General features: G+C 39.3%; 3 protein-coding genes, 1 long non-coding RNA gene and 1 pseudogene across 28 annotated transcripts in view; 4 read left to right on the forward strand and 1 right to left on the reverse strand.

The window, feature by feature from the left end:
* Positions 1-17,419: 17,419 nt before the first annotated feature.
* On the forward strand, positions 17,420-137,318 carry NXPH2 (neurexophilin 2). Its single transcript, XM_003133263.6, has 2 exons — positions 17,420-17,603; positions 134,843-137,318. Exons 1-2 carry the CDS (start codon positions 17,553-17,555, stop codon positions 135,584-135,586), a joined length of 795 nt encoding a protein of 264 aa, XP_003133311.2. The 5' UTR covers positions 17,420-17,552; the 3' UTR covers positions 135,587-137,318.
* LOC146395761 (uncharacterized) lies at positions 40,527-47,125 on the forward strand. The gene is made up of 2 exons (XR_014830582.1): positions 40,527-41,939; positions 43,784-47,125. It is a non-coding gene; the product is annotated as an uncharacterized LOC146395761 (long non-coding RNA).
* Positions 137,319-198,970: 61,652 nt separating the features above from the next.
* Positions 198,971-272,594, reverse strand: SPOPL (speckle type BTB/POZ protein like). Of its 11 annotated transcripts, none has more exons than XM_013983943.3 (12): positions 272,299-272,594; positions 221,668-221,803; positions 221,365-221,486; positions 220,940-221,020; positions 218,637-218,764; positions 216,663-216,759; positions 211,278-211,455; positions 211,142-211,197; positions 209,031-209,153; positions 206,810-206,952; positions 206,666-206,719; positions 198,971-203,162 (listed from the first exon to the last, which is right to left on the reverse strand). In XM_013983943.3, the coding sequence occupies exons 4-12, from the start codon at positions 220,967-220,969 to the stop codon at positions 203,018-203,020; spliced, it is 954 nt and encodes a 317-aa protein (XP_013839397.1). In that variant the 5' UTR covers positions 220,970-221,020; positions 221,365-221,486; positions 221,668-221,803; positions 272,299-272,594; the 3' UTR covers positions 198,971-203,017. The 11 variants fall into 11 exon arrangements, with proteins under 11 accessions (XP_013839397.1, XP_020930948.1, XP_084857469.1 ...); XM_021075289.2 differs by having other exon boundaries at positions 220,940-221,091; XM_085001343.1 differs by having other exon boundaries at positions 220,940-221,091; positions 221,668-221,798; positions 272,299-272,441.
* LOC102166074 (kelch-like protein 7) lies at positions 235,598-237,071 on the forward strand (annotated as a pseudogene).
* The window catches only part of LOC106506183 (uncharacterized), a 777,071-nt gene continuing 760,842 nt past the window's right edge, over positions 272,130-288,358 (forward strand). For all 15 annotated transcript variants that reach the window (XR_014830560.1, XR_014830562.1, XR_014830570.1 and 12 more), the window contains exon 1: positions 272,130-272,223. The gene's annotated coding sequence lies outside the window, so the exon portion shown is untranslated. The remainder of the gene's footprint in view (positions 272,224-288,358) is intronic.

Raw genomic sequence — 288,358 nt, forward strand, 5'->3', positions numbered from 1 at the left:
TGCTGTATTTTAGATTCCACACATAAGTTTTATCATGTAGTATTTGTCTTTCTCTTTTGGATATCACTTAGTAAAAGAAACTCTAGTTGCATCCACATTGCGGCAAATGGCATTATTTTGTCCTTTTTCGTGGCTGAGTAGTATACCAAATTTTGATGCCATTCCTTGCAGCTCATACCCCAGTAATCAGCTACCAGAACAATGGAAGCAATGCCTGTAGCCTCCTTGAAGAAGACTGGAAGATTCTTATTTGAGCATTCTGATCAGGCCAGGGGTAAAATTCTAAAGACTCTGGGGTTCTCCAAGGAAATGATCAAGGCAAATAAATTATCAGTGAAGCACGGATTTGACACATTTTCACATACAATGGTTCCAATCAGGCTTTCAGTGACTTATTTCTTGACATGGGCAGATAGCCAAGGACCACTCTTACCACTGGGAAGGCCTAACCATGAAAGACTGAGATGAAAGCAATGTGAAAAACTGGAAATGTTACAGGCAGAAGAAAATTTCAAAAATAAAACCATATTGTCAGAAAAATAAGAGAAGTATTTCATCCATAAACTAGAACAGGGCTCTAGTAATACAGTAGTATAACAAACTAAAATTTCAATACAAGTTTTGGAAGACAATGTTAGGAAATTTTTTTCAAATACTAAAGGAAAAGAGACAAGGATATGGAATACAGAATTGAAAAGAAGGGAAAATAAGAGCCTAAGAGGACCAACATCTGAAAAATAGGACTTGCAGAGGAAAAATAAGTTAAACAGTGGGGAAAGGATGAGGATATAATAAACAATTCGAGACAAGCTTCCAGCCCTGAAGGTGTTTCATGGTGTTTCCAGCATGAAAGAGCCTATGGCGTGCTCAGCACCTTGAGCAAATGTAAATCCCCATTAAAGGCACACCATCATGAAATGCTGGAGACAAACAGAAGAAAATTTAAGCACCTGAGGAATGTGACTAAAATAAGAAGTCACAGATAAAAATTAAAGCTCAGAGTGACTTGAGAATTCTCAAGCATAGCGGAGAGCTAGAAGACAGTAGGCGCATGCCTTAAAAATGTTCAGGGGAACTGAATTCACCTTAGAGATCTACAAACTAACAAACCGTCAATGCATGATGATGATTTTAAAAAAAGAAAAACTCACATTTTTAAAAAAGTGAGATCCGGAGTTCCCATTATGGCGAAGTGGAAACAAATCCAACTAGGAACCATAAGGTTGCAGGTTCAATCCCTGGCCTCGCTCAGTGGGTTAAGGATCCGGCATTGCCATGAGCTGTGGTGTAGGTCACAGATGTGGCTCAGATCTGGTACTGCTGTGGCTGTGGCGTAGGCCGGAAGCTGTAGCTCCGATTAGGCCCCTAGCCTGGGAACCTCCATATGCTGGGGGTGTGTCTGTGAAAAGACAAAAAGACAAATTACCAAAAAAAAACAAAAAAAAACCAAAAACAACCCCCCCCCCCAAAAAAAAACTGAGTTCCCATTGTGGAGAAGTGTAAATCCAACTAGTGGAGTTCCCATCGTGGCGCAGTGGTTAACGAATCCGACTAGGAACCATGAGGTTGCGGGTTCGGTCCCTGCCCTTGCTCAGTGGGTTAACGATCCGGCGTTGCCGTGAGCTGTGGTGTAGGTTGCAGACGCGGCTCGGATCCCGCGTTGCTGTGGCTCTGGCGTAGGCCGGTGGCTACAGCTCCGATTCAACCCCTAGCCTGGGAACCTCCATATGCCGCGGGAGCGGCCCAAGAAATAGCAACAACAACAACAAAAAAGACAAAAGACAAAAAAAAAGACAAAAAAAAAAAAAAAAAAAAAAAATTTCTCTAAATCCAACTAGTATCCATGAGGACTTGGGTTCAATCCCTGGCCTCACTCAATGAGTTAAGGACCGGGTGTTGCTGTGAGCTGTAGTATAAGTTGTAGATTAGGCTCAGATCTTGTATTGCAGTGGCTGTAGCTCTGATTTGACCCCTAGCCTGGGAACTTCTGTATGTTGTGGGTGCAGGCCTAGAAAGCAAAAAAAAAAAAAAAAAAAAAAACAAAAAAGAAGAAGAAGAAAGGAAAGAAAAAAGTTCCAAATATTCAGCACACCAACATTACCTCCTACACACATTTTCTTAAGAAGCTATTGGAAGGCTCCATCAGTAAAGAAGAGTACACCAAGAAAGAGGAAGACATGGCACACAGGAAACAGGGACACTGACACAGAAATAGGTGAAGGCTTCCCAGCCTGGTAGGAAAGAAGATCCCAGAGTGCCTCAGGAGAGGAGGAAACAGCAGAAGCAGACTGAAACAGGTCTGAAGACTCCTGGAGAGACACTCCCTAAAAAATACAAGTGAATTACCAGTAACTGTCTTTGTACAGAGAGAAGATTAAATCACTGGGGGAAAGTTTATGGTTGGACAGCTACTCCAGACCAAGAAATCTTTTTTTAAAAATATGAGACTATTATTAATTCTTCCTAGAATTGTTTTTCATACAACAATATGTAGGAAAGAAAAGGTAATTATGGTTTTCCACATAGCTTACCCATAATAATCAACTGGAATATTCATAATAGTGTAAAAATGAAATACATAACCAACACTTTGATGTAACCATATTAAGGGAGTAAAAGGATGTGAAAGATAGTGAAAGAAAGTGATAGAGCTTTATCTTCACAGCTAGAAAAATTGTGGTTACATATGACCATCTGCATGTACACATCAAAAGTATTTGCCAACTCAGTAGTATTCATCTCAATTTGAAGCTTACTGGTAGATTTGCCCATTACAATAAGAGTTAGGTAATAACACTATTTAACTTTGGAGTGACTCATTGCCCTTTTCTGCTGACTGGCTCCAGCAGAAAGGGTGATGCAAAATAAATGGATGTGTTAGTACATTGTACTAAGATGGGCATCACCAACTCTATGGCTTCTCATTCTTATTAATTTTAAACATATTTCCTGCTCTAATGGCAAGTGCCCCCTAAAAGATTAAGATAGAGAACTGATTACTAGCAAAAGTTTTTTTTAAAAAAATGATAGAGCAATACTAAAAAAAAAAAAAAAACAGATTGCTTTAAGGATTATGACAAAATGTGTGTACATCACTTAGCATGAGTCTGGCACACAGAAAATGTTCAGTCATTAATAAAAGCTATTACTGTATTCTCAGGGAAGAATTATAGAAAACTGGGCAAAGAAATTAATGTGTTTTGTGCCCCTCATGTTCTAGAAATACTGTATGTGCTTTTATTTAAAACTCATGTTTCATCCAAGGTCACAAAGATGGTCAGTGGTAGTTTGGATTTGAATATGGGACTATCTGACTTCAAAGACCGGGCACTTCTCACCAGAATTTCTAACCTGAATCCTGTTGGTGTATCATCAAAGATTAACCCAACAGATCAAAATCCCCTCATGTTTTCTGATCTCTACACATTACTTAGAAAGGAACAGACCTTTGAGGATATGGCACAGCTGAGAGAAAATGTTTGACGGGGAGAACGAAATCAGCCAAGTTCCAGAAAACTTGGCCCAACATAGAGGATCTAACACTAGGGACCCCCAGGTACCAGGAGAACTCACCCAAGTGCCAAGGGAGTGGGGGAGGTGAAGAGGTGTGAGGAAAAAATAAGAGACAATTTAGGTATTTCCTGGTGGCTCAGTAGACTAAGGATCTGGCATTGTCACTGCTGTGGCTCAGATTGCTGTTTTGGCATGGGTCTGGGTTTGATCCCTGGCCCAGGGAACTTAGAAATAGGAGTTCTCATTATGGCTCAGTAGGTTAAGAACCCAACACCGTGTTTGTAAGGATGTGGGTTCGATCCCTGACCACACTCAGTGGGTTAAGGATCCAGAATTACAACAAGCTGCAGTACAGGTTGCAGATGTGCCTGGGATCCAGTGTTGCCATTGGTGTGGCATTAGGCTGGCAGCTGCAGCTCCAATTCAACCCCTAGCCCAGGAACTTCCATATGCTGCAGGTATCGCCAAAAAAAGAAAAAACAAAGCAAAAAACAAATAAATATATAAATATTAAAAAAAATTAAAAGAGACAATTTAGAACCATGAAGATGAAGCACAAAAGAAGCTCCACCCAAAGCCCAACTCTTCCCAGGCCAAGTATTTAACTTTGGAGTCATATCAGAAGTGTTAATATTTTATTATTGTATCAAACATTGAAAGTTAGTTTGTTCTAATTAATTAGTTCTTAGGGATATCAATCATGTAGCCTGCATATTCTCAGGTTCTGCAGTGACAGAAACAAACATCAACACAATCTATACCTTTAGGGAATTTACCAGGTGGTGCTTCTGATAAGACATTCTCGAAGGAAAATGACACTAACAATAAATATACCACAATGTTTGGGAAGCATCCAACGAGTGGTGCTCACACAATCTAAGGAAGGAACTCAGAAACCAAGAGATAACTGTCAGCTGGATAAACCTGAGAAAGTTTCACCCGAGTTAAACTTTGAATCTGAAATAAAGGGGAAGGCAGTGTTTGGGAGGATGTCATTGTATATCAGAAGGGCAGTGATTTGCTTTGGCTAGCGATGAGAATCTATGCTGAAAAGTTATAAAAGAGAAAGCTGAGGAAAAACTGGTTGTTGCTGACAGAGAGCTTTCAGTGTGGGACTATGGTGTTTGGACTTTACTTTCTAATAAGGAAAGGTTTGGGTTTTGCTTGTTGTCTTAGTCAAGAAAGGACTGAAAACTCCATTCCTTGGTCTCTTCCCCCAGTTTGATCTATTGATTCAAAATGCAATCCCAATATAAATCCCAGAAAGGTTTTTTTTTTGTTGTTTTTTTTTTTGTTTGTTTTTTGGTTTTTTTTTTTTTTTGGTAGGTATTGACAGGCTGATTCTAAAATGTATGTGGAAAGTCAAAGGAGCTAAAATAGCCAATTCTGAAATTCTAGAAAACAAAAGAACAAAGTCACTTTACTCAGGAGATTTACCCTAAAGCTACAGTAATAGAGACAATGGGGTATTATAAAAGGGACAGACACAGATCAAACAGAAAAGAGAGCCCAGTAACAGACAACACAGTCAACTGATTTTTGACAAAGGCTTTTCGACAAACGGTGGTAGAATAACTGAAAATCCTATGGAGTAAAAGAAACAAGGAAGCAGGGGAGAGGAAGAACAACAACTTGGATCTATACCACACACTACAGTTTTTTTTTGTTTTGTCTTTTTGCCATTTCTTGGGCCACTCCCACGGCATATGGAGGTTCCCAGGCTAGGGGTCCAATCGGAGCTGCAGCTGCCAGCCTACACCACAGCCACAGCAATGCAGGATCCGAGCCACATCTGCAACCTACACCACAGCTCACGACAATGCCGGATCCTTAACCCACTGAGCAAGGGCAGGGATCGAACCTGCAAACTCATGGTTCCTAGTCGGATTCGTTAACCACTGCGCCACGACGGGAACTCCCCAGTTTTTTTTAATTAAAATAGTCACAGACTTTAACGTGTATAAGTATTAAAAACTCTTCAAGGAGAAATCTGCATTACATTGGGTTTTTCAAAGAGATTTTAAATACAGCATCAAAAGCACAGTCCATAGGAGTTCCCCTTGAGGCTCAGTGGAAATGAACACTGACTAGTATCCATGAGGATGTGGGTTCAATCCCTGGCCTCCCTCAGTGGGTTATGGATCTGGCATTCCTGTAAGCTGTGGTGTAGGATATAGATTCGGCTCAGATCCCACATTGCAGTGGCTGTGGTGTAGGCCCGCAGGTGTAGCTCTGACTTGACCCCTAGCCTGGACCCCTTTCATATGCCACAGGTGCAACCAAGAAAGACAGACAGACAGAAAGCAAGAAAGAGGGAGGGAGAGGGGAAAGAAAAGTAGAACAGTGAGGGAATTGAAAACAGTGTGCATTTGCCAAAACACAGAAAACCATACACAATAAAGAGGGAGTCTGTATGCAAATAAAACAAACCCACCCACTTCTATTCCACACTTGTAACCTAGCAGGGCCCTGTGGGGCTCTTGGGCACTAAAGCCTTTCGGTGTGCCCCATTTCTTGTTTTTAGTAAAGGGGTCTCTTTAAACCTCCATGGCCTTTCCTGAGTTCCAAGGGACAGGTTCAGACAGTTGTTGATCAAGAAAGGGAGGAGATGCAAAAACAAGGGAGGAAGTCAGGCAACAACAGTGCAGCCTTAGGGCAGGATCCTGGCTCCCTCTCAAAGGATGCACAAAATGATGTAGGCATCTTACACACATAAGAGAAAGTTATATTCCTTATGCTTCTTTAAGAAATGAGCACTTCAAAACTGAACAGCTTGGAGCCCTTCCTTGTGCTTCAATCTGTTTGATTGGACCCTAAACACAATCACCTGTGAGCTAAAGATTAGGCCCCTGAGCTCAACTGCCTATGGGTTGCAGATTATTTGCTCATAATGTTTTTCAGGAACTTTTCTAGTTTGTTCTAATCTCTGATCAATAGACCCTTTTCACAAGTACTCTTATTCTAAGCAATAACCCAGAATACCACCACCAGGGTCATACCAGGACCTCCGGAAGCCAACTTTGATGACTAAGATTCCCCCAAAGAAAGAAGAATGCATGTCTGCCCCAACCTGATTCTTATCTGAAACCCTGCTTTTCTCCTTTTAGACTATAAAATTCCCTGCAGTTCTTCCCCAAAGGTAAAGGGAATTGAAAGATTGGGCACAGTCTTTAGGGCATTGGCCTGCAGTCGCCTCCTTTGCCTAGCAAATCATTAAAAGCTATTTTTTTCTCCTTCACCCAAACTCTGTTTCTGTGTTTCTATTTGGCACTGGTGGACAGAGGCTGAGTTTTGGCAACACACTGACTTTAATGTTCTCAAAGCAGAAATATGCTAACTGTAATTAAGGCATAAAGTCGAATATTATAAAAGCTGGTCTTCACAACCTTTGCTCTCACTTCCCCATGATCAATGCAGAGACAAAAATCTAGACAGAAATGACTCTGCCTTTGATCTCTCTGGATCTCTCCTGTGTGCAGGAAGCCACATCTAAGATATAGCTATATGTCTCTCAAAGTATATTTTTGATCACATGAGTCTCAAAAGAGGTACTCAAAAAGTTCCAAGAAAAAAAAATTAACAGTTTTGAATAGTCCTTGAATAAATCTATCTGTTTAACTTTGGTTCACATAGTGTTTCCCAAACTTAGTTGGACTCAGTTTTTCTTTATCTATTAACTCTCTTTGGAGGTAGTTTAGTAAAATATACTTTGAGAAACACTTAGAGATGTTGGAATACACTTTTATAATTTGGATAATACTTAAAAAGATTAATTTCAGATTCAAAAAGAAGTGTGTAAGCCTTAAGAAATTTGACGGATTTGGGTGAATTGTTTCTACTGCTGATTTGGAGGCTGTATGACAGTCATGACGCCTAATTACGTGTGTACTTATATATACAAAGAACCCTTACAAAGCTACAGTTCACATGGTCTAAATCCCAAAGAGGAGTCACAATTTTAAAAAACCCAGGAGTTTCCATCGTGGCACAGTGGTTAATGAATCCAACTAGGAACCACGAGGTTGCAGGTTCAATCCCTGCCCTTGTTCAGCGGGTTAACGATCCGGCGTTGCCATGAGCTGTGGTGTAGGTCACAGACGTAGCTCGGATCCTGCGTTGCTGTGGTCTGGTGTAGACTGGAAGCTGTAGCTCCAATTCAGCCCCTATACTGGGAACCTCCATATGCCTCGGTATCAGCCCTAGAAAAGGCAAAAAATAAAAATAAAAAAATAAAAATAAATTTAAAAAACCCAATCCAAGCAATTAAAACTAATTTCAAAATAACTTAAGTTCCTAACTTAATATTTAATACCACAAAGGACTGAATAGCCCCTACTATGTGTATACATATTTGCCATGCCTGTAGCGTGTGCAAGTTCCTTGGCCAGGGATCAAACCCAAGACTTTGCCACAGCAGGGACCCTATTGTCAATGATCCATAGGACTGTCAACCTACTGCACCACTAAGCAACTCCCCTGAAAGGTTTTAGAATGCACCTTTTTTCCTTTCCACTGCATTTCTAGACTTAAACTACATCCAGCTCTCTCCTCTCAACCATTCCTGAAAGGCTCCTCCAACCCTTACTACCTCCTATGTCGTTGGGGGACAAAGACAGAATCCTCTTTAGGCAGAGGAAGGGAAAGCCAGGAAAAACTCAGTGGTGATATATATTCCATTTTATACTAAAAGGGGGCATAGTCCCACCGTAGAAGGCATTTCAGCTACAAATAAGGAGGCAATTGACATTAAGAGAGCTGAGAGCTTCGTGCTTACCAACCAGTTGTGACCACTGAGGCCAGTCCTCAGGCAGGCAGATTAAAGAAGAGAGATGATATCAGCCAAGGTCTGTCAGGATGTTCTGGGAAACCAAATGGGAACATGAAGCGGAACTCACGGGGTGATCTGCGGGAAGACGTGGGTGTGACCACCACTTCTGTGGGGCCACATGGAGTACCGAGTGGTGGGCTTGGGGCAGCGACTGGCCTGCAGACACAGCCCTTGGGAAGATGGAAAACAGCAAGGACGGGCCGGAACTGCTGGGTGCAATCTTCGTCTCTTTGCTCAAAGCTGGGGACCTTTAGAGAGGAGTGGCTGCCCTGGAGCGTCAGCCTTCTAGAGCTCACGCGGATCAGATCTCTGCAGCCAACTCCAACCCAACCACGCAGGGAAGAGAATGCTGGGAAATGTGATTCCCAGCTTGATGGCCTGACACAGAGCAATCCCCACAGGCGTTACTAATGAAAGGGAAAGAAAAAGAGCATACCTCCTTTCAGTTTGAAAATAGCATCCACGTGATTCAAATTTAACATGCTCTGGGGAGATTACCACTCAGTATCAGGCATTGTGCTAAATATTTTCTCTCTCACTCTCTCACACACACACACACACCCCTGCGTAAACTCAACTTCTTTAGTAGCATCACACTACATGCTACTTCTCCCCATTTCTGTTGGTCACAATGAGAGAAAAATGAGGAAGAGTTTGGACGGACCAGAAACTTTACTGACAAGATGTAAACAGCAATACAGCTGGAGACGATGTTGTGTCATAGTTGAGAGAGTTAGAGTCTCCAGATCCCAATACTAGGTTCTGTCACATGAGAGCTAAGTGATCTTGAGCAAAATACTGAATATCTCTGTTCTTCAGCTTTGCCATTGCAAATTTCAGGTACTATTCACCTTAGAGGGTGGTTGTTTGATTACATGTGATAATATATGTACAACACCTGGGGTTAAAAAAATAGAAAGCTCAATTTAGGAATGACTGAAAATAAGTTTTAGTGAGATTACTGCTGGTGTAGTACAGATATTTTAAAATATTCTATTGCTGAAACTTGTTTTTAAATTATCATTATGTATTTTTAACTCAGGTTCTCTTTTCATTATCAATCAAAATGTTTATATCTGTCATTATCTAACAGCATACTGATAACTGAATATATTACATATATCACATCTCAAAATCTGGGATATCCAATTTTTTTAATTACAACTGAATAAACAATTTAAAATAATTGAAAGGCAGCCATAAGTTGCATTTTAATAGCTTAACAATTACCTTAGCACGGTCTATTTCCCTGTATACAGTTAAATCTATATTTCTGCATAAAGCCCCTATTAACTACAGCCGCAAAATCCAGATTTTTACCTAAATTAATGTCAACACATTGGCCCTTTATCTTCATTATTTCCTGATAATCAATAGTGATCTCCTGTCCTTGCTCCTTCCTTACAGCTACATGTCCTAAATGGGACAATCATTCATTTTGCTACAATAAGCAGATCCCTTGGCATTTTGACTATGATTCTCAGATCACTTGTCACTGACTCTCAGTTATTCAGTGATTTACACTCATCCCTTATTATGCTCTTTTCTGCCATCTTGATTAAAGCATAATATATATCTCTGTATAATTTATAAGGTGCTTAAAACAAAATACCCTGGGCAGAAAATATAGCTTGGTTAGTTTGGTTAGCATAAATTAGATGAATTTTAACTCATACTAAATATGAGCTGTTATCTTTTAAGCATTCTGATCAATACTATTAGTATTGGCATGTGCTTTTTGCCTAGTATCGAGTGCAAATTAACTGGAAAGGATTTTTTTTAACTTCTCTGTTCTTTGTTTTTAAACACTTGAAGACATAGCATTATTGACTGACTCTGTAAAACTCATTTTATATTAAAGGCTTTTTTTTTTAATCCATTCGCACTACTCAGCAAAGTGAAAATCAGATTGAAACTATTCCTAGTTAGTCATTTCAAGGAAGGACAAGCAGGCATTTGCCCACAAGTTACATTTCATTTACACTATAATTTGTATGACTCTTAATCAAAGGATCTTCTGACCTATAAGGCCAAGAGTGATTTTTAGCAGTGATACCATTTAAGAATGCAGGTCCTGGACTCCCAAAGTGGTGCAGTGGAAACGAGTCCGACTAGGAACGATGAGGTTGTAGGTTCAGTTCCTGGCTTCGCTCAGTGGGTTAAGGATCCGGCGTTTCATGAGCTGTGGTGTAGGTCACAGATGCAGCTCATGTCTAGCGTTGCTGTTGCTCTGGTGTAGGCTGGCAGCTACAGCTTTGATTTGACCCCTAGCCTGGGAACCTCCATATGCCACGGGTGCGGCCCTAAAAAGACAAAAAAAAAGAATGCAGGTCCTTAGTGAGTGTGTGTCAGAAGGTGCTAAAATATATGGCATATAGTCAGCAAACAGACAAAAGTTATCCTTAAGAGGTCCATGACAATTTGAAATTCATGCTTTATGATGCAATGCCACATTTTGCCAGTAGATAGCGCTCGAGATATTCCAATAAATGGAGAGACAGCTTCTCAGTGTGACTATTATTCTGCCAAGGAAACATTAGACAAGTTCATTTTAGATCAGCAGAGGGGGGAAAGAGATGCCCCAAATGCCAAGAAATTGACATTTATATGCCAAATCCCAATAACCCCTTAATGTAAATCTATACTTCATTAGGGTAGGAAACTAGCCCACTTGTTTCCTAACACAATTTCTGTTGGAAGACAAGGAAAGTTCCATGAGTTTGACACAGATTGAAATAAAACATGAAAGCAGGATTTGAATGGCTATGCTGAGGTCGAGAAAGTTCACAAGTGGAACATGCCAGTTGGATTGCACAAAAAGACTCAAAAGGCAAAACTTTGTTGTTACTCATCCATCCTACCAAAAACACCATTCAAAAGCTACATGTAGGGGTTCCCTAGTGTTTCAGTGGGTTAAGGATCTGGCATTGTCACAGCTGTGGCTCCAGTTACTGCCACACCAGTAGCTGGTATGGGTTCAATCAATTCCTGGCCTGGGAACTTCCACATGCTATAGGCACAGACAAAAAAGCCACATGTATTTCAGAATGCGATGTCTAAATAAATAAGAACCTGGCTAGAAACAAAAAATGAATCATAATTGCTTGAAGCCAGTAGACCGTGCCTTGCCGTGTTTAAACATAGAGGAAGGTTAACTGCTATTCTGCTTTGATAAGTGATGGTTTCCTTGATGCATAAGGAGTAACTCCTGTTTCCTTAGAGGCAGAAGTGGTAAAGTGATCTGCTCCTGTGATTTTGAACCATCTTCCCTATGTCACAACCTCAGTTCATCTGATTCAGCAAGTACAGGTCTGTGTTAAACAATGTGTTGGGTAGTAAGGCACTATCCAGGCAGATCCAGAAAGCTGGAGCATGAGAAGTTAGAAGATCATTCAAATAGCTCCCAAAGAAAAATCAGACGCCCCTGAGCAAGGAAAGACCATGTCAAGGGAAAAAGACGTCTGAAAAAAAAAAAAAAAATCAATGAAAAACTGAAGAGACAACTTCACAAATTCCTTCTGCACAAAATTGGTGGTGGTTGGGAGGTGGTCAGGTTCTTATAAAAGTCAGTTCCTAAGAGAATAGGTTTTCATTCCCTGTTGTCCAAGATCCAACCTTTAGCTTTTTGCAGCTGTACTCTCAGCCCACTTTAATGGGCTTACATACTCAGGATGATTGACCCATTATGCTGCTCCCATGTTTCTTAATTTAGCCTCAAATTGCCTGAAACTGCCTTCAGCCTTTGAACTTATTCTTTCCATGAGCCATGAAATGGCTTTCTGTTGTAATTGTTCAGCTTGTTTGAGTTGTGTTTGGGTGTTTGCAACCAAGATGCCCTTTGAACTCTAATAGGCTTGGCTCTGGGGTGGGCTGGAACTATGCAGTGCCTACTGCCTGAACCACAGTGATTAAGAAAAAGAGAGGGAATTCCCATTGTGGCACAGTGGAAACAAATCTAACTAGGAACCATGAGGTTGCAAGTTTGATCCCTGGGCCTCGCTCAGTGGGTTAAGGATCTGGCGTTGCTGTGGCTGTGGTGTAGGTCGGCAGCTGTAGCTCCAATTAGACCCCTAGCCTGGGAACGTCCATATGCCACAAGTGTGCCCCTAAAAATAAAAAGGAAAAAAAGATTTCCTAGTAATGACATGCGTCATATTTGAAAAAGTAGAAAAGGTGGTTATTTAGTCAAATAATCAGTCATATATGAACAATGCATGGGAACACACATGGAAAGACAGTGATAGGTTTACAAAAATCAGTCTGATTATAGAGACGGAATCTCAGTATTCAGGGAGATGCTCTCTCCTTCCTGGTGTGTCTTGGATGATGTTCTCATCTCATCAAAGGACCAGCTGGGACCCCCAGGCTGCCTTGCTTCCCCTCCCAATAACCTCTCCCCTTGGCTATTGACAGTGGCCTTAGCCACCAGGTCACTGCTGGTGGTGACTTCTAACACCCCAGTGTAGAGATGGTGAAGAGGGAGAGCTGTGACAAGAAAATAATGTCACTGCCGAGGAGTTCTTTGATTTATATCTGAACCTAGAGCAAGGGATATATCTCTGGGATAAAACTTCATAAATTCCCCAATTGTGCTGAAACATTGAAAAGGTCCAGTCCTCTCCTGAAAAGTCCTATAGAGCTAAGGATGTAAATAGATTCTGAGGATGTTTTGTTAAAGCCTAAGTGCATTCCAAAAGTGGGGGCTATGGTTCTGTAGAGGAATTCTGTAGGGACAGGAGGAAGGGAGGGAGAGGGAGGGAGGGTAGAAGGAAGGGGAAGAGGAGAGGGGAGCAAGCAAGAAAGGGAGGGAGAGAGGGAGGAAGGAAAGAAGTGAGGGAGGCTGGTTTCTGGTAGAGCAGTAGTTCTCAACTATGGCTGTATCATGAAGTTTCCTAGGTGAAAAATATGAATGTTCAAGTCCACTTTTAAAGAGGTTAAAGTCCCAAATGCCAATGACTAAGAGTCAATGTAACACAGCATCATATTAATAAAAAAAAAAGAATATTCACTCAACAAGTGTAGCAACTCAAAAGGATTTCTGTTAAGAATTCCTTCCACAAGCCCACCAGCTTCTTATTACAGAGGTCTAAGAGGTCCAAAGGCTGCAAAGAATTCCCTCTATCCTTGGGCTAAGCACCACCATGTTGCTGACTCCTGAATCCTACTCCTCCGAGGGCTGCATCAGAATCCTGTGCCATGAAATTCTGTGTCTCTCCCCCTTCTAGAATTATTACCTGACTGAAGCTTCAGGGTCGGTACAGTCAAATCTCTTTTCCTGATAATAAGGTAGACTCTGGGGCTTTTAGCATCCATAGATCATTCCCACAACTCTTATTAGCTGAAGGTTCATTCATTCTCTACATCACAACTTATATTTATAACTGCTGGCCAGTTGAAAACTACCTGAGGCAGAATGATGAACTGGAAAGACACTGCATCTAGGGAAACTGAAGGCCTCTCTCCCGATGACCTGAAGCAAGTCACACAACCTTTTGAGCTTCCATTTCCTTAAATGCAAAGTGAGAATGTTGGTTAATGTCTTATATCCACCACAGCTCTGAAAGACTGCATAGTGTAGCCTTATCCACATTCTGGTCATTATGCTAATGAACAGTAAAGGGTGAGAACACAAGTGCAGGGAAGCACAAGGAAAAAGCTAATGGTCCAGATGAGCCACAAGCTGACAGATTGGCTCTCAAAGCGTCAACAATCCCTACAAGTTGCCATCTAAAAAGACTACAACAGAATCATATGGCAGTAAAATTTGGTAAGTTCTACTTTCCACTACTTGTCTATATGAAAAGACCATTTTTATTCCACTCACACTGTGAAAATCACCCAGCAAAATGAAAAGGCAATGATCTGATTCTCTAGTTGTTAAACTGTCTTTAAAAGGAAAAGTGATGATGTTTAAAAAAAAAAAAAAAAAAAAAAAACTTCCTCCAACATGCCAGAAAAGTTTTAAAATATTCCAACCCCAAGTTCAGTACCCTGTTAGTTTATAATAGCCCTTGCACACCCACAAATCTCCATTCTGTTCTTTCCAACTCCCATGACCATCTCTGCTTTATGCCACTTCATGTAGGACATTTATACTCCAAGAAGTTTAAGACTCCTTATTTCCTGCAGGTCAAGTTCAGCTATTTAGCTTGGCATTCCGAGATCTCTACCATCCAACCCATAACTACCTTAGCTCTCCCTTTTCCTCCAAACCAGTCTGGTTTCCTTATTGTCCATCCCTCAATTACGTCATATGCTGTTCCTCCTACATGACATGGCTTTCCCCATCTTCTTCCACACAGACCAATCTTGGCCATTCCCAGAAGCTGAGCTAGCGCACATGTCATCTCTGCCATGAAGCAGTCATGCCGGATTACAATGATCTACCCTTCCTTCATCTGTGCTGCACAGCACTTAAACTCCCCTGTATTGTCTGCTGTCTTTTGTTTGGTGCATGCATCCTGGTTAGACTGCATGCTCTGAACGACACAGTCAATGCACTTAATGCTTTTATCTTTCTACCTATCATCTTTCCACCTTCCTTCCTCCCTTCCCTTCTTCCTTCTTCCCACTTTCCCATATACATACAGCATAATGTGGGGAATGCACTAAATTAGAAGTAGTCACCTTATAAATAAATACAGTAATACAAGAGTTTAGTCCACAGAGTCCTTGGTGTTTCTCTCTTACACAGCCCACTCAGACACACACCTTCTATTGTGTCCCTTAGCTTTTAACTTGGAATTCAACACCCTTCAGCAATTTCCTTTGTAAGAATACTTAGTATTATCAGGACACATGTCCAAGCTTAGGTTCCACTTAAAAATTTTATGTATCGATTTCCCAAAAGTGCAGAAATGGTTTAAGTAGGAAGAAATTTAAAGAGTGAAGTATTCCAGTAATTAAATCCCTTGTTCATTTCTATAGTGTGTTAAGTCATGCACTTCTCATTTAGAGTTAGTGATAACAGAATTGGAAACTACTAAATCAAGAAGGGGACCTCACCTTCTGGTTTTATAGATGAGTCAGCTGGGGATCCAGCAGAAACAGTCTAAATGAAGAACTGCTTCTTGCAACAATGTTTGCCCTCCCTTCTCTTCTCACAGCCCCCTTCCTACTAGGAGTTCCTCTACTGTCTGCCAAATCCTTTCCTATTAATCACTTCCTATAGATTGCCTGTATATGAAAGGCAGCCTTATCCAAGGACTTAAACTGAGACAAGAAGATCAACCTAAAGAGATCTCTTCCAGTTTTTGAAGCCATCTTATTTATGCTTCTAGGATAAAATAACTTTCTGGAAGTGAGCTCAAAGTCTTTGTAAAGAGAATTTTTGTGGAGGTGACGGGTAGCTATAAGGAGGTGAGGTATAGATTTAGAGATGCAAATAGTGATTTTGGTTTTGAGTCTGTTGAAAGGAACAGAAGAGTCTGAGTACAAGCAGAAGGGGTTATTGCTGCTGTGTCCTTTGCCAGGAGCCCGAATCCCCCAGGCTTGGCAAGGGGTTTGGAAGGATATACAACCCCCACTTGCCTCTTGTGTTAGAAAGATATCCTGCCTGTAGCCTCTAGGACAACACCTCTAAGTCACACAGGGATCCTAGAACACTCTGGACTGACCTCCCTCCCCTCCCCATCTGTACAGTCTTGGCACACCCACCGAAAGGAAGGGTGGGACTTTGCCCTACCCAGCTCAGTCCTCAGGCCCTTGGTCCTGGACCATTCAAAGACTTACATTTCTATTTTGAAGTGGGAGGAAAGTAAGGGGAGGAGATGGAAACATTTTCTCCCTAAAATTCCAACCCAAATTTCACTTGTTGTGTTCTATTTTTTAAAGGCTGAAAAATCAATCGTAATTCCACTCCCTTGCCTCAACATGTTTTTCTTTTTTGTAAGAGGATGTAGAAACTAGCCTTGCCTCGCAGTATTCTTTTGAAGCAACTGCCTAGAGGCTCATCCCTGGAAAAGTGATTTTTACCTTCCTGGACCTTAGATTTCCCATCTGTTCACTAAAGGAGTTGATGGATGATGTCTAAATTCTCATTTGCTGTGAACGTGAGAGTCCCTGAGCCCCACTGCCCCTTGACTTTTCCACTTGAGCATCCAGCACAGAGACGGTTAAAGGTTAAGGGTCTCTCCAATGGAGAGTTGTTAACATGCAGGTGAAGAAAGCAGGCAGCAGGTTTACAGCCTCGCCCATCCTCGGCCTCAAATATACCCCTCTCAAAGAGGCTGCGGCGGGGTCTCCTCTCTTTATTCCTCTCTCCCAATGTCCTGGCAGAGCTCTGTCTCCTGGACACCGAGCAGCCTATAGCATCCTCAAACCAGAGTAAGCCTGGACCTCTCCACTTAGCTCGGTTTCTCACAGCCCTACCGCTTCCCCTCCTCGAGGTCCCTCTAGGTGCCCACTACTTTCCACTTTCAGAAATTCTTCCAGCTGCGCCAGCCACATTTTGGACCCTCTGCTCTGGGTTCTGTGCGCTAGGGCTTCCGCGGAGTGGGGCGCTCTCTCTGGGCGTCTCGGGTTCTACATCGCAGCCCCTACCCCAGCTTTTCCTCTTCGCAGCCCCCCCCCCCACGCCCCGCCCCAGGCCCCTGCTGTCGCCTTCCCCTTGAACACCCTGCACGCCCTTCCTGCATCCACGCAGGGAGACACCCTCCCCAGTTCCCCCTGCTCTCTCCCCAGAAGAACAAGAGCTGGACTGTGGGCAGGGTGCCTGGCCTAACCGAGCCACCTGGACCGGCCCTCTTCTAGGCGGGGGCGGAGGTGGCACCCGGCCTCGCTGGGCTCCCCAGCGCGCTCAGCGGGGCAGGATCTCTAGAGCAGCCTCGCGCCAGAATCTGGCACCAAAGCGCAGGAGCCGCCGCCTCCTGCCCTCGGGCGCCCCCAGCGCTCGCCCCGACCTGGGGACGCCAGATCCGCTGGCGCCGCTGGAAACCCGCGCGGCACACCGGAGCTCTAGCGCCCCGCACTCTCCTTTTCCGGCCCCCTCCAAGGAGGGGCGCGCCGGGGCCCCAGAAGCACCTCCCGCCCTCCCTCCCCCTTCCCCTCCCGCCCACCCGACCCGCGCCGCGCAACGCTGCGCTGCGCTGGGATTCCGGGAGGGAAGTGCCGCGCGGTGTCCCTGGCGTCCTCAGTCCTGCCCCCCGAAGTGGAGATGCGCGAGAGGCAGGCGAAGGCGCGCAGCTCGTGAGACGCCGCGCCAGCCGGCACCATGCGCCTGCGGCCGCTGCCCCTCGTCGTGGTCCCTGGCTTGCTGCAGCTGGTGAGTGTGCCCGACCCGCCGCGCGCCCCGAGCCCCACGCGCCGGGGCCGCGTTTCGGCGGGAAAATCGCGCCGGTGGCCGACTCGGAAGCGGAGCCTGGGGCTGCTTGGGACGTGGGGCCGGGGGAGGGGGGGGGGCGCTCAGTAGAGGGAGTTTGGGGTTGGCGTAGAGGCTGAAGGGGAAGAATCGGAGAATGGAATAGAGGGGACCCTGAGGCGAGTGAAGGGCTTTTGGAGGGTGGGGACTTGAGGACTGGGTTAAAGAAGGCAGAAAGTGGCCGAGAAGATGCGAGAGAAGAAAGAGGTTTATTGAGAAGCAGTCGAGAAGGGGATAAGGGTAGACGGACGTGATGAGGATGGGCTGAAATACCTCCCTCTACCAGAGTTTGAAGGGCTTGGTAGTTTTTATTTTTCACGTGGTATTTTGCCCGGATGCCTGCAAACACTTCTTAACCACGGCATCCTGCATCCTTGTTCGCACGGCTGGTTAGTGTCTCCTCGCTGGGGGAAACTTAGGCAAAAGACCGATTTAGGAGGCAGATTGGATTTCTCTTCGTTTTCCCGTCTAGCGCTGGGGACTAGGATGAGGTTTGGGGCAGGCGGGGGCGCAGGATGTAACTTTCACACCCAACTTCTCGCCGGAGCCCCCTCCCCCGCATCACCGTGCTGAGTGCTCCAGAAGACCCCCGCTTGGTCCGGACGGCTCAGGGGGCGCTGAGGAATGGCAAGGGTAGTAGAAAGCGGTTCAGGGTCCGCCCGCGAGGCTCTAGGCGATTGTTCCCGCTATGACTCCCATCTCACCTCGCTCTTTGCGCGCGGCGCCACGCTCTCTTCCTTCCGAAATAAACCTATATGCTGTCTGGGTTGCTAGTTAATTATATTTAAAGGCGATCCCAAGTAAGACCTTCAAGAAGACAACTTTTAAAGTAAAAGTATAAAAGGGGATTGCTCTGGCTCATTCGCCTCTGTGATGTATTTCTCCTGCACTCTTGGCATTTACCTTAATACGGTGCTTATTAAGAGGACTTTCTCCGGCTTCTTTGGTCCTCTTATTTAAGACGTTACCCACTTTAATCTGGGTTATTAAAACAAAGTTAAGGAACCCAAGAATGATCCTTCCTTTCTTCCTGCCCTCTTTCCTTCCTTGCTTTCCTTCCTTCCTCTTTCCGTCTCTCCTTCTTTCTATATTTTGTTTTAGAGGGAAAGATCAAGTAATTTATGAAAGTTTCTCTGGTACATATGATATTGTAGAGCCAGAGATACTTGGCAAGTTTTGAGGATGGAAGGGACTCTAAAAAGTCTTAGTAAAGGGGAGAGGGCACCCTGTCCATTCTTTTTACAACAGAGATCAGATTCACCTGCATAGCATTAACTAAGAAACTCTCCAGGGGCATCAAGAAGAAAATGCAATGATGTACCCAGTTGTCCTTGAATGAGCTGGCACATAGTCACTATATACAATATTGCATGTTAAAATAAATTTTACATCGAAGGCATTAAGCATGCCACATATATGCCACATTAGGCTTCCTTATCACTTGCTTCTTAAAACGTTGGATCTGGATTCCGATAAAAGGTGATCAAACAAAGCAGCATTTGTATGGTGTGTATAAGTGAAACTCTAAAAGCCTGGGGAAGTCAGGTACTTAGGAAGGATCTTCAGAATAATCTTCATGAATTTCCTAGTTCATTAATTTTGCATTCCATGATCGTGAGCTGTGTATCTGTTCCACTGTGTTAGACTCATAAAGACTAGAAGCTATATTAGGGAATGTGTTGGGGAAATGTTCTCCTATCAGCTACTGTATTCGAAAGTTAGATTTTTTTTTTCACACCACCCATCAATAGGGAATAAAAAAATACATCTTGACAGGATTATATACCCTCCTTAAGAACTAGATTCTAATATTACAGCATGGATTGACTGATTAGTTTTTAAGGAAGTGTATGTCAAATTCTAATCCATTTTTGGATTGTGCTTGGGTTGTAATGTTTTTTTTCCTGGAGCACTTTGTCATGGTAAGTGAGGTGGGGAGCTGCAGCTGTGTGATAAGCGCACATTCCTTACACTGCCATCCTTCTGGACAATAAAAAGCTGTTTACATTCTCCACAATCTGAGAGCTGTTTCCAGCCTTACAACACAAGGGGGTTAGGATGTGAAAGGAAAACAGAGTGGCTGAGCAGGCTAGATCTAAATTAAAATATTCCCCACCACTCAGCCCACCCCGGCAGGTATCAATAAATGAATCGTAATTTGACCCTGTGGATGGCTTATAATTTTATTCTACCTTTTCAGGTAATAGTGAACTTCTTCACTAAATCCCAATAACAAGGGACTAAAATGTTCAAAAACTAGTTTTTTTCATTTTCTAGGAACCATATGTACTGGGAGGAAGGGGTGAGGATGAGCTCAGCTTATTGTTGGAATTAGATTTTACTTTTCCATTCCCACTGCCATCCTAAAATGCTAACTATTTTTAAATGAGTGGTGGGGATCATTTGGGGATGTTAGAAATTTAATTTTAAGAAAATTGCCCGATTCATCTGAAAGCAGTCATGAGAGTTAGGTCCAAATAAGTCACTATCACGTAACACAGGTACAGTAACTAGAAGATTTTTTACTTATTTGGGGGATGGTTACAATTTTGAAGAAAACAGAAAAATGAATTGATAAATATTGCAGGTAGCCGCTGAAATATGTGTATATGTGACCTGTCCTTGCCCTATTTTCCTGGCCTGTGTCTAGAGTTTTAACACACAGGTTGCTATACCTAATTAATAGGCTTACTAGGCATTTGCAAAATTTGAGTATCAATCCTGAATGCATTATTTTCTTTGATATTCCTATTCAGCAACATATTCTTTATAAATATATTAATAGCACTTTATTTCTAGTCTTCCATCTAATGAAGAAAAAAATTAGCATTCGAAGCTAATATTATAGGAAAATAGTGTTATTTGGTGACACGATTCGAAGTAAAGACATCACCAGTTGACAGCTTCTTACAGATTTGCATGATTATTTGTAACTCAGAATAAGTGTGATTTTTGCCTCTAAGTAAAATGCAGAGTGTAAAAAGATTAAATTTGAATTTAAACGGATGATTAGCTTGAGTTTAAGATAAAATTTAGTGGGGATTTTAAAAATTAGTTCATTATACATTTCAACTTATTTTCCTCTGATATAATGGTGAGTTTATAAAGTAAATATAAATTAAGAGTGATGCAAGTTAAGAAATATTTAGACTCCTAGAAAATCAGAATACTTGTGATGCAGGGGTTACAAGTTAAAGTTCATCTTCATTATATGGTATCATCCCACAGGCACTTATTGAGGATATTTTTGTTTATCTTGGCAAATTATTATTTTTTGGCAAATTATTAATTTTAACATTGAAATTGTGTGATATTCATAACATCTATTTATTCCCAGTTCTGTATTTATAAAAAGTGATAACTCATGACTGTCTTCCATTCAAAAATTGCAATTTCCCTCATACAGTTTTGATCAATAAACATAAAAACAGTATTTCCCTGTGTAGAATCAATAGCCCTGTGTTTGCTAGCTGACAATGGGGAAGAGAAAAAAATGCCACCATGTCATGGTTTCGACTTCGAGTTAGCTAAGCTTTAAAAGTCACTCCTCATTAAAAGCATCATTATCTTAGACATTTTTAAAACTGAGAATTAGGGTCAGACAATTAGGTCCCCTATTCCAGCCCCTCACCTCTCAGTATTAAATTGTGTGCCCTTGGCCTATTCTAAGATTGTTATGTAGTTCAGTTTTAAATGCCTTCCACAGAGAAAAAGGACTCCTCTTGGGAACTTATTTTATAGCTCAATACATTTCCAAATGGGAAAGAAAAGCTTTGTTACTATTTGTTCTGTAGTTTTCTCTTAATTTTCTTTCTTTTTTTTTTTTTTTATTGTTTCTGATTAGTGGTAAAAATGCTCAATAAGGCAGGAGGCTTTTTTGAAAAACCTTTTAGAGGTTTTACATTGTCAGCTTAAAATGTGTAGCTCTTGCAAATCAAATAAATTACAAATTGTTGATTTTTATAATACACTGCCCACCTTTTACCTATTGAAGAGCCAATCAATACATGGTGAATGATTTAGTCATTTAGTGGTAGCCATCAGTGACCAATATAAATGTGTCTAAGGTTTGCGATTTTTGTAAGAGCTCTAGGACCTTCTCTTACTGTTTACATATTCTGTGGACTCTTTTACCTGAAGCTTTGCTGGGTGAGATTTGAAAAAAGAATTATAGCTGCACATTCAAGTGCCTACAGTTAGGGCTGTGTCAGCGTTTCTGTAAGAATCTCATTTCTATCTTAGCCATAAGCATTATTGCCGGTTAGAAGTTGGCATTTAATATCTTGATTTGGGAGTCATTTCTTTCGAAGCTGCTTTAAAAAATTGGTCCAAATGATTTTGAGTGCTCATCCATGTGGGTTTACTGTTTAGGTATTCTTAGAGTATGTGGAATAATGGTTTAAAGTTTCTTTATTGTTCTTGCACCACAGTGGTTATAATTTAAATTGAAGCATGTTTAAATTATTTTCAATACTCTTTTCCCACTGTAAGATTGGCCCACTGTAAGATTTTGTAACACTATTTCATCATGAGTATTTTTAATTGTGCCAAATTCATATGTTCTAGTCGGTCTTTATTGACTAACAATTTTATGAGTCTGTATTTACTAACAGACTATTTTGTTATTACTTGTGATATGACCAGTGGTATTGTTAACTCCATTCTTTACTTCAAAATCCTCCTCAATAAAAAAAGGATCTAAAGCAACTTACAGTATGGATTTTCATATTATAGAAAGAATTCGAAGATACTATTAACTAAAACCTTCCAATTTATGTTATTTTTAATTAATGAAAATCTGGATGAAAACCTTCAAATAACTGTTTGGTTCATTATGCTATAAGATCGGTACATAACAAGGAATTCTGTTTCTTTATAGTACTATCATTAAAAATGAATGTTTCATTATTTAAACCCAAAAGCTACAGGGAACATTTTTCCTACCCAGATCATTGAAATTAAAATGTTGTCTTTAAAACTGCCGTTCTTGTAAATTATGCATTTCTTAGATTTATTGACCTACAGTAAGCAAAGTGGGAAGTTTTATGTATTTAACCTACAATGATAATAATAATATCTTAGATTTGCAAATGCTTACCTGTTTTCAAGTTTCTTTCACACAGTATAAACATTCTAGCCGCCCAGTAAATCTACGGGATAGGGAAGGACATGTTAAATGTTTCCATCTGGGTACTGGAAAGAACAATATATTTGGAATCAAAAGACTTGGGTTCTATCTCTAAATAAATTGCATGTTCAACCAATATTTACTGTTTTGTCCCAGACTTTACACTGAGACTATAGCAGACATTGAGGACATAGCAGTAAACAAAATAGAACGGCTCTGAGAGTGTGAGTGTGTATGTACACACAGGCTGTGTGTGTGTGTGTTCTGAGCTGATCATTAACAACCTCACATCCCTCATCTGTGCAGTGACGTCATTCATGATTAAGAAAATGAAAAGTGATTTCTTACATTTCTTTCTTTTTTATAATGTACAGTAGCAGCATTTCTGGATTTTTCTTTTTATGAATTATGTACATCCTTAGTTACTGTACAATTTTAAATGTGTTTTACCTAGAAACATAAGTGCTTTACATATATGTTTTCCATGGAATTTATACTTAACCATATCACAAAGGATACATATATTTAGGAATAGATTATCACAAATGATACATATATTTAGAAATAGATTTAAAACGCTACAAGACTGATTAATATCTTATGGAAAAAGAAAATTAAGTGATCTTGCAGAGGGGATTGATGAACACTTATTTAACACATACTAATCAGCAAAATCAATAAAATTTAAGTGAAAATGGTGCATCTAAGACTTTTTCACCTCTACATCATTTTTAAATTGTAAACTACTACCATCTAGTCATTGCTTTAATTTAAATAAAAAAGTAAATTGGCTCTCAGTTAAATTCTCATTATTAAGATAAGCAACATTACAGTTTAATAATGTCCTTCAACCAGAAAACTAGCATATGACTTTTGAATGCCTCAGTAGAATCAAATCTATTTAAATCAGGTTTGAGGAATTCAGATGTAAATGGTACTAAATTTTAAAAAGAAAACCAGCAAAGAACTGGCATGGTAGACCTAGCAAAGGTGGAGGAAATTGTTAATGGTCTTATCATCAGAAGACAAGTCAGCTGAAACACACTGACTAGTCCTGGGGTTCAATTCCAGCTATATTTTAAGCAATGTAAATGTCTTCAAAAACAAAACTTGACTTTGTGACATTGTTGGTTTGGGCCAAATAAAGGGATTCTCAAGTCATAAAAACACATAAGTAAATCTTTTTATTCGAGAATATACAAGATTGTGACTTTCAAGCATTGCCAACTGTATTGACAATTTTTTTTTTCCGCTTTTTAGGGCCACATCCGTGCATATGAAAGTTCCTAGGCTAGGGTTCTAATCAGAACTACAGCTGCCAGCCTACGCCACAGCAACATAGGATCTGGGCCTTGTCTGGAACCTACACCACAGCTCATGGCAAGGCTGGATCCTCAACCCACTGAGCGAGGGCAGAGATCGAACCCTCATCTCCATGGATACTAGTCAGATTCCTTTCTACTACACCCCAAGAGGAACTCCTATACTGACAATTTTAAGAGTTCATCAGTTTTACCTTGTTATATAGCATGTGTATTTATTCACTCAAAACAATAAGTAACTTAAATAGTTTTGATTATTTGAAGCGAGAGACCACATGTGTAATTTCTATGGCTGTTAAAAGTCCATGATCTGCATGATATGTTGAATGGATAATGTATACAGTAAGAGAATAGGGACTCAAAAGAGCCATTTAACATTTTGTAGCAATGATAACAATCATTGTTATTAAGTTTTGCCATTTGGATAACCTAAACAGAAGACAGCTGGGATCAGTCATAAGGAATATGGCTACAGAGGTGAAAGGGGAAGTGAAGTTTTCAAAAGTGTGTTTTCCAAAATCATTCATTCACCTGCTGCTCTCAAGTTGATGACTCCCAAACTTACACCTCAGTTTCTACCCAACTGTTCAGTCTTCAGGACCACAGCTTCATAGGTTACTGTTCTTTGACTTGAATGTTTTACTACCAACTCACACTCAACATGTGCATAGCTGCAAACCTCTTTCCTAAGTAAGTACCTTCCAACATTCATGGATTCAAATCTGGAAGTCACTATCTCCCCCCGCCCTTTATTTTCCTTTTTTAAAGGTTGCACCTTTGGCATATGCAAGTTCCCAGGCTAGGAGTCAAATGTGAGCTACAGCTGCCTGCCTATTCCACAGCCACAGCAACTCGGGATCTGAGCCATGTCTGTAACCTTCACCTTAGTTCACATCAACACTGGGTCCTTAACCCCCTGAGTGAGCCCAGGAATTGAACCCGCATCCTCGTGGAAACTAGTCGGGTTCATAATCCACTGAGCCACAACAGGAACTCCCTCCTCCCCCTTTTTAATAGCTGGTGTCTTTGTATCAAATAAGTGACTTGGTATAAAGCACTATACAGTTTATGGGATTCTTTCATGTATGTGAGCTCATGGCTCATCTTCACATCAGCTATGGAAAGTAAACAGAGCCACATTTATTGCATCCATTTGAAAGATGGAGAAATAAAGGCATGGAAGGTTTCTATGGACTCAAAGGACGACTCTATACAGATTGCACAAAAGGTACAACTTGAAGTGGCTTCCCAGTTCAACCCTAAGTTCATGGGACATCTGTTTGCAGCAGAAAGTTGTGAGACCCATCATAGACACTCAGAATGATGGGCTGGAGGAGCATTTCTCAGAAACACACTGACCACGCTGAAGTAGAAACCTCAACTCTTTCATTTTAGGAATCACTTTAAACAAATTTGTCCTAAAGTCAAGTGAGTTTAGCAAAACAAATGGATTCCTCGACTGTATCTCTTAATCAAGAGTTCTGTTTTGAATTTAGCCTCAGAGTTGAGTTGCCAGGTGCTCCAGCATTTGCAACTTCAGGGCTGTGTTGCTGGCCAAGGAATGTGGTTCCAGTGAAGATCAGTAGAGGGTTTGAGAGCCTCTAATTTCTCCAAATCACAACCAGTCCCACTTCAGATTGGACAGATGAACAAGAAGAGAGAGAAAGGCCCTAACTTCTATTAACGGCTACTTAATCTTGTTTTTTTTTTTTTTTTTTAATGGACAGGTGGTTATCTGAGGAGGAGCTGGTGTTACAAGGGCAGCCGTCTATTGGGTGCTGATGCTTGTGCAGAACTTGTGCGTGTACATAGATGATTTTGCTTTACCAGCAGCATACTGCCTCTTGCTCTCTCTCTTTACTTTTTATGAAAATATGTATTTTATTATAGAGGCAGTATAACATAGTGGATGCTGCTGGCTCTCCACCCAAATCACCTTGGATCTCTTTTTAGCATTTTTATGCTCCCCTCCCCTTTTTTGGTTTCCATTCTAATACTGGGCACTCTCCTTCAGAGGATTACCCTGGGCCTGTTGGATGCCTTTTATCTAAAGCAGCTAAAGCCATGGAATTCCCATCGTGGCTCAGTGGTTAACGAATCCGACTAGGAACCATGAGGTTGTGGGTTCAATCCCTGCCCTTGCTCAGTGGGTTAAGGATCTGGCATTGCCGTGAGCTATGGTGTAGGTCGCAGATGTGGCTCTAATCTGGTGTCACTGTGGCTCTGGCGTAGGCCGGCAGCTACATCTCCTATTAGACCCCTAGCCTGGGAACCTCCATATGCCACGGGAGGGCCCCTAGAAAAAGGCAAAAAAAAAAAAAAAAAAGACAAATAAATAAATAAATAAAGCACCTAAAGCCAGACTGGAGTTCCCTTCCTTCTGGGACAGCTCCAGGCAAATGACTGACAGGTACCAAAGTGTGAAAAGCCCCTCCCCCTTGCTTGGAGGGTTAAGGAATACATGGAGTGTCCCTGTTGGTGTAGGAAACTTTGCTTGAGATCACACATGGCTGTGGCTTTCTCTTGTTTACTGACCTGCTGCACCGCCCCCTTGCCAGACTCCCCTGGACATACTTCATTATAATCACTTGCCCTCAAATACTTGTTTTGGTGTCTGCTTCAGGGGAACCCCACCTAAGGTATGAGTTTAATTTCTTTAATTTTTATACAATTTTTAAAAGTTACACTCCATTTACAATCATTTCAAAATATTGGGTATATTCCCCACACTCTACAGTATATTCTTGTAGCCTGTCTTACATCCAGTAGTTTATACCTCCCACTTCCCCACCCCTATAATGCCCCTCCTCCCATTGGAAACAACTAGTCTGCTTCTTTTTTGGTTATATTCACTGTTTTTGTGAGAGGGAGGGAATTGTTTTTGGTTTTGTTTTTAGATTCCACATGTTAGTGATATAGAGTATTTCTCTTTCTCTGTCTGACTTATTTCACTTATATGCCCTCCAAGTCCATCCAAGTTGCTGCAATGGAGTATTTCATTTTTTTCATGGCTGAGCAGTATTCCACTACACACACACACACACACACACACACACACACACACACACAGCACATTTTCTTTATCCATTCATCTGTTGATGGACACTTAGGTTGCTTCCATATCTTAGCAATTGTCAATAATGGTGCTATGGATATTCAGATGCATGTACCTTTTCAAAGCAATGTTTTTGGTTTTTTTCAGGTATATACACAGGAGTGAAATTACTGAGTCATACGGTGGTTCTATAGTTTTTTAAGAACTTTTTTTGATAATCAGGAAATTTTAAAGCAGCCATTCTCACTCTGCCTGTTTTCTGCCATCTCACACTAAGAGATGATCACTCTGACTGGTTTAATATGTTTCTTTCCAGAAATTATGGCTGTGTATGCTTTCATCGTAATTATATCAACACAGCATAACATCATGTGACATGTATTTTTAATGCAACAATACATTGTGGTCATTTTTATGCAATATAGAACAACTTATATTTTTGAGGATTCTTAGTAATATTTCGTTGCCTGATGTGCTGTAATGTATTTACTCTGTCCCTTATTAACTGATATTTTTATTTTCTTGAATTTTTTCAGTACATTTGTGAGTCTGTCTTTAAAATGAATTTCTGGGTTTGAAAATACTGATTCAAGGCTAGGAATGTACAATGTGAATTTTGATAAATATAAATTTTCACCTTGATGTCTATACCAAAATACAGTACATTCATAGTGTATATGCAATCTTATATATCTATCTGGATAATAGTGGTATTTTTTTTTTAACTTATATCTCTATGTGGATAGTAGTAGTTTGGTTTTTTTGTTTGTTTTTTTTTGTTTTTTTTTTGTCTTTTTGCCTTTTCTAGGGGTGCTCCCGAGGCACATGGAGGTTCCCAGACTAGGGGTTGCCACCAGCCTACACCAGAGCCACAGCAGTGTGGGATCCAAGCCGCCTCTGCAACCTACACCACAGCTCACGGCAACGCCGGATCCTTAACCCACTGAGCAAGGCCAGGGATCGAACCCGCAACCTCATGGTTCTTAGTCGGATTCATTAACCGCTGCGCCACGATGGGAACTCCAGTAGTAGTATTTTTTTTAACCTTTGTGATCTGTTAGAGGAAAACACCTCATTGTTTTTAAAATGTATCCTATATTACTTATTAGGAAGGTGAGGTGTGTTCTTATATTTAATAACCTTTTGAATTTATTTTATGATTTTTCCTTTTTTTCACTTAGTTATTTATTTTTTGGCTTTGCCTGTGACATTCGTGGTGTGTGGAAGTTCCCAGGCCAGGGATCGAACCTGCACCACAGCTGTAACCAGATTCACAGCAGTGACAAGGCTGGATTCTTGACTGGCTGAGCCACAAGGGAAATGTTGATTTTTCCTTTTTAAATAATCCCCCATTTTTCAGTTCTTTTTACTACAGCTTTTAAACTTTTATAGTTTTTTTATATTGCTCTTGCACAATTGTTTTATTATTCCTACATATTTTACACATGAATTTGTTGTGGCTACCATTTCTAGGCATGGCATTTTAAAATTGTGTTTTGCTGGAATATAAGGAAAGCTATTTATTTTAGTATATTTATTGTATCAATTCTATTTCTGAACTGGATTATTAGTTTTAATACTTTTAATTTGATTCTCTTGAATTTTATATATAGACAATCATATTATCTATAAGTAATCTTTTTTTTTTGTTGTTGTTCTTTTTTTTCTTTGCCATTTCTTGGGCCGCTCCTGCGGCATATAGAGGTTCCTAGGCTAGGGGTCCGATTGGAGCTGTAGCCGCCCACCTGCACCAGAGCCACAGCAACGTGGGATCCCAGCCATGTCTGCAACCTATACCACAGCTCACGGCAACGCCGGATCCTTAACCCACTGAGCAAGGGCAGGGATCGAACCTGCAACCTCATGGTTCCTAGTCGGATTCGTTAACCACTGAGCCATGACGGGAACTCCTATACTTGGCTCTTTGTATTACATTTATTCCTCTTAGATTAAAATTTATTCTCCTGGTATATTGGCTATAACCATCAGAATATTATTAAATATTATTGTGAAAGTGGGTATTTTTTCATATTTCCAACTTTAATGTAAACTATACTAAATACGATATTTGCTCTAGTTTCTAATAAATAACATCAAGAACATACTTCTATATTTAATATATATTAAAATAAATTATGGAGTTCCCGTCATGGCTCAGCGGTTAATGAACCCGACTAGCTTCCATGAGGACACGGGTTTGATCCGTGGCCTCTCTCAGTGGGTTAGGGAATCCGGTTTTACGCAGAGCTGTGGTATATAGGTCGCAGATGCGGCTTGGATTCCGCATTGCTGTGGCCCTGGCGTAGACGGGCGGCTGCAGTTCCGATTGGACCCCTAGCCTGGGAACCTCCATGTGCCACGGGTGCAGCCCTAAAAGACAAAAAGACAAATTAATTAATTAATTAATTAATTTATGTTGACCATAGAGTTGATTTTAGATATGTTTTTATCATTCCTCAAAATGATCATATAGTTTTAAAATGTTAACCTGTTTCTGTTTTTTATTTATGAATAGATTTTCTAATAGTAAGCTATTTAAACAAAGTTAAATTATATTTTAATACATTGATACATGTGTTATGTTTCGTATTTTATTTAAGACAGCAGCCATATTCATAAGTAAAATACAGCAAAAGTGAAATGTCAGGTTTTGCATCAGGATTATTCTACGATCATAATTAGAAAGACTTCCATTTTTTCCCCTCAGTTCTGAGAGAAGTTTAAATAGTTGAGAATTGTTTTTCCCTTGGAAATTTGTTGGAAATAGTTTTAATCCATTTGAGCCTTTTTGTCTTAGGAGAGATCTTTTATAAATATTTCATTTCCTTTATGACTACTTACCCATTCAGGTTTTAATCTTCAATGCTTATTGAATCCCCTTTATCAATTTTAGAGGAAAATTAAACATTTTTATGTGTCCTCAGATTTACTTAGCATGAAATTATAATGCTATTGCCATAATTTTTAAAAATTTCCTCCAGACCTGTGATTTATGCCATATTGTCCCCCAAGCTTGTTTTAATTGTTTGGGAACAATAGCAGCTAAGGGACTGCCTCACTCTCTTTCTAGTTCTACCAGTGTAAATAGAAGCTTTCTGTGGCAGATTCCATAGCTGATTTACTAAGTGACCTAAGCTGAATGAGGCCAGGAGTTAAGGGATGAGCATCCAGAACTTTAGCTCTCTTTCTGCTTTAGTGGAGGATATGCATCCTCCTGGTAGCTGCCCTGTGCCTGCCTGCACTCCCAGTTCCTCATGTGCTAAGTGTGGTGGTGAGAAGAAAGGGTCTCTGTTGGGGAGTAAACCCTTGCTCACATGCTATACTCCTTTGTCTTTTATTCAGTTACTAGCTGCTCAGTACTCTTGGCTTTTCCATCATTCTGATTCACTCTTCTTTATGTTCCAGAGATCCTCACGTTTTGTGGACTCTTGATATTCTTTCCTCTTTGTAACACCACTATGCACTCATTCCTCTTTTTGCACCTCTTGTTCATTTCAGTAGAAATTTAAGAGGGAGGCAAGGTAAAGACATTCACTCAGCTTTCCTCTTTGCAGGTGGAGATCTTTTAGTCACTTTTTGGCTCATCTTTCCTCATCCCCTACAATATCCATTCAGTCACAAAATCCTATGAAACTTCCTTCCAAATCCATCTGTAAAGTGTCTCTTTCTCTCCACCTGCTGCCATTTCATCACTATAGAAGCTTCCTAGTTGGTCTGTTTTATTCCAACCTGAGCCATCTAAATGCCTTCCACATGTCACAGATCATCTTTCTTAAATTCTCCTTTGATTTACTATGCCACTCCACTATTAAGGATGAGATCATGATTCCCTTACCCTTAACACATTGAGTCTAAATTTCTCTTTCCAGTTTTCCAGCCTTAAATCTCTCATCTAGTATTCATCACATACTCTTGACTGCAGCCAGGTCTGTATCCTTGTTACTGCATGAATACTTCAGAGTAAAGGGAAAGCATAGGTTTTGATGTCAGACAGACTTGGATTCCAGTGTGTTCTCTGGTATATTGGACAAGGCAATACATCTACTCAATTTTTTTTTTCTCATAAAATAGTGGTGACAATATCTATCTCTTAGGGTTATGATGATTATAACAAAACCGAGATGCCTGATACATAGGATTAGCTTAACAGAGGTCAGTTTTCCTTTTCACCTGTAACAGCCTAGGTTCTTTGTGTGCACACAGTAGAAACTGACAAGCTTAGGCAGAGAAAACATTTGTGGTACCAGAATAGCGCCAGAAAAGGTTGGAGAATCAGGCATGTCTAGAGTAGAATTTGGGTTCCTAGGTATCAGGAAAATCTCAGCTAGCCAAGATGATGAATAAATGTCACCCCTTTTTTCCTCCTGTTGTTTCACTTCATTTAAGTTGTCATGTTCTGGGAGTTCCCATTGTGGCTCAGCAGTAACAAACCCAATTAATATCTGTCATGAGGACTAGCGTTCCATCTTTGGCCCTGCTTAGTGTGTTAAAGACCCAGCATTGCTGTAAATTGTGGTATAGGTCACAGATGCAGCTCAGATCTGTCGTTGCCATGGCTGTGGTGTATGCTGGCAATTGCGGCCCTGAGTTGACCCCTAGCCTACCCTGGGAATTTCCATATACCATGGATGTGGCCCTAAAAAAAAATAAAAATAAAAATAAAAATCCTGTTCTAGTCTAAAAAGCCTAGATGGCTATGGGCTTGAGAAAGGTATGGCACTTTAATGAACAGTTTCCACACATCCAAGGGAATCAACACTGTATGTTCCTGTCAGAGAACTTGTGATCAGAACTCCCACCATAGGAAGAGCTTGGTTAGAGAGAAAGACCCAAGCACCTAGGAAGAAGACCCATTCCAGTTCTTCATATTAATCAACATGATCTTCAAGCATAAATAGACATAGACATCAAGATCAACAGACATTTAAGTGAAACCATTAGCAAAATATAAGAAGAAGAAGGACAAGGACAAACTAACAGAACCTACCCCAAGGGAACAAATAGTACAGAAGACAGATTGCAATTTTAAAGATTCCTAAATAGGAGTCTCGGAGAATCAAGGGGATGTTGCATTTTGAAAATAAGCACTTCTGGAGTTCCCGTCGTGGCGCAGTGGTTAACGAATCCGACTAGGAACCATGAGGTTGCGGGTTCGATCCCTGCCCTTGCTCAGTGGGTTAACGATCCGGCGTTGCCGTGAGCTGTGGTGTAGGTTGCAGACGCGGCTTGGATCTGGTGTTGCTGTGGCTCTGGCGTAGGCCGGTGGCTACAGCTCCGATTCAACCCCTAGCCTGGGAACCTCCATATGCCGCGGGAGCGGCCCAAGAAATAGCAACAATAACAACAACAACAACAACAACAACAACAAAGACAAAAGACAAAAAAAGAAAAAAAGAAAATAAGCACTTTTCATAGGCTGCTATGAAGAAAGATCAACTGGATAATGAAAAAGAATTCTTGGAAGTGAGCTATATAACTGACAAAATTTAAAAGTCCCATGGGAAATATTAGGAAGAACAGGGCCAAAGACCATGCTAGTGAACTGTAAGGTGAAGTCAAAGAAATCTGCTGTGCCAGAGCAAAAAGACCAGCATGGGAAATAAGGGAGGACAGTGGCAAAGCATAGAGGATAAACCCAGAAAATACAACGAGGAGCCCCAGAAACAGATAACAGAAGCTATGAAGGGAGGTAACACAGTCAAAAGAACAATGTTGAATGGTCTGATTTTTTAAAAAATCCTGGTGAAATTCCTGAACTCTAAAGAAAAAATAGAAAATCATATGAGCTTTCAGATTACTAAAAAACAAACACACATTTCATTAACCACATTGGATGTTAGAAGCAATGGAATAATGCCTTCAAATTTCTTAGGGGGAAGAATAATAACTAACAGCCAAATTATCAATCAAACATGAAGGGGGAAGAGAAGAAAGAAAAATAAACAATGGCATTTGGAGAATGCGAGGATCTCAAGAAGTTACCATCCATATGTAAAAATCTTCAAGAGGTACTTCAGAAATGCAAGAAAGAATGGCACAAGGGCATGATATGCAGGTACAGTGATGCCCAAGTACGACTCAGAAGAAGTGAAGAGGCTAGAAAAGGACCCCTTAGCCTCTGCCCCTGGGATAATGTGGGTTCTATTTCCTTCTCTGTTTTCCTTCTCTGAGCCAGTCAAACCATGGCTCTACTGGGAATTTCATTTAAATTTTGTAAATTTCAGTTTTGTAAATGCTATTGATTGATTAGTTTGCTGTGTTTGCACAAATACATTATCAAAACCAGCAGTCATGAGAAGAGTACAAATGCAAGATATTAGAAAAACATTTAAATTAAGAGACTAGAAACTCAAAGCAATTGTGTATGTGTGTGTGGCTATATCAAAACCTTATGGAACTGCAAACCAAAAATCTACAATAGATACACACAAAAAGGAAAAGAAATCCAAACACAACATTAAAGTGTCATCAAATCACAGGAATGGGAAAAAAAAAAGGAATGGAAAAAAAAAGATCTACAAAAACAAATCCAAAACAATTTTTAAAAATGGCAATAAGAACACACATATCAATAATTATATTAAATGCAAATGGATTAAATTCTTCAATCAAAAGGCATAGACTGGCTGAGTGGATATGAAAAGAAGACCCTTATATATGCTGTCTACAAGTGACCCAATTCAGATCTAGGGACACATACAGACCAATAGTGAGGGTGTGGAAAGATACTTCATGCAAATGGAAATCAGAAGAAAACTGGAGTTCTCTTATCATGCAACAGGTTAAGGATCTGGCGTTGTCACTACAGTGGCTTGGGTTGCTTCTGTGGCATGGGTTTGATCCTTGGCCCAAGAACTTCCACATGCTGCAGGTACGACCAAAAAAAAAAAAAAGCTGGAGTAGTTTGCTGTGTTTGAAATGGATTTGTACACAAAGCATGAATGATTTAAATACAGTTTAAGAATGGAATATAACTATAATAAATATTAATGAACTAAAATATATAATTAAAAAAATTGGATATAAAGGGAATTTGAGAAGCTGGCCAGTGCATTCTGGCTCCTGCCTTTATACATTTGGGGCCAGATAATTATACTTGTGAGGGGTGTAGGGATGGGAGAAAATGGGTTGTCCTCTGTGCCATCCCTGACCCCTACCCACTTAGACGCCAGTGGCACACTCTCTCAATCCTGACAAACAAAAATGTCTTCAGACATTAACACATGTCCCCTGAGAAGCAAACACACCTCAATAGAGAACCACCACTGAAGGAGATTGCTGGCTGTGAGAAGCTGAACCAGGTTACCTCTTCAATCCCCAGCCTAGTATAGTGTGTTAAGGTCCAGTGTTGCTGTAGCTATGTTGTAGATTGCAGCTGTGCTCAGACCTGATCCCTGGCCCAGGAACTCCATATGCCCTCATGTGGAGAAAAAAAAGGAGTTCCCATTGTGGCTTAGCAGGTTAAGAACCAAACTAGTATCCATGAGGATGCAGGTTGGATCCTTGACCTCACTCGTGGGTTAAGGATCCGGCATTGCCATGAGCTGCGGTGTAGGTTTCAGATGCAGCTCGGATCTGGCATTGCTATGGCTGTGGTATAGGCTGGCAGCTGCAGCCCCAATTAGACCCCAGGGAGTAGAGGGAGAAGCAATAAAATTAGTTAAAAAAATACTTTGAACTGTTGGGAAGGGTTCAGCATTTTGCAAAGACCTTGTTTATTTCTTAACCTGTCTTCCACCTCAAGCAAATTTTCTTCAGTTCAGTTTAATCCAACCAGTATTTTTGAGTGTCAATTCATCAGGCTGTGTGCCCAGTACACACATCTCTGTTCAAAAATTTTTCTTTTTTGAGGGAAATGACTGATAAGTGATCGCCTTACACACATTCTTCTCTTGGATAAGATTTCCCTCTCTAGTAGATGTTCACGCATTTCATTTTGCCTCAGGTAGACACCGTACCAGTTGTTAGAGCTGGCTCAGAGAGTTTTAGTAAAGCTTTAGAATTTCTATATTTTAAAATGCGATAATGAGAGAAAATTGCTTTGTAGAGGATAGCAAGTAAAACTGAAAATGAACATTATATATGATAGTGAGTTAATAAAAATGTGAACTAAATACACTTGATGTGCATATTTAAAATACAGCAGGATTACATTCTTCAAAGAATTTATTATGAACCCAGATGGATATCAAAACTGGAGAACAGCAAATTTGAGTGGAAAATTTGATCCAGTGTTTTAGAAATTTTTAAAAAGTAGTTTAAAACTATTCAATTAAACTCTTGGGGGCTAGAATGCATTTCCTTTTTTTTAATTGGAGATTTTCAAGTTAACAAATGTAAACTGTGAGTTAGTCTATTTTTTTATAAATTGGTATGAATCGCTTTCTTTTGCATTGGAATGTATTTTTAATTAAGTTTCTCCTTTAAAACAATTCTCTCTTTTTTTAAATTATATCTACGAAGGTACTGTAAGACTTGCATCTTCTCCCCCAGAGATAAACATTTTTATAAGAAAGTAAAAAGAATCCCTTCTGGTATTAAAATTTGAAATATATTCTATTTTCATAACATTAAAGCTATGCATAAATAATGACCTTACTTTTGGGGATAAAATTTGAGAACGCCAGTGGACTGCAGCTGGGCTGCCACTCCAGGGATGTGTAAGGGGATATATCCCTTTATGTCTGTGGGAGACGGGCCTCCACATGGGCAACTGTAGCTTTTAGACTGAGGGTGTTACCTGCACCCTGGGCAGGCCAGTGCATTCTGGCCTCTGCCTTTACACATACACATATACATACACACAGATGACACTCTCCTACCAAACCTTTCCCACTGCATCAAAAGTGGTATCTTTTTGGAGTTCCTGCTGTGGCACAGTGGGTTAAGAATCTGACTGCCAATTCTAGAGTCACTGCAGAGGCTTGGGTTCAATACATCGTTGCCACAGCTTCCGTGCAGGAAAAAAGCTATCTTTTCATTTACAAGAGGATGTCTTGTCTTTACATTGAAAGTTATAGACCCATATTATGCTTCTGTCACTCTGTCCAAATACGTAAATACACCATTATTTACTCACATACTCTTAGCTCCCATCAAAGATTAATGTAGGATGTGGTCATAGCTGGAGTTCCCACTGTGATGCAACAGGATCAGCAATGTCTCTGGAGCATTGAGACGCATGTTCCATCCCCAGCTCAGGACAGTGGGTTAAGGATCCAGCCTTGCTTAGCTCACACTGCTTAACTCACAACTACAGCTCAGATCTGATCCCTGGCCCAGGAACCATATGCCCTGGGATAGCCCAAAAAGAAAAAAACAAAAACAAAAAAAACACAGTGGGTTAAGGATGCAGCTATAGAAAAACATTTCTTGGTATCATGAATCCATATTCGTTTCTTTCATTCAACAGTTGAAATTGTAACTGTAGGCATGGTACTATGCTAAGCTTTACCTTAGAATATTTTCCTAAGGACAAAAACTTGTTTTCCAGATAAATCAAGTAACTTCATTTAAAGAATGAGAGTTACAACTCAGTATGTCCCCTTTTTCACTTTTCCTACCTGGTAGAACAGAGGCAGTTTATAGCTCATTGCAACAAATACCTTTATTAAAGCCATTTTTTTTTTTTTTACCTTTTCTCTCCCATTGTATAGTTCTTGATCTTATACAAATGATCCTATTATATATGGCTTATATCATGCACCTTAGAAATACTTTTTGAAAGTATTGGGGCCAGAATTTTCTCTGCCAGATGTTGCCCTATTGCTGTTCTAATGTGTCTTAAATTTGGTAGAATCATTTCAATTCTCTGGGTATGAATTTCTTCTAAAACTTTCCTTCTGAAAGTTGAGGTGGTTGGAGTCAGTGATCCACAAATGCTGGTTCACAGGCCAGCTGCAGGAGCCACAGAGAGGGAATGTTTGCAGAGCCTCCAGGCAGTGTCTCTGAGCTGGACCCAAGGTACCAGGTGATGCTGGGCCCCAGCCAGATTTGGGAACGCTTGGACCAGATGGTCTCTTAGACATCCTTTGGCATTATGAAATCATAATGGAGCTTTGGCCCCTGGTGGCTGGTGGAATATAAGCCAGCCCTGAGGGAAAGTGCTGCAGTGATACTGATCACACTACTGGTGATGCAAGAGGGAGAATGCCTCATATCACTAGGGGTCACCTAGCTTTTCAGATCTCCCCTTCAAAGATACCTTAGAATTAGCGTGGCCCTCTGGGCTCTTGCACCCTCAGTGCACACCTCCACCATAGCATTTGTCTCATGGTGTTGTGTAGGAAGATGCACATCTTTATTTTGTTCCACTTAACCTACATGAAATTGGTGAACACAGAGGATGTGGGTGTCAATCTGTGTGACACCACAGCCAGCCACATAGTAGGCATCCAGGAAGTGCTCAAGTGAATGAATGAATGAATGTATGAATGAACCATTGAGAGAAATCTCTCAGTAACCCCTCTCTCATAGGCTGTGATTCCAAGTTAGTGGAAAACTACCTGTAACAACACAGAAGTTTGGGTAGCACATTAAATCTAAGCCTTTAGTCTGTTGGTTCAGTGTCACTGACCTCCTTCAAAGTGTACTTGAAGCCCCTTTGTTTGAGAGCTCTGGATTTATATGAAAAAAAAAACACCTAACTTTTTTTATTCTTAACAGTGTCATAAGGATCCTTTGAGACGAAACTTCTACAGCTAGGTTAAAGTGGCAAAGTAAAACAGACTGTTATTTGTTCTGTGTGATTCTCTCAAGACACTAAGTCTGTTTTTATATTAGGACAAAGAAAGGATAGTCTCAGTAACCCAGGAACTGGTTTGTTCCATTGTTTAACCCTTTTAGAAGTAAATGCAGGCAGCCATAAAATAAAAATTGGGGATTATCCATAAATATCCACTGTTTAATCTCTTCCTATCATTATTGACTCATGCTTCTAGTACAATATGCCCTTCTTTTGTCTTTTTAATATATCGACATTTATATAATTAGAGAAATGTTATTAAAGTAGGAAAAATATTTATAAGGTTTAGAGTCAATCATTAGGTAGAAAAATGCCTTGAAAAAAAGGATTTGGGGGGATTCCCATTTGTGGCTCAACAGGCTAAGAATCCGACTAGTATCCATGAGATGCGGGTTCAATCTCTGGCCCTGCTCAGTGGGTTAAGGATCCCATGTTGCCATGAGCTGCAGTGTAGTTTGAAGATGTGGCTTGGATCCAGTGTTGCTACAGTTGTGGTGTAGGCTGCCGCTGCTGCGCCAATTCAGCCTCTAGCCTGGGAATGTCCATGTGCCATAGATGTGGCTCTTAAAAAAAAAAAAAAAGAAAAGAAGTTTGTTTTTTTCGTTTTTTTTTTTTTTTTCGTTTTTTTTTTTTTTTTTTTTTTCGTTTTTTTTTTTCTTTTGGTCACCTCTTCAACAGGAATTCCCAGACCAAGGACTGAACCCATGCCATAGCATTGACAACAGTGGATCCTTAACCAACTGAGCCACCAGAGAACTCCTGAAAATAAGGATTTAGACATTCAGCAATTTTAAGTTTTTGATCAAGTTTCTGATCTGATTTCTAATTCTGATATTTTAGTGCTTTTCTACATTAAGCTCCTTTTTTTCATGTATTTATTTTTTTCACAAGGTAATAGGTTTAATTTGCTGACGTTTGTATACCACGGGTTTTTTCCTAATATGGCTTCATTTACTCTTTTCAAATTGTAATCACTATGAATTATATTTTTATTTAGTGTTAATTAAGGTGATTATTTCATGATTAAGATTATTTTAAAGATTTCAAAGATCAGCTATGGTTTTAACCACCATCACTTTCCCTACCCATAAGCACTGCAACTTCCTTGTAACAAGGAGATTTGCCCCAACTCTCCCACCTTCTATGTAAGTAAATGAAACCTAATATAAGGGTGCCTATAAGTAGGCAAGACCGGACCTGAGGTGCCAAGCAGTGCTCTGTTAGGAATGGTGCCTCTTCTCGTTTTACTAAACAAGCATCTTTCTGGCAGATAAGGGAGCAGATCTACTTGAAGAGTATTCTCTGGTTTAAAAAGGGTACAGTTCACAGGCTCCCATGTGGTAAGGCATCCACTGTTTATCCACAGCAACCCAACAGAGGCTGGGAGGGAAGGGGCTTTTTATCCAGGAATAGCTTTTCTTCTGGGTTTTGAACAACAAAATTATCAGGGTATTATGTATATATAATTATATATTATATATATATATATATAATAAGCCCTTCTTATATGTTGTGCATCATTTAAGTTAGTAGACAGAAAATGACGTGATAACGGCATGTGACCAAGTAATTAAGTGAATCCCTTCTGTAATACTTGGTTTTGATTTGTCTTTGGATGTGTATTGGAGAAATACAGAGAGAGGACCAAGGCATCTGGTTACTAAAGGAAACGCCTGCAATGGGTGAACAGTCTTTGTACCTGCAGTGAGCAGAAGCTATCAGCTTTCAGTGATATTAATGACAGACTTGAAGTTTTTATTGAGAATTCTGGGATGCTAAGGGGCTTCTGAGTAAAGTGCTAATCATGGGGAGAGACTTGCCAGTGTTGGAGTGAAATCTGCTTCCTTTGATGATGTAACAAACGTAAGAGCTTGTGGACTCCTGTTATCTCAAGTTGACCTTGTTGGTGATGTAACAGAGTGAAGTTCAAGGCTCTCCTCTCCAGGTATGTCAGGGATAGGCTAGAGGGTGTGCTGTAAAAGAAGCAAAAGTGGTGATTTTGTCCTCACACCTGCTCTCTTCTCCCGTCTCACATATACTCAGCTCCGAATCCACTTAATATGCTTCCCAACAGAAGTTTCTGCTAACCTGCCTCTCTGGGGCCCCATGTTGTCCTGGCTACTTCCCAGTTCCGTATATACCATCCTTTTCTAATCCAGGAAAGAAACTGTCTGAAATTTCAGCTGTGCCTGACCCTTACGCTACTCCAGATTTTAACACGCCTAAGCCAGGATTTCCACCTTTGCCACCCTATACTCTCTGAAATGTGATGACTCTTTGTATATTTAGCCCTACTTCCCTGACATCCTCTTTGAACACCTACAAGCACTTTAAATGGTTAGCTTCAGACGCCTGGCTTTTAATTTTCTAAATCTCAGAACTGCTAGGTTTCTCTTTAGCTGAATCTGCCAACCTTCTTTTTTATCTTCAGATGATACGTACATTTGAATACACATGATAAAACGTATTTTGCTTCAGATAGGTACTTCAATCAGAATCTTTGAAAGTTAAATAGTCTTATATCTTCAAGCGGCCGGAAAACCACTTTCCCAACTTTATTTTAGTGAACTTTGGGGGTGGAGGAAGATGTACTTGGGTACCAACACCCCGGCCAGGATCCTCCTTTCTTTCTCAGCTTCAAATGGCACAGGAAACCCCCTTCAGATTTCCAGCATACTCTCTCAGAATAGCACTCATTTCTGTGCCACAGAACATGCTTCAGCTTCTTGCTAAAACCAACAGGAGGCACAGCAGATGTATTAGTAAATCACAGAAATTTCAAAACTATGAAGAAATACAGCCGTATAAATTGAGAAGCTCTGATGCTTAAGTGTAACTGGGAGTGGGCTGTGGCCCCTGACTACTAGGGACCTGGTCAAGAGTCTGGGGGTCAAGGTTGCCCCCTTGTTAGAGCAGTTGACAGCCATAGGAAATTAGTAAGGTCAGGTAATATGGATCAGAGAGAATATTTGGCATAGGAGTTAGCCAGGGGAAGCCAGCGAACGTTTTAGAGACGTCTCTGGTGAAATAATTAATTGAGGTTTGGCAGAGTCCAGGCAGGGAAGACTGGAATGGCCTGGATAAGCTCAAACGGAGGCGAGGGTTGAGGCAGAGGGCAGCAGTAAGTCAAGCACGGGGATAGAAGTCTTGGACCTTTATGGATCTTGGAGCTTCAGGTAGAGCTAGCTCCAGCAACCCTGGAAACCTCTTTAGGATAGACGTTTACCTGGTCATGGTATTGATCAGTTGGAGGCTTATATGCAGAGCCTGCTTTATTTAGGTGGCCACTCTTGGGTCTGGATATTTGCTTGTCAGAGGGAGCTCAGGTCTTTGTCCTGAGCGTGGTTTCTGTAAATAATTGAAATTATTGTTCCCCCACCAGCATTTGGCTTCAGAAGAAAGTCCACATCTGGTCTGACTGAGAATTCTGCCAGCCTGTCCACTTAATCCATGAGTCTGGAACACTAACCTAAGAAAGTAATTCCAACTTTTAGTATGCAGCCTCCTGGGAAGATTGCTAAAGATGCAGGATCTTGGGCATCATGCTCAGGAGACAGATACCAGGTGTTGAAGGTAGAGCCCAGGAGCCGGGATTTTAAGTAGCATCTTAAAGGGCTTCTAAGGAAGATTTCAGAGACAATTTGAGAAACAGTAGCCTAAAGTGAGCTGGTCCTACTTTGAGAAACTATTCCTCCTGGGGATGGATTGAGAGTTTGGGGTGAGCAGATGCAAACTATTACATTTAGAATGGATAAGCCATGAGACCCTACTGTACAGCACAGGAAACTATATCCAGTCTCTTGGATAGAACACGATGGAGGATGATATGAGAAAAAGAATATATATATGTACGCCTGAGTCACTTTTCTGCAGAAATTGGCACAACATTGTAAATCAACTATACTTCAATACAAAATAAATTTTAAAAATAAAATATTCTGGAGTTCCTGTCGTGGCTCAGTGGTTAACAAATCCGACTAGGAACCACGAGGTTGCGGGTTTGATCCTGCCCTTGCTCAGTGGGTTAAGGATCTGGCATTGCCACGAGCTGTGGTGTAGGTTGCAGACGCAGCTCGGACCCCGCGTTGCTGTGGCTCTGGAGTAAGCCAGCAGCTACAGCTCTGATTGGACCCCTAGCCTGGGAACCTCCATATCCCGCGGGAGTGGCCCAAGAAATGGCAAAAAGACCAAATAATAAATAAATAAATAAATAAATAAATAAATAAATAAATAAATAAATAAAATATTCCTCTAAAGACATTATGGCTTTTAATGACAGAAAGGATCCCGACAGTATTTCTCCTTCAAAGCAGAGACCTTTTCTGTTGTGGATGAGATGTGGTTCCCCATACTCTATATGTAACTTCTGAGGATTTCACCATTGGAAAGCAAGTTTCTGACAGACAGCTCTTTCTGTTTCAGAGGGTCAGGCTGAGTGATCTTAAAACTGAAGCAGATAATTGAATATGGGGACAAACTCAGAATGTGCAACAGGGAAAAAAGGAGAATGGTTTGCAAATGAATTTATTATCACCCCTAGTGGTTGCGGAGCAGATAGCCCGCTTATCTTACTGCCCTGTCACTAAGATATATAGGTATCTGTTCAGTGTAGAGTTGGGTTTGTTAATTTTCCCAGTTGTCTTTGAGAATGAACAAACTTTAGGTGAGTTTTAACTTTTTGATTTGGGGGGAAAAGTTTGAGGATAGGTATGACTGTGAAGCCTTTTTCAGAATGATTGTTAAACACGTTACGGAAGAATAGTGACCCGGGAGTCTATGGCAGATGCTCTTGGCTGGTGTCACAATCACCATCTACAACCTCTTTGTTCTTTGTAAAATTCTAGCACAGGGTGGCCTCTAAGACCTTATGGCCAATGGCATATAAGTAGAAATTTGCTGAGTGCTACCTCCAAGAAAATTTGCTTTTTTTATTAAAATGCAGATAAATTTGGCAGGAATACCTTTTGCTCTTTGTCATTTTGCCCCTTTTCACTTTCCACCTGGATTATAGACTTGCAGCCAGGGGATGCAGCAGCCATACCATGAACGTGAGGCAGCAACCACAGGCAGACAGCTACAGCTTGAGAATGGCAGAAAGGAATGATGACAAAGCCCAGGTCAGTTATGTCTCTGTCAGGCATCTGTGCCAACCCTTGTCTGCCTGTCTCAGTTCATTTTTCTTGAGTTTTTGCCTATTTAAGCCACTGTGGTAATTAAGTTTTTACCTGACACCACATGCTTTCCTAACAGATACAGGATACTAAGAATTTTGTGAAATGTATCACCTTAATAAAAATACCCATTATCAAAGATAGCTGTGAACCATTATGAATGAGACATGTTGGTTTAAAAAAAGAAGAAAGAGGGGAGTTCCCGTCGTGGCGCAGTGGTTAATGAATCCGACTAGGAACCATGAGGTCGCGGGTTCGGTCCCTGCCCTTGCTCAGTGGGTTAACGATCTGGCGTTGCCGTGAGCTGTGGTGTAGGTTGCAGACACAACTTGGATCCCGCGTTGCTGTGGCTCTGGCGTAGGCCGGTGGCTACAGCTCCGATTCAACCCCTAGCCTGGGAACCTCCATATGCCGTGGGAGCGGCCCAAGAAATAGCAACAACAACAACAACAAAAAAAAAAAAAAAAGAAGAAGAAAGAAAAATGTGCTTAAAACCCATGCACCAGAGTCTTATTCAGGAACCAGAAGGAGTTACAAGGGGTTTCAAATGATGATTTTCCTCCCCCAGCATACATGGTTATAAACTGTTTTATTATTTGAGGTGGGGCCTCAGAATGTCTTAGGACCTGAGACAGTACTTCTGTATCTCCTAAGGTGGCCAAAGGGAACACTTTCATGACATAAATGTATTGTGATTGGACCAGCTCTCCTCCCCTCAGAGTGGGAGACTGAGAATGAAATGTTCTGGAATCATTTTTGAGTGAACTTGTGGCTGGTGCTCTTGGTGAAGTACAGTTGGTGTAAGCCAAGTCTGATGACCTCAGAATTCTCCAGACATGGTAAACCATCAGGGGAATAGCTATGGTCTCTAATTATGAGCCTTTCAACCTTGAGACCTGGAATTTGCAGATGCAAGCATATGACTTAACAAATGTAGAATATTTGATAGTGAGGCTGGGCATGTTTCAGCCAGGAGACTTATGTAGGAGTTTGCAAGGCTCAGTCAGCTGGGGACATGAGTCAGGCACAGAAATAGTATTGTGTGGGGCACTCTGGATTGGGGACAGGAAGTTGAAATTGAAAATTGAACTCTTCTTATTGACCAGCCATGTGACTCTGAGCCAGTCACAATATCACTAAACCTCTTCCATGTAAATATTATATGAACTTCAAAGTTGTGCTCAGACCTTAAATTCTATGATTTCACAGTAATTTCATAAGGATATAGGAATAGGGTCCTTTGAGTCAGAGCTGATTCCAAAGCAGAAGCCTGCTAGGTCCCTGGGAATCTCCTTGGTAATAGTAGTCAATATTACCATAGCTAGAACCCAGGTGATAATATTGAAAATCAGTGACCAAGTTTTTCAAAAGAGGTACAATCTTTTTCAGTTATGATTTTTCATTTTTCTGGAGTCCTCTATCTTAAAAAGGTTCTGGCTTCCTTTGTAAGATTTAGTCTATGGATTTAGGAAATAGAAATTTTCCTAAAAACTTGAGTCTATCTGAGAGTCAAATGGACTCATCCCTGAATCATCCTTGTGCCTCTCCATCCTGCTTGTTCAAAGTCCACACAGCTTGTTCAAGGTCAAGTCATTAACAGTGGTACTCCTTGAACCACCACTCCTGTCATTCAGAAATGACTCTGGGAGAAAAGTTCATTGCTGTGTGTATTAGGGTTCAACTAGGCAACCAGTGGGAAATTAGATAGGCAGATAGATGGATAGACATATAGATAGACACATAGATAAACACACATATATACATATACACACATACACATATATCCATCCATATATTTTGTAGCATGTATATGTGTGTGTGTATATGTATAGATAGGCATATAAACAGATTCATACATATATATACACACATACATATACCCATATATATCCATCCATCCATATATGTGTAGTGTGTATATATATATGTATAAATAGATTGATGGAATAGATTTATGTGTGAGTGTGTGTGTATACATAAATGGATTTATTACAGGGCCTTGGCCTTATGCAATTTGGGGACTGTTTAAGCAGTCTCTGGAAGGCTGTTGAATTTGAATCCGATGCTGAAACTTGAAGGCCACACAGGCAGTCAGCAAGGGGAGAGGACAAGCTGTTGAGAACCGGCAGACATGAGCCACAGCCCCACAGGTGTGGACCACAACCTGGGTCAGCTCTCAGTAACTGACCTTGGTCACAGGGTATCCTGAAGAAGCCAGGGCTGCTCGGCACCAGCTAAACAGATGTACCTTCCCGGAAGTGAGAGAAGGTAGGGGAGGGTCCCAGGGAAGGTGGGTGAATCTCAGACCCACCCACTGCTTCATGTCAGTGCAGCAGGTCAACAACACGTGAGCCACAAAATGGCCCTTTCCTTCCCTCTACCTTCCCAGTCTCGCAGGAATCTCTCCTTTGGCCTACCTAACCAACTGCAAGAAAATTCTAAGACTTGTAGTCTAGCCTAGCCAAGTTAACCCATTCCACAGCCAACAAACCAGGGAATATGAGGAAATGTAAAGTCAATTTCTTGCCCCTAGGAACTTTATGACTTGTTCAAATTAATGGAGACCTCTATGTAAAAGTGCTCAGCATAACTCTTGCAAACTGCCAGCTCCCTTTCTCAGGCAGCCTTGTTTCGTGGCGAATTTAAACCAAGTTCAGTCTTTGCTATTACAGGCATACTCCTTATAGATGGTCACCTTCCACAAAATAAAAGACTGTGTTACATCAGTTTGCTTAGTGTGCGAGTTTAGTTATTAAAATGAGAGGGGTCCCAGACTCTCTGAGTGTTGCCTTATTTGCTCATTGGTCCAAAATTAAGGCTATGATTTAATGTAGTAAATTACCCTTTAACCTATTTAACCATTCTGCCACTCTCACTTGTGGCTTCAGCTGTCTCTGTCAAACTTACCTGCAAGCCCTGTGTAGCAATGAGAGTTTGAAGCCACTGGATGCCTTTCTGAGAACTCTCTCAGTACAGTAGAGTTGCTGTTGGTAAGTCAGTTTTCTTTTTCTTTTTTTTTTTTTGCTTTTTAGGGCCACACTTGTGGCACATGGAGGTTCCCAGGCTAGGGGTTGAATTGGAGCTGTAACTTCCAGCCTATACCACAGCTCACGGCAACGCTGGATCTTTAACCCACTGAGCGAGGGCAGGATGGAGCCTGCGTCCTCATGGATACTAGTTGGATTCGTTTCCCATCTGCTGCACCATGATGGGAACTCCAAGCAAGTTTTCTTTTGCACCCAACCTAATTCATGCTGCCTCTATTTGTTACTGTGATTCTGTAATTTAGTTAGTTATTATTGTGAACTGATAAAAATTGAAAGACATTTTCATTTCTAAATATTTAGTTAAATGGCTTTAAAAGGTTAAAAGAAAGCTAGTTGTTTGCTTTGCTTTTTAAATTACTGGAAAATTAGGACAGGCAAGGCAACTGGGAAAAAAGGCCAAAAAGAGTTCCTAAAAGTCTAGGCAGATTCTGCACCCAGGTTACTTTGCAAGTATGTTCGGGGTGGGGAGGTTCCTCTAAGATTTGGCACTGGAAATCTTAGAAAAGCTGTAGTTTTTCTAAGAAATATGATACCTAACTCCTATTTTGGGGCCCATTCCCAGAGAAAGGTATTCTTGGCCTTACAATGAAAGATTGGCTTATTCATATGTTTTGACCAAAATTTTAAATGTTTATATTAGAATTCCTAGTTAGTATGCATTAAGACAGGGAAAATATGTAAATGGTGTTCATATTGGAAAGGAATGAATAAGACTGTCTTTATTCACAGATGACATGATTTATAACTAGAAAATCCCAAAGAATCAACAATAGCAAAAAACTCCTATATACCAGCAAAGAACAGTTCGACCTTGAAATTTTAAAAAATACCATTTATGATAGCATCAAAAATAATTAAATACTTAAGTATAAATCTAACAAAATATGTTAGGATCTATATGTGAAAAACTGTAAAACATCGATGTAAAAAAAAACGAAGAAAATCTAAATAAAAAGAAAGATATGCTGTATTCATGAATTGGAAGTCTCAATATTGTTAAGATGTTATTTCTAACTTGCTTTACCGATTCAATGCAATACCGGTTTAGAAACCCCAGCAAGCTATTTTGTAGTTATTGACAAACCGGTCCTAAAGTTTACATGGAAAAGGAAAGACCTAGAATAACCAACACAGTACCAAGGAAGAAGAACAAAGAGGACCCACACTACTCAATTTTAAGACTTATTACTAGGCTGTCATAATCAAGACAGCATAAAATTGGTAAAATAGATGCATAGATCAATGAAACAGAATAAAAAACTCAGAAATAGATCTGCACAAATATAGTCAGCTGATCTTTAACAGAGGAGCAAAGACAAGTCAATGAAGAAAGGACAATCTTTTCAACAGATAGTGCTGAAACAATTGGACGTCCATGTGCAAAACATGGACCTGGACATGGACCTTACAGAGTGGATCATAAACCTGAACATAAAATTCAAAGTTATAAAACTTCTGATGAAAATATAGGAGAAAAATTTAGATGACGTTAAGTTTGTTGATGAGTTTTTGTTTGGTTGGTTGTTTTTTGTTTCATTTTGTTTTGTTTCATTTTTGCCATTCCTTCAGTATGTGGAAGTTCCTGGACCAGGGATCGAACTTGCATCACAGCAGCCACATGAACCACTGCAGTGACAACACTGGATCCTTAACCCACAGCACCACAAGGGAACTCTTGTTGATGAATTTTTAAGTGCAAAATCAAAAGCACAATCCATGAAAGAGAAGATTGATCGTTTAGTCTTTAATAAAATTAAAAACTTTTTGGTAAAAGTATTAGTAAGAGAATGAAAAGATAAGTCACAAACTGCAAGAAAACATTTGCTGAGTACATATCTGATAAGATACTTATATCCAAAATATACAAAGAACTCTTAAAACTCAACAATAAAATGTAATTTTTAAATGGGCAAAAGATCTGAACCTCATCATAGCAGACATACAAATGGCAAATAAAAATATGAAAAGATGACGAACCTCATTTGTCATTAGGGAGTCAGAAATTAAAAGTTATGAAATATCACTGCACATCTATTAGAATGCCTACAATCCAAGTTACTTTCAATACCAGTTGCTGGCAGGGATGTTGCAGAGCAACAAGAATTCTCATTTGTTGCTGAGGAGAATGTAAAATGATACCAACACTTTGGAAGACAGTTTGGCAGTTTCTTACAAAGTTAAACATAGTTGTATCATGTGATTCAGCAACTGAGCTCCTAGGTGTTTACTCAACAGATTGCAAAACCTATTTGCACATAAAACCCAGCAGGCAAATGTATATAGCAACTTTATCCATAATCATCAAAAAAACTGGAAGCACTCAAGGTGTTCTTCAGTAAGTGAGCAGATAAACTATGGCACACCCTTATAACAGAATATTATTCAGTGATTAAAAAATGTTTGAGTTAACAAGCTGTGAAAATATATGGATGAATTTTAAATGTATACTGGTAAGTGAAAGAAACCAGGTTAAATGGCTACATCCTTTATGATTCTAATTATGTGACAGTCTGGAAAAGGAAAAATACAGAAATAGTCAAGATCAGTGAATGCCAGTGGTTCGGGGATTTAAGTGGTAAGGCACAGGAGACCTTTTAGGGCAGTGAATCTATTCTGTAGGATATTGTAATGGTGTATACATGACATTATGTGTATGTTAAAGCATATACAATTTTGCAGCACACAGGGTGAATCTCCATGTATGTAAATTAAAAAAATTGGAAGTTACATAGTGGCAGGGGGGTTGAGGATCCAGTGTTTGCTGCAGCTGTGACTCAGGTTGCAACTGCAGCTTGGGTTCAGTCCCTGGCTCAGGAACTTCCACATGCCACAGGTGTAGCCAAAAAATATTTATTTACAAAGTTAATCAAACTGAAAGAGCTCCCAGTGGTCAAAACTGGACAATTTGAGCAGCAAAATAAATTAATATTAGTTATAATAAGGGTTTAAAATAAGTATCTGTGAGTCTTGATATAAATTACTGAATAAATAAATGGAGAAATCAGTTATTGGATAATTGGGATTCTATACTATCTTCATGATTTTCTGTAAACTAAAAAATATCCTAAAATAAAAAAGTTATGTTTTTTTTTTAAATATTTAAGGCATGCATTTGATGTCTGTACATGTGTCAAATACAGATGTCTCTTGAACTGGCCAAGTGCCAGGCCTAATCTCATCAGATCAGAGGCCTTCTCCTGAAATCTCTGCCACTAATTCAGGACCAGGAATTCCACCTAATGCTTTACTTTTATTCTATCATCCATCCCCACCATAACCCCACAGGGACAGTGCTTTTCTTCAGATCTGTGAATGAGACTGATGCTGAGAGAAAATAGGCGGCTTATCAGAATTCTGTAGCTCATAAATAAGATTGGAGTGGAAAAAAAAATCACCTGTGGACTTTACCTCTTTACATTTTCTTTTCACATTATCAGATTCAGGAGGCCTTTTAAACTATGTTGTTACCTAGAATTAAATCATTCTTCATTACTCTCTCAAAATTTATTCTTTAATCCCTTCAGGGTTCCTTTTCATAGTTTACTGTATCTTTGAGACCAAACTCAAAGTAATTTAGGCATCTCAAATATTCCTCAAGTTATCTCCCTGCCATTTCAATGATGTCTGCTGCTCAATTTAGAATTGAGTATTTAGTGGTGAGAATTCAATGTAATATTTAGGATGACAATTCAAATTCATTATTCCTCACAACCTTTCAAATAGGAATTGAAGATGCCCTGGAAAGAAAAATCTAGTAAAATTAATTTGAAAACATCTAAACAGAATTACGAGAGGATAAACAAATACTTTAACCATAAGAGTTAACACAGTTGTTAAAAAAATTCATCGTGAAAGCTGCCACTGTTTTACCCAGTGGCCGAGAAAAACAAGGAATGTGATCAAATTATATGTCTCCTTTGAAGAGGGAAAAAACCAATATCTCAGAGAGGCAAAACCTTCCCCAGTTCTAGATTCTGAAGAATTTATTATTTAGGGTATTTCAAGAGTTAGTAAGATAAAAGAATCATTCACAATAGTTTCACAGCCAATAGGGAAATAAAATTTATATGTTTGTTTCTCATAAAACCTGACTAGAAGACAGAAGCCATAATAGTAAAAGGCAATTCTCTGCACATAGTTATTTGTGATGATATTGTCATGTGGTCCATGTGTACAGTAATGTATTCCAAATTTTATTTCACTTTGAGACTATGTTAGACAACCAAGAGCAGTGTATAGCTCTATGAATCTATGGATGGGCCTGTCTGATGTGACAGTTAAGCTGAGAGCAGAGTGAAATGGAGATGCCAGAGATGGGAATACCTGGAAAAGAGAGTCTATACCCAGGAAGAGGGCACAGAGAAGCTGTGATGCCCGTTATTTCCCATCTCAGGTAGTAAATAGATTGAATAACAACAACATTGAAATAGTGAGACAGAAATTTTAAAGGAAAGATGCTAAGGCTTGTCCTGGTGTGACCCCATTTCACATTATGGTGCAGCAAGAAGCCTTTTTGCCTCCCTTTGATCATGTAGGTATTATTACGATGCAGCTCTTGAATAAGTAGTTTAATAAAACTGGAGACAGTGTCCTTGAAAGATGTAAACAGACTTACATTTTTCTTGAAATGTTTTTCCATAAGATGATAAAAGTTTTGAGGGGAACATACTTGTTCCTTCCAAAAAAAAGGTTGGAATGAGAAACATTAATTTGCTATTTATTAAACAAATTTTTTAAAGCTAGGAACAATATTGAAATGTAGTATTGAAAGAACCTAGTAAAGCAACAGGCCTACCTTTGTAAAGAGTGAAATGTATGGTAATTTTATTTATACTTTTAAATCATCTCTGAACTAAAAGGTAAAATGAAGAAAATAATCTGTGAATGGACAATGGCAGGATTTAGATGTTAGCAGAGAAAAGCATTTAAAGAGGTCTTCTTGCCTTATCTAGCAAGAGGCTTAGGACCATGGATTTTGAAGCCTATTTCCTAGAATAGAAAGCTTTATGTTGTTACCCTAAGGTTACATCATACAACAGTCACCAAATAAATATATTCCCAAACTAACAACAGTTCTAAGAAATAAGCCTAGTGCCTCCTATGGGGGTTTATTTTATACCTTTTTTTTCAAATAACAAAGCATTTGTTTAAAAAAATATTTGATAAATGGAGTTCCTGTTGTGGCTCAGCAGTAATGAACCCAACTAATATCTATGAGGATGCAGGTCCAATCCCTGCCCTTGCTCATTGGGTTCAGAATCTGGCGTTGCCGTGTGCTGTGGTCTAGGTCACAGACGAGGCTCAGATCTGGTATTGCTGTGACTTTGGTGAAGGCCAGCAGCTGCAACTCTGATTCATCCCCTAGCCTGGGAACTTCCATGTGCTGCAGGTGCAATCCCTAAAAAGAAAAAAAATATATAGTAAAATAAACTCTTTCATTTATCTTAGTGCCATTGACTAACTCTTGGTTAGTTTCTGAACAACTTAAACGTGCTTTTACATTCAAATTATATTTTATCATGTTCAGGGGATACATTTATCTGTCCACAAAATGTCCTCCATCAGACTTGCCAGGTCCTTCAACCAAAAGAGCTATCCTGTACCAGTGAGAAACAGCCTATAGTATTTAGATTTTTGTTTTGTTTTGTTAAAAAAAATTTAATTGGAGTATAGTTGATTTAAAGTCTGTCAATTTCTGCTGTGCAGCAAAGTGACCCAGTAATACATACATACATACATATTTATATGTATACTCTTTTTCTCATACTATCTTCCATTATGTTCTATCCAAAGATATGGCATGTGGTTCCCTATGCTGTACAGTAGGAGCTCATTGCTTATCCATTCTAAAGGTAATAGGTTTCTGGGGGCTGTGCATACATCTCCTTTCCTGTTGATTTGATTTTTGAAGCCATTTTATTGTCCAGTAGATTTGTCATTATCTCCTTTTCTGTAAGGCCTTCAAAATCAAGGATTGTGTCTTACTCACTTTTGTGTCTCTAATATCTCAGCATAGTTTGCGGCCTGGCAGTAGCACTCAGTAAATGTTTGGTGAAAGAATGAATGAGTGGAATGAATGAATGAATGACTAGACAGATGAATGATGCCTCACGCTGCTGCTACCCATTTACAGCTCTTCTTGCTGGGCTAGATCCGTGATGTTTGTAATCTCTAGATGCTCTATTTTTCTTATTTTATGATCTTCCTTTTTCTTATATCCAAAAAATGGTGCATTACTTAATTCACTTGCTTATATCATTGGCTATCTTTGGACTGTATATTAATGTTGAGAATTAAATTATTTGCCTATATTCCAAGTTTTTTTTTTAATTCCATGAGAGACACTAAAAGGAGAACACACAAGGACTTTCACACTCAAAAAATGCTTCTTTCAAGCATAGTAAATGGTGAACTATAAAAAGAAACCTCTTTTCAGCCTTCAGTGTGGAGAGGAATAAAATAAGAAGACCTGTGTTTTGGAGTCAACAAAAGATTGTATTATGATTTTCCTCCTGTGGGTGCTTCATGTCACCCTGAATATCCTTGTGTGTGGATACCACTTGTGTGTTTTCTGTTTAGGACCAAGAGGGAAAAATGTTTAAACTGAGATACCCTCTAATCAGTAAAAGGCCTGCTATTCTAGTTCCTTGCCCTCTCCAGGCCCCACAGGTAATACAGGCACTGATGCCCTAGGTTCCTGGCTGCAGGAACTTCTAAGCATTTTCTGAAATGAAAAACAATACAAGTCCTTTATGCAACTCCATGCTGTTGGTTTGATTTAGATCCCAGGAGATGCTTGCACTGGTCTTAAATTAAATTGGTAGAGGAATGTTTGCTCATTTAAATTCATCCTTTATGAAGCTCAAAACTTGGACTGTGGTGTTTTCATAAAAGAAGTATTTCATGTTTGTGAATTTATTATTTCATCCTGACATTATAAACTGTAGTCTTAACTATTTGTGATTGAAAATCATCACTCTTTTTTTTTTTTTTTCCCTCTAGTTCAAGCATCTGTCCTCAAACCCTTGCAAGTTTTTGCTGTTTTATTTTGTGAACTAAGAATTCTGCTTGGGATAAAGAGGCAGATAAAAGATAACATGTAGGAAAACCTCTAATTCTTGAACTTGTGTTAAATTTTCTGGGTTTCTTTATAGTTTATTCTTTGAATATCTTATATTTCAAAATCCATCATTAGAAAAACTGTAAACATATTGATACTTAGGGTAAAGTATATGAAAGTAATTTGATAAGCATAAAGAAATATATACAGTATTATCATTAATAATAACTTTACTAATCAGACCTGAAAAATTAGGCCTGAATGAAACAAGTCATGAGAAATTGAGGCCTTTGGGTAAGAGAGGCAGTTGTAGAAGCGAGAATATAAAACTATTTTTCTTTTCTTCCATTTTACTTTATAATCGTGAAGTAGTCCTTAAGATTGCTGACCACATGCACAATTTTCTTTTTTAAGAAAGTGCCATTCTTAGTCTAGCTGTAGGTGCTCTGTTTTTGTATATTAATTCCTCTTATTCTTAGTTTGCAATAACATGCCGTCTTTGATTTCTAAAAGCAAATCCAATAGTAAGTAGAAGTACCTATTTCTGATGTTGAGATATAGCAATTTCTTCTTCCTCTCACAATAGTATGCTGCCCACAGTGTATTAGTGTGTGTGTGTGTGTGTGTGTGTATACATGTACCCGAACATAAATGCATTTGTATGAATCTCAAATGCAGGCATTTTCCATTTCTGGCCTATTTCTATCTATTTCTTTTTAGCTGGTGCCATAATTTTGGCCCACCTTTTGGTTGTTTCTGCTGTATTCCTGCGCGAAGATTGGACTGTGATGGAGAGGTGGCCCCAAAATGGCCTTATTGAGCTACACCATGCATCACTGCAGTGCTGACCTCTAGAGGATATAAATGATGACACTGATGTTTAATGAGCACTCACTCTCAAATACCGTACTAAAAGCTTCACAGCAGTCCTTACAACATAGCCATTTCATTCACGTATTATGGATGAGAAGACTGAGGCCAGCAAGGTTAAGTAAATGCTAATTGTTCACCATCCTTCTTTCCTGACACACTACAGTGTAACTGGCACCTAGGACAGTGTCTGGCACAGTACAGCGTCCATAATACGTTGTTTGAATTAACACGTGAAGATGTTTGCCCCGGTGAGTGACAAAGCCATAAAGGAATCCATGGCATCTGATTCCAAACCCATTCACCTAATCTTAAACCTGTGTCAGAGGGAAGCTGTTAAAATCATCCTAGAGAAACAAGCCCAGTAATGAAGACCAGAGCGAGAAGGCAGAAGAGGAAGAGCAAGGAAGGGGGAGGGGGTGTTGCAGGTAAAGATGAATCCAAGGCAGGTGAGATGAAGGCAAGTAACTGAAACTAGGAAAAACAGAGATAGTCTAGACAAATTCTGGAGAGACAGTTGACTCCCACAATTGAATTTTATAAGGAGTTCTTATTGTGGCTCAGAGGGTTAAGAACCTGACATAGTGTCCTTGAGGATGTGGGTTCCATCCCTGGCCTCGCTCAGTGGGTTAAGGATCCAGCATTGCTGCAAGTTGAGTCATAGGTCGCAGATGCGACTTGGATCCAGCATTGCCATGGGTGTGGTGCAGGCCGGCAGCTGCAGCTCCACTTTAACCCCCAGCCTGGGAACTTCCATATGCTGCAAGTGTGGCCCTATAAAGAAAAACAAAAATGGATTTTATGAATTGTTGGCATATGTTTTTGTGGTCAGCCTGGGTTAGCTGTGAAAAGGGAAGGTACTCTCCCAGCTCTCCTTCTCAGGCTGGGTCACAGGAAGGATGGACCTGGCCAGAGTTTGCCCAATTTCAGATAAACGCTGTTAAACTGCACTGATGTGTGTTTGCGGTGAGATTTATGGCTACCTTTCTCATCCACACGCTTCCTAGAGCTAGCTTAGGCACAGCAGGACCTCCACATCACAATGGTGCCATATTCAAGAGAGGATCCATCAATACCGTGATGGTCTCACAGCCATGGTACGGGAAAGGTCATAATCTTATTTTATTTTATTTTATTTTTTTTTTTTTTTGTCTTTTTGCCATTTCTTGGGCCACTCCCGTGGCATATGGAGGTTCTCAGGCTAGGGGTCTAATTGGAGCTGTAGCCACTGGCCTACACCAGAGCCACAGCAACGCAGGATCCGAGCTGCATCTGCAACCTACACCACAGCTCACAGCAACGCCGGATCGTTAACCCACTGAGCAAGGGCAGGGATCGAACCCACAACCTCATGGTTCCTAGTCGGATTCGTTAACCACTGCGCCACGACAGGAACTCCAGAAAGGTCATAATCTTGAGCAAAGTATACTATTTGGAGCCCCCCCAGCGCCTTTGGGATCACATTAGAACTTTGGCTGGACCTTCAGTGGTCCATCCAGATAGTGTCAAAGCACATTCCAAGAACTAGGGATGTCCCTCTTTGACTGCTTGTCCTAATAAACCAGGCCCTCCCCAAACTCTGCACCCAGCACAACCAGCCCCAGGACACTCACCATTTCAGGAAGGTTCATTAGAAAAGGGTACCATTTTTCTCTCCCTGCCAGATCTCCATCAGGCTTAATAAGAACTGAACTGTCACAACCTTGTCAAGCTTGAGAACGTTTGATAAATGTGCGCAAATATTCATCACAGGCACTGTTCATGATAGCAAATAACTAGGAACAGTATAAATGTCTGTCAACAGGAGAATGCTCAAATAACTTGAGATGTATCTTCATAGTGGAGTATTTAACCATAAGTTAAAAGGGAATATAATGTACTTGATGAACTTCTGAAATAGGTTGGCATCTATATATTTAGGGAGAAGCTTGCCACAAAGTTTAAAACAAGGATACTCACAGAGCCAGGCACTGCATCTATCATATAGTTTCTCTGGTCTAAAAACATCTTTCTTTGTAGGAAGTCAACTTAGGGGAAAAAGCTTGAAGTATGTGGTGGCACTGGGACCTTCTTTGAGGTAAAGACAATGCTAGTAGCAGAATTCTGATGTGAAGTTGATGGTGGGAATTATTCAATGATCATGAGGTCATGGGGCTTTAAGAGAGACCAGAGTAACCAGTGTGTTGCAATAGAGAGCAGCAGTCTTTTGTTGCCTTCCCATCTGCTTACTTCAATATTTTTGTTTCCAAGGAAGATGAGAAATATCCTTATTCACTGGGGCAGTCTTAGTCAGGTGAGCAGCTGGGCAAACTGGACAGGGTTTGGCTACCAAAGCTGTTGCACTGAGAGCTCTCAGAGGACAATAGCTATCACCATACAGTCAGACACAGGTCACCTTTCAGTATGACTGGAGCCGGGTGCAATGAGGGAGCTTGGAAAGCCTTGGCTAGTTTCTCCCCAAGGGATGTTCTTGGTTGTGGAGTTGTATCTCCAAGTACTTGCTGGCCAAGTGAACTAGCCCTTCACAGTACTCAGGTGGTTCATCTAATAGTTCATCCTTTCTTGAGGTCTCATAAGGGGATAAACATAGGCAGATAGTGGAGGGGTTGATAGAGGCCATGAAGAGGTCTCTGTGGGTTCTCATGAACATCTCCTATAATTATGTCAGAATTGATGGGACTAGAGAATTTGGTGGGCTTGGCTGTTATTGCAGGCTCAGCACACAGCCTTGCCTTAGTGTCTTCATGGAGTGGCCCAAGGTACCACCTTAATCTAGTCATACAATCACACAAAGAGGAAGTTCAGTTTGTGGGCTGTCACCTTCCTCACTCCAATCCCTATGACTGTCAGCACTTCCACCAGGATCTCAGATGGTCAGTAGCGATTTGACCATTTTTTGGTAGACCATTTCTTAGTAGGCCACCAGCAATATTGTAGGATACTGTGAATAGGATGCCTCTACTGACCCCCAAACAGATTAGGAACCTTTAATCATCTTGTAATTATGAAGTACTTCAAATTCAATAAATAAGGAGTTTCCGTTGTGGCTCAATGGGTTAGGAACCCGACTAATATCTATAAGGATGTGGGTTTGATCCCTGGCCTCGCCCAGAGGGTTAAGGATCCCATGTTGCCCCAAGCTGGGTGTACGTCACAGATGCAGCTCAGATCTGGAGTTACCATGGCTATGGTGTAGACCTCAGCCTCAGTTCCGATTTGACCCCTAGCCCAGGAACTTCCATATGCCATACACGTGGCCATAAAAAAGAAAAGAAAAAGAAAGCAATTTGTTAGTATCCAGTGCAAATCCTGTGATTTCCTTGATCCCATTTTCGTGAAAGACACTTCTCTCTACTTCTTTCTAGTATAAGAAAAGAATCATTATTCATTCCATTCTCCCAGCACACTGGGTGTCTGGTATGCTCAGCTACAGTTGCAGTCAAAACAAGGAGCAGGGCAGTGTGAGGGCTTTCCCTATTAGGCTTTGGAGCAGCAAGTGCCAAGGTGTGGGTGGAAGTGGCAGATGCAGCTGTTCCCACAACTTTGCCGACTACACGGACAGATGACTGCTGGGCACATATTTCTTCATGTACACGCTAAAGGCAGTGTGGTTAGGAGTCCCAGACTCTCTAGGAACCTGTGACCACTTAATTGCTCACTGCGTGGGGACATGGGGGTGGGAAGAAGCCTCTGGAAGCAGCAGTCTGCTTTCGGAGGTCCCCCACCTAGCCTGGAAAAAAGTGAGCCTGACTCTCTGCCTGTGTGTAGTGAGCCTGGAGCCAGGAAGAATTCTTCCCTTCACACAATAGAAGAAGCCAGACCATAACGACCAGAAGTGTGCCCCAGAGAATAATGCAAGCATGTTCAGGTTGGTCTGCAAAGTAAAGAAAGCTTCAGAAGAGGAAGGAGGTCTGGAACCTTAAGAAAGGAGACGTGGGAAGTGGGGAAGGGAAGGGTAGCACGTTAAGGGCATCAGTAACTAGAGAGAGTCAGATGGACACCTACCCACTACTTTGAGCTAATCTAGGAAAAGACCAGTCTAGGACGTGGTTTTGGGCACTTATAGAACAGCCAGTTAATACAGGCCTCTAAAGACTCATGTGAAATCGTAGGACTGGTTCTAAGTTGACAATAAATTGCCATTCTGCCTCTCTCTCTACCTCTATGAAAGCCCTCCCCCCTTTTTTTGGTCCAGTGCTTTTCACCATCCTTTATATTGACAAAAAGGAAATCCATTACTAAGCCGATCATCAATTCACAAATTATTTATCTAGAGGGAAAAACTTGTTGCCTATTTTATTTATGGAAAGAAAATTCTTTTTTAAAAAATGCATTGTGATGGTCACAACAAATTCATAAACATGATAGCTGCTGAAAGCACAGCTTTTATTATGGCCAAGTCAGTCCTCTGCTAATAATGTTCTTCAAGAGAGTAGGATAAAGATATGATAACAATTAAATTAAAATAACAGGATGGGAGCTCCTGCTGTGGTGCAGTGGGTTAAGAGTCCAACTGCAGCAACTTGTAGGCAAGGATTTGATCCCCAGCCCGGCACAGTGGATGAAAGGATGGGTGGTTGCCGCAGCTGCAGTGTAGGTTGCACCTCTGGCTCAGATTCACTCCCTAGCCCAGGAACTTCCATATGCCGAGTGTGCAGCCATTAAAAAATAATAATAAAATAAAATAACAGGATAGCTTCAGTCATTCTTGTAACAATTTCATTGAGATTTAGTTCACAGACTATAAAATTTACCCTTTCAGAGTGTACGATTCAATGAGTTTTAGCACAGAGTTGTACAGCCATCACTGCTATCTAATTTAATTTTAGAACATTTTCATCACCCCAAAGGAAATGCCATACTTTTTAATAGTTACTCCCCATCTCCTCTCTCCCTTCCAGCCTTCAACAACTTTAATTTACTTCTCACATGGATTTGCCTGTTGTGGACTTTCATGCAAATGACATAATCATAGGATAATGTGGTCATATGCAACAACACATGTATATGTGCGACTGGCTGCTCTCTTGTAGCATAACGTTTCCAAGGTTCTCCCATGTTGTAGCGTTTATCAGTTCTTCATCCCTTTTTATGGCTTAATAATATTCCACAGTATAAATAAAACCACATTTTGTTTATCCATTCACAGTGGATGGACATTGGTTTCAGTCTTTTTCTACTAGAACTGATCCTGCCCAGATGACCATGACTTCAAAGAGGTACCTCATAGCATATGTAAATCCATTTCTCTTAGCATTGGGAAACCTTATTAAATCAATGCAAGACCAACTGCCTTTGTCACAATGAAAAGAGCTACTTTAACACTATCATAACACTCTTGAAAAACATACACAAATGCTTCCTTTTGGCACATTTTCAAAATGTGAGTTACAGATATTTACCAAAGAGAACAGTCCTGCAGATAAGAAATGATCTCACTAAATTACACTGTTCTGCATAAGTTTAGAAGTGGAAAAGCAGAGTAAAATATTGTTACTGTGTTTGCCATATCCAAGACCAAGTAATATTGCCTATTTTTTTTCACTTCCATATCTTTAGTGTGATATAATTCATTCTGTTCAAGGTCAGTCTCTAGGCCTCCTAGATATCTTTGGAATCTGAACCTCAAAAACACGGTTGACATTTCAAGACTTGAGCAAGGATTTATATGAAGTCACTATTTTTTAAATTGGGTTTCATCTAATAAAGTTGACTTGCTCTGGGCCCAACAGCAAGAGCATATGCATGCTTGCTAGAAGTGGATATAGTTTCAGCCATTTGGGGAAATTTGCACTGCTCTTGTGGGTATCCTGCTGGGGTCTTACACACATTCCTGTCACACTCATATATCATGGGATTCATTGTTGTCAGTGGACATTCATGATCTACTGAAAACCTTGGGGTAAAACCTTTCATCTTTTCTTATCAGACTCTACAGTTATACCACAGTTTTTGAAATGAATATTCATCAAAAATATTAGTTAAGAAAATTCCTGTCAAAAATACATTCTAGGGAGTTCTCTGGTGGCTTAGCGGTTAGAGCATCTGGTATTGTTGCTGCTGTGGCTCAGGTTGCTGCTATGGCAGAGGTTTGAACCCTGACCCAGGAACTTCCGCATGCCATGAATGGACCAAAACAAAAACAAAAACAAAAACCTTCTAATACTTTTCCATCAGACCCAAATTCATCTGTTAATTATCAGAAGCAACTATTGTCTTTTTCAATATGCTTTATTAAAAATCCTTCATTCCCAGGATTCCTTAGTATTTTAACAACATATATAGGGTCCAGAAAAAAACCTACACCTCCTTCTGGTCTCCAGTTCCTCATCACAGCAAAGCAGCTGAAGACAGTCAAAGGCATCTCATATCTGTGAGGCTGTTGGACAGCCAACTCTGAAGTTGTGGGGGGAGGGTTTGTTTGGTTGGATTTTTTGTTTTGTTTGTTTTTTTATCTTTTTAGGGCTGCACCCACAGCATATACGAGTTCCCAGGCTAGGGGTAGAATTGGAGGTGCAGCTGCCAGCCTACACCACAGCCACAGCAACGTGGGATCTGAGCCGAATCTCTGACCGACACTGCTATTTGCAACAACTCTGGATCCTTAACTCACTGAGCAAGGCCAGGCAGGGCCTCATGGATACTAGTCGGGTTCTTGACCTGCTGAGACACAACAGGAACTCCTGAAATTTTCAATGATACATAAAACAATCTGAATTCAGAGCCAAATACTTGTTATTTGTGGGATTAATACCTTGGTAATAATCTGGTTCAGGTCCAGCCCAATTTTGTGTTGCTCTCTTCCACTTGGCATGCTAACAGTTGGCTAGAATTATGGGCAAAGGATGGCATGGGATTGACTTTGCAAACCCACTAAGTAGAGAGCAGTGTGCTAGATTCTGTGGAAGGTATAACCATGAATTAGCAAAAATACATTGTACCATGGCAACGTTCTCTCCATTAGTGCCCAAATCAAGCCCAGTACAGGACAGTCTCTGTTTTGGGGATCCTCTAATTCTGTCCATTCTGCATCCAGTTAATTATATAAGGGCAGAAGGAAGTAGAAATAAATGGGATTGATACCCAGTCATAACTAGCAATAATACGAAGTAGGATTAGATGTAGTCAATACAGAAAGTATATATCAAATACCTTGCTTTCAAGACAGTGTTTGTTACTTTCATTGCATTAATCTAGATTTTCTTCTAGTTAAATTTGGACTCTTGTGTCTAATTTCATTCTGCCATGATCGTGATTGTATATTGGTTATATTCTGCGCTGTGGCTAGGTTATTTCATTTTAGGACTCCAGGTAACTTATAAGTGGTACTACTTATGCAGAAGAGAAATTGGGTTATTTATCTCTTCCGGAAATCATTAGGGTTTGGATTCTACGATTTCAGAACTTCATTAGTGAGAAATATGAAACAAAGTGGGCAATGATTTCCTACTTTTCTAGCATTTTTTGAAAAATCAAAGAGAAGGTAAGCAAAGGTAGCTGCCAGGGACATTGGCCTTATCCTTATTCTCCACCACCATTTCTTTTTTCTTTTTTTCTTTTTTTTTTTTTTTTTTTTTTTTTGTCTTTTTATGGCCACACCTGTGTGGCATATGGAAGTTCCCAGGCTAGGGATCAAATCGGAGCTGCAACTACTACCCTGCACTGCAGCCATAGCAACTCAGGATCTGAGCCGAGTCTGTGACCAACATCACAGCTCACAGCAATGCTGGATCCTTAACCTACTGAGCGAGGCCAGGGATCAAACCCACATCCTCCTGGATGCTAGTTGGGTTCGGGTTCGCTAACCGCTGAGCCACAAGTGGAACTCCCTCCACCACCATTTCTGATCTCCCTCTGCTCATCTCCATCTGCGAGGCTGAATGAATGGGTGGTCGCCAGGCTGTGCAGGCCATCCATCTCTTGGACCAAGGCTGTCCACAGCGCTGCCAACACTATCTTGGCCAGAGATGATAACTGCCTGTGAACACCATGCTGCTGTGGACTGATTCTTCTTCCTGCAGGCTTCACTCGTCCCCATCCACAACAAAGCTGAACCGTCAAGAGCATTCATGGAACATCAGACCAAGTTGTCAAACAAAGATGTTTTCATTCCCCTTCTCAGCTCTGTTAAGTGGATCTCTGTTCTGTTCTATTTTACAATAAGTCATTTTCACCAGGAGTGGATACAGTGCATATTACTTGCCAGGAAAACATGGAGGGGAGGCAGGAAGTAAGGGGATTGTCCCAACACTAGCTCTCCACTTTGAGGATCTGTTTCAAGGCATATTTTCCCACCCAACCCCTCACTCACAGCTCTGGTTGTCTTGGCTGTTCAAAAGTGCAGGAGGAACCGGCGCTCGTTTCCAGCATTGCTTTAGCAAAATTTACAGCATGGAGTTAATGCATGTCACTTCATTTCTATTACATAGCCTCCCTTTCCCCCTCAAGCCCCATCGTGAACAAAATTCTTACTGTGATCTATTAAGCAAGCAGGAGACTTTAAACTTTATAATGCAATAAGAGTGAAAATTTGGGATGATAAAAGTTAGTACACATGAGTGAGTTTGTCTCTCCAAATCAAGGAAATAAATTAGGTTCCCTGCTTTGTAGCATATGGTATCCTCAGAATTGCCTTCATATAATTATAACTCTGTTTATTAAAAAGAATTATGTAACAATATGGTTGATTTATTCTGATGTGATTGGCTTAGTAACTTAATTGGACTGAGCAGTATACCCGAGATAAAATTAATTTCATTAGCTGATTCATTCCAGGGTGGCTAGAATCCCTCCTCCCATTTGATAATCTTCAGAAAAAATGTGCAAGCAAACAAGCCAGGTTTGGGAACAACTGGACACCTATGTGACATAATGAGTAAGAGAGGAAAGAGGAAAAACAGAGCACCTCTAGCCAGAAAGTTGAAAAATAATACTTTACCTCAGGCTCTTAACACTCCTACCCCCTGCCAAAAAAAAAAAAAGAAAGAAAGAAAGAAAGAAAAAAGGACAGACTTTGTCTAAGGTTACTGCAATTCTGGGACCCTCTCTTCCTCAGATCACAGGACCCAGTTTCCAAACTCTCTGCTTCCTGACATGCTGCATCCTCTTTGGTTGCACCTTTGCAGTTGATCTCCAGCTGCTCAGATTCTTAGGGCCATCAGGGTCCTAAAGTGAAAAGCTGAGCGTGAGTCTGAGCCCAGCATGGGCCAGTTTACATGCCTCTTTTCTGTGGATTCAGAACATCATTGTGCCAAATCGCACCCTTTCACAGAAGAGGATTAGAGTGAACAGAGATAGATGGATTAGGGCAAAAGTACCACAGTCATTGCAAAAACAACAGAGACTCTGTACATCCAGATAATTCTAGGGGCAAGAACTACATCTCCCCATCTGCTTCCTATCTGTTCTTCCTGCTTTGGGGTGTTTTCTTCTCATTCTAATCCATTCTGTATAGTGCCACTGTATTTTACATGATGGCTTTTGTTTGTTTGTCTCTTTCTTTCTTTATACTTACATAAGATCTTGCCTCATTCCAAAGAAGCTTCACGGCTACTAGGTTGATCTTGTACCACATCTTTGATCACCTGTCATTTTCCTACTTGAGAGCAGGTGGCTTTCTATCAAAGAACCTGCAGAAGAGAATCGCAGTTCCTCAGCCTGGCATCCAGGTCCCTCTGTAACCTGTTCCCACCCTATTCCTCTGCCCTTGCCTAGCATGACCCCATTGTGGCACACCTGTGCCAGAGGCTGGGATTTTTTGCCATTTCCTCCCTCTACTGTTCCCTTCTTCCTCCTTTGTGCTCTCCATGCCTTAGCTCATCTCAGCATTTCCAAAATAATTCCTCACTGCCTTGCCTTACTGTTTCCTATATGCAAGTTTTCCTGATCAGCCCGTAATTCTCCATCTTCTGAATATGTGTGTGTACAAGATTTTGGCATCAAATATCATAGGTGTTTGTATATGTCCACTTGTTTCATTACCCGGGGGCGGTGGTTCTCCTTCCCATAGCTTCCTAGCACAGCAGCGTGGTATGGAATCTAAGATGGATTTCAGCGTTTACTTGTGGCCTGAATGAAAGCATATTATAATTATCATCATCATTATTATTACACTAGTGATTGTGGTTATTATTGTGTTTTATTTTTATCATTGATACAGTGCTTTGTTGTTTCTGCTCCTCAGGCAATAAAAACATTGCCCGTGGAAACAGTAATTGCAATCTGTTCGCCATCCTACATCCACTGTTTTCAGAAGCTTTAGCCCACTGTTTTAAGAAGTTTCTGCTCTTAAAGAAATAGACCCTGTTTCCCAGGAGTTCATTGATTGTTAGGGCCAAGATGTCTTTCAGAGTTTGCTGACTTTCATTGTACTGTCTAGTGCATCTATGAGTTGCAAGCATACAAGCTCTCTGAGGATGGTGTTATAGGTTTGTCCATCCCCAAAGACGCTGATGAGAGATAAAATTCCCAGTGCATCTTATTCTGTCCCCTTTGATGTTGTGGTGCATGTGGCAGGAGTGATAACATATTCCCCCACAAACTGGGCTAACCAGGCAGAACAAGGGAAGGGAATTCAGACAATCCCCTAGGTCTGACTCTTTGTTTTGGTGTAGTTAGATCAGAGTTGCACTGCACTGCATTGAACATGGGCGTTTTGATTTCCTTTGTTGTAGGAACAAAACTAGGAAGGAGAGAATAGAACAGAGGTGTTTCTACAATGAGCATTGCATTGATGGAGGAAATCTGTATTGGACAAAAGATCCATTTATCAGTGCCATGACAGTCCTTTGAATAACCACATATGTTTTTGTTCCTTAGTCTTTTATCCTTGTGGGCTGAAGTAATAGGTAAGTCTCCAAAGGCTAGATAAAGATTTTTGCACACAATGATGGGAGATGAAAATATGTTTTCCAAAATAAAATTAGAAATAGTAATGACCACTGGGGAGTGAGTCCAGTGAATGTCATGCCTTATCCCAAATGCTTTTTTTTTCTTCCTCACTTTATATAGATACAAGGACAGCCCCATTTATTACACAGCATTCCCATTTTACAGAAAAAGAAAACAGATTTTAGAAAGTAATAAAATCAGATTTGGAACCCAAAACCTAATTGAAACTACTATTCTGGACTGGATCCACCTATGAGAATGAAGACATCTTTCTTCACTGGTGGTATCTTTCAAAGACACAATAATTCAAAGAAGTGGACTTATTAGCTGCCTGAAAATCATGTAAATATTTTATAGATGCTGATTAGGATACTGGCAATTCCAAGGGCTGGAGGGATCATCCAATTTTGATGAATCAAACACACTGTTCTTGATTTGAGAGAGAATGTCTCAGAGAGGCCGAAACACATATTAAAATTGGTCGGGAATGGGAACGTGGAAAAATAAGAAACAAAGACACCATAATAGGATCCTTAGATCCATAATGGGATCTAAAACATCCTACAAAAATTACTCTCAACATTCAGCTCTTTTCCTATTCACCGAATCATCAGAGCTTGTGGCTTTTAAGTCATAAAAACCAACATCTCCAAGGACAGACATCCATTATCATGGATTTTCCAGAGTAGCACCATATTGATGTTTAAACACAGACTGTTAACTACAGACTGCCCCCAAGATTTTATTCTTGGATTCTTCTCACCTGCTGAAATCTTCTCTACCACACCCCAGATAATATCACCCACTCTCCAAGATTTTCATTACGCTTACAAACTGTTAAGTCCTAGATCTACATCTCTCAACTTGACCGTTGTGTGATTTCCATCTCTTTATGGTGCATTTGTATTAAGATGCCCCTGAGCTGCCACAGGCTCCGTCTGCCTGACACTGTATTTTCTGTCTTCTGTTATGCTGAACACCACTACTCGCCATATTGCCACTCTTGATTAATCGTACCATCCAAGCACCTGTCACGGAGGGAAATTTCCCCCTTTGCCCCTCTTGAGTTCTTGAGACTGGACTAATAATAAAATTGTCTCAAGAGTGATTAACAGCAGAAAAATGCAACTTTAATTCATAAGCACAATGGTCCCATTTCTATGAGACCTAAGAAGTGGCCAAAGCACGAAGTTTTTATACTTCCTAGACAAAGAAACAATAAGTATGTGAGGAGTTGACAGGACAAAGAAACATAGGTTTGGGATGCTCCATCAATAAAAAATCTAAACAGTTTAGTCTTAGGATAGTAAATTAATGAAGTAACCAAGTTTGTCTACATAGGCTTCTCATCCTGAATTCCCCATTTCTGTCCATAAGGACATCCTTCCATCTCCAGATGCAGGAAGGGCACCATTCATGAGAGAGATTTATTTCCTGCTTTCAGGGAGACAGAAGAGAGGGTCAGAGTGTCCCTCTTATGTTGGCGATTTTTTAAGTAACTTTAATTTTAAATAATCAATGTCATTGAGGTACATTTTGGAGTGGCCTATCTTTTGCCCCAACACACCCAAATACAAATCTCTGGAATCATCCTGAGTGCATTATTCCTTCCCCTGACTTTCCCACCACCATCAGCCACTTACTACTATTTGTTCCTCCTCTTCCAAACCTCCCACCACTGCTGTCATCTCCCCATTTTCCATATTGCATGCTACCACAAGTGCATATTCACCTTTTAAGATTCAGCCCAAGCACACTCTCCTCCCTAAAGTTTTCCTTGGCTTGGCCACCTCTTTCTAGCTATCACCTGTAACATTGAGTAGTTACTCTGTGTATCTTCTTGGCTACCTGTGATAGAGCGATTTGTAAGAAGTATATATTCGATCATTCAAATGACCAAAATATATTTCTCATCTATATTTGGTCTTCCTTTTTTGTCTTTTGGCTCACAGTGCCCACAACCTTTGTAATTTCCTGAGCAGTAAGTGCAATGGGAGCATCTTTTGTTATCATAAACGGTCTTCGTCCTCAGTTCCTGAAATCACTCCAGAGCCATAAAGGTGAAATGCGTGCCTTTCCACCACAACTGGGTTTTGCAATAATGAGGTACTTTTTTTTTTTTTTCTTTTTAGGGCCACACCCACGGCATGTGGAAGTTCCCAGGCTAGGGGTCATATCAGAGCTACAGCTGCCAGCCTACACCAGAGCCACAGCAACGCCAGATCCAAGCCGCCTCTGGAACCTCCACCACAGCTCATGGCAACGCTGGATCCTTAACCTACTGAGCAAGGCCAGGGATCGAACCCACAACCTAATGGTTCCTAGTCGGATTCATTTCCACTGTGCCATGACAGGAAGTCTGAGGTACCTTTTGGAAAGTACCTAAGGATGGGGTTGTTTGCCAGGGGAACCAACCATGCATAGAGGATTGGAAATTTCAGTCCCACCTCCTGATTTCCAGGGAGAGTGAGAGGGGCTGGAAGTTGAATAAGTCACCAGTGGCCAGTGATTTAATCAATCATGCCTATGTAATGGAGCTTCTATAAAAACCTAAAAGAAGGGTGTTCAGTAACCTCCTTTGATGATCCTGTATAATCTGCTCTTCTAATGTACCCAGAAGTCATGAGAGCTTTCTTAGATGTCATATCCCCTTCTTGGCATAATTGTAGCTAGAGGACAATTAAACCTACAGATTATTTTCACATGAAATGACAATTTCCCTACAAATTTTTTTCAAGACTTCACATTGCTCTCTGTTAATTTCAGTGCTTTCTGTCTTAACCTTTAAGATCTTTTCGATTCTTGGTTCTATAATCTGACATATTAATAAGCTCTCCTAGCTTTGGGGTCACCTGTGGAGTTGATAAGTGGTGTCCCTCTTGATTTATGTAGAAATGAAATATCTAGATATTCATTCAACCAGTTTAAGGTCAGATGTTCTCTCCAAATCTTTGTAACTTTCCATTCTTTCCTCCTAAGTTACCCTCAGTTAACAAAATGGCCTTCTGTTTATCTTTTTTTTTTTTTTTTTTTTTTTTTTGGCTTTTCAGGGCTGCACCCACAGCTTATGGAAATTCCCAGGCTAAGGGTCAAATCAGAGCTGCTACTGCCGGCCTCCACCACAGCCACAACAAGGCGGGATCCCACCCACATCTGTGACCTCCACCACAGCTCAAAACAATGCCGGATCCTTAGCCCACTGAGTGGGGCCAGGATCCAACCTGCATCCTCATGGATACTAGTCGAGTTTGTAACCACTGGGCTACAGAATTCTGCCTTCTGTTTATCTTGATTTCTTTAAATACACTTATCACTGGACCATTCATACTGCTAAAAAACAAAATTCATCTGAGTGAGTTTGCAAATATAACTGGCTTGATTCAAAGATTCATGAATTGGACAGCATGTCATCTAGCAAATAGAAAAGCAACTCCAAGGAGCTGTGCAAAATGGAAGGTTTTTAAAGGCAGGAAAGGAGTGGGACAAAGAAGTCAAAAACGAAAGAAAGGAGAAGACAAAAAAAAAAAAAAAAAAAAAAAAAAAGGAGTTCCTGTTGTGGCGCAGTGGTTAACGAATCTGACTAGGAACCATGAGGTTGCAGGTTCTATCCCTGGCCTTGCTCAGTGGGTTAAGGATCCAGCGTTGCCGTGAGCTGTGGTGTAGATTGCAGGCACAGCTCAGATCCCGTGTTGCTGTGGCTGTGGCGTAGGCCAGCAGCTACAGCTCTGATTAGACCCCTAGCCTGGGAACCTCCATATGCCATGGGAGCGGCCCTGGAAAAGGCAAAAAGACCAAAAAAAAAAAAAAAAAGAAAGAAAGGAGAGTTCCTGTTGTGGTCTAGTGGGTTATGAACCTGACTAGTATTCATGTGGATGTGGATTCAATCCCTGGCCTCTTTAGGTGGGTTAAGAATCTGATGTTGCTGTGAGCTGTGGTGTAGACTGGCAGTTTCTACTCCTAGCCTGAGAATTTCCATATGCTGCAGGTGCGGCCCTAAAAAGCAAAAACAAAAGCAGAAACAAAAGAAAGGATTGTTTCAGGCAAGATCATCTTCCTTTGGGATGAAGAGGGACCTATAAAATTACCTCCCCAGTATTGATCAGGAAATACAAGACTGACTGCGTTAATCCCACTCCTGAGAGAAGTTGAAGTTGCAATTAGGTTAGGTATTAAGTTTTGGTTTGTGGCTGTAGTACTTAGCACAAGTGATTCCATTTTGGAGCTGTTGTTTCTTTTTTTAACAATTCTAAAGGACCTCAGAAATTCTTTAGTTGATAGAAAAATCATCTTTAAGGGAACTTCTTCAAATCATTTCATTATATAGGCCATGCGGATACAGGGAATAAGAATGAATTCTTGGAGTTCCCGTGGTGGCGCAGTGGTTAACGAATCCGACTAGGAACCATGAGGTTGCGGGTTCGATCCCTGCCCTTGCTCAGTGGGTTAATGATCCGGCGTTGCCGTGAGCTGTGGTGTAGGTTGCAGACGCGGCTCGGATCCCGCGTTGCTGTGGCTCTGGCGTAGGCCGGTGGCTATAGCTCCGATTCAACCCCTAGCCTGGGAACCTCCATATGCCGCAGGAGCGGCCCAAGAAATAGCAACAATAACAACAACAACAACAACAAAAAGACAAAAAAAAGACAAAAAAAAAAAAAAAAAAAGAATGAATTCTTAAGACATACAAAACAGGTTTCTTCAATAAGTTCACTTTTATAAAGTTCTGGGGGGAAAAAAAAGTCATGGAAGGTGTTTGAGGAATTTGTGTGTGTCAAACAGGGGGAAAAAATGATTTAAGAGCAAGAAGTCATAGAAACGGCATAAAAGGGGGAGATGTAGTCTGTTGCTCGGAAGCATGTTTTGCAAAATACCAAATATTTGTGATTTGTCTCAGAATTTCTTCATGTAGTTGAGAAGTTTTGGCTTTAGGTCAAATGTACTGTGACATGTACCATCAGCAGCAGTGAGCAGATCTCTAAAAGTAGAATTAAAAAAATAAGCAAAGGAATCAGGAAGAGCCATTATTACTTAGACTTATGTGGAGTCGGTTATTAGGACACCAAATCAAAGGTCAGGGCCACAATCTAGAATCAGGACACCAGCAGAAGGAAGCTTTAAAAGACCCTAGACTCAGAAAGAGAGGTCAAAGAGAAGATAGCACTGGCTCATAAAGCCAAGGTGACAGGCAGTGGAGAGGTCGGGGGCCCACGTGGTGAAGCTTTGAAGAACAGGAATCAGAAGGCTGAGCCAGCAGATCTGAGAAAGCGAAGGGGCTCCCCTCATTTAGAAAGAGGTCTGCAGCCCTGCAGTGTTAGGGCTTTTACAAGAGACCTGCTCGTGAAAGAAATGCCATCCTCCCAGTTGGGACTTGTGAACAGTTCCTTCTACCTCTCCTCCAGTGCCGTCCATGTGACAGGTCACCTGAGGAGCTTCCCAGGCCCCTTTTCTTTCCTAGGCTTACCCTGGACCAAACTTCCATGCAAGATCCTAAAAATACTTCTGATGCCCAAGGTGATTACATCCCTAATCCTGGAGCCCCCCTCTGACACGTTGTGTATGAGATCTGCAAACTTGGAAAGCAGTGCAATTTGTAGTTTCTTCTTTCCAATTTGACATACCCTGGATTTAAACCAAGATTTCTGAGAGCAGTCAGCCAGTTCCTTCACCTACTTTGCCATATTAGTCACATTTTTCTTATTCCTGTTTCCTCTTAATCCAAGTATCCATCCACACCTGCCCACTCGGAGCAGCCTCCACAGACGTCATGTTAGATTTTGGCAGAGGTGCATACAGGCAGATCATAGGTTGAGGCAATGTATAACTCATGAGAACTGAGATAAATAACTAGAAGCTACTGTAAAACTTTACCATTTCAAAAGGAAGTGAATTTTAGGAATTGTGAAGCTGGACTTGTCAAGCACCACCACCTCCTGGTGATGATTCAATGGCTCTGTTCACTGTAAACCAGAATGCTGATCTTGGGTCCTGAGTTTCATGTCCTATCCTTGGTCCCTAAGCTTCCAGATCTCCCTGTGGGTTGACTTCCCTGGTTTCCAACAGGTCCATCTACAAGTTTGCTTAAATCTTTAATCTTTAGTACCCATAGACTTCTAAAGGCTCAGCCTAGCATTCATGGGAGAAAGTAGAAACAAGCTCGCCCACAAGCACAGAAAGTGATGAGCAATTTTAGCCCATTAGTTTCATCACTCTGATTTCTACCTTAAGTTGCCAAAGCCCTGGAGAGACCATGCCAAAAAGCAGACTATTTGTGAGCTGCCATAGTGCTGTCCTCTGTAGGATTTATTTAACATGTGCATTTCCTTGGTCGTCATTGCTTCGTCAGCTCCTAGATTAGAACTAGCAAGAGCAGGTGCTCAGTAAAAGCATACTGCTTGAATTGAACCAAGCCTCTTCCTAAGTCCAATCAGTTTACTTTCGATGATTTTTTTCAACCAGAACAGAGCAATATGGAACTCATAGTCATTTATCTCTTCAACACATCTTCCCCAGCCTCTTAGTATGGGCACCTAGAGCCTATCCTGTTTTTGGTGAACAAGTGAAAAGTGGTTCCTGCTCTTAAAAAGTAAAAAGTACTATGGAGGAGACAGAGACGGAAAAATAAAAATAAAGAATGAAATACTGTTCATGGAAGCTCTGAAGGAAAACGGGAAACTCTAAGATAAACAGAAGGGGATGCTTTACAATGGTCATCAGAGGAGACCTTTCTGAGGTGATGGTTAAGGCAAGAATCAAAGGACAATGATAAAGAGCAGAGAGAAGAGCATCCCAGGGAGCAAAAAGCACCTATGTGAACCCTCCGAGATGCTGTTAGAATTACTTATTGCTGCATAACAAACTACCCCATACTTAGTGACATAAAAGCAACAATTTACTGTGGTCACGGATCTTATGGGTGAGGAGTTTGGATAGGGTGCGCCTGGGATAGCTTGTCTCTGTCCACAAAGTATGGGGCGTCATCATCAAAATATCTGGATGACTGGGATCACTAGAGGCTGAAATAGCCAGAGTTGTTAGGACTTCACTCCCTTGTCTGCCTCTTATGCTAGAATGACTCAAAGGTTAGGCTGTGTTCATAGCAGCACTGTTTACAATAGCCAAGACATGGAAGCAACCTAAATGCCCACTAACAGAGGAATGGCTAAAGAAGATGTTCTGTATGTGTGTAGATGATAGATTATAGGTAGATAGATAAGTACATAGTAGATAGATAAATAGAGATAAGTAGAGCACTTTATGTGGAATTTAAAATATGATACAAATGAGCTTATCTGCAAAAGAGAAACAGACTCACAGACATAGAAAACAGACTTGTGGTTACTAAAAGGCAAAGGCAGGAGAGGGATAAATTAGGAGTTTGAGATTAGCAGATACAAGCTACTATAGATAAAATAAACAACAAAGTCCTACTGTATAGCACAGGGAACTATATTCAATATCCTGTAATAAACCATAATGGAAATGAACACTAAAAGGGAGAGATAGATAGATAGATTGATAGATAGATAGAAAGATATACTGAATTGCTTTGCTGTACACCAGAAACTAACACAATATTATAAATCAAGTATTCTTCAATAAAGAATTAAAAAAAATAAAAAGGCTAGGATTAGCCACAGTCATGAACCCAGGCATCTACACATGGCCTGGCCAATTGCTTGATCTTCTTCATAGGACAGTGCCTCGGGGTAATTATATTTCCTGCCTAGTGGCTTAGGGCCTCAAGAGTGAGCAACAGGTGGTACCTAATATTTTATAACCTGGTCTCAGAAATGTTATAAGCTAAAATGTGTCCCCCAAAATTCATATGTTAGAGTCCTCTCCTCCAGTACCTCAGTATGTGGCTGTATTTGGAGATGGGGCTTTTAAAGAGGTGATTAAGGTATGATGAGATAGACAACTCAGGAAAAGGGACAGCCATGTGAGGACAAAGCGAAAAGGCAGCGATCTACAAGCTAAGGAGAGATGCCTCAGAAGAAACCATCTTGGACTTCCAGCCTCCAGAACTGTGCAAAAATAAATTTCATTTGTTATGGCAGCTCTAGCTAACTAATACATCACATAACATCACTTATGGTGTATCTTCTTGGCCAGAATAGTCAGAAACCCACCCAAAGTGAAAGAGAGGACCTACAGACTCCACTTCTTCATGATAGGAGTGTCAAAAGTTACGGGGCCATGTTTTAAAACTGCACCATGTTGGAAGAAGCTTGGCAGATTGAGGAACTAAAAGGCCATTTATCTGGGCCATAGTGGGCAAGACACCACACAGGAAGAAGTAATGTCAGAAAGTAGGCAGAGAGCCACTATGTGAGGACATTTAGCCACTGCAAAAACTTCAAAGTGGTCTCAAAGTGCAGCAGGAAGATTTGAGAAGGTTAATCAGAAGAAGGATGTTTTGATTTGTATTTTTAAAAGGCAGTAAAGCAGCTAAGGGAAAGGGGAAAGAGAAAGGGGAGTGACTGATTATGAGGCCAACTGAGCAGTTCAGGCGAACAAAGCTATTGGCTTGGACAAAGGTAGTGGCCTTGCAGACAGAGAATGATAGATGGACACAAAATAGGGTTTGAAAGTAAAATTGACAAGACTTGAGGAGGAGCTGAGTGTGCTAATGGAGGGAACCAAAAGTAAGAAGGTTCTGCCTTGAGAAACTAAGTGATATTTTACTGGGAAGGGAAAATGGAGGATATACAGATTGGGGCAGGAAGAAGAAAGCAAATCAAAAGCTTTATTTTGGATACAAAAACTATCTTCTGGGCTTTCCTCAAATGGAATTTAGCAAATCTCCTCTAGAACAATAATGCAGAAATGAAAAAAGGATCTTTCATTATTATTCACATTTCTTTCATTTAACATAAGCAGAGTAGGAAGAAATTATCTGGAATTACTGAAGACAAATGCCAGGAAGGTCACCTCCAACTTCTGATGTCCTTTCTTCCCCACTTCATCCCCACTTCTGATAGCAGACTCCAGGCATGCAAGTATATACTAAAAACTATGCTTTCAATAAAAAAAGTATAACATTAGACCTTTTCAAGCATCGTTCTTACTTTATAAAAGAAGAAATATCATTCAAGGAAAAAATAAATCCAATTTGCCCAGAAAAATAATGGGAATGATATTAGAACTCTCTATATATCTAGGAAAAAAAGAGAACTCTAAGCAGAATTCAATATCAACTTCATTTTTAGAAGAGGTAACATACATTCTTTTTTAGAACAACCTAATAAGTTACCTAATGAAATATTTAGCCTAACATAAGTGTAGTTCTGAACATTGGGAGAAGAATGGACCCATGCACAGTAATATAAAAGGTTTTTTCTGAAAAGCAAATAATCTGGTATAATAATTGGGCCAATATGTATAAAAAGCAGTATAAGTAAAGTTCTGATCAAATTTAACCCTAAAAATTAATTAGATTCATAGAGTACTTGAAGAACTCCCAGGAAATGGCTTAAATCCTTTAGCAAAAGTTTGTGTCTCCATGATTCCCAACATGTAGAATGAAAAATGAAAACAGAAATCATTAAAATATTTTGTAAAAATCCATCTGGATATTTTTTACTGATTTTTCCCATTTTGTAATCCATAATTTTGGCTCTTTGTTTATTATGCAAAACTTCTTGTCCAGATAATAGCAAACATTTTTATCAGAGAATAGTGTGTGTCTACATTGTTGTTCTGGCAGTATTTTCATCTAGGAGTTTTTTATTTACACTCTATGTTTGTAAGCATTATTTATTTTTTAAGGAAGAATGAGTTTCATGTGGAAGCCTTCTGCTTGACTTTTGGAACACTAAGCACCCTCTTCTCAAAAATAATAAAAGACAATATTTACATCAAGATCCTTCAGTATGCCAAGTACTAAGCTAAGTAATTGAAATGGCTTTCTTTTTAATTCAAATACTCCTTATCATATATGTGCTATTTTTGAACCCAGAAGGTTAAAAACTCAGTTTTAGAAACTTCATTGGTCTACTAGGGTTGCTCTAAGAAAATACCACAGATGGAATGGCTTGAACAACAGAAACTGACTTTCTCACTGTTCTTGAGGCTGGAAGTCCAAGACCAAGGTGCCAGCAGGGTTGGATACTAGATGGTCACCTCCTCACCATGTCCTCACATGGCCTTTCCAAGGTGCTTGCAGGGAGAGCTCTGGTGTCTTTTCCTCTTGTAAGGACACTGGTCTTATCAGATTAGCACCCGGCCTTCTGACCTCATTTAACCTCAGTTACCTCTTAAAAGGCCCCATCTACAAATACACGTTGGGGGTTAAGGCTTCAACATACGAATTTTGAGGAACACAATGCAGTCCATAACAGACATTAAGAAACTTACCCAAGGACATATACCCAGGAAATACAGAGGCCAAGTTTAGAACTCAAGCAGCCTGACTACAGAGACCTGAGCCTCCACCTGCTCTTTTATATTTTCACTCAGCCATCTATAGTAATATCTGTCTAGGTACACAACAATTAGCAGTAAATATAGTTGGCGAAAATTTAGCCAGGTCAAATAACATGAAAAACATGTCTCACATACTCAACCAATAAAATTTGGTCCGTGGTGCTGTGTGGGAGATATTTTATGCATGTGTGTTCCTTTTCAATTTTTTTTCAAATTGATATAAGTTAAGCAGCTTATTTCAGAATAGATTGAATATTTTTAATCTCTAGAAATCCTAAGGAAAGTATTACGGTAATAATAACAGTTCATTTCAGCAACACAATTTCTACATCTTGGTTAATAATCTAGGGGGAAATGTATCAACCTTATGTTAATTAAACTCTAAGTTGGTCATACCTAGTGAGATATTATGAATGGTACTGAGGAGAAAAAGTCAATATGCAAATAATTACAATATCAAGATACAGTTGGGAAATGGTAGCACAGATGAGAAAAACTCACACATCCATGAAAGAAGAATATAAATGGAGATAATATGAATGACAGTAAATACTACAAGCAGGCATACTGGAACAATGATAATACTTCTTACCTGTGCATTTGAAAATTCTCTACACACAGTAAATGGCTTTTTTCATGCAGGAAAATAAAAAAGCCCAGAGAGACTGTCAGAAAAAGCCACTGATCACTGAAGCTGGAAAATACAATTCATTGTCAGAAGACTATTTTGAGATACAAAGAACAACTGTATACAGAGTTTGTTGAAACAAATGTGGGATAAACTCAAAAATAAGAAGCCAAATATTATGTAACATGAGTTACATCTATAACAACCTTTTGCTGCAATTTTGGATTAAAACTGTCTATGAAGAAAGCCTTGCATAAACTTAACCTAAAACAGAGTCACAATGAATTATTTGCCTTCAAGTCAACAAGCGTTTACTGAATCAGGCACTCATACGACATAAGAAATCACAGCTTTGTGGATTCATCTCCTTTCTTCATCCTCCCCTAAGGACCTAATATTTATCAAAGATTGGGACACTAGTAAATACAGTAAAATCTGAGTTCAGAGGATGGGTAAATATGTGAATCTGTCTTATCTATTTGGGGATGCAGAGCCTGTTAACAAAGCATCAGATGAAAAATTTAGAAATCAGCCACTTAGTAATATATTTGTAGTGCATTACCTCAAATACCTGCACATTGAAAAACTTACAGAAGTTTGAGGTAGCCAAATAAAATATTCCAATAATTAACTGGCCTCTTAAGTTTCTTATTATGGAATTGACATAGTCCATGTTTATATTTCAGACTACATTTTCAAAGCAAATACTAATTGTATTTTAATTGTGCTGTGTCTTAGCTCATCTTTTTCACTGTTCTGTTAACACAAAAAATAGTGAGCCATCCATATGTGGAGCTCGGTAAAAGTAACAGTGGCAATCCCAGTGACTGCTATCAGTGTGTCTCTTCCATTCCAGACTGATTCTCAAGGATGTGTAATCCTATTGTGTTAAGAGAACCTAGTTCAAATTTGGGATTGACAGTTACACGCTACTATATATATAAAATAGATACTATATATAAAATAAATATGCAGTAGCTAAAAAAGGACCTACCGTACAAAGAACTATACTCAGTATTTTGTAATATCTTGTATGGGAAAAGAATTTGAAAAAGAATGCACAATGTATATATATAACTAAATCACTTTGCTGGACACCTGAAGCTAACACAACATTGTTAATCAACAATACTTCAAAAGATTTTTTTTAAAAAGAGAGCGGAGTTCCAAAGGATGCATGTAGCATAATGCCTGCTGTATGGTGAGTACTCTATTGCTGTTTTTTTAGTTAATCAATTACAATGTGCCTCTTCTGGAGCCATTAACCAACTAATATGGACAAAAAACATATACACACAAACAATGATCAGCAGTAGAGCTTTGCCATTTCACCAAATCACTGAAGCAGTCATCTACTAGGGCTACTTAGTGCTTCTTCCCAGTGAGGCTATGCTTTTCTTAAAGGTAGAAATAACAATAAATAATATGAGTGGGAAAATGGTTAGGATGAAAGGGATAGGTATCCAACAGTGATGAATGATCTGTAAGCGCTCCCCACAGGGCCATACAGAATGCCTAGTGAAGTGTTTGTCAGTACGCGCATGCAGGCACATGCACACACACACACAACCAGCCCATTGCATATCAGTAATTTGGTGAAGTTAGGTCTGCCGTGAGTTCATTCCTTGCTGCAGCCTGGCCTCTTACTGCTGACTCTGAAGACATGGAGGAAAACAGTCATGCTAAGTGTGATGCAGTACTCCTCCCTAAAATTGGTAACATCTGTTATCATTGTTCCTGATGAAAGCATTAAGGAACCAATAGATGAATGGTTTAGGAGTATGGATGAAATAATTCAGGGGCTGTAAATGCTAAGCCAGTGAGAGAGAAGGACATCTAAGTCCAAAGAGGAGAGGCCCAGGAATCTGTCTCCGTTCAGTCAGCCTGCAGCTTCATGATGTAACATCTGTGAACTTGGGGTGAGTGAACTCTCTTAGTCTCCGGTCCACCTCTGAAAATTGGAAATAACGATCATCAACCCAGACTGGTACTGAGAGAGTGAAATTGAGTGCCAAGGACCTGACAGGAAGCGGAAGCCCAGTAATGTTGGTTTCCCTTTATGACATGAAATCTTAGGGCCTTTAGTTGCCTAACACTAGGAACCTAACTGGCAAGGTTTGGTGTTTCATGTGGAGATATAGCTAGAAAAAGCAGGATACTAAGAAAATCAAGGCTGCACCCTTAACAGTCGGCTGAACATGAAAACCTCTCTTGAAGAAAAGAGTCCTTACAGTTTAATCATTGAAAACTAGATACCTGGGACAGGTTAGCCAAAGGGGCTGACTTTGTCTCAAATGCTAGGTATTCTGATAAGTGCCCTTAACCATGATTTTTTCCACCCTTTTTTTATTTTTCTGTATTCATAATGTTCAGTGAATTTCTTTCTTTCATTGATTCCTTTTGGAATTAAATTCTCTACCATTGTTGATTGTTGATTTGCAGGACCTCATTAAAGCTCCTTGGAGTAAAGCTTTGAGTCTTGAGAAACACGGTGTGTATGTTTGTTTATGTTGCTTGGCTGTGCTTTAATGTGAAAACCTACAATGAATCTCCTCAGTGTTGTTCTGAGAAAGAAAATAACTCGTCTCAAGCGGTTCTTGTCTCTGCTTGCCCTCGTGATAGATATAAAATAATGTGGCGCTTAACCTTTTTTTTTTTTGTTCACCCAGAAAAAACTTAGTCAGGGACATAGGAAGCGGTAGATAATAACTGAAAAAGCACCCTGAGCCACTCTTTTTTTTATTTCCTTTATTCTGCTTTATTCTTCTTGCCCCATGTCATTGATGATTTGGGCAGTTATTGATAAGAGAACTAGTTAAAAATATAAACTTAGATCTGGTTTTTTGAGGGTTTCATACTATTCTTTTGTCCTTCTCTTCCCCTGTGCCATTCATTACTGAGTTCTTCATGGGCCAAGCAGCTTGCAGAGACTAAAGAACCTCAAATGAATGTGGAAATGAACTCATGTTTTTGAGCAACTATCAAATTTTAGGCAATTTAGTTAGTTTGCTTTATTCTTATAAGACCAGCCAAAATTTCTTGAGCCAAAGATCACACCTTGACCATCCATCCACAAATCCTCTCAGCACCACCTTCTTTTAAAAATCCAAAATATAACTACTCTGCAGCATCTTCACCTCCTGGTCTAGTCTTTATGTCTCCACGGTTCTGCTGGCCCATTACAGTATCTCCTCACTGTGAGAATGAGCTTACTCCCAACACCCCTATCATCTGTACTCAACACTGCAGCTCCAGTGTGGCTCAAGCAAGTCAGATGGTGCCTCTGTGCCGGCAGGACGCCTTCCCGTCTCTCTGATTACTCAGAGGAGATGATGGCCTGGATGCCTACCTGTGCTTCCTGAGCAAGTCTCCACGCTGCCTACAGGTCCCATTGTGGGCAGACCTGCACCACTTTTCTGGTCTCATCTCCACCACTTTTCTACTCCAACCACACACACCTCCTTGATGCTTCTTCCCCCGCACCAAAACCTTTTTGTTCATGCTGAATTCTAAGCCCAGAATTCTCTTTTTCCCAAATATCGTCAATACTGACTTCCTCACATCCTGTGAGTGTGTGCTCAAACATGACCTTCTTGCAGACACCTTCATTGATCACCTTATTGAAAAGCAGTTCTCAGTTACTCTCTTACCCTCATGCCGACATGGTCCTATTTCCTACCGGTATTGTCTTTGGAATGTATTTATTGATGTCCCGTCTGTTTCTACTAGTGTATAAATTTCATGAGAGAGGCGCTAAGATTGTGTCTCTGGGAAAAATTAACACACTTATGCCTAGTGTAAATGGAGTGGGTCGACCAAAACCTCCAGTCTGACTGTCTCTTCAGCCTGTGCTCTCTGTCAAATCAAGCAGCCGATTGGAGCAAAAGTAGCCAAGCTCCATCCCTTGCTCTTGTGTGTCTGCACATTCAATAAAGACAAACTGCTCAAAGCACACTGCACTCCTATCTACCTGCTGCATCTAAATCCTGCAGACTTACAGGCATTATCCACTTGCTGACAAGGTGGCTCAGCCTGGGAAAGTTTAAGCCTCTTAGGTTTGCAGAAGAGTGATGAAAGGTTAACAGAGAGATGGAGCCTAACAAGCAACTCCTTAACTCCCAGAGTTTGTATCATCTCTCTAGCTATTCAGCATTCTTTTTTATTAGCTTTTTTCTGCACACATTATAGCTCACCCATTGCAACTTTAAAAAAAAAAAAAAAAACTAATGCTTTTCGGTTGAAATAATGGGATCCTCCTGCCTGCAGTGTTACTGCAAAACCCTACCTTCAAATACCGCCAGTACATTCTCTGTGCTGTGACCAGGAAGTTCTTTATAATGATTATGAATCTTATTATTTTACTCCATTTTGAAAAGGAAAAACTCTATGCCACATAATCATGATTCCTTGACTTGGCATAGTAGCCTACGAGGCCCTTTCTAATTGAATTCCTGTGCCCCTCTCAGCCTTCAGCTCAGATTGACCCCTGTGGCAACTTTTAATTTCACACTGCAAAAGTATTTAATAATACCCTGCTTGTATCATTCAGCTTCACATTTAAGCACTTGTTTCTACTCCAGACACTCCGAAATGCTGCCTTCTCTGCCTGTTGTACACTTCTGAGTGTCCACTATATAGAGCATCTTTTGAGAGCCTACCACATGTCAGGTGTTGTTCAAGGTGTTTTCTATATTGTTTAATGCTCCCAATAGCCCTGCTCCCAAACATTTCTATCCATCTTTGCAGGTGAAGGCTCTAAAGCTAAGAGTGCCAAGGACCCCACAACCAGACAGTGAGAGAGGAGGCATCTGAACCACAGTTTCTTGTTGAGGAGCCAGTGTCCATAATCTTCCCACTGTGCTGGGCACCACATATCTGCCTTGTGATGGTCCCCATTCCCCTGTAAGAGATGCAAGCCACTCACTGTCGGAGTTTTTTTTTAATTTTTGCAGCCACAGTGCTTCCGTGACCTGGGTCATCAATTTTACAGTGACATAAATAGGGTTAATTGCCCATGAAAAAGACCATGATTGGGAATGATGTCTTCACACCACCAATCTTGAACCAGTCAGCCCTCCCTCTGTCCACGTGCTCTTGTCCCTCACCACCTGTTCACAGCTGTCTACGAAAAGCCCACACTACACTGAGGTTTATTCACTCAGTCTCTGATAACCACAGGTCTGTGAACACAGCCATCCACACAAACTCCTGTTTTATTACAGTCTGCCAAGGAGGATGTTTACAACCACACTTATCTTCTATTAGGGAGGATTTTTTTATGCATGAAAATTGGGTCCTCTACCACTCCTTGCTTGTGCTCTGCATACAAACAGCAGAAGATCTGCTTTGCATTGTTCTCCCTTTGTTGGAAATGACCTCTGTTGATTTAACCATACCACTTTTTTTTTAATGGATTTTTTTTTTTTTACTGCATCCGTAGTATACAGAAATTCCCAGGCCAGGGATTGAACTCATGCCACAGCAATGACAATGCCAAATCCTTAACCACTAGGCCAAGAAGGAACTCGGATACCCCTTTTTTTATTTTAAAACAATTTTTATTACATTTAGAATGCATATTTCATGTAATCCCTCCAAAAACAATAGTGTTGTTTTTTTTTTTTTAACTGAGCAGGCTGATTTAAAAGTTCATGTGTAAAAATAAATGCAGTAATTCTCACAATTGTAAGAGGGAGAAAGAATAATGAGGTAGTACAGGTAGTACGAGATATTAGAATTTACTTTAAAGCTAATGTAATAAAAAAAAAAAAAGTACTCTTTGCACAAGAGAAAGCAGACAGGCCAGTGGAAAAGAATCAAACTGACAAACATAAGTAAATGTGGAATGTTACCATATGATCGTGAAAGCATTTCCATGCCATGGGAATTAGAGTTTATCTAATAAATAATATTGGCATTATTTGACTATCAAAACAAAAAAAATAGTTTGAATTGTAATAATATGTTTAAACAGTTCAACTTTAAGTGGAGAAAGTAAGGAAGTAAGAACACTATACATTTATAAATTTATGTTTTTGGCTTCTTAAAGCATTACCTTTGTAATTTTAAAGTAATATAAATATTACATATTATGTATTATATATTTCATATTCATATATTCATATAATATATGTGCATTATATATTACATATTTATAGCATTAAAGGAATTCAGAAGTTTTAAAAGTAAATACTGAAAGATTCCTTCCTTTCCCAGCAGATCAAGCAAAAAAGAAATAAAGAGTATTGTAAGTTTACAGTTTCTCCTTCATATTCACATATACACATGAATACAGACATATTTTTTACCTTAATGGGGATGACACGATATTATTTTGCAAACTCCTTTCTTTTTTTACATAAAACATGTAATTGTGGACCACTCTGCACAAAATACACTTTGACAAATCTCATTCTTTCCAAGGGCAAGTATTTCCAAAGTGTACGGTATTCTGTTATATGATCTCACTTCAATTTATTTAAGTAATCCTTTACTGATAAAGAAGGTATTTAATGTAGTTTTAAAAGTCAAATCATACAGAAGGGTCAAGAATGAAAAGTCAGGCTATCTTGGAGTTCCCTGGTGGCTCAGGAGGTTAAAGATCTGGCATTGTCACTGCTGTGGCTCAGGTCACAGCTGTGGTGCGGGTTCAATCCCTGGTCACAGGTGCAGCCGGAAAAAAAAAAAAAAGTTAGATTATCTTCTACTGTATTTCGAGTATTCTTCCCCAGGAATAAACACATAAAAGTTTCTATAGTTTTTCTGGGGTTACCATTATGGCTTAAGTTAGATTTTCCTTTTTTAAAAAAATTTCAACTGTAGAGAATAGCTGTTGACTTCCTGATATGGAAACTACACAACCTAATAAGTTTATAATGTCTTTCATACCCTCTACTTCCCTGCATATACAGTTTCCTGACAATGTTTAGTCTGTATGTTAATGCAAAACTTTTAACCCTAGTTTAAGAGGTTTCAATGAGATTATGCTTTTATAAGTATTCAGTACACAATCAAGTTATGCTATTATTAGAAAGAAAGAAATATAACATTAAGACACTAATCTCCAGCTACTCAAAGGATGATGCTTCAAGCGTGATGATAGTGGTTTCTCTTCTAATTACTTTTAAGTTTTCTTAAGTCATTTCCTGTGGCTCATGAGGTACTCTTTAATTTATTTCTTTTTTGTTTGATTTGCTGGAGAGCCCTATTGAGTAATGCTTGTGGAGAGCTTGTGAAAGGGATAAACTTTCTGAGAATTTGTATGATGAAAAATGTTACATAAATCATCATTTAAATATGGAATTCTAAATTCAGTGAGTTTTGGGGACAGTTTTTGTTGCTTTGAGTTTTAGTGTTCGGTGTTGCTAACGGAAAATCTGCTGTTGATCCGATTCTCCTTCCTTTATAGATGACCGTGTTTTTTTTCTCTCTCTGGACATGTTTTTAATTGTCTTTCCAGAAATTTCAACAGAGCATGTTTAAGTATGGATCTTTTTTCCATCTACCTCACCTATCCTTGATAAGACTTTCAATGTGAAGAATCTTGTTTCTTCAGCTTGGAAGATTTTCATTCCATTGCTTCTTTCATTACCCCCCTCTTTCCTATCTATTCTCTTCCCTTGGAACTTCTTTTGGTCAACAAATGAGCCTCTTGGACTCCTTCTCCATATTTTTTAAACTTTCTCTTTATTTCTTGTGTTGTTTTTTGCTTGTTGTTTTGGACTGTTGGAAATTACTTTGCTTGAGATTTCAAGTCAATAATTTGGTTTTTTACTCTATTATATGTGGTAATCCATTGAATGTTTTATTTCAGCAATCATATTTTAATTTCCCCAAATTATTTTTGTTTGGTAGGTTTAATAACCTTTCTAATTTTTCTACAGATAATAGTTAGAATTTTTAGTGTCATTTGGGATCCATTTGTTTCCTTTGTTAATCTTTTGCTATTTGTTCATATTTGTGAATTGTATATATTGACCTGAGGTGCCATGCCATCGGTATTGCTAAAAGTTCTTCCGTTGATTCTCATGTGAGGTAAAAACCTAAGAGTATTTCTTCTGGCTAATAGAGTAGTTGTAGGGTTATGTGCATGCTTCTTTCATCTAATAGTATGGCCTGTAGATTTGTCCTTAACAGTGTATGAAAGGCTTTCTCTCTTCTTAGAGCTTAACAGTATTCCACTGTGTAGATGTACCATAATTATTTAATTATCTCCCTAATTGATTTGAAACACTTGAATTATTTGAGATATTAGAATGAGGAATTTTTTTAATGCCACAATGAATAATCTTATCCATCTGTCATTTTGTACATGTGTAGTTATACCTACAAGATAAATTCTCTAAAGATGGGATGCTGCTAACAACAAGGTCCTACTGTAGAGCACAGGGCACTATATTCACTATCCTGAGATAACCATAATGGAAAAAAACACAGAAAATAATGTATATGTATGTATGTATGTATAACTGAATCACTTTGCTGTATAGCAGAAATTAACCCAACATTATAAATCAACTGCATTTCAATAAAATAATTTTTTTTTAAAGGTGGAATGCTGGCTTACAAGTTTAATTTTTTTTTTTTTCTTTTTAGGGCTGCACCTGCAGCATATGGAAGTACCCAAGCTAGGGGTCAAATTGGAGTGGCAGCTACTGGCCTTCTCCATAGCCACAGCAATGCCAGATCCAAACATTGCTCACATTGCTCAGGTCTGTGACCTACACCACAGCTCACAGCAACGCTGGATCCTTAACCCACAGAGTAAAGCCAGGGATCAAACCCACATCCTTATGGATACTAGTCGGATTTGTTTCCACTACACCACAACTGGAATTCCTAAATGTATTTTTTTTTTTTTTTTGTCTTTTTGCCTTTTCTAGGGCTGCTCCCGCAGCATATGAAGGTTCCCAGGCCAGGGGTCTAATCGGAACTGTAGCCACTGGCCGACACCAGAGCCACAGCAACACGGGATCCGAGCCGCATCTGCAACCTACCCCACAGCTCATGGCAACGCCAGATCCTTAGTCCCTGAGCAAGGCCAGGGACCGAACCCACAACTTCATTGTTCCTAGTCGGATTTGTTAACCACTGCACCGTGACGGAAACTCCCTGAACGTATTTTTAATTGTGATAAATTTTGACAAATTGTTCTTCCATTTTAAACATTAGGAAACAGCCCTTGAAAGGTGAGGTGACCTGATCATAGTCACACAACAAGTTTATGCCAGCATCGAGAATGGAACTTTGTGACTTGTGTCATTCAGTCCTCTTTTTCTTCTAATATATACACTTTTCTCACTGTGTTCTGCAAGTGGGGACTACAGCTATGTCAGGCAATTTGGTAAAACTGATCGTCAGGTGCTGATCATTTTATCATGACCTCCCATGTCCCATGTCCTCATTGAAATAATTTTTTTAAATAAGATATATATGTAAGAAGACAATGCAACAATGATATGAAGATAATGCAAAGCAAAATAAAAATGGAATTGGCAGTGGGCCAGAAAGTTTATGGGAATTTGGGAGAGAGAAAACAGAATAGGATACACTACAACCAGAAATACCAGAGAGAAGAGCAATTCTTCTCAAGGTAGCCTCCAAAGAAACTACAGTTACAGGTTGGTTAGGACAAAGGTGTGAGCAGGTCATCAGGCAAGTACCAGTATTTGTAAGTTCAGAACCAAATTTAGAGTGGCCAATCCAGCTCCTTTCCTCACTCTCACTCCACCCCCACACACCAAGACAACTACATGGCTAGCAGGGGACAGTTTTGCCCTTAGTATTGAAGACCTGTGCTCTAAGGCAGAGCTGGTGAGATTGGGGAAGGCTCCTACAAATTCACTGAATCTTAGGGAGAAAAGGAATGGAGATTTAGGCAAAACCAGACCTCTATTTCAGAGAGTGAAGGAAAATATAAAAAATTCAGCTCTGTCCAAGAGGAAAATAGGAAAGCCCTCTTCCACTAGAGCAAGGCCCTTTTCCCTTGACCATTGTAGGATTTCCAGCCTCCTGTCTGCTCCAAGCCAGCACATAACCTGTCAACATGCCAGAGCACTGTCACTGATGAATTCTGCCATCCAATTCAAGAGAGAAAGCATTCGGCAAGCCAACCTGCACCAAGGGTGTGTCACCTTTTATAACTCACCCAACTATGCAATAAAACTTGTGCAGTATTATATAAATCACTAAAACTCACCATGTAATTCTACGTTGCAGCCAGGATTGAGAAACTCTGCTCTAAACAACTGAACTAAATAGTTGTGTGTGTCTAGTATAAAATGATCTCTGCTTTTTAAATTAAGTTTAGCGTGAAAAATCAAATTTTGCATTGACTTAATAGATAACTTTGGTGCCAAGAGATCTATTAGCTTATAATCAATTATAATAAATGTACAGGGACTCAAGTAAGAAGCAAAGTGACTGTAGTGGACCTACAATTAAATAGACTCCTTTTCAACAGCTTTGGATAAGTGTAGCTGCAGTTGACGGAACATCATTGTCTCCATCACTAATATAATCAGTGAATAATCTATATTTTGCTTCAGATTTCACATCTCCTCTTTGTCATTGATGGTCAGGAATTTCACTATGATATACCTACTCATAGAATTTTTACTTGTCCTTTTTGAATTTTTTTTTTTTTTTTGTCTTTTTGTCTTTTGTTGTTGTTGTTGTTGCTATTTCTTGGGCCGCTCCCACGGCATATGGAGGTTCCCAGGCTAGGGGTTGAATCGGAGCTGTAGCCACCGGCCTACGCCAGAGCCACAGCAACGCGGGATCCAAGCCGCGTCTGCAACCTACACCACAGCTCACGGCAACGCCAGATCGTTAACCCACTGAGCAAGGGCAGGGACCGAACCCGCAACCTCATGGTTCCTAGTCGGATTCGTTAACCACTGTGCCACGACGGGAACTCCTGAATTATTATCTGTAAACTAATATCATTTATATCTCTGGAAGATCCTCAGGCATTACCTCTTCAAGTATTTCTTCTCCATTCTCTTCTGCCCTTCTGAGATTCTAATTAGACATTTGCTTGAACTTTAGTTTACCTTATATTTTGAATTTTTTTTTTTATAATTCCATCTTTTTGTCTCTCTCTGATGGTGATATTTTCTTCAGATCTCTATTTCTGTCCACTAATTCTCTCTTTAGCTGCATCCAAATGGCGCTTTTGCCTTTTACCTCCCCAAAATATTTCCCATTGTTAGAGTTTATATCTGATTTTATATGGAGAACTTATATTTTACATAGCAATGAGATCATTCCTGATAATTCTTTGATTCTTGCTTGTATTTTTAATTTCTGTTATTTCTTTGAATTGTTTACAGATGACTTCTAGTTCTATATCTGATGGTTCAAGTACCTGCATCCTTGAGGGTCCAGATCTGTTCCTTGTCATTTCCTCTGGCTCTCACTCATGGAGTTTGCTTTCTCTTGTGCTTGGTGATCTTTGATGGTAGGCTTTTTGTTTGTTCTTCATCTCTGGGGACCCCCTGGGGGAGCTTTCCTTAGGAGAGTGTTTGTATCTGCTTCTGCTGTGAACTAAGGGTCTGCACCAACCTGGGACCATTTGGTCCCTCTAAGAGTCACAGTTCAAGACAGGACTCTCAGGTTCAGCCTGCTTCTTTTGTTCTTGGACCACTGTTCGATATCCCATTTACCACATCTCTGTAGGTAGAAGACCTCAGGGCAACCCTGCCTCCTCCCTCTACTCCTAGTTCCGAGCAGCTCATGGTTTGGGTTGCCATGATCATCAGACGCATGCCCTCACTAGGATCTTTTCTACAGCAAGAGAGTCCCTCACAATCTCATAGGTCCAGTTATCTTTATGAAATACTTTTAGCAGTGTTCTGGAAAGCCTTTAGTGATTGTATCAAAAGTAAATGAGCATAGGATGAAACAACTTGGTGAATTAAGATAGACTGTCATTAGCTGGTATATTAATATAGTGAAAATAACTTTCTTTCTGATCTCTTTTGTATTAGTCCAGAATCTCTTTTCTAACATCTCTAATTAAATCCTAAATTAGTTTGCTTGGCCTCAGTGTTTTATGGATTTTCATTAAAAAGTGTGACAAAAATGTGTTAATAAGCCTTTAACTAACTTTGCAAGTAATTTTATGGGCTTCATTGCACATAGGTAACACTTCCTCCAATTTCCTGTTTCTCTGGATAAAGGAATCCCAGACGTAATATTATGGACAACAACAATTTGAAAAAAAAAAGTATCAGCATCTGTCTTATCTTGTATCCATGTATGCCTTTAGAGGTTATAATACTTGGCATGAAGTTAAGTTTTTTTAGTACATGGTCTAATTTCTTTCAAGTACCAGGTTTGTGTTCTTATGCTATTTTGCATAAATCTGCTGAAACAAAGTAGATAATGTGGTGGGAGGACAGAGTGACGTAATTCTAATGTCTTAACACCATCATCTCAGAGGTAAACTGAGTTCTTCAATATCTCACCTCTTATTTTTCTTTTTTTTTAATGATTTTTTTATTTTTTCCATTATAGTTGGTTTACAGTGTTCTTTCAACTGTACAGCAAAGTGACCCAATCACACATGCATATATACCTTCTTTTTCTCACATTATCCTCCATCATGCTCCATCACAAGTTTCCTCACCTCATATATTTCATCAGGCCATTAGCAGCAAATTATGTTATTTCCAGTTTGTGGGAAAGTGAACACAGCCTGCTTCCTGCCTGTGTTTAGAAGAATCCAGCACTCTCTTTGCACATCATCCTCAAAAAAATTCCAAGGTTCTTCTGAAGTGCTGGCAATAGGGAAGTCTTATATTTATGTGAGAAGGGTTACTCCATTTCTAGGAATTCAAAGAAATGCAGGATATGAAGATAGGCTAAATGAGGGCATATACAGCATCAGATGGGATACATGCTTGGCAAGCACTTAAATGGATTTGAATAAATGAAAAAAATGAATGGATGTACTTTTTAAAATAAGGAACTAGTCATATAAAACTATCACACTAGTAGTGAACTGATTGTAAAATTTTACTTGCTGTTTTTTATTATATATTTTTATTAGTTGATTTATAATGTTGTGCCAATTTCTGCTGTACAGCGAAGTTACCCAGTCATTCTTTTTCTCATATTTTCTTCCATCATGGTCTATCCCAAGAGACTGGATATAGTTCCCTGTGCTATACAGTAGGACCTCATTTCTTACCATTCTAAATAAAATAGTTTGCATCTATTAACCCCAGACTCCCAGTCCATCCCACTCCTCCCCACTCCCCCTTGGCAACCACAATCTGTTCTCCATGTCTGTGAGTCTGGTTTCTGTTCTGTAGATAGGTTCATTTGTGCCAAATTTTAGATTCCACATCTAAGTGATATCATGTGGTATTTGTCTATTTGCTCTTGTGTTTAACATGCCGCCACTCTCATCACACATATACACACAAGAGAGATACGTGGGAATAGAAAATAAACATAACTTATTCCAATACGAATTTGAGGCCAGAAATAACCAATAATTATAATCCAAATGAGTGCCTTAGGACATATATTAATGCTTCTACAATTTTATAACAGCAAGAAAAAGGAAAGAAGCTCTTCTCAATGATTTTTCTGGCCTATTTTGTTCCACTAAAGTAGGGTTTTCTTTTTCTAACATAATTTTAGAGCATTGCACTGAATAGGAATGTGCCAATAGAAACTGAAATTTATCTTGTGAGGAGATAAAAATCAGTATCTGGAGGATTGTTCTGTAATTCACACTGAAAACAGAAAGGTTTGATAAGAAACACATCGGATTCCCCTGACAGATCCATTGTGAGTCTGTGTGAAATAAAAGGCTGGGAAGGCTCCCCTGTGCCTGCTGTCCCATCCCCGTCCTGTTGTCTGGGCCCAGGGCCTCATCACAGAACACGCTTCGTGGTCGAATTTCTCATGGGATCCTAGGCAAGTGATTTTGCTTGCACCAATTTTGCAGGGTTTTTTGCTTTTTTTTTTTTTTTTTTTAAGTGCAGATAAAGCCAGTCTTTAGAAAGAGTTTTCTATGTCTCATGTTCTCCTATCCTGTTCATTCTGTTTCCCTCATTGATATCAGGAGATGAGCGCTGAGCACAGCAGCTCACCCAGCACAGTGCGGCAAAGCTGGGAGCCATGTTCTCTCGGTTTGTCTTTTGTCCCCCTTCCCTGGGAGCATTTCCAAAGACGTCAGGGAAAAAATAGCTGTTACTCCTGATGTATCGGGGTTCCTCCTCTGACTGCTGGGGCCAGCCACACAGCCAAGGAAGTTCAGCATGCTCTCTTATAACTCTGTGGCTTGCTGCTGGAGTCAAGAAAGGTCAGATCCTCAGAAGGGCAGCAGTCAAGGGCGGAGTCCCAACTCCAAGAGTCCCCTAGCGGGGTGGAAGTGGATCCCAAGTAATCTCTAAATCCAGTTTTCTCCCAAAAGGAGGCCCCTTGAAACTTAGCAGAGATTGTTTCTCTACAGTTAACTCTTAAAGATCTAGAAGCAATTGTTTTTCATTCATTTATTTTCATGAACAACCAACATGTAAACTTGTCTCAAGAAAATCACAAATGGTAGACACAGCTGAGAGAAGAAAGAATTGGAGGGAGTTTATCACAGGGTATTTACTAGGTTTGTCCTTTTCTCAATTATATTAGCTGAATACCTGCTGTGTGGTAAGCCATGGAGAGTGCAGACAGATGTACAAGACACTGAACTAGTCGTTGAAGAGTTTTCCATCCAGACCCGGAAATAAGGGCTGAGTCCAAGTACTTATGGTGCGGTGGAGTTCACATTCAGTGCCACAGATTAACCAGTGCATGGCAGGACAGTAGAGTCACATCTCAGAACTTAGAGAGAGGGAAAAATAGCTTTGCCTTCTAGAAGTTAAACTAAGAAGTTTATGCTTAGACACATTCACGACACTTGAACTTGGTCTGAGGCTAAGCCACAGTCAGTGCGATGCTGCATATTTCAGGAAAGGTAAACCTACACTCAGAGGTACCTGAACATCTCAAGGAATGTGTTCGGAGGGAGAGGGAGGAGGAGGTAATACTGTGGTGAGTTGCATTGCGGCTGTTTGGAGAAAACTGAATTGACAGAAGGTCATCAGCATAGGGAAGAGGCAACTCCAAAGTCCAGTATTCCTGGACATAAGGAAATGAACTGTTCAGGCCTATGACTTGAGCATCCCCATTTTGGCTCATCAGTGAACAACTTGTTTTGATTCAGCAGTCACTTTGTATTCCGGTTATACATTGGTTTCTCATTTAAGCCTATCCATCAGGGAGAGACTGTTTTACTCACGGGCCACATACATGCTTCTATCCATGGAGGCTAAAGTTATTGAAAGTTAATTAATGTAATGTGTCACACACACACACCAGTTCCATGAGCTCAGGTAACATGTATCCATTCCTAAGAAACAATTCTGCTCAGCATACACTGTTCCAAGTCAGCTTCTCCACCTTCCAGACTGAGGATTAGAGCCTGATGTTAGTGAATGTCCCCTGGTGACCTGATTGGACCATTTGGCAGCCAGCCATCTGCCCTCCTAGCGACACCCCAAGCTCATCGAATGCTTTTCAGATCATGCTAACATAGACACCAAATGCTGTAAACCTCAAGACGAGCAGAGGATATACATTCCACTTTTAGCTGGAGTCATGACAGAAGCTCCAAATGTAGAGTCTCATTAGGCAAAGATCCTTGGTGAACAAGAACCCTAAGGCCAAGTCATGAGCCAGATGCAGAGAGATGTGTACAGGCTGTGCTGACAAGAGCTACTAGGAAACAATGGGAGACTGTGTGGGAGAGGTGGGGCCATCACAGGAGGCCTGAACTACTGGAATCAGGTTTCTAATTACCTTGGGAGAGAACTAAGGAACAATTGAGGGGTTCTCTGGTGGTCTAGTGGTTAAGGATGTAGTGTTGTCACTTCTGTGCCTCAGCTTTGATCCCTGGCCGGGGAATCTCCATGTGCCATGGGCCTGGCCAAAAAAAAAAAATTATTTTAAAGGAGCAATTGAAGAGTTCGAGTAAAATAATTTGTTCTTTAAGAGCTAAACTATGATTTCAGTTGACAAGATAGACTTGACTGAGATGCACTTTAGAGGAAGCAAGACAAACCTGGATAAGTTTGGCAGCTGTTGTCATGAGATAACTATGACCTCAAGTAGGATGGCGGCAGAAGGATGACTGAAAGGAAAGGATAAATGCTAGAAAAAGGTGAAGGAAGTGACTGTAGAAGTGTTCACTAATTAGTCAGCCTCCTTTCTCTGACTAAGAGTTTCACTCAGAATTATGCCAGTCAGTAGACAGTCTGGTGCCCTAGCAGACTCAGAAGGAACATCTTACCTCTTCTGGATAAGTGGGGGACTGGCCCAGGAAGATGGCAGCAAGATGAAGGTGAACTCAGGAGCAGGGAGAATATCAGGAAGAAATGCTGAGGGCCCCAGTCAGCAGGCCAAGGCTTAGAAAGCAGGTGTTGGGGGTGCCATCTTGGATAAGTGTTGGAACTCAGTGTTTTGGATGAGCTCGAGTCAGAGGCAGATTAGACTGCTTCGGCAGAGAGGGAGTGCATGAAGGCCATGTTAGTGGGAGAGTGATTAGCCTAAAGCATAGAAAAAGAGAGATGTTAGTGAAGGAAACTCCTTTGGGGAACTGTAGGTCTGGGACTGCTAAACAGTAATAGCTGATGGCCAAAATTACCTTCTAGAGTCTGATGTGGTGGAAGGACACCAGGTGACTTCAAGGTTACTGTCAGTTGAACTCTCTCCTCTGCTTGGGTCTCAAGAAAAGCTGCTGGTTGGGACTTTGTGTATTTCTGGTAGGAATATAAAATGGTGCATTTGCTGTGGGAATCAGTTTGGCGGTCCTTCAGAGAGCTAAACATAGAATTACCGTATGATCCAACAGTTCCACTTCTAGATATTGAAAAACAAGAAAGTTGAAAAGGATTAAAAACAGAGGCTCAAACAGATACATGTATACCAGTGTTTACTGAAGAATCTATTCACAGTAGCCAAAGATGAAAACAAACCAAGTGTCCATCATCAGCTGAATGGATGAGCAAAACATGGTAGATACCTACAGTTGAATGTTATTCAGCCACAGAAGGAATGAAGTCCTCATATTTGCTACAACATGGGAAAATCTTGAAAGCAGTGTGCTAAGTAAAATAAACGAGGCACAAGAGGACAAATATTGTATGAGTCTGCTTATATATATTATTTAGAAGAGGCAAATTCATAGAATCAGAAAGTGGGTTACAAGGGCCTTGGGGTGAATGAGGAGGTATTGTTCAACGATTACAGAGCTCCTGTTTGGGGACATGGAAAAAGTTTTTGGAGTTCCCATCATAGCTCAGTGGTAATGAACCCAGCTAGTATCCATGAAGACACAGGTTCAATCCCTAGCCTCACTCAGTGGGTTAAGGGTCTGGTGTTGCCATGAGCTGTGATGTAAATCACAGACACAGCTCAGATGCCGCATTGCTGTGGTGTAGGCTGGAAGCTGCAGCTCCAATTCGATCCCTAGCCTGGGAACTTCCACAGCCTGGGCCCAGGGTGCGACCCTAAAAAGACAAAAAAAAAAAAAAGTTTCGGCAATAGATCATGGTGTTGGTTGTACAGCAGTGTGGATGTACTTAATGCTGCTGAATTGTAGACTTAAAAATAATTAAAATGTGGAGTTCCCATCATGGCTCACCGGTTAACAAATCTGACTAGGAACCATGAGGTTGCGGGTTCGATCCCTGGACTTACTCAGTGGGTTAAGGATCCGGCATTGCCGTGAGCTGTGGTGTAGGTTGCAGACTCTGCTCAGATCCTGCGTTGCTGTGGCTCTGGCATAGGCCGGTGGCTACAGCTCCAACTAGACCCCTAGTCTGGGAACCTCTATATGCCGTGGGAGCAGCCCTAGAAAAGGCAAAAAGACAAATAATAATAATAAAAATGTTAAATTTTGTGTTATGTATAGTTTACCATAATTTAAAAGTATTTTAAGAAAAGAGAAGCTGCAAAGGCTGTCTGAAGGATTTAAGAGTGAAAAGAAAATGCATTTCCTAAGGAGTCCTCTCTGCCTTCCTCCTCAGGGTTGGTGGGCCCCACTGCTGCCCCTATTGTGCTGAGAGAATGGAAAGCTCCCTGTAGGACCACAACCAGAACTGCCAGCCCTCATCCCTGCTTCCCCTAGTGACTCTCAGAGTCAGTCCTGTGGGGTCTAAATAGCTTCATCGTTGATTAGAACTAGGTCCACTGCCAACCTCTGCTGCTAGAATACACATGGGAGCCAGGGGCATAGAGGAAGTGCTGGTTTCTGCAGCTTTGGGTTTGGTATCATGCCAGAGAACACAGCTTTTGCAGTCATAATTGGTCTAAATATAAACATTCACTTGTTTTTGTTTCAAATTGGTGTGTGTGGATGTGGACATAGCCTAGGTTTGTGGGTATAGAGTGTATTTTGTCAACATGGAGAGAGTGAATCAGAGTTTTCTGTTGTCTCAACGAGCCCTTGTTTTCCGTCTTGATTTCCCTACATGTTGATAATGTCCTCCAGCCTTTGAGTCAAGGAGAGGTTGGATTCCAACCACTTAATTGGAGGTTTTCCAGTTCACAGCGGTTAACTCTTCTACCACTTGTCTCCCTAATTTAGAATAACATTCAGAGAATAATAAGCACTCTACCTCACATTAGTGTAGGCCTATTTCTAGAACTCTGTGTGAAATATTCAGAACTAAAACACATTATTGTCTTTCAAGGGTTTTCAGTAGGACTGTGAAGGGAAAAAAAACAAAGCTGTCTTGAATTTTATTAGTGATGTTCAGTCACATTGCTAAATGGGGTTATTTAATATTTTTCAGTGAATGCAGCATTAATTTGCATATTAAATCACATTACATCTGCCTCCATTAATGAAATTATTTTTAGATGTAGGCAATCAAAACAATCTTTTGCAATATTCAAGATGTAAGAAATAGCGCTGGCTAACACATCTTCATTTGTCCATGCTCATTCTTCTCCCAAGTTTAGGTTCAAGCCTTTGGAGATGGTTTCGGAGTAGTTTGTGTGTATGACAGCTGGGAAAAGTAGCAGCTGTTTTTGTTTTTGTTTTTTTCCAGATAGGCTTTCGTGATCATCCTATCTGGGAAAAGAATGAAAAAGAATGAAATTCTCCGATCTAAACACATTAACTAAATGCCCTATGTATTAGACTAAACGCAACTGAGGATGAGACACCATAGCACCATACATGAAGCCCTGCCAAAAGACAGCCCAGGCATCTGGGGACAACCAGTGCTGTGACTGCAATCACAAATTATTCCAGTGAGGAAGAAATGGAAGAAGTCTCTATAGTCATCAGCTTGACTGCACAGGGAGCCTTCTGACAAGGTCAGATTTTTAAAGGGCAGACACCAGTCTTACTTACTAAATTAGCTGATGACATGAGGCTCCAAGAGACGAGCAAGATATGTTGGTTATCAGGATTCAAAAGGATCTCAGCAGGCTAGAATGATGGGCTAAATTCACAAAGAAGAAAGTTAAAAGGTATCCTTATATGGTCTGGCCCTTGGATACAAAAAGATCAGCACCACCAGAGGATAAAAGGTATATGGTGAGCAAGTATAGGAAAGTTTTAGTTGAAATAAACTGAGGTTGTGAATCATCAATATGGCGAAAGCTTTCCAAATGTGCATAAGCTTTCCAGAATGCTTATGCAACCCTAGACTGTATTAATAGACTATGGTATTTAGTAAGAGAAAAGTGATAGCAAAAACCATTTGCAGGCTATAGATACAGATGTCAAGCAAATGCTCTTTGGGGTCAGACAACCGCTTTTCAGATTCCATCACCGGCTCATCATAGCAGTTCTTTATGTGATTCATAAAAATATCAAATGTGCATTGAACCCTTAACTTGAAGTCTGAATGTTCATTTTACAAAATTCTTTTACAGATATTTTGATGTGGCCTTTTCCTTTGATGGTGAAGCTGACTTTCCACCAATACACACTAGTGTGGCCCTATCTGTGGTTTGTGACTGGCCTCCATTCTCATGTGCTAGGTGTGTGTTCTAATTGGTCATAGTAACAATTGGAATGTCATCCCCCTGAATATGGGTCCCCTGGAGTTTTTCATTTTCCCTTTAAACAAACCCCATTTTTAATTATCTAAGATTTCTAGCTGCTGCTTTTTGTGGGTTTTTTTTTAATGGAACAATTACCTAAAGACAAATTCTAATCAATTCAAATCTTTCTAGAATTTTTGCTCTTTTTCTTTTTTCTTTTTACAGTTTTCTTGCTGTCACTTATTTCAATAGAAATATTTTAAGATTCATCTGCAACAAGTTTCTTCAAGCATTCAGCTTGATTTTCATATAAATGATAACCTTTTTTCTCACTCATATTTCATCAGCTTATATAATAGGGCATTAAATTACATAATTAAAATGGCCAATATAAATGGCGTAAATGGGATAAGAACAAACAGCTGTCACACATACAACTCAAGAGAAAAGCCCACTAGCAGTGGGTAGTCAGTGTACTGTGAAACAGTCATAATCAGAACCAAGTCACCAGTATTGTCATGGGAACTAAAAGGCTTACAATTGAAGCAAGTGGAGGCATTTAGTCCAAAGAGAGGCTGGTTCAGTGATATGAATGTCCTCCACTGTTAGAGGGTTTATTACATAGAAGATTCACTGAGCTGCTTATGTAGAAGATTCTAGGATGAGAGAGAGAGAGAGATAACACAGACCACTGAATAACATTTTAGGCAGACAATGCTCAGCTCATATCAGTATGGATTTTAATAGAGAATTTAAAGATGACATAAGCTCTCTTGGGAGATAATCTGTCACTGGACATGTTCAAACACAGACAGGATGACCAACTTGGCAGTGATAGTATTTGTTCTAACAAATTCAGAATATTGTGGGGAATTCAAATAGATAATGGTAACTTCTCTAACCGTCATGACAATGCAGAGAAATCAGTCATTGAGGAAAATCTAATAAGAAGGATTAGGCAGAAGACATTCCTTGGGCTTTTAGATTGCCAAAACAAGGGCAGTCTAAAGTGTCATTGCTTCATCTTAAATTTGAAAGACACATTTTCTTTTTAAAAGAATGATTGTTACAATGTATTATATGTAAGAATCTATGTGATATTGTGTGTGTGTGTGTGTGTGTGTGTGTGTGAACACTTACAGGGTGAGAATCCCATATCAAATCAAAGAGAAAGAAGCAAAGAAACACAAATCTTATTAATAATAATATATTCTGGAATAGGATTATTTGAATCTCTTCTACATGAAAATTGGTCTTATGAATTTGAAATGACTAACAGATCGGAAAAGAAATATGCAATGATAATGCTCAATGGTGCTTATTTTAAAAAATAGGTGATGTGTTCTACCCTATTGGATAAAATCCACTTGACATAGTTAGTTACAGTTCTCAGAGTATAGAATCAATATCTCTTTATTTTATTATTAGAAAATAAGACACCATATTATAGTATTCTTTAGATAGTTGTCCCATTTTGAGGAATATAATGTGAGCCCCCATTGTACCTTAGCTCCATTCCATAATGCAGTTTTATTCTACTTCATAGCCAGTGTGTACCCATAAATTTCCAATTTGAATCCCCCTAAAGCATATCTATATGGAGGGGGAAAATATCTTCCCTTCGTTTGTGGCTGCACCTATCCAGATTAATTCAGATGCTTCATCAAGGGATTCATCCCATTTGGACCTGCTAACATGAAAGGCTGTTCTTCAGCTAGTACCTACTGTAGTGCTGATTGGTTATATCCTGCGTCTGTTCTCATTGGTGGGCACTGATCAGCCTTCATTCTGATTGGCCAGTTATTAGAACTATTTTGTATCACCACATTCAAATGCACTGAGGAGCTTAATACCCAGGAGATGCCTGTGTCCACATCCCCCTCATTCTGATTTAAATCTGAGGTGCACATGGAAACAACCCAAATGTCCATCGACAGATGATTGGATTCGGAAGATGTGGTATATATACACAATGGAATACTACTCAGCCATAAAAAAGGATGACATAATGCCGTTTGCAGCAACATGGATGGAACTAGAGAATCTCATACTGAGTGAAATGAGCCAGAAAGACAAAGACAAATACCATATGATATCACTTATAACTGGAATCTAATATCCAGCACAAATGAACATCTCCTGAGAAAAGAAAATCATGGACTTGGAGAAGAGACTTGTGGTTGCCTGATGGGAGGGGGAGGGAGTGGGAGGGATCGGGAGCTTGGGCTTATCAGACACAACCTAGAATAGATTTACAAGGAGATCCTGCTGAATAGCATTGAGAACTATGTCTAGATACTCATGTTGCAACAGAAGAAAGGGTGGGGGAAAAAACTGTAATTGCAATGTATACATCTAAGGATAACCTGACCCCCTTGCTGTACAGTGGGAAAATAAAAAAATAAAAAAAAATAAAAAAATAAAAAAAAATAAAAAATAAAAATAAATCTGAGGTGCCACAAGCTTTCTAGGTCATTGTTTCTCAAATCATCTGTGTAAATGACCTGTTGTTGATTTTAAGTGTTGATAGTTTTGTAAAATGAAAACCACATAATTGAATGTTGCTGCAAATGGCAAATTGCTATAAAAGTTTATAAACATGGAAGTATTTATCTTGAACTAGTCACAGTTTGTGGGTCATACTTTAAGGGGCACTGATTCTAACACAAGGCCAGACTAATGAACCACTTATTGCCTCCTTTGTAACTGCTTACGTTGTATGCTTTTTAAGAGCCTAAAGACATTTCTTAGTCAAGGCCATTTACTGTAAAGATTATGGAGACTGGCAAGTCCCAAGTTTTGCAGGAGACCCAGGAAAAGAGCCAATGGTATAATTCTAGTCCAAAGGCCAGCAGGCTCAAGACTTAGGAAAAGCCAGTATTTCAGTTGAGTTCAAAAGCCAGGGAAAAAACTAATGTTCCAGTCTGAAGGCAGACAAGAAGAATTCTCTCTTGCTCAGAGGAGGGCCAGCCTTTTTATTCTACTCAGGCCTTAAACTGATTGGATGAGGCCCACCCACATTAGGGAGAGAAATCTGCTTTATTCAGTCTACTTATGTAAATGCTAATCTCATCCAAAAACACTCTCACAGAAACACCCAGAATAATATTTGGCTAAATATTTATGACCATAAAATTAGCCATTATACTATGACACATAGGAAGATACTAAGACCTTTATCAAAGATGCTATATTACAGGAATTCCCACTGTGACTCAATGGGATTGGTGGTGTCTCTGGAACGCTGGGTCATAGGTTTGATCCCTGACCCTGCTCCAGCATTGCCACATCTCAGTGTAGTTTGCAACTGTGGTTCTGGCCCAGAAACTCCATAAGCTGCTGAGGGGTGGCCAAGAAAAACAAAAAGAAAAACAAAAATGATGCTGTATTATAGATATTGTCTAAGTCTCTGAGGAGCGGAAGATCCGATCCAGGTTTTACTCTCAGTAAGTTCGTATCTGGTGTGGGCAAGAGGGGGGTGTAGCTAGCATGCATTCAGACTATTACAATGCAGTTTAGTAAGTGGTATACTAAAGCCATATTCAAGGGGTTATTGTAGAACCTAAGGGTTCTATAGTTTGGAATAAAGCCTAACCCTTCCTATTTTTTATAAAGTTCCCCAAACCCACCTTGTAAGTGATAAATAGGTGTAGATACATGACAGATTCCCCAAAAGTACATGTTTCTCAATTAGCAGGTGGTTTACCATATTTTTTAATTGTAGTTATATCGCCATGATAAGCGTTATTGCAATATACACAAAGATTCATTGTCAGTTGTGTTTCACTATATTGGCCCAATGATTCCCATTTAGTCACATCATGTCCCAAACATTGTAACTGAAGTAGAATCTTTGAGATCACTTAAAACAGAAGTAACAGGAAAAGCTGTTCTTTTTTTTTTTTTTTTTTTTGGTCTTTTTGCCATTTCTTGGGCCGCTCCTGCGGCATATGGAGGTTCCCAGGCTAGGAGTCGAATCAAAGCTGTAGCCACCGGCCTATGCCAGAGCCACAGCAACGCAGGATCCAAGCCGCGTCCACAACCTACACCACAGCTCACGGCAACGCCAGATCCTTAACCCACTGAGCAAGGGCAGGGATCGAACCCACAACCTCATGGTTCCTAGTCGGATTTGTTAACCACTGCGCCACGACGGGAACTCCGGAAAAGCTGTTCTTACTTAGAACTTGCTGTGGTTAGAACCTGTGCTGGGTTTTGGGAATAAACCACTCAGACACCTACTGGGCTGCTAGATAATGATCCCCAGAGTCTTTCAGTCCTACTCAAGTGCTGAAAATAGTTTGCTGAGGCACCTCTGTCTTTAAAAGGCACTGGGGACTTATTATTTTAATCCTTGTACAGCCTGATTTATCCCTTCAAACATCTGTCAGCTGTGCTTTGTCTTGAAATGGGTACCAATGCTGCTGATGATTTTTCAACAGCAGCTGGGAGACGTTCATTAGACTCTCAGAGGGTGTGTATGGCTGTAATATTTTCTTTTACTAATGATCTCTGAAGCATTAAATATTGTGCATCCCATATCTACAGGAAATCTTGAATTTTTATTTCCCTGCTTCAAGATTTGAAGCATTAGGTTTTACTCAATTAGCTAAATTATTAACAATCCAGTCCCTGGGTCCTGGAGATATAAAAGAAAAATGGACTGTAAGATCCTGGGTTAAATGCTTGTTATTTAACACAGGGGAGAGATCATAGCCATTCTCTCCAGCAGATATAAATAAGAGCTGAACCACAATTTTTCTTAAATGATTTCCAAATTAATTTGTCGATATAGCATCCCTTGACTTAGCTCTCATTTGCTTTACCTCCTTCTGTACTTAGGACAGAGGAGAGGGTTTTTTTGGTCCTCCTGAACTTCTCTATCTTCTCTTTGGCTGGCCATTGTTGAAGCTCTTATTTGTCTGTTCAAAGATTTGAAAGATCTCTCTTTTTTGTTGTTGTTGTTCTTTGCACCCAGAAACTTCTCATATGTAGACAAAGGCAGCAGCATTTTATGCTGTACTTGAAACCCTAGCTGTTCTCTGTCAGAGTCATCTGTCCCTCTAGCCTCATTGTTGCTATGCTTCCATCATTAGTATTTTTTCCTCTGGTTAATTTAATCAGGTGATGTGGGGATGAAGGAGGTAGAGGTGGAAGTTGACTCAAGAAACATTTTGAGTCTCTTGTAATTGTCCTGGGGGTGAATGCTGTGGGTGGGAACCAGGAGGTGAGATGATGTTCTGGACCAACTTTATAATTTTGCTTGAGTCAGGACCTGAGTCTGGAATATATTAAAAGACTAACAAATAACCTCTAGAACAGTGGAGTAGCCTCTGTGTTACAGAGAATTCTCCCACCAGTCCTCCACACTTGCCTTGGACTTTGGACAAGATGGCAGAGTAGAAGGACTTAAATTCACCTCCCCTCACGAAAACATTCAAAATCACAACTAACTTCTGAATAACCATGGACAAAAAAAGATTGGAACCTACCAAAAAAGATACTCTACACCTGAGGACAAAGAAGAAGCCACACTGAGATGATATGAGGGGTGCTTTTGAAATATAAGCAAATCCTATACCCACTGAGTGAGCAAACCACAAACTGGGAAATAATTATATCACAGAGGTTCTCCCACAGGAGGAAGAGTTATGAGCCCCACATTAGGCTCAGCAGCCTGGGGCCTGGCATCGGGAGAAGGTGCCCCCAGAGCATTTGGCTTTGAAGGCCAGCAGGGCTCAAGAGCAGGAGCTCCACAGGACTGTGAGAAACAAAAGTTCCACTCTCAAGGAGCACACACAAGGTCTCAAGAGCACTGGGACACAGGGCAACGCAGCTGCTCCATTGGAACGTAGGCCAAACACAACTGCAGGTCTTAGAGAATCTCCTGGATAAGTGGGGGTCACTGTGGGTGCAAGCACACTGATTGCAAAACCCCAAGGACCAATCATCACCATGAGCATTCCCAGAGTTACCATTTTTGCCCTAGCCAACAGTCTCCAGACACCAGTGCAGGATGCCTCAGGAGAAACAACAGCAGGGTGGGAACCCAGCCCCACCCATCAGCAGACAGGCTGCCTAGCATCATCCTGAGCTCCCAGCTACCTCTAAACATGCCCCTGGACACAGCTTTACCCACCAGAGGGTAAGTCCCAGCTCTACCCACCAGTGGACCAGCACCAGTCCCTCCCACCAGGAAGCCCACACAAGCTCCTAGACCAGCCTCATCCACCAGCAGACATCAGAGGCAAGAGAAACTAGAGTCCTGCAGCCTGAGGAATGGTGACCACAAATACAGGAAATTAAACAAAATGAGACAGCAGAGGAATATGTGCCAGATAAAGGAAAGAGAGAAAAACCCTAGAAGAACAACTCAGTGAAGTGGAGGTAGGCAATTTACCTGAAAAAAAGAGTTCAAAGTAACAATAGTAAAGATGATCCAAGCCCTCCACATGCCCTACACCTTAGAGACCATACCCTGCACCTCTCCTCCCCAATTAGGGGCCTGGGAGGACCTGCTCCCCATAGAAGCTAGCTGTGTGCATGCCTGGGTGCGGCGTTCACACAGGGGGGGAACGCTATCAAATGAATGTCCACAAATGCCAGATGCCATATAAGCAGGCCAGAGCCCTTGGTTAAATGAGGCAAGTTTCTGTAGCATGTGGATGACGTTGCTTTACAATTTGTACTACAGGTCATCAACTGTTTGAAGGAAGGATTCCTATCTTTTCATTTCTCTGCCTCCCTAAAATATTGAAGAACATTGTCTCATAATGGAAAAGATATGGAGTTAGACAACAAGGGTCTCAAACCCAGGTTTGATCTCTCCAAGCCTCAGTTTCCTATCTGTACAAAGTGGTTAGCACCCATCTGACTCAAAGTCCCAAATCAACAAGCACATCATGAACATTCAGTGAATGGTCCTTGTTAACCTATCTCCTTATGTGTAGTTCCTACTTGAAAAGTACTACAGGGAGTTCCCACCGTGGCACAGTGGGTTAAGAATCTGACTGCAGCTCAGATTGCTATGGAGATGTGGGTTCAATCCCTGGCTCTGCACAGTGGGTTAAAGGATCCAGCATTGCCACAGCTGCAACGTAGGTTCAGTCGTAGCTTGGATTCAATCCCTGGCCTGGAACCCTCCACATGCCCCAAGTGCAGCATTTAAAACAAAACAAAACAAACCTGCTCCCTAGGATGTGCTTTTTCTTCCTCGTGCTCTTTCCTCTATCCTATCCTTTTTTTTTAATTTGTTTTTGAAGTATAGTTGATTTACAATGTTGTGTCTAATTTCTGCTGTCAGCAAAGTGATGCAGTTACACACACACACACACACACACACACACACACACACACATATTCTTTTTTGTATCCTTTCCATTATGGTTTATTACAGAATATTGAGTATATCTCCCTATGCTGTACAGTAGGACCTTATGTTTATCCATTCTATATATCATAGTTTGCATTTGCTAATCCCAAACTCCCAGTCCACCCCTCTTTCACCTTCTCTACCCCTTGGCAACTATCCTATCCATCTTTGTATTCATAGTCCATTTTTTTTAAGCTCTTTCTGTTTTACTCAATTTGCCTTTTTTTTTCTCTCTCTCTCTTTCTCACTTTTTTATACCGTAAGTCTGAGAATTATATTCAGTTCTACCAACCAAAGGGCATTCCCTCAGCTGGCTGATGCTATTCCATGCTAAAGATATCATTGACCTTTATCCTAAAAGCAGGGATAACCCACCCCACTCCCACCAAGTGGACCAGCATATTGCCAACCCTCCAGGAATTAAATTAGCTGTTGCACAGTTAAAATCCTCTCAACCTGACAACAGGACTATTACCTGCTATGCTTCTGATTTGATTGCTTTTGTTTTTTTCCCCCAGAGGTATTATCATGAATAGTTTTACAGTTGAGTCCATTTACCATATTTACAATTCTTCCTATCTGCTTTTGTTGCTTGTCTCAAAACACAGCTCTCTCCATCTCTTTCAAACTGCCTCCTTCCGGGTGCTAAGGTAACTTTTGCTGGAGGCTCCAGGGGCTGAGAACAGATGTGAAATTCTCCTGCAGTTAGAAGATACCAGCGCCACTGTGGTTCAACCACTGATATGAACCAACAGATAATTACAGTTTAAAATTAGTATTTTAATGAAGCAGTCTTAACAAATGTAAAGTGAAATCTCCTAGGCATTCAAGAAATGAGCAGGAGGGGAGGACATTAACTAAGAAGTCCAGCCGATGGATGGTCAGCAGGTGCTGGTCTGAGGGAGAGCAGAATGGTCCAGTTTTTTTGAGCTGCTGCACCATGCAAGGAAAAGCCTGTATTTAAAGGTGAATAGAAATGCCTAAAGAGCAAAGTCAACTTCCAGTCAATCACAGATCTGAGGCTTCTATCCAGGAACCTCGAATTAAATATCAGTACAAAATATAGGGAAATAAATTCCTTATCCATTTAAACCTAATGTCAAGGTTCACTTTTTTCCCTTTCAGAAATTAATGGCATCATTAAATATTTATGAGACCTGATACCCAGCAGTAATTGTTAATATCATAAACTGTTTCAGCAGGTAGGAATGAAACCAGAGATGAGTAGGGGAAATGCTTGTTGAATTGTTACATTTTATTTTTTAAGTGTTTATAGTGCTAAATATATATTTTACTAGGGGCTGGGTTGTTATACAACTTAATCAATTAAAAGAAAAACTGTAGAAAATGTTTCAAGTATTTTGAATGCTGGATTAAAATGGACTATTAGATTTATCCCTAGAGGGGTCATAAAAGGAGCTGGGCTGTATTTATTTTCCAGGGCTCACTTGCTTGGGGAACTCAGATTAGTTGCTTAAATTCTCTGTGCCGTAATCTCTCATCTGGAAAATGAGATTATTACCATTCACCTTACATGGCTTACTGGAAAACAGGGAAGACAGATGGAGTTGGCTGAATCCTCAAACTGGGTGGCCAGCACAAAGACTCAATGAGCGCATGAATGGAACAGCGCTGCATGACTACATAAGACTAGGTTGAGAAGCCCCACCGCATGTTAGCACACAAGCCTCAATTTATATCTTAATATATGTTAGCCTCTTGCAGGATTTTCAGTTCAACATTGAAAATAGACAAGAAAATAAACATGAACATAATTTCCACAGCTGGTGCTTTGCATCCCAAACAAAAGACAGGCTGGGATCAGGCAGGATACTTGCTCACCCAAAGCCCTGACTCAAGTCTAATCCCAGCAGAAAATACCCCTCTTTCTAGCATCTGTCCCTCTCAGAAACTGATGAGATCTGCCCTCACTCTCACCCCACCGTGGGCTAACTCTCTGAATCTACTTAGACCTTGAACCCTGCTCATCTGTTCCCACTGCTCTTTTTAACCCAGCTTCCATTCCAGAAACTTTTCAGAGGCTGCTCTTGTAGCTTCTAGATAGAAGAAAGCACAAAGCAGAGAGGAATGTCTTGCTCCCCTTCCCCTGCTGTATTTGGATGTTTCTCTTTATGAACTATTCACAGGCTACCACCTAGTAGCCCTGGTCTGATTGCTTCTTTGCTTTCTCTATTATCACAGCTCCACCCTGGGCCAAGCATGGTTTCCACAGCTCTTTCTTCCCAGGGCTTTAAAGCAGCACTTGCTTGGTCAGCAAGCACTTTTATTCTTCTGCCCACAAAAGATTCATTGTGTACTTTATTGGCAACTACAAAATGGTTTTGCCTTTATTCCAATTTTCTCTACTTACATAGTTAAAATTTTGTTACATACTCTCCATTAATATGGGAGATTCCTTTATATCGTGTGTGTGTGTTTGTGAACATACACATTCACATACATTTTCAATATTTCTTTCATTTCTGTTCATTGTAACACACACCTATTAACCATCACGTCCTAGATATTATGGTAGGTGTCATATATACAAATATAAATTTGTTAAATACTTTATTGTCCACTATCCAGGCACTGAAGTAGTTTCAGTCCCAAAATTCAGTACTCTTTTCAATTTCACCAGGTCTGGAAGTGGTTTAGCTCCATAATTTTATTTGGGAGGAATAGTTATTAAATTTATATCTGCTTTGGGGTGGGGGAATGCTGGGAGTTTGGGGATGGAAATGTTATAAAATTGGATTGTGATGATCATTGTACAACTATAAATGTAATAAATTCATTGAGTAATATAAAAAATTTTAAAAAAATTTTTAATTTATATCTGTTCACTCAATTATTTTCAAACTATAGAAATGCAGTAAAATTGGGGGAAAATTATCAGTGACCTTTCTGCCAATTTGTAACCTATATAGTGTATTAGGATATTCATTCTGACGTTTTTCAGTGTATTTTTAAATAGTCAATGTAGTTGAAATAATAACTTATCTACAATTTTGTGGCTTTTTTAGCTTAGCATTACAGAAGTAAGCATTCCCTCATGTTGCTAAAACCTGTACCATTTTTAAAGCCAGTTAATAAGCTTTTAAATAAATGTAGCAAAACCACTTAACAGTTTTCTTCAATTTTCAGAAATTTTGACTGTTTGGAATTTATCATAGCATAAACAACACTGTAGCAAACATCATCTGCATACATCAAAGTTGATTTTTTTCTTTTAATTCCTGAGATTATACTTCACAAGTGCAGTTACTATATCAAAAGGAATGGGAAATTTTAAGGCTTTTTTGTGAATATTATGAATTGCTTTTCAGAAATGCTTTACTAATTTATATTGCCATACAAAGTGGAAGAAATACCCTTATCAGCAGTAGATATTCTCATTCTGAAAAAATACTTGTTTTTACTTTTGTTTTTATTTTATTTGCTAATTTGTTAGTCACAAAAGCACCTGTTGTTTAATTTGCATTTTTTTTGGTTAGCAATGAGATTGAACTTTTTATTGAATGTTAATATTATCTATTTAGGAGTTCCCGTCATGGTGCAGCGGAAACAAATCCAACTAGGAACCATGAGGTTGTGGGTTCGATCCCTGGCCTCGATCAGTGGGTTAAGGATCTGGCATTGTCGGTGAGCTGTGGTGTAGGCTGCAGGCACAGCTCAGATCTGGCATTGCTGTAACTGTGGTGTAGGCCAGCAGCTGCAGCTCTGATTCAACCCCTATCCTGGAAACCTCCATATGCCACGGGTGTGGCCCTAAAAAGCCAAAAAAAACTAAAAATAAAGATAATTACTTTATCAATTTATTATTTTATTTTATTTTTCTTCAATAGCTGCATTTTTAAATTTTTTTCAAATTAGAATAGTAATGTAGGTTTAATGTAGAAAATGAAATAGAGATAAGTTTAAAGAAAAAACTAGGAAATAGCAAGAATCCATTACACTGGGACAAATAGTTAATGTTTTGGTCTGTGTCCTGCCAATAATTTTTAACATGCACATACACTAATTTTTTGTGTGTATATCACTTTTTCCCACTTAGCAGTATTCGATTTTTCATGTCATTAAGTGTTCTTTGTTAACATTATTTCATTGGGCATCCATATATATTTTAATGCTTCCATTAAATGTATATATTGTATATTTTTGCCATTATGAATAATGCTGTAATTAGCATATTTGTACATGAATTGTGTGCATCATTTCTATTTTCATTTTTAATTAACTTCTAGAAGGTCTAATTTACATGTATAGAATTAAACTATTTTAAAAACATAGTTCCCAAAGTTTTGACAAATGTTTACATATCTGTAACCACCACCACAGTCTAGGTGTAGAATTCCTCCAGCACCGCAAAAATGCCTCTCAAGTCCCATTGTAGTAGAACCACCATCAACCCCTTGGTCAAAGGCAAGCAGTGATCTGCCTGTCAATTAGTTTTGTCTGTTCTAGAAATTCATATCAATGGAATCATACAGAATACGTATATATAGACTCTGAATTTCGAGTCAGTCATTTATTCTTTTTATACTGAGTAGTATTTCATTGTATAAAATTATCCATTTATACTCCTCTATAGAAAACTACTTTTTTATCTAATTGTTGTATGGTTTTTATTTTCAGTTTGATTATCCACGAGGTTCCACTTGATTATCTGTAATTTATCCATATTTGATTTCTAGTATTTGACTATTTGGGTTGTTTTTGGTTTGGAGCTATAAATAAAATTGTTAGAAATATTTGTATAAAACCCTCGGTATAGGCATATATACTCATTTCTCTTGGATAAATACCTAAGAGTAAAATTTATGGGTTCTTAGTGTTGGTATATTTTCATGTGAAAGCTGTCTTTTGTTTCACTTTCCCATCAGCAAGGTGTAAGAGTTTCAGTTAATCCACATCTTTGCTACCATTTTGTACTATATTTTTAATTTTAGCCATTCTGGTGGGTATGTAGTGCTATCTCATGTGGATATCTTTTTTTTTTTTTTCTTTTTTGGCCGCACCTGTGGCATGGAGAGGTACCTGAGCCAGGGAATGAACCTGAGACAAGGCAGCAACAATGCCAGATCCGCCAGATCCTTAACCCATTAGGCCACCAGTGAACTCCTCATGTGGGTTTCATTTTAATTTTCCTAATGACTAATGAGGAACATTTTATAATGAGCATATTGGACATTCGTATACATTTAGTGAAATATATCTTCTGCTCTACTATTTTTCCCATTTTAAAAAATTATTTGTCTACTAATTATTGAGTTGCATGAGGTTTTTTTTTCCTATATTCTGGTTACAACCCTTTGTAAGATAAATGTATTGTGAATATGTTTGCTTATTCCATGGATTCTGTCATTTTCCCTTTTTTTTTTTTTTGCTTTTTAGGGCTGCACCTGAGGCATATGGAAGTTGCCAGATTAGGAATCAAATCGGAGCTGCAGCTGCCAGCCACAGCCACCAGTGCAGTATCCAAGCCACGTCTGTGACCTATATCACAGCTCATGGCAATGCCAGATCCTTAACCCACTGAGGCCAAGGCCAAGGATTAAACCTGCATCCTCATGTATACTAGTTGGGTTCATTACCACTGAGCCACAACTGGAACTCCAATCTTTCATTTTCTTAACAGTATCTTTGAAAGAGCAGAAATTGTTAATTTTGGTGACATACAGATTTATCAGGGTTTTTTTTTTTTATGGTTCCAGTTCTTTAAAGCCTATCTAAGAAAGCTTCGCTTATGCCAAAATCTTGAAAATTATTTCCATTTTTTTAAAGTCTTATAATTTTAAATTTTACATTTAGGCCTAAGATCCATTAGATGCAGTAATTAAATTTAGTGGATCTAATTATCATGTATGGTGTAAGAGGTTCAATTTTTTCCATGTGAATATCCAGATACTTCAGCACCATTTGTTAAAAAGACTCTTTCCCCATTTAATTAGGTTGGTACTTTTATCGAAAATCAATTGACCATGTATTTATGAGTTTATTTCTGGGCACTCTCTTCTGTTCCATTGCTCTATTTGCCTTTCCATGTGTCCATACTTTGAAGTATCATTTGCCTTGCAGTAAATTCCTAAACATTGGATATTGGGTTTGAGGGTATCACAGTTTTTAAGCCTGTTGATTCATGTGCTTAAATTTCTCTGGAGAAAGATTTCATATGCTTATTTTTCCAGGCACCTTCCCAACTTTTAACATTGGTTGTTTCACTTAAAAAAATATTAACTTTTGAAAAATATTATGTCATTATTTTTAAATGGATATTTGTGTATTTAGCACAATACTCACTGTCTAATTGTATGTCTTTTCCTATAAATTATATGTTTGTATCCTTTGTATATGTCTTTATTGTGATTTTTACCTCTTTTTCTTAATTCTGTGTAAAATCTCTTGAGATGATAAAGTTATGAAGCTTTTTTCTATCATATTCATCCCAAATAGGTTATCGGTTTAAGTTTACATTTTAATTCATTAGTTAGAATTTCAATATCAAGAGGTGTTTAACTTGCATTATTTTATTTCCAAATGGTTTTTAAAACTGTTTTTTATGTTCTCCAAAAAATCCTGTTAGAACTTTTAGGTCAAATTACATGAAATACATCCATTTATTTGAGTGGAAGTGATACTTCCACGCTATCCTCCTTCGCAGTCCACCAGCACATGGTATGTCTCCATTTAATGTAGATGTCCTTGGTTTCTCTTTCTCTCTCTCTCTCTTTTTTTTTTTTTTTTTTTTGGTCTTTTGAGGGCCACACCCATGGCATATGGAAGTTCCCAGGCTAAGGCTCTAATCGGAGCTGTAGCTGCTGGCCTACGCCACAGCCATAGTAATGCCAGATCCGAGCCGCGTCTTTGATCTACACCACAGCTCATAGCAACCTTAACCCACTGAGGGAGACCAGGGATCGAACCCACAACCTCATCGTTCCTAGTCGGATTCGTTTCTGTCGTGCCACGACGGGAACTCTTCCTTTGTTTCTCTTAAGAGTTCTGTACACTGACTCATAGAAGTCCTTGACATTTCTTGTTAAAGCCATTTTAACATGGGTTAAACTTTACATTGCTGCCATGAACAGTGTTTTTTCAAATTGCTTTCTAACACTGTTAGTAATAAAATAGAGAAAACTATTTATCTGTGCTTATCGATCTCTTATCTAGCCACTTTGCTGGACTAGGATCAATTTGGAATCCTTCTCATTTCATTGCCTTGAATTTCCTATTTACCCAACTTACTTTTCTTAGCAGGTAATAATAATTTAGTTGTCTCATTGCCAGAAGTTTTTCCGATTATTTTTCTCCATGCCTTGTTGAATTGGCCAGAACATCTGCAACAGTATTAAATAATAGTGATGATAGTTAAGTACCTGATCTTATTAAAGCCTCCAATATCATTTGTAGACGTATAAAAGTATATTAAAAATTAGGGCAGTTTGATACTGGAAGAAATATAAAGGTTGTCTAAGTGAATACTTATTTGATTTATGAATTTCCCTTATAACCTCAGATATTCTGCTTTACCATCTCAAATGATGGAGACAGGAAAATTGACCATCTGTGTTAATTTTCTACGGCTGTGGTAATAAAGTACTACAAACTGGTGGCTTAAAACAACAGAAATTTACTCTGCAACAGTCTGCAGGCTACGAGTAATCAAGGTGTTGGCTGAGAGCAGGCTTCTAAGGGCAGGTACTTTCTTGCCTCTTTTCAGTGTCTGGTGGCCCCAGGTGCTCCTTAGCAGGTGGCAGCAAAACTCCATTTCTGCCTCCATCTTCAGAGATTGTCCGTGTGCCTCTCTGTCTTCACATGGTGTTTTACCCATGTTTTTTTTTTTCTTCTCTTCTAATAGAAACCCCATCAAATTGGATTAGGGCCCCCCCAATGACCTAATCTTAGCTCGATTACATCTGCAAAGACACTGTTTCCAAACAGTCTTTGTATCTACAAGGCCACATTCACAGGTACCAGAGGTTAGGTAGGACTTCAGCATATTTTTTGGGGCGGATACAACTCAACCCATAACACCATCATAGGAGCAAGCTGTTCTAGTGATGGGCAGTCGTTATGGTTAGAAATTACTTCATTTTACCAACCACAATCCACCTACCTTTGGTCTCCATACTTATGCCTAGGGCAAATCACTGCCAATCTCACATGGCTTCTGTTGGACAGCCCTTCAAATAGACCAAAACAGTTCTCATAACTCACTAATTAGAAGTGGTCCCACTGTGATGAAAAAAAAATTAAGAAATGTGGCCACAATCAGAGTACCTGTTGTGGCTCAGTGAGTTAAGAACCCAACTATTCTCCGTGAGGATGTGGGTTCAATCCCTGGTCTCACGCAGGGATAAGGATTCAGCATTGCCGCAAGCTGTAGCATAGGTCACAGATGGGGCTCAAACGATGCCATTGCTGTGGTGTAGGCTGGCAGTTGCAGCTCCAATTTGATTCCTAGCCTGGGAATTTCCATCTCCCACAGATACAGCCCTGAAAAGAAAAAAAAGAAAAAAAATGGCCACAATTAAGACTCCATGCAATATGCAGTATACGGGTAAACCATAACTTGAAAACATGGATCCTCCCATACATTTTTAGCCTGACCAAAGGCTAGTAATAGAAAAACTCCCACACTTTTGTAATGGTGAGTTTTCCCTTACAGATGCATAGTTGGTGAGGAAGTGGCTGATCAGCATTTCTATTTTTCATCCTTCTTTTAATTGACCATGGTGGCCAAAACAGATGACCTCTGCTACATGTTTCAGCTATGCTGAGAGACAAAGCATGAGAAGCATAAGCACATTTATGAGGCAAAATATGAAAGGAAATCAAACAGAGACATTAAAAAGTAGGTAATACGGAAAAGAGGCAAGCAGAGTGTTAAGTGTTATTAGTCATTAATTCTTTGTTGGAAATATCTTATAAGAATAGGCATGAAATGGAAATATAACACAAGAGAAATTTTTAATTTATTCAGAAAAGGCTTTCTTGGGGTTCTGACAACTGGCTTAAGAAATCAGGCCTCTTCTAATTTCTCCCCCCCCACTATCCTTGATGTGATTCCTTTATAAATATTACAAATCTCCAAGTATTCTGAGGTACCCACTCTTTAGAATTAAGTTATGTCACAATGAGAAGTGAGATATATCTAAAGATCAAATAAGCTATGTGTAAAAATGATGTCTGTTGTGAGTATATTATTAAATAAATAAAAACCAACAATCATGAATTTCATCTGCTTTCTGTTGGCCTAGTGCATGCTTGCTCTTTTTTTTTTTTTTTTTTTTTCTCTCTTTTGCTTTCCTTTCAAAATTAACCTTTAAGAATTTTCTTCAGGATGGGAGTTCCCATCATGGCTCAGCATTATGAACCCAACTAGTATCCATGAGGATATGAGTTCAATCCCTGGCCTCGCTCAGTGGATTAAGGATCCAGTGTTGCCAGGAGCTGTGGTGTAGGTCGCAGACACTGCTCAGATCTGGTGTTGTGGCTGACGCGTAGGCCAGCAGCTTCAGCTCCAATTCAGTATCTAGCCTATGAGCTTCCATATGCCACAGATGGGGCCCTAAAAAAAAAAGGACAAAAATAAAAAATAATAGCATCCAAGAATTTTCTTCAGGGCAAAAAGGAACTGAAGAGAGACAGGGAATCTTAGGCAAAGCAAAACTGAGAGATGGTTACTTAGCATTGGAGGATCATTACCTAAACTCTTACACATATCTTGAATCTCATTGAAATACAGGAATTGACCAAAGCTCTGGGAGTTCCCACTGTGGTGCAGTGGGTTAAGTATTCAACTGCAGCAGCTTAGGTCACTACAGAGGCATGGGTTCAATCTCCTGAGCAGTGCGGTGGGTTAAGGATCCGGCATTGCTGCAGCTGTGGCTCAGATTTGATCCCTGGCCCAAGAACTTCCCTATACCACAGGTTTGGGGGAAAAAAAAGCAGTTCTGCAGTAGCTGCTAAAGAACCAAAATTGGTTCCTTGGTGGTTCCTTGGTGGTATAAACACAATCTTAGAATCTTGTGAGAGTCATTCTACCCTGGTCTTGGGTGATCATGTTCAGTGAAGCCCAGGGCTTGGGTCTGGACTTTTTATGACCCTTCCTCAATAAGGGTCCTGAAATCCTGGAGGCAGAAGTTTGGGGCTTTGTGCAGGATCCATAAAGAAGAGCAGCTCAGGGTGGAACCATCTAGGCTAATTCTGCAAGTAGTCACATACAGCAGACAACCTCTTCTACAGGACAAAGTTCTGATTATCTTTATCCTTCAAATTGTGGCTGCCACTCTATCATGTCATAGAATTACACACACCCTTCATGTTTCGGTCACTGGCTGTATTAAAAACTGCACCCCCTCGAGTTCCCATTGTGGCTCAGTGAGTTAAGAACCTGACTTAATGTCCCTGAGGATGCAGATTTGACCCCTGGCTTCACTCAGTGTGTTAAGGATCCCACATTGACTCAAGCTGCAGTGTAAGTCAAGATGCAGCTTGGATTTGCCCCCTAGCCTGGGAACTTCCCTATATTGCAGGTGTGGCCATTAAAAAAAAAATTAAATTAAATTTTTTAAAAATGCCCCAAAATCTGACATTTTAAAGCAGCAGCCATTTTATATCTCCTAATGTTGTGGATCCAAAATTTGGAGAGGGCTCATTTGATTGATCCTTCTGATTGGAGGGGCATTCACTGGGGGTACTTGGAGGTACTCAACCGGCAGCTGACTTGAAGTGAGAGATTCATGATGGCTCCACTCACATGCTCAGGACCTTGGAAGTGTGGCTGGAAGGTTAGACTCCGCTGGGTTCCATATCAAATACATCTGTAAAAGCCAAGTGCAAGGCGGTGAGAATGGAGCATGTGTGATAGAGGTTCACAGCGCTTGTGTTCTGAAATGATCAGATCTCCCCCTCAACACCATAACTTACCTGAATAACTTCTTTGGACCTTTACTTTGACTGGGACTCTCCTGAGAAATCATCCTCTCTCCTTGGCACTTTAATGGATGCGCTGCTAATTCTCCCTCCCTCCCACTTCTCCTCCCTCACCAGGCCTGAGAGGACACCCTTCCCAGAAATCTCTCTCCCTTTTCCTCTTTAAATAGGGTAAGCCACAGCATCCCTTTTCAACCAAGTCCAGGGACCATTCTCGGTTGGGATTATGCTTGAGTCTCCAACGGCCTAGGAGGCTCAGACACTATCAGGAATTGTGGGTAGCAGCCCACTTTTTTCCTTCCTCAAATGTGGTTTTCTCTCTAGTCTCTCTGCGAAAACCACCATCAGTTAACCATCATGAATTCCACCCCCGATAATTTAAAAATATCATATGGCCATCGGGTACAGGCCACAAGTGACTTTGGAATATGTAAAATCTCAGGGGAAATTTAACCAAGTCATTCAGTCAGTATTGAAATGGTATTGGCCTCTTATGGGAAGGGTTACACTTTTTCAGCAACATATGTTTACTAAATATGTGTACTTTATTTTATTTATTTATTTATTTATTTATTTATTTTTGTCTTTGCCATTTCTTGCGCCATTCCCGCGACATATGGAGGTTCCCAGGCTAGGGTTCGAATCAGAGCTGTAGCCACCAGCCTACGCCAGAGCCACAGCGACACCAGATCCGAGCCACGTCTGCAACCTCCACCACAGCTCACAGCAATGCGGGATCCTTAACCCACTGAGCAAGGCCAGGGATCAAACCCGCAACCTCATAGTTCTTAGTCGGATTTGTTAACCACTGCGTGTACTTTGTTTTAGACATTGTTCTGGGCCTTGGGAATACAACAAAGAATAAGAAAATGTTCCTGTCTTTAAGGAATTCAGCATAATAAAAGAAGACCAACCAATTGGGGTGCTGTGATAGGAGTATAGTGGTGGGGGCCCAAAAGGAGGGGCCCATCAGATTGTCAGACACTTTATGAAGGAGATGCTACCATGAGCTATTTTGAGGCTGATATGACTGCAACAATCGTCTGTTACTTCTAATTTCAAGTTTCATGTTTAAGATCCTTACTGCACTCATTCATGAAGCTTATAATAATAATTGTTAAACATTTGAACCTATATATAGATGTGCATATAAATGGCATTCCTATCTCTTGTAATAACAAGATTCTATGAAAGCTTACTTTCGTGGGGAAAAGGTTCCATTGTTCTGAAAGTGTGAAAACTCCACTGTAGGTAATGGAGAGTTATTTCAAGGCTCACAATCAGATCTTGAAAAATTCACTGGACCAGATGCCTGATGGGTATGGTTTGACAGGAAATGTTTGCACCAGAGCCTGGCTCAGTGCCTGTGGTCCTAAACCGGCTCTCAATCCTGTTCCGCCTTTCCCAGGACTTCTGAACCAGGTGTGCAGAGAGGTATTGTGGGAAGAGGACAGAAGGAAGGGTGCTCAGAGAGAGCCTGAGGGATAGAGACTTTGATTTTGATCTTGTTTGCAAATGATTGCAGTTGCCAAGAAAGAAGCCACAATTGATCTTAGCCAAGTATCAGATGACTGAATGTGACCTCCTGGTACATACACCTGACTGTGCCTGTTGTCAGCAAGGTACAAAAGTTCATGCGGTTGTGCAGGCAGAACATCAGCTCAGTACGTTGGAGGAGGAAGTGTTGCGGTCAGTTGAGTTCTAACAAAGAGCTCATAGCCTTCTTGCTCTCCTCTCCACCACCATTAAAAAAAAAAAATGTTTTTTGGTCCTCATTGTTAACTGTTACTTATGAAACCATGAAAGCATAATATTATGTTTTACAAAGTGCAAAACTGATGTTATATACTTTTCATGGTTCAATTACAGTAAGACTGTTAAAAAACTAGATACGCAAAAGTTTCCATTGTAGTGCAGGGAAACGAACCCGACTAGTATCCATGAGGATGCAGGGGTTCGATCCCTGGTCCTGCTCAGTGGGTTAAGGATCTGGTGTTGCCTTGAGCTGTGGTGTTGATTGCAGATGTGGTTCGGATCCAGTGTTGCTATGGCTGTGGGGTTAGGCGGGCAGTTGCACCTCCAATTTGACCCTTAGCCTAGGCACTTCCATATGCCGTGAGTGCAGCCCTAAAAATGAAAAAGGGAAAAAAAGCTAGATATACAGATAGTGAACTTCTGATACAGTCTGGGCTAAAGATAGAGGCCTGTGAATTAATATCAGTCTGCAGATGCTAGATGAAGTCATAGAAATGAGGACCCCTTGAAAGTAGTAGAAATCCAGTTTTTTTTTTTTAGACCCTTTGCAAATTAACTTTTAATAATTACTACTAACTTTCTCAAATATGATTTTTAAATGTTTTGATTTAGGTTTAATTATTTCTCTATCTAGTTAGCGTTACTTATTATTCAGTTCCATTCTCTCAATGTGTAACTCCTCATTCCTCATTAGTTTTTCCCACTTGACTCCTTTAGCTACTATATTTTATTTAAGATTTAAAACATTTTCCAAAGTGCCCAAAGGGTCAAGCCTAAAGAAATAGAACATTGTGAAAGGCCCAGGATGTTTCATGCTGCCAGTCAGATTTATGTCTTCAGTTTCTACTGGGCACTTATGGTGAGTTAAACATCATGATGAGTGCTAGAGACAAAAAGGTGAGCAAGATATAGCAGCTGCCACCAAAAAGTGTACAAGAGGAAGAGTCAAGTAAAAATAACTAATAACAATAATCAACAATATGACAAGTGCAGTGATGTAAACTTTCACAATTTACTCTGAGAGCCACATGCATCACTTGGCCCAGAATCTGAATCAGTGATTAAGTCACCATCAAGTACCCCTATGCAGTTGACCCTTGAACACCCCCTGTGCTGTCAAAAATCCAGGTATAACTTTACATTCAGCCCTCCATACCCACAGATTGTGTGATAGGGTATTGTATATTTAGTGGAAAAAATTTTCATGTAAGTGGACCTTGCAGTTCAAAACTGTGTTGTTCAGGAGTCCATTGTTTTAAGTTCTAGAAGGAGTACAAGATAACAAGAGTCATGATTGATTTATGAAAATAAGACAGTCACACATGGTAATTATCAAAATCAAAAGGTAGTGTTTCAGAATTCTATAGAAATACAGAACCACTAGGATAGATGATAGATAGATAGATAGATAGATAGATAGATAGATAGATAGATAGATAGATAGATAGATAGATAGATAATCTAAAGAATTGTATTTCAAGGAATTGGCTCTTGCACTTGTAGGGACTGGCAATTCTGACCTCCATAGGGCAGCCTCCAGAAACTCTTGGGCAAGAGTTGATGTTTCAGTCTTGAAGTTTTGCTTTTAAAGCATTTCAACGGATTGGGTAAGGCCCACCCACAACATTAAGAAAAATCTCCTTTACTTAGAGTCAAACTGATTGCTCTGAAGAAAATACTAAAGGGTGTGACTGAACAACTTTTGCTAAAGATGTTCTTTGGTATATAGCACATGAATCCAATCAACCATCTCAGCAGAAACCAGAAGCAGAGACACAGGTTGTCCAGAAAAGATGCATGGAGGATGTGCTTTTTGATGGCATAGACCCCAGTGAATTACATAGGAGACTGACAAGGTTTTGAGAATTTTATACCATCAGAAATGTTGCCAGGCTGGACTAAGAGGCACAGAGAAGGGACAAGATGAAGAAAGAATGATTCCAAGGCCAGAACTGGGGATGCAAAGACCAGGACTGACAATACTTCCTTGGGCTGCAAAGGAGGGGCTGCCACCCCGGCTGGCCCAGAGGACAGTGAGCCTGCTCTGCCCCAGAATGATCCACAATCCCAAGTGGGGAAATAGTAAATTGACCTTCAAGATTTAGGAGGTCTGGAGGAAACTGACCTTGATTAGAATTTAGATTTTATTCTTAATAGTAGCAAGATTTTTTTCTTCTAGAGCATTTAAAATATTATGCAACTGAATATAATATATTTTCCTTAAAAATAATTAAACACAGGATGGAACTAGAGACTCTCATACTAAGTGAAGGAAGTCAGAAAGAGAAAGGTAAATACCATATGATGTCACTTATATCCGGCATGTAATATATGGCGTCACAGATGAACCTATCTACAGAAAAGAAACAAACTCATGGACTTGGAGAACAGACTTGTGGTTGCCAAGGGGGAGGGAGTGAAATGGACTGGGAGTTTGAGGTTAGCAGATGCAAACTTGCATTTAGAATGAATAAGCAATGAGATCCTGCTATATCGCACAAGGAACTATATCTAGTCACTTGTGATGGAACATGATGGAGGATGTGAGAAAAAAAATGGTAGCTTTGCTGTGCAGCAGAAATTGATGGAACATTGTAAATCAACTGTAATAGAAAAAAATCTTTAAAAAATATAATTAAAGATAATATGTAAAATATGTATTATTTATATTATATAGGAAGGAAATATGAATAAATATTAAAATAGTAACAATTGTTAAGACTTTAATTTTCCTCAGTTTTCTTAGTTTCATTTTCTGGTGTAAGCTTCATTTTTACTTAGAAAAAAATTTTATTTATAAGGCAAATATGTTATATTATTTATATTGTATCACTCAAGGTTTCTGTCTGTTAGGTCCATTATGGTATTAGTGTGGACTTGATACAAAAGATCTGATTTTTAGACTTATTGCTGTCTCTCAATACTTGTACCTTGGATGAGCCTCTTAAGTTCTCTAAGGCTACAGAAACTCTGTAATTCTCAGGATAGATATCAGGAATGATTATTGCAAAAATAATTTTGACATAATTATCAGTTTCATATACACAAGCAATATGTATTGGTTTTTTAATTAAATAGGTTTTCATAGTGTGGAAGATGTCACTGATCTTATAAAACATTCTTATATTGGATCATAAAGTAGCACCTTTATGTAGGATCCTATAAAAATTCCCAGTAGGCATGAACTTTTACATTTAAGGGAACTATCATACTTATGTCTATCTAAAACCATTTGAAAAGTTATTTTGAATTAATAAATGTCATGTTTGGTGAAAGATCTAACCAATAAATGCTAACTAACACTTTTGAGCTAAAAAAAAAAATCGACCAATTGTGGATATTAACCACGTCTACAGAATACCTAGTATTTGTATGTAGAGGTTGAATACTGAGTATTAGAGCCTACCCAAGTTGATACTTTAACCATCAGAGGCAGTATGTGCCAATTGCTAGATTAATCATCCCTGAAGATTGAAACAGCAAATGGTTTTTGATGGCAAAATACAAAGCCATATACAGTGCACCTTTCCTAACCCCAGTCTCCTGTCCCATCCACTCCCTTCCTAGCCACATTTCCTTCTCCGGCATTGAAACTCTGCCTAAACTGTTGTAAAAATAAATTATCTGCCACTTCTACTTTTCCTTTCACTGATCCTCTGTTGCAACTTTTCTTTTTAAATGCCAAATTTAGGGGTCAAGACAGATGCCTATTGTCTCTCCCAGGCCATTGTATGTCGGAAGTATTTATATGTTCCTATCATGCAAAGCTCTCCTCTTTCATTGCAAACTTGAATGGAGGGTCTAAGGACAGTTGTGAAAACAGTCAGTGGCACTTACCATGCTAAGTCACTTATTCCTTAACAGTGAAAGGACTGTTTCTGTCTATTAGAAACAGTATTTTGCAAAACTTGTGTTGAATGAGATAGCACTCAAATTCCCACTGTGGTGCAGCAGGTTGGGGATCTGGTGCTGTCTCTGTGGCAGCATGGGTTTGATCCCCAAACAGGGAACTTAACGTGTGCTGCAGATGCAGCCAAATGAAGTGGGGGGAGGTTTTGCACTCTGACCCTGTTTTACTTGGGAAGTATGGCCGTAGTCTAGCATCTAGCAGCCCCCTACCACAAGGCATTAATATTTACCTCTTGTCTGTTCATCATTTGTTAAAGAACCCCTTTTATGCAGCTTGCTAATACAAAATGAAATCTAAGTTTTCTTTCACAACATTTATTTTTATTGAAGTATAGTTGTTTTACTCTGTTGTATTAGTTTCAAGGGTACAGCAAAATGATTCAGTTTTATATATATATATTTATATATATATGCCACATATATGTGTATATATGTGTGTGTGTGTGTGTGTGTGTGTGTGTGTGTGTATTCTTTTTCTGATTCTTTTCCCTTATAGGTTATTAGAAAATACTGAGGATCGTGCACTGTGCTGTACAGTACGTCTTTGTTAGTTATCTATTTTATATATAGCAGCATGTATATGTTAATCCCAAACTCCGAATTTATCCCTCCCCCACACCTTCCCCTTTGGTAACCATAAGTTTTTTTCGTATGTCTGTGGGTCTGTTTCTGTTTTGTATATAAGATCATCTGTATCATTATTATTAGAGTCCACATATAAGCAATATTATATGATATTTGTCTTTGTCTGGTTTACTTCACTTAGAATCACACTGTTTCTTTTAAATGTTTACAGAAATTATGGTATGTGTGTGTTTATACACGTGATATTTCTGTGTGTCAGAATGTGTGTGTGTGTGTGTGAGAAATTTTGCAGAGGTTGTGTCATTGATTTTCCAAATTACTGTCATCAAGATAAAATAAGCATTGCCATATTTAACCTTAGCAATAAAACTACTGCCAAGTGTTGCAATCTAGCTTTTTGGCTCTTACTGCTAAGATTTCTGTCTTCACATTTCTGTTTCCTGTTAGTTCCTGTATCAATTTAGAAAAATGGAAAGGGTAGCTATTAAAAGATATCTGGGAGGTAAAATGAATTTGCTACCCTCAGCAGAAAGGATGTCCATTGTTTAGCTTTCTTCTCCTAAGCAATCATTTGTTTTTCAGTTTGCAAAATGAATTTTGAAACAATGCCACATTATGCCACCAAATATTAATAGGTACAATTAATATATTGATATATGTTTGATTCTGTCATCCTTCATTCCCTTTATATCATTCTTCTTTTAATCTTCTGTGACAGTTCTGTAATGGAGCCCTAGAAATATGACTTAAGGGCAAACCATGCCACTAATCATCAGAATAGCATTGTGTGTTGTCCAGCAGATACGTGTTCTTTTGTCAACAGAGATGATATTCTACAAAATGTCTACCCAAAGAAAATGCTTTTTGAGATTTGTTTACAAGCAAAAAATTTAATGGGATACTAAGTTCAATCATAACAGGGTTTTTTTTCCCTGCCTGCTGAGCAGGTCATTGTTTTAGCTGCAGGATACAGGACAGGATTATCAAAGCAATCCAATTATATATCTATATCTATATAGATATAGATACACACATATACAGAACATATATATGTTGTATATATATATACAACATAAATTAAGCCTTAGACCGCTTTTCATTATTGGCTCGTTAATTCTTCAGCTGTAGTAGGATCTATAGACCATATCTTCATTGTATAACAGTGGTCATTTTGGGGGTTCTTGGCTTAAACTAATACCCCCATGAAATAATTAACGGCTAGCTATCCAGATTCCACCATGAATAACCTTGTAAACAGATCTATTAAACAAACTAGTTACTCTTCTAAACTGGCACTTAGCAATGATTCTCACTGTGAAAAAACATTAATAAATGCTTCTAGAATATCCAAGGGGGACAAGTCAGCTTCCTTTAAAAAATATTTGTACTGATCTGTATCAATTTATCTCTAGTAGCATATGCCAGTCCCGTTATCAAGGAAAAGCCAACCCTCCCAGATTGGTGTAAATTCACGAGGTTGGAGAATTCAGATCATTCTGCCTGATCCTGGAAGTGATTTTTTTTTTCTTTGATGGAAAGAAGACTACATATTTTTGATGTATTATAAAAATAGTTACAGGTATGGCCTACCTTATTAGTGATAGGTCATCTATTTATTCTATGCCTGGTACATTATTTCTATTATGACAAGTATTTCACAGAAATCCAGGGTAGGCTATAAACATTTTATATTCAGTGTAAACACTAAAAACTGAAAATATCCTCTTGAGGTATGGATGCCTCTTCCATACTTCTTCCTATGATTACAGGAAAAAATTTGGTTGTTGTGTGTTTTACCTTTCATTATTTAGAGCTTAAGTTGTTGGGAAAATTCATAGACATTAGACAGATTTGTTGTCTATTAGCATATTTTAACACACCTATAAACATAAAGACAAACCTACATTATTTCAGAATATTGTTATTTACCCGGAGCATACTTGGTTCATTATCAAGCAGCATTAGTATATATTGAATAATTACATAGGATAATAGAAAAGTGTTATACCATAATTATGGCAAAGGTCTGACTGTCCCAGAACCCAAGGATGTATATTATAACCTTCAACAGGGAGTTCGCTGGTGACTTAGCAGATTAAGGATGCAGCCATTGTCACTTCTGTGGCTTGGGCCACTGCTGTAGTATGGGTTTGATCCCTGGCTCGGGGACTTTTGCATGCCTCAGGTGCAACCAAAAAAAAACCGAAAAACCTTCAATAGCTTTTTTGGAGGTTTAAGGGTGAAATACAAGCCCTGCTAAGGTTGCTGCCCCCAAGCACAAGCACTCCAAGTCAGGAACTTAGCACTGACTGAAACTTGGAGCCTATTTCAGATTCTCTTCCATTATAGGTTATTACAAGCTATTGAATATAGTTAAAGTGGAAGTGGAGAGAAGCGGATGTGTAATTTCAATCATAATATGAATAAGTTCTGAGGATCTAATGGATGTCATGGTGACTATAATTGATAATACTGTATTATTGGATTGAAATGTACTAAGAACACTTTCCTTTTGGGGGGTATAATCCTATTTTATTAACACTTAAACTTTCACTGACAATGCTGGCCATGCCTTATGCTCAGATTCTTGAAATAAAGACAGTTGGACAGAGCTTTAAGGGTGCAGTGTGAAACACAGCGTAATATACTAACAAAATGTAAGGGGTAGTATAACTCCACCTCTGTACACAAGTATAGGGACAAGCACTTCCATGGAAAGAAAAGCTCAAGACTGAACAGAGAGGTCCTTGGTTGCTGACAGAATCTCCCCTTGACTTCAGACTTGAGACAAACCAAGGAGTCTGTCAGTTTACAAAAATCACTGACGTTCAGAAAAAACAGTAACAGGATGGATTGGAAAGAGCCGATTCAAGATTGTGAGGGCCAGTCTGAAATGAGCCAGATTAGCTGGAGGCTGTTGCAACTCAAGTCCAGGATCTGTAGATAGAATGGTTAGTGCATTCTTCAGAAATTGCTGGTTTCCAACCACATTCCTAAGATGCTTTTCCCAGAGTAAGAACCCTTTCTTAAGGGTTCTCACCATTCCCCCCAAAAAAGTAACTATGTAAGGGGATCAATGGATTAATTAAATTGCTTGATGATGGGACTCCATTCCCAATGCAAAATATATAAAATCATCAGGTTGTACACTTTAAATATATTACAATTTTATTTGTCATGTATACCTCAATAAAGCTGGATGAGGAAAAAAATGAGTGTTTCACTAGGAAAAATAAAACTGTTGTCTTATAATGTTATCATACTCTCATTATAATTATTAACAAATCAATATACTATTTGGAACAAGAAAAAAAAAGAATGTAAATACCAAGATCGACTCATTTTCTTGTCACTAACTCATTCATTTTCAGCTATCAATTAATATATCTTGGATTTCACCTCTTTCATCAGAATAAAGATATTATTTACTCAGTCTTATTCACTCCTTGTCCTATTGCCTCCCCTGTCTAGGACTAGTGCTCCCTGCTTGTTATATATATCTACCTATAGCTAGCTAGCTAGCTAGCTATCTACATATTTCTAGGCCCTTATGACAACTATAAATCAGTGGGATGTTATTTATGATTATTTATGTAATTTTCTTTTCCCTGCTCGTCTGTAAATCGCATGAAGGCAGGCACTGCATCTGCCCTGTTCAGCAATGTGTCCCCTGTGCCCAAAGCACAGATGTTGCACCTGGAAGACATTGATAGATACATCAGTGATTAAAAATGAACACATGCAAAAGATACATGAACCCAGTGTTTACTGCAGCACTATTTACAATAGCCAAGACATGGAGGCAAAGTAAGTGTCCATCAATAGAGGAATGGATAAAGATGTGGTACAGGAGTTCCCTTTGTGGCTCAGCAGGTTAAGGACCCAATTCATCTCTGTGAGGGTGTGGGTTTGATCCCTGGCCTCCCTCAGTGGGTTAAGGATCCAGCATTGCCACAAGCTGTGGTGTAGGTCACAGGTGCAGCTTGGATCTGGTGTTACCATGGCTGTGGCATAGGCCAAAGCTGCAGCTACAATTTGATCCTTGGTCTGGAAACTTTTGTATGCTGCAGATGCAGCTATAAAAAAGAAAAAAAAATTTAAAAGAAGCTATGGTACGTATATTCAATGGACTATTAATCAACCATTAAAAAGAATGAAATATAAACAATGAGATCCTACTGAATAGCACAAAGAACTATATTCAATGTCCTATGATAAACCATAATGGAAAAGAATATTTTAAAAAGAGTGTATATGTATATATGTATAACAATCACTTTGCCGTATAGCAGGAATTAACACAACATTCTAAGTCAATTATACTTCAATGAAAAAAAAAATAGAATTACCGTATGATCCAACAATCTTACTCCTGGGCATCTATCCAGAGAAAACCATAATTCAGAAAGATACTTGCACTCCAGTATTCACTGCAACACTGTTTACAATAGCCAAGACGTGGAAGCAGACTAAATGTCCATTGACAGAAGAATGAATAAAGAAGATGTGGTACATATATCCAGTGGAACACTACCCAGCCAGAAAAACTGAAATAATGCCATTTGCAGCAACATGGGTGGACCTAGAGATTATCATACTAAGTGAAGTAAGTCAGAGAAAGACAAATATCATATATCATTTATATGTAGAATCTAAAATATGACACAAGTGAACTTATTTACGAAACAGAAACATACCCACAGACATAGAAATCATACCTGTGGTTACCAAAGAGGAAAAGTGGGGGGAGGGATAAATTGGGAGCTTGGGGTTAACAGGTACACACACTACTATGTATAAAATAGATAAACAACAAGGACCTACTGCATAGCACAGAGAACTATATTCAATACCTTGTATTAACCTATAATGGAAGAGAATCAGAAAAAGAATATGTGTGTGTGCATATGAATCACTTTTCTGTAACCTGAAACTCTCACAGTATTGGAAATCAACTGTAATTCAGTTTAAAAAAATAAAAGAAAAAATGAACACATAGTTTTGTGACCAAGGCTCTGGGCCTCCTCGTTCTCCCAGGACCTCAGAACTCACCTCCTACCAAGTATTCCTGCACGTAGACGCACCTTGCTCTAACTCACTTCCTACCTCACAGCCTCTTTCAACTCCTTAAAATGCAACTCCAGCCTTTCCATGTCACCATTTTACTTTTGAGAAGACCAGGCTGAGGGAGGGCAGGTGGCTTGCACAGGATGATAGGACCCTAAGTGACAGTGCCAGATTGCTGTTCCAGGGTTCCTGACTCCTTCACTCCTTCCAGCAAATCAGAGCATTACTGTTCCCATCTCTTGCTTTTTCCTGCTTTGGTTTTTCTATTCAAGTTCATTGCCCCTGTGTCTTTCATTCATTCCTTCACCGTTAGGATGATCTTTCTGCCTGGATAAATTTGGCCACTAGAGGATGTGCCAACCAATTTTTTTATGCAATGCACAGAGTTGACTGGGACACTCCACCCTTTCTCAGTCCAATACTTTGCAAGTGCTGTGTGGGAGCACAGGAGCACTCATAGGATTGCAAGCCAAGGTAAAAGTCACTGAAACCATAAACTTAACTACTCCTGCAAAAATCAAGTCATATTTTTGTGAGAACATTTCTTTCTTTTTTAATTTGCTTTTCAGGGCCACACTCGCGGCATATGGAGGTTCCCAGGCTAGGGGTCAAATCAGAGCCGTAGGGCTGCTGGCCACAGCCACAGCCACAGCCATGCAGGATCCAAGCTAAATCTGAGATCTACACCGCAGCTCACAGCAACGCCAGATCTTTAACCCATTGAGCAAGGCCAGAGATCAAACCTGCGACCTCAAGGATGCTAGTCAGATTTGTTAACCACTGAGCCATGACGGGAACTCTGAGCACATTTCTAAACTGTTTGAGGTTTCCCACTTTCTTAAACAAGGTGTGTAAAGGTCATCCAGTTTCTTCTTGCTTCAGTCAGGAAAGAACTGTGTTTCAAGGCAGCGATCTTGAGAGCTAAGCTTCACCTGCTTAGGAAATTAAAGCATCTCCTTCTCCCCTGGCACCAGGTTAAGTGAAGAATCGAGAGGCGCTAAATAAACGTATCTGTTAAAATTGTTGGCAATGGCTGGTGCTGATATTTCATCCACTGGTGTTTCTTTAAACAAGAAAAATACCACCTATAAGGATTGTGGTAAGATAGAGCTACCTGGACTGATAATGTGAAACCTAGAAGCTCACAGTTTTAAATGCCTTCACTTCCTTTCCATTATTCCTGGGTGTAGATGAACCTTCTCCCACATTCCCACAGTTCAGGACCCATCCCAACATGCAGCTGCAGGGAAGAAGCAGACTATCCCAATGATGGACATTTAGAAGATGGTTATCCCATAATTATGGCAAAGGTCTAACTGTCCCAGATCCCAAGGGAAACAAGTAGGGCTCATGGTTCCACATCACCCAGCCTACTGTGAAGGGAGAACACTGATTTGTGAGGCTTGTTTTCCTTCGCTCCATTTCCCTTAGTAAACAGATAAACCTGCGAAGAAAGTCCCATCTCAAGGTTGATATTAACTCACTGGATCTACAGTGTTAAGTCCAGGGGACTGACTCCAAAATTGAGAAGAGGGACGGGACATTTGACTCTAACACATGAAGGAGGATTGTTTGACTCTATGTAAGATATTTATAGACTAGGCTCCTCTCTATTGAACTAGCAAGTATCAAAATGCCCCCCCCTTTTTTATGGGGGGATGTGTCTTTTTGTCTTTTCTAAGGCCGCACCTGTGGCATATGGAGGTTCCCAGGGTAGGGGTCTAATCGAAGCTGTAGCCACCGGCCTACGCCACAGCCACAGCAATGCCAGACTGAGCCTCATCTGTGACCTACCCCACAGCTCACGGATCCTTAACCCACTGAGCAAGGCCAGGAATTGAACCTGAAACCTCATGGTTCATAGTTGGATTTGTTAACCACTGAGCCACGACAGGAACTCCAAAATGGGCTCCATTTTTTATAAATATTAAATAAAAATAAAATGACATTGATGATGTCAGACACGTATATAACACATAATAGTGACAGAATAATTTATATAGTGTGTGATTTCCTAAACAACTCAGGTTATTTTAAATAATTTGGTGATGGGGTAGAGGGTTATAAATTGAAATGCTTGGTCATTCCAGACTTTTAAAAGAATCAATCTGAAACCAAGTGCCACTGAATTAAATACAAATTAAACTAAGCTTATGATAACAAAAATGTACAAGCCTTGTGAGAATTCTGAAAGCAAAACTTAAAAAAAAAAAAAGCTTCTCTACCTAAGCCATAAGATTAACATCAATGGTGATTATGATTAAGTCATGTTGCTATAATGTACCCTTGAGATGGTGATGAAAATGGCATCTTACAAGTGTTCCTCCTCCCCAAAGCCCAGTCTAATCACAAGAAAAACATCAGACAAACTCAATTTGAAAGACATTCTACAAAATGCCTAACCAGTGCTCCTTGAAACATTCAAGGTCATCAGAAACAAGGAATAACCAAGAAACTGTCACAGTCAGGACAGGCCTAAAAATTCGTGATGACTAAATATAACGTGAGAGCCCAGTTGGGGTCCTAGGGCAGATAAAGAACATTAAGGAAAACTAAGGAAATCTGAGTAAAGTATGTACTTCAGTTAATAATAGTGTATAAATATTGGCTGATTGTTTGTGACTAGTGAAATATAATATAAGATGTATTGGAAACTGGGTATGGGTTATATTGTAACTCTTTGTACCACACAACTTTTCTGTAAACTAACAGTATTCTAAAATAAAATGTTTAACAGATATAGTTGAAAAAAGATCTTCTGATATAGTATTTGCAGAGGAAGATGCTTTTTAGTTTATAAATTATTTCCATATTCGTGACAGTTCTCACATCTGCTACTATAAAATTCATTGCAGCTTCTCTGCCTCTTGGGAAAAAATGCATTTAATTATCAGTGAAATTCAACTCCAGCTTGTTATGATGAATGATTTGAACCTGTCAGCTCTTTTCCCCCTAAAAACAAAAGAATTGAAATGAAATACAGTCTTCTTCCACTTCCTTCCTTCCACCTGCTTCATTTAATTGATGAAGGTTTGAGCTTTTATTAATCTTTTCAAGCTACTCTGTAAGATGCAGAAAAAGCTAATATGATATCATTGTATCTTGCTAATGTGTGTGCTTTGTGAAATTGATACACCCTGCCAAGACATAAATTACTTAAGCTTTGATAAATGTGTTGAAATCAGGGAATGTTCAAACAGATAAAGCAGAGCAATTTCTCTTTTTCTCCCTTTTTTAAACTCCGTTTTTGTGCACGTGGTTAAATGTTTTTGCATTATTATTGTAATATGATGGGATGAAAGACAGCAGTGGTACTAATATTAGCATAGAGAGCTGCAGCAATACAGCAGTGATGGGGGGTACAGCCTTGTGTTTGGCAGGTAACACCTAACAACCTTGGACAGAGTGGTTTGCCAACAGGTTGAGAGCCAGCCCTCATCCAGAATGCTGTTATCATTGAAATTGTCTATACAGGACCAAGGGTGCCTGCCAGACACTTGGTACTTTCAGATCCTTTGCTGACTCATTTGGAAGGTTGAGATCAAAGATTCCCAAACACATTTTGTTAGCAAATTTAGAGCTCATCTGTGCCTGTGACCTGGGTATGACTCAAATGCCAGGGAGACTGGAAATATGAGGAAGCCTTTGATTGATGGCTTGGGGTTGAGAAGGTTGGTTTCTACTCAGTCATTAATTGATCGTGTGGCCCTGAACAAGTTGCTTGATTAACCACTGCTCTGCTTCCTGGAGGCCTGAGCATCCATATAATCCTTTGAAGACAATTTTTGAATAGGAGGCGGGGGACTATCCATTGGACCACACCATGGCCAGCAATCACTGAAGGCCTTTTGCCAAAGATTGGCCTCAGTCATTTCCATCCATTCTTTGATTTAGTCCTTACAATCAACCGGCAGAGGAGGTAGAGATGAGAAAATTGGGGCTCATGTCAAACATGTAAGTGAAGAGGTGATGAGGTCATCGAGCACCAAATCCTAGGCTTTCTCCACCTAGGAGAAAGGATATGGAGGATCCTTCCCACAGAGAGGATATGGATGAGTGTAGGGCAGGGCTGTGGTTCATCCAAATCTCAGTCATCCCTGATTAGGTCTTTTGAGACTAAGCATGAGCCTTGGGGACTTAGGTCATGCAACTGTCCATTTAGACTTGTGTAGGAAAGGGTGCATTCTCAGCAGTGATGGATGCTTTTTAAGAAAATATTCCAGGGAGAAGGCTGAAAAAGTTACACCAAAGGAAGAAGAAGTTTGCAGAGAAGATACAACTGTCAGCTTTTTAAGACGACTAGAAATATATTTACCCTTTTAATTATATACTTCTACCAATACATCATTTCCAATAGCTTTTTGAAATTTGGGTTTAGATTTGGAAATCAGCACTTATAAAAACTGTCTATATATTTTAGACTAATAAACTGATGAAGTTATAAACAGCTTTCCTCAACTTGTTCAATGTTGTTGTCAAAGCAAGTTACAAATATGATGGTCCAAGACAAAGCCAAAAAATTAAAAGATGCATAGTCCATTTTTTTTACCTAAGGAACTATCAGTGGTTTTCTCTGGAACAGAGAACCATTGCATACTTAATAGCTCAATATTATTGTCTTTATATAGGCCAGCCTTAAAATCAGAGGCTTCTTTTGCATATTTGAACCTGAAGAGTCTTGTGTTAGAGTATATTTTTTAGGAATCAAATTTCATTTTAAATTCTTATATGGAGAATTTTTTCTGAAGAATCGAAAAGCCTTTTTTTAATATAATGATTTTTATTTTTTCCATTATAGCTGGTTTACAGTGTTCTGTTGATTTTCTACTATACAGCATGGTGACCCAGTTACACATACATGTATACATTCTTTTTTCTCACATTATCATGCTCCATCACAAGTGACTAGACATAGTTCCCAGTGCTATACAGCAGGATCTCATTGCTTCTAAAAGCAAATAACCACATCTTATTTACCTGTACACTAAGCTTGGATTTTTATACTTTCTTAGAGTAAGTCACATATGTTTGGGTCAAGTTGCTACAAAAGTTACTAGAAAGAAAATCTTCAAGTTTATTTTTAAGACAGTAAATTACTTTTTGAGGAATTATTATTGAGTAATCTCAGAAGCATCACATCAAAAGTCCTAGAGGCAAGAGAAGGATCTCCTAATGTCTAGCACATAATGGCACACATCATGTATCCTAAAATGCACCAATAGCAGTTAACTTAAGACTCAACATGGTTGCAAACTTATCTTTGAACAGTGGATTCAACATTTATAGGTTTTCTTGGCGTTGCGTCGTGGTGCAGTAGTTAACAAATCCGACTAGGAACTATGAGGTTGCGCGTTCGTTCCCTGGCCTTGCTCTGTGGGTTAAGGATCCGGCGTTGCCGTGAGCTGTGGTGTAGGTTGCACACGCGGCTCAGATCCTGAGTTGCTATGGCTCTGGCATAGGCTGGTGGCTATAGCTCCGATTCGACCCCTAGCCTGGGAACCTCCATGTGCCGCGGGAGCAGCTCAAGAAAAGGCAAAAAGACAAAAAAATATATTTTTTTTCTTTTTTTCTTTTCTCTTTTCTTTTTTTTTCTTTTTTTTTTTTTTTTTTTTTTTTTTTTTTTTCATGTCTGCACCTGCCTCATTTGGAAGTTCCCAGGCTAGAGGTTGAATTGGAGCTACACCTGCTGGCCCACACGACAGCAATGCTGGATCATTAACCCACTGAGAGAGGCCAGGGATTGAACCCACATCCTCACAGACACTATGTGGGATTCTTAACTGGATGGTGAGAACTCCTTTGGCTTTCAATAACAGCAAAGAAAAGAGAAAATCGGACAAAGCAATAAATCAGGAAAAACGAGCCAGGCAGAAATAAACTCAGGAAAATTTGTGATGTGAAGCAAACATTTTTGTTTAAAAAGCATATTGCTCCTACTAGCAGAGTGTTGTCATTCTTATGAGCAAAAAAAAAAATATTTTTGAATGGCAAATGGGTCAGTATTGTGCTAATAAATTATGAATCTGGAGTCTGGAGTAAGAATTGGGATTATTTTTGAAAAAACAAGCTAAAAGGAGAAAATGACGGAAAAGATTTACCCTGTGAGAAGGAGGCAGGAAGGTAAAAGTGAGAGAAGAAGCTAGGAATTTATACAAATAGAGATTAGGAAGTGGGGTGAAGTTCTTATATACCAGAAATTCTCAGAAACGGTAGGTGTGACTGTCAGAATGACTAAGCAAGGGGCCTCTCATGAAATATTGAAAACAGTGAAAAGTAGATGATATCAAGAACCATAATCACAGAGAAGAGAAATTAGGCTTTGAACAGGGGTTTCTTATCCGCCCATGGTCCTTGACCCTCTCCCTGGAGGTTCTCTCCCAGGACAAGTCACTTGCACCAGGTTACATCCATTTTCAGGAAACTCAAGTCATATCTGGGGCCAGTGCTGACCTCCGTGGGCTGACCTACCAATTGATCTAAATGCACTTTTGTGCACATAATAATTGAGTGTTCAAAGTCAGAAAGCTAGTTACAATATCAGAAATAACCAGAATATTTTGAGCCAGAAATCCTGATTAAATATCCCTCTTTTCCTGGTGAATATGCCAGCCTTTCAACACCAGGAGAGAGAGAAAGAGGTACCTACTCAGGATGTGTCAGACCCTAAGAAGAGAGAGTAGGGATTTAGGTTTTCAAAACTGTAAGAACGTGCAGCATATTGGTTTGCCCTTCTGCCAAACCTCAGTAACTTGAGTAAAGAGACAGGAATTTTTTTAAATACAAAACATGAGGGAAAGCCTTTAGGAAATTAATCAAAGAGATCAATATATATTGTATGTCCCCTCCCCAACAAAGCAAAAACAAAAAAAGAAAAACCCACACATACATTTAAGTCTTTGCAGTCCTACCCTTAAGTGTTTGGGGACAAGGTATAGGTGAAATCGCTTTTCACAAAACTCTTTTAGAACTTAAACTTTTATGAATATATAAAATATAACCTCTGTTATGAATATATAAAATTGAATATATAAAATTATAACCATGTTATTAAACTCTACCATATAGTCAGGTGCAGTATTTATAATCCAAGCTATGTCTTCTTTTTTTTCCAAAACTGGATTGAATGTAATAATTTTTGTAATAATTTGAGACTGTTTTTGCCAGGTGCTTTGCCCAGTTTGAAAGGGTTGTGGAAACAGTACATAAACACAGCCCCACTTCTTTCTCATCCTTTTCATCATGCTGACAGTTTTCCAGAGAATCATTACCAAAGTGGTTTGTGCCATTAGAGATAAGAGGCTATCTGCGTTTCCACTACAAACCTCTATTTTCCAGACTTTATAACTCATCCATAAATATTCATTCCAGGCAACTGTTTCATATATTATGATTCTGTCCCTCAAAATCCATTTTTGACTTAACTAAATGATTTTTAGAAATCATGAGGGCTCTCACACTACAAAAAAGAGTAAAAAGAAAAATCAAATGCAAATAAAGGGCTATGCTTCAGTGGGTATGATTTGAACCAAAATATTATGGGACTCATAAAACACAGGCATATAGCTCTTTCTTAGCAATCCTATCTTTCAGGGTATTATTTAGTTGTAGTAAAATTTATATACCAACAATTAGTCTATTAATTAATTTTAAATATACATTTGCAACCTATTTCTTTCTATAAAGGCAACTACATTTGAAATTATATTTTTAACATTTTGTAGAACTTTCTACTACTATAATAATACTAACTTTTTATAATAGAAATAGTACTTTTTGTTACAGAATTTACAGTGGAATTATATGAGAAGTTATGAAATTATATGACTTAAGCTTTTAAATATAATGCTCTTAATATCTACAAATATATTTGAGTCTTATCAATATCTTATATTCAGATCGTTTCTAGCTCCAAGGTAGAAACCTCAGTATTCTAGAGTTGTCTTCTACCTAAAAGAAAAGACCTTACTAGAGTTCCTGTTGTGGCTCAGCTGAAACGAATCTGACTAGTATCCATGAGGACATAAGTTCAATCCCTGGGCTCACTCAGTGGGTCAGGGATTCAGTGTTGCTGTGAGGTGAGCTGTGGTGGAGGTTGCAGTGGCTGTGGTGTAGGCCAGTAGCTACAGTTCCAATTCGACCCCTAGCCTGGGAACCTCCATAACCAAGTGTGGCCCTAAAAAAATTAAAAAAAGAAAAGAAGACCTTACAAATTGAATGTTTTTAACAAACAAGAGACCAAAATATACCATTTTCCCCACTCTGGCAGGATAGAAATGTAAAGGTTAGGGAACAGAGAGTAAAAACCACATCAACCCATTAAAATGAATACATTATCTCTCAGTATCCCTGGGGGGTTGGTTTCAGGATGCTCTGGGATTCCAAAATCCAAGTATGTTCAAGTTCCTTATACAAAATGGTTTCATGTTTGCATATAACCTACACACATCCTCTCATATACTTTAAATTATTGCTAGACTACTTGTAATACCTAATACAATGTAATGCCCTTTAAATAGTTGCCAGAGCCTGACAAATTCAAATTTTGCTTTTGAACTTCCTGAGTGTTTCTTTTTATATATATTTTCAATCCAGGGTTGGCTGAATCTGCCAGATTCAGAACCTGTGGTTACAAAGGGCCAGGTTCTCTCTTCCTAATCTCATCCTTTCCATTTTTGTACTCACAGGCTTAATGTTGTCTGAACTAAATGATTGCCTTGTTATACTGTGGAGCCCTGCTAAGTGTGTGAAATGCTCCTTAGCAAGAACTGAAATAAGGAGTTCCCGTTGTGGCACAGTGGAAACAAATCTGACTAGGAACTGTGAGGTTTTGAGTTCGATCCCTGGCCTCACTCAGTGGGTTAAGGATCTGGCGTTGCCGTGATCTGTGGTGTAGATTGCAGACACAGCTCAGATCTGGCGTTGCTGTGGCTCTGGCGTAGGCCAGTGGCTACAGCTCCGATTAGACCCCTAGCCTGGGAACCTCCATGTGCCACGGGTGTGGTCCCCCCCAAAAAAAAAAGAATTGAAATAATATTACAAGAATCTCCCTGGTGCTTTGACTTTAGTAGGTGTGCCCTCCAAGCCTAACCTAAAGTGTATTTCTGTTTCTTCTTTTCAAACAGCTCTTTTGTGACAGTAAAAAGGTGGTGCATGCCACGGAGGGGCTGGATTGGGAAGACAGAGATGCTCCCGGGACCCTGGTGGGAAACGTGGTGCCCTCAAGGATCATCAATCCTCTGCGCCTGTTTGTTAAACAGTCTCCAGTGCCCAAGCCTGGACACTTGGCCTATGCGGACAGCATGGAAAACTTTTGGGATTGGCTGGCCAACATCACGGAGGTTCAGGAGCCATTGGCAAGAACTAAACGGAGGCCAATAGTGAAAACAGGAAAATTTAAGAAAATGTTTGGATGGGGCGACTTCCACTCCAACATTAAAACTGTCAAACTCAACCTCCTCATCACGGGGAAAATTGTTGACCATGGAAATGGAACCTTCAGTGTTTATTTCCGACATAATTCCACAGGCCTGGGCAACGTTTCCGTGAGTCTGGTACCCCCCTCCAAAGTGGTGGAATTTGAAGTTTCCCCACAGTCTACCTTGGAGACCAAGGAATCCAAATCTTTCAATTGTCGCATTGAGTATGAAAAAACAGATAGGGCGAAGAAGACTGCGCTGTGCAACTTTGACCCGTCCAAGATCTGCTACCAGGAGCAGACTCAGAGCCATGTTTCCTGGTTATGCTCCAAGCCCTTCAAGGTCATTTGCATCTACATTGCCTTTTACAGTGTTGACTATAAACTTGTGCAAAAGGTCTGTCCTGACTACAATTACCATAGCGAGACTCCATACTTATCTTCCGGCTGAATCTTTCCATTGGAAGGCAGGACAAATACACCATTCAATTAAAATGACCAAGAACTAAGCCCAGCTCTTCATGGTAAAGGATCCCTTTTGTTTCTGGCAGTGAACTTTCATTCCATATAAGGTTTTCAAATTTTAAAAAAGAACAAGAAACATCTTTAAATATGCAAGGTGTTTGTTTTGATCATCAGTACCTTAATCTAAAGAGTCAAACTGTATGAAGCCATCATTCTCATATAGGATGGCTAAGTCCACCAGAATATCACTGATTTTCTTAAAGAAATGAAGATGGTAGCAACATGTAACAGGAAAGAATCAACTTATGCATGTGATAAACATTGCTCTTAAAAGGAGCCCGCCTTTGAAATATGTTTTGGAAGGTTACCTTAAAAATAGCAGATTCAGTAAAGTAACTGAAAAAATTGTATTTGACAGATGAGTCACATTTCTGACATGGAATTCTATTTTTTATTGCTGTATTTTCTCCCACATCTGTGCTGTTACTTATGTGAGAGATGAAGGGGTAAAAGTTGTTTCAAAACTCATGCTTGAAGTTAGAGTGCCCCAGTGCAACTAAACACTTTATTATCTGAGCTAGAGTTGAGTGGAATGTGATCTGAACACTTGGCCCTGGGTTGATCACCATCCTTAGGATTCTCATCTGAGTGGTAATATTCATGCCTTAAGAAAGCAAATCTGGGTATAGTGTAAGTCAGTTCTACAATAATGACAATCAGGATGGTAGTAGACTGTTTTGCCAAATACAATGTTGTGAGATTGGCTAAAATCTCTTATATTCACCCTGTAACCTCCTTCTATTAATTTGGTAGTATGATTTTTATATATATGTGCAGAACAACACTGAAATTGAGAGAAAGTGATTATTTCCTAGACTGGAATGGGAAAGAAACTGGAAGTGGAAGGAGGAAATTGCAAGATGGTGTTTTCATTATTTCTAGCCTCTTAGATTAAGTTCCCCTTGGATTTAATTATTTAAAGTAGGAATCAGATTCTATGTGGAAATAAGAGTATGTTTAAACATTGCTGATTGTTACTAAGTGTCAATAACCAAGCTACGTGACTCACCAGGCCTTTGAAATGACTTCCAAAGAAATGTTGCTTCACAGTGGCATCCTCCTCACCTTCTCGGAGGCGGCCCTCCTGTGTCGGTGGATGGTCTCGGAAGTAGCGCAGAGGGAGAGTCCGGCTGACCTGTGAAAAGGGTTCTAGAACTTGTGAGACCCACGGAATAGTTACTCTTCTTTACAATAGACGTCAACTTTTTCTCCCTTCTTATCTGTAAAATATCAGTTAAAGCAGAATATTAAATTGAGAACTAAAGGAAGACCATTCCTAACGAACAAAAATGCTCTTACCATGTTGTTCCAAAAGCCAGCAGCTCTGGTCTCTATTTTGCATCTCCAATCCTTTCCTTTTCCTGGTGATATCTGCACAGTGTTTGGTTTCTGTCTTTTGTAAAAATTGTACTAGGCTTAATGTGTGATAGTACAGGCTTGACATTTCTGCTCTGAGTCCATCAGGTGCTTTTGTAATTTTGTGGTTGGTGTGAACTACTTCAAGACATCTTTTTATTTTCACCTAGAAACAATATTAAAATACTATTTATTGTAAAATATGTGGGAACCATATATGTATATACACTTAGAATTTTCTGTGTACAGAGAAAGTATGTGTACACATTTCTATGTAAATAAAAAGAATTTGCTAAATCTGTCACATGACTTTAGGGCTTTTTTTTAAACTGTTCTTGTTTCTTTTCCTCACTAAATGATGTTTTGTGTATGTGTATTATCAACTGAGCATTAAGATTTTCCATACATACATATTAAACAGAACAGCTAGGCTGTGGAGATTATAAAGTAGAGTGAAAGAATAGTTCGTCTAAGCCACTTGGCATGTAGCTTGGCATTTAGTAAGAACTCTGTAAATGGGAGCGGCCATTATGATTGTTACTGTTATTACAACGTGTAATTCGATGTAAAACTATCTGATATTCAAAAGTTGAGTGCTATAAACATTATATCCATGCAAAGAAAAAAAACTAATTTTGGTTTACAGGATTCTTAGATTTTAGCAGAGTTTGTGAAATTAAAAAAAAAAAAAAGTCCTCAGGCATAATTTTTAATTGGCGTAGAACATATGCACATATATTTTTTAGTCATAATTCCATTTCAAAGCCTACATAATTGTCAGTAATGGTACTTGGCACAATATAAATCAGATCCCATTTAAGCATGCATATGCACACATTTCCACAAAACCATTTTTGCCTTTGAGTACAGCAGTTGAGGTAAAAGGACATCCGTGTAAGCTAATTTATACTTAATCACAAATTGTTCAAGATGTAAAGGAACAGACCCTTTTAAATATGAAAATTAAAGGCAACAATATCATGTTGTGACTCAATTATACATCAATTTTTTAAAAAAATCTAATTTAATAAAAAAAAAAAACACTAGAAGAAAAGTAATCTTCAGGGAGATGTCGGGCATGTTCTCAGGATCTCGCTAGCCTGTCTGTTTACTAGAAAACAAACTAGTTTGAAGACCTTTGCATCCCTCGCCAGGAACAATCTTGATACTCATCACCCCACTGAATCAGAAAAGAGACCATATCTCCTGACGAGGAACAATGTGATGGTACCAGCCACAGGTTCTGTAAAATCTGCAGAAGGGAAATAAGAGGAAAAAAACCTGTGGACACCAGGCAGCACAGTAATCAGTAAAAAGAAAACAATTTTCTTTCTTCCTACTGCTTGGTACTTGGAATTACAACACAGACTCATTATGTAGAATAACAGAGCAGTAGTGAGTGTGGTTCTCTGAGCTGGTTACTCACAAGAGAACCCAATTCATATCACGTTACATTCTTTAATCTTTATGCAGCAATGCTGTTCCTCTTTATTCTATATGATCCAGATACTACCTGCTACATTTTAGGCACAATTGCTACATCTTAAACATTCCACAACTGGCTAATTCCATCTCCATTTAAAACATGATTCGGCTGGATTCGAGCTGCCATTATGGCTTCTACTCACAGTACAGTGGGCAGATCAGCAGTACTAACTGTAAGCTTGCTGGAAGGAAATACAGAATGGCAGGTCCTACCTCAGACACTGAATTGGAGTTTTCATCTTAATAAGATCTGCATGTGATGGGTATTTAAATGAAAGACTGAGATGCGCTTCCCTAGAAATTTTTTTTTGGGGGGCCATACCCTCAGCATATAGAGATTCCCAATCTATAGACATTCTGATTTAGTAAATTTGCTGTAGGAATTAAGAAACTACATCTTAAATAAGCTGGTTCAAATGGGCTTCTGACAATATTGAAAAAATTTCTGAAAGAACACATCCCTGAAAATTAATGGATTGATAACCAAATAAAGAAAAGCAATCCACCCAATATTAACAGAGAAAAGAGTAATCTTTCAGAGAGAGCGCAACCTACACTATCTTCCAGTTCAGCCCTCCCATTTGACAGACAAGTAAAACCAAGGCCCCATCAGAGCAAAGGATATGCCCAGTAATAAGTGGCAAAGCCAACTGAAGTACAAGTCTCCTGACTCCTGGTCTCCCATCCTGTGTTACAGAAGAAAGGTAAAATGAAGCAGATATTAAAAACAAAACAAAAATAATCACAGTGAATTTATAACAAGACATGATCCAGATGCCAAAAATCAACATGAAAATTGCTGGAAATGTCCCCTTTCCAGAATCTTCAGGATTATGATTTCTCTATGAACACAAATGTTTTAAAAACTGAAACTATAGAAAAATAAAGCCAGGAGTGGGCCATTATGTCCAAAGGTGAGAGTCGTGGGACATATTAGAGACATGACTGGCTAAGGCTTAACAGCAGGAGAGCACTACATTAGACAGACTTTTCAACCGATTATAACACCTGAGAATATATTTTCATAGGAATATGTAAATTGTATGGAATGCTTTAATTGCCCTAAAGGACCAATTTTACCTCATAAAGAATCAAATTAATTCACTGCCTGTAAAATAGAGGACCAAGCCACGCATTTTCACTTGCAGTAAAATTATAGTTAACCGAAAGTTAATTAATCAGAACTTTCAATGAATGGAAATTTCATGTCTCTAATTGAGAGACAAATCACAGGAAAACAAACTCACGTTAGAGTCTGTTTTCTTCATAAACATCTTGTAGAGGATATTCAAGGGTCATCTCACTTTCACCCCTTGTCCTACTCCATACCTCGAGGTCTGAAACCCTGAGGACTTTTTTTGTTCTGCTTCATTTTAGTTTTCCCTTTTTATCGTCCAACTCATATGATATGTACTATGTACTTGACCAATTTCTGCCACTTGATTTTTAAAAGCCTCTGGTGCAATATGGTGATTATTCAATCACCTATCTACCCAAGTAAGATGAGTTATCTTGCACCATTTCCAACATGAAGACATTGCTCCAGCTGAATGCAATAACTTAAAAGATAGAAACATTTTTGGAAATGATCTAGAGTAGGTTTTGTTTATCAGATAGAGAATTGGAGACCTGTTGAGGTTTGTTTAACAGTCTGGTTATTTTTACTGTTCTTCCTGCCCAGATAAAGCCTGTTTTCCTCTTCTTTATTCCTCCAAGTCACTGATGTTCCATATTGGTGATAGAGACTGGCAGCTGTCTGCCAGCATGGACCCTCCTTCTCCCGTGGCAGTGAAAAGGTCAGAGGTACAGCTGGCCAAAGACACTGTATGCCCCTGTCTCTCATGCCATGAAATGTGGCTTGATTGCAGCACTACACCAGTGGAATGTGAGAAGCAGGGATGTGTGCATCGTATTTAAAAGTACACTCATGGAGGTCCCGTCGTGGCACAGCGGAAACAACTAGGAACCATGAGGTTGCAGGTTCAATTCCCAGCCTCGCTCAGTGGGTTAAGGATCTGGCAATGCCGTGAGCTGTGGTGTAGGTCACAGACACGGTTTGGATCTGGTGTTGCTGTGGCTCCAGCATAGGCCGGCGGCAACAGCTCCAATTTGAACCCTAGCCTGGGAACCTCCATATGCTGTGGGTGTGGCCCTAAAATCACAAAAGACAAAAAAAATAAATAAAGTACACTCATGCTTCTCTGTGCTCTTTCATCTTTGCAAAAGAGCATCTTGGATAAATGCTCTGAAGGGCCTGAGATGCTGCATAGCCAAGGAGGCAAAACTGTCCATCTGAGTGTTAATTCAACCATGGAAGAGAGCCACCCACCACTCAGTTAACCAAAGGCCCGTCTTGGACTGCTGCATAAGAAATAAACATGAGAGTCCAGCTGGTTAATTCTAAGTATAAAAGTCTTCACTAAAAAAAAAAGAAAAAAGAAACATGAATATTATTATTATTACTATTATATATTTTTTTCTTTTTTAGGGCCCCACCTGAAGCATATGGAAGTTCCCAGACTAGGGGTCCAATCGGAGCTACAGCCACAGCAGTTCAGGATCTGAGCTGAGTTTGCGACCTACACCACAACTCATGGCAGTTCAGGATACTTAACCCATCGAGAGAGGCCAGGGATCAAACTCACATCCTCATGGATATTATTTGGGTTTGTTACCACTGAGCCACAACAGGAACTCCACAAATATTATTCTTTAAGTCACTAAATTATTAGGACAGATTTGTTACTGCACCTCAGCAGGAGCTAATTAATACAAACCTTAATGTTACATAAAACCTTGCTCCGTGTGCTCTGGCCCACTCTGATCTCCATCTATTAGAATTGCTTCTTTCAGTCTATGCTAGGCATTGCAGTAATAATTTCATACACACAACTTTTAGCTTGCCTTATTACTTATATTTCATTTACTTCATGTATTCTATTACCCCCCCCCAAAAGTAAGTTCACCAAAGACAGAGATCACTTGTTACATTTATTTGGAATGTCTCACAACCTCCAGATACAGCCATTGCATTTAAGTGAGATAGATAGATAGATGACAGATAGATAGATATCTGTCATTATCATTAAAAATAACATAAGGAGTTATATACTTAGTTGCAATATGTACAGTATGGTATAGCAATAAATATGCCATTGTATCATATATATATATGTATATAATATTTTTTGCTGGAATATAAAGACACTAAGAACATTTCCTGAGTAAATCATTTGGGAAATGGTATATGGCTCAATATGACCTCGAAAGTGGAATAACCCTAGGATTGTGTGAGCAATGGGATGCTCTCTACCTTCTCTCTTCCATTTTTTTCTTTATTTTTTTTAATGAAAGTATAGTTGATTTACAGTGTGTCTTCAATTTCTGTTGTACAACAAAGTGACCCAACCACCCATGGTTCTCTGTGCCTACCTTCTATCTTTCTTATCGTCCACACTGTGACAAATACGGGACCCATAGAATTATTCAGAGTTTATTAAACATAAAACAGTTTTACAGAACTTGTTGGGCCAAGGAGAAGTTACAAACCTTCATTAAGAGGATTAAGCTCAGATGCTACTCCCAGTAGGATCTGGGAAGCCAGCTCACTCTCAGAGCCCCTCTGGCACTAATGTAGCAAATGCAGCCTATCATTATCATAATCCCACTCCAGTCACTTTCTTTTTTATTTATTTTTTTATTTTTGACCCCACTCAAGGCATGTGAAAATTCCTGGGCCAGTGATCAAACCCATGCCACACGGGTAACCAGAGCCACGGTAGTGACAATGCCAGATCCTTAACCCACTAAGCCACCAGGGAACTCCATTCAACTTGCTTTCTGAAAGAACAATCCAAATCATAGTATAACAGAAGTGAAGAGTATAGGAAAAGGGAGCTATCATTTATTGATGCTTCCTATGGGTCCATCACCATCCTAGATACTTTTAAAATAAGTGCAGACTTTGGAGTTAGTACAACCTAGATTTATGTCTTGAATCTGCCATTTAACAGCTGTGTGACGTGAGCCAGTTACTCAGTTTCTCTGAGTTTTCTCATCTTCAAATGGAGTTAGACTACCTAGCTCATAACACTGTTGAGGTAAACGTAAATATCACATAGATTATGAGCAGTGATTATAAGGAATGATAAGAACCTTAAAGCAAGATACTCTTTTTTTTTTTATGGAGATGTTTTCCCTGTTTTTGTTTTTTTTAGTTTTTTTAATTTTTAAAAATATTTTGTTGAAGTATAGTTGATTTACAATGTTGTATTAATTGCATGATACTCTTTTTTATGTTCTTGGTACCAATATTTTTATACAAAGCAGACACACCAAAACTAGTGTAAATAATGAGATTTCATTGGGTTTTTGTTTTTGTTTTTTTTTGTCATTTTAGGGCCATACCCACAGCATATGGAGGTTCTCAGGCTAGGGGTTGAATCAGAGCTGTAGCCACCGGCCTACACCACAGCAACGCCAGATCCAAGCTGTGTCTGCGACAGCTCACAGAACACCAGATCCTTAACCCTCTGAGCGAAGCCAGGGATCCAGCCTACATACTCATGGATACTAGTCAGATTCCTTTCCACTGAGCCATGATGGGAACTCCTAGATTTCACTGTTTTTATTCAAAATCCCTCCCTCGGAGTTCCCATCATGCCGCAGTGGAAACGAAATCTGACTAGTATCCACGATGATGTGAGTTCGATCCCTGGACTTGCTCAGTGGGTCTGAGATCCAGCATTGCTGTCAGCTATGGTGTAGGTCACAGATGCAGCTGGGATCCCGTGTTGCAGTGGCTGTGGTATAGGCCAGCAGCTATAACTCTGATTCAACCCCTAGCCTGTGAAATTCCATATGCCGTGGGTGTGGTCCTAAAAAGCAAAGAAAAAAAAAATGCCTCCCTCAAATGTACTGGGTATATCAGTGAAAATGTTCTTATTACTTACCTTAAAGTCATTTGCACAGGTATATAAGCGGTTGGACTTCTCTGATATCTTCAGAGAGATATCTACTTAGGATGTTTTCTTTACCTTCTGGGAGAAGCTGATTGTTTAGACATAGTGTCTTGCATAGAGAAAATAAAAAAATTTTAAACTAGAAACAGTTGACTTCATACTATAAAACCCAGATTTCTTTTAAGCAGAGAGTAGATATTAACTAAGTGGAAAATTAATTCCACTTAGTTAATAAACGCCATTTAACAAAATAATGATGACAAAAGGAAAACCTTAGAGCAAACCAACATCTGTGTATAGTGGGCATCTAGTAGGTGGTCTTGCCACCCCCATATTCTCCTATCAATTTTACTTTGGCATAATTGACATAGTGACATCACCGGATCCCAGCAGCTATTTTGTACACCGTGACATGGATGGTTGGATTCTTTTGATAGCACTGGGAATGAGCATCTCTGGCGTACTGAGCCAGTCAGAAGTTTTCCCTGGGAATGTAAAGGTAAGACCAAGACACACTTAGGGACTGTTGGCCATGATGTTTCCAACATGTAGGTAAAGAAGTAAATGAGGCAGTCCTATAGAAAGAGAAAGAAGAAAGCAAACAGAAAGGAGCAGAGATAAGAAACGGCAAACACCCAAGTCTCTCATTCTGGTTCATTCTCACAGACTAGCTGCATTTCTTGCCTTTGGGTTCAGAGAGAATGCTCTATTTATCATTTTAATAAATGTTCTTTATTTTCCCTATAGATAGCTATATTAGTTAGAGTCCTACCAGGAAATAAAGGTCACCCAGGTACTCTGAGAATCCTGTGGGAGAAGTAAATGTCCTCATTTATTTGATTGGAGGCTTGACTGTGCTTTGGCCACTTGGATGTGAGTAGAGTTGACCTTTGTCCTATCCAAGCAGAAGTTTTACTTGTAATTGTGGGGTTTGTGTTGGCTTTCTCTCTCTGGAGTTTCTGCCCTCTGTCATCATATCCTTTCAGCCTGGGATTTAAAATGAGATGTCACTTGGAATTTGAGCCACTGCTGACCCATACCCCTCATGTTACATAAGCCAAAAACAAGTGTCCATTGTTTTAAGCTACTGAAACTTTGCAGTTGTTTGTTGCTACAATAAAAACTGACAAATACAGTGAGGCAGCCATACATGAGCGATAGCTGGAAGTCATTGGTACCTAAGTTAAAGAAGTAAAGGAAGAAATAGGACACTGAGACCCAGTGAGAGCTGGAGTGGTGGGGAAAGCTGTGGTCCAGGGAAGGCAGCCACTGCTCAAAGAAGAACAGAGGAAATAAAGGAATATCCAGGTCTCTCCTTCCTCTTACTCTCATTCATATTTGACAGCACCTCCCACAGTTAAACCCAACCGAAAGTCAGTCAACAGGATAGTCCACCAGAATGAGTCCAGAGGTCTCCGTATCCCAGAGCATAAAGCAATGCAGTGGAAGACATTAGCCATCAGCCAAAATGTCAGTGAATGGATGGAGAATGGAAAGGGCAAGTGCAGAAAACTCAAAAGTATTTATGTTCCATGCAACCGAGAGTCCTCCTAATGTCAAAGATAAATGTTACTTACACAAAGAATTAGTGAGAGACAGGAGTTCCCTGGTGGTGTAGTGGTTAGGACATGGCACTTTCATTGCTGCGGCCCAGGTTCAATCCCTGGTCTGGGAACTGAGATCCCACATAAAGCTGCTGCAAACCACAACCAAAAAAATTAATTAATTAAATAAATTAAAATAATTGTATATCCCAAGTAATATCAATAGTATGGAGAAAATATATTAGTAATACATTTAAAAAATAACTAGTGAAGAGATCCCATCGTGGAAACAAATCTGACAAGTATCCATGAGGACACAGGTTTGATCCCTGGCCATGCCCAGTGAATTAAGGATCAGGCATTGCCATGAGCTGTGAGTGTTAGGTAGCAGACAAGGCTCGGTTCTGGTGTTGCTGTGGCTGTGGTGTAGGCCAGCAGCTACAGCTCCAATTAGACCCCTAGCCTGGGAACCTCTATATGCCATGAGTATGGCCCTAAAAGAGACCAAAAAAAATGAAAAAAGAAAAAAATAATAACTAGTGAGAGAAACAATGATTTGAGGTAATTCTCTCAAAAGAACATAGAGACCACAGGTTACTAGCAGGCTATAACTACTTTATTGAGAGGAAATAACTTTATAGGAAAAAGAATCACATTTTACTTAAGCTGATTGCATGGTACCTAAAGTTGTGCCACATAATTTACACATTCCATAAATACTTGATCAGGACAATGACAGTAATGATAGACTTGCCTCTCTTATAACATGCATTTAGAGAGTTGTATTTCTCTTTTCCCAATTATGCAATGTAGAAAAAAAAAAAAAAAACTTGGTACTGTAGTTTTGCAAAGATTTGAGGTAACAAAAAACAGACAGTTATTTTGCAAAAGACAATCTCGAGTTGTGTGATTTATTCGGCTACGTCATGGGAAAATAAATGCCCTTTCCAACTGACTGAGACTCTTTTCATTTGTCAACTATTGATCCCCTCCCACAACCTCTCTTCTTAGCTCCATGATTCTTCTAGAGGTTAAACCAATGAAGCCCCATCCCATTTATTTCTTCCTGCTTTATGCTATGGTATCACCATCGATAACATCAGAACGGCCAGCCACTCATCTTCAGTTGGTAGCTCTGTGGCAGACACTAGCTAGAGGGAGGCTTTTAGAGGTCATGTAGGCATCTCCTTTCAGAATTCAATAATATAAATTAAACCCTGAAAGGAACTATGGAATGCCTATTTTTGAAAATGATTTCCTTCCAATTTTATATTCATCTACATCTGCAGTGCCCCTTAGTTTGCATCCTAAGGAGAGAGCAAGAAGGAAAGTCATAACAAGTATCGACACCTTAGATATTAGGTAGGAGGCAGGCAGGTTATAAGAGAGAGCATGAAGGGAATGGGCCAAGTTGAAGTTCAAAGAAAAATGGCCATGACTCCTAAATGTGCCTGATAATTTATTTCTAGGATCCACAGATAATGTTCCCCTTACTTTTAGTTCCTCAAATCTTGCTGAAGAATATTTTGCTCCCTAAAGATTTGTATTTGTTTTTTCTAACTCATTCTATTTCTGAGCTGTTGTACAAAACTTTTCATCTCCCTCAAGTCTCTCCATTAAATTGGCATGGTTCCGAACACCCCAGGAATCTAGAATCCTCCACAGACACTTAGAATACCAAAGCACTAGCCTATATTGTGGAAGTAAGCGGCTGAAAGGAAACATCTGTGTCTGTCTAAATAACTGTTGATGATTCCTTTAGATAGATCAGTGATTTTGTCATTTGTCATCATTTGAATTATACTACCTTTCTTTTTAGACTGGAAGATACATAAAATTTTTTTTAAAGGTTTCTTCTCAGCTTCTTTTCTAGTTTATAAAATATTAATAGGTGGTCATCTTCTCAGTGATGTTTGACTAATATTATTAAAAGTACCAATAGATCAGCCTCTCTATTTTCTTAGGCTTCATCTTGTCCAAGAAATTATTTAAGCTGGCTTATAGGAAAAGATTTTTTAAAAATACAAAATCCTATAAATCAAGGATGATAAATGACTTTTGTGCTACATGAAACTTTATTGTTTGGTAGTGAAGGCCCAGAAAATCGTGTTGAAAAAGATGTTTGTCTACCTTGCTGCTTACTAACAATGAGTGACATAATCAGTTAATATTGTCTGCCATGAGCATGGGAGTGGAAAACAGCAGATATACTATCATAGATGTTTTAATATAAAAAAGGAAACCTAAGTTTTAAATGAAAGTATAAGTGGATAATCATGTGCTAGAGAAGGTTTTCCCAAATATGACACTAAAGCAGAAACTATAAAACTAAAGACTGATAAATTTAATAATTGAAATCAAATTATCAAAAGAAAATGATTTAAAATATCAAAACAGACACATAAAATAATTTTTAAAAAAGGAGAGACAAAAATTCTCTGGTGGCCTAGCCATTAAGGATTCAGCATTTGTCAGTGCTGTGGCTCAGGTTTGATCTCTGTCCCAGGAACTTCCACATGCCATAGGCACAGCCAAAAAACAAAAAAAAGAAAAGAAAAATGGGAAAATATTTGACCATAAGTTGTTCATACCCTTTAAATCAAAGGAGCTCTTCTAGAGCAATAACCAAAATATGGAAATCACAATTAAATGGGCACCTGTCAGTTCCATCTAATAAACATCCAGTTTAGAATGGCTTAAGCAAATAGAGGTTTTATTGTTTTCATGTAAATTAAGTCCTGAGGTAAACAGAGAAATTGGGCTGTGTTGGAAGCATCATGACATAATCTTGCCCAAAGGGACTGGGCTCTTCCTGCAGTACCATCTCTATCAGGGCTTTCCTCTCCTCCTTACCACACAGTGCACAGGCGCACAGCAATGCAGCCTAATATCAGGCAGAAGGAAGAAGAAAGACAGGGCAAAAGTCAAAAAAATGAAACAAGTTGGCTTATTTACCCCATTTTAAAGGGCTTTCTCTGAAGCCCCACCCCCACCCCTAGTGACATCCACCTCCCATTCACTGGGACGACACAATCTCAGCTGCAAGATACACTGAGAAACACAGTTGTTGATATTCTTATTGTTGTGATTTAACAATAACAAATCGGCAGACAAGGGCCCTGAATAAAATTGAAGTTGTTTCACTAAAAAAGAAGGGGAAATGGATATTGGGAAAGCTGGTTACAGCACCTGCCAGGAACACGAATCTGCAATTCAAAGGAAGGAATGGTTAAAGAAAGAAAAGAAGGAAAGAGGAAGGGAAGACAGAAGTTAGCTCAAGAGAAAAGGTGGGAGGAAGGTTAGGAAGAGAAATGGCTAATAAACATGTGAAAATAGTTTCCATCTTCACCATTAATCAAATTAATAGAAATTAAGGTTGTTTTTCATCTAACACATTTTTAAAAATTTAATATCCAAATCGAATGTATGCAGGAAAGCAAACTTTTTCATTGTCTGACTTTTCTCAAGACAATGTTGCAGTATCTTCCAAAGCCTTCCAGGTTTGCTCATTTTTTTTGACCCCACTATTGCACGGCTAAGGAGTTAGTCATAGATAAGCGTAAAGATTGATGACAAAGCTACTCACTAGAGCATCATTATTAATATGGATATACTAAAAACAAATGTAATTTTCAAAGAGGAGACAGGTTAAGAATATTGAGGAGCAACTATGCAGGACTGAAACAAAAGGGACCTCTCCCCTGAACTCCAGACTCATGCACCCCTCTGACTATTTGATGTCTCCATGGAGATGACGTCTCCATCATCTTTCCTGTTACTCATTCCCAAAACCTTGAAGTCATACTTAGCTGTACTTTTTTCTCATATCCAGTCCAAATGCAAGTTCTGTTGGAGCTGCCACTTCATCTCTACCTCTCTCCCCATTCTAAACCTAAACCGCATCACCTCTGTCTAAACCACATCACCTCTGTCCTGATTCATTGCCACTTAACTGGCTCCCCTCCATCCATCCAGGCCTCTGACATATATCTTCAATAGCAGATAGAGTGATCTAGCCTTTAAAATATAAGTCAGGTTGTTCTACTCTTTTGCCCACAATATCCTAAGACCATCTTCTCATTCAGAAAAAAGCCAAAGTCCCTACAATCATCCCTTACCATCTGACTTTTTGCCATTTCCTATCTCACCTTGCTTCCTTCAGCCCCACTCCATGGCAGGCACAGTCACTTAACTCAGCAGGTCTGTTCATGCCTTAGTACACTTGTCCTCAGGCCTCCTCTGCAGAAAACCACTGGCCCAGTGCCACCTGGCAATCTTCCTCCACCTCCATTAGGTCTCGTCTCAGATGTCCCCTCATCAAGTGAGGCTTTCCTTAACCACTCCTTACCCATCCCACCTCACCCTCCTTGCGCACTCTGTTATCCTCCATAGCATCACCATTAACATTCCGTGTGTATATATATACTTAAAGTATAGTTGATTTACAGTGCTGCATCAGTTTCTGCTGTACAGCATAGTGACCGCGCCATACACACACACACACACACATGCATGCACACACACACACACCCCTGCATACATTCTTTTGCTCATACTATCTTCCACCATGCTCTACCCCAAGTGTTTGGATATAGATCCCTGTGCTATACATTCTACATATTTTTGCTTTCCTCTTTATTTTTCCTTTCCATCACTCTTCCCCTACTCCCAAGAATAAAACATCAAGGTGACAGGGGTTTTTCCCAGCTAGCTGCATGCCCAGCACATAGTATATACTCACTAAGTAATTATTAGATGAATGGAAGATGAATGAATAGTAGGATAATGCTGTAACAGAGAGGTGGGTAAAATTTCACTTCTTTTTTTCTATATCTGTTATTTGACTTCTCAAATTTGTTTCCTTTAAATCAGTATCTCTCTCTATAAAATTATGTTGCATTGGGAAGTGAATTTCTCATTCCTCAGTTTCTCTAGATTGGAGATCAGCATATTTTTTCTTAAGGTCAAGTAGTAAATACATTTAGCTTTGCAGGCACAAGGATCTCTGTTACAAACACTACTTTCCCACTGTATTGTTAAAGCTGCCCTAGGTGCAACAGTAAACAAATGGGAGTGACTGTCAGCCAATAAATCTCCATTTACAAAAACAGCTGTGAACCAGATTTGGCACTTGGGCTGTGGTTTGTCAGCCTCTGCTTGAGATGAAATCCCGACAGATTTGTTACTAATCCGGGAATGTAGATTACCACAAATCACTAGCTCTGCCAAAAGCTATCAAAGTTTGAATACACTCGACTCAATAGAATTTGAGCAGAAACCAACTCACTTTCTCTTACTGCCCTCCAGCCTGCTCCAGGAAGTGTTTTCTTTACTCTCCTCCACACGTAATCTCAGACTGATCCTGTAGCTTTTGCAGTTTCTCTCAGATTAAAAAGTTTCTGTTTGGAGTTCTTGTTGTGGCTCAGCCTTAACAAACCCAACTAGTATCCATGAGGGTGTGGGTTTGATCCCTGGACTTGTTCAGTGGGTTAAGGATCTGGCTTTGCCATGAGCTGTGATGTAGGTCGAAGACACAACTCAGATCCCAAGTTGCTGTGGCTGTGGCATAGGCCTGTAGCTACAGCTTGGATTCAACCCCTAGCCTGAGAACCTCCCTATGCCACAGGTTAGGCCCTAAAAATAAAATTAAAATTAAAAAAAAAAAAAGAAACTAGGAGTAGAGGACCACACTTCCCATTCAGCCAATAAACTAAGTTAAAATCTCTCTGATAAAATGGAAGGACCAGAAACAGACAGAACTGTTTTTGTTGGTGCGATTGTTTGTTATTTAATGAAAGTACTGGGGAGACCTCAGGGTCTGGGCGAAAGCCAGGAGCTGATAGAGCCCTGTCCCCTGAACTCAAGCTAAGTGGCCTTGGGGCCAAGTGGTGGAAAGAGGCAGAGAAGTGCCTTCCTTTCCTTGGCTCCAAGCCAGGGTGCTCAGTGGGGCTGGAGGTATTGTGGGAGGGACCAGTGTGTCCAAGGTCAGATTTTCAGCTAGTGTGGTCAGGAGACAAGCTAGTAAATAAAACTGAAAGAGAGAAAGCAAAGAGTTACAATTAAGGAAACTGGACTGCTAATCACTGGACTGCTAGACTGGACTGAATTGGCCCGTAATAAAGAGAAAGGTAGGTAGGCAGGTAGATAGAAAGATAATAGGTAGATAGATAAACAGAAACAGGTGTATATATGTATATAAGCACCTTTATATATTTATTAATACATTGAGAGGCTCTAGAAACAGCAACAGTCTGAAGGCTGATCTTTCTTTCTCAATATTATTTTCTATTCAAAGGAACCTAGGCTTCTTGAAGAAATGGCTCTACTGGGGCAAGAAAAATGCATAATGAAACTAATACATTTTGTGCCACCAAGTAATGAAATGCTGAAGAGTGCTAGAGACATCAGAAGGGCACACAAAAATCAGTTTAAAGGGGTTCCTATGGATGAAGCCCAGGACAATTTGAGTATAAAAACAATAATTGTAACATATTGTACCCCCTTGAGTAAAACAGAAAGCCATGATCCATGAGCCAGGGTGCTTAGTGGGGGCTGGAGGTATGGTGGGAGGGACCAATGTGATACAGAAGAATTGATAAATGGAGGACAAGGAAAGCTCCACCCTATAATAGACTGCCAATTAATAAATTTGGAGGGGTGATGGAGTTAGAAAATCTCTATCTGACATTGCCTGTATCAACCACCGTGATCAACAGAGACCACAGATCCATGCACCTTATTTATCATTCTGGACATTTTTTATCAGTCCTATCTATTTTCCCACCATCTATAGATATTTTTTAGTCCCTGAATTTGACCTCTTCACACTTTGGTTAAATGGGACCTGCCCCTTGAGGCTCTTCTTCCTTTTTCCCATCCCCTCCATCATCTCCATCATGGGTCTAGTCTGTTGTACCTTCCCTCACCCCAACTGCAGCCCAAATCAGTAGCTGTCGGACAAGGGCAGAACCAGATTAATGTCTGCCTTGTGATATAAGGACAATGAATGGAGATTTCCTTGCTTTTCTTCCAAAAGCTACTATGGCTTCTTCATTAGATCTTTGCTTAAATGTCATCCACTCCAAAAGGGCCTCCTTCCTTGACTACTCACCTACAATGATCTAGCCCCACTTCCACCTGTCATCATCTTACCCTACACTCTTCTTCTTCAAAGTTGTATCATCAGCTAATGTGGGTGTATGTTTAATTATTACCTATTCATTATCTTCTCACACTAAAATGTAAGATCCATTAGGAGAGTGTCAACTGTTTTTTCTCATTTTTGTACATTTTGTGCTAGATCAGTACCTAGTACCTAGTAAGAGCTCTATCAACACTTGGATGAATAGATGAATTTTAGCTGTTCTTTAGCAGCAATGCCCCGTTTCAGCTGCTGCTGTCACCACAAATCCAATTTCCTCTCACATGCTTCATTTTTAGATACAGAGCAGCACCTCCCTAATCACTCTCCATCAATTAAGCTTTCCTTTCCCTTATCTTAACAGCTCCAAGTGAGCCACCAGGCCTCCTGAAAGGTGATATATGCTGTCACAGCTCCAAAGCTGAAAGAAGTGGGGGGAGGGGTGGGGGAAGGTAAAACTCCAACAATGAGGATCTAAACCCTTCTTGGAGGCTGATGGTGAAGGTATAGAATGTAGTAATTCTGAGGACATGGACCTAGACTGGCCCCACAGGTGGGTGCGTCCCAGCCTGTGCTTTCAAGCAGGACTTTCCAGGAGGCTGGAACATCCAGTCTTCTTCTCCACTCTGGCCACTTGATAGGCATTGGGCTTTCACCTTTGGAAAGAGCAATGGTGCGGTTAGGAATCAGACAACTTCAGATTCAACACCAGGATCTAACCCCATCAGGTCCACCATTTGAGGTGCAGTCATATTCATTAATTCAACAATATTTGCTGATTCTTTCTCTGCACAACTCTATACAAAGTGATGGAAAAACAGCCATAAGATAGATGTTATGCAAAATCTGGGAAAAGATACTTAGCCTATTTGAGTATACTTAGCTCAATTTTTCTGTCTACACAATGAGCAAGAAACAAGTTTCATTTCATTGTTAAGAACTAAATGTGTCAAAGTTCCATCGTGGCTCAGCAGGTTAAGAACCCAATTAGTATCCATGAGCATGTGGGTTTGATCCCTGGTTTGCTCAGTGTGTTAAGGATCTGGCTTTGCCATGCACTGTGTTATAGGTCACAGACATGGCTCAAATCTGGCATTGCTGTGTCTGTGCCATAGGCCAGCAGCTGCATCTCTGATTCGACTCTTAGCCTGGAAACTTCCATATGCCACAGTTGTGGCCCTAAAAAGAAGAAGGCAAAGAAGAACTAAATATGATAGCATGTGGACCAGGCTGGTACATGTTATTTTTTTATCTTCATTAATTCATGGCCTCAAATATTTTTAAATTTAACTTATTGGATAATCTTTTCTATAAGGATAAATACATGCTTTCCTATGAGTTCAGTAATCTCTCTGAAAATGTTAGATGTATAGAATGCTACTTCAAGGAGTTAGTTTATAATCTAGTAGATAAGAGGCATAATTTCACAACTCCTTGGTTACAACTTCAACAAACGCCGATGGAGAAGCCACTATGCTCTATGATGTTTCACATCAGTCTTTAGTCTTTGGGGTCAGGAAACCAACTCTAACTGGCTGGAAATCTAAAGGATGAGAAAGTAACTAATCACAGCTGGTCAACAAGACAGAAGGACCATGAGAGTGGGCAAATTGGACTGGGAAAGGCGCCTAGAGTGTCCTAAATATGGCACAAGCCTGGAGTGGCCAGTACACAGTGAGCAGAGTGGACAGTGGTGAAGAGAGACAAGGGCAAGATGGTGCCAGACCTAGTGAGCCGAGGTTAAGGACCTCATCATTATGCTAAGAACAATGGGAAATCACAGCAATATCTAAGCAAGGGAGGGAGAGTGGGGCATAATCAGTTCTGTATTTTGTAATGATTACTCAGTTTTCTGTGAAGAGAATGGATCGTTAGGGGAACAAGCATAGAGAAATGGAGTCAAATAGGTGGTAAGCTATTGCAAGATCCAAGTGGAAAATAGCAATTCTTTGGACAGGAGTATTAGCAATAAAGATGGAGAGAAGAGGATGGACTTGAGAGATATTTAGGAGGCAAAATCAGTAAGACATTGTGATGCATTGGATCTAGGCATCGAAGTGGTGTGGGGGCACCCTGGAAGACTCCTAGGTTTCAAATTTGAGCAACTGAGAAGATGCTGCTGCCATTCACTGAGACAGGATTCACTGGAAGCAAGGCAGGCTGAGGATGAAGATCACAATTGTGACTTTGCAGTGGCAAAGTTTGAACCCACGTGTGCCATGGGGACAACATTACTATCCTAAAGAGTGGTTATAAAGCCTGGCACTGAGCCCAGCAGAGTCAATACTTTCTCTTCTCATGCACAGCCACTCTTCTAGATACAAACTGAACCCATTAAGTCCCTGCTTTTGAGGCATTTACTATCTAAAACACAAACAGGAGTTTCCTGGTGGCATAGCCGGTTAAGGATCTGGCATTGTCGCTGCAGTGGCTCAAGTCACTAGTGTGGTACAAATTTGATCCCTGGTCTAGGAACTTCTATATACCAAGGGTACAGCCAAAACAAAACAAAACAAAACAAAAAAAACAAAACCAAAAAAACATAGATAATAAAATAGACAGTACTCCAACTAAACACCAGGAAGATGGACAGAGCAGGGTGAAAAGGAGAAATGGGGCACTTTTATAGAGAATGGCCGAGGAAGTCTCTTGGGGATAGTGACATTTAAGCACAGACCTGAGTGAAGGGAGGAAGCCGGCTGCAAACATGGTGATACGGATGAGTCGCAGGCAGAGGGGACCAAAAATTGTAAAGCCCCTGAGTTGCCTTCACTGGGCTTATTCTAAGAGCAGCACGAAGACCTATGTGGCTGGAACCAGTAGGCAAAGGGAGCATGGGGGGAGGGGATGCTAAAGAAGTGGCCAGGGCGAGACCACTCGAGTGTCCAAGTAAGTTGGAAGCCACTGGAGGACCAAGTTGGAGAGTGACAAGAGGCATGTTCTACAGCGTAGAGTGTTTTAGCCTCTGCCTGGAGGCAGAAGCCCTCAGGGCAGAACCAGCTGTTTCTCATGTTTTCTTTTTCTTGTATTTCTACCTCAATTCAGTGAATGAATTAGAACAATTATAGATTCAATTAGTTTTTTGGGGTTTTTGTTGTTGTTGTTGTTGTTTGCTTTTTTTTTTTTTTTTTTTTTTTAGGGCAGCACCTGCAGCATATGGAAGTTCCCAGGCTAGGGGTCCAATTGGAACTACAGTTGCAGGCCTACACCACAGTCACAGCAATGAGGGATCCAGCCACATCTGCGACCTACACTACAGCTCATGGCAATGCCAGATCCTTGACTGCCTGAGTGAAGTCAGGAATTGAACCCACATCCTCGTGCATATTAGTTAGGTTTGTTAACTGTGAGCTATGAAGGGAACTCCTCAATTAGTTTTTTAAATGACTTTTTTTTAATGGCTGCACCCTAGGCATATGGGAGCTCCTGGGCCAGGGATTGAATCTGAGCCCCAGCTGAGGTAACACCAGATTCTTAACGCACTGCACCAGGCTGGGGATTGAACCTTCACCTCCACAGTGACCAGAGCTGCTGCAGTCAGATTCTTAACCCACTGTGTCACAGTGGGAACTCCTTAAATGATCTTTATAGAACTTTTACTATGATTCTCTTCCAGGCCCTTTCACATGTGACAAGTGGTTTAATATCAGACTCTTTTTTCTTTTTCTTTTTTTTTTTTGGTCTTTTTAAGGCTACGCCTGCAGCTTATGGAAGTTCCCAGGCTAGGGGTCAAATTGGAGCTGCAGCTGCCAGCCTACACCACAGCCACGACAATGCCAGATCAGAGTAGCATCTGAGCATCTGTGACCTACACCACAGCTCAGGGCAATGCCGGATCTTTAACCCACTGAGTGAGGCCAGGGATCAAAGCTCATCCTCATGGATTCTAGTCAGGTTCATTACCACTGAGCCACAATGAGAACTCCAGCAGCCTCCTTTTATTACACCTTTGCTGGAGATCAACTGTTTGGCGTTCATGATAACTAGCCAGTGGATTTTATTACCTTATTTTACAGATGATGAAACTGAGGCTCAGAGAAGTTAAGTACCTTGCATAAAGTCACACAGCCAATGAATGACAGAGTCAGTATTCACCAGATGTGGTCGAGGCTTCCAGACTCCAAGTCCACACTGCCTCCACAGCTCCATGTGAAGCCATCTCAACAGCACCCGATCTCGGCTGAGCATGTTTTATATGGAGAAGAATGGATCTGAAAACATCAGGTAAATTATGCGAACAGGAGTATGTTCACATTCCAAAACAAAGCACATCACTAACAATGAATGGAGAGGAATATTGTCAAGCACAGAAGAAGGAAGAACCTTCCAGGCAGAAAGGGTGACAAGTGTACCTACTGTTTAAGGACTCCTATCAGATTGTGTGTTTGTATGTTCACATACATACGCATACATACCATGGCCCTACTTAAGACCAATTCAGTTACTGTGTTTTAGCTGTTTTTTGTTTTTCCCTTTCTGGCTGCCCCAAGGCATATGGAGTTTCCAGTCCAGGGATCAGATTTGAGCCACACTTACAGCTGTAGCAACGCCAGATCCTTTAACCTACTGTGCTGGGTGGGGATTGAACCTGTGTCCTGGTGCTGCAGAGACCCTGCTGATCCCATAGTAACTCCAGTTACTAGGTTTTAAAAGACCCCAGGTCTATTCTGCTGTGTGGGCGGGATTGAAAATACTGAGTTCCATATTGGTTATCAAGCTTTATCCTCCTCATCCCTGGCCTCCTCTCTGTTGGGGCACCTAGGAGGGCCTGGAGAATTTGTACATTAAGTACAACCTAGGTGAGTCACATCTTCATAAATGGTATAATGGTCAAGTTTGCTAAAAGCAGCCATTTCACCTACAGGCAGGAAAAGTGTAAAAGGTAGTTCAGGTGTTTAGATGAGGCTGCCCAAAGTGAGGCAGAGTGGAAAAAGCCATGACTCTGGAGAGCTCAGTGGGAACTTTCTGACTTCCAATATGCTCTGCCAAAAAAAAAAAAGAGAGAGAGAGAGAGTTCCCATTGTGGCATAGAGGAAATGAATCTAACTAGTATCCTTGAGGATGCAGTTTCGATCCTTGACCTTGCTCAGTGGGTTAAGGATCCGGCGTTGCCATGAGCTATGGTATAGGTTGCAGATCCTGCTCGGATCTGGCATTGCTGTGACTGTGGTGTAGGCTGGCAGCTGAAGCTCCAATTTGACCCCCAGCCTGGTAACTTCCATACACCACAGGTATGGCCCTAAAAAAAAAGGAGTATCCAAAACTATGAATCGGAGTTACAGAATTCATAGACCGTTAGACATTTTTCAGAAAAAAAAAGTACTGCCTCTTCAGCGTTTCCATTTTCCAAGTGGTTTCTAAGTGTTTTAATATGGAGGGCAATAACTTGGACTTTTTTTAATAGCACTCAGTTAATCACCAGACGTACCCGTACTGCAAGCATTTAATGCCTACATAAAACATGGGGCCATAATGAAGATAATTGAAAGTATGACTTTTATCAATATTTAATTAGCATTTGGTGCTAACTCATTATTTCAGTACAATTAATTTGACATCTTGCTCTATGTCCCGAACAGACTTCAATCCAGAGGGCTGTTTTATTGGTGAGACATGTGTAACATCACACATGCCCCTACCCAGAGGAAACAATATGAAATATGAGGGAGATGATTGACAGTTTAATCTAGTTCTGAATAGCAGAGCTTAATATATTAAAACCAAATAAGCATGTTTATTTAGGAAGGCAAATCCAGTGCTTACAAAAATCCTAGCCTTTTTCAAGAGTCAGGGACAGAACCCCACTGTTTCAGCACAACTCTTGGGGTGTCAGGTATTGCACTGGTGTAGGGAAACACTCAGAATCAGGGCATATAGGTGAGCACCTGTGATCAAAAATTTTGACAACTCAGGCACCTGTGCAATTGAAGATGCTCAACATTTTATCCTGCTAGAGGCAAAGGGTTCCATAGCAGGGGGAGAAAAAAAGAACTCAAGACCAGGACTGGGGGATCTGGTTTTCACGTGGGTCCCATGCTTTAGCCACCTGATAATCTTTAATCAAGTCATTGACCAGGTCTACGGTTCAGTTTATATACGTGTGGAAACGGTAAATATGCTCCATTAAACAACTGTGTCTCTTAAACTATCTGCAGTAAAGGACCAGCTTTATGTCTTACATTTTTGTAATTTTCCATTTGTTGTGAGTTGATATGTCTTTAAAATACAAAAATAAACAAATAAGAAAGAACAAACAAATAAAACACCCACTAAGTTACTCTTTTCTGGGCACTGATGTAATGAAAAGCAAATAGGACAGAAATGACTTCCTGAGTCCATGAAATTTCTAGTGCAAAGACAAAAAAAGTAAATAAAAAGTTAAAAAATAGGAGTTCCCATTGTGGCTTAGCAGGTTAAGAGGGCCGACTTGTCTGTTAGTTGGTCATGTGGTCAATGATCTCTGAAGTCATCTGCCTTTTTTGTATTAATTTGGGGGCCAGAGAGGGAGAGATTCACTGGGGTTATGCCACCCATTAAATCCTTGCCTAATGGTCTGGGAACTTCCCTAGTCTCTTTTCCTAACTAGTGGTAACTAACCAACTTTCTCTTTTCTCTTTGGATCACTCATATCCTGTACTCAACAATCACTACAAATGTTCCTATTCACTTGAAACAACAGTCTCTCCATTTGTTGACTCCTGGGTAAAGACATCCTCTTCTCTTAGTAGAAGTAGATTGGGTCTTTGTCTTAAACTGAGTTCCCTGGAAGCAGATCCTAGAGATGATGTGAGTTCAGGGTGTTCACTTGCCAGGAGATCTCCAGGAAGCACTGGAGGAGAATGAGGATGTGAGACAGGGGAGAGAAGGAAGGGGATTAAAAAAAAAGCTTTATGAAGCAGTGCATTGCTGTGAACATCTCTGTAGAACACAGCTCACCTCATCCCAGGTAAGGAAGCTAGAGTATTTACCTGCAGCCCACATTGGCTCCCTGGAGCTCTGACTCCCTGGCACTTCTAGTCTGCCCCTTGCTCAAGTCAAGAAAAAGATGTTCAGAGAATCACAGGTGCTCGCAATAGGATGCTAACCGACTATCTGTACTGGAAAGGGGAGTTCTGGGGGCATGTGGTAAGGGCACTTATAGTGCACTATAACCTTGAAGAATGAGCACCTTTACTGAAGGCAAATCAAAGTCACAATCTTTATAGAGCCAAGTGGGAAGCTGGTATTGTAGAGTGGACAGTTCGTGGAATTTAGATTCAGAAAGAGCAGACTTGAATATTCTCTCCAGACCTTGCTGGTTATGTGCACTGGACAAATCTCTTTAATGTTTCCTCACCTGTAAGATGAGTAGATAATGAAACTGACTTCAGAGAAATGCAGTGAAGATCAAATAAGGTATATGATTGATGAGAAATGCCTTTAAACAATGTTAGTTTTTTCTATGCTATGGTTTTAGAAAAGAAGTTTCCATGCTGTAGGATATTCATAAATTATCTGGAAAGCTTATTAAACACACAGTATCCTGGGACCCACATTTGGAGTTTCTAATTCAGGGTGACTAGATTAGAACCCCAAGTTTCTGCATTGTTTAAAATTCCTCTGGGACTCTAAAGAAGGTGATCTGTGGGCCATGTTTTAAGAAATGCTGCAATAGCACAGAAGTCATGGAGGGAGAGAACAACTTGAAAGGACTGAAAGAAAGACCTGAGTAAAGAGGTGAAGGTCATGCGGGAAATGAAGAGGAACTTGGAGGTACCCTGTGGGGCAAAAAGGCAACAAGTCAAAGGCTTTAAAATAGGGGAGTGGTGTGATTGGTATCACACTGTAGAAAAACACCTCTGACTGCAGCACTGAGGATGCTTTAGGGACAGAGGAAGGTGAGGACTGAGAAAACCATCAGTAGGGGGGCTACTGCAATAAACTGGAAGAGAGGAACTGAGATCTGGAATTGGGGCATGGATGTGAGAACAGTGAAGACAGGACATGGGGGAATGGGGACACAAATGCTAATAATAGATTTTAAGGGAATGAAGCAGGACACAAAAAGTATATGCATTCTGCAAGCTCTCATTTTGTTTATAAATTTGAGGGCATATATGTATAAACGCACACCCATTTAATATAGAGGAAAGAGAAAAGGACATGTAGGGAGTTGCCTGGTGGCCTAGTGATTAAGGATCCAACATTGCCACTGCTATGGTGCTGATTGGGTTCGATCCCTGGCCTGGAACTTCCACATGACACAGGCTGAGCCAAAAAAAGAATTTAAGAAAAGAAAATGCAACCTAATGTTAAGAGTGGTCATCTGTTGGTGATAGGATATAATGGTGATCTTTGATCTTAAAGATCTTTTAACATATATTTTTTTCTGGCATTCCCATCATGGCTTAGTGGATACAGATCTGACTAGTATCCATGAGGACTCAGGTTTGATCCCTGGCCTCGCTCAGTGGGTTAAGGATCCAGCATTGCTGTGAGCTGTGGTGTAGGTTGCAGAGGTGGCTCAGATCCTGAGTTGCTGTGACTGTGGCAAAGGCCAGCTCCTGTAGCTCTAAGTCAACCCCTAGCCTGGGAAACTCCAATATGCCACAGATGTGACCCTAAAAAGACAAAAAAAAAAAAACCATATTTTTCCTTACAAAATGCTCTATAATAAGCATGGATTACTTTTATGAGTATACTTTTTAAAAGAATAGAAAGAAAGAGAGAAAAACCTCATTATAAGACAGAAATTCACAAGACTGATTGAGGAACAGCCCAAGGAAAATCTATGAAAAATCAGCCAGGCTTCCTGAGGACTTCAAAAGCAGATTCTGAAGAATCCTTTAGCACTATTAGCCTATCTCACTATTTAGGTGAGACAGGCTTTTTCTAGCTACTACAGTTATCTCATATGCCTTTAAAATACAATTAAATAAAACGTACTACAGGTTGTTTGATGGCTGGAGTCCTGCTTGCTTGCAAAATGGATAGAACTTGGACTATTATAGTTATTGCACATTCAAGGGGTGAAATGCTTTTCTATTTCTTTAATGATTTTTTAACTTTAGAGTCAGATATTCACAAGGGAGGGAAAAAAATCCATAGTTTTCAGAACTGACAGGAAAATATGTAAGGCTTAGTAAAAATCATGCCAAGTACCCTGGTGTGGTAATACATCTAAGAAAAATCCAATATATTGAATAGTTCTCCATAGATGAGCGATATGTTAATTTTGGTTGAATGAAACTTGATTGTTGATTGGATATGAAAAAGAGTAATTGTGATCCATGGCCACAAAATTCGGGGTAATGTAGCATGGAGCATTCAGGATTGTCACTTTTCCTACTTTGAATGAGCTTCTGATGAAGGTCTCATATTACACTGTCATTTTACGAAAGAGACCCAAAGTTTCCCTGGGTTCCCTAAAGCAGCCCTGAAAAATCTTCACAGTGCCTCTGCATTGACATCCAACACAAGGGAACCAGGAGATCTCCTGTTCCCTTCAAAATGAAGAGTTCCCAGTGTGGTGCACGGAGATCAGTGGTGTCTCTGGACCGCTGGGACGATCCCTGGCTCAGCACAGTGGGTTAGGGATCTAGCACTGCCACAGCTGTGGCATGGGTCACAACTGTGGCTCACATCTGATCCCTGCCCTGCGGAACTCCATATGCCAAGGGCGATAAAAACGGGGGAAAAAAGGCAATAACAACAAAACAAACAAGAAGTCAGGCTGGCTTCAAATAGTAAAAGGGTGTTTACCTCGCAAAGTTAACAAAGGTCCTGAAGAGGTGGTTTCATTGAAAGCTAGGTTGAATGAGACAGGACAAAGAAGGAGGAAGCAGGGGTCAAGAAGATGGGAGAGGGGAGGGAGCAGAGATCAGGCTCTGCTATTGTTCCCAGAAAGCAAATGGTCCCAGTCCAGGAGGGCATGGGATGGACTGGGAGTTGGGGGTTAATAGATGCAAACTGTTGCTTTTGGAATGGATAAGCAATCAGATCCTGCTGTATAGCACGGGGAACTATATCTAGTCACTTATGATGGAGCATGATAATGTGAGAAAAAAGAATGTATACATGTAAAAAAATAAAAATAAAGGCTGAGAGGAAAAAAAAAAAAAAGCCCCCAAATTACCGAGAGGGAGAAAAGCTTGGTATGTATTTAGGCAAAGCTTGTAAATAAGAATGCAGATGATGGAGTTCCTGTCAAGGCACAGTGGAAACAAATCCAACTAGGAACCATGAGGTTGCTGGTTTGATCCCTGGCCTTGCTCAGTGGGTTAGGGATCCAGCGTCACCATGAGCTGTGGTGGAGGTCTGTTGGGGACATGGCTCGGATCATCAGTGTCAGAAAATGAGACACATGAACACGGGGAGATCTCGACAGGGCTCTTTACTTCTGCAAAAGGGCGCCGGTACTCAAAAAGCCCTCGAAAAGAAGAAAAGACCCTTCCTATTTATCCCTAACGAAGGTGATGTAACTGTCCCCTTCCCATTGGTTAGGTCAGGGTGCACGTTCTCGGTTGGCTAATTTGAAACAAATTGTTACTGGAAGAAGAGAGAAAGAGGAGGGGTGTCTCAGGAAGGTGTTTCAGCAGAAACCATAGCAAAATGGAGTAACCAAGATTTCCTTTGATAGAAAAGACATTGTGTTACTTTCCACAGATGCGGCTCGGATCTGGCGTTGCTGTGGCTGTGGTGTGGGCCAGCAGCTGGAGCTCCAGTTCGCCCCCTAGCCTGGGAACCTCCATATGCCTCAGGTGTCACCCTAAAAAGATAAAAAATTAAAAAAATAATTTGACTTTTAGCAGGCTTAAGAGTATGTGAGGATTAAAAAAATAAACAAACATTCCCCCCCCCAAAGAAAGAATGCAAATGGCAGAGTTTTTGTTCTAGAAAATATTGGGACATAGATAGAAATTTAAACAAATCAGTAACAACAAACCACCCATCTCAAGTAAGCATTACGAAGACACCTGCTGTTTGCTGTCTATGGCCCAAGAGATCAGAATATCTCTCTACAGTCCTGTCCAGGTAAAGCAATTCCTAAATTCAGTGATTCCTGTGTCATGGACTGTGGACTTCTAGAGAGGAGCCAGGGATTTTGCAAGGAACCTTTGCACCTGTAGTTATGCAAATCTTATATAAAAAGATAGGAGAATGTAGAATATCTTATAAAGAGCATTGGTATTGCATCTCACCTATATTTATACACCTACTAATACTTTTCAAGTGTATATTGATTTTATTGAGATTAATTCATAGTAACTTTGGATATTTGATATTTTCTCACAAACCATACCAAAAATAGGTCAACTGTGGTTTAAGTGTCTATGAAAGTTCTTGACATTCAAGGAGGATTTCCCTGCTCAAAAAAGCTAGGAATGCCTGCCTTAAATAATTTATAATTGGAGTTCCTGTTGTGGCTAAGTGGGTTAAGAACCCAACTAGTATCCATGAGGATGCAGTTTCAATCCCTGGTCTTGCTCAGTGGGTTAAAGATCAGGGGTTGCCGCAAGCTGAGGGTGTCAGTCGCAGATTCGGCTCTGATTCAACTCTAGCCTGGGTACTTCCATATGCCACAGGTGCAGCCCTAAAAAGAAAAAAAGGGCGGGGGGGGTGGTTTACAAATATCAATATAAGATAGAAAAGGAGCTTCTGATAATAGCTTAAAGATGTGATTCTTAGTCTTGGTTGCACACTCTAAGTACTCTTAAAAAAACCCAGTGCAGGAGTTCCCATTGTGGTGCAGCGGAAACAAATCCAACTAGGAAACATAAAGTTGCGGGTTTGATCCCTGGCCTCGCTCAGTGGGTTAAGGATCCAGCATTGCCATAAGCTGTGGTGTAGGTCCCAGATGCAGCTTGGAGGTTTAGATCTGGCATTTCTGTGGCTCTGGCATAGGCCAGCAGCAACAGCTCAGATTTGACCCCTACTCTGGGAACCTCTATATGCCACGGGTGTAACCCTAAAAGGACAAAATACACACACACACACACACACACACACACACACACACACACACACAAATCCAATGCCCAGGTTATACTCCAGACCAATTAAGTCAGGATCTGTGAGGTGAGACCCTAGCATCAGATCATTTAAAGTACATGTATTTCTATTCTCATTTCTTTGAAACTGAAAAGATGCACATGGTAAACATTTATATGCATAAACAAGGGTAGACAATGAAAAGTAAGTTTTCTCCCATCTCTTACTCCAACATCTAATATCCTTTAAAATACTGCCATTGGCAATGATGCAGAAATAGCCTAAATATACATAAACATAAAATATGATATTCTTATTGTTGCGTGAGTTATTAACAATTATATTCACCAAACATACAGTACTATATGGATGGATGTAGCATGAAGCCATGAGCCCACAAGTCTACAAAGAAACAAGCTTCTAAATGAGCAAAATTGGTTGCTTCTAGGTTTTGCATAAATATTCCTTTGCTGTATGTTTATCAATTTTGCCATCTGTTATCTCTCAGTGACAGACTAGCAATAGTAGACCCCAAAGTTTAAAAAGTAGTTTAGGAGATAAACTCTACTTTGAGAAAATTCTATCAATTATCCTAATCTTTATGAAATGCATGCCACTGTTAGAATTCAACCTTGGAACTGATTTGAAAGCCATTGTCTTGAAGGATTGAAAGCAGTGTTGTGTGGAGGAGATGGAAAGGAGTAGAATAGAGAAAGGATGATTTGTCCTGGTTCCGTCCCTTTAAATATCCAGACCCTAGAAGAAGAGGACAAGAGTCATGTCTCAGGAGTTTCCAAGATTAATTAGAATTTGCTAAAAATCCATGTCCTTATCTTTTCATTTCTCTGGAGGTCTCTGGGTTTCCCCTTTTAACGACCCAGGCACTCTATTCCCACTTAAGGTCAGGGACAACATCTTAACGCCCAGTGCATCACTAATGCCTTGTGCAGTAGCTGGTCCTGGAATGTAAAACCCTCATGAAGTGTAATCCCAGCTATTGGCAAAAGGGGTTGCCCCTGCAGCTGCTATGAGTGCTTGGGAATGAGGCAAAGGGAAATCTGCGGATGTCACCTTAGAAAATGTTGAACCAGGAATATTTCAAGGAAGAAACATGGAAGTCAGAAGGCCTGGGTGAAAATTCCAGTGTTGGCACTTTCTACATGGCCTTCAGCTGGACAATCTTTGTGGTCTTTGAACTGTGTTCTCTGAAGCCTCAGTTCCCTTGGGATGGGGTGGGGTAGCAGGGAACATTATGAGAAAGTGGCCATGTGTATGGGGCATGACCATCTTGGCTCATTTCATTCATGAAAGTTCTGTTTGTATTTGCTTGGGAGTTTTGCATAGCATCTTATTTGAACAAAAATTTTTCTTGCTCTAAATGTGGTTAAAATCCACTAGATATATCATTTTCTGAGGTTTCCTCCAGCTCAAACAATCTAAAATTCAATAAAGTCTAGATTTAGAGAATATGAAATTATTAAAATTATTATTTCAAACTCTTGAATTTTAAAATTCATTTGTGGAGTTCCTGTTGTGGCGCAGTGGTTAACGAATCTGACTAGGAACCATGAGATTGCGGGTTCGATCCCTGGCCTTGCTCAGTGGGTTAAGGATCCGGCGTTGCCGTGAGTTGTGGTGTAGGTCCCAGATGCAGCTCGGATCCCACATTGCTGTGGCTCTGGCATAGGCCGGTGGCTACAGCTCCAACTGGACCCCTAGCCTGGGAACCTCCATGTGCCTTGGTATCAGCCCATAAAAATGCAAAAAAAAAAAAAAAAAAAGACAAAAATAAAATAAAATTCATTTGTTAGAGTTCCCTCTGTGGCACAGCAGGTTAAAGATCTGGCATCATGTCCAATCCCTGGCCTGGAGCAATGGGTTAAAGAATCCAATGTTGCCACACAGATTCAATCCTCAGATTCAATCCCTGGCCCAGGAACTTCCATATGCTATGGATGTGGCCCAATACATAAAGAAATAATTAAGAAAAGAAATAAAATGTATTTCTTCTTTGGCCTTGGAGTGAATCATTTTCTAGAAGTGCCATCTAACCTATTAGAATAACATTCTCACGTTAACACTCTAAATGCATGTGGCATAAATGCATTAGTAGTTTTCATTATTTCTCAGGAAAATCAATGATTCAATTTTCTGGTCAAATTTGTAAAACAGCAAATGGGATTTACTATGGGTATGAGTAGCCCACAGGGACTTAGCACTCTCAGTGAAAATTTCCAGTGAAAATCAAAACGTGGAAAATATTTTTGCTTTCCCCCAACATCCCAAAAAGCAGAGCAGGAGGAACAACTTTTCTGATAGCTCCCACTTCACTTCATTTAAAGATAACAAATGAGAGAGACGCTATCCTAATAGGAATCAGAGGACTAAAGGATTAATTATTTCCCTGGAGCTGACTCCCCCCACCCTGTTGGAGGCAGGCTTCGTTCTCCTGCATGGCTGATAATGCCGCTTTGGTGGGGGCAGGGAATGGGGGGTTGAGTGGGGAGGACAGCAGCAGCTGTGAAAATTGAGATTCCCAGTGTATTGGGAGGGGAGCTGGACTAGCATCTGAGACAGCTGAGCTCTGGCCTTGGCTTCACCCTGACTTTCCCAAGTCTCAGACTTCTCACCTCAGAGATGGGAATAATGATCCTGGGTCTACACCATCTCAAGGGATCTTCATAAGACAAGATGCATGAAGGTTTTCTTTTTTTTATTATTATTAAATTTATTTTCGATAGGAATGGAGTAGGCACAGGTAATTACAGATGTCCCAGTAAAGGATCCTAAATAGAGAAGGAAATCTAAGGGCTGTTACAGCAGTTAAGTTAATTAATTGCTCAAAAAAAGCCGTCAGAACAAGGCAGGCTTGCTCGACTAGTAGAGGTGCAAGAATTGCCTCAGGTGGTTTGTAGGGGAAGAGGATGAGGCCTACATTCAGGTTCAGACCTCAGGCAGGAGCTTGAGGATCACCCTTCTACTGATTTGAATACACACCTTACCAGATACCAAGGAGGAGCTACTACTCTCAGAAAGGAAGAGGTGGGCTTTTCCAACCCCCACTCCCCTTGGGGAATAAAACTGTAGCCCACTGGATCCTCAGGGTAGAGCTTCCTTGCTGGTTCGCTTGCATCTCTCACAAGCATCCTATCCTAATAAATCTATTTCTTGCCTATCATTTTGTCTCTTGCTGAATTCCCTCTGTGTGAAGGCATAAAGAACCTGAACCTCAGTAAGTCCAGATATCAGGTGAGTGCTAATTTAAAATGTGGGTTCAAGTCCAAATCTGGGTTTTGGCTAGGTTTGAGTCCTGGCATGTGGGTTCTAGTTCCAATCTCTGTTCTGGCTAGGTTCAGGCCTTTAGTGCTGTCAGTTTCATTTTTATTACGGTATAGTTGACTTGCAGGGAGAAGTCAATTCTGCTGTACAGCGTAGTGATCCAGTGATGCATGTCTTTCTTTTTCTCATGTTGTCTTTCATTGTGTTCTATCCCAGGAGATTGGATATAGTTCCCTATGCTATACGGCAGGACCTTATTGTTTAGCCATTTAAAAGTAATACTTTTCATCTGCCAACCCCAAACTCCCAGTCCATCCCACTCCTTTCCCCTCCCCCTCGGCATGAAGTTTCTTTATTGAAGGTTGTCTTAGCTCCTGCTACTCTAACAAAATATCATAGACCAGATGGTGGCTTAAACCACAGACATTGACTTCTCACAATTCTAGAGGCGGGAATGTCTGAGATCAAGTTGCTGGCAGATTCAGTTGTCAGTAAGGGTTCTCCTCCTGACTAACCAAAGGCCACCCTTCTTGTTGTAGCCTCACATCAAAGGACAGAGGGAGTGTGTGTTCTGCTGGCTTCCTCTTCTTATAAGGCCACTAATTCCATCACAGGGGCTTCACCCTCATGACCTGATCCAAATATAATTACCCTCCAAATACCATCACTTCAGTTTTTAGGGCTTCAACAAATGGATTGGGTGGTGGGGATGGAGGATGGGGACATAAACATTCAGTTCATACCAAAAGTGAAGCACTAATAGAAATTAATCAACTATGTGTCAGAGAGAAGGGGATGATGTGATCAGCATGTATTTCTCCTTGAAGTTGTAATTTCCATAAGACAACTTACCCAAAATGTAAATGTTCCCCTCCGAAACTGTTTAAAATTCTTTCATAACAAGTTCTAGAAATAAGGCACAAACCATATTTGCTGGTAACCTGCTTCAATCATTTTGTGAGGTGGTTATAACTGTAAGCACATTGCTGTTTATTTTATTTTTGATTTTATGCAAATGGACCAAAAGCTATGATTTAATATTCACCTTGGAAAGCAGGAGCCTGGCATCTGGCAGATTCTGCCATGATTGGAATAGGCTCTGCAAGCGGCAAAAACTATCCTCCTTAAGGCCCTGATCCTGTGGCTGAGGGAACAGAAGAGAAAGAAACTGGGGTGGGTGGGTGGGGTGGGAGGTGGGGGTGGAGGGGTGGTATGTGTGTGTGTGTATTCAAGAATATGGACAGTCAGCACCACAGTCTTCTGGTGGGAGTTCCCATTGTGACTCAGCGGGTTATGAACTCAACTAATATCCATGAGGACGCAGATTTGATCCCTGGTCTCTCAATGGGTTAAGGATCTGGTGCTGCTATGAGCTGCGGTGTAGGTCATAGACATGGCTCGGATCACACATTGCTGTGGTTGTGGTGTAAGCCAGTGGCTGCAGCTCCAATTTGACCCCTAGCCTGGGAACTTCCATATGCCACAGGTGTGGCCCTAAAAAAAGAGGAAAAAAAAATGTGGTCAATCAACATCACACAGCATCACAGTCTTCTGGTGGGGGTGGGGGTGGGTATCCTAGAATGTGGATAGTTAGCATCATGGTCTTCTTTTGTCAGTTCTTCTAATAACATGTTTCCACATTAGACTGGTGAGCCCTAATGAGAAAGTTCTGGAAAAGAAGTGGAATGGGATAAGAGAAGAAATGGAGGAGAGAGGAGCTCCCGTCATGGAGCAGTGGTTAACAAATCTGACTAGGAACCATAAGGTCACGGTTCAATCCCTGGCCTCGCTGAGTAGGTTAAGAATCTGGCATTGCTGTGAGCTGTAGTGTGGGTCACAGACGCAGCTTGGATCTGGCGTTGCTATGGCTGTGGTGTAGGCCAGCAGCTACAGCTCCCATTAGACCCCTAGCCTGGTAACCTCCATATGCCATGGGGGTGGCCCTAGAAAAGACAAAAAAAAAAAAAAAAAAAAAAAAAAAAGAAAGAAAGAAAGAAATGGAGGAGAGAAAATATGCACATTCTAGACCTGCCAAAATGTTAACAGATCATTTTTCCTCCCTTCTTAGGCTCTCTTGAATGTCTTTCATTCATTCATTCCACTAACATTAAAGACCAGTATTGGATCCTATGAAAAGCACTGAGGAACCTGAGATGGGTAAAATGAAATTGCCCTGGTTCAGGGAGCTCAATCTGGTGTGGGCCTCAAATGGTGTACAGACTACAGATCGCCCAAGAAACAAATCTATCATTTACCCGTCCCAGGCCCATGTTTGTTTGTTCTTGGAGCTATTTCCTGCTCCTGCCCTGATCTGCTGCAATCCCTTCCCCTCTGGCTCTCTTCTGTTCAGCCAGCAGAAGGCACAGGCAGGACAGGAGGCAGGGAGGAGGGGAACAGCCACAGGCTCTTTCTGTTCCTTCACAGCTCTCCTCTGGCCAGCCCCGCTGCTGCTCTGATTCTCACCATGTGGCTTCTCTCCCAAGTTTCCAGTGCCCCTTTAGCCTCCCCAGGTCTTTGGTTTTGCTAACACTTTCTCTCCTCACCACCCCTCCGGCCCCCAGGGATGGTGGTGACTTCCCCTGTGAAGAGCACCTCTGCAAACCATTCCCTCCTGCTCGGGTTTCCTTCCTGGAGCATCACATCATAGTAACCACTGTAATGACAGCCTCCCCAAAATGTATATTGTGCCCAGAGCGTACACAACAAAGACGTTCATTATGTACTTTCTGGGCACAATATACTGTCCTCGTCATCACGGCCAGAAGGAGCTTTTCTGAGGAAGAGACCGATGAGCTGAGATGTGAGGGCTGAATCAAAGTGAGATAGGCAAAGGATGTGGGTAAAAGGGTTCCTAAGAGAGAGAGCAGCCTTCGTGAAGGTCCCGAGTCAGAGCAGCTGAGACCCAGAGATAAGGGTCATGATGCCTGAGTACAGAGGGCAGAGGGAATGGGTGGGGCCCCAGGGTTAGGAGCAGACTGGATCACACAGGCTCTATAGACCATGCTGAGGACTTCATGTCACTATGGGAAGCTATGGAAGGGTTTTAAGCAAAAGAATAATACTATGTGCATTCTTTTAAAAATTATTTTATTTTACTGAAGAAAAAAACATTAAAAAAAAGAATGTGTATGTGTGTGCAACTGGGTCACTTTGCTGTATAGTGGAAATTAGCATAACATAAATCAACTATGAGTTAAAAAATAAAAATTTTATTGAGGTATAGTTGATTTACAGTGTTAACTTCTACACAGCAAAATGAGTCCATTATATATATATGTATATGCTTTTTGGTATTCTTTTCCATTATGGTTTGTCTGAGGATATTGAATATATTTCCCTGTGCTATACAGCAGTACCCTGTTGTTTATCTGTATATCCCTGTTTATATCTGTAAATCCCAAGCTCCTAATCCATTACTCCCCTCCACCCTATGGGAACCACAATTCTGTTTGTTCTCTGATAGGCATTTTTAAATAACCACTCTGTCTGTAGTGCAAAGGATAGGAGAGAAGTAAGTAAGAGTGGATTTCAAGAGACAGGTTAGGAGGTACTGCAATAGCTCAGGCAAAAGGAGATGGCAGCTCTGGCAAAGGCTAGAATTAGAAATGGAGCAAAGTGGATAGACTCGAGATATTTAGGAGATAAATTAACAGGACCAGGTGATAGATGCGTTAGGGAAAGGTGATGGAGAGAGAGGTGCCAAGAATGACTTCTGGGGTTCAGCTTACACAGGTGGGTGGATGGATGGTGTGCCATTCACCAGGACAGGAAACACTGGAGGAGAAATGGGTCATGTGTACACATATGGGGTTAGGAGGAGATGGATCATGGATTCTGTTTTGCTCATGTTGAATTTAAAGGGCCTCAGCGGTATCTAAATGCATCTGTCTCTAGCAGGCAGCTGGATAGATGGGGCTGGAGCAGCTCTGTGGCAGGTTGGACTATTGCTCCTAATTCTTCACTCTCCTATAATAGGATTTTACACCCACATCCTTTTCCATGGAAGTCAGTCTCCCAGTGGGAGGAGCATATTTCCCCCATGATCTTGGCCTAGGGCATGAAACTTTCCTTGATCAGTATTATATTGGATGAGAAATAAACAGAGACTTAAAATATGCTTCTATGCTTCCATGCTTCCATGTTCAGCTTGTTCTCTTGTGTGTTTGTTTGTTCGTTTTCTTTTTACAGCCACACCTATGGCGTATGGAAGTTCCTGGGCTAGGGGTCAAATAGGAGCTGCAGCTGCCAGCCTATGCCACAGCCACAGCAAAGTGGAATCCTTAACCCACTGAGCGGGGCAAGGGATTTAGCTCACATCCTTCCAGGCACTATGTCAGGTTCTTTACCTGCTGAGCCACAACAGGAACTCTCCTCTTGTGCTCTTTTGATCTTCTATGAGAAGAGTACGTTTCAGGGAGCCTCCTGGCTCTCCAGCCTAAGCCCCAGAAAGAAGTCATGTGGAGCTGACGTGAACAAAACCTGAAGCCTGGGTCCAGCCTGACCCAGCTGAACACAGCCTTGCTTAGCTTGTCTGAAAACTCAGGAGCATTGCTATAAAACACCGAGCTCTTGAAGCTGTTATGCACCAGAAATCAAAGAATATTGTTCAAGAGAAGGGACCAGACAAGACGTAAATGGACACGTAGATGGGGATTATAACCATGGTACGGATGAGCCCTCCCAGGAATCACATCCTTTACAGAATTCGGGGGCTCATGCACTTAGGATAAGGCTGGACAAAGTTTATTTTGCTAATCCTTCTGTCTTCTAGCCCAAGGAGTTCATCTATCTGAATATCTTTTTTTTCCCATGGCATATGGAAGTTCTCAGGCCAGGGATCCAACCCGGCCCACAGCAGCAACCCAAGCCACTTCAGTGACAATGCTGGATCCTTAACTGCTGCACCACAAGAGAACTCCTCGTCTGAATATCTTTAGCCTCCTCTTCTACTGCACTCCGATCAGCCTGATAATCAGGGACACTTGGGCTCCAAAATTCTGTCACTGTTTTCACTCAAATCCTGCATTCACTAGCCATCTCTTGACTTAAACATCTATGGCACGTATGCCTTTCAAACATTCATGTTTAATATTTATTTATTTATTTATTTATTTATATGCCAATAAATAAATAAATAAATAAATAAATATTAAAGTTCCCTGACCAAGGGTGGAAACCCTGCTACAGCAGTAACCAGCGCCACAACAGTGACAACACTGTCTGAGTCACCAGGGAACTCCTGTTTGCTTTATAAATAGGGACCTTCAATGCCTGGGTCCAGCATCAACCAGACAACCTACAGTCCAATCTAGAGTTGACATCTTTGTCAGGGGAAGCCTTCACCTACATCAAAAGGCTGCCTGACTATGCCATCAGTGTAGAACACCATTCAACTTTCTCCAAATGCCAGTGGGAGGGTCTTCTCTGAAGGCTCAATTTAGATTTCTTTTTTCCTTTTCCTTTCTTTTTTCTTTTCGTTTCTTCTCCTTTCTTTCCCTCTCATTCTCCCTCACCCAGAGCTCCCTCTCATCTCTCTTCACCTCAATTTAGATGTCCCGAAAGAAGGAGGAGAAGGTGAACATCTGTGTAATGCACATTGCTTCACCTGGAATTTTCATGGTTGCTCCAGCTTAGAGACAGTTCACATTTTCAACCTCTTTCATTCTTATTCCTTCTCTCCCTCTCCAACGATGCTCTTTTCATTAATAAAATCTCTCTTTACCTAGGCTCGAATAAAGGAAACACCTAAAAATATTTAGGTAAATCTCTTGTCCTGTTTTGTGCTGATTCCTTATTCACTAACAGAATAGAAGTTTCCATTCCTGTTCCTCCTTCCTTCTGATTCTCTCCGTGTTTGAAGAATTCTCTCTTGTACCTACCACATTCAGTAATTTAACTCTCTTTTGCATAAGTGACTTCCTTCCTGTTCAATGATTTTTTTTCCACTTCTCTATTTTAAATCAAGCTGCAATGGAGTTTAAGCCCCACAATGATTCTAAAAGGAAGATCAGGAAAGACCCCAGGGCATTCACAGCTTCTTCGTTGAGTGTTTTAAAGAGGCCCTCCCCGACAACCCTCCCTGCACCCCACCCCACCCTAGTTCCTCACTGTGGAGCAACTGGAACAGCTGCGTCTCTGCAGCTCTAGGTTACTGGTTTCATCCTGGCTTGACACAGTGGGTTAAAGGGTCCAGCACATTTTGCAGTTGTGGCTCAGATTTGCGTCCTGGCCCGGGGAACTCCATATGCCTGAGGGCAGCCAAAAAAGAAAAAAGAGCCCCCTGGCAGCATTGGAGGGCCTGGATTCCACCCCCAGCTTTTGCACCAGGTGGCTTTGTCACCATAGGTAATGTTCTTCTTACCTTTATTTATTTTCGTTGGTGGTGGGGGCTATGGCGTATGGCATTCCCAGGCCAGGGATCAGATCCAGCCACAGTTTGAACCTACACCAAACCTGCAGCAACACAGGATCCTTGGCGCACTGTGCCAGGTCGGGAATCAAACCCGAATCCCAGCACTGCAGAGATGCCACTGATCCCATTGCACCACAGTGGGAACTCCTTCTTGTCTTTAAAAGGGAGATACTACCATGCTATTCACTATAGGTGATTTTTGAACTAATTAAATTGAGTAAGCAAAAAATTAAAATGTTTAAACATCAGGAGCTGTGCTCTTAGGAGTGCTTTTGGGTAAAAGAAACAACTCAACTCACAATAACTTTAAGAATTAGGTATATTTTTCTTAGAAGTCTAGACTCGGCAATTACTGTGGTTGGTTCAGGGATCAACAGTCTCTTCTTGCCCCTTTATAAGGAGAGAATAGGAGTTCCCATCATGGCGCAGTGGTTAACAAATCCAACCAGGAACCATGAGGTTGCGGGTTTGATCCCTGGCCTTGCTCAGTGGGTTAAGGATCCGGCATTGCTGTGAACTGTGGTGTAGGTTCCAGACGCGGCTCGGATCCCGCATCGCTGTGGCTCTGGTGTAGGCCGGCGGCTAGGGCCCCGATTAGACCCCTAGCCTGGGAATCTCCTTATGCCGTAGGAGTGGCCCTAGAAAAGGCAAAAAGACAAAAAAAAAAAAAAAAAAAAAAAAAAAAAGAGAGAGAGAGAGGATAGATTTTCCCAGAACAAGAAATTCCCAATGGATCTGCATTTATTTCTCGTGGGCTGGAGGTGGGTCTCAAATAGCTCAGGGGAAACTGGAAAATTGAGTATTTGGAAGTCAGCAAATGGCAAGAAGAAGAGAGTTGGGAATACTCAGAGTGGCTGAGCAGTAGGAATAATTTAAAATTATCTGGTGCAGAAAGCTTTGAATTAAAGTCACATTGATTAATACACCTACAATTCTGGTTGTAATTCCAATGTGTGGCGTTTTCCCCCACAACCAAGCAATTCTCTGACACCAGCTGGGTGTCTTACAATTCAATTCTGACACTGTCTACTTGAAGATGGCATCAGATCTCACAGTTTAAGGGCTCAAGACTGTCCCTCCACCCTCAGATACCAGTCACTAAGTCTGGGTTGTCACCTGTGCTTCTGATCCACCAGCTATTGACTGGAGGTTCCAATAGCCTTCTTCTTGGGTTTGATGAATTTGTTAGAGCGGCTCTCAGAACTCAAAAACAATTTTGCGTACTGGTTTGTTACAAAAGGATGTAACTCAGGAACAGCCAGATGGAAGAGGTACAGAGGGTAAGTCATGTGGGGTGGGGCACAGAGCTCCCACGTCTTCTCCAGGCCCTCCACTCTCCCCAAATCTCCACATGTTCAGAACTTTTCTGAACCCTATCCTTAGGATTTTTATAGAGGCTTTATTTTTTTTTATTTTTATTTTTGTTTTTTGCTTTTTAGCGCCACCCCTGTAGCATATGGAGGGTCGCAGGCTATGGGTCGAATCGGAGCTATAGCTGCTAGCATGCACCACAGCCACAGCAATGCCAGATTCGAGCCTCATTTGTCAACTACACCACAGCTTATGGCAACGCCAGATCCTTAACCCACTGAGCGAGGCCAGGGATCGAACTCGAAACCTCATGGCTCCTAGTTGGATTTGTTTCCACTGTGCCATGATGGGAACTCTACAGGAGGCTGTTACATAGGCACGGTTGACTAAATCACTGGCCATTGGCAATTGATTCAACCTTTAGCCCCTCTCCCCTCCCTAGAGGTCCGCCAGTGCAACAAAAAGCTTAACTCTCTAATCACATGAGGATGGCTCCTCTGGCAACCAGCCCCCCTCCTTCCAAAAGTCACTTCATTAACATAAATACAAGTGTGGTTGGAAGGGGCTTGTCATGGTGAATATGATGACACCTTTGTGGTTCTTACCACACTGGAAATTACAAGAGTTTTAGGAGTTCTGTGCCAGGAAAGAAGATGAAGGCCAAACATATATTTCTTATTATAAATCACAGTATCAACACTTGAAACCTCCCTTTCAGGGAGTTCCCCTATGGTACAGAAGATTAAGGATCCAGCAGGCATCACTGCCATGACTCTGGTTATAGTCATGGTGAGAGTTCGATCCTTGGCCCTCAGGAATTTCTGCATACCTCCATGCAGCCAAATAAATAAATAAACAAGTCCTCCCTTTTGTTAAGGTTCAGTGAAAAACTTACATTTGTTCAGAGAGAGCAAATCAGAAAAGTAGAGGTTATATCATTCCTGAGAGCCAAGCGTGCTCTGGGCCTCCTCCTTGGGGCTGCATCTTCCCCCCAGATCTAGATATGGGTCCAAGGGAATCAGGACCCTCAGTCAGCTTCCTAAACAGACGTTCTCCATGCAGAGTGTTTTTCTCTGGTTCTAAGATATCTAACCCAGGAGTTCCCATTGTGGTTTAGTGGGTTAAGGGCCCTATTAGTATCCACGAGGATGTGAGTTTGATTCCTGGTCTTTCTCAGTGGGTTAAGGATCCAGCATTGCCGTGAGCTGTGGTGTAGGTCAAAGATGTGGCTCAGATCCTGAGCTGCTGTGACTGTGGCATAGGCCAGCAGCTGTAACTCGATTTGACCCCTAGCCTGGGAACCTCCATATGCTGCAAGAGTAGCACTGAAAAAAAAAAAAAAAAAAAATTAACCAAGCAGTTACAAATGCAGGCCCTGGAGTCAGGTGGGCATAGGTTGAATTCTGATCACGCTTTCTAGATGTTGATCTTGGGCAAGTTAATGTTTAAACTCTCATGTAGGAATTCCTGTCATGGTTCAGTTGTTAACAAACCCAAGTATCCATGAAGATGCAGGTTCGATCCCTGGCCTCGATCAATGGGTGAAGGATCCAGCGTTGCTGTGATCTTTGGTGTAGGTTGCAGACACGGCTCAGACCCCGCATTGCTTTGGCTCTGGTTTAAGCTGGCAGCTATAGCTCCAATTGGACCCCTAGCCTGGGAATCTACATATGCCACAGGTGCAGCCCTAAAAAGACAACCCCCCCCCCAAAAAAAAACCCTCGTGTATGTCCTTTGATAGTGGCAATAACCGTATCATTTATCTCCTGTGTCACTATGAGCATTAAATGGAAAACACTGACTACAATGGCTGATGTTTAGTAACAACGCAGTAAATAGTAACTGGCATTGTCTTTAAAGGTAATAGTAAAACTTTTCAAATTTATAGATTCCCAAACTCTGTCCCAAACTGACCCCAAAGAACAAAGATATTAAAAACTATGCTGAATAATGATCCCCTATTTGCCTCTAAAATTGAATCATAAGATCTCTCACCGGAATCCATCCTACATCCTCTGTAACTGTTAGTGTTAGAATGAGAAACTCTCCCATTCATTTACAAAGGCTTCTAAAGAAAAAAAAAAATGCAGATCTCAAGTTTGGTGATCAGTCCCCATAATGTATCCAGTAAGTTTATTAGTCGCCTGTGGTGGTATCTTGCCAAATCCAATTTACAAAAGACAACAGCTTTAGAGCCATTTCTTTTAATCTTGTTTGTAATATTGCCCATTAAATAGAAGATGCACTGTGCCAGATCTTGTTCATTTTAAAGCAAATTATAGGAGGTGACTAAACTGTGAGCCAGTAGAAAGAGTCCAATGTTTCCCCAGCAGGACCACAAAATCAGACATCTGCTTTCTGACAAGCTGACAGATCCGAAGAATTGAATCTTGATGAATCTTAATGCTGTCTGTCATCTACCACAATGTTCTTCAATTATTTCTTTGTGAAAGAATGACTAATGATAATTCTTACTAGAGGTTCATTTGCATATTCAAACTCAAGTGTTAGCCAGAGGAGAAGAGACATGTTGAGCAGACAAACTCCTTTCTCTCCAGATTAAAATGCTTCTTTGCTACCCATGGCTGAGGTAAGCTCGCTATTGGAACCCAGGGAGACAGAAAATATAATTCAGGAGCTGAGTCCAAATCTGTTTTCTCATTTCCAAGAAAGAAAAAATAGGATCTCTTCCCCCAATTTTAGACTAGTTTTTTGGGTTTTGTTTTGTTTTGTTTTTTTAAATGTGCTCTGCAGCTGCCATTGTTCATAGGGGAAAATGATCTGGATACAATTAGCCTAATCAACTCTTCATCTGCAGGCCCAAGTGAATGATTGCACCCAGTGTGACCTAACCAAGCAGCTGCTGACCCCAGGGGCCTTTTGAAAGTGTTGCCCCTAACATCAGTGCCAGGTTGGTGTCACGGGAAACTTTAGGCTGGCTCAGGCTCAGAGAAGCTGAGTCATTGCATCTGGTGGAACCAGTCACAGTGCCACAAGCCTGTTCTATTCTCCCAGTGAACCAGCGTCAAGATAGTTGTGCCTCTGAGACCCGAGCAGCTGCTGGCCAAGGCAGCTGCCTCCCCAAAGGGAGAGTTGGAAGGAATGAACCCAGGTTCTGCCAATCTAATTTGTTAGATAATTTGATGCTGGGAGCAGATCAGGACTTGCAGCAGCTACTAGCACACGGTTCTTCAGGATGACCCGGGTGGGAACAGGGGGAAGGCCGGGAACAAGGAGAGGATGTAACGTTAGAAGTAGCAGCACCAAGTTCCCATTGTGGTTCAGTGGGTTAAGAACCTGATTAGTGTTCATGAGGGTGAGGGCTTGATCCCCAGCCTTGCTCAAGGATCTGGTAACACAGCAAGCTGAGGTGTAGGCTGTAGATGTGACAGATCTGGCAGTGCTGTGGCTGTGGTATAGGCCGGCAGATGCAGATCTGATTCAACCCCTAGCCTGAGAACTTCCATATGCTGCAGGTGAAGCCCTAAAAAGCAGCAGCACCACCCTCTAGCTTGCCGTGTTCTCCTTTCTGCCTGCTCCCTCCCTTGGCATGGGGAAACCCATCTGGCTCTAGGCTGTCAACAATGTTCACTTGGAAGCAGTGAGTCTGATGTGAAGGATGATAGGAAGTATCCAAGTGGACAAAGAGAGTGTGTTTCTTGTAGAAAGGACTCATGAGTCAGCCCCGGGCTTGAAACATCATGATGTGCCTATCGGTTTCCTAGGGCAGCCGTAAAAAACTACTGCAAGCTGGGTAGCATTTAAAACAAGAAAAATCTGTTGTCTTCTGTCTCTGGAGGCTTAAAGTCTGAAACCAAGGTATAATCAGGGCAATGCTCCCTCTGCAGCTTGTAGGAAAGAATCCTTTGCAAGAAGGATTCTTCCAGCTTCAGGTGGTTCCCGGCATTACTTGGCTTCTGATAGCATCATTCCTCCAATCTCTGCCCTGGTCATCACATGGCCTTCCTCACTTTGTCACTCATGGCCTTCTTAGAAGCGCAGTTTTCATTAGATTAGGGCCCACCCTAATTCAGCAGATTTCATCTTCCCTTGATTACATCTGCAATGACTTTACTTCCAAATGAGGTCACATTCATACACACCCAAAGTTGCTTTTTGGAAGACAGTATTCAACCCACAACATTCATAGATATAGAACGAATAGGAAACATCTAAGTGGACATAGAGAAGATATTTCTGATAGAAAGACTATCATTAAGTCAGGCTCAGGGAGACTTGTAACACCATGATGCTTGTGCTGAAAAAGAAGCAATGCAGAAACTTGGGTTCTGCTCCCTCATGCTTCACTCTCATCAGCCCCTTTCTTCCCCTGTGTTAAGACCTATGACACTAGTGTTTATTTGCTCAGAGCGTATAGACAGGGAGTTCTTGTTGTGGCTCAGCAGTAACGAACCTAACTAGTATCCATAAGGATGCAGGTTTGATCCCTGGCCTTGCTTGGTGGGTCATGGATATGGCATTGCCATGAGCTGTGGTGTAGGTCCCAGACGAGGCTCACATCTGGCGTGGCTGTGGATGTGGCGTAGACCAACAGCTGTAGCTTCAATTCAACCCCTAGCCTGGGAACTTCCATATGCCACTTGTGTGACCCTTAAAAAACAGACAAAAAAATAGTTTAGAGAAGTCACTAATATAATCACAGTACACCAACTCACCCTTAACATCTGCCACGCTCAGGATTAAATGACAAATGGGGTCCCACATAGCATGTGTCTAATTATTTTAAGTTATATTTCATGCCACAAATTGTCAAATAAGTTATAGTCTCCTATTTTTGACAAATACACCTTCTTCACTACAAACTTTAAAAAGAAATTGAAAAGAGATTGTTTTGATTTAATAGAAAGTCAACAAAATATCACTGACAATCCACCTGAGTGTTCTATAGAAGGGCTGGTGACGTTAGGAAGAGCAATAAAAGGAAGACATACATAATTCATAAATTATCCTATATTTATCCCATAGAATTTATTTTTCTTGCCTTAATTTCAGAAAATGTACTGATTATATTGTTGTTATCAAGCTTTTCACATAATTTGTGTTTTATTGACAGTATTGACAAATTAGACCAAATTCCATGAGTGATTATTGTTCTTAAGCAGTTTTTATGAATTTTAATCTTGAGAAAATTTGCAGAGGCATGAGCGACTGGAATCTTCAACAAAATGCTTAAAGCAATGCCTCCATTTATATAGGAACTATTTTCCTGTGGCGAGAACACTCAAGATTTACTCTTTTAGTAAATTTCAAGTGATCAAGATAGTATTATTAACTATAGTCAACATTTTGTACATTAGGTCCTCAGAACTTATCATTTTTTAGTTAAAATCTGTACCCTTTAACCAACATCTTATTTCCCCCACCCTGAGGCCATGGCAACCACTGTTCGAATCTCTGCTTCTATGCGTTTGACTTTTTAAAGTTCTTGTGGGTGTGGAGAAAAGGGAACACTTGTCACTGTTGGTAGGAATGTAAATTGGTACAGTCACTATGGAAAACAGGATGCAGGTTCCTCAAAACATTAAAAATAGAGCTACTGGGAATTCCCATTGTGGTTCATCAGGTTAAGAGCCCAGCTAGTATCCATGAGGATGTGGGTTTGATCTCTGGCCTTGCTTAGTGGGTTAAAGGATCTAGTGTTGCTGTGAGCTGTGGTGTGAATTGCAGACTCAGCTCAGATCCTACATTGCTGTGGCTGTGGCATAGGCTGGCAGCTGCAGCTCCAATTTGACCCCTAGCATGTAAACTTCCATATGCCACAAGTACAGTCCCACTTCTGGGTATATATCAAAAAAAAAAAAAAATCAATTCAGATTTTTTTTTCCCTTTTCTTTTCACTGCTGCACCTGCAGCATATGGGAATTCCCAGGTGAAGGGTTGGTTTGGAGCTACAGCTCCTGGCCACAGTCACAGCCATTAGATCCCAGAAGCATCTACGACCTACACCGCAGCTTACAGCAATGCCATATCCTTAACCCACTGCAGGAGGCTAGGGATTGAACCTGCATCCTCACAGACACTATGTCAAGTTCTTAACCTGTTGAGCCACAATGGGAACTCCAAGTCAGATCTTGAAGAGATGTCTTTGCTCCTGTATTCATTGCAGCATTATTTACAATGGGCAAGATATGGATAAAACTGGAGGACACCATACTAAGTGAAATAACCAAACATGGAAAGACAGATACTGCATGATCTCATTTGTATGTGCTATATTAATTTCCAAATTACTTTCATATGTCTCGTTTCCTCCATGCAGCCATAGAATTTTAAACATTAAAATAATCTTATGAAGTTTTATTGGATTTAGCTTTGTGTGTAGCTAAAGCTTCCTCCTGGCTGGAATATAACCTCAAAAGTAGGGCTTTAGGTGTTAGATTCATCATGGTCTGCCTTAGGCATTTAGGAGGCAAATAGATAAAAGAGCATAGGTCAAGCTTTCCTTTGGTAAACTAGGAAACCTAAGGACTAGGAGTCATGTGTCAAAAATACTGACTAAAATAAAGCACCAATGATACCCTTTAATCCGGAAATTACACTTGCCATTTTCTACAGGGAAATATGCACAAAAAGGCAGTATGTACATGAAATTCATTGCTTATAACATAGAAAAGTTCAAGAAATCAAATGTGTGCTTGACCATTCTTTCACTGACAATCTGCAGTGCAGTCTTACAGAATTCAAGGCAGTTTACAAAGGATGAAGCAGGTATGTTTATATTCACAATATGAAATTTTTAATAATGCATTATGCAAAATAACAGCACATTAAAATCAAAATACATTTTGATTTCGAAGTTGATACTTGGGTTATTGTTTGCAATTAAATTCTTTTCTAGACTATCTACCTACTTCTTGTTCCTCTACCCCTTCCTGAACAATTTAATTCTGAAGTCCTTAAGTGGGACAGAACAAGGTAGGCACCCACACCAGAGATAGGAGAGGCTGTAGTGGCGCAGAGTGGGGTGTCAGGGTCCAAATGGGATGAGGTGGATGACCACGTGAACTTGGGGGATGGCAGAGACGGGAGACTAGGAACACTCAAGAAAACTGACGGAATAACTAAATATATTAAAGATAATGGGAGATATGTTTATCACCAGCCAGAAAAGGGTCTATAATTGAGAAAGGGAAAACATTAAAATGAATCCTGTTGTTTAGTGTTGGATTTGGAAGTACTAATGTGACCCTGTGGTTTTCAAAATACACAGATGGAGGAGTTCCCGTCATGGCGCAGCGGAAATGAATCTGACTAGGAACCATGAGGTTGCAGGTTCCATCCCTGGCCTCGCTCAGAGGGTTAAGGATCCGGTGTTGCCATGAGCTGTGGTATAAGTCGCAGACGAGGCTCGGATCTGGCATTGCTGTGGCTCTGGGGTAGGCCGGCAGCTACAGCTCTGATTTGACCCCTAGCCTGGGAACCTCCATATGCTGCGGGTGCAGCCATAGAAAAGACCAAAAAAAAAAACACCAAAAACAACAAAAAAAAACAAAACCCAAAGTACACAGATGGAAATAAAAATAAGCACAGGAAAAAGATCTAAGTACATATGCATATGACATATATATACATACATATATATGTATGTATATGTATCACATGTGTATGTGTACACATACATATCATGTCAATAGACATGTCCATATCCCCTTACTCTAGTCCTTAGAAGGATCTGGGAACAGAGATACTCCAGTGGTAATAAGCATGCCAAGTTCTTAGTCCTGGCTTCTACATACCATTCTCCCCGAAAGGAACTGAAGTTACTTGAAAAAAAACAAATAACCTGGTTCTAGGGCAGAGGCAGAAATGTAAGTCTGTAACACCTTCCTGAATCAGGAATCAACAAATGTTTAAAGAATGTCAAGACATAACAAAACGACACAGAAGTCAGCTTGATGAAGCCCTCAATAGCCAAATCAAGGACAATCCGATTTTTTATTTTTATTATTATTATTATTTTTTGTCTTTTTGCCTTTTCTAGGGCTGCATCCTTGGCATATGGAGATTCCCAGGCTAGGGGTCCAATTGGAGTTGTAGCTGCTGGCCTACGCCGGAGCCACAGCAACACGGCATCCAAGCCTCATCTGCAACCTATACCACAGCTCACTGCCATGCAGGATCCTTAACCCACTGAGCGAGGCCAGGGATCAAACCGGAAACCTCATGGTTCCTAGTCAGATTTGTTAACCACTGAGCCGCGATGGGAACTCCTCAGGGACAATATGATTATCAAAACAAATAATGATAGCAGTAGATTATAACCTGGTGAATCAAACAGAAAATCATATTCATACAGATATAAATAAATACATAACCAAGCAAGTAAAAAAGTTTCATGAAGTGTGGGATACATACATGTTTCAAGGTAACTCCTGCAAAAATGCTTATTGATTACAAAAAAGATTTTTAAAAGTTACATCCCGAGGTTCCCTGGTGGCTTAGGGGGTTAAGGATCTGGCTTTGTCACACTGCTGTGGCTCAGGTTTGATCTCTGGCCCAGGAACTTCCTCATGCTAAAAAAAGAAGAAAAGAAAAGGAAAGGAAAGGAAGTTACACCTCATTGGAAGAACCCAGCAGACAGTACCTAAATGAAATGATCAAGGTGTATATAATCAGTAGTGGACAAATGGAAGTAATGTGACACCAGATATGATACAAGGAGAGGAACACAGATTCCCTTCTCTGATACTCCTTCCAATGTATTCCTGCATGTAGTCTGAATTTAACCATGAGAGGAAGAAGAAAAAAAATCCAACCAACTCAAATTGAAGGACATTTTACCAGATAACTGGTCAGTAATCTTCAAAACTCTAAAGTTCACAAAACTCAAGGAAAGACTGGAGAGGACTCAAGGCATTATTACAACTAAATGCAATATGCAATGCTCAACTGGATCCTTTTATCATGAAAAACATTACCCCAAGACAATTGGCAAAACGAGAAAGTGGTGTCAGTTTAAATGGGTTTAAGGTACTGATGTTGATTACCTGCTTTCAATGATTTTATTGGATAATATCCCTGATGTAGGAAACTTACACTAAAGTATTCAGGGTTATGGATATGATATGGGAGAATAAATTCTTTTTTCTGTACTTGGAATTTCTAAGCTTGCAATTGTTTCCAAAAACATTTTCTTAAAGAAAACTATACGAAAGGATAGTAAAATATATTCCAAGTATGAAAATAGAAAAAAAAGAAACCTAAATATAACTACAGAAACATGCAGAAAGAGCTTTAAATCAACAGCGTTTACATTTGGGAAAGATAGGTGGCAGGGGAAATTAGGAAGGATTCTTGTTTGTAATCCAAAATATTTCTGTATTGTTTGAATTTTTTTCATTGATAATATATTCATATATTGTTTGTGTAAAATGAGAAGGAGGCGACACAACCATCACTATTTGCAGATGATACAATTATATACTTGGAAAATAAAATTAACTTGAAAACCACCTCATGCACACAGTAAGAAAATTCAATAAGGTAGCAGGGTAGAAAATTAATATACACAAATCAATGGATTTCATATGTACCAGAAACAAGTTACAAAATGTAATAGAAGAAAAAAAATCCCATTTCTAATTGCAACAACAACAAAAAGATATAATTTCTAGGGGGAAAAATAATAAGATGTCAGTTCTTCCTAAATTCATTTAGAAATGTATTATAATCTCAAAAGTGCTAACAGGATACTTAAAAATTTTTTTTTCAAGGGTGATTCTAAAGTTTATATGGGAAAATAACCAAGAAAAATAGCTCAGAAAGTCAGAAAATGAGAAACATTGAAAAGGATCTATCTAGAACAATCAGATGTTAACACAGATAATAAAGGAGCTCCTCTTGTGGTGCTGTGGGTTAAGCATCTGACTGCAGTGGCTCTGGTCATTGCAGAAGTGTGGGTGCCATCCTTGTCTGGCAGTTCAGTGGGTTAAGGCTCTGGTGTTACTGCAGGAGCAGCTGCAGACTGGATTCAGTCTCTGGCCTGGGGAGCTCCCGTATGTCACAGGTGTGGCCATAAAAAGAAAAGAAAAAAAAATAAAACAGATAATAAATTCTTCATAATGAAATCGGTGAGGTATAGGTGCAAGAATAGACAAGGGAACAAGATAAATCTCCAGAGATAGATCTACATAACGGTGGCATTTGCAATGAATGGGAACAACATGGGCTTTTCAATAGGTGATTTGGAAAAGCTAGATAATCACTTAAAAGTGTTGGTTTACATCTTAAATTCTTTTTTTTTTTTTTTTTTTTTTTTTTGTCTTTTGTTGTTGTTGTTGTTGCTCCCGCGGCATATGGAGGTTCCCAGGCCAGGGGTTGAATCGGAGCTGTAGCCACCGGCCTACGCCAGAGCCACAGCAACACGGGATCCGAGCCGCGTCTGCAACCTACACCACAGCTCACAGCAACGCCGGATCGTTAACCCACTGAGCAAGGGCAGGGACCGAACCCGCAACCTCATGGTTCCTAGTCGGATTCGTTAACCACTGCGCCATGACGGGAACTCCTACATCTTAAATTCTATGATAAATTTTGTATGAATCAAATAATTCAATGCTAAAAAATATATAAAGTTACTAGAGGAAAACTACAGCAACATCCTTTGCAAATTTGTAGTGAGTCCTTTTTTTGTTTTTGTTTTTTAAAGTGCCGTACCTGCGGTTTATGGACGTTCCCAGGCTAGGGACTGAATCCTTAACCCACTGAGCAAGGCCAGGGATCGAACCAGTAGCCTCATGGATACTAGTCGGGTTTGTTACCACTGAGCCACAAGGGGAACTCCCAGTAAGTCCTTCCTAATTCACAATCTAGAACTTATTAAAAAGAAAAGATGGATAAATGGTTACATTCACTTCCATAAAAATAAAAAATTTCTACTCAGTAAAAAACAAAAATACAAGCAAAGCCAAAATATAAGTAAATGGGAGAAGTATTTATTTACAATTTATATTAGAAGTATAGTGCTAATTTTCCCAATATATAAAGGGCTTCTATAAAAGTGATAAGATTAAGATCTACAACTTAACATTAAAGGGAAAAAAGAGAGATAATTAGGCTCTTCAGGGGAAAATTTTTTCTTAAATAAAAAAATTCTAAGTTTTTGGAGTTCCTGTTGAGGCTCAGTAGTAAGGACCCCAACTAGTATCCATGAGGATGCAGGTCTGATCCCTGGCCTCCATCATTGGGTTAAACATTTGGCTTTGCAGTGGCTGTGGTGTAGGCCGGGAGCTGCAGCTCACGTTTGACCCCTATCCAGGGAACCTCCATATGCCACACATATGGCCCTACAAAGCAAAAAAAAAAAAAAAAAAAAAAAAAGCAAAAAGCAAAAAAAGAAAAGCCCCCAAACAGAAAAATTCTAAGCTTTAGTCATAGTAATTCAAGACCACACTAAAACACGTCTTTCCTCATATTTGCAAAAATGCCAACAATTTAACAATGTATTCTATTGGCGAGGCTATAGGGAAATGGCACTTTCATCCACGGGCTGGAGCAAAACTGTGGAGGCAACATGACTGTAACTGACAGAAGTGTAAATATATTTACCACTTGATTCAGGAACTTCATTTTTGAGAATGCATTTTTTTTTTTTTTGCAAGAAATAGATTTATTAGGATAGGACACTTGTGAGAGATGCACGGAAGCTCTGCCCTGAGAATGTATCTTAATCATACATCTGCACACATAGGACATAACATCAGCATTATCCATTACAACACTGTGTATGACAGCGAAAGATTTGCCTGATGATATCATAGTCATCTTAAAAATATCAACTTGAAAAGTGCATCAATCAGGGCTGATGAAATAAGTCATACTACATTTTTATAAGAAGAAACTTACATGCTTGTTTTGAAAAAGGAAGGGCAAGGGGGATGGGAATCTATTGACACATAAAGTATATTACGTTTTTTTAAAAAGCAAGGCCCTTAGTGAATATGGTATACTTTTTTTGCAAGGACAGAAAAAATATGTATTTTTTATTTGCTTACTTTGATGCAAAGATATTCTGGAAGGAGACACAATAAATCATTACAAGGACCATTCAGTTTAGATGGAGATAAGAGTGAGAATAATTTTGCCTTTTATTACTAATCTTGACCCCACGAGGCATGGGGTTATCCCACAAGAAATCGGCAATATTTAACTATTCTCACCTACAAAAATGGAAATGGTGATTTCTAATAGGTATACTGTTGTTATCATTTTACAGATTTTGAATATATGTGAAAGTGTTGAAGAACATGGGAGAAGCCAGTATCATTGGAAAGTTAAAATCTGATCAATTGCATTAAGAAATCAACATTCAGAAAGATGTCATCTGAGGAATTGGTATGTTTCCTTCTATTGGATAATGTTTATTCACCAGCCTTTTCTTTTTGCCTTGACTACCTGGAATCTCAAAAATATATTGACATTTAATGGTGGTCATGTTTTCTCTTGCTTTTTTCTTCTTAATTTTTGTGCATATTTAAAAAATCCCTATAGTACTAAATTTCCTTCTAAAAGGTTATAATATAAAAATAATTGTAGCTGGCAGAACTGGTTATTTTTCCTATCTAGGGCAAATAGAAGACCTAAACAGTAGTGGGTTATACCCTGATAAATTAAGCCTTGAGTTCAGATAGTCACATAAGAGGTACTGGAGGTCACTGAGTATTGTTCAATCAGAATCAATAAACACAACATTTTTGGTGTCATTGGGACCTGTGAAGATGTTGCAGTGGTTCCGGGTGGCTGCAATAAAAACAGGAAGATGTACTAGACAAACTATGAAGGAAGAACCTTGAGGACTAAGTAAGGAATGTGGATGAAACAAATAAAAATGCAAGCTGGACTTCAGGTTTAGGGGGCTGGAGAGACATATGATCTAATTTAGGAGTTTTCAAGGTATTTTGTACCATGAGTGAATATGCTCTCAAAATGCTGTCTTATGCAGGATTGGGGTGGCAGCTCTCTCCAAAGCAGAGAGATACATCTCCATTTCACAATTCTGAGAAACATTTCCCTCCCTAAACTGACCATCCCTCATTGGGCATTGGTGGCTTGCAAGTCTTCTTTCCTTATTGTGAGGTTCTGATCTTACCATTGGTTATGATTCAGCATTTAAGACTCAAGTGGTCTCTAGGCAGAAGCTGTCTTCTGCCTGATGTCATCGTAGTCACCTGTTCAGGTGGACAGAGTCTCCTTCCGGTCCCAGCAGACAGGATGAGAGCCCATGAATAATTTCTCTCTCTCCCAATTTTTCCTGAACAACAATGAGATCAAGGGGAAAGGGCCAGGGAGAAGAAGAAAGGACAGAGGAGTGGAGAGAAAAGGAGGCGGGAAGGACCAATTAAAAGAGACAGGTTTGAAGGCTCTAAGTCACTTAACCTGAGACAATTTAGGGAAGAAATTCTCAGTATCCTTTTCATAAAGCAAACTCAAAACTCTAAGAGGTACAAATATTGACCAAGAAGATGGGAAATCACTAAACTTAACATGTAGATAAGAGTCAGAGATATGTGTTATCACTCCAAGAGTTACAGAAGGAATAAATATAGCCATCACTTAAAGCCCTTTCTACAAATCCGAAAATCAAGAAATATTTTGGAAAGGAAGGGAAGGAATAAAATGCTGCCTGACTGGAAAACACAAACAAGCAGATGTCTGATCCAGGAGGAAGGAATATGGACCATATGAGCTGTGTTGAATTTACAGATTAGCAAAACATTCAGCTTCATCCATTTGCTCTGCTGGTTTTTTAGTCCCATGGCTTCTAGTTCAGGAGGTTGGTTTAACATGCTTTTTTTGAGAAACTAAAGCACAAATCTTCTTATTTAAAAAATCCATTGGTTCAGCCTCAATAAAGTTAAAGGATACTTTTAAAATAATCAGTTCTTCCTCAAATTGATCTGATCTTGTCCACCTCCTTTTTCTTTACTATCTGTGGTATTAAAAGTCATTTTCGGGAGTTCCCGTCATGGTGCAAAGGAAACAAATCCAATTAGGAACCATGAGGTTGTGGATTCGATCCCTGGCCTTGCTCAGTGGGTTAAGGATCCGGCGTTGCCGTGAGCTGTGGTGTAGGTCACAGATGTAGCTCAGATGTGGCATTGCTGTGGCTGTGGTGTAGGCTGGCAGCCACAGCTCCCATTCAACTCCCAGACTGGGAAACTCCATATGCTGTGGGTGTGGCCCTAAAAAGACCAAAAAAAAAAAAAAAAAAAGAAAAAAAAAGAAAAAAAAAAGTCATTTTTCTCCTATGGAAACACCTAGGGATTTGCTTCTAGGACATCAGAGATTGATAACCTTAAAACTCTGAAGAGGATCACAGGAAACTACATGAGTTAGGATGACAACTGCTCCTTAAGTGATCCTACTGTAAATGAGCGTATTGGGCTGGCTTGCTCTTTACAATTCCGAGAAAAAAAAGATCACAGTGGAAACATAGTTTGTTTCTTAGTTTCAATTTTTGATAAGTAATTAATGACAAGGACTATAGAAGTTTACAGAAATTTTTGAAGGTTAGTAACACAGTGAGGTGAACAAATTCTTAATAGCAATTTGTATTTGAATTACATTGTGAATATCCACAATATCAATATTTCATTTGTAATCACTGTAACAAAGAGTAGCTGGTTTTTATCTCAGAAACAATTCAAGCCCAGTTTTGGATTTGTAAGAATTAGAGAGGATTTCCTAGGTTTTCCCTCAATTGGAAAAAAAAAAAAAAAAAAAAGAAAAAAGGGAAGAGAGAAATTAGGATAAATCTTTTCCTTAGAGCAATAACAAAGGGAACATTACAACTTTTCTTTGGTATCGCAAGGTCCTGTGTCCAGACTGCCCCATATTGCTGGAAGGAAAAAAAAAAGGCTTGAAGGTCTCATGCTAACTAGAAAGAGAAAGTCATTAAGCACAAGGGTACCCAAAGGTTTTGGCCAACATCTGCTCTAGGAGGCAGCTGATTCATTACGGAGAATTAAGAGTCCGTAGCTAGGTACTAAAAGAAAAGTCAATTTCTGAGAGTATCCCCATCTGTGGAATGATTCATTTGAGTTTAGTGATTAACTGGAAGCTCTCAGTGGCGTCAGGAGTGAACTAATATCAGGAGTGAACAGAAAAACTGTTCTGTCCTGTACTACTTATCTGTCTAGGGTGGTGTCAGGTTTTGTGAGGTTTGAAGTTTACACAATTTGTGGGGAGAGGGCACTTTAGGAAAAAAAACAACAATTAATTATTGCAAAATATGTTAGGAAAGTGAATAATTTGAATGAGAAATCACAATAAATCACACTTAAAATCCTGATATAGACATCACGGAATCAATAGAAACATTTTTATTAGTGAATTGCCTAACATACTATCCTTCTCTTTTTCCTACAATTTGCATAACTTTTGAACACTTTTTCATATTGAAACTTTTCTAATAGCTCTAAAGAAGTGACAGAAACATAATTCAGTCTGAAATATGGCTGGTGAAATTTGTGTTACAATACTAATAGTTTTTAGGAGTTCCCATTGTGGCTCAGTAGTAACAAACCCGACCATTATCCAGAAGGATTCGGGTTAGATCCCTGGCCTTGTTAAATGGGTTAAGGATCTGGCGTTGCTGTGAGCTGTGGTGTAGGCCGGCAGCTGCAGCTCCAATTTGACTCCTAGCCTGGGAACTTCCATATGCTATGGGCTCAGCCCTAAAAAGAAAAAAATATACTGATAGATTTCCCTAAAAAGTTCAGCCTCACAACTTGTTGGTAATGAGATGCGCTATGTTGAAATACATAAAACATGATTTCATACTCAGTTGTACCAAATCTGTAATACTGCTACAGGTTTTGTGCCCTATACAGATATTTTGATACATTTTACACACATTCCATCAAGAAAGAATGGTTGTGGTATAAAGTCCTATGTTCTCACAGATCACAACTTCTGCTTTTTTCCTAGATATTAATGAGAACTCAATTCACCTCTTGAAAATTTACACGTTGAGGGTTGGAAGAATTTTTCACAGGCTATGTGACTCCATACATTTCAAATACTGTTTCTCCTTTATCACCCATATTACTTCAATGCCAGTTGTAGAAGGATATGTTTGTATCACAATGCAGCACCTGGCCCTGTACTTTCTTCTACATTGTTTCAGGAAATTGGGATGATGGGTAGTAGGATTATTCCTGGAAGTCATTTCCACACCAGACAGCTAGCAATAATTAACTGTATAGGGATGTCTGTGATCCTTCATAGGTACCACAGAACTTAGTGTTTTCCAAACTTATATTTCCTTGGAGCCTTAAAATGCCTAGAGCCACTCCAATACTCCCCACCTCCCACACCCTCACCACCAAGGGGAGAGTGTTAGAAAGTTGAAGTGAAAGAGGCAACAGTCTTAACCAATTGCAGTCAAAACATCTTATTTTGCAAATATGAAAACACAAGAATATGCAATTGCATTAGCAAAATCTGTCCCAGAGCCTTGGAAGGAACTCATCTGGGCAACTGAGGGCTTTGAAGCAGAAGCTTTATTAACTCCTTGGTAAACCAATATTTACGCACTGGTCACATGAGGACAGTTTGGAAATGGCCATCAACCCCAGTTAGGACCTTAGCATCTTTGTTCCGCAATTGCTCTCACACTCTTCTTTTGGTTTCCAACCTCCAGCTCTCCATTTTCCTAAATTTCCATATTAGCCTCATCTTTCTCCATTTTGTTTTCACATTTCCCACATCAGAACCTTAAACTAATGGCCCATTGTCGAATTGAAAAGTTAAATTTTTTTTTTTTTTTTTGGTCTTTTTAGGGCCACACCCATGGCATATGGAAGTTCCCAGGCTAGGGGTGTAATCGGAGCTACAGCTGCTGGCCTATGCCATGGCCACAGCCACAGCCATGCCAGATCCGAGCCATGTCTGTGACCTACATACACCACAGCTCATGGCAACTCTGGATCCTTAACCCACTGAGCAAGGCCAGGGATCGAACTTCATGGATGCTAGTCAGATTCGTTTCTGCTGAGCCATGACAGGAACTCCAAATGATTCTCTAAAAAAGCAAGTTTCCTTAAACTTAGACGAGTTGATGTTTGAGCTACTGATTGATCCTGCGGTGGTAATGAGAGCTACTGTGCTCTGGAGCGAAGTATGTGCCTGCACATGTGTCATTGTGAGAGCTGCATTCACACCTACTCCATCATTCGACCCTCACAACATTCCTATAAGGTAACAGAGTTATTAACATTTTAAAAAGTGGGGCAAAAACCTCAGAGTTTAAGTACTTTGCCCTAAACACACAATTGGTAAGCACTAGAGGATTCCACCGAGTGATACTGATCCCATTATTGAATTAAATCTGTGTGTGCTATATGATATCACTTATAACTGGAATCTAATATCCAGCACAAATGAACATCTCCTCAGAAAAGAAAATCATGGACTTGGAGAAGAGACTTGTGGTTGCCTGATGGGAGGGGGAGGGAGTGGGAGGGATCGGGAGCTTGGGCTTATCAGACACAACCTAGAATAGATTTATAAGGAGATCCTGCTGAATAGCATTGAGAACTATGTCTAGATACTCATGTCGCAACAGAAGAAAGGGTGGGGGAAAAAACTGTAACTGCAATGTATACATCTAAGGATGACCTGACCCCCTTGCTGTACAGTGGGAAAATAAAAAAAAAAAAAATAATAATAATAAATCTGTGTGTGCTGAGGGCAGGAAACTACAGCTGGCTGGCAGACCCAAGTTCTGATCATATGGCTTGGATTGAGCATCCTTTCACTGTCTAGACATTATCAATTTCCCACTAAGAAAGATTAAGGGCTTAAAATCAGAGTTTGCATAGAATCAGAGTTTGTGGTTATGGCAATATTCAGTGTAAAAACACTATTCCCAGTTGAGCCACGTAATATGATCTGATTGCATTTCCTCTCTGTAGAACTCTTAGTTTCCCAGAGTTGACAAATATTTTTGTTTGTGTATTTACTTAGTTTTCTAGTTATCAATCGTTAACTTATCCACAAACTCTCTCCAGAACTCTCTAAATAAGTGCAAAAACAGTAGATGGAAACTCAGATCTATAATAAGTAAAGAGCATTGAAATAGTAAATATGAGGGTAAATAGAAAATATTTTCCTTCTTTCAATTTCTTTAAAATACACTGTCTAGAATAAGAACTACAACATGATATTATAGGGCTTATAATGTATGTGGAAATAAAATATATGATAAGACTGCTACAAAAGATGGCAGAAGCAATAAACGAAGTTAAATGGTTGTACTTTTGTAGAGCTTACACGAAATAATGCAACATTAATTATAAGTAGACTGTGATGGGTTAAGGATATGTATTGTAAGTCTAAAACAACTACTAAAACGCAAAGAAGTATAGCTTTAAAAGTAAACAAAGGAAATAAATATTAAAAACATTAAAAAAAAACTACAAGAAGAGCAGAAAAGAAGCAACAGAGGAACAAAAAAAAAAAAAAGGAAGAAAAATACAGAAAAGAAGTAAAGGAAGTAGATGTAAATTCAAACATATCAGTGATTACATAATGTAACATGTAATTTTTAGTTGACAAACACCAATTAAAAGGCATAACTTACTAGACTAAATAAAAAAGTAAGATGAAACTATATGTTGTCTACAGAAAATCACTTTAGATATAAAAACACAAATAGGATGAAAGTGATGGGGGAAATACATGCAACATGCTAATTATAAGCTTTAAATAGCTGGTGTGGCTATATTAATACTACTAAGGTAGACTCCAAGACAAAGAGTATCATCAGAGATAAAGAGGACTTTTATTATGATAAAAAGATTAAATCATTAGAAAAACATAAATATCCTAAGTGTATGTGCATCTAATGAAAAGAAACTTCAAATACAAGAAGTAACACTGACAGGAGTGAAAGGAGAAATAAATGTACTATTATGGTTGGTAATATGGAGATGAATATCCCTCTCTCAGAATGTTTACCTACTGAATAAAAAAAAGAAACAAAAATTAGTAAAGGTATAGAAGATCTGAATATAGAAGGTAAAATGAAATATTAAAACATGCGATTCCCTTAAGAGAAAGCCAGCAAGGAAGAAAAGAGAAACAAATGGATGAGATAAATATCAGATATCAAGACGGAAGAGTTAAACTCAAACATATCGATAATCACATTAATTGGAAATGGACTAAAAACTCCAAGTAAACTGCAGAGATCTTCACAATGGAACAAAAGCAAGATCTACCGATATGCTATTTACAAGACAGAGGCAGTCTGAAAGTAAAAAAATGGAAAAGATAAAGGTTGAAAACCATGTAAGAAAGCTGATGTGAAAATATTAGTCATCAAAGTGACCTCAAAGGGAATAGTATTACTAGAGATAAAGATATTTTATGAAGATAAAAGAATTGCTAGAAAATAGGTAGACAAAAACTGGTGAACATATAGAAGGCTTGAACATTACCAATCATCTTGCCCTAATATGTCATTTATAGCACATAGTACTCAACAACTGCAGAAAATATTCTTTTCAAATGCATATGGAACCTTCATTAAGATAGATCACATTCTGTGCTGTGAAAGAGGTATCAATAAATGCCAATTTACTGAAATCATATGGAGTGTATTTTCTGACCACATAGATTTGCTAGAAATCAACAGAAATATAATACCTATACCCCCCACCCCAAATATATGAAGTAAGCCCATAGGCCAAAGAATAAATCACTAGGGATATTAGAAAATATTTTGAACAAGTGATAATGAACATACAAAATACAAAAAATTTTTTAAGATGTAATTAAGGCAGTGTTTAGAGAAAAATCAGTAACTTTACATGATTACTAGAAAATAAGAAAAATGTAAGAATAAAAAATCTAAGTTTCTACCTTAAACAAAGAGAGGATGAATAAGTAATAAAGGTAAGAGAGGACATCAATGAAGTAGGAAATGGACTAATAACAGAGAAAATCAACTAAGTCAAAAGTTTGGGAGTTCCCATTGTGGCTCAGCAGAAGCGAATCTGACATTTGAATGTAGGTTTGATCCCTGGCCTTGCTAAGTTAGTTCTCAGTGGGTCGGGATCCCTTGTTGCCTTGAGCTGTGGTGTAGGTTGAAGATGAGGTTTGGATCCCTCATTGCTGTGGCTGTAGTATAGGCCTGCAGCTGCAACTCCAATTTGACCCCTAACCTGAGAACTTCCATATACAGCTGGAAAAGCCCTAAAAAGCCTTTTTTTTTTTTTTTTTTCTTTGTTCTTTTTAGGGCTGTACCCATGGCATATGGAAGTTCCCAGGCTAGGGATCAAATCAGAGCTGTAGCAGCCAGTCTACACTATAGCCACAGCAACACCAGATCTGAGCCACGTCTGCAAACTACACCACAGCTCACAGCAACGCCAGATCTTTAACCCACTGCGTGAAGCCAGGGATCGAACCTGAGTCCTCATGGATGCTAGTTGGATTCATTACTGCTGAGTCATGACAGGAACTCCAAAATTTGTTTTTCATTCATCCAGCAAGACTGATAATTATTTTTTTTTTTGTCTTTTGTCTTTTTGTTGTTGTTGTTGTTGTTGTTGCTATTTCTTGGGCCGCTCCCGCGGCATATGGAGGTTCCCAGGCTAGGGGTCCAATCGGAGCTGTAGCCACCGGCCTACGCCAGAGCCACAGCAACGCGGGATCCGAGCCGCGTCTGCAACCTACACCACAGCTCACGGCAACGCCGGATCGTTAACCCACTGAGCGAGGCCAGGGATCGAACCCGCAACCTCATGGTTCCTAGTCGGATTCGTTAACCACTGCGCCACGACGGGAACTCCAAGACTGATAATTATTGATCCATGACTGTTTCTCTACAGATCTATGACCAAAGTGCATAAGAGTAAAGGCCTGTATTTGCATTTGTTTTACCATCACAGCATCTTAGAATAAGGGTTCAATCATATAATTATGATTAAAGAAAGCATTTCTCCCTTCAGCCTAAAACCTTAAAGCCCAGGAGGAATGGATCAGATCAAGACTCCAATGTGCCAGATTCTCCTAAGTTTGAGTATTACATACTTTTACTGTGTTCTTACATTTCCCTCAGGTATGTTTTTAAGTATCTCTCAATTTTTTGTCTCCATCCCAGGGCCCCTAGGCTAGCAGAAAACACTAGTGTCGCTCACTTTTTAAGAGGATGTCCCCTCTCCTCTAGCTCCCCTCCAGTCCATTTGAAGACTGATAGACTTTTTTTTCTTCTTCTTCTTTTTTTTTTTTTTTTTGGTTTTTAGGGTCACAGATGCAGCTTCTGGAAGTTCCCAGGAGCTACAGTTGCTGGCCTACGCCACAGCCACAGCCATGCCAGATCCAAGCCATGTCTGCGACCTACACCAGAGCTCATGGCAACGCTGGATCCTTGACCCACTGAGCAAGGCCAGGGATTGAACCCGCATCCTCATGGATACTAGTCGGATTTGTTTCCACTGTGCCACGATGGGAACTCCCAAGATTGATAGATTCTTGATCATGACAAAGCGCGACTTAAAATCATAGGTTAGGTTCGTCTCCTCTAATAAGATCTTTACAAAAAAATCATGATCTTCGCTAACTGGTTTACAACATGACACTTCTCTTCCCTTTACTCACTGGGATATAGCCATACTCATTTTTATTCCTGTATGTTCCATATAAACCTTGGCCAACACACAATCCATTGGGGTTGAAAGCTACCACCCCTTAGCTGCCTAACTTCCATTCAATTTAAAATTCACATCACTTCCTCAGGGAGGCTCTCTACCCCCACTCCGGATTAGGTGTCCTTTTTGTTTTCCTATCACAGTTCACATGCGTGTATTATATAATTGTGCTTTCTCAATAATATAGACTTCTCAAAGACATGCGCCATTTATAACTTGTTTGTCAGTATAAACAAGTTCAGCACCGTGCCTGGCACTCCATTAAACTAATTGTTGATAAAAATTAAATGGAATCATCTTTATTTTCATCTCTCTATCCCTGTGCTTGTTATCTGGGAATATTTCTGAATCTTCAAATTTCTGCTTTATCATTTCTGATTTTTATCAAGTTTAATGCATCTAATTTCACTACTTTTTCAATTGCCTACCACTTTCATTTTTCCTCATTTTTTGTCCAATTTCATAATGACATATTTCATAAGTGCACATTTTGTGGGCACTTTATAAACTATGCATGCTAAAAACCTTCCACTATTATTACTATGGCAGTAATATCACAGTCCTCAGGATAGAAGTTGCCTTTTTGTGTGGGTGTGTGCAGGCACTGAGATTGTTATTGCTAAATTCCAACATTTTTTTCTTTGCATTTATCTCATAAGGCCTGGTTTGAATTTGGACAAAAAGGGTAAGATTAGATACCATAGGAATTGTTTGGTTCTGACGTCACAGGCTGGACCAGGCATACACTGGAATCCTTTACAGAGGAATTATGAGTTGAAGTGAAGAGACAGAGGGAGAGGTGGAAAGGAAGTACTCATAAAGGGAAGGATGAACTTTTTTGCTACTATCCTCTGCAGATGCATGCAAACTTCCCTGGTACAGAAGAAGTCCACAACAATATATGATGTGAAAGATTTCTACCAATGTCCTCTATTTAAAAATAATGAGCAAAGCAAATGCCAGTCTTGGCCTTCTCTTAGAAACAAATGATTCTGAGAGCAGCAGAAACACAGTATCCTAAGTTTTAAAACAAAAGTATTAAGGATGCTGGCTGCTGCTGAGTAAGGCAGAGGTTTACATGAAGTTCATTTAGTTTAGAATATGACCATTTCTCCTAGCCTACTGTAATTGTATAGGTAATATTTTAAGTATTTCAACACTTCTTTTATTCTTTTAAGGATAATTCAGTGTGTATGTGTATGTTGGGTACACTGAAGGTTTTCATTGTGCATTTCTGGCACTGTGGCCATAATTTTAAAGCACTAGTTATGTTATTGTTACTAAACTGGTCCAGGAATACACTACCTCAAATTTGCTTTTTGATAGCAGCAAACGATCAGCCTGAAATTAAGAAAGGGTAGGAGGAAGTTCTCTTTGTGGCTCAGCGGAAACGAATCTGTGACAGTAACCATGAGGTTGTGGGTTCGATCCCTGGCCTCGCTCAGTGGGTTAAGGATTTAGTATAGTGTTGCCACAAGCTGCAGCACAGGTCACACACATAGATGCTGGTTGGATCTGGCATTGTTGTGGCTATGGTGTAGGCCTACAGCTGCAGTTCTGATTCAACCCCTAAACCAGGAACTTCCATATGCCACAGATTCGGCTGTAAAAAGAAAAAAAAAAGGGTAGGAGGACCAGGGAAAGGTGATCTTTTATTTACTTATTTATTTGTCTTTTGTTGGGCTGCATCTGCAGCATATGGAGGTTCCCAGGCTAGGGGTCTAATTGGAGCTATAGCTGCCAGCCTACACCACAGCTCACAGCAGGCGATGCTGGATCCTTAACCCACTGAGTGAGACCAGGGATTGAACCTGAAACCTCATGGTTCCTAGTCAGATTCGTTTCTGCTGTGCCAGGACAGGAACTCCAGGAAAGGTGCTCTTTTAAGTGCTACATTAAATTATATAAAATTAGCATAAGCCATTCAATACTGCTATGTTATTGATATTGATATGCATATATTAAAGTGCATGTACATGTAGTATCTCAGAGTTAAGGAATAAGTCTTTAGTAGGTTTCAAAGAAAAAACCCCAGTAGCTTCCTATGTAGAAAAGATGATTATGCATAATGCTGCAAGTTATTGTATCAAACACATGGCTGTTTCTGTAGAGCATCATAGTAAGTTGAAAAAGAATTTTTCATACTTTTCGAATAAACACAAAGCAACTAATTCTGAATAAGTAGTAACAACTTTTATTTTAACTCAACGTGCTGAAATGCAAAAAATATTTTCAGCAACAAGATACAAAGTATGTATCTCATCATTGACATCAGCTGATTAAAAATGAGGCTGAAAAGTTCAATATAAGTCTTTACACATTTTAATCTTGAAAATTAATTTCCCCCAGAACTAATTTTTAAATAATTCCAGCAGAATTTTATTTTCAAAATTGGGACTCACTTAAGTTATATCTTCATTCTAAAAAACTGAAAGAAAATTAACTGGGTTACAGTATACAATGATAAACTCTCAACAACAGAAAAAGGTTTAAATATAAGAATTCCTTTTCAAACACAAAGTTCACATATTGCAAACAGAAGACACGGTGTGGTGATTTCATTCCTAGTGAAGAGGAAGTCTTGCATGGTAGGCACTCAATATTTGTTCAGCTGGACCTAAAATTTACATCATTTCATTTAACATTTAAACAAAGTAGAGCTCATAATCTGTATAAAAGAGGTTTGCAAAATACTCTTAAGTGTGCTGAAAGTGCTGTCTTTGTAATCCGAAAACACTAAAATCCACCCATCCACCTTGTTCTGCAAGAATACACTGAATATTTTTACTTTATCCATGAAAGAGCATGAACATCCAACTCAGAATAACTCACCTCTTTAAGTAGACTTGGCTTTGAGAAAAGATTGTTGACTTGGATTTTAACAAAACAACTTACCAAAGTCCCTAGTGTTCTCTTTTAGTAACACTTGGTAGCATCTATGATCTACAACTTCATAAAGAATTCTGCTTAGGTTCTGAATTTGTGCAAAACTTAAACGGGGAAATAAATTAGTCATTATACTTTTGGCAATTTAAGCTCTAACTTAGGTCTAGTTTAAAAATAAACCAAGAATGTTCATGACACCTTTTAAAAGATCTTCGTTAATATTTTAAAACTTAATTTTAAAACTGATGTCCTAAAAAGGCACTGTTTTCACATTTCATCATGCAGTAAATTGGTCACATTTTTGAGAATTATAATTTCCTCTCAATTTACCCCCCCAAAAGCACATTTAAATGGAATACATTTCAACTAATCTAAACTTTCAACATTTAACTGAGTCCTATTTTAAGAAATTCACTCTTTTGAACATATCACACACAAGTCCAAGTGAATATAAGTACGTGAACACACATACACTTACACACACACACACACACACACACACACACACACACGCACACCCCCAAAATACCACGTAATACATGCAAGGATCTCCAATTACTATTTCAAGACAATGACACATGAGTATTCAAGGAGGTAACAATGGCAGGCCATAATGTTATGGCACCTTCATATTTGTGCTCCAAGTATCGATACAAGATAAAATTAAAAATGAAAAAGGCACAAATATAGTGTTTCTGTATCTCAATCTAAAGAACAGCTTTCCAATGGTTACTTTTATAATACTCAACATTTAAAACCAGTTACTACTTTTCTAAGAAAAAGCTCTGTTTAGGCGACAAAAGGGAAACAGGAACAGGCTTATAGTTCAAAAGGCAACATTGCTCTGGACAAAGTCTGTGCCTACTGAAAATAATGTGTGTAGTTTAAAAATGAAAGAAAAAAGGCTATTAGAGCACTCATGTCAGAATACATTAACATTTTGTATCACTGCCTCAAGAACCCACAATACCAAAAATATACATAATAAATAAAAAAATAAATCAACGATCATATGATTCTGTTAGTATAATAGGCATTATATTATCTGAGAAGTGGACATTTCTACAAATGTGGATCTTCTTACAGCACAGTGTTTGACATTTTTGGTACAAAATGTGCTACTAAAACTAAAAAAAAAAAAAAACCAAACTTTATAATAAAACCCTTCAGAGCTGCAAAAACACTAAGTAAATAAGGGTAAGTTGAAATGTTCATTATGTGTTATTACTGAAGTCACTATGGTTAGAAATGTAGATTCAAGCAGTGAATTAATTCACAATGTGCCTGTGTGCATGTGATAAAAATGGATACACCTTTCTTTTTTGATACATGACAATAAAATTCTATAGCCTGAGGAATAAAATAGCCTTGTTTTCTTATAAAACCCTGGCAATTTTTTTTTTTTTGCCATGGCATGCAGTGGCTTGATGTGGGATCTCTGTTCCTAGACAAGGGGTTGAACCTGGGCAGCAGTGGTGAAAGTGCCAAATCCTAACCACTAGACCACCGGGGAACTCCCTTGGCAAAAATCTTAAATTCTTGAAGTGTGTGTGTATGTGCATGTGTTTTTAAATTGTACATTGTAAATTTAAAGGGCTCAATCTTATAATGAAGTTAAAGAAGTAATTTCTGCTCCCTATAATACTCTTACATAGGATGGAGTCCATTCACGTGGAAGAATCTTTCTTCTACCTTAAGGGGAGTTTTCCAATTATCTGGAAATAACATTATATATGCAAATACAGAGGTATATGCATTTTTTTCTTTTCCAGTGACACCTTTTCCCTTTGTGGTCATACATAAATCTTGCCCAAGAAGCATACTGCCACTGATTAACAAAAAAAAAAAAAAAAAAAAATGCAGTGATTTGACACTGATTGCTCCTGCTTTCTCCAGGACACTGCACCAGAACAGACCTCTGCTGTGAACAGAGCTATCAAAAACTGAAGATGTCTATGTGTTTAAAGCTAAAATTCATTTATAATAAAGAACTGGCCCATGAAAAGCAGTTTATAAATAGTTTATCCTGTTCACATTATGCAGAATTTCAACATCATCCATAATGTTGGTATAGTAACTGAGACAGAAAGGAGAAAGCTAGGGATGAAAATAGGTTTTAGAGTGTAATCTGACATATTTCTAAGGGTTCTCTCCTTTTGTCTGCAAATAATACCAGTTCATTGTTGTTAGGAGTACAGACTGGCCAGGATTCATCTACTGTTCAGGTGCCTTCTCCAAAGTATGATAAAACAGGAGTTAATTCAATAATGAATATCTGAAATCCAAACCAACTTAACTATAATGAAGAAAATCGTTCTTATCTGTTATCACAAACACCCCAGTTGCCTCCATCTGTCTTAAAAAATTTTTTTCCAAAGTTAAGACAGTTAATTATACCTTATTAATTTCCTCAAAAGCAAAAAAAAAAAAGTACCATTCAGCATACAAAAGTTACACATTAAAAGTGCATATATATCTTAATTGGCCCACCCATTAAATTTACATTTGGTCATCCTTACTTTTAACATGTACAGAATTCTTCATATAAATGTATGTCACTATAAATTTAAAGAAATTAATTCAGCATAAAACATGCTTTCTTCTTACTGAAATCAGTTCTTAATCATTGTAAACTTGGATAAACTCACAAAGAAACACAAGCAAAGGTTTGTTATGCTTCTCTTAGTAGTTGGACAGTTAACATACAAACATCACAAATTTTACTAAAAATTTGGGCCAACTCATTGCATATTTGCCCCCTGAAATGAAAAATAAGTTAGAATTGAAGCAGTGTATTGCCATAACTTACCTTGAAGGTAAGCAGGTTCTCCTGTATTTATAGAACTTAGACTGGAGACATTACAGTAATCTCCAATACAAGTGCTTTTATAAGGAGAACCTTGTTTTAAACCCTAAAAGATAGCATAGGACAAACCCTAAAAAATTCATTTGCCTTTCTCAAACTAATGGAAGATCTTTTTGAAACTAAGTATCTTCAGTTATTGATATTACTGCATTATGGAGCTAGTGCAATCCTGCATAGCCTTGGTCACAATGACAAGGCACAATAAAAAAATTAAAGTAATTATATGAACAAGAGAAGTCATTGAAGATAATTTAAGGCCTTGAAGTGAATTAGAGTATAATCAGTCTAATTTAAAGCTGAAGAATAAACCATAAATTATCCACCTGAAATGCAAGCAATATGCTTTTTCAGCTTCTGTTCTGTGGACAAGACAACAGAAACAACTCTTGCTTATGGTTTGTGTACTAGAATCCTTCTGGACCTGGAGGAGTAAAAGTCAATTCCATTTTTCTACAGTTCGTGGAAGATTTCAAGACTGTTTTAGCCGTTTTCGTGGAATACCAAACTGTGGACACTGTGCAGATGCTAGCGCTCGGAAGGCTTCTGCTACCAAATGAGGGTGAGACTGAATCATGGACTTCCACCCTGATGTTTCCATTATGTCCGCTGCTTGGCTGAAAAATAAAATGAAGAGATGTTTACTAAAGAGTGCTTTTCAAAATGGGTTGTTGCACAGTCAAATTTTGTTTTAAAATTTACAGATTTCAAAACATTGTGGAACACTCTGTCTGCCTCTCTATGTATTCAAACAATTTTGAGTTCATTAAAATATCTTTACCTGATATTTTCTGTTGCAACTAAAACTATTCAATTTTTCTGGCAGCTCTACTCTCCTGAGGTGTGTGACAATTGTCTCCGCAGCTCTACTCTCATTGTTGCCATTTCTGTACCCACTCTTTCAAGAGCTCTTCTCCCTGGCTCTTACTGGCAGATTTTCTCTCAGTTTCCAAGTTTTGCCCTTACTCTTCTCCCTTAACATTCATTACTCATCTTAACTCATCCACTCTTGGCAACAGTAATATATTCAATGATGATAAACACTTGATTTGCTAAATCTCAGGCCTTTCTACAAGGTTTGTTCCCAACCACTGTTCTCTTTTATTTGGATGTGCTTGGAGACCCATAAACTTGGGACTGTCAGATAAGAACCCAACGTCTTTTCCCAAGCCCCAAATTCCTCCTTCCTTATTTCTAATCAGCTAATGCTTTCACTGTCATCCAGTGATTAAAGTCAAACAGCTGGGAGTCATTGTTCTAATCAATCATCAAAGCCCTATTTTAATATCCAAAGGTATCCTGAATTCCTAGTTAAGGCCCACATCATCTCACATTTGAATTATCACAACCATCTGCTAATCTGTCTTCACTCCCTTATCTTGTTCCTCTCAAACCAGCTTCCAGGCTGCCTTAGTAACACAAGGCAGTATACTGTTGCCAGTATACAAGTATCCTTCCTTGTCTGCTGTCTTCTCTCTTTTGTACCCACTCACCATCCGAATAATATCCAAATATTATAGACTGACCATTCAAAATATTTTTTCCTGCTAGCCTCACTGACACCAGGTCTAATTTTACCCTACATCTTGTGCCTGAACTACTCCAGTAACTTTCCAACTGGTGGCCAACCTACTTATAACCTTGTTCAACTACCACCACCACCTCAACTTCCCCCCAATCTATTCGCCACCCTGCAACCGGAGAGAGTGCTAAAAACATACACCTGATCATGCCCTACCCTACTTACACCAAAACCTTTTACCGGATGTCTGTTACTCTTTGAATAGGTCTGAAAGCTCCAACATTACTCAGATGACCTTCTGTGAACAGATGTCTGCCTTCTTTTTCCAGCTTCTCACAGAACTCCTCACCCCTATCCCAATTCTCTATTTTTGTTCTCATCACCAAAACTTTGCAAACCTTATTGCCTTTTCCTGGGATATACTTTCCCATCTCTTGCCTCTTTTTTTTTTAGGGCCGCACCCATGGCATATGTAAGTTTCCAGGCTGGGGTTAAATCAGCGCTGCAGCTGCTGGCCTATGCCACAGCCATAGCAACTTGGGATCTGAGCCATGTCTGTAACCTACACAACAGTTCACGGCATCCTTAACCCACTGAGCAAGGCCGGGGATCAAAAGCTCATCCTCATGGTTACTAGTTGGATTCATTTCTGCTGCGCCACAACAGGAACTCCCTCTTCCTTCTTCTTCATCAGAGAAACTCCAACTAATGTTTCAGGTCTTCATTTATACAACAATATTTTAAAAGAACCCTAAATTAGGCTGGGTCCCTTTGCTATATGGTTAAATGGATACGCACTACCTTACCTGTTACTACATTTTATTTCAACTACTGTTTAATTCCTATCTATCTCCTGCTAAATCATAAACTCCATGAAGCCAGGAAAAACATCTGTCACATTCATCGTTTTATTCTTTGCACTAAGCACAGTGCCTTGGTAATTTGCCATATAATAAAAATAAATATTTATCAAATGAATGACCAAATACTGCTTTATGCTTTTATACTTTGATTCTATCCTATCTGTCTGCAATGCCATTTTCTTCTTAGCTGTGGCTAGTTCCTTTTCATGTTTTATGACTCAGTTCAGTTACCTTCTTCCTAAACCTACAGCCTTAGTCAAGTGTCCTGAACATACATAAACTTCTTTATCACCTTACTTACCATATTATAATAAAATGATATATTTATGGATCAGTTTCTTTCATCAGATAAATTTCCAAAGAACAAGGATTTTCCCTCATAATTGTTTTTATATGCAGCACTCTAGCATGGTACTTGAAACACAATAGATGCTAGATAAATGTTTGCTCAACCAAATGGTAGCTAATAACAATTTTTAAAAAATTTGCCTGACATCAAATTACCAATATGTTTATAATTTTAACTAGTTGTTTAGAATCACATAGATAACTTCTTAACATACCTGACATTTTCATTTATTCAACAAATGTCTCTTGAAGGGCCCTACATATAACACAGCTTCTTTAGGGGATATAAAATAAGCTTATATTTTTTGTCAATCAAAAAGTTATACAATGTAAAATATTTTCTTAATAGAATAAAACTAGAGCTTAAAAATGGCTAAGGACAAAGAATTACAAAACTGTCATTTGATTTTTTTCTTAGGACCACATACCATGATGATAACATATTATCACATACTGACAAATATACAGAATGACTAATATCTTAGTCACTAATATTTACTTTCAGAAAGCAGAATTCACGAACTGTTAAAAATTTAGTTAACCACATTCATACCTCTCAAAACAGATGAAGGCAAAGGGAAATAAGTCAAATATTCATTTTCTTGTCTCTAACAGTGTTTCCCCCCACCACTTTCTTATAGCAACTTTTGATAATTTGCAAAAATAGAATTTAAAGATTTACAGAGAAAAAATAATCAAAAGCAGAGGCAAACTCTTCAACCTACTGACTCCTCTTTTTGATTTTGGGTAATTGTGACAAGTGAACAAGTCACTCTAAACATGAGTGAATAAGAAAAAAGAAGGGACTAAGTTCTAATAGTTATGTCACATTCTGAAGGTGCAGGCTCAGAAAAATGTCAAAACTACCCCACTCCGTGTAGTTTTACCAGGGAAAGGAAAGATCAAATTGTACCATTTCTGAAATGCTAGGCAATTAACCTAATATAGCATGTAATGCAAGGTACTTGGCTACCCTAAGAAGCAGTGGGTAGCATTTGAATGTAAAGACTTTCTAGGCAAATCTAGGTACATTCCTCATAGGATAAAATGGATATTTCCCAGAGTTTTAGAAATGCTTTCTCAAGGGGCAGGGATAGGATCTCAAGTAGCCACTGAAATACTTGGACTCAGCTAGCTATATACTACATGAACACATGTGCTTGAGAAATTAGACTGTCCGTTCCAGTTCACATTAGAAGCTGATCTACAAGGGAGCATAGCCTCAAGAATCCACTAAGTAGTCAAATTATTATTTTTTAAACTGGCAGTTTGCTTAATGTAAGTTAATATCTGGATTCATACTTATTATAGATGAAAAAAAGGCTATGCAAACACTTAATTTCATGTATGCAGATCAACTTTAAGTCAGAAACTGATGTTATCTTACTTGCTGTTCCAGTTTTTCCCATCTTTACACCCAAGCTGTCGAAGTACACTGCACCTGCATTGAAGATTTAAACACACTTAAGAAAAAGTCCGGTAGAAAAATTGTTGAAGGTGTCATGCCCACTGAAATACAAGCATAGCTTACCTATTAATAAAGTCTATGGCTTGTGCTTTCAACTGTTCTGCACTGTGCAAATCTGCAAGGACAAGGGTATCAGCAACATTTTCTACTGAGAGGTTACTACACAAAGCTTCTTCACACATGACTTTCAGCCGTTCCAGTGCATACTATCCAAAAGAAAAGTATAAACATTAAACATTTACTCAAACTACCAAGTTTTTTAAATACATAAAATTTGTAACTTAGAAAATGAAGTTAAACCACATTACACTTTGAGGGTACTTTAAAAGTCTTTAAATTATTTTAAACATAAAGAAAGCATGAATTAATGCATTCAAGAGAAAGACTAATTTTTTTAGGAAATTTCTTTTTGTGAAAAGCAGTTTTATTTTTTAAAGGTAACTTATTATTCAATACTCTTAATATATTTCTCTGTTCCACTATTTTAAACACCACCCAGTACAATGCATAATTAATCTTAGGCTGTCACTACTCAATCTTGAAGAATAAGGCTATTTAATCTTGAAGAATAAGGCTAAACAAATCATATTCATAACCATTAAAAACTTAGTTATTAGTATATATGTTATCAGAACATCCTGACAAACTGAGTTATAACTGACATACAATAAACTGAACACATTTAACTTATACTTCGATAAGTTTGTATAGTCACATAACCACCATTAAATCAAGATAGCAAACATATTCATTTTCCCCAAAGTTTCCTTCTACCCTTTTTGTAATCCTTCTTTCTCAGACCACCTCAGGCAACACCTTTGTTTTCTACTGCTACAGTCTGTATTTTCAGGAGTCTTCTATAAGTGGAACGATCAATTTATATTAATAAACTGAATAACTAATGATGTTAAACACCTTTTGATATACTTTATGGAATTATTTTAGGAAGTGTCTGTGCAAATATTTTTATTTTTAGAAATAACATTGTTTACTTATAACTGAGTTTTGAGAGTTCTTTATATAGTCTGAATATTAGTCCTTTATCAGATATATTCTAGATAAAAGCTGTTCATCAAATATATGCTTTGCAAATATTTTCTCCCAGTCCGTGGCTGTTCTTTTTAGTCTCCTGTGTCTTTTGAAGAAAAGAAGTTTTAAATTTCACTGAAATCCAATTTATCATTTTTCCTTTTATGTATTATGTTTTTGGTGTCATAGCTAAGAAGTCTCTGCCTAATATAAGATCATGAAGACTTCCTCGTATGTTTTCTTCTAGAAGTTTTAGACTTTTAGCTTTATAATAAACCATTTTGTGCTACTTCTGTATATGGTGTGAAGTTCACGTACACAGTTTTTTTTCAAATGAGTTCAATCACTGTTCATTTTTTTGGGCATAGGGTATTCAAGTCCTCCAGCACCATTTATTGAAAAGACTATATCCTTTCTCCATTGAATTGTCTTTGTTTGCACTTTTATCAAAAATTCATACATGTGACAGTCTATTTCTGTACTATTTTAGAGTTGTCTGTCTCTTGTCATCAATGCAACAGTGTCTTAAATACTGATGTTTTATGAGTTCCCCACTTTGATTATTTTTTTTTTTCAAAATTACTTGACTACTTCAGGTCCTTATAAATTTTCAAATCAGCTTGTCAACCCTCCTCCCCCCTAAAAAAAAGAAAACAAAAAAACCTCATGCTAGGATTTTGGTAGGCATATGTTGGTTCTACTCATCAAATGAGAATTGAAATTTTAACAATGTTAAGATTTCTAGCCCATGAACAAGATTTCTCTCTCCATTTATTTAGATCTACTTGAATTTCTCTTGGCAGTATAACTTTCAATATACAGGTTTTGAACATCTTTTGTCAGACTTACAGCTATATATTTAATATTTTTGATGCTATTATAAGGGCATTTTAAAATTTAAAGGTCATGCACTTTACCTTGAGTCTATCTGAAAATTGCAATAAATTATATATGCTCTGTGTGTTTTCATAAAACAGAATAAAAATACGCTCAAAACTATTGAGTCTACAGTTAATCTCCCCTTTCTTCTATATACTCTAAATTGGCCCAAGATATTTTCATGTCTTACTGATTAAAAAAAAAATTTCATTTCCATATTATCCTATTGTGTGTTATTTAATACTCTCAAGAGCTCTCCATAAATAGGATAAATTATTTCAATATTTCAAATTATTGGGGGTTTTCATTTGAGGATAGTTTTCTAGATACATCAAGCTTGGGACATTTTTCAGCTCTTTAAGACCTAATTACTTACTTTGTCTGCAGCTGCCAACAAATTGTCAGCCATTTTGTCAAGGTTTGGTGCTTTCCCTGTGTAAATGAATCTCATCATTTCTTTAAAAACCTCAGGGTCTACATCATTTATTTCCACTCGATTCTGGTATAAAAACAACACAAAAGAGTTATATTTAAAGAATACATACACAAATAAACCAAAGCCAAACTATGACAGTAATTTAAAAGCCCCAAATCAGTACTCATGTACTGTACAACTCAAATATACATTAAAGTTTATTTTATTTTTTAATTTTTTGTCTTTTCTGTCTCTTTAGGGCCGCACCTGTGGCATATGGAGGTTCCCAGGCTAGGAGTCTAATTGGAGCTGTTGCTGCTGGCCTACGCCACAGCCACAGCAATGCCAGATCCAATCTGCCGCGTCTGCAACCTACACCACAACTCACAGCAACGCCGGATCCTTAACCCACTGAGTGAGGCCAGGAATCGAACCCGCAACCTCATGGTCCCTAGTCAGATTTGTTTCTGCTGCACCAAGACTGGAACTCCTAAAGTTTATTTTAAAATTGAGGTAGGCAAATCTTCAGTAAGCTAAGCAGGCAAAGTGAAACAGGCAAGTCTTAAGAAGAAGCACACTTAGTCAAGCACTACCATGTAGGAATATAAACCCCAATTTCTCAATTAACAAGAGTTCAAACAAAAACAAAAACCCAGAGTTCCTGTTGTGGCCCAGCAGAAATGAATCCGACTAGGAACCATGAGGTTGCAGGTTCGATCCCTGGCCTTGCTCAGTGGGTTAAGGATCCGGCGTTGCTGTGAGCTGTGCTGTAGGTTGCAGACTCGCCTCAGATCTGGCATTGCTATGGCTCTGGAATAGGCCGGCAGCTGTAGCTCCAATTCAACCCCTAGCCTGGGAACCTCCATATGCCGCGGGTACAGCCCTAAAAAGAAAAAAGACAAAACACAAAACAAAAAAACAAAAACAAACAAACAAAAAACACCAAACCACAAACCCTGTAAAGCCAAACAAAATGCATCTATATTCAGTTTCTGATCTCTCTCTTAGAGGAAGATGGTAATTAATTTTTTCTTTGTTGAAAAAATTTAGGTCATAATACAATGCCTAAGACCCTATAACCAATAGTTCTAGTCCCAGCTTTAAGTAAAGATAGGGTCAGGTATTTGAGATCATAACAGAGCTTACTCTCTCAGAACTCTTCTAAAAAATGGCATGTGATATTATCTACTGCACCTTACCTCTTTGCTTGAGACATACTCAAGTCCAAAGAAGACTACTTGCATTTTTACTCCTGTATCTTTGTATTTGGTTTCTCTCTTGAGATTGATGAATATCTAAATATCTAACGCTAAACAATACCTAAATTTTTTGATCCTTTGCTAACAATAACATCTGACATCATTGATCACAAGACTGATCATACTACTGGCCCAGACTAACAATCAAAGGAAAGAAAGCAGTTATTCTTGTTGTAGCCTCTAGGTTCTACAGGGAGAATAAAGCTGAGTCACATAAATCAACTCAGGAGTTACCCATTTGGAGCAGTAAGGCTCACATGGAATGCAACCAGCAAAAAGCCACCTCTGGTCTTTAATCTGACTTCATTTCAAAATGACAGGTCCAAGAGAAATATGTAGGAAAACCAAATAGGTAATCAATACCTGGATTACACTTAATGTATACTAATAGTGACATGATTTATGTCCTTTATTAAATCTAATAAATATCCCCTTATAATAGTGGTAAAAACAATGTAGGCATTATTTTTGTCCTAGAAGACAAATCCCAAAATCAACTCATAAAGTCTAGAAACAAAGAATAGACATCTTAACTGGAGAACTCTCAAATAATTATGGACTAGAACATCTTTTTGTATAGCTACCCTCTAGATAAAAACTACCCATTTATTTTGCTACCAGAAGGGTGTCAAAATAGCTGTTATTTGGGATATTCACCCACATTAAGCTATCTCTTCTTTTCTACTATAGAACACATTTCCCCATCTTTCTTTCTAAAATCATAGTAAGAACATGCACCATTACTTTTAAAATATACATTCCACTATTCTACATTTATACAAATTAAATATTAGCCCTTTAAACTATGTTTACCTTTTTGCTTTCTTCCATTTCATGTTCAAACATTGCATTAAAAACTGGGGATCGAGCTGTAACAAGATTAAGCATCATTATTTAATGCACAAATTTATGAAAGAAACATAGTAGGTTACCCAAAAGTAGAAAGTACCTGCAAGTACAGATTTATGAGCTTTAAATTCTTGTCCTCTCACGAAAAAACTGCAATCTGTAAATCTTGTGTTTTCCCAGAGATTACCTAAATCTTCTGCTAGTCGACATTCAGGCACCTTCAAAGTATTTGTATTAGTATGTCCTGATATATTTACTGAATCTTGGACCACACTCACCTAATAAAAAAAGGAGAGCAAGAAAAAACACTTTCATAAATTAATACCAATAATTAGCTACTTAGTCTAACCTTTAATTTCTTATTAAAATCATGTGATTATTGTACTCCTGGTAAAAAAGGGTACCTGGGAACTGAATTTAAGGACACAATTTAGTTTTCTTTTTCTGGCTGAGCTCATGGCCTGTGGAAGTTCCAGGGCTAGGGATCAACCCTGGACGATATCAAATCCTTAACCCACTGAGCCAGCAGAGAACTCCAGGACATAATTTAAAGGAGGGAAATAATATAGAAAAAAATGAAACAAACTGTGTCATTTAAAAAAATTTAATTTTGGCTGTATTCATGGCATGTGGAAGATCCTGGACCAGGGACTGTACCTACACCACAGCAGTGACCTAAGCTGCTGCAGTGACAACCCGTGGTGCCACAAGAGAACTCCTAAAACAAACTAGATCATTTCAAAGCAACGTTTTATGTAAATAAATGGCTTACTGACTTGCTGGAATGGTTGGTCATTAAAGTAATCATAAAAACTATTTCTCAGAGTTCCCTGGTTGCTCAGCAAATTAAAGTTCTGGTGCTGTCACTGCTGTGCTGTGGGTTCAATCCCTGGCCCAGGAATTTTCTAATGAGGCAGGCACAGACAAAAAAAAAAAAAAAATCAAACTATTTCTCAACAACAAAAAGTCATAATATGATGACAAATTCAAACAAAGAAGATATTTGTAAGGAGAAAGAAATTTAAGGAGTTCCTGTCATGGCGCAGTGGTTAACGAATCCGACTAGGAACCATGAGGTTGCAGCTTCAATCCCTGGCCTTGCTCAGTGGGTTAAGGATCCGGCCTTGCTGTGAGCTGTGTTGTTGCATCTGTGTGTGCAGATGCGGCTCGGATCCTGCGTTGCTGTGGCTGTGGTGTAGGCCGGCCGCTATAGCTCCGATTCGACCCCTACCCTGGGAACCTCCATATGCCGCAGGTGTGGGCCCTAAAAAATTAGAAAAAAAAAAAAAAAATACAGCCTACACTATGCAATTTTGGAAGTATTTTAAGTGTTGTCCCTACATGTTTCAATGCTAACAAAATTGATTTACATATCTGACAATATTGATTTAAAATTTAAAGTATAAGAATTCTCACAAAACCAATGTACTTACTAATGTTCATGGAAATACTTTATAAAAAAAGAAAAATATAAATATAATTTTGTTCAATTTGTAGACCTTTTATTTACTTTGGAAATAATTAATAATAAAAGTTGGTATAATTGCAACACTGCTGTTATATGGAATCCAATATAATATGGATTAAACTATACCTCATTAAAGATGACTACATACCCACCCCCTGAAAAAAAGACCAAAAAAAATGGAGTTCCCATTGTGGCTCAGAGAAAATGAATCTGACTAAAATACATGACGTCACAGGTTTGATCCCTGGCCTCGTTGAGTGGATTCAGAATCTGGTATTGCTGTGAGTTGTAGTGTAGGTCACAGATGCAACTTGGATTCTGTGTTGCTGTAGCTGTGGTGTAGGCCAGAGGCTACAGCTCTGATTCGACCCCTAGCCTGGGAACCTCTATATGCTGCGGGTGCGGCCCTTAAAAAAAAAAAAAAAAAAAAGACAAAAGATGACTATATACTGAATTGAATCTTAAAATATTAAGGCTGGCACATCAATTTTAAGACAAGGAAAATACTATTATTGGAAATTTCAAATTACATTTAATAAACTTAAGGAACTACCTCAACTGGTAAAGCAAATGTTTCAGAGTAAATGAACGATTTGTCACAAAAAGTGTTATATTAGTTATCTACTTTTTTTTTTTTTTTTGGTCTTTTTGCCACTTCTTGAGCCGCTCCCTCGGCATATGGAGGTTCCCAGGGTAGGGGTCTAATTGGAGCTGTAGCTGCTGGCCTATACCACAGCCACAGCAACGCAGGATCCGAGCCGCATCTGCAACCTACACCACAGCTCATGGCAATGCCAGATCCTTAACCCACTGAGCAAGGCCAGGGATTGAAGCCGCAACCTCATGGTTCCTAGTCGGATTCGTTAACCATTGAGCCACAATGGGAACTTCTTTACTGTTTTAAGCTATTATGTTTTGTGGTTATTTTTTATGCAGCAATAGATGACTATATTCATTCAAAAGACATTTCATAAGACTTTTGTTAAATAAAAGTAGTATAAATAAAGACATACAGTAAACTATAAACTATATAGAAATTATAAATGAAAAATGGATAAACTGAAACAACCTAGTAACCAGCTAATAGTGGTTCAATATAAAATGTTTGGAGAATATGAAATCTCCTTAGTCCTCATTCAGCCAGATTTAATAACATCCATATCATATGAATAAATGGACACTTCTAGAGAAAAACTTAATTTTCTGAGGATGTTTTTATTAATCACTCTGTTTTTCCAACTTTACTGAGTTTTTGGAATTGTATGTCACAGAAAAAAAAAACTAATCCAATCATCCTATTTTATAAAATGATTTGAAAAAGTGAGATCAAGAAAAGATAACTAGGAGTTCTGGTTGTGGCTCAGCGGGTTATGAACACAAGGATGCGGATTCTATCCCTGGCCTTGCTCGGTGCGTTAAGGATCTGGTGTTGCCATGAGCTATGGTGTAGGTTGCAGACGTGGCTTGGATATGACGTTGTTGTGGCTGTGGAATAGGATGGCAGCTGAAGTTCCGATTTGACTCCTAGCCTGGGAACTTCCACATGCCACAGGTGCAGCCCTAAAAAGCAAAACAAAACAAACCAAACCCCATATTTGTTTTGGGAGGGGCTACCCTCCAGCATATGGAGTTACCAGTCCAGGGTCAGATCCAAGCCATAGATCTGATCTATGGTACAGCTGTAGCAACACTGGATCTTTAACCCACAGGGCTGGCCAGGGACTGAATCTGTGTCTGGTGCTGCAGAGATGCCCCCCACCCTGTTGTGCCACAGCAGGAATTCTCAAGATGGGATCCATTAACCTACTGTGCCAGGCCTGGGATGGAGCCCATGCCTCCACAGTGACCAGAGCCACTGCAGTGGGATCCTTAACTCACTGTGCCATGGTGGGAGCTCCCCCAGATTCCTATTTATTTATTGTAGCATTCTTTGTATTACACTGTATTCACTGTATTTCTTTGTTTCTTTTTTTTTCTTTTCTCTTTTTTTTTTTTTTAAATGAGAGTTGCAATGTTTATTTCAGGTCCTCTCTTGGGTTTTTTTTTTTTTTTTTTTTTTTTTGTATTTTTTTTTCTTTTTTGCCACAAAGGCAGTATGTGGGAATTCCTGGGTCAGGGATTGAACCTATGCCTCACAGCAGCAACCAGAGCCACAGTGGTGAGAACGCAGGAGCCTCAACCCGCTAGGCCATCAGAGAACTCCCTTTCTTTGGATATTTTTAAAAATCTACTAATTTTAAATGCAGTTATGATTCTGAAGGGATTTTTCCCAATAATCTTGTAAGATGTTTTTCTGAATATAGGACCCAAGATATTGCACACATAAATAAATCTACCAATAGATTCTTCTATTAAGTTTTTTATTATTTAAGTTTGTTTCTAAAATTTCACAAATTACAAAACAGAAAAAAAGCCTCACTAATCCTTACCTGATTGCTGCTACACCATACACTATAACTTAATAACATATAAATCAAAAGTACTGTCATTAATATTAAGAGTTTAGTTAGGGGTCAGTTTTTTAAAACACAAAGATAGTATTTACTTGTTCATGTCAGTAGTGCTTTGAAATTTCTAAAGAGCAGAAACTAGATCAAACTGAACAGTTTAATTACTTGCATTAAGTATGCTGTGGAGTTAAAAATGTGACCATATATTTAAATTTAGGAAAGGATTTCTTAAATTCTATTTACTATTTAATTATCCTAACTCAAAACAATGTATTTAATGTAAAAATTTGGCAAAAAATCAGGTGATAAAAGTAAGGATAAAAAAATAAAGCCATTATTGGATTATATAGATATTGATGCTGTTGTATTTGTACTTTGTATACATAATCATAATTCAGAAGAATTTATATTATTGGTATACACATCTACGTAGTACTATCACTGCAACCACAAAATTTTAAGGAAGACATAGTTAACACTTCATAGTCCGAAAAGAGTATTCAAGGGACTATTTACAGAGCAGAAATTAATGATCTAATTAAAAATTATATACAATGAATTCTGATGATTATTTCCTTGATATCTATAATTAACTGATAAAATTTTAGTTTTTTCTAGTACATATTCAAGTAAAGGTAATAAACATTCTTACTAAATGGAACCTAGAGTAAAAAATTCAGAAAAAAGGCTGAATTCTTTTCTCAAGTTAAACTTGTTCTTTCAAAATAAAAAGGCAATTTCCCAATACTCAAAACCAACATGCGCTACAAAGTAAAACCTCAAACTCATTTGACATCTCTTTTTCAAATTTGCTTTTGGCCCAACTTTGAGAATATAATTTAGACTAAATATGAACTGTGCAGGCTTTAATCAGCTGTGACTGCCTGGGAAATCTGGGTCTCTTCTAGTGTGGAATTAAGATGACTATTAGTTCAAATTTTTAAAAATCTCAATTCTCTAAACTAACTCTGAAAGCTAGGAATTTACAAAGGTACACAGTACTACAAATTTTGCTGCTCTAAGCAACTACATAATCATCCCTCAAACTAACTCCAAAGTGAGCAACTTCTAATAGTCCAATTTCGTATCATCTTCTAGAATAGTGGGTCTTAGACTTTCTGACTTTCATAGTTGGGTATCACTTTTCAGGTAGAAATACGGTTGTCAGTTTTTTCATTCTGTCATTTTCAGAGAGTAAAACCCAACTTTGATCCTTTATCACAAGTATTTTAAAATAGAAAGGCTAACTTGGCAACAGAAAAATAGGAGGAAAAAAAGGTATGCTCCTCCAAACAAATTAAGTTTATGAAAAACTCATTACCTATATTCCATCTGTGTATATATATTCTTTTATATACTATAGAATAGCATGGGTCTACAGACTGTAAGATTAATAAAATCGGTTGGATTCCAAAGGATAAAATTAATCTAACCAATTTTCTGTTTTTCCTACTTTTTCTACAATTCCTGTTTTCTGCATCACTTTGGGAAAAGTGCCAGGAACTTCCACCTCTGACTACTTGATTCATAGTCTGAAACTTGAAAGGGTAGCACCAAACTGCCTTACCTGTCTACAGCACCACTTGCAGGGGAGGGGGAGGAGGCAGTTCTTTAGGTAGGGCAGTGCAATGCTTCCTCCTCTTCTGCAAGCAGTGCTGGAGATGCTGTAGAAGGAAGGGCATCAATGAGAGGTATGGAAGAAATGGTGGAGGGCACGAGGAATGTTTGTCAAAGCACTTTTTGCCCAACTAAGTTAAATACAGTGCCCAGAGTATAAATGTCTACATCAATAAAGATACATATTACAAAATCCAAAACTGAATCTGATCAGTGACAACTTAAAATGTATGTCACGGTGAGTTCTACTTTTAGGAGGTCATTAGCATATATAATTTAGCATGTGGATAAAAGGTATACTTCAGCAACACGTATAAAAAAATTCTTAAGTTCAGCCTTTATTCTGAATTTCTTGTTTGGCTAGGTTCCAATAAAACATACTTAAGGGAATATACTAAGTAAACAAAATTTCAATTCTAAAAATAAAAATATTTTCTTAAAATGTTTATTCACAGAAAAGACTTTTTTAGCTGCAGTAGGTTTTTTTTTCCTTTTATTTGATTACACAGCTTTTAAGGTTGTTTATTTATTTATTTTAAAGTAACTCAAAATGCTTTTCTTGCATTAAAAGAAACAGATCACGGACAGCCACATGGTTCACACACAGTAGGAATGCAAAGATTGGTCAATATAATTTGTCTCATTAACAGTCAAAAGAAAAAAAGTCTCCTTAAATGCCAATCTTATTAAATTTCAACATTTATTCCTGACTTTAAGGTCTTTTGAATTTTAAGATTATGTAATTTAAAAAAATAATATGCTGAAACATAAGATAAGTGCAAAATTAAGAATGCTTAAATAATATAATCTATAACTACTTCAACACTATTTAGAATATCTATTAGCAACAAATGCTTTAGTATAAATTTTTATCAAATTATTTAATGATAAGCCCTGCTTAAGACACTGATGATATGCATTTTATCAACCAAATAATTGTATTCATAACAAATTCATCATGCAGTTCATTTAATTTGTCTAGGTAGAAATAAGATGCAGTATATTTGCACCATGTAGTCTCTGGGGCCACATTTCAATTATTTTTCTGGCACAGCATAATGACATACAATTAGTCTGTAATCTTGCCAAGTAATTTTACACATTTTCTATAAAAAGATTAAAGCTAACTTAGCAGCAGTTAAGGATGTTATTGTGCTTCCAAGACACATACATCTATAATAATCTATTGAAATATGTTGAGGTTACACGATCATCTCAACAATTTGTATAGATAAAGCTACATGATGATAACAATGACAGAAGCAAATTCAAGCCTCAAATTATGACCAATCACAAGTATAAATTATTGGAAGGGGCGATGCTGGTAACTTTCAAAGATGATATTTTATGCATATGATTATATCTTATAAGTTCGTCAACAGACATGGACATATCTTAAAAATTTGAGATGGCGTTGCTTATAATGCTAACAATGCTAACATCTATTTGACTAAATGAACCCAACTGCTTAAATGAACAAAAACTTTCTCAATCTTTTCAGGCACTTTCACTACTGTTGAAGTATGGATTAAAATTGACAAACTCCTAATAATATTTAATATCATCAATCTGAATATGACAAAAATTGACCATCTGTTCAGAATTACTCAGCATGAAGATGATATTTAGCAATTTTCATATAAATCTAGATCCAGTCACAATCTTCCTAAGAAAGAAGTATTTACTATGTACTAGTATAACTGTAAATACAATTTATAGCTAAAGATATGACAATATTTTTTTCAGGCTGGGCTACAACATTGATTTCCATGAAAATCTAGTCAGCTTCTACTGGTAAGACACTTAACAATGAAACTTTACCAATTACACCGGTTACTTAATTTTAATATTATTCTGTGTATTTTTGCTTCATCACTAAAATAAAACTGACCACTGAATTCCTTGAAATAAAAATTGTACTCACCTCACAAAATAATGTAAGCTTGTCATCTGGTAAAAGACCATTAGCTTCATCAAGCAAAAAATCCCTTCGAATGAATTTTTTAAAACCCCAGTCCTTCCCTTGTACAAATCGATATGCTCTTTGGCTTTCTGGTGGAAAACAGAAGTTTAAATAAAACAAGTATCCAAGAAACATTTTATTAATGATAACACAGTTAAATGAATGTATAAAAGTAAGACTTGGCCAATACCTCCATCATAAAAATTAGAGACATGTGTGTTCATAAATAAAATGTCCTAAGAGTTACATTTGGTAAAACCAGATCATTTCACAGCACTACTAAAATTTTGGCCATCATTAATAAGCTTACTTTCAGATTCCAAGATATCTAAGAAAAGCCAGATCAAATCTCAAAGAGACGGAAGAGATCTTTCAAACAATCTAAGCCCTTCAATAAAGAAGTAGAATCAAAATACACTGACAGAGGAATACTATTTCTCATTAAACGTTAGAACCGAATTAGAAACATACCTATAATTTCCTGCTTCTCTCTTTAAAAATGGATGCTCTAAATCACCAGGACATGTTGTAAGCTTTACTGGGATAACCATCCCACTGATTTAAGTTTTACTGAACTAGAGAAAAATCTATTAATTGGTGAAAAAGCTACATAAAGCCCCTTATCATTCCTAGGTCTTTAGACATAATCCCCTCACCTCTAAAAACAATTTTCATAAAAGTCCAGAAGAGGGGTTTTACTACCATTAGTTAAAAAAAAAGATTTAATAAATGTTTCAAATGCCTAACATACTGGCTAACAACTGTTTATTATGATGTAAACCAGATACTTAACTGAAAATATTCACTATCTGCTATATACACAAGCTGGAGGTAGAAAACAAGTAATAATTCTAATGGAAACACTCCATGTAATGGACTGAATATTTGTATTCCCTTAAAATTTTTATGCTGAAGCCCTGTCCCCAATGTGATGGTATTAAGAGCCAGTGATTGGGCTTAGATGAGGTCATGAAGGTAGAAATCCTCATAAATAGAATTTGTGCTCTTATAAAAGAGACCCCACAAGATCCCTAGCCCTTTTCACCATGTGAAGACACAGGGAAATGCTGGTGGTCTGTAAGTCTTCACCAGAATCTGACCATGCTGCCTGCTACCCTAATCTTGGATTCCCAGCCTCCAGACTTATGAAAAATAAATGTCAGTTGTTAATAAGTCACCCATTCTGTTACTTTGTTACAGCAACCTGAACTAAGACACTCCCATATCTTAAATGTCAAACAATGTGAAAATACATGTGAAACTATGTATTACTCAGCAATAAGATATTTAAATGTATTTTTGGAGGGTTTTTTGGTAACGATGTACTTGATTTTGTCATTTACTTCTAGCAATCACTTAAAATTTAACGTGGCAGTTCACGATGTATTTTTCTACTCTGTACACAGTACATTTCCTACAAAGTTCTTAGGAAGTACCAGGTTACATGGTTTCAGTCGGCTGTATGTTTCAGCTGCCTGTAATTCAGAAGCTAGAACTGAATTAATAGATTCTGAGACTAAGAAAAACTGATTTCCTTTCAGTGTTAAGTCTACTGCTCGAAAAAAAATTCGAGTGACAAAGTATTAGGACATTCAAACACCTTTACACTGTTCTTCAGATTTTATTACCTGGCAAAAATGGCAAAGGAGAAAAAGAAATATTTCCTGAACACTTATTCTATGTGCCAGGCACTGAAACAGACACCTTGTCCTAACAGTAGCTATTTTTAGAAGTGAAAAGTAAATGTTACTTTAGGACATGAAAAATGCAAATTTTAATATGATTTGCATGCCTTATGAAGTCTAAGACTTAGTAAAACAACTATAATTCTATATTGGTATTTAAAATTAACAGCCTGGAGTTTCCGTTGTGGCACAGTGGTTAACGAATCCGACTAGGAACCATGAGGTTGCGGGTTCGATCCCTGACCTTGCTCAGTGGGTTAAGTAACCAGCGTTGCCGCGAGCTGTGGTGTAGGTCGAAGATGAGGCTCGGATCCCGCATTGCTATGGCTGTGGTGTAGGCCAGTGGCTACAGCTCCGATTAGACCCCTAGCCTGGGGACCTCCATATGCCATGGGAGCAGCCCTAGAAAAGACAAAAAAGACAATAAATAAATAAATAAAATAAAATTAACAGCCTAAATAAGATGTTTTGGATTAACCATATTTTAGGGGGGAAAAAACCCTAAATTTTCCTAGGTAAAAGTGCAGAAGTCACAGCACATAGTTAGAGACTTGCTCAAATCATTTGGAATTCACTTACCCATTGCTTTTGTTTCTTCCCTTTTAGCATTCAGAAGGGAAAATTTGAATTTTGCTCGAACTTCACTTTTTGGACAGCTGACTAAAAGCAAATATAAGGACAAGTAGTCTTTACTTTCATCATCTAATCCCTTTGGATTTACCCTCAGGCACCTAAAATAAAACAACAGACTCACATGGAGGAACATAATACTTTAAACATTCAAGAGAGAGGCAATACTGAAATCATTTGTTAAACAATCTATATAATTGAACGATGTTCCCCTCAATGTCTCCCCACAGTTCTTTATAATTCTCTGTACTATCAGGAGCTTATGTAATCTATATAATATATTAGACTAAAATCCATTCAGAAACAATAGCATAACTGTGAAGCAGCTGATGATAACATCAAAAATGAATAGCCAAAACAAACGAAACTCTTACCATTTCATTTTGTCACTTGGGCTAGATGAGAATGTTGAACTTTTTAACACTTCACCCATTTCCTCTCGACAAAAACTGAAGTTATTAATGGTCCACATGTAGGAAAATTTTACTACTTTAACCTAAAATATTGAGAAAAGCACTTTTACCATGATGATTTTTATGTTCCTTAATTGTCATGTTAAACAGCCTATGACCCACTCTTCTAACAGTTCTAATAACAATTCCAAAGTTCTTCACAATACTCTGAGTACCATAAAATTTTTAAGTGACATAAAATAAGGCATTTCTAACAGCACGTACCTGTGTATAACACCAGCTTTCTGCTATAGGACCAGTAGACATATCTCCAGAGAGAGGTGGGGTGGGTTCCCGAGACATTGCCACTTTATTGCAGTCTTCTAAGATTTATGCAATATCCCATACAGATGAGACTTTACTACAAAGAAAGAAAGTTTAATTTACTATTCCCAAAGTTTAACCGACTCAATCAAGAGGGAAGTATTTAAAGAGTCATAAAACAATTACTTTCCCAAACCAGATTATGAGGAAATGTGAGGATTTCATTATTTTTAATATTTTTTTTTCTTTTTTTTCTTTAGGGTTGCACCTGTGGCACATGGAAGTTTCAAGGCTAGGGGTCAAATCGGAGCTGCAGCTGGCTTGCCTACACAACAGCCACAGCAATGTGGGATCTGAGCTGTTGTCTGTGACCTACACCACAGCTCAGCAACGCTGGTTATTTAACCCAGTGAGAGAGGCTAGGGATTGAACTCACATCTTCATGGATACTAGCTGGGTCCAAAACCTCTGGGCCACAATGGGAACTATGATTATTTTATTAATTTTTTAAAATAAATAAAATCATGTCTTTATGCCATATGATACTTGAAATCTATATGAAATCAATACTTACAGATGTTACTTTACAAAGGCATACTTTTCAAAATTATCACAAATAAAAAACAGCATAGTAAGACCGTAAACATAAAATCAAAATGACAGGGAAATGTACTATCGAATTCACCTTCTTTCATCTCTTCATTGTCTTATTTATGAAAACCACAAGGGTTACAAAGTTAGAACAGCCCTGGGAACTACAATATTAGTCACTCATCTGTCAGACCCCAAAGTTTGACCAACTAAAAACACAGAATGGGACCTAACAGGCAATGCTAAATAATTACATTCCACAGAAATCTACCCCTATTTCAAGAAGGTTCTCTGATAAGACTGTTCTTATTTTGGAGTATTCCCTATCAGATAATATGTACCATACCATAAAATTTCCTCCAATTAGCTGTTCTTGAACTACATCCATTTGGACACATAATCAGTCATCATAACCTGGCCAGGACATTAACGACTAGATGGTACTTTGCACTTGGGAAAAAAGTCTATTAAAAAAGAGGTAAAATCCAAAAGAGCTATGTAAGTAGTATACTTTGGAGGGGTGTGGGTGGGGATGTTTCAAGATTACATTCCAATAAAAAGACTCAAGTCTGGAGAACTAATTTTTTTTTCATTTTATGAATAAGGAAAGAAAATCACATGAGTCTCATAAAAAGAAAATACTACAGGAAAAAAGGGAAGGATTTCATTCAAAATGCAGAAGAAAATATTTGCTCTGTATCTATACCCAATGAAACAATAATATGAAATAAGAAAACAAAAATTGAGGAAAGCTACCTGAAAGATATATAAAAACAAAAAGACCTACAAAAAGGTATGAAAAATGTGAAACAAGAAATGAATAAGCACATTAAAAATTTGCACTATGAGAGTTCCCATCATGGCTCAGTGGCTAATGAACCCAACTCGTAGGCTCAATTCCTGGCCTTGCTCAGTGGGATAAGGATCCGGCATTGCTGTGAGCTGTGGTGTAGGTCAAAGATGTGGCTCCAGCTTGGTGTTGCTGTGGCTGTAGTGTAGGCCAGCACCTGCAGTTCTGATTTTACCCCTAGCCTGGGAACTTCCATATGCCATGGATGTGACCCTAAACAAAAACAAAACAAACAAAAAAAATTTGCACTATAAATAATGAATCAAAATAAGAAATCACCACTGAGTTACAGTTATGTGAAATTCAAAATAAGAAAAAAAGTTCTAAGTATCATGTTCCACTAAAGGAACAAAATTCAAGATAGCCCCATTTTCCTCCTCATTGTTAAATATGTACAGAAAACAGGACATTTTCCACAGTTCTAAGGGGAAAGGGGCTGTAGACAAGGATTCTATACAATATCACGTTTTTAATTCTTATAAGATTTCAGTAGTGATATCTATACTAATACACTGACCCAAATGTATTTACGTAGGTTCCTCACATACAAGAGTTTCTATCATATGATATACTTGCAGCACAACACAATGAACTGGGGAATATGCAAAGTAGCCAGGGAAGAAAGTCAGGATGATAGCATTGGGAATGTTCTACTAGGAGCACTTGACAGTCATAATTAGCATTAAAGGAGAGGTGAAAAAGAGGGGATGTTCCTTTATTAAGCAAGAAAGAATAAAGGAGATAAATGACTAAAGTAAGAGTGACTCAAAGAAAAGTGAATACACAATTTAAAGTACACTGTCACTTTAACAAGAGTTATTCACTTCTACCTAAAAATTAGGTACTGCTCTTAAGTACCTCCAGTTGTTATCTTCAATTATTTTTATAAACCACAAACGGTTACTTATGTTTGAAAACAAAACAGCAAAGAGGTAGTCACAACAGCAAGCTGAGATCACTGATAGAATACTGTCATTTTAAAGATGTTGGTTTCCCCTCCATATTTAACAGCTTTATTGAGGTATAACTTATATACCACAAAATTCATTCACTTAAATGTACAGATCAATGATTCTTAGTGAATTATACAGTTGTACATGCATCAATATCATTTTAGAGTACATCCAGCATCCTGAAAGGTCCCTCCCAACCACCAATTTAGGCAGCCAGTAATCTGCTTTCCATAGTTATACTTTATCTAGAAGTTTCATGTAAATAACTTTGCACAATATGTAGTTTTATGTCTGGCTTCTGCTTTTTTTTCCCCCTGAATATGTATTGTAATTTCCTATCTATTTACATATCTCCTAATATCTGGCTGAAAGCTGGACATTTTAGTTAATGTAGCAACTGTAGCAATTCTGGATTCTGATTTATTTTTCTATGGGTGGTTGTTCTGTAAAATGAAATTTGCCAGGACTTACAGTATCTGTCTCCCCCATATTGTGTAGCTGATGATACCTGTTTGGATTTTATTCTCAACTTTTTTTGCCTGGTTATCATAGCTGTTCTTGTTCTTTCGAACCAAGTTTGCTACTTTTAGCTGACAAAGCCACAAGTTCCCTCAACTTCTTCCTGGCCCCAAATCAAGTCCAACTGATCTGGCAGCAAAGCTGCCCCAGGCTAGTAAAACCACCACTGCTATCTACTGGGCTGAAGGTGGAAATAGGAACAGAAATATGAGTTGGATACTTTTCTCTCTTTTTTTGGGGGGGGGGGAAGGGCTGTGCCTGTGGCATGTGAAGCTCCCAGGCCAGGGACTGAGCCCATACCACAACAATAACCATAGCCATGGAAGTGACAGTGCCAGATCCTTCACCCACTGAGCCATGAGGGAACTCTGGATATTTCTCTTAAGCAAATTCACAGCTAATATATGTACCAAAAGGGCAACGATTATTGACTTACCCATTAGGAATATGTGAAATGGCCCTGTCCTAGGCAATACTAGGCCAGGCTAGTATTCTGAAGCAGGCTAATAAAATAAGCCATCATGACCAATTTTGAAAACAATAAACCAAGAAAAGCATTTGCAATGCATAAAGCACATAGGAATTTCCCTAATATATAAAGAATTCCTAAAAATTAGAAAGAAAAAGAATACAAATAATTCACCAAAAAAGAACTTTTTAGAGTAATATAAATTAAAATTAAATTAAGAAGCCCCCCCCCCTTTTTTTAACTTTTAGGGTCACACCCATGGCATATGGAAGTTCCCAGGCTAGGGGTCAAATTGGAGCTGCAGCTGTCAGTCTATACCACAGCTGCACCAATGTGGGATCTGAACTGCGTCTGAAATCTACATCACAGCTCATGGCAATGCCAGATCTCCAACTCACTAAGCAAGGCCACAGATCGAACCTCATCCACAAGGATACTAGTCAGATTTGCTTCCACTGTCACAATGGGAACTCCACGAAGCCATTTTTTAACCTAGCATACTAGTAATAATACAAAAAATAGTTGAGAGTTTAAGGATAAAGTACTCTCACATTTCTTTTGAGAATACATATAAATTGTAAAGTTGTTTTATAACCTCCCTTCTCATTTTTTTATGGTGAAATTTCTGGCAAAAAAAGGAAAGGAAATTATGTTAATAAATAAGCTACTAATTTTATAAGTATAAACACGCTGATATTGTTATTTGATGTCCATGAGAACCAATTAAATGTTTTCTGGCAAATAAGAATGGTTTCCAAAAAATTTAGAAAAAGGCAGTAGGATGAAGAAGCAACCTGCAGGAGAAGTGCTAAAATGTGGAAAAGTTCAACCTCATTTATAATCAATGAAACATAAAAAGAATCCATACCATTTTCATCTACATTACTGTCAAAGATTTTTTTTAAACCGTCAATTCCTATAGCCAGGAAAACTGGAGAGATGCAAATATTATTCTACTGGCAAGTCCTATCTTTTAAGACAATTTTACAATTAGTATCAAAGGAAAGTTTTTGTCAGATACATGCTAGACATTCATCTTGGGACAACTGTGGAGAAACATAATTAAGTATAAGCACAGTATGTTTTTGTTACATTTTTATATACACAGAACTAAGGAACCATTAAGAGTGCATTCAATTTTCTTAACGATAGGGAAAGTATTCAAGACATGTTTAAATTAAAAAATTAAACAAAGTATATCTAAAAGGACCTCATTTGCAATAGCATATACAGGCATACCTCAAGATATTATTGAGAGTCCAGTTCCAGACCACCACAAATAAAGCAAATATCATGCACACAAAAAAGTGAGTCATATGAAATTTTTGGTTTCTCAATGTATATAAAATTATGTTGACACTATGACGTAGTGGATTAAATGTGCAAAGGCATTGTCTAAAAAAATACATACCTTAACTAAAAGATACTTCATTGCTAAAAAAAAGTAACTATCACCTGAGCCTGCAGAGAATCACAATTTTTTTGTAACCGTAACAAAGATCACCAATCACAGATCACTGTAACAAATGAAAATGTTTGAAATATTTTAAGAACTACCAAAATGTAACACAGAGACATGAAGTTTTAGCGAATGCTATTTTCCAAGAAAAAGAGATTGAGACATGTTAGGTCAAAGAAGATGGAAAGTCAAAGAAAACTTTTAGGGAGTTCCCATCATGGCTCAGTGGTAATGAACCCGGCTAGTATCCATGAGGATGTGGGTTTGATCCCTGGCCTCACTCAGTGTGTTAAGGATTCAGCATTGCCGTGAGCTGTGGTGTAGGTCACAGATGTGGCTGTGGCGTAGGTCGGCAGCTGCAGCTCCGATTCGACCCCCCAACCTGGGAACCTCCATGTGCTCAGGTGCAGTCCTAAAAAGCAAAACAAAAACAAAAACAACAACAACAAAAAAAAAACAAACAAAAAAACCCAAGAAAAAAGAAAACGTTTAAACATAATCTTCAATATTTAAGTTTCTGTAAGATGTTAATTTAGTACTAATACAGTATATAAGTAAATAAAAAAGTTTACAAAATCTGGGAGTTCCTGTTGTGGCTCAGGAGGTTAAGAACCTGACATAGTGTCTGTGAGGATGATGGTTCAATCCCTGGCCTTGCTTAGTGAGTTAAGGATCTGGCTTTGTCATGGCTGTGACACAGGCCAGCAGCTGCAGCTTGATTTGACTCCTAGTCCAGGAACTTCTATATGCCACAAGTATGGCCTTTGAAAGAAAAAAAAAAAAAAAAGGATCTATAGAGTAAAGAAGAGAAAGTTCTTTAATGCCTCTATAAGAGTTTTTACTTTGCTCAAGTATAACTCACAACTTAATCCACATATGTAAGTGAACTAAATAAAAACTCACAAAGATTTCTGTCTTTTTTCCAACTACTCCTTCAAATGATGTAGTTATGTGATGGGGGTATGAAGAATGCTGGTGAGCAGACTGCATTTGTGCACACTTAGAAGACATTATGTACCTTATTTATTCTTCCTCAACTCTATGAGATGGGTGTTAATAACTCCATCTTAACCACAAAAAAATGATTAGACAGGTTAGAAAGCTTTAGACTACAAGTAACCGAAAACTGGCTGAACATAAATTTGCCTAGCTCCAAAGTCTATACTCTTTCATGCTGCTGCTCTTATCATAGAGCTGAAACAGCCCTTACCTATCTGGCCCAGCTCTTATTTTATAGATGAGGACCAAGATGAAAGAAACAGACTAGACAAGTAAAATAAACTGTCCACATTTACACTGTTAGATAAATATTAGAAGGACAAAGATCTCCTAATGTCCACTTCAGTGTTATTTCCAGTGTTATTTCTTTTAAAAGAAAAAAAAAAAAAAAAAAAAAGAACATTCAGGATTTCCCATCCTTGTTTCTACAAAAAACAGTTGCAGAAAGAGAGCACAACGAAAATAAAATATAGAGAATGACTTTATATAATCAGTCTACAAAATGTAACAAATAAAGGTTTTATTCATATTCTAACTATGCTTTAAAATTTTTTTCAAGTGTGATATTTTCTAGTTTTATTTATTTAATCTTTTTAGGGCTGCACCTGTGGCATATGAAGGTTCCCAGGCTAGGGCTCAAATTGGACTTGTAGCTGCAGGCCTAAACCATGGCCACAGCAACATAGGATCCAAACCATATCTGCGACCTAAACTACAGCTCACAGCAATGCTGGATCCTTTAGCCTACTGAGGGAGGCCAGGGATCGAACCTGTGTCCTCATGGATACTATTTAGGTTTGTTACTGCTGAGCCACAACAGGAACTCCATCTAGTTTTATTTTTAAAAGAGCAAGATGTTACTGGAATAAACACATAGGTAGTTTTCCCTTTCTTCTGCCCACCTGCCCGCTTGCCTGCCTTTTTTCCTTCTCTTCCTCTCTCTCTCCCTTCCTTCCCACCCTCCTTCCTTCTTTCCTTCCTTTTTTTCTTGCTTTTTTTAGGGCGAAATTTGCAGCATATGGAAGTTCCTGGATTAGGGGTCAAACTGTAGCTGCCAGCCTATACCACAGCAACACCAGATCCAAGAAAGTCTGTAACCTACACCACAGCTCACAGCAATGTTGAATACTTAACCCGCTGAGCGAGGCAAAGGATCGAACCTGTGTCCTCGTGGATACTAGTCAGGTTCTTTACTTACTGAACCACAATGGGAACTTCTGGTAATTTTCTACTTTAACAAAATGTTTGAGCGCCAGAATTAATGTTCTACCACGTCATGTCACAGATACATTCAGATACAAAATTCATCCTCAAGAATTTCAAATATTCAGAATGTGTATAATCATGTCAAACAATCGTCTTCCCAATATCAAATCTTTTCTTCCCAACAGAAGCTATCTGCATCCTAAGTTTACTATCATAGCAATGAATTTTTTTCACATTCATATTGTGTATCTGTGAATTCCTAAATGATATAGACAGAATTTTATAGATGTAGTCAAGTATATGCACACAGACCTCACTAAAAATGGCGAAGTGGAAAACTCCCAAACTCCATCCCCCCACAATATGAGTGAATAAACTGGCAACACCTGTTAGTATCAACTTATCTGGAACTCTGGAATGGGAAAAAAAAACAAAAAACCCCAACCTCAAACTCACAACCCAGGGAATGCTTAATAAAGAATGCAGTTGCTGAATTTCAGTGAGAAAGAGTAGTGGTACTTTAACACACTCACTTATCACCCCCCCTCCCCAGTAGAGCAGTAGCTGTGAAGACATCAGCCCACATTCCCAGTGCAGGTTGCTGGTACACTGGAAGCTATATGGACTTATTCAAAAGAACTGTGATGTGTGCTTTGTCCAGGCTGGTAAGTTCCCTGAATTATCAGCTTAAGGGGCTTGTCTTTGTTTCACCTGCCTTGGAGCTTCCCCAGGGTAAAAGCAGCATTCTGACTGGCAGCATTTGACAAAACCATTTAAAGGTAAATGTATTATTATACCTGTCTGGTACAGGGGTAAACGCTGGGACAACCAATAGCCAGATAGGAAAGCCTGAGGAGAAAGAAGCTGAAAAAGATACCTGTGGGAGTCTCTAGTTCCACCCACGTTGCTGCAAATGCCATTATTTTGTTCTTTTTTATGGCTGAGTAGTATTCCATTATGTATATATACCACATCTTCCTAATCCAATCATCTGTTGATGGACATTTGGGTTGTTTCCATGTCTTGACTATTGTGAATAGTGCTGCAATGAACATGCAGGTGCATGTTTCTTTTTTAAGGAGTGTGTGGATATATGCCCAAGAGTGGGATTGCTGGGTCATATGGTAGTTCTATGTATAGATTTCTAAGGTACCTCCATACTGTTCTCCATAGGGGGAAATAACAATTAAAAAAAAAAAAAAAAGGGAGTTCCCGTCGTGGCGCAGTGGTTAACGAATCCGACTAGGAACCATGAGGTTGTGGGTTCGGTCCCTGCCCTTGCTCAGTGGGTTAAGGATCCTGCGTTGCCGTGAGCTGTGGTGTAGGTTGCAGACACGGCTCGGATCCTGCGTTGCTGTGGCTCTGGCTTAGGCCAGTGGCTACAGCTCTGATTCAACCCCTAGCCTGGGAACCTCCATATGCTGCGGGAGCGGCCAAAGAAATAGCAAAAAGATAAAAAAAAAAAAAAAAAAAAAAAAAAAAAAAAAAAAAAAAAAGGTGGGGGGGTGGGGGGATGTGCCTGGGCTGTGGGATGGAAATCCTGTGAAATCAGATTGTTATGATCATTATACAACTACAGATGTGATAAATTCCTTTGAGTAATAAAAAATTAAAAAAATATATATATAAAATAAAATTTTTAAATGAAAATAATACATTTTTAAATTCTATCTAAAAAAAAAAAAAGATACCTGTGGGGAAAGGTTTTAAAAACTTTTCACATATATAGTACAAGTTAGAAGGCCATGTGTATACCCGGGGCTAAACATATGCTTGGAAAATATGTGAGAACATCCTAAACTATCAACTGTGGCTGATCTTTAGATGCCACACAAGCAGAAAGTGAAGACTAAGGCAGAGCTGTAAATGACCTAGCTAAGCACTCAAGCATGGCTCCAAAAGAAAGCCTATCTCTATAAAACAGAGAAGTAATTTTTTGGCTCCATGTATTTATGTCAATATTTCCCATCCTATTGCTAAAGCTAAGTTCTCAAGTGAATGTGGGCAGGAGATGGGAGGAGGGGGCTCTTTTCTTCTCTGCAGCCCCCAACTGGAGGGATGTAGGCTCTACCTTGGCTGTAGTGCTGCTGTGGCACTGATTGCTCTTGTTTTAACTTGGAAAGAGGGTGTTTCACACTGGGAGAGCCAAGCCAAGAAGAACTGAGGATACTGTTCCTCTTCTCCTGCTCTCCCCATCCCACCAAGTATTTAGGTATTAGAGTAGAGATATGACTGGGAAAGAAATACACCACTGCACTTACTCCATACTCAAGAGATCTGACTTGGAGATACTGCCTGTGGGCAGAAGGGGGCCATAAAACAGCTCCAAATCTCTTCCAGAGAAACAGTGATTCACTTGTAAGGCAATGAGCAAAGGTATTCCAAAAAACAGTAGAAGTCCTGGTGAAAGGTAATTGAGAGGAGACTGAAGGAATCTATGGACATAAAAAAATAACCTGTAAGCTGGTTTGTTTGCCAGAGGACAGGAAACAGCCAAGAGGAGCCTTCCTACAGTTAGAACAAATCTCGAGCAGTGATTTAGGCCACTATTCCTAACTTTGATTACTTTGGCGGGTGAAGCAATTAATACCTGAAGGCATCACTAAAAATTATGAAGCAACTAGCATAGATTGGTGGATCATAACATTTTGAAGTTGTCAGGAAGATAGTTAAGAAGAGCCCTGCCAATACTACTGTCATCTCAGCGTTAACTGTGAAAACCCAGGGCTATGGCCCTAAAGGAGCAACATCAGAGGCTGTGCACATGCACTGGGGATAAAGACTGGGGCAATGGAAAGACAGGAAAATGGACTCTACTAAAATAACCAGCCAGTCACTAAACAAACAAGCAAGTTAACAATAATATGCACTGGGAGACATCAGCTCCAAGATTTTCTACTTTTCTACATGTGTAACTGGGTCACCATGCTATATAGTAGAAAAAAATAAATAAAAGCAAAAACAACTTGCAGAAATAAAAACAACATACCAATAAAGAGGCAAAACAATTTTTTTAAAGCAACCTTGAAGTGAAAAGCATATAACTGAAGTAGAAAAATGACAAAAGGGGCCATGCTCTAATATACATATTTATGAACTAGTAGAATTACTCAACTTGTTGAGAGATCAACAGAGATTACACAACCCATAGATAAAAGAAAAAAAATGAAGAGAGCGTCAGAGAAATGTGGGACCTTATTAAGTTAAGCACATTGACAAACATATAATGGGAGGACTAAAAGTAAAAAAGATAAAATGGAGAAGAAACATATCCTAAGAAATAATGACTGAACATTTCCCAAATTTATTCAAGAATACTACTATACACACATTTAGAAAGCCCAACTAACTCCAAGTAGGATGTACACAAAGAGATCCATAGATGCATCATAGTTAAAAAATGATGAAAGCCAGAGACATGGAAAAACTAGTCACTAGGACAGCTATAATTAAAAAATAGAAAATTACCAGCACTGGAGAGAATATGGAAGAAAAAAATTTTTTTTTTTTTTGTCTTTTTGCCTTTTTCTTACGACCGCTCCTGCGGCATGTGGAGGTTCCCAGGCTAGGGGGCCAATCGGAGCTGCAGCCACCTGCCTACGTCAGAGCCGCAGCAACGCGGGATCTGAGCCGTGTCTGCAACCTACACCACAGCTCATGGGAACGCCGGATCCTTAACCCACTGAGCAAGGCCAGGGATTGAACCCGCAACCTCTTGGTTCCTAGTCAGATTTGTTAACCACTGCGCCATGATGGGAACTCCATTGCTGGTAGAAATGAAAAATGGGTCAGCTACTGGAAAATTTGGCAGTTCCTCAAAAAAGTAATTCCATTCCTAAGTATACATCCAAAATAATAACAAGTGTTCAAATAAAAACTTGTACATGAATGTTCATAACAATACTACTCACGACAAGACATAAGATTATTGGCTGATAATCCAATGACCATCAACTGATAATGGATAAACAAAATGATTATATAGCCATAAAAACAAAGAAATATTGATATATGCTTCAACATGGATGAACCTCAAAATATGGTTAAGTGAAGAAATTCAAGGAGTTCTTGTTGTGGCTCAGCAGGCTATGAACACAACTAGTATCCATCAGATATGGGTTCTATCCCTGGCCTTGCTCAGTGAGTTGGGGATCTGGCATTGCCATGAGCTGTAGCGTAGGTCTCAGATGCAGCTCAGATCTGGCATTGCTATGAGCTGTAGCGTAGGTCTCAGATGCAGTTCAGATCTGGCATTGTTGTGGCTGTGGTGTAGGCCGGCAGCTGTACCTCTGATTTGACCCCTAGCCTGGGAACTTCCATATGCCCATATGCTGCAGGTGCAGCCCTAAAAAGCACAAACAAACAAACAAACCCCAAGGTAATGGAAGTAATTATAAAGTTTCTTCTATAACCACTGAGATTAAATTACTCACTATTACAGAATAAAGTACCATACAGTTTATTTTTAACAATTCTCAAGAGAGTAATTTTCAATAACTGTATAGCAGCCTTAGCTTACCAAGCTTTAAGACAAATGGAATATATAAATTATTTAACAAAGTTCAGGTAAAAAAAAAATCACTCTGTCTGAAAAATATAAAAATTCTATCCAGGTATAAAATGTAACTAGCATGTGTATGAGATACCTCTTTTGAACTGTCATCTGTAAACAGCTCAAGTCTTCTAGAAGCTATCTTAATCAACTGTGATGTTAATCACTGCATTGTTTATTTAATTCTTCAACTAACAAAAATGTAAATCACTTTGTAACTGTGAAATACTACCATATTTATCCTAAAAGTTATTGAAACCGCTTTATGAAGTTGTAACTGAAAACACTGTCTGAGGTCAATATATATAGACTATAAGTATTAAATCAAAGGAAATGAGTTAATATGTAACAATATATAATGTTCAAAAGTTTTGCTAAAACCTATCAGGAAGAATAAAGGTGATAAAATAATAACAATATGTATATCATAAATTCCTTAAATCTATTTAAATTACGCATGTGATGACTTCATGGAAATGCAATAAGCATTTATTATGTGCTTAGATATATTATGCACATAATGGAACTTGAAGCACTACAAAGATAAATAACATATAGTCCCTGCTTTGTGTAGGTGGAGAGAGAGATACATGCTAGGTTACTTTCAATATAGTCATATGATATAAGAATGTACAGAGTAATAATGAAGCACTTTCAGGACAGGTAGGATGTCCTGAAGATGGTCTCTGAGCTGGATGCTAAAGGAAGCAAACAAATTATAGGAAGACCACGAACTACAGCACAGATTTTTAACAGCAAGGGTTATATACTAAGACCAATGTGAATGAATCACTGTTTTTGTCAAATTCCATAATGTTATAGACACTGGGCCTTTACTTTGTCTATTTAAAGATTAGAACACCTCATTTCCCTATGGTTGGTGAATGGATAACATGAAACTTCATATATATATATGTAAAATTTATCTGTATTTATGCTTAGTACAATATCTATATCTATATATCTGTGCTTCTGCTTACCACAATGTGATTATTAGAATAGATACACAACAAGGAAAACTTCACAGGTGATATCTGAAGGTAAATCATTTGGGCAGTGGTGGTAAGGGTGGTAATTTACAAAATAATTAACGTATACAGAAAGTACTTAGAGGCTATCATGGGGTCTTCTGCTTCTGAGTATGATGAAATAGCTGGCAGATAAACTAAATTCTACTATGAAGTAGAAAAATCTGGGTAAAAATAAAATATCTGTTTAAAAGCCATCCAGAGCTACTCAAGCAACCAGGACAGAGGGTCCCAAGACTCCGAAGAAGAATGAATAATCTAATGGTAAGCTGATGGACTACAGACACTTTCTTCTAAGAGCATATGCTGATTCTAGCCACAACACAGAGTGAGAATCCAGGCTTTGCCCAAGCTGAGGGCTGCTGCCAAGAGGCAGAAATATCAGCAAAGATTCTGTCGGCCTCACGGGGTAGAAGATAAAAATAGGTACCTGAGAGGCTAAGATCCTGATGAAAAATGTCCTTCAAGACTTCTGTGGAATGCTGATGTGCATGGAGCAGGAAGCCAAGAAGCTTCCCAAAAGTACAGCAAAGTTTTCAGATTATCTCATACCGCTAAGAAGACAAGGATTAGAGTTTAGGATCTGCCAGAGAGAGGGGCCCAAGTGAAAACATCAGGTCTTTAGTTGGAAGGCCTGGGAAGCTAGGCTGTATGAGAAGAATAAACCGTATATACAAACAGCCTTAATTCAGTCTTGATTCACTACAGTCTCCAACTAACTCAAAGTTATCAGCCCCTCTGCTTTATATCTAAGAGAGGAAACGATGAACCTTTCATGAAAGATGATATCATGTGCAACCTTTACAATTTTCATAATGGCTAGTAGTCAATAAACAATTGCCAGGCTGCCAAAAGACAGAGGAATATGACTGAAAACTAGGAGGAAAAATCAAAACCAAAACCAGGCACAGACCCAGACTCACAGAACCTTCAGGCATTCAGAAATCAACAGGCAGAAACTTTAAAATAATTGTGATTAATATGTTGTATATTAACAATATGTAGTAGAAAGGAAAATATGGCGAAAAAATAGATGAAGTTTTATCAAGAATATAAGTCCTTGGGACATCACCTCCCTGTGAGTCACTGGGCCTTGTCCTACCACAGGGGCCACACTGCTGCTGGCCCCTTGTCCTGGAGCACGGCGTGGCAGCTGCAGTCCTGGCTTCAGCCTGGGGTAGGTAAAGAGAAGCCTCAGTGTGCCAGAAGCATGCAACCTCTTGCCCGACCCAGTGAGCCCCGGGTGTAAACCGCGCTGATGGAGGATGGCAGCATCCGGGGTGGAGAAAAGCAGCAAGAAGACTGAGAAGAAACTTGCCACACAAGAGAAAGCTAAATTGTTGGCAGGCTTCATGGACGTCATGAATAATATGCAAAAACAGAAAACATTGTGATGTGATCTTTAAGGTCCAGGAAAGAAAGATACCTGCTCATTGTGTTGTCCTTGCTTAAGCCAGTCATTTTTTTTAACCTAATGTTTACAACTAACATGCTTGAATCAAAGTCCTTTGAAGTAGAACTCAAAGATGCTGAACTTGACATTACTGAACAACTTGTGGAATTTGCCTATACTGCTAGAATTTCTGTGAATAGCAACAATGTTCCGTCTCTGTTAGATGCAGCAAACAAGTACCAGATTGAACCTGTGAAGAAAATGTGTGTTGATTTTTTGAAAGAACAAGTCAATGCTTCAAACTGTCCTGGTGTAAGTGTACTAGCAGTGTCTAGACTCTCCTGAATTGAAAGCAACTGCAGATGACTTTATTCATCAACATTTTACTGAAGTTTAAAAAACTGATGAATTTCTACAGCTTGATGTCAAACGAGTTACACATCTCCTCAACCAGGACACCGACTGTGAGAGCAGAAGACCAGGTTTATGATGCTGCCATTGCGTGGTTGAAATATGATGAACCTAATCGCCAGCCATTTACGGTTGACATCCTTACCAAAGTCAGGTTTCCTCTTATATCAAAGAACTTAAGCAAAACAGTACAAGCTGAACCGCTTATTCAAGACAATCCTGAATGCCTTAAGATGGCGGTAAGTAAGTTGCTTTAATATCCACTTATAACCTGATGATGTAGCCAGTTTCTCATGGGCTTAAAACCCTTGAGAGGAGTTCCCACTGAGGGTCAGCAGTAACGAACCTGAGTAGTATTCATGAGGACACGGGTTTGATCCCTGACCCTTCTCAATGGGTAAAGGATCCAGTGTTGCTGTGAGCCTCAGTGTAGGTCAAAGACGTGGCTCAGATCCTGGGTTGCTGTGGCTGTGGCATAGGCTGGCAGTTGTTCTCCAACTTGACCCCTAGTCTGGAAACTTCCACATGCGTGTGGCCCTAAAAAGACCAAAACAAACAAATAAACAAAAAAAACCCTGAGAATGGATCAGACTCAGAAGCCAGGGAGAAATAGCTGAAACTTCGCTCTAGGTAATTAATCTGTTCAGTTTTTTAACTGTCTATCTGGAGAGAACTTAGCCTCAACCCTTATTTTATAGGGACATATGTGATAGAAGGTAAAAATTACACTTTGTCTCCTTTTGTGTACAGTAACTTTCATGCACATTGTTATTAGTTTCCTTTTTAAAATAACTCAGTATTGTACTGTGATCACATGTTCATTCTTAGAGAAAAAGGTTGGTTTGTTTGCACCTGGAACACAACATTTTTCGCCACACTTTTTCATTTACTTAATAATTTCTTGACTTGCAGGTTATGTTTCAATCTCTCTGTAAAATACCATTTTAATAAAACTGTCTGTACAATTAAAAAAAAAAAAGAATATAAGACCTTGGGAGTTCCGGTCATGGCACAGTGGAAACAAATCTGACTAGGAACCATGAGGTTGTGGGTTCAATCCCTGGCCCCGCACAGTGGGTTAAGGATATGGTGTTGCCATGAGCTGTGTGGAGGTCACAGACTTAGCTCAGATCCTGCGTTGCTGTAGCTGTGGCATAGGCTGGCAGCTGTAGCTCCGATTCGACCCCTAGCCTGGGAACTTCCATATGCTGCACATGCAGTGTCTGTGGCCCTAATTGAAAAAAAAAAAAAAAAAAAAGGAAAAAGAGAAAGAAAAAAGAATATAAGTCCTTAACAAAGGATCAAGTGGAAACTCTAGAACAAAAATAAATAAATAAATAAACCAGCCCTGAAATTAAAAACTTAATATGTAAGCTTAACAGAAAAAAGATAGGAATAGAAGTCTTTTTTAAGAGGTCAATAAAAGAGGAGATCCCACAGTGGCTCAGTGGAAATGAACCTGACTAGTATCCCTGAGGATGCCAATTCAATCCCTGGTCCTGCTCAGTGGGTTAAGGATCAGGTGTTGCCATGAGCTGTGGTGTAGGGTCACAGATGTGGATCAGATCCGTGTTGCTGTGGTTGTGGAGTAGGCCAGCAACAGTAGCTCCAATTTGATCCCTGGCCTGGGAAATTCCATCTAACACACCCAAAGTCCTAAAGAAAAAAAAAAAAAAAAAATATATATATATATACACACACACACACACACACACACACACACACACACACATATATATATATATACACACACACACACACACACACATATCCCCCCCCACACACCCATATGATGGGGGGGAGGGAGGGAGAGAGGGGTGGAAAGAGAAAGGGAGGAAGGAAGGTGGGGGGGGAGACAAGAGGCAAGATCTAGTGTTCCACAGCAAAAGAATGTAAGTTATTTTCAAGGGAATAGAAGACATTTATTAAATGACAAATCTTCCATCTAAAAGAAGCTAAGAAAAAATAAGTCAAACCCAGCAAAAGTAGAAGAAATAATATAGGTATAAGCAGCAGAAACCAATGACTAGGGAAAAAATGAACAACAGAGAAAATACAAAGCCAAAAGGTGGTTCTTCAAAAAATTAATAAAATTGATTCAGTTAGACTAATCAATGGAAAAGAGAGAGGACACAATTTTACAACACCAAAAATGATGCCTTAAAAGATAATGAGGCTATCATGAAAATGTTTAACCAACTTAATTGAAAATTTGAATAAAATGAGAAAATTACTTAAAACGCATCACTTTCTAAAACTGACACAAATATGAAAATCATAAATAGTCCTATTTTTATTAAAATTTAACTATTAAAAACCCTCCCACAAGGAAAATTTATACAGATGGCTTCTTATTTGATGAAACAAGCGTAACTTTTTTTTTTTTGTCTTTTTGCCTTTTCTAGGGCTGATCCCGAGGCATATGGAGGTTCCTAGGCTAGGGGGTCTAATTGGAGCTGTAGCCGCAGGCCTATGCCAAAGCCACAACAACAAAGGATCCAAGACAAGTCTGAAACCTACACCACAGCTCACGGCAACGCCGGATCCTTAACCCACTGAGCAAGGCCAGGGATTGAACCCGCAACCTCATGGTTCCTAGTTAGATTCCTTAACCACTGAGCCATGACGGGAACTCTGGAACAAGTGCAACTTTTGTACCAAAACCTGTCAAGCACATTACAAGAAAGAAAAATATAGAAAAGTCTCTCTTGTGAACATACACGTAAAAATGCTAAGCAAACTAATAGTAGTCAAACCTAGGATTGTATAAAAAGTTTATTTCACAACCAATGAGGTTGTGAATAATACAAGGGTGATCAACATCAGAATTTATTAGTTTATCCTATTAAACTAAAATAGTGGCAAAGAGATTACCTTGATAGATGCAGAAAAGGCATCTGATAAAATTTAATACCCATTTGGGATAAAAGCTCTTTAACAAACTGCAAATAAAAGAGAACTTCCCTAGTTTTACAGTGTCTTAAAACACATGTGCATATCTGTACAGAGTTCCGGGTGAGATGAGACTAGACTTGACAAAAAGACAAGAAAGATCAGTTCTTTTCATTCAACATTTCACCTGAAGTCCCAGCCAGTACCTTAAGGTAGGAAAAATTAAAGACATAAGAAATCGAAAAGAAGAAAGAAAATTATCACTATTCCCAGATAACACCATGACTGTGTAGAAACTAATAGAATTATATAACCAACAGTATGCTATATACAAAGTCAACATACAAAAATCTAATGTATTTCTATATGCTAGCAATGATTAGAAAGTTAAAAAATTAAAAAGATACCATTTATAATATAATCTAAAAATCCACTTTTCCTAGAAATAAATCTAATGAAAGACACTTATAAACTCTACATGGAAAACTACAAAATGGTATTGAAAGTAAAGAGAAATAGGCTACAGTTCATGAAATATAAAATAAATCTTACAAAGAATTCTCCCCAGATTAATACATAAATTCAAGGTAACCACTACTAAAATCCCAAAAGTGCTTTGTGTGGAAATTGAAGATGAATTCTAAAATTTATATGGATATGAGAAAGGATCAAGAATACTCAAAATATTCTGTTATTTTGCTATTTAGGGCTGCACCTGCAGCATATGCAAGTTCCCAGGCTAGGGGTTTAAGTGGAGCTGCAGCTGCCAGCCTATACCACAGCCACAGCAATGCCAGATCTGTGACCTACACCACAGCTCATGGCAATGCTGGATTCTTAACCCACTGACCAGGGCCAGAGATTGAACCTGTATCCTCATGGATACTAGTCCAGTTTGTTTCTGCTGAGCCACAATGGGAACTCCCACCCAAAACATTCTTGAAGAACAACAGAGCTAAATGATTATAAGTACACCAAGTATAAAATATCAAGACTTAAGTATAAAAAAATAAGTATAAAATATCAAGACTTTAAATACTGCTATGGAAATTAAGACAGTGGTACTAATGAAAAAAAATTAGAGAAACTGATCATGGAAGAAAGTAAGAGAGTCCAGAAATAGACACATACATATTCAGCCAGCTCATTTATGACAAAAGTATAATAAAAAGCAGTATAGAAAGTATGGTTTTTATGGTCCTGGGTCAAATGGATAGTCATACAGAAAAATAAAATCTTGACTCCTACCTCACATCACATACAATGATCAACTCCTGATGTACTTCAGATATAAACATGAAAGCAATGGAATAAAGCTTTGGTGGGTGGTAATGGGAGGACATCTTTATAACTTTGGGGCAGGCAAATATTTCTTAAGCAGGATGCAGTGTATAAAAAGGTATCTGCAGTACACATATCTGATATAGGACTTATATCCACAATATATAGAGAATTCCTACAAACTACTATTAAAAAATGCAGGCAACTGAACAGAAAAATTGGCCAAAGACTTAAATACAGCATAAAAAGCTAAAAAAAAACCTTAAAAGGACAATACACTATGTGCTGGCAGATGCAGAGAAATTAATCTCTAAAATTACACTGATAGTGAAAGTAAAAATTAGTCTAGCTCCTCTGGAAAACTGTTGCAATATCTATCAAAGCTAAACAACTGAATACTTTGAAACTCATCAATTTCACTCCTGAGCATACAGCCAATACTTTACATTCATATGTTCATCAAAAGATGTGTGCAAGACTGTTCATAGATGGGCTCTAGATACAAATATAAAAACAAAGGGAAAAAACACTTTGGCTGACTAAACGTGAAAACTACCCAAATGTTAAATAAGTGACAGAATGGATAAACTGTGAACATTCATATAGTGGAATACTATACAACGAGTGAATAGTCTTCTACAACATGCAACATGTATAAATTTCATAAGTTAAGCTAAAAAGCCAGACATGCTGTATGAATTCCATCTATACAAAATTTTAAACAGGTAAAACTAACTTATAAGAAGTGAGAATAGCAGAGGTATAAGTGGCAAGGTTTTGAGGGACTATAGATGATATCCAGATTTATAGATTAGAAAAAAGATTTAAGTCAATGATCAAAGGGATTCATGTAAGAGGCACTTGGACAATTTAAGAGTTTGGGGGTGGGAGAAGAAGTAGAATTATAAACATATTCAAGAAGACTATAAAAACATACATATTTATTATAGCTCTACAGAAGTACACACACAGAAAAATACAATGGGATTAGTGTCATTTACTAGCTTCCTATAAGCCCAATCATGTAAAGAACCCTACTACTACTATTCCAGGAAGTGCTTACTAAATGGGAACAAGAGGAGTTCCTGTTGTGGCTCAGCAGAAATGAATCTCACTAGTATCCATGAGGACGTAGGTTTGATCCCTGGCCTTGTTCACTGGGTTAAGGATCTGGTGTTGCTGTGAGGTGCGGTGTAGGTCACAGACAAAGTTCAGATCTGGTGTTGCTGTGGTGTAGCCTGGTAGCTGTAGCTCTGATTTGACCCCTAGCCTAGAAACTTCCATATGCCACACCTGCGGCCCTTAAAAAAAAAAATGGGAACAAGAATCTCTAGCAGCCAAACCCCTGCAGGTATGCTTGCTACTGATTCCACCAAGCCAACAAAATAACTTCCTCATTCAAAGTTTTCAACTCATTTAACAGGGATTTTTGGAGCTCTTGCCATGGCTCAGCAGAAAGCAATCTGACTAGCATCCATGAGGACGCAGGTTCAATCCTTGGCCTTGCTCACTGGGTTAAGGATCTGGCATTGCCGTGAACTGTGGTGTAGGTTGCAGATGTGGCTCGGATCCAGTGTTGTTGTGGCTGTGGCATAGGCCAGCAGGTACAGCTCCAATTCGATCCCTACCCAGGTAACCTCCATATGCCATAGGTGAGGCCTTAAAAAGACAACAACAATAATAAAATAGAGGGATTTTTCTCTGCCAATGCATTACCAGCATTACAAAGAATCACAGTGAAAACTCATTTTATAATCATCCACTTCATGACAGCTTAGCAGATACTGATCTGTCCCACAAGGAAAGGGCTACCTAAAATGCGTAACTTTTTTCTAAATAGAAGCAATCTAATAATAACAAGAATAAATATTCTGTAAAGGCATTCTATACTCCAGGCTAAGAATTTGCCTAATTTAAGGCCCAAAATAACTGAGGAGGGCAATATCTACCTCTGTCAATGTTACAGGCAAGTAGAGTGCAAAAGGCTATGTAATCTGCCCAAGAATATAATGCTAAAATCTGGCAATGCCTGCCAGCCTGCCTGGATTCAAGCCTAAGCTTATACTAAATTCTTAAAGATGATCTTACCAGCATGTTAGTAATAGAAACAAAAACAACCACCCAGGACAAAGGGGACTCATACTGTCTTCGAAACTCATGTGACAGACACATGGTCTTCTATCAATTTTCTAACTTCTAGATGCATGGATCATATTTTTAACCCAAGATGGAACTGCGAAAATAGTACATAATCAAAGCAGTGAAGTAAGTGCATACATCTGTCTCTTGTATTTCCCAACAAACCAATGAGATGACAACAAATTTTTACAAAAGAATGAAGTTATAATAGGGATGAAAAATAAAGGATGATATCGGCAGGTCAAAAATTTTGAGAAATTCAACGAAGATAAATGGGAACATATTAGCAGAGAAATCAATTAGATAGGAAGAAATTAGCAAGGAAACTAAAGGAGAAAATCACAACAGACATTTGGGAAAAATATAAAACAAAATAACCCTGGTTAAAATGGAGTCAACTTGGGGATAGAATAGCACACTTAAATAAAACAAGAATAACCTGCTTTGAAAAAGTGTCAGGAAATAAGAATTCTTGTGAATTAAAAACATAAATGATAAAATAAATCCAATAGGGAGATGGGATTAAGATGACTGAGCACAAGGACTGGAGCTCAACTTCTTTCCTAAAAACAACATTCATAACTAAAAGCTGAGCAATCTTCAACCAAATGGACCAGAAATCTTAAAAAAAATATCCTACCCCAAAAGACAAAGAGGAGGTCACATCAATAGGCAGGAGGGGTGATTACACAATATCAACAACCCCATACCTCGCAGGTGGGAAGCCCCATGGACTGGAAAGTAACTGGTTCACAGGGACTCACCTACAAGAGTGAGAGTTCTGAGCCCCACATCAAACTCCCATGGGAGAAAGAGCCCTGAAGCCCCTGAAGCCCCATGGACTGGAAAGTAACTGGTTCACAGAAACTCACCTACAGGAGTGAGAGTTCTGAGCCCTACATCAAACTCCCACTGGGAGAAAGAGCCCCTGAAGCATCTGGTATTGAAGGCCAGTGGGGCTTGTGCACAGGAGCTCCACAGGACTGGGGGAAACAGAGATCCCATTCTTCAAAGGCACACATGGACTTTCACATGCACTGGGTCCCAGGGCAATGCAAAGTCTCCATAGGAATGTGGGTCAAACCTGACTGCAGTTCTTAGAGGACATCCTGGGAAAACAGGGGTGAATGTGGCTTGTGTGGGGGAAGGACATTGGAAGCAAAGCTCTTGGAAGTATTCAGCACCTGTGCCTTTCTCTGGAGGTGGCCATTTTGGGAAAACCTGGCCCCACGCATCAGTCAGTGCTGAGAAGCCCCAGGCCAAACAACAATCTAAGTGGGATCACAGCCCCACCCTTCAGTAAACAGGCTGCCTAAAGAATCCCCAAGCACATAGTAACCTCTAATGCCATACAGAGACAAAGCCCCACCCACCAGAGGGATTGGAATCAGCTCTACCTACCAGTGGGAAGGCATCAGCCCCTCCCATCAGGAAGCCTACAGCAAGCCCCCATACAGACTTCAGCCACAAGGGGGGCAGACACTAGAAGTAAGAGAGGCTATGACTCTATTATCTGTAAAAAGGTCACCACACCAAAAACCTATAAAAATGAAAAGACAGAGAACTATAACTCAGATGAGGGAGAAAGGAAAAACCCCACAAAATCAGCTAAGTGATCAGGAGATTGTCAGCCTCCAGGAAAAAGACTTTAGACTGTTGATGCTGAAGAGGATGGAAGACATTGGAAATAAGCTGGAGGCAAAGATGGATAACTTAGAGGAAACACTGGTCAAAGAGATACAAGATATAAAACTTAAACAAGAAGAGATGCAAAATACAATAACTGAAATAAAAAATTCACTAGAAGCAGCTAACAACAGAATACAGGAGGCAGAAGAACGAATAAGCAAGGTGGAGGACAGATTAGTGGAAATCACAGATGAGGAACAGAAAAGAGAAAAAAGATTGAAAACAAATAGAGTTTCAGAGAACTCTGGGACAAAGTTAAACACACCAACATCCATATTATAGGGGTGCCAGAAGGAGAAGAGAGAAAGAAGGGGAGAGAAAAAATATTCCAAGAGATAATAGCTGAAAATGTCCCTAACACGGGAAAGGAACCACTCACTCAAATCCAGGAAGCACAACGAGTACCATTAAAATAAACCCAAGGAGAAATACACTGAGACACAAATTAATCAAACTGACCAAAATTAAAGGCAAAAAGAAAATCTTGAAAGCAGCTAGGGAAAAGAAACAAATAACATACAAGGGGACCCCAATAAGGTTATTGGCAGATTTTTCAGCAGAAATTCTGCAGGCCAGAAGGGAGTGGAATGATATACTTCACACGATGAAAGGAAAAAACCTCCAACCAAGATTACTTGACCCAGCAAGGCTCTCATTCAGATTTAAAGGAGAAATCAAAAGCTTCTCAGAGAAGCAAAAGCTAAGAGAATTCAGCAATGCTAAACCAGCTTTACAACAAATACTAAAGGAACTTTTCTAGACAGAAAAGAAAAGGCAGCAAGAGGAAAAAGAAATACCACAAATGACAAGGCTCACCAGTAAAGGTATATATACAGTAAAGATACGAAATCATCCACACGCAATTATGCCACCAAAATCAGAAATCATGAGAAGAGGAGGGTACAAATGCAGGACATTGGAGATGCACTTGCAATTAAGAGACCAACAACTTAAAACAATCTCAGATATATATAGACTCTTGCATCAAAACTTCAGAGTAACTGCAAACCAAAAATCTACAATCAATACACAAACAAATAAGAAAAATCAACTAAAATACAACACTAAACATAGTCATCAAACCAGAAGAGGAAAGAACAATAAAAGGGAAGAAAAAAGAGCAACAAAAATAAATCCAAAGTAATTAATAAACCAGCAATAAGAACATCCTATCAATAATTACCTTAAATGTTAATGGACTAAACCACGCAACCAAAATACATAAACTGGCTGAATGGATACAAAAATAAGACCCATATATATGCTTTCTTCAAGAGACCCACTTCACTTCTAGGGACACATACAAATTGAAAGTGAGAGGATGGAAGAAAATATTTCATGCAAATGGGGATCAAAGGAAAGCTGGAGTAGCAATACTCATATCAGACAAAATAGACTTTAAAATGAAGAATATTTTAAGGGACAAGTAAGGTAACTACATAATAATCAAAGGATCAATCCAAGAAGAAGATAGAGCATCTTCTACACACACAACATAGGTTCACCACAATATATAAGGCAACTGCTAACAACCTTAAAAGGAGAAATCAACAACTACACAATTATAGTGGGGGACTTTAACACCTCACTTACAGCAATGGACAGATCGTCCAGACAGAAAATCAGTAAGAAAACACAGGCCCTGAATGAAGCATTAGACCAGATGGACATAATAGATATTTATATGACATTCCATCCAAAAGCAACAGAGTACACATTCTTCTCAAGTGCACATGGAACATTCTCTAAGATGGATCACATCCTGGGCTACAAATCCAACCTTGGTAACTTTAAGAAAATTGAAATCATATCAAGAATCTTTTCTGAACACAATGCTATCCGACTGGAAATCAACAACAAGAGAAAAAGTGCAAAAAAACACAAACACATGGAGACTAAACAACATACTACTAAACAACCAATGGATCAGTGAAGAAATTAAAGAGGAAATTAAAAAATACCTAGAAGCAAATGACAACAAAGATATGACACTTCAAAATCCATAGGATGCAGCAAATGCTGTTCTAAGAGGAAAGTTTATAGCAATACAAGCCCACCTCAGGAAATAAGAAAAAGCTCAAATAAACAAGGTAACTTTACATCTAAAGCAGCTCGAGAGAGAAGAACAGACAAGACCTAAAGTTAGTAGAAGGAAAGAAATAAAGATCAGAGCAGAAATCAATGAAGTAGAAACAAAGAAAACCATAGAAAAGATCAAATAAACGAAAAGCTGGTTCTTTGAAAAGATCAACAAAATGGATAAACCCTTAGCCAGGCTTGTCAAGGAAAAAAGAGAGAAGACTCAAATCAGTAAAATTAGAAATGAAAAAGGAGAAGTAACAACAGACATCACAGAAATACAAAGGATCATCAGAGACTACTATATGCAACTATATGCCAATAAAATGGAAAACCAAGAAGAAATGGACAAATTCTTAGAAAGGCACAATCTTCCAAGACTAAACCAAGATGAAACAGAAAAGATAAATGGACCAATCACAAGTACTGAAATTGAAACTGTGATTAAAAAACTTCCAACAAAAGTCCAGGCCCAGATGGCTTCACAGGCAAATTCTATCAAACATTTAGAGAAGAGCTAATTCCTATCCTTCTGAAACTATTTCAAAAAATTGCAGAGGAAAAGATACTCCCAAACTCATTCTATGAGGCCACCATCACCCTGATACAAAAACCAGACAAAGATACCACAAAAAAGAAAACCACAGGCCAATTTCACTGATGAACATAGACAAAATCCTCAACAAAATACTAGCAAACTGCATCCAACAATACATTAAAATGATTGTACATGATGATCAAGTGGGATTTATCCCAGGGATGCAAGGGGTCTTCAATACCTGCAAATCCATCAGTGTGATACACCACATTAACAAACTGAAGAATAAAAACCATATCATCCTTTCAATAGATGCAGAAAAAAACCTTTGACAAAATCCAACACCCATTTCTGATAAAAATCCTTCAGAAAGTGGGCACAGAGGGAACCTACCTCAACATAATAAAGGCCATCTGTGACAAACCCAGAGCTAACATCATTCTCAATGGTGAAAAGCTGAAAGAATTCGAGGTGAGATCAGGAACAAAACAAGGATGTCTGCTCTCCCCACTACTATCCAACATAGTTTTGGAAGTCCTAGCCACAGCAATCAGAGAAGTAAAAGAGATAAAAGGAAGCCAAATTGGGAAGGAAGAAGTAAAACTATCACTCTTTGCAGATGACATGATACTATACCTAGAAAATCCTAAAGACTCTACCAGAAAACTGTTAGAGCTCATCAATGAATTTGGCAAAGTTAACACACAGAATTAACACACAGAAATCAACGGCATTTCTATACACCAACAATGAAAGAGCAAAAAGAGAAATGAGGGAAGCAATCCTGTTTACCATCGCATCCAAAAGAACTAAATACCTAGGAGTAAACCTACCCAAAGAGACAAAAGACCTGTACTCAGAAAACTATAAGACACTGATCAAAGAAATCAAACATGACACAAATAGATGGAAAGACATACCATGTTCTTGGATTGGAAGAGTCAATATGATCGAAATGACTCTACTACCCAATGCACTCTATAGATTCAATGCAATCCCTATCAAATTACCAAGGACATTTTTCACAGAACTTGAACAAAATATTTTCAAGTTTGTTTGGAAGCACAAAAGACCCAGAATAGCCAGATATCTTGGAAAAGAAAAATGGAGCTGGAGGAATCAGGCTCCCGGACTTCATACAACAAAGCAACAGTCACCAAAACCGTATGGTACTGGCACAAAGATAAATAGAAAGATCAGTGGAACAGGATAGAAAGCCCAGAATTCAACCCATGCACCTACAGCCAACTAATCTATGACAAAGGAGGTAAGGATATACAAAGGAGAAAAGACAGCCTGTTTGATAAGTGGTGCTTGGAAAACTGGACAGCCACATGGAAAAGAATGAAATTAGAACACTCTCTAACACCATACACAAAAAGAAACTCCAAATGGATTAAAGACCTAGATATCAGACCAGACACTATAAAACTCTTAGAGGAAAACATAGGACAAACACTCTCTGACATAAACGACAGCAACATCTTCTCAGATCCACCTCTTAGAGTATTGACAATAAAAACAAAAGTAAACAAATGGGACCTAATCAAACTTCAAAGTTTCTGCACAGCCAAGGAAACCCTAAACAAAACAAAAAGACAACCCACAGAATGGGAGAAAATCTTTGCAAGTGAATAACTGACAAGGGATTAATCTCCAAAATTTATAAACACCTCCTACTGCTCAATACCAAAAAAACAAACAAGCCTATCAAAAAATGGGCAGAAGATCTAAACAGACAGTTCTTCAAAGAAGACATACAGATGGCCAAAAAACACATGAAAAGATGTTCAACATCACTCATCATTAGAGAAATGCAAATCAGAACCACTCTCAGGTACCACCTTATACCAGCCAGAATGGCCATCATCAAAAAGTCTACAATCAATAAGTTCTGGAGAGGGTGTGGAGAAAAAGGAACCCAATTACACACTGTTGGTGGGATTGTAAAGTGGTGCAACAGAATGGAGATGCCTCAGAACACTAAACATAGAACTACCATTTGATCCAGCAACCCCACTCCTGGGCACCTACCCAGAGAAAACCATGACATGCAAAGACACATGTACTACAACGTTCACTGCAGCACTGTTTTCAATAGGCAAGACATGGGGAACAACCTAAATGTTCATGGACAGAGGAGTGGCTAAAGAAGATGTGGTACATATACACAATGGAATAATAGCCATTAAAATGAACAAAATACCGGCATTTTTAGCAACATGGATGGACCTAGAAATTACCATGCTAAGTGAAGTCAGTCATACCATGAGACACCAACATCAAATGCCGTCACTGATATGTGGAATCTGAAAAAAGGACAGAATGAACTTCTTTGCAGAACAGATACTGACTCACAGACTTTGAAAAACTCATGGTTTCCAAAGGAGACAGTTCGGGGGTGGGGGATGCGCTGAGGTTGTGACATGGAAATGCTATAAAATTGGGTTGTGATGATCATTGTACAAGTATAAATGTAATAAATTCATTGAGTAATAAAAAAATTCACATTAAAAAATAAAAAGAAATATGCAATGATAAAAATGCATTACTTAGTATGTTACTATCTTTAATTTTGTTGTCTGTAGAAATAATGAATAAATAAATGTTCTTCTGAAAAAAAAATAAATCCAATGGGAAGGTAAACAACAAAACAGTTATAATAAATGTAAAACCAAAGATAAAGTCTATTTTTGAAGCGACAAATTAAAACCCAAAGAACTTGGGGACCTGAAGGTCAGAATGAAAAGATCCAATAGGTACCCTTGAAGGGGATAAAAACAGAAGTAACAGAGATATATAAAGGGAAAAACACTGATTATTTCCATGATCTGAAGAAAGACACAAGTTCCCAGAAAGGCCTCACTAAGTTCCAAGAATGCTTACTGAAAAAAGATCTATACCTAGATACATCCTGGTAAAACTTGAGTTCCACACACATACACACAAAGAAAAGAAAAGAAAACCCTATCACTTCTCATGTTATCTAAAAAGGAACCAGTCACACTTAAATCTGAATGCTTATAGGGAGTGTACCTGGGCCTAGACATTTTCATATAGCAAACTGAAAAGTTTGCTATTCTACACTGAAAATTACCCAAGGAACCAAATGAGCTGCAAACTATTTTACATGGCACGCCTTTATAAGTAAAAATAAAAAGGCTTATACTCTTGACATGTATGTTTATTTATAAACTAACATTATTACACTACTATTATGTACACTATAAAGCATATCAAAATAAACATCAGATAAAATTATCTAATTTGTAATATATTGACACCCCCCCAAAATATCTTGTGAAACCCCTTTAACTAGATGCTTCATTTTGAAGACCACAGCTCTAATGAAATCTAAAGAAAAAAATCCATGGGATTGAAAAGCAACAGAACTGAACAAGTCTCAGAAGAGAAGGAAACTCTAAGAAAACCTAAGAGAATCTACTAAAATTTGACAGTAAGAAAATTTTTGGTTGGTAGTTTTTTATGTACATAGGCTTATATTTCATTCTCTGTGAGGCTATTCTACTTTGTCCCACAGTGTTTTTATATAATCGCATTTTAAATATTTCCTGGTTTAAAATTTTTAGAATTGTTATGTAAATAAAGCAAAAAGACATCACTGTTACAAAACAAAATGCAAACACCTTGATGATATAACACTAAAAATGAATTAGGAGACCGAGGAAGTGAAGAAAGGAACGTTATAGAAGTAGGTAGAACTAATAAATAAAAAAGAATATTAATCGAAACCACTTAGAACCCAAAACAGGAGTTCCCGTCATAGCGCAGTAGAAACGAATCCGACTAGGAACCATGAGGTTGTGGGTTCAATCCCTGGCATTGCTCAGTGGGTTAAGGATCCGGCGTTGCTGTGAGCTGTGGTGTAGGTCGCAGACACGGCTCAGATCCTGCATTGCTGTGGCGGCTGTGGCATAGGCCAGCGGCTGTAGCTCTGATTCAACCCCTAGCCTGGGAACCTCCATGTGCTGCAGATACAGCCCTAAAGAGCTAAAAACAAACAAACAAACAAAAAACACAAACTAAAACCAGGTATAATTTACAATGGGAAGTGGAACTGGGAGTGGGAAGGTGATTTCCTATTCTTTTTACTTTTATGTAGTATGAATCTCAATATAATTACAACTTCTATTTTTAAAAAGTATTACAAGCAGGGATGGGGGGAGTAGTACATAACACAGTATGCTCATTTAGAAAACGGAAACTGGTTACTACTGACTGCCACAGTTAGCTCATATTAAATTCTCCTACCACCTCTATCCTCCAGCTACTGCTTTTACTACTGAATTTTACATGCACAGTGGTGATTTTACCCAATCTGTGTTTTCTATGAAGGTTTTTCAGTGTTTTATTCATTTCTATAATGCAAAGCCTAGCACAATGTTTAAGTGTTGATTTTTTAAAAAGAGGGGGGCTAAATTAAATGGTCTAAGGAAATTAACTTAAAACTAGACACAAAAAGAGAAAAGCAATCTTGTAGTTCCAATCACTTAAAACCAGTTTATCTCAAGTTTACTAAAGTTCACTAAAATGCATATAACATGGAGAGAAAGTCGCTTCTTTGAAGGTAGTTGTGACTCTCAGGAGAGTGATCTGACCCAGTGGCGGCACATCTAGACACAGGTCCTAGTGAAAACCCTAGGGGGCAGAACAGGGGGCGATAAAGGATACAGCAATGGAAACGTTCTCAACTGTCAAAAATAAAAAAGGCTGGTTAGGTGTGGGAAGACCATTCCTTCTTCCTGACTATACATATTCCTACAGAAAGGGAAAGCCAAAAGAGGTGGGACAGGTTGGAGGAGAGGATAGGCACTCAGGGGTCATGGCTGATGGGGATGTAATTACACAGGGTCTTAGTTTAATACACACACACACAGGTTGAGCAAATACTTGCAATTACCTTAGTCTACTTACTACTTTGGCTACCATGAGGCATAAGAGAAACAAAAAAAAACAACAACTACAGATCACTTCATACCCTGCTTTTCCTAAAGCATGACATATTAAGGACACTCTGGATCTCTGGCAACCATTTTAAAAAATCATTTAAAAACAACTAGATTTATATGCCATACTAGTTGCTACAAGTTCAACTGTTTTCCTATCACTTACATAGTAACATACATAAAGCACAATAAGAAAATTATAAGCATGTGTACATCTATATTAATAGCCATATCCTTTTAAAATATATTAAGTAAATATTTCGATTTTTAAAAGGAGGCTATTTCTAGAAATCTTTTAAGGACAATATTGGGATTAAAAAAAAATCAGCCTTATTTAAAGAGTTGTCAGAGTTCCAGTTGTGGCTCAGGGGAAGAAAGAACCTAACTAGTATCCATGATGATGCAGGTTTGATTCCTGGCCTTCCTAAGGTTAAGGGATACAGCGTTGCAGTGATCTGTGGTGTAGTCAGAGCTCGGATCCTGAGTTGCTGCGGCCCTGGTGTAGGCCATCAGCTGTAGCTCCAATTGGACCATAGCCTGGGAACCTCCATATGCTGTGAGTGTGCCCCCTCAAAAAAGAAGAAAAAAGATAGGTGTCATTAAACCCCATGAAGCAAGAATTTTAAATTATGATTAATATGCAAACGGTGGTTAACCAAAAAGTGGCAAGACTAGCAGTCAGGAGTCTATTCACTATGGCGAAGTGGCAAAACCCCTCCTGTTGTTCTTTTTTTTAAATTATTCATATGTTCCTTTATTCTCTTTATTCTCTAATTCACTGATCTCTCGGTATTTTTTGGGGATCTATGCTGAGCTAAGCCCTTTGGAAACAAGGAAGGATGCGATAAAGACAGCCCTTGACCTCCTAATTTGAACTAAATCTCAGAGGTCCTCCAGGTAAAATCTTCATAAAATTTATAAATTTATACTCTAATTTATAAATTCAAGCTCTATAAATTATAGTAACACTTTTTCAACTCAGAGAAGGAAGTTATCTCAATTAACAGATGAGTAAAATAAGAATAATAAATGGTAATTATCTCAAATGACTGGTGTATTGAATGAAAATGTATCAAAGACATCTAGTATAGTGTCTGGTACATAGAAAGCACTCAATAAATTAATTTAATGTGTATGAGTATCAAAATGAAACTCAAAAATAGAACTAGTTTACAAAACAGTAATAATCTCATGAGAACAGAGATAAATTTGCCTAAATATGTTTTTGAGGTTTTATTTTTGCTTTTTCAACCTTTACCACTTGGCTCTTCATCAGCTATTACATGAGCTATGAACTCTATCACTCTCACATTGCTTATCTCTAGCAGCTTCCATCTCTCTTCTAATGCAAGTATGTGAAGGTATAGTTGTGTAAAGACTGATGTTCAAAGATATCTCTTAGGAACTGTGTAACCTTCAAAATAACTTTCCGGAGTAATGGAAATGATCTATATATTGATTGGGCTGTTGTTACATAGAACTTATCTGTTTAAACTCACTGAAATACACCATAAGATCTGTGTATGAAACAATGGAAATTAAAAAAAAAAACTTTTTTTAAGGTTTAATAACCTTTGAATAAGTAGCCTTCTCTTTCTGGCCCTTAACTTTCTTATCTTCAGAAAGGGTGTAATTCTTCACTGAGAAAAATTACAGTAAGTATTAAAAGAGATAAGGTCTATAAAGTATTTACAGTAGTTTCTGTACAGTTAGCTGCCAATTCTGGATCCACTCACAGTAACATTCCTCCAAAATAAAAGCTATATTCTCTCTTCTCCTATACTCCCCCTCGTCTTTTTTATTTTAGGAAAAATATAAGTAAACATTTGATTAATGCTTTGGCCTCCATATTTTTTTAACAAAATCAAAATGGAGTCTTTTGCTTTCATATTTCTCCTCTTGCTTATTTAATTACGGTAAAAAATGCTTCAATTGGAATTCCCATCGTGGCTCAGTGGTTAACGAATCCAACTAGGAACCATAAGGTTGTGGGTTTGATCCCTGGCCTTGCTCAGCAGATTAAGGATCTGGCATTGCTGGGGCTGTGGTGTAGGCCGGCGGCTACAGCCCCAATTAGACCCCTAGCCTGGGAACCTCCATATGCCGCAGGTGCGGCCCTAGAAAAGGCAAAAAAAAAAAAAGCTTCAATTACTTAAGACTTCTTTACCCATACTGCCCAAAATTAATCCACTATAGTTCCTTCCTCAAGAGCCTAAAGCTCCAATGAAAGGGAACAGAGTAACCAGTTGTCAGAGATTAGAGGTATAATAACTGTTCAAAGATTTGAAAAATATTCACCAATTCTGCAATTGTCAACTTCTAAAAATCAAGAATAGCCCAAGTGTCCTAATTACCTTTAAATAGCTTATTAAGAAACTACCATCCATAATTTATATAAAAAGTTATAATTCATTTCCTATATTACTTTCAAAGACAAACATATCTAATTAAAATTGGGGTAATTAATATCATACCTTAAAAATACAACTGTATTAAAGTAACAGTTCCTTTTACTAGTTTTCAAATCACTTTTTTAAAAGTGTCTAAATTATGTTCTCTGTTCTAGAATTCCAGGACACTGGAACAATTTCACATCTGTCTAGCATTTACTTGAACAAACATTTATTAAGTATTTAAATAGGTCAAGCAAAGAGAAACAAAGATAAGGTCAGAAAGGCAAAAAACCAATAAAGCAGATAAAGTAGAGTTGCTAAAATCATATTCTTTTCTTACATCTGTGAAGGATCTAGAACAAGAAGTTGTATATAGTTGAAGAATTCTGACTTATTGCTATTGTTTCCAGACCACTTTTCCAACCTAATTAAAAAACTGTATGGCAACTGCATTAGTCCACTGTTAACAAAATTCTCTATATACTCTTCTCCCTTGCTATCACCTATTCACTCTCTTCCAGTTAGGCTCCTTTATGGAGGAGTTCAACCACTGTCTTCTTCACTCCTCCTGCCATCACCCTGGATGACTGCACTCCAGTGGACTTCAGACATACCAGCAGCAAAGCCTTTAATCTTTGTGAATGATCTCACCTACTTAACATTTTAGCAATCTTTTCCAAAGATTCTGACTTGGAAACTTAAATAACATTTCACTTATCTTCTTGGATAGCTTGACCAACTATGAAATAAACTTGAGTACATTTTAATAACTTATTCCTACTCTGTCATTAATTTAAATCCCCCAGTATCTCTTATTACCAGCACTTCATTGAGTCCTTCCCATTCTTTTTTTGGCCATGCCTGTGGCATATGGAAATTCCCAGGCCAGGGACTGAACATATGCCATAGCATCGATCCAAGCCTCTGCAGTGACAATGCTGGATCCTAAACCAGCTGTGCCACAAGAGAACACCATTCTCATTCTTCTTACTCTTTACCCCTTTACGGCTTCATCTCCTTCATTATCAAACTCAAATCCCATGATGCATCACTTCAAGATGTCCCTAGCAAGCAGTTTAAGGCATCACTCCTTTGTTCTTTTATCATAACAATGCTGTAAATCCTCCATTCTACGTCAATCTAAACACCTACTGTCTGCTCTGTTATTGGGTTGCTGAGCAATGGTATAGAAAATCTTTTAAAGAAGCTGCATAGTAGCTTCTTAAGGTATGCTTTCATTACAAACTACTTCCGTTTTTAACTAATTGATTTCAAAAGTGTTAGCTGCAAAATAAGTCTTACCAAATGAAATAATTAAACTAGAAATTTAGCTCCTCACTTATACCAGATTCATTTTAAGTGCTCAACAGACACAAGTGGCTAGTGGCTACTATAACGGAAAGTAGGGATCACAGAACATCACACAAAGCTTTATTAAATAGTGCTGCTTACTCATTCTTTGGCAGGACTACTGCTCAGCCACTATTTCAGCTTACATAACCTACAATTTCCCACTGACACCACTTACTGCCATCCTTTTGACTTCATGAATATTGTAAGCTGTGTGAACAATGGTACAGGCTGGTACACAAAGTGGTCAAAAGGGCAGAGGCATCAAATCTACCTCTATCATCACCTGAGACCAAAAGGAGTTGGTTGCCCCTAATCATTTATGACCCAGCTTACCTCCAATCATTGATATTCCCACTTCCATATTATCATTAAAGGAAGGTACTGATTATATTTTATCTGAGAAGAGTTAGGAAAAAAGGTGTACTTAGATTCCTTTCAGATTTTACAACCTATTAGAGACAGAACTTATTATTACACATGTACCTTACCTATCACTAGACTAGACCATGGTAGTAATGGGAAATAAAAATTCTACCAAACCCACTAAGGCTTATTTTAATGTAACTATTAACAATGGTATTTCATTAAAAATTAAACAGCCATTACAAATGTTAAATTGGACAAGATACTGGGACAAAAGACATAAACTACTACTATCCTAGACAAAAGCAGGAAAAATCATCATCCTTGAAAAAGGTAAGAGGATCTACCTCTTTTGGGACCACTAAATTATAAAATCTAGGGGGAAAAATGGGCACAATTGCATGTCTTAGGATAAAGGGTAGTAGGGAATCTATATGTATCATTACATCCTATGTGTCCATAACCATTAAAATGGCTTAATCATCCTCAAAGAAAAACATTTTCTTAATCAAAAATATTTCACACAGGTGCTTAGTTTATAGGAAGAAAAAAAGAATAAAAGAAAGAGAAAGGAGTTCCTGTTGTGGCTCAGTGGTTAACGAATCCGACTAGGAACCATGAGGTTTCGGGTTCAATCCCTGGCCTCAATCAGTGGGTTAAGGATCTGGCGTTGCCGTGAGCTGTGGTGTACGTCGCAGATGTGGCTCAGATCTGGCATTGCTGTGGCTGTGGCTGTGGCTGTGGTGGGCTGCTACAGCTCTGATTCGACCCCTAGCCTGGGAAGCTCTATATGCTTTGGGTGTGGTCCTAGGAAAAAAAAGAAAGAAAGAAAGAAATTGAAAGAAAAAGAAATGAAGCAAAATGATCCATGAAAAGTAATGTGTTAGGAGACCCTGGATTTTTAAACTAGTCTTTTCTGAAATGATGTAACAAATGGTCAAACTGGACTAAACAAAAGCAGGCTATTGCCATCTACTTACCAGCCCTATCTCTCCAAGAAATGCTCTGCAAAATAAACTGAGTTGTACTCATACCTTACGGGAACACTAGGTACATGAATGCCATCTCAGCTCTTCTGAAGATGAGCTAACAATTCCAAGATTCTTATGACTAGCAATAGTCAGTAACTAGTTATGAATATGTAGAGCACAAATATTTAACAGCTGTGCGATCCAAGAAAAGTACTTTGTAGCAGTAAGAAGTAAGTCAGATACAAAAATACTAGTTCTAAAAAGGCATAAGACAATGTTAAAAAGGGAAAACTATGGGCTTACCTACAGTTATGAGTCTATGTGTGGGGTTTTCTTCTGTTTGTTTTTGGCCATACCCCTGGCATACGGGTGTGGGGCAGGGATAAAATCCAAACTGTAGCTGTGACCTTCACAACAGCTGCAGCAATACTGGAACCTTAACCTACGGTGCCAGGCAGGGGATTGAACCTGTGTCACTACAGGGACAAAGCCGGATTCTTAACCGACTGTGCCACAATTAGAACTCCTGTATGTGTGTCTTAATAGAAGAAATCAACAACCAATTATGATTCCCAAGAGGTACAGGAATGGTACTTCCCTCCATAAGATTCTAACATGATCTACATTCACTGGGGAATGAGAAGAGATTAACCACAATCCTAACCCTGAAAAAGATACACAGGCAGAAATATTTTCCACATCTTTGGTATTCACTATACAATTCAATAATAAAAAAAATACACGTTAGCAACGTTTTCTTCTGCGACAGAAGGAAAACTCCATAAATAACAAGAAGCTAAGTATAAAGCAAGACATAACATGCTATGGGTATATGGTAACATCTGCTCAACTTTCAAGTTCTGAAAACTAAGTAAGCTTTGCTGTGTAAGCTACATTTCCCTTATTTAAGGAGTACCAAAACCTAACAAAACAATGAATGAACATAACCTACAATCTGTGTAGACAGTCATGTAAGAGCAAGTGAGTTCCAGCATTATATAATTAGAGCTCTGGGCCATGCTATGGACTTAACAAAAGGGCCCACAAAACTTTTCACCAGCTTGCAAAACCTTAAAACATTTCCCAGGTTTAGCAATAGTTAGACCAAAACACACTAGTTGTCAGAAAGTCAGTAAACTATGTAGCGAAGCTCTAACAGTCACAAAAGTCATTTTCCTTAAATTATATTTTCTTTGTATTCTGCATCTTATCAACTGACAAGGCAACCATAATCATTTGATGGGTTTTATGAAAATAATCATGTCTTTATTCTACTTTCTCTTGGTGTGTACATGGGAGGGGTATGTAGGTACGAGTGAAGAAAGGAATCATGTTCATTTTCAAAAACTAGCAATATGATTTTTTTTTGTGTTTTTAGGGACGCACCTGTGGCATATGGAGGTTCCTAGGCTAGGAGTCACATTGGAGCTGTAGCTGCTGGCCTATGCCACAGTCATAGCAACGTGGGATCCAAGTCGAGTCTGCGACTTATACCACAGCTCATGGCAATGATGGATCCTTAACCCACTGAGCGAGGCCAAGCAGAAATCGAACCCGCATCCTCATGTATACTAATCAGATTTCTTTCTGCTGAGCCACTATAGGAACTCCATGAGAACAGCTAAATAAATAAAACAATATTAAGCAAATGTTCCAGAGTATGTGGGACAAATAAAATTCTTACTACCGAAAAGACTATAAATTGGTACAACCTTTTTGGAAAACACTGGGTAACATATACTAAAACTGAACAAAAGCACACACCATGGTCCAAAAATTCTACAAGATAGATACTGTACAGCAATATGTGCACATGTGCAGCAAAAGATATATGTACAAGAATATTCTGTAGGGGCACTATTCATTGTGACTCAAAACTGGAAACAACTATATTTCATCAACAGCAGAATGGGTAAATTATGGCATATATACATATGTGTGTATATATACAGATAGATCACATAAAAATTGATGTTTAGGGTAAGAAGCCAGACACAAGGGTGTTGATGCCATACGATGTTAAATGTTACATACATGTCTCTCAAATGTGTGTTATATTTAAGTTTACGTAAAATAAAAAAGTAAATAAATATTTAATAAATAAAACAGCAACTTTGATGCCTAATAATATCCTATTCCCAGTGCCATGTCCCCTCCACCTTAAAATTGGGACAGAACACTTTAAAATCTTCCCTCATGCTAATCTAATACATTTTTATATTAAAGCAAAAAAGGCTCCATTAAGGTAAAAAAATGTAAGAAGAGGAGTTCCCGTTGTGGCTCAGCAGTTAACGAATCTGACTAGGAACCATGAGGTTGTGGGTTCAATCCCTGGCCTTGCTCAGTGGGTTAAGGATCTGACAGTGCCCTGACCTGTGGTGTAGGCTGCAGACGTGGCTCGGATCCCCCGTTGCTGTGGCTCTGGCATAGGGCGGCGGCTATAGCTCCGATTTGACCCCTAGCCTGGGAACCTCCATATGCCACGGGAGCGGCTCAAGAAATGGCAAAAAGACAAAAAAAAAAAAACAATGTAAGAAGAGTTAAATCCTTTTTAGGAGAAAACACTAATTTGATAAGAATTTTAACATCAAAGCTCTCCCTCTCCATCATTACCCTGTCCATTTGCAGATCTTCATCCTTCCATATGTCAAGTTCACTTTTCTCTGCTATTTATTTAGTAGAAGCATTTACAAAATAATGACTTACCCTAGCAAGGTAGTTATGGGAATTAAAACAAAAAGAGTGTGTGTATCAAGTTTTCAGCACTGTGTCTAAGCACTCAATGACTAGACATTATTTATAAATCTCAAATAGTGAGTCTTTCTGTCAAGGACCATTTTTAATTCATCACTGTAAACAGAGAACCCGCCATTTAATAGTTGGTCAATTTATGGAGTAAACGAATGATGTGAGCTCAAAACAAAAAGAATAGAATAAAAATAAGGCAAAAATAGGAATGGGGAAAAGTCAAGAAGTTCAAAGGCCTTAACCTAATTTTATATCAGGGTAAATGATAAGATTTTAAAATCAAATGAAGCAACAAAATCATGTTCACATCAAAACCATTAAAATAGAAACAAAAAACTATACTACTTTTCCTCTATGTGGAAGTCGGATGTTTTAACTAAAATTTAAACATGGTTCTTTAATATTGAAATCCTTTAAAAATATTTCTGAATAAGTTCCTTAAGAAGTTGACAGGAATCATAAGTATATCACGGGTTATTTTTAAGACATCCATCATAGCACATCAATATTCTGACGAAATATGTCATAACAGAAAGAAAAGAAAGCGGAGTTCCCGTCATGGCGCAGCAGAAATGAATCTGACTAGGAACCATGAGGTTGCAGGTTCGATCCACGGCTTTGCTCAGTGGGTTAAGGATCTGGCACTGCCGTGAGCTGTGATGTAGGTCGCAGACGTGGCTCGGATATGGTGTTGCTGTGGCTCTGGCTTAGGTCCTTGGCTACAGCTCCAATTAGACCCCTAGCCTGAGAACCTTCATATGCTGCAGGTGCGGTCCTCAAAAAACAGAAAACAAAACAACAGAAATAAAAGAAAGTTTCAGCTGAACCTTTATACAAAGGGTATTATTTTTATGAATTTAGACATCAATTTAGATATGAAAATGATCAAGACTGCAACCTTACATTAAACTTAAAAAGACAAATTAACAAAATATTTCAATCTCCATTGTGTGCACAAAATATCAACAAGCCTATGTGATAAGGTTCCTTTACCCTTCTTTACAAGCACATCACCTACTTATATATCTTAGATCAGAAATAGCATCACTGTTTTTAATTAACCAATATTTACACAAAGCATTTTAAGTGGAAAGCACTATTCCAAATAGAAATATCTCATTTGATTCTTACAATAGCTCTTACAAGTTAGGCACTATTATTTCCATTTTACAGAAAAGGACACTGAGGCAGAGATGCTAAGTAACTTGCCTAAACTCACAAAGCTATTAAAAAAAAAAAAGCAGACTGGATACACTGTTTTAACCTCTATGCTATACTGCCTAGAGATCTCTGAAGGAAAGCAAAATTAAATTTCCCATCGTGACCCAGCAGAAATGAATTTGTCTAGTGTTCATGAGGACACAGGTTTGATCCCTGGCCCCACTCAGTGGGTTAAGGATCCTGCATTGCCCTGGGTTGTGGTGTAGGTTGCAGAAGCAGCTTGGATCCTGCGTTGCTGTGACTGCGGTGTACGCCGATGGCTGCAGTTCCGATTTGACCCCTAGCCTGGGAAACTCCATATGCCTAAAAAGGCAAAAAAAAAAAAAAATAAATAAATAAATTTTTTTTTTTTATCTAGACTTCACTTGATGTTCAGAGGTTAGTTATTGAGGACCTTGGGGGATAACTGTAAAATAAAGCACCACTAATGGCACATTTAATAAATTCTGACATTCATTCTTTTTCATATTTTAACATGTCTGAAATTGACAGTACTTTACAATTATAATTGACAGTGTTCTCTCTCTCTCTGGAGTACATAAAATAATGGTGCATCTGATAATCAACAGAAAAAAGCTTGATTAAAATCATGATTAAAAAGCGTATGGCATGACCTATATCTAATGGGTTAGTGATAACAAGTCAATGAGGTAAAATATCTAAAGTACTTGACAAGTGTGATACAAGTGCTTACATTAATTTTTTTTTTTTTAATTTATAGTGGATTTACAATGTTGAGTTAGTTTCAGGTATACAGCAGAGTAATACAGTTATACATATACATACATTCATTCTTTTTCAGATTATTTTCCCATATAGGTTACTACAGAATATTGAGTAGAGTTTCTTGTGCTATACAGTAGTTATCTATTTTATAAATTGTGGTGTGTATATGTTAATCCCAAACTCTGAATTTATCCCTCTCCCCACGTTGCCCCTTTGGCAACCATATGTTTGATTTAGAGATCTGTGAGTCTGTTTCTATTTTATAAATAAATTCATTTGTACCATTTTATTAGATTCTGCATATAAATAATACCATATGATATTATTTGTCTTTGTCTAACTTACTTCACTTAGTATAATCTCTATGTCTATCTCCATGTTGCTGCAAATGGCATTATTCTTTTCTTTTCTATTTTTCCTTTTCTGGCTGCCTTGTGGCATATGGAGTTACCTCAGATTGGAGATGCAGTTGTGACCTACACCACAGTGGAGGCAATGCTAAATCCTTTAACCCACTGTGCTGGGCTGGGGACTGAACCTGTGTCCTGGAGCTATAGACACATAGCTGGATCCTACTGCACCAGAATGGGAACTCCTGCAAATGGCATTATTTCACTTTTTATGGCTGAGTACAACTATTCCATTGTATATATGCATCACCCCTTCTTTATCTATTCCTCTGTCAATGGCCATTTAGGTTGCTTCCATGTTTCCATGTCTTGGCTATAATAAATAGTGCCACAATGAACACTGGGGTGCATATATCTTTTCAAATTACGGTTTTCTCTGGATATGTGCCCATTAGTGGAAAAGCTGGATCATGTTATTCTATATTCAGTTTTTTGAGGAACCTCCATACTGTTTCCCATAGTGGTTGTACCAATTTACATTCCCACCAACAGTGTAGGAGGGTTCCTTTTTCTCCACACCCTCTCCAGCTTTTACTGTTTGTAGACTTTTTGATGATGGCTGTTCTGAATGGTGTGAGGTGGTATCTCATTGCAGTTTTGATTTGCATTTCTCTAGTAATTAGTGATGTTCAGCATCTTTTCATATGCTTTTTGGCCATCTGTCTTCTTTGGAGAAATGTCTATTTAGATCTTCTGCCTATTTTTTGATTGGGTTGTTTGTTTTTTGACATAGAGCTGCATGAGTTGTTTAACTGTCACTGTTTGCAGATATGATACCATACACAGATAATCCTAAAGATGCTATCAGAAAACTACTAGAGCTCATCAGTGGATTTGGTAAAGCTGCAGGATACAAAATTAATACACAAAAATCTCTTGTATTTCTATACACTAACAAAAGATCAGAAAGAGAAATTAAGGAAACAATCCCATTTACCATCACATCAAAAAAAAATAGGAATAAACATATCTAAGGAGGCAAAAGATCTGTACTCTGAAAATTATAAGATGCTAAAGAAAGAAAGTGAAGATGACACAGAAAGATATACCATGTTCTTGGATTGGAAGAATCAATATTGTCAAAATGGCTACACTAATCCAAGGCAGTCTACAGAGTCAATGCAATCCCTATCAAATTACCAATGGCCTTTTTCACAGAACTAGAACAAAAAATTTTAAAATTTGTATGGAAACACAGACCCCAAATAGCCAAAGCAATTTTGAGAGAGAAAAATGGAGCTGGAGGAAATCAGGCTCCCTAACTTCAGATATATTACAAAGCTACATTCATCAAAACAGTATGGTACCAGCCCCAAAACAGTAATACAGATCAATGGAATAGGACAGAAAGCCAGAGATAAACCCATGTACCTATGGTCAACTAATCTATGACAAAGGAGGTAAGACTATATAATGGAGAAAAGAGAATCTCTTCAAAAAGTGGTGCTGGGGAAACTGGACAGCCACATGTAAAAGAATGAAATTAGAACATTCTATAACACCATACACAAAAATAAACTAAAAATGAATTAAAGTCCTAAATGTAAGGCCAGGTAAAACTCTTAGAGAAAAACATAGGCAAAACACTCTTTGACATGAATGGCAGTGACATCTTTTCAGATCCACCTCCTAGAGTAATGAAATAAAAATAAACAATGGAACCTAGTTAGACTTTAAAGTTTCTGCACAGCAAAGGAAACCATAAACAAAACAAAGAAAACCCAAAGAATGGGAGAAAATATTTGCAAATGAAGCAACCAACAAGGGATTTATCTCCAAAATATATAAGCATCTCATGAAGCTCTGTATTAAAAAAAAAAGTGCTTTAAAAAGGCTATTTCTTTTCTATAACTAAAATGACCTATGAGGAAATTCCATGTAAAGGTAAGTTTACACTGCAGTAAGTTGTCAGTTTCTCAGACTCATGTTTAACTTATCCTGGTTCTATTCTGCTAGGGAAAAATACTGATTTCTTGATACAGTTTGATGAAGAAACAAGAGACTCTGGGTGGCAGGTGAGGCAGAGAGACAAAACAGCAGTGAAAGTGAGACACCTGAGAAGATAAAAATTATTAACAGTAAAGCATAAATCAAGATACCTTTCAAATAGCATTTGATTCAAAGCATTTCTCAAATGCCACTGCTAAAAGGCTCACATGGAAATGTATCTTCACTTAAAAAAAAATACACTTTAAATAAATCAGAAATGACCAAGTCTGATTGGTGTGTGCCCATGCTCTATTTGAGCTTTTCTAATAAAACAGGACATGTTAAACTTAACCACCATGCTGAATACCTGGTTAACAAATGTTTGAACTAAGCTGAAACCAAAAAATTTTAATTAAATACAACTCAATTCATTTAAATACTCCTGTGTCAATACTTGCCTTGATAATTTCAGGATGAATCAATATTCAATTTTTTGGTTTGCTTTTGTCTTAAAGGATGAAAACTTGCTTTTGGAGGAAATTCCCATTAAAGCACAAAAAAACTATCCAAATTTAACTGAAAAAACCAACTGCACACTTTACCTTAAAAATCACTTAATTTTGATGAGAAAGGAGGTACAAAGAAGGCATTTTCACAAGGAAAAACTGTGAAATTTGCTTCAGAAAACACAAGCAGACAGCAAACAATGGCATCTTCATTAACAAACCTTTTCGTCTTTTCTAGGGCTGCAACCTTGGCATATGGAGATTCCCAGGTTAAGGGTAGAAGAGCTGCTGGCCTATGCCAGAGCCACAGCACCTATGGATCCAAGTTGTGTCTGCAACCTACACCACAGCTCACAGCAACACCAGATCCTTAATCCACTGAGCAAGGCCAGGGATCAAACCTGCAACCTCATGGTTCCTAGTCGGATTTGTTAACCACTGAGCCACGACGGGAACTCCAACAAATCTCAAATAACATTTTATATAAGCCAACTCTACTCCAATAAAATTAAATTAAAAAAAAAGAAGGAGCTCCCATCATGGGTCAGGGGTTAATGAACCTGACTATTATCCATGAGGATGCAGTTCCATACCTGGCTTTGCTCAGTGGGTTAAGGATCTGGAGCTCCCATGAGCTGTGGTATAGGCTGCAGATGAGGCTTAGATCACCCATTGCTATGGCTGTGGTGTAAGGTTGGAGGCTGTGCTCTGATTTGACCCCTAGCCTGAGAACTTACATATGCTGCAGGTGCAGTCCTAAAAAAAAAAAAAAAAAAAAAAAAAAAAAAGTATTTTTTAATGGCCACACCTGTAGCATATGGAAAAATTAATATTTTAAAAGCATCTTACTACTTTTCAGTTACACTATCACCTTTCTGATCTTGTATTACCTATTATCAGATTGAAGAAACCTTTCTTTTTGTTGCTGTTATTTTTATCCCTATATTACTTTCACTTCAAATGTATAAACAACTATCTCAAACACAGTTTGAGGCAATACAATTTTATATCTGTGGATAAATTTTTTTTTTAATTCTGCTCTTTTTTACATATGCCAAGTTCTATTTCATATAGTTATATAATACAATTCAGAATTTAATGCTAATAATTGTCCTGTCCCCCTTTAGAACTTGTATGCAAGTCTGAAGGCTATATATATAAAAGGTCTGGGAGAGTGTACCTGAAAAACCATAATAACATATGAAAAGCATATAGCTGTCATGCAAGAATTCAGTAAGATTTTAAAAACTAAAAACTAGGGAGAAGAGCAAAAGCCAGTAAGAACTAATAAAAATAAATTTTTAGGAGTTCCCATCGTGCCTCAGTGGTTAACGAATCCGACTAGGAACCATGAGTTTGCGGGTTTGATCCCTGGCCTGGCTCAGTGGCTTAAAGATCTGGTGTTGCAGTGAGCTGTGACGTCCGTCGCAGACGTGGCTAGGGGGCTCGGCTCTGGCGTTGCTGTGGCTCTGGAAGAGGCCAGCAGCTACGGCTCTGATACGACCCCTAGCCTGGGAACCTCCATATGCTGTGGGTGCAGCCCTAAAAAAAAAAAAAAAGACAAAAATAAATAAATTTTTAAAGTTACAATTTTCTTAATGTAAAATGTTAAGGAAGACTGCCTTAGCAGATCAGAATAAAATGTTTCTACAAAAACTCTGGAAGGTATTTTTAGAAGCTAAAGTTCTAGAGAGATCACCCTCCTGTTATTTTAAAGCAGATGTCTTCTAGAACCTTTATTTACTATGTTTTTAAAATCCATTTTAACATCATTTTCCCTTCTAATACACTATTTCCTATGAGACCTTAATCTTTTCAATTATGGTTTTGCCAACTGCAGTATTCTTCAGAAAGTAACCCCTAAATATGAACTGTGCTCTACTGTGGTGCAAGATTTATGTCTAGAGGCATTTAGACAACTATCTAAAATAGCATTTAAGGTACGAGGAGACTGTTATTCCACTGAGCCCCAAAGTACCGTCATTGACCGTATATCAGATGTTTAGAAATAAACTCTTAGCAATTCTTCCCAAGGCCTTAATTTTTAGTTCTCTAAATCTGAGAAAAAGTTGTACATTTAAATTTTCTCCCATCAAAAAAATCATTAAAGCATAACTAAAATATTTAAGTTAAACTAATGATTCTATAAGTACAAGTAAAATACAACCAGCAAAAACTGAACACCACCTTAGATGACAAATACCACAATAAAGAAAATCTTTACATCTTGAAGACATCAGACAATATCTCCATGTTTGGCAACTTATTGGGTGGTGATATTAATTAAAACAGCAAACAAAAAGGTACAAGTTCAAGAGAAAAACTTTTGAATGGTATGGCCAGCCTCTTTAACCTATCACCTATATGCTATAGCCACAATCCCTTGGCTTTGCAGACTTTCAAAATAAACTCCTCTACCACTGCACCATCCTCTCTGTCTCTCCACTTGTCTTTCACTCTGCCCAACACTAACTTTCTTTAGAAAGCCTTCCCTACGGTCCCCTTCTCTGTCCCCTTCTCTGTGCGTACAAGGCAACCTGAATAAATTGCTATGACAGCACTAATCACACTAAACAATATTTACTTGTCTATTGCCTCTAGTTTTTGTGGTCTAATTCCATCCTCAAAAGTCTAGTATTCAATGCCTGATAGTACTTAAAAGACATATTCTATTTGAATACATTCTGAATGAATGAGCTTGAGAGGCTTACAGAATCAGATGGTGATAAACAGAAACATGGGTCTGAGTTCAGGAAGGAAGATGATGGCTCATGCCACAGATACAATTTTCCCCTAAATTTAGGATTGCTGCTTTGGCAGATTAAGACAAAATTCACTGTCAAATAATTTATGGATGAACTGACTAAAGAGACATATAAAAATTTCCTTTCTCCATGTTGCTAAACACAATATATACCTTTTAGTTTCCAACTTAATTATTTTCTCAGCTTCATTCAAAACAATTGACTGCCACTACCTCTTTCTGTGTACTGCCCTGGCTTCAGTGATGCTAAGGAAAATTTCCTCTAACCTCTGGCTACACCTTATCTCCTTTGCTCCATTTCTTTTTCTCAATGTTAAATGCTGAGGAGTCATAGGAGACCACATTCCTTTATCTTCTCTCTCTACACTCTCTTAGACAATCTCATACCTCTCCTTCCACATGAAGACATCCATTATCAGCTATAAACTGCTTTTTTTCCCAAATGAATTATGATCAATACTCCCAAGTTCCAGAAACTAACAAAAAACTGCTCCTCCTCCAGCATTCTGTATGTTAAAAGGAAATCAGTCTTCTCTCCCAGATCCCCAAACCTAATCCATTACCAGATCCTATCAACTTTAATTCCCCAATGATTGTCAAATCCAGCTACTTTATCTCTATCACTGCCAATCTGGACAGAGACTCAATCATCTCTTGCCTGAATTACTATAATAGCTGAATTCAATTCTATTCAAAGTGTGACCTGTGGACCAATAATGATCCATGAAATATTGCTATTGATATGAGACAAGGTAAATATAGAAAGTAAGAGTGAACATTTAGAAATTTTTATAGCAAACTGACAGACACCGCCACATCCATTTTACTGTATGATACTAAATGATGAGCACAAACTAGAAAGTAAAAAACAAAACAAAACAGGTCTTTCACCACAGATAAGTTTAGGTAGCACTGGCCTAACTGGTCTCCCTGCCTTAACACTTGCCCTCCACTCTGGCCTCTAAAGAGCAGCCAAGCGATGTTTTTAAAGCAAAAAATGAAGTAACTTGTTCAGTTGTTTAAGAGTCTCCAGTGGCTTCCCACTGTTCTTAGGATTAAGTACAAAATGCTTAGCAATGATTGGCTGCACTGTGATCTGCTCCTATCTTGTTTCACATCATCAAGCCTCATGTGCTAAGGTCTAGCCTCTATGGGACTTTCTAATTCTAGAACGTTGAAATTGCCAGCATCACTTAGGAAACTCAAGTTCATCCTTCAGGCTTCAGTCCAAAAGTCATTTCTTCAAACAAATGTTCCTTGATACATTAGTGGGCTTTCATTGTTTATAATAATTTTCCTTTGTGGCAGTAATTATTACTTTTGTATTTATTTGCTGAGTTTCTTTATTCCTTAACCGGCATAAAGATTCTTTTTTTTTAACCACCACGAATACAGATACATTCTTTTCCTAACATGTCACCAGAGCCTACCACAGTGCCTGTCACACATCAGGTGTTCAATAAACTCTTGCTAAGTGAATAAATCTAAGTTAGGAAACAAAAACAGTGAGCAGCTAGAGTTCTTGTTGTGGCTCAGGGGTAACAAACCCAACTAGTATCCAGGAGGTTGTGGGTTTGATCCCTGGCCCCACTCAGTGGGTTAAGGATCTGGCATTGCCGTGAGCTGCGGTGTAGGTTACAGACGTGGCTTGGATCTGGTATTGCTGTGGCTATGTTGTAGGCCAGTAGCTAAAGCTCCCATTTGACCCCCAGCTTGGGAACCTCCATACGCCACGGAGAGGCCCTAAATTAAAAACAAAACAAAACAACCCCTGCCCACCCAAAAAACAAAAACAGTGAGCAGGACCACTGAAATGCATGCAAATGTCTTCAATATCTAATCATATGTGAGACTTTGGGTAAATCTGTATACAGGTGCCTTACAAAAGTCAAATCTCCTTGGCTTCCCTAAACAACCTAAAAAGATAAGGAAACTTCACTGTTGAGAGTTTTGTTTTTCTTCCTGTCTTTTTAAGGCCACAACCGCAGTATATGGAAGGTCCCAGGATAGGCGTCAAATCAGAGCTATAGCTACAGGCCTATGCCATAGTCACAGCAACGCCAGATATGAGCCACCCTGTGACCTACACTGCAGCTCAGGGAAATGCCAGATCCTTAATCCACTGAGCAGGCCGGGGATAGAACCAGCAACCTCATGGATATGAGTTGGGGGTCATTAACACTGAGCCACAACGGGAACTCCAAGAAAGACTTTTTTAAAAAAAAATTTTTTTAAAAAGATTTTTCAGAAAGGTGAAGAATCTTGTCTAAAGTAACAAAAAAAATTGGAAGGTTGGATGGTCTAAGAGGCAACAAAGGGTAATAGACTCTACAATCTTATTGCCTGGCTCGCATTGCTGTGCGATTTTGTGGAAGTTAAGTAATCTGTTTCTCAGGTTCCTCATTTGTGAAATGGAGTCGTCAAAGGACTGTTGTGAAGTTTAAACAAGTTAATACATATAAACCATCTGAAACTGTGGCTGGCACAGTGCTTTTTCAGTGCCACTCTAAATACAAATTACAAAAAAAAAGCAGAGTCTGTGTTCTCTGATGAAGCTTTTCTCAAAGACTTAAACCTTACAGAAACTGAGTTAAGTGACCATTTCCTCAGTTCTCTCTCCCTCTCAAGGATAAGTTAGGTGCTCAGGAGAGTAGTTAATTCATTACATACCTTGGATGCTTTAGAGCATTAAGGTGTATGAAGTAGGTGCTCATTAAATGTTTTGGGGAAGAATGAATATTTACAAAACAAAAAAAGATAGTGCTCAGCACAGCATTGACACTAATCGTCAATTTTACTCCACTCCTTTTTACAAACTTTGAAAAAATGATTTGAAAGGAGGGAGTCATTTTTCTTGAACTGGGGAAGTCTGTGAAAGTCTTTTCAAAGCCCCAAATGCAGAATACAGACAGTGGGAAAGCCAATGCTGGCAGGGCCTATGTGGAAATAGTAAGAGGTAGAAGATAGGCAGAATTCGGATATGCAGGGGAAAGAGCAAAGGTTATTCTAGGCCAGGGATTAGCATAAGCAAAGGCAATGTTACCCAAAGTTTAAGGTATATTCCATTGGTGACATAAAAAGAGATATTAAACTATACACAGACAAACATCTGTTTTTTTTGATAATTCTATATGCACACATTTTTATGTGTAACTAGGACAGAAAATTGTGATTTCAAACTTCTACTGCTTATAACAACATTAAAGTTAACAGTACCTTTTTGGATTTTTTAAAGTGAATTGTTCAAAAAAATATCAAGAAAATAATAATGTACAGGAGACTGAGTAAATATGACAGGATTTTAAAGAGTAAAATCTGGGAAACATCAAAGCATGGTCAAGTGAATAAGACATAACATGTTAATAAGAGAAAACCCACCAGTCTTCTGAATGAGGCCAAAGCTCTATCTTAAATCAATTTAAAATAAAGGACACTGTGTGTGTTGGTGGTATAGTGGTGAGCATAGCTGCCTTCCAAAATAAAGGACAGGTAGGAGTGAAGTATCCAACCAGTTTTGCATATTTAATTGTAGTACTAAAATTCTTATTGGTAAAATCTTTATTTTTCACTATGATAAATCTGCTACATAATTCAATGTCAGTTATTCTCAAAACAAAGATAAAATTTTTATACTTTTAAACAGGTACCTGAAAATAGTCCTGACCTGCTTGTAGCCTGGTTAACTTCACCTTAAAATAGGGAGCTAAAACTCTGTACTTTTTACATCAAAAGGAATTAATTTATACAGTAATAAAATACAAATCATAGCTAAATCACAAAGGGTGTTAAATAAAAAAGCACAAAAAGATAGCTTTCCATTTCCACCTTCCTCCCTCAAAATTAATCTACCAATAGCCACACTAAAGCAAGCTAAGAGATGATGATAGAGAACATTTATTGAACTCTTACCATGTACCTGGCACTGCTGTATTTTACCTGCCTTAAGTTATGCAATTATCGCCACCATCTTATGGAGTACATCACTATCCCCATTCTACAGCTGTAACAGTACTGAGGCACAGAGAGATTAAGATTAAATAACTTGCCCAAGGCCAGAGCTGGTAGATGGAAAGGCAGGGGTTTAGATCCTGGCAGTTAGGCTACAAGTCTGAACTTTTAACCAAAGGGCACCAGTTCTCTCAAGAATAACACAATGATAATTTGAAATAGTCCAGCTTGATCGTTATGGCAAGAGAAATATAATTTCCCAAGGTATGAATCTTTTATTACTTAAGTTTCTAGTGTAAGAAACAGGAGATTCAGCTACAAGGAAAAACTGGTAAGATGAATATTATCATGAAACAATCTAGGCCAGGAGTATTCAAATACAGACAAATCATCAAAAGTATGGCTGAATGACACTATTCACAGAGAAAGAAGCCAAAAGTTGGGATAAGCAGAAGGTGAATCCTATTTCTACTGGATCTACTGCTTTGAGGGAGAAAATTCTACCATGCCCATCCCTGTCTGTGATTGAATACACAACTGCATAGATTGAAGAGGAGTAGTGAAGGGATAAGGCTACCAAAAGAGAGTAGAAAAGGGGGAAGTCAGGACTTGGACCCTGAACCAGAGTTAGCTTGATGTCCCTGGTGAGAGAGAATTTATGAGACAGCAACGTGCGCCTGGAGGTAGGGAGGTTAAGGGCATGACCACTGGGGTGGAGGTACCGAGTGGTCTGGCTGGAGGGCAGAGGATTCATCCTAAAATGGGCTAAGATGGATAGTTTCGACGGTGGACGTTTGGGACAAGAGGTATGGAAAAGAATAGGGGGTGGGGGGGCAGTTTCTCGCTTTGGGCAGTGCCCCGGGTGGGAAGAGACGTGGTATAAAGGGGCGGGCGTGGAGGTCTACAGGTATAAAGGGGGGAGACTGGGAAAGGAAAGGAGGCAGGGCTTGTGGGGGGAAAGTCGGGGGGACCCAGGTACGCGGAAGCTGGGAAATAAATGGGGGGGTGATTCCCAGGGGAAGTAGAGACTCGCGAGGTTTGGTAGGTCCGGGGGCGGGGGTGAGGCTGAGAGACGGGAGCGTGAGGTACGCCTCAGGACCGGGGGTCCTGGACCCGGAGCGATGGGGGCGCCGAGATGAGGGAAGGGGAGGCCGCTAGGCTGCAGTGCAGGTGAGTCCTGGGGAACAAGGGGTAGCAAGAGGCCAAGGCTGCGGCGGGGACCCCGGAGGGGGGAGGGGCACCTACCCAGACGTGCGGGGCGGCGGCGGGCAGTCCCGGCGGAGGCTCCTCTCCCGCAGAGGCGGCGGAGGTGATGGCGGCGAGTCCCTGTGGCGGCCGCCTCCGCCGAACCGCATCCCTTCTCCCCGGCCCGCCCTCCTCCCTGTCTCCCGCTTCTAAACTTCTTCCTCGGGATAAACAAATCCGCCGCCAGGGGCGGCCGCCTCCGCCGCTCCCGCCCCCGCGCACCGCCCCCCCCGCCCCGGGCCCGTCCGGGCTCCAGCTTCCGAGTTGCGACTCCAGCCTCAGCCCCAGCCCGCGAGGGCGCGTGCGCGCGGCGGCGGCGTCGGCTGGCGAAGCTCTTCCTCCCTCCCTCCCGCGCCGGGCATTTCCGGGCCGGGCCGGATCCGCCGCCGGGTTTTGAATGTAGTCGCCGCGGTTTGCGCTGAGCCCTGGGCTCCCAGTCGGGCGAGCTCCTCTCGTCTCCCCAACTTTGGCCTAGCGTAAAACTTTCCTTACCTAAAAAGCCCAGTGACAGCGCCTTTTAACAGGTCTAATTGATCCGGGTCGGGTGAGGGCGGCTGCCGTTTCTGCGCACGGTTTCCTTAGGGCCGTACCAAGTTAGAAAGCCAAGGTTTAACTTGTGCTGAGCCAAGAACTGTATAAACTGCTAAAACAAAAACAGCAGTATATAGTCTGGTAGACTAATGAAGTGCCACGGTCGAACGGTTTTCGGTTGGAGGAGATGAGCCTGCAGTCTCGGACTAGGGAGGGGAGAGGTCCGCCGAAGGGCTTCTGAGGATGCTTACGAAGCACAGATTTGGCGGCATCCTGAGGCTGTGAGTTGGTAAATAGAGCTCTGTCTAAGCAAATGCCTTCAGAGATGAGGGGACTGCCTCCTGGAGTTCAGAGAAAGGTGACATCGGTGCTAAATGGGCAGTCTTATTCACAAAAAACGTGCGTGGAATACAATCAACGCCAGACAGATTTTTAGAAAGGATAAGTAAGACCAGCAAGATCAGAGTTCAGAGCTGCCTTAGGCCAAGAGTTAAAAAGCAGAAGTGAGCTTTGACGTGTTGAGGATTGTGGGGAGAGGAAATGTTAGTGCAGAATTTCACGTTCTCCAAAACAAAACCCCGGTTAAACAAAAACCAGTTAAACGGTGAAAATTACATGTAATTTTTGCCCAGACCTTTTAGCTATGTCAACCCCTTATCACTCACTCACGCCTTGTCTTTTACTAATCAGCCATTATTAGGCACTAATGTAATATGTTGAAGGAATCAAATTGCTATAATTAAGTAGATTTCCAGTTGGGAGTTAAGAAGTGAGTGGTACTTGACTGACTTCTAGCTGGGGAGTGGTTCGATAAACTTCCACCACAAGGATGTCAAATTGCTGGTTGGAGTATTCTCATAAGAGTCTTTCCCCTACGCTTGATCTCTTTACTGTGTTAGGATATATCATTTTTTTCCTTGCAGTGTTAGGTGACTATCCACTGATAAAATAATAGTAAATAGCAGTTCCTGTCGTGGCTCAGTGGTTACGAACCTGACTAGTGTCCATGAGATCTCCGGTTTGATCCCTGGCCTTGCTCGGTGGGTTAAGGATCCAGCATTGCTATGAGCTTTGGTGTAGGTCACAGACTCTGCTTGGATCTCATGTTGCTGTGGCTGTGGCATAGGCCCGCACTTATGGTTCTGATTTGACCTCTAGCCTGGGGAACCTCCATATGCTGCAGGTGCAGCCCTAAAGAGCCAAAAAAAAAAAAAAAAAAAAAAAGTAAATAGTACTAGTAAATACGACTTGTAAATAATGCTAATAAAAAGATTGCAGTTTGGCAAAGTAAAAGACGGCTCTGTGGTCTTAAACTTGGATTACAGTTTGGTGCTGTATTACCAATCCCCTAAAGAACTTCTTTTCTTGACTTGATTTCCTTCTTGCTAGATACCTTTAGGAAAACTAGACTACTGCAATAGGTTTTAGTTTATTGCTGCTGTAAATGACTTTCAAAAAATAGAAAAAAATAACAGTTTTATTATTGGTGTGAAGCATAGTGTGCTTCCGATCATATATCAGGTTTGCATTGCTTAAGGCATTAGCCACTATGACTGACCAACTTCTTAGATGCCAGGAAAGAAACTTTATTATACTCATTTTGCTGCTCATTGTCAAATTTCTATAGGAAACCATTCGGATTCCTTAACGGATGAGGGTGCCTTGGAAGTTCTACTTTGTGTAGATAATAGGTGGGTAGTTAGTAAAGATCAGAAGAGCCATTTTCTGAGCTTAATGCACACAGATGAGGACCAGAAACTGAGAACAGGACCCACCCAGAACTTTGAGAACAAGATCTTATAAGTCCTTCATTGACACCCTGATTTTCATGTCCCAAGCCACATTATATCAAATATTTCTAGATGTTCCCTTGTTTCAAACACATTCGTATATTTCATGCTTTGGTTCTTTGGATAATTTGTCAGGAGATCTATAGGAGAGAGGATTTTTGTTGTTCTTCTATCACCAGGTGAAGAGTAAGGGTTGAGTGGCAGTTCACTAGTTGGCATACTGTTAAATTTTCTAGAAATTAATCTAACCAAATTTGAAACACTTTTGAGGCTCTTAAAACATCAGTACTCCCTAGATTCTGGATCAGGAGTGCCCAGTGAATGAGAAATAGTAATACCTCTACCTACACAATATATCATCTTGGAAAAATCTCGATCACCCTACTTGCAAACCCTCTACTCGTAATAGGAGAAAAACAACAAAAATGTTCTATCCTACAAAATTATCCAAAGCACCTACAGTATCACTCCAGGCGAGCCCTGAGAATTCTCATCCAAGGTCACTTACAGTTGTTGGAGATATTTTTACTCTGCCAGAATCCAGACCATTGCTGCTGCCATGATCTAGTAGTCCCCAATGACCTCTCCCTTCTTCAGCTTGACCAGCTAAGATCTCCCTCCTCTGCTAGTGCCCTGGCCCTACCCCTTCTCTGCTTTTCAGGTAACCTGAGAAGTTGCGGTTGATTCTGGACCCTGGAGATAGTCCCAGGAGAATCCTGGAGTTCGTCTCTGTGCTCTCCAGCTGGGTCACCAGCCTCGGCAGCAGCCCCAAATGGCTCTAGTGGCACAGCTGCTTAGTCTCCTCTTTTATCTCTGCTAAGTTACCACAATGTCTCTGGGTCTTTAGTCCCCTCCCAGAAAGATACACCCTACTGCCTATCAGGGCAATTTCTGGCTATAGGTGTTTACTTAATCCTCTGCCCCTGCAATGCCCACTGGGTGGGTTCCTGCCTCTTCAGCCTCCTTCTGGAAAATTGGGGTCACTTCACTCCACTCCCTTCTGATCCTGACTCAAGAAATGGCAGTTCCATGGCTGTTTCTCTGGACACTATAAAGGGGCCCTGCCTCCAACCTCCTGTTTCACCAAGACCAGGCACTCCTTTTCCAAGGGAAGCATGTAGAATTGGGTCCTGCTCCCAGACCAGCAATCTAGAAGTCCTAGAGGGCCCATTGGGTGAGCTCCAGCAATGTTCCTGGGACTGCCCTGCAGCCAATGGGACGCTAGGTGAACCCAGGAGCCTTAGAACCTCCAAGCCTTGATGTTCTTTGCCTTGCTGCTTTTTCCTGCTCTGCAGCCTTTAGAAGCACTGAGTTCTCTTCCCTTCCTTTCTGCCTCCTCCCTGCTTTAGAAACTAAGCCCTGCAGTCTGGCTGTTGCCAAATCTGCATTCATACCCCTACATAACACTGAGTGGCCACCTGCCTCCAGATGGTTCTCTCTGCTATTCAGAGCCCTTTGCTGCCAACCTGCCTGCTGGATTGGAAATCCTGGTATGGCCCTTTCCAAAATTAGAAACCAGACTGTGCCATCTCCAGGGACACTGCGCCTGCACCTCCCAGCACCCTGTCAAGCCCAAGCTCTGTGGCTGTCCAGACAGCCTCCTTGCAAGCCTCCCTCCCCCTCCCCCCGAATTTCTGGCCTAGATGATTTGTTTTTTTCCTTCGCCTTCCTGTCCATCTTTGCCAAGGTTTTAGCACCCTTGACCTTTTCTACCTGATCTTTTCCAGGCTAGAGAAGGGCCACTTTAAGGGCCATATAAACCCTGGATGCTATAGGTGTCTTAGAGGCCTCATCCCACATACTATGAAATGCTGGTAAAATGTAGCTGTATCTTATATGAAAAATGCAATGCTTTGTTATGCAAAATAAAAGATCCATCTACTTTTCCTTTTTGAAATATTAACTTCATTTTGCAGTTTTCTTTGTATTTAAAGCCAAGATGTTTTCTTTTCTAGGTCTCAAACAATTTCATAAAACCTGGAAAAGCTTATGGGCCCTGGGCACTGTGCCTATAGTGAGAACCTGAGCCTTAAAAGGATAAATAAAATGGCTCTGGGAGGGAGGGAAGTAAGCCCTTCCACACTTGATCTATCTCAGGGCTTCTCCCCTCAACCCCATCATCACTTAAATTTCTCTTCTCCAGTTTTTATTTTATATTTTGTGTTATGTTATTTTTTTAGGGCCACAGGTGCGGCATATGGAAGTTCCCAGGCTAGGAGTCAAATCGAAGCTGCAGCTGCTGGCCTACGCCACAGTCACAGCAACCCAGAAGCCAAGCCATGTCTGCAAGCTACACTACAGCTCATGGCAACGCTGTATCCTTAACCCACTGAGCGAGGCCAGGGATCGAGCCCACAGTCTCATGGTTCCTAGTCGGATTCATTTCTGCTGCACCACAATGGGAACCTGTCCCCAGTTTTTATTTTTAATTTTATTTTTATTTTTATTTTTTATTTTTTCCCCCACTTTTTAATAATGGGATTCTCTGTTGGATTCCTACTTTAGTCACTCACCCTTTACCCATGCTGCTTACACGTGACACACCTCCTATTCCCAATGCCAGCTGGCCAGTCTGATTTCACAGTGTCACCAGCCCCTAGATTCCCTTTCATAGCATTTCTTCCACCACTGAGGGCCCTGGGGTATTGTCTCAAAGCCCCCTCTGCCCCGAAACTGCAGCTTTCCACCATGGCATTTGTTTGCTTGACCCTGTAGATATGACAATATTCTCAGACTGAGCCCTTATAAATCTACAGCTAGATCCAGCTCTCAGACATCTCCCACCCCACTCCACTCTCTGCTGCTTGAGACATGTCCCTACCACATTTTGGATGTTTAAGTCTTGCCCTGTCTGCTAAGACTGACCAGTGAACCCACTTGTGTCTGAAGCAGAATAGCTACCAGAAATCCTATTTTACGCTCTTCTGCTTTAGTACCTGCTCACATTTCTCTGTTTTGAGTGTTTCTGGCCCTAAAGAAGGTGCTGTCTCTGTATGCCTCTGTTAAACATACAGCCTCACTGCTATACTTTGGAGGTTTTCCTGATTACTCATTATTGCAGATTGAGTTTATATGCAAGAAACCAAAATGTCCCCAGATTACCTCAGATTATATCTCTTCTAAATATTAAGTGTTATTTAGTTGAAATAGCTATTAGAAGTTTGGCTTTTACTTTCTAGGATTTATGGATTTTATACTAGTGATCCTCTAATTTCAATATACTTCTTAAAATTGACTTATGCGGAGTTCCCATCGTGGCTCAGTGGTTAACGAATCCGACTAGGAATCATGAGGTTGTGGATTCCATCCCTGGCCTCTCTCAGTGGGTTAAGGATCCCGCATTGCCATGAGCTGTGGTGTAGGTTGCAGACGCGGCTCGGATCCTGAGTTGCTGTGGTTCTGGCGCAGGCTGGCAGCTACAGCTCTGATTAGATCCCTAGCCTGGGAACCTCCATATGCCACCGGTGTGGCCCTCAAAAGACAAAATAAATAAATAAATAAATAAAAATTGACATGAATATTTAGTGCACACAGTGAACCAGTTAAGAGCTAGAGCCTGCAGCAATGCATTATTGCTTCTTTAGTCTTCTTTTTTTTTTTGTCTAGAAAGAAAATTAGCCTAGCTTTTTAAAAATTGTGTTCTGCTGCAATCTACTTTTGAGAGGAAAGGTGATGATTGTTTTTATTTTCTTATTGTCAAGAGCTCAGCAAGAATTTGCTTCTGTTTTGAATGTGAAGCCTACTGTGTGCAAAACAGGTGTAACAAAACCCCAGCTTCCTTTCTGAATACCTATTAAAGCTGTTTTCTTTCTTTTGTTCTAATTTTTTTTGTTTCACTCGGTTGTAATCACTTAACCATAAAGTCTCTGTATTTATAGAGAGCGTTATGGTGCTTTGTTTGTCAAATTCCTTTTCTCTTCTGAGTTTGAGTTTTGTTTGACTTATTTATTTGTTTGGTCCAGGATAGGCTTAAGATGTTTTCCTTGACTTGAAGGAAAACATGATTTAGGTCCTGGAATATTCACTTAATGGCTTATAGTAATTTGTGGTGCCCTGCCATTGGCATAATGCCCACAGGACATGCTGTGATTCTGAACCTCTTTGCCTTCCCATTCATCCTTTGCTTTTTCTCTTTGCTCCACATCTCAATCAGCTCCTGCAGACGGTTTCTCAGGCTCCTGTGTCAGCTGGCTTCCTGCTGGGTTAGGCTGATAGGAAGCACTGTCAAGACCCAGGATGGTAGGAGAAAGGTCGAAGTCAGTGTGTTATTCCCCCTCATTTTCAGCCTTAGGCACCGTCCCCTGCAGCAACTATGTTTTCTCACAGGCTCCAACTCCTGCTAGTCTAGCCTCCCGCTGAATCATCCCTGCAATACTGCTTCCTCTCTCTGGCCTGTTTAATTTTTGTTTTTTTTTTTTTTAGGGCCACACCTGGAGCATATGGAAGTTCCCAGAAGGGGTCAAATAGCTGCAGCTGCTGGCCTGTGCCACAGCCACAGTGACAGGGGATCTGAGATCTACACTGCAGCTCGTGGCAACACCAGATCCTTTAACCCACTGAGTGAAGCCAGGGATTGAACCTGCATCTTCATGGATACTAATCAGTTTCTTAACCTGCTAAACCACAATGGGAACTCCCCCTCTGACCTGTTTAAAAGTGTAATGGCTTCCTATACGGTTGCCAACGCCTGAATTCCTAGTATTTCCCTCACTTGTGCAATGTATTCCTTGCATCAAATATCTGTTGGAAGTAATGAGTATGGTTTCTTTTTTTCTGGTTGGACTCAGCACATTTGTCAATTTTATGTTTTCATAAGGGTCTTATCCTGTTTATACGGAAAGGAATGATTTTTCACAGAGAAGTCGTCATTTGAATTAGGGATCTGTCTGTGCTTCTCCATGTGACTTGACTAATGTCATTGTTCTTTTTGCTCTTTACCTCCCATTCTTGCTTCCCATTTCTGATAATATCCAAACCATGCCCAGTCTTCTCCCACCCTCCATCCTTAAAGCATATGATATCTGCACAATTTGCTTTTAAAAACTTTAAATCCCTTTTTATGTAGTGTTCTTAACAAGAGTGTCACAGCTATAGGTAAGCACTAGATTGACCATCAAGAATTTGAATCTCTGTGACCTTGCTTGAATCCCTTTGCCTCTTCTTCCCCCTGCGCAACAGCGCCCTTGGTATCAAAACAGGGAAAAAGATGACTTCTTCATCAGAGCTATGGAGAGCAAATGAGATGAAAACAGGGAAAAGATTTTGTAAATGATAAAATGTAAGGAGTTTTTATTTTAAAATAATAAATGAAACTATTTTTTTAAACAAATGTAATTTTGAAAGTTAGCACAAAGGTATTTCTCAGTTGGAATTTATACTGAAGTGTATTAGAATCCCACAGCCTTCATCTAACACAGGATTTCTCAATCCCAGTTCTATTGACATTTGGGACTAGATAGTTCTTTGTTCTAGGAGGCTGCTCATACATTGTAAAATGTTTCGTGGAATCCTTGCCTCTATTTGCTAGATGCCAGTAATGCTTCCTCCTCAGTTTTGACAAACAAAACATCTCTAAACATTGCAAAATTTCCCAGGGAGAAAAGGAGGAGTGGAAAAAACAAAACAAACAAAAAAAAAATCCTCCAGGTTGAGAATCCCTCATCTAACCAAACCTTTCTTGGGAAAGTATCACCTCTTTTTAATTTAAGCTGTTAAAAAAATAAAAGAGTTTGGCTTTCAAGAAGATTTTGGAAAAGGACTTTGAAAAATGCAGTTCAGTCATGAAACATAACCAGTTTTAGAGATGCATAAACCCTGCAGTGAAAGTCAGTCATCATTATCACAGCAGTCACGTGTCTTAGTATTTATGTTAGAGAGACTAATCTTGCTGCTGAATATTGTGGTTAGACTAAATCTAATCAAGATGGACTTTCTTCATTCAATTAATATCTTTTGTTATTTTTACTAGGTGTTAAAAAACACACTAATACTTTATATCTGACTATCATACGTTGATATCTTTTGATGTCCTTTAAGGCAAGGAAACTCAAATTGAGTATTAGTAGGAATATATATTTTAGTCATTATATGACTCAAATATTCTGGGTCTGTACTTATAGAGACTAGCTTGAGTAACAGCAGGAGTTAGAATTTTATAAGCTTAATCTGTATAATTTGTCATATGTTTATGATTCTTGATATGATACTCTTATTTGCCATTGGATTTCTAGGACACTGGAAACCATACCGTAGCTATTTAAAAATCCAAAAATTATTACTATGAAAAGAATTGATCTCAGGTCTCCAAAGACTGTCTCTTCTAGCTTATATTCTAAAACCAGTTTCCCACATCCAACTGTATCACTTAGCTTTCTTACAAGCTTAAGAAAATATTGACCGAAGTAGATGTAAAACAGGAGAAACAGGTTGCAGCAATAGGGCTACTTTTGCTGGGAAGACAGAAAAGATGTACTATCCTTAACACAAATACATTGCTAAGCTTTGTGGTCACACAGCTCCAAGAGTGGTAAAAAAGATACTTACTGCTTTGGGAGAATTAGATTCATTTCCTCATCTATGATTTTGTATTCTCCTGGTTAATCCTCTTGGGAGACTGTGGGCCCTCTTTGAAGGATTTATCAGCGTCAATAATAGTATCACTACAATTATTAATGCCATATGTTGTTCTTAAAGGTTTTTTTTTTTTCATGGAATAATTCAATAAAAAGTCTTACAATTGAGATAAGTGGTGGGAATTTAGGATTAGACAGTGCCATTAAACTGGGCCTGAAAAGTCTCTTATTTGCCATCGTACTATTGAATTTGAATGACTTTGGACCCAGCCTACGTTTACTGCCATTTCCCCAGTTTATAACATATTACTTGGGACCTGCAACTTCTCATCTGTCAGACACCTGAGCACACATTTGAATCTGCATACTGCAAGAACAAAGCTTGGGCTAGCATCCTACACTATAAAGGAATATTCCCCAGTGGAAGTCTCTTGTGTCTGGAGAAGGAATCCATTTGAAGGATCAGTGTTTGCCTAATCTGTTTTTTGAGATGTGATAAACAAAAAAACTGTAAATATATATAGAAATGATCTGAGCCACATTTCTCATTCTCATCATAAATAAGGAAGGAAAGACATTGATGACGGGCCATTTCAGATTCCTTCCTGCTGCCTCTGATTAAGAAAAGCTATATGGCCAAGATGGAGTTGCAGGGACTGTATCTACCCTCACACCTGTAGCAACTAAAACAAACACAAAACAAACACTGAAAACAAAGCCAAAACAGACAAAACACATGAAACAGTGGTTTTTAAGACACAGGCTATCAGGCAATGAATGACAAGTGATTTTTTTTTTTTTTTTTTTAGGGCCACACCTGCAGCATATGGAGGTTCCCAGGCTAGGGGTCCAATCAGAGCTGCAGCTGCCAGCCTACACCACAGCCACAGCAACACCAGATCCAAGCCATGTCAGCTCACAGCGACACTGGATCGTTTAACCCACTGAGCAGGGCTAGGGATCGGACTCACGCCCTTATGAATACTAGTCAGGTTTGTTACCACTGAACCACAGGGAACTCCATGACAGTGATTCTTGAAAGAAAGGAAACATGAGATGAGACCAACCATTGCCCTAGTGTATTCATTTGAGAGAGTTTTCTGGCCGTGACCTATGGAAAAGGAACTGAGGTAAAACCCAGTTAGGACCATGGATTGACGAAACAGAGGTGAGAGTCCAAGGAGTTGAAGACAGAGTTGATAGGACAAGAGACAAAGAGGACAGAGCTGCACAGAGGGAACAGTGGCAGTTTGCAGAAGGACCCCTGTCAGATACTCAGCAGAGTTCTGATCACTATGTGCCATGAGAAAACTGCATGGGTCCCAGGAAAGAATCATCTGAAAGCAATAGAGAGAACCCATGCTGGAGCACACACATGGGCAGGAATAGTGCCTGTTCTCACCCGCAAGGCTGGGAAAACTCATAAGGCACTGTGTAGATTATTCAAGGAGGTACTGCCTCGTTAGTGGAGAAAAATTAGCCCTAGACTGAGAATTGCTTCCAGTATGTCAAACAGACCATTAAAGCAAAACTTGAAGGGATCAAACTGATTCCAAGTACCTTATTATTCGTGAACAAAGCTCTAGAAATTCTGCTAGAGTTCAGAAGTATCCAACACCCAACAAAATAAAATCTAAAAAATGTGCATGTAACCAAAGATAACCAGGCACACAAACAGATAGGAAACTACAACCATAATGAGGAGAATAACCAATAAATCAAAACTGACCCCAAATTGATAGATATTATTAGCACAGAAGAACATTAAAACAATTAACGTAACTATAGTCTACATATTCAAAAAGTTAAACAGACATTAAAAAAAGATCCCAGGAGTTCTTATCATGGCTCAGGGGTTAATGAACCCAACTAGTATCCATGAGGATGTGGGTTTGATTCCTGGCCTTGCTCAGTGGGCTAAGGATCTGGCATTGTTGTGAGCTGTGGTGTAGATCCCAGATGCAGCTTGGATCCTGCATTGTTGTGGCTGTGGCAGTGGCATAGGCTGACAGCTGTAGCTCCAATTAGACCCCTAGCCTGGGAACCTCCATATGCCTTGGGTGCAGCCTTAAAAAGAAAAAAAAATCCCAATCATAATTCTAGAGATGAAAAGTATAATATCCAAGATGAGAAATACACTAGATGGGATTAACAGCAAGTTACATATAGCAGGGGATGAGATTAGTGAATTTGAAAGCATAGCAATGGGAACTATCCGAAATGAAACACAGGGAGGAAAAAGAATCCAAAAAAATTAAAAAAGCATCAGTAAGTTGCAGGACAACTTTAAGCAGCCTAATGTATGGACTTCAACTTAGAGTCCCCACAGGTGAAAAGAAGGTAGGAACAAGAAAATATTTGGGAAAATATGTTCTTAAACTTAATAAAAGCTATAAGGCTACACATCTAAGCAGCTCAATAAAACTCAGTCACAAGAAACATGAAGGAAACTACACCTAGGTCTATCATCACAGAATTGTCCCAAAAAAATAGGGATAAGGAAGAAGAACCTAAAAGTATCTAGAGATAAAAGACATGTTACTACAAGCAATAAAGACAAGAGTGACAAGAGATTTTTTTTTATTGGAAACAATCCAAATGAAAACAGTGGAGCAACATCTTTAAAGTAATGAAAGGAAAAAATTTGTCAGCTTAGAATTATATGTCCTTCTAAAATATCTTTCAGAAACAATGGCGAAGTAAAGATATTTTTAAGAGTTCCCATTGTGGCTCAACAGTAATGAACCTGACTAGTATCCATGAAGTTGCATATTTGATTCCTGGCCTCGCTCAGTGGGTTAAGGATCTGACAATGCCTTGAGCTGTGGCGTAGGTTGCAGACATGGTCAGGATCCTGCATTGCTATGGCTATGGCGTAGGTCAGCAGCTGTTGCTCTGATTCGACCCCTAGCCTGGGAACTTCCATATGCTGAGGGTGTGGCCCTTAAAAAAAAAAAAAAAATGAAAAGACAGATAAAAGTATGGGAGAAAATATTTGCAAATTATAAGGAACTTGTGTACAGAATATATAAAGAAGTTTTACAACTCAAAAATTAAAAGATGAATAATTCAATTTAAAATTTATGGTTTGCTAATTATATCACAATAAAGATGTTTCAAAAGTGATAATCACTGGACAGCCACATGTAAAAGAATGAAATTAGAATGCTTCCTAACTCTATACACAGAAATAAACTCAAAATGGATTAAAGACCTAAATATAAGACCAGATACTATAAAACTTAGAGGAAAACAGGCCAAACACTTCCTCTAGCTCAATACCAAAAAAAAAAAAAAAAAAACCAAAAACCTCTCAAAAAATGAGCAGAAAAAATGGGCAAAAAATGGGCAGAAAATCTAAATAGACAATTAATTCTCTGAAGAAGACATACAGATGGCCAAAAAGCACATGAAAAGATGCTCAACATCCCTAATTATTAGAGAAATGTAAGTCAAAACTGCTATGAGGTACCACATTACACTGGCCAGAATGGCCATCATCAAGAAGTCTACAGACAGGGAGTTCCTGTGGTGGCTCAGTGGTTAGTGAACTCGACTAGTATGCGTGAGGATGTTGGTTCTATCCCTGGCCTTACTCATTGGGTTAAGAATCTGGCGTTGCTGTGAATTGTGGTGTAGGTTGCAGATACAGCTCGATCCCATGTTGCTGTGGCTGTGGCATAGGCCAGTGGCTACAGCTCCAATTAGACCCCAGCCTGGGAACCTCCATAAGCCACGGATGTAGCCTTAAAAGACAAAACAACAAAACAAAACAAACAAACAAACAAAAAACCCAGAAGTCTACAAACAATAAATGCTGGAGAGGGTATGGAGAAAAGGGAACCCTCTTACACACTTGGTGGGAATGTAAATTGATGCAACCACTGTGGAAAGCAGTATGGATATTCTTCAGAAAACTAAAAATAGAATTACCATTTGATCCAGCAATCCAATTCCTGGGCATCTATCCACAGAAAACCATGACTCAAAAAGATACATGTACTCCAGTGTTCATTGCAGCACTATATACAATAGCCAAGACATGGAAACAACCTAAATGTCCATGGACGGAGGAGTGGATCAAGAAGATGTGGTACATATACACAATGGAATGTTACTCAGCCATTAAAAGGTAGGAAATAATGGCATTTGTAGCAACATGGATACACCTAGAGATTATCATGCTAAGTGAAGTTAGACAGTGAGATACCAACATCATGTGCTATCACATGTGGAATCTCAAAAAAGGATACAATAAACTTCTTTGCAGAACCGATACTGACGCACAGACTTTGAAAAACTTATGGTTTCCAAATGAGACAGATTGGGGCATGGGGGGATGAGTAGGGGGTTTGGGATGGAAATGCTATAAAATTGAGTTGTGTTAATTGTTGTACAACTATAAATATAATAAAATTCATTGAGTAATTAAAAAAAATGATTATAATCGGAAAAGAACCAACTTACCTTCCTGCTGTCAAATTGGTTATATAAACTCTCCTCCATTTAACTCCCCTTATTCTTTCCTTCATTCATCCTACAACTCCACTGACTCAATCTTCCCAAGGTCATCAATGACCTACATTTGTCTAATTCATTGTCAACCTCTGACCTGATTTTATTCACTCTTAGCACATCAAATATAGTTTACCACTGCATCCTTTTCAAAACAGCATTTTAGTTTCTATTGCTCAATGAAATCACACTTAGTTTTCTCTTACCAGATTTGTATAACCAGTTACATATGCATAATCTTCACTTACATGTGTAGTAGGACCTAAAACCTAAAATGTACATGAAAGGTTTCTTACCTATTCATATAACCCCATCCATATACAAATCAAGCCCATTCTACTCTTCCCTTATCTTTCTTATGGAAGTTAACAGAAAACTATGTACCCAAATGCTCAGACTGAAAACTAAGGAGTCATTTACCATGTGTAATTGTTCCTCTTTCCCTTGTCTTTTTTTTTTTTTGGTCTTTTTGCCTTTTCTAGGGCTGCTTCCATGGTATATGGAGGTTCCAAGGCTAGGGCTGTAATTGGAGCTGTAGCCGCAGGCCTACCCACAGCCACGGCAATGTGGGATCTGAGCTGCAACCTACACCACTGCTCATGGCAATGCCAGATCCTTAACCCACTGAGCAAGGGCAAGGATCGAACCCACAACCTCATGGCTCCTAGTCGGATTCATTAATCACTGCGCCACGATGGGAACTCCTCTTTCCCTGGTCTTAACACATCCAATCCATTGGCAGGTTTTAATAGTTCTAACCTCCAAATGTATGTTGAATCTATCCTACTCTCCAGTTATTTATTCTAAGACATAAAAGAGGGGACATGTAGAATAGTGCCAGGGGGATTAGATTCCATGTGGTCTTGTGGGCCATTGTAAGGACTTTCACATTTACTCCAAATGAATGCAGGATTTTGAGCAACATACTAACATGATCTGAAGTCTCTAGAGATCACTGTGATTTCTGTGTTGAAATTAGACTCTAGGAGGGTAAAAATGAATATAAGAAACTGAATTAGAAAGCTGTTACTACAGTTTTTAAAAAGCGATGGTTTGGACTGGAATGTTGGTAATGGAGCTATATAAGTGCTGATTGAATTTGGGGTATGATTTTAATGGTAAGCCAAAAAATTTTGCTAATAAAGTATATGTAGAGCATGAGAGAGAAATCAAACAATACCAGGAGTATGGTCTGAGCAACTGAAGAATGGGTGTGCCGTTTCCCAACTGAAGGAATGTTTTTGTATCAGAAAAGATAAGAAGTTTGACTTTGAACATTTGCAGTTAAAAGCATTTATCAGGGAAAGTTACCTTGTCAGCTGGTTAAGAATCGGGCTTACTGCAGCTGTGGGGCAGGTCACAACTGCAGTTTGAGTTCATCTCTGGCCGGGGAACTTCCACATGCCCTGGGCGTGGTCAAAAAAAACCTAAAAAACTAAAGAGCATTTATCAGGTTTCCAGGTAGATATATCAAGTAGGGTTTTAGATATATGAGTCTAGAATTCAGAGGAGAGGGCTGGAGAAATAACTTCTGGAGTTGTTCATGTGTGTGGCATTTAAAGCCATTAAACTAGATGGAATCACTAGCATAGGAAGTGAAAAAGACCGTGAACTGAGCCCTGGGGCCCTCCGATTGTTAGAAGTCAGGAGGATAAGGCAGAACCAGCAAGGAAGGCTATGGCAAAGTGGCCAGTAAAGTAGGGTAAAAACAAGGTGAGTATATTAACATTTCAAGATGGGTGGAATTGCAGTGTACTTGAATGTTGAAAGTAATAACCCAGTGGAAAGGGAAAAATTGGTGATACAGGTGAGAGAAGTGATTTGCTCGAGCCATGTCCTTGAGTAGGCAAGAGAATATGGGGTTAGGATGCTAGAGAATGTGTTGGTCCAGATAGGCGCAGGGGCAGTTCCTTTGTAGTAAAAAGGAAAGCTGTATGTGGCACAGAAACAAAGAAGTAGGTGGATGTTATAGTGGGAAGCTCTGAAGGTTCTCTTTTGAAGGACAGATGAGGTCACCGGAAAAGAGAAGAGAGAAAGTCAGGGAACTGAGGAGCCATGGTAAATACTACACTCACCAAGAATTAGGATAGAGTAGTGTTGGCTTGAATGATGATGAGTGAGGGCTAAGATCTTCAAGGAATTACGAGGAGTCTTCAAGGGATACCCCTGTGATAAAGGAAATCAGTACATATTATGGTGGGAAGAAATGAAATCAAAGCTGGAGTTTGGGGGAAGGAGCAAGAGAAAAGGATCTAGAAGTAGTGAAAAGCAGTAGGGGGGTTTTTAGCCCACCGCCAGGCCCAGTGGTAAGAGGCACATGAGAGAAGAAATTGGTACTTCTTGTGAGGGCTATGGGGAAGCTCTTTTCCCTTATGTGGAAATCATGGATTAAGTTTTTAGTTGTCACAGTGACTAGTAACTGGAGTGCCTAGTGTCCAGGAGGGGGACCTGCAGGGAACTCTACCCAATATTCTGCCATAATCTATATGGCAAAAGAATCTGGGAGTTCCTGCTGTGTGCAATGGGATTGGTGGTGTTTTGGAGCACTGAGACAAGGGTTCTATCACTGGCCTGGCACAGTGAGTTAAGGATCTGGCATTGCTGCAGCAGCTGCTTAGGTCATAACTGGAGCTCAAACATGATCCCTGGCTG

Source organism: Sus scrofa, chromosome 15, assembly GCF_054392235.1.
Source record: "Sus scrofa isolate SSC_HxYL_T2T_F1_AM1 chromosome 15, Sscrofa_HxYL_maternal_Yorkshire_Landrace_v2.0, whole genome shotgun sequence".
Taxonomy (NCBI): domain Eukaryota; kingdom Metazoa; phylum Chordata; class Mammalia; order Artiodactyla; family Suidae; genus Sus; species Sus scrofa.

Excerpts from the sequence above, each read along its gene's own strand:
- SPOPL (XM_085001341.1), bottom strand. The coding sequence starts at position 221,745 with ATGTCTCGGGAACCCACCCCACCTCTCTCTGGAGATATGTCTACTGGT. Across the intron at positions 218,765-220,939 it reads GGAAGAAACAAAAGCAATGG|AAAGCCAAAGAGCATATCGA; the intron begins GTAAGTGAATTC and ends GTTTTCCACCAG. Across the intron at positions 203,163-206,665 it reads GGGAAAAACTGGAACAGCAA|CCAAGCAGCGGACATAATGG; the intron begins GTAAGATAACAT and ends TTTATTTTTCAG.
- NXPH2 (XM_003133263.6), top strand. The coding sequence starts at position 17,553 with ATGCGCCTGCGGCCGCTGCCCCTCGTCGTGGTCCCTGGCTTGCTGCAG. Across the intron at positions 17,604-134,842 it reads TCCCTGGCTTGCTGCAGCTG|CTCTTTTGTGACAGTAAAAA; the intron begins GTGAGTGTGCCC and ends CTTTTCAAACAG.